The sequence below is a fragment of the Dryobates pubescens genome, chromosome 1 (genome assembly GCF_014839835.1).
Source record: "Dryobates pubescens isolate bDryPub1 chromosome 1, bDryPub1.pri, whole genome shotgun sequence".
In the NCBI taxonomy this organism is placed as follows: domain Eukaryota; kingdom Metazoa; phylum Chordata; class Aves; order Piciformes; family Picidae; genus Dryobates; species Dryobates pubescens.
In genome coordinates this window covers 49,184,071-49,472,428 of record NC_071612.1, presented here as the reverse complement: position 1 = coordinate 49,472,428, position 288,358 = coordinate 49,184,071, and the positions used below count along the sequence as shown (strand labels likewise).

The window sequence follows — 288,358 nt, the reverse complement described above, 5'->3', positions numbered from 1 at the left end:
CTACCCACTGCTGTAAGACTACAGGTCACAGATACAAGACTGGTAAGGTGCTATGGCAGGTCCTGACTCCAAGGGTCTCCAGTGCTTATCAGCTCATGTTCATGCAGGTGAGTCTGCACAGGAACCATGTCCTATGGGGGTGTGGAGGTTCAACTGAGGATGAGAGGCTTCTGAGGGACATAGGCAGCTGGAGGGATTATACAACTGCACCCCTGGGGTCTTGCCAACAGGTGCACTGAACCTTCTGGAATATGGAAAAGGTTTGGAAAGTATGGACTGGGGAGGTGGGAGTGCCAGAGAAAAGAGGAGGATGTGGAAGCCAGAGCATGGGAAGGGAGAGCTCGTGGCATGGGAAAGGGAATTCAAATAAGCAAAGTGCAAGAGCCTGGCTCTGCATTTCCTTGAGCTCTTGGGGTCAGTGGGTTTGTTCACTCCAGAGCCGGAGTCCCATGTACAACCCAATTACACAAGATAATATTGTTTTGACTAACTACATGTCCCACTATTTAATAATAAACGAAGGGCCTGCCTACCATGTTGTGCTGAGCAGCACGAATGCACAAGCCTGAAGCACTCCCATGAACTGAGTCTCTAATGAAATAAAGTATGCTAATTCTTTTCCAGTCATCATTTGGGTTCTACTAATCTTCAGAGAAATTGCTCCAATAGGCAGTTATTTAGAGCCATATTGATCATCCTGCTTTCTTACTGGCTGTTTAAATGTTGGAATTCCTATAAACTGCATATTGCCACAGCATCTGTAGCATCATCCACACACGGATAAGATCAGATTTGTCCAGGTTGAGAGAAGCAGAGACAGCATGCTTATCACACAAATGCTGGAACCATTATCAAGCAACGTCATAATGTGGAGGTGGATTTTACAGGACATTAATGAGGAGGCTTCCATGAAAATGATGAGCAGATGATGGAAGTGAAGTTGCTTTCAGTGTCCAACATCATGCTGTCAAAGCAACCAAGAATGGCTCAATGGCATTAAAATAATGGTATGTGTAAACGCAGGTTACCCAGTGGGACTCTTGCAGCACTTGCATCAGGATTGATCCAAAATGACAGCCAGGACAGAACAACAATTAGCAGTGTAGGAGCATAAACACCCATCATGTAAAATCCAACTTGTCTTCTTAAAGTGAAGATTACTTCTACACAAGTGTAATAACCTTTAAAGAAATAAATGCATTAATGTTTAATGTGTTTTGTAAGTCAACCTCTTCCAATCCGTATCTTGCAAATCATTCCCTATTTAAGTTGAGAGCAAAAATTCATGCATTTTATTTTCTTTATAAAGGAAAAGGATTCAATCTGGGGGAAAAAAAAAAAAAAAAGTGTTCAAAACAGATTTGTAAAACCACCAAATGTGGTCAGGCATGAGGTGCTCTCTGTGCTCTATAAGGCACTCTCCATTATCTCACAGGGTATCAGGCAGTCAAAGTGACTAGCATTTTCATGCTGGCTTCAAGATGCAGTCCATCTTGAAGGGTCTAGTAGTCATACTAGCTTAAGCTAGTCTGAAAACAGTACTTAGCATTAATTTGTACAAAAAGTGGCATTAAGAAATAGTAGTGTAGAAAGAGGTGATCTGAATGCAATTCTGAGATTTCCCCAGTACTGAAAGCTGATACGGGTATCTTCTAAAATTAGTGCAGTTTTAAAAAAGACTCCAAAAACACTGTAATTTTTGAAAACCTAGAATACTGCCTCAAATCTTTTAAGATGAGAATCTAAAGAACACAAACATTTCAGATGACATGTGTTAAGATCAAGTCAATACAGAAAAAAGCTGCAGATACTACAGTCTTTGCTGGAGATAACAGATGGATCAGGAGTCTGATAACCAGAACACAAATTCTGTTCATATTTTCACTCAGTTAGCATTGGCATTTTTATGTTAGCATTGTGAAAACAATGTCATAAACCATTCTAACAGAAGGAAAAGGCATTCCTTTGTGACATTACAAATTCAAAATTCAAATCAGTCTATGTCAACCAAGTTGGTAAGAAGCTGATTGAGAAGATAGAATCTGTTAAAAATGCATCTGTTTATCTTCTATAGTTTATCAGCTAAGTGCTGTAGAATGCTAAGTCATCTTAGAAGTTCTGTTTGGGCATAAAATAACAAAAATAATGAAAGCAATAAAATATTAAGGAAATGCAAGCATTAAGGAAATAGAAATCTATGGTATTTTATAGTTCATTATATTCCCTTCAATTCCTATAAACTGCATATTGCCACAGTGTCTGTAGCATCATCCATACATGGATAAGATCAGGTTTGTCCAGGCTGAGAGAAGCAGAGACAGTGTGCTTATCATGCAAATGCTGGAACCATTATCAAGCAATGTCATAATGTGGAGGTGGATTCTACAGGACATGTCTGTTGCCTGACAAATTTCCCTTCTATAATTTCAAAATAGTTTTCAGATATTTCCATGTTTTATTCTCAAATGAGGGCCTTTATTTGTTTGCTTTATACCAGAAATGCATTCCGTATGCTTTTGTATTATCTTTCATCAGGCAGAGAATATTATCTATTGCCCTCACCGTTCCACTCTTGAGGATCTCTTTGGATCTCTCACACATACCGATAAATAAAGAACAGACAGTTTGCAAATTTAAATATTTGCCTTATTGCCACAAAAATTCACACCAACTTTCTTATCTCTTTTCCTTTTTTGACTCAGGTAAGTATGATGAAAGGTCAGGCGACATAAATAGGCATTAAGATCAAGTTCTTTGCAATTGGCAAGAATCTCTCACATAACCCATAATTTTTGAAAATCTGCTTCCATGTGCCACACTGTCTCTTGGTTAACTGAAAAAATCCTTTACTGAATTACTTTGTGTGCAAAGATACTTTTTTTTTTTTAATGCCTTAAATATAAGAAGTGAAAGTAAACCAAACAACTACTGATTACTGAAAACATCCTTTAAAATTATGTTGGGAGTACTAAAATATTCCACTGACATTAATGACGTTTTCATTCCAGTATTAATTATGGGATTAACAAACATATTATTTTATTAAAAAAAAAAAACTTGCAATAAAACAATGAAGAATTTTTTTTTTTAATTTCATGCTGTCACTCCACTCACTGATGGTTCTCTCATGTTCTTTCTCTGATGTTCAACTCACATAAAATGTGACCATTTTACTGAGCATTTTGTACAGTGCGATTCCAGCTTGTGCTCACAAGGTGCTGAAACTTGAGAGAACACCCCTGATTTTCTTTCCTGCTCAATGGTAAAGTGTTCAATTCTTAGATTTTAATTTAAGGCTCCTAAAAATACCTACAATATCTAAAGATTTTTCAGATGTTTAATTTTTGATTCAGGACCCAACTCAAAATGTCACGATAACATCCACAACAAGACAGCAATCTTGAGTAAGTATTTCTTTTGTCCCTCCATGAAAATGCAAGTTTTACAGTTTTCCCATTTCTTGAATTTGAGCTGGGAATTAAAAGATTCATTCCTTTAACTTTCCACTACTTCCGAGCCCATTATTTGTAGTAAATTCACTGTTTAATTAGGAACAAAACATTTTTCTCACCACTAAGTAAGCTTCTATCATATCTTGACTTAGATTTGACAGCAATCACTGAAAGTTGTTGGTTATGCTTTCACAAATGCAGAATTTTCCTGAAGAGAGCTAATTTCATATTATTTAGAAAAGAGAAATCACCTGAAATGTTGAATTATGTAGTTCAGCTAAGAATTACTCATTCTGAGGTTAAAAAAAACAGCCCACATTCTAATTTTCATTATCACTTTCATGTTACATTCCTTCACTCTGAGATATACTAAAGTTACTTGAGATCTCTTCAGACTTGGGAACAAGATCAGGAGCAACTGCAAGTAACAGACCCTCAACTTCAGCTGAATAGTCAATGAATAACTTGCAAAGGATCCTCAGAAGCTACAGAACCACAACTGTACTTGTTGACTTTGAATGGGAGATGCATTCATATGATTCAAGAGCACTGATTAAAATATGCTCTGCTGAATTCTGTTGCTGTAGAAATTCTTGCAATTGTCCATGTAAGTAAGTAGTTTGGATATAAGTATATACAGGAATCAATCAAGGTAGAAAAGATAAAACATTAGAAGCCAGAGTGAAGAAACCATTAGATAAATTAGTGCCCACACAGAGAAAATAATCCTACAGGCCTGAGGACTGTAAGCAGATTTCTCTGACAGACTTTCCAGAGCACTTAGAGAAAGAAAGAATCTGCAGAGCAAAGCATTTGAAGTTACACTCTAATACTGTCGACTTCTGAAATAAAAGTTGAAAGAGCAAACCAAAATTATTCCACTTCGCCGTGACTACATGAATAACTTTTCAGAAAATTTAGATACTTACAAGCATAAGAGGCCGTTAGGACTACAGAAACAAAATGGTGATAGTAAGATCGTAAGATGTGCAAGCAAAACCAAGATAAACACTGAATCTAATTTGCAGCCTAGCTATTTCTACATGAGAATTAGTTTGCTGCAATCATATAGGATATTTACTACTATATGAATTACTTCTTGGTTAAAAGTAATGTATTTTATCTTATAAATATAAGACATGAACTGAAATATTAGCCATTAATTATAAACAGTAATTGAAAGAAGCTTAAAAGTCTTTTACCAAGGAATTCACTTATATTACCTACCTGTGCCTTTATAATACTTGGTACAGTTACCATATTCAATATCTTCCTTTTTAATATCAAACTGAGGCAGAGCAATTTTCTCTAGCTGTACAGGATCTCCAGACTGCCAGATAAACCGTAAGTCATCAGTTGTGTAACCAACTGCAAGAGCAAGATAATAACTGTTTTGAGAATCATCTTAATCAGAGTAAACTCTGCAAGAAAATCTAGCATATATCTATCCTATTTCTTTCAGTCTTTTTCTTTCTATTTCCTGTTCAAAGAATTAAACACAAAAATTAAATAACCAACAACTGAATTTTTATGTTGGCCTAAATTAGAACTTGGTGAGTAGAACATTACATTATCAGCATTATATTATTATTACATTACATCATATTAGCATTATTACTACACTGAATAAAGGCATTTGTTAGAGTGCTAAGAGCTCTCAATTCCTAGTAACTTCAAAAGAATTTAACAGCTCAATTGCTGTGATGAATCTCATTCTTTCTGTAAAACAGCAAATGAGCAATTCTGTCTTGAAGAACCACTGCAATACTTGTAAAGCCATCCAGACCGAGAAAGGTTGAGCAAACTTCCATTAAGATTACTGTTTAATTCCAATTTAATCCCAAACCAATTTGAGTTTACCATAAGGGTTTACTTCAGCTAATGCATATACGTATTAGTGATGCCAAAATGACTATGTACATACTGCAACTCTACAGGTACATGCTGACAATCAAAATAATGGTAAAGCTCTGACATAATTTATTCCCAGTGGGATGCTGTGCTCTCCTTGGTTAACTTTGTTCCTTCTTTGATATTGACATTCCTTTCCTAGCCTCACCTTCTCCATCCAGTCTGGTGGAGTAACAGTGGAACAAAATTTTTGTACTACAACAGGAACGGGTTGGAGCAAGCCAACTTCCTTCTCTCTGCTTCACAGTTGCCCTTACTCAGGAAAACAAAATTATTTTGAAACTGGGATCAGAAGAGACTGGAGTGTTGTGAAAAGCCTGTACCTGTGTAGGTACCCTTGTGCAGGAAGACAATGGGTCTCAAAAACATTTTGGCTGCAACTTCCAGTATGGCATGAAGCCCCTCAGAGAAGAGATCTGGCTGCTGCTTCATAAAATCAAATTATCTAGAGACCAGGACTGATAAGCAAGAGATGCCTGAACACATGCACAACATATCTTGAAACCACTTTAAAGGGTATCCTACTAAATGCTCTCAATGCACTGGCATCAAGTATGGCCCCGGTATCAAGACTTTCAAACAATAAATCAGACCCAAACAACCTAGAAAGCAGCACAGGTTGTGGAAGGTAAAACTACCTGGGGAAACCATGGATTTTTTAATCCCAGATGATTCCATTTTACTAAGTTTATTGTAATGTTTTTATAAAACTCATCAGTTGTAACTACATTTGATAGTAAAAGCTAAACCCAGAGTGCATGCTGCCATAACTGTAAGAAACATTTTGACAAGGACATGTATGTTGGTAGGAATAAGTGAATATTAATTTCAATATTTCTTTAAAATGTTGACATGAACAATACAGAATTTATATGTTTTTGTTCCTCATGCATGCTTAGAAATCAAGTGGGTTTATGCACAGACTGATTTACATACAGCTTTCCAGTTGCATCTTGCAGCGTTGCGTATCCATAGGAAACAAGGTCAAATCCAAAGGGCATGACAGAGTAATAGACAATCTGAAACAAAATTTAAAAACAGTTTGAGCTATCCTGTTACCTTATGTGGCATTAAGAAAAAGAAAAATCATGGGGATTTTTAAATGCCATTTTCTACAGACATAAAAATCTGCTACGGAAACAACTGAAATCAGCACCAGGAACTTCAGCGTGTGCCAAATGATTGCCCAATATATATATTTTCTTTTCTGATCACCATTGGCAAAAGACTTGAGACTGAGTTTTCTCATCCTGATTTAGATTTGGAAAGAAATAATCTAGATTTTCCCATCTTCTTTCTTTTTTTTCCTAGCTGCTTCTGCTCTAGGAAGAAATAGCTCACGTGTCCATAATTTCAAAGTGGCTCCCTCTTAATGCTAAAGGTGCAATATATTTGAATAATCATGTTCTCCTCTACCAGGGCAATATGTTCCCATTCACACCAGAAGAAAACAACATTTGTATTCACAAATCTGTAATTTCTGCCTTTCCCTGTATCATTGGTAAGTAATCACAATTTTCTTTACTTGACATTCAAGTAGCATGCAAATTACATTGTTTGCTGAAGGCTTTCCTTCAGATATCGTATCCATTTCATTGTGTTTCCAGGAATATAAGCAATTATCAAACGGGTTTAAACTTTGTTTCCAGTAATAACAGTTTACTTATTAAGTTTATTCCTTGAGTAATGATGACACAAGCATACACACACTTCAAATGTCTAGCACCTGCTGTGTTATCAACTGACATATTTCAAAACATCTTCACCTGATTTCTTTACATACATTTAACTTATAGCAGCATTGTTTACAAACTGTCAGATAATAAGTTCATACGCTTTAATATTTAAATTTAACACAGCATAAATCCATTCACATCATTTACAAAAAGAGCAGAAATACATAATAAAGTACCTCATGCTGACTAGGACATCGCCATCTCGGAATATAAAAAGAAGGATATTTTCTTGTGTGACATCGTGGAAGTTAGCATTTTTTTCATTTGCAAAGAATAAATCTGGCTTCCAAAGACATTTAAACATAGTTGGGTCCACTGTCAGCGTATCTGAACCTCTCCAATCATTGGGCAGTTTGAGTCTGGGGTCATTCCACTTCTGTCTTAGAAAGATATTGACTCTATAATCCTGATGGGAAAAGTGCATAAATATTAGACCAGCCAAAATCTAGCCAGAAACCCACAGAAAAAGAAACCCATTCCTTCAGATTCTGAAGAGAAAAGCAATTTATGCCCTGATTTCTCTATCACAAAGATACTAATCACTATTCAAATAACATTAGTGTTAAGTTTAATAGACTTTACTATTAATAAGTACATCTTGTCTCACTCATGTTTTGAATACAGTAAGTCTCTCTGAAGGACCAAATGATGTCACATCAATCATTTTTGCATCCTCTTGATAGTAGTCCCCTTTACTTAGGCAAAAAGAAAGCATGCAGCAGGGCAGAGGGAGGCCATAGCTTCACTATGCTAAATTGCTGCAGGCAGCAGGCAAAATATCACTTCTATGAGGATATCCTGTAACTTCTCCATTTGGTTAAGTGGCACACTGAAGGCAAAATATCTCACTATAGAAGCAGAAAACAGACCAGATAGAGAATAGATTTTTGCACTACACAACCAGAATACAGCTTCAGACCTTGTAATGGTGACTTGGGACTATCTTGGCAAATGAGGAAAAACAGATAGCAGCTTGTGTAGCGTGCAGAAAAGCCAGTAACAGAGTAGGTCTCAAAGAGAGAAAATTAAGCCTTTATACAGGTGAAACTTCCTTCTGGATACAGCAGGACTCTTTCTCAAGGATGGTCAGTAGTAGAGCTATGCTCAATGAGAACCTAATTTTGCTTTGGAGAATTGGAGTAGCATGTGTCTCAGGGCAAAACAGTACCTGCACACATTCTGTCCTTAGTGAAAGCTGTGTGCAGCCAAAGGAAAAAAATCTGACCCAGTATGTCAGTTATGACTTTTCAGACTTACCTTCAAGTCTTTTTGCTTTTTACATTTAAGCTAGGGCCTCTCTTATATGTAACTATGCAAACCAGACAGATCACATACAGGAAAAGGAAGGATCTAGATATTTTTGATACAAAGTAAAAACACTAACAAAACAAAAAAGCATAAATTCTATATGTAAGATGATTTCTGTCTCCAGTCTTCCTCTTGCCTTCAACAGTGTGTTTTGATTTTTTTTTGTAATTGTCTGTTAGGTACAAAGCATTCTGAGATAAGGGTTGTGTCACTTAGAGCAGTGAAAACACTGATACCGGTTTAGAATTATAGCAAAATGCTAGAAATCTGAGAGTGGAGGTTCTCAACCTATTTTTGTGTTGTCAATGTATTCTGAGTAACAAACTAATTTATAGAGTTTAATGCCCTCTTTCACATTTTACTGTCGATATAATGTGACTTCTTTTCTGTTGTACTTACTACAATGAATGCACATTTACTGTCCAAAGCAAGTGCCATGTTGAGACAGTCATGCTAACTCCAGAGTTTACTGGGCTAAGACTTCAAGCACAATAATTTATCCTGTTGATTTACCCTGTTAATTGGAATACAGTGCCCACTTTCCCGTGTCCAATCCACCACTCAGATCAGCCCAGGTATTTCTTAATTACATTGTACTGTGTAATATTTTTCCTTACTGCATTGTAAGGAAAAGCAAAGCATCCAAACTAAGTAGAAGGAGATGACACAGTATTTGTTAATATGCATAGTTCTGAGAGATATGTTACTTGTTGGCAACCCAGTTTGGGAAAAAAAAACCCAACATAGTCTGACTCTTATTTATGTAAACACCTTTATTTCCTTGTCAAAGTAAAGAAGTATAAAATAATAGTCAATATGAAGTGACTTTGTACTGGAAGCAAAGCTTCGGAGAAGGGAATTCAGGTCAGTATCTCAGAAAGCGTCTTTCCAATTACATGCATGTAATTGAAAATAGACTTTGCTTGCTTCTTGCTGAAGTTCCCACTCCATATACACTTCTTATTGCAGTGATTAAGTTACTTTAAACCGTATGAGATAAATACTGCATACTACTCATGCTCGCAGGCATTAAACTATTAATTACTCCAAAATTAATTTCCCCACAAGTGCATTACCCTGATTTTAACAAAAACAAGATGCCTTCTCAAAGCCATAGGCAAATGATAAGCAGAGTCCAATGCTTCCCTTCAGCTTACCCATTCAGAAGAAGAAGATGTTTACACCACTGAAAAGCAGAATGCACTGGCAAAATAAGAATTGGAAGTAAGATCAGGTGGATGCAGTTTTATTTCCTACCTTGCTCTATTACAAATGAACTTACATATACCAAACAATGAGATGTTGTGACATATTAATAGAACTTAATTCTGTTGCCATGTAAGTCAATGGAAGATAAAATCTCTTTAACCCAAAATAGGTAGGTTCACAGAATCACAGAATCATGAAATAGTAGGAGTTGCAAGGGACCTCTGAAGGTCATTTAGTCCAACCCCTCTGCCAAAGCAGGTTCACCTAGATCAGGTTGCACAGGAACACATCCAGGTGAGTTTTGAAAGTCACCAGAGAAGCAGACTCTACAATCTCTCTGTTACTATCAGAGTAAAGAAGCTTTTTCTTTATGTTTCCCTATGTTTAGGTGAAACTTCCTGTGCTCTAGTCTGTGCCCGTTGCCCAGACCTACCTAAATGATTACAAACTCATAGCAGGGGGTACTTGGAGAGGAAGATCATCACATACCTGAGGCAATATAGAAAATGTAGAATGAAACAAAGAGGTGTCAGGATACAAAAGTGTAGCTAGCCAGGCAATGATGTGTGGAAGGGCTTCTTCTCAGAAGACTATGAACTATTACAGCATCCGGCAGCAGTACAGACTGATCTGGTATAAATTTACTCTGAAAGAAGTATGCAACCAGTCCTCTCATATCTGGGCAATGAATTTTAAGATTTAGTTCATCCACTACAGTTAGGCTTGACAGGAGCTGAAGAAGTGATCTTCAAGGAGCACACGGTCTGCTTCCTATACATTTTGCAAACATTCTTTGAATATTTCAGAATGATCAGCATTTTGTTATAAAGGAGAGTCAAATAGCAGTAAAAAACCCTGAAACTAGAGGTGGGGAGTGAAGAAGTGCATTAGAGGTAGGAGAACCTGGCAGGTAAATAGAATCACAGAAGCATGTTACAGGGCTTTGTTTTCCCATGAAACTCCAACAGAAGTCAGGAGTTTGAAAGGGAAGGCATTTTAGGAAAAATTTCAAATGCAACCAACTAAATAGTGGGCATGCAGCCAGAAAAACTCCTCGAGCCAGAAACCAGACACAGACAATACATTTCTCCCTGCTAACTTGAAAACTTTTTCTGTGTGAACTGCACTCATACAAAGAAAGGAAACATAGTAACACTGTCTTTTAATAACATAGAAAATGTAATTTTTGAGACTACAAAAGGAATGAAATATTTCCTTTATATACATAAATATTTAAAAAGACCTTTCTTCAAGGTTTTACAGTGAAGGAGAAGGAGGAAGTAGTGTTTTGCCACTTAAGCGAGTGAAAGAAGGTTACACTGCAAGTACAAACCTTGAATATAAATTCTGTAGATGGAGGGTCAGATCATCAGTACAGCCAAAATATTATAGCCCTATGAGTATTTATACCAGAAAGGATCTATCCCTAGGAATCTTTGCCTGGTTACCCAGTCTATAACAGTTTCTAATTATGACATATCCACCTTACTATCCCACAAACCTGTAGTATAAGAAAATGCATGTAAAATCAGAGGCAGAGTTAGTATAAGGATACTAGACAAGTAGTCTAATGAGCTGGAAGGAAATAAGTGACAGGACTCTAGATAAAGGGAGGTTACTGGAAAGTAGCATATAAGCTCTGCTTCATTTAAGATGTATAAATTCTTATTCTTTCTGTAGTTAACTAAATTTTGCTTAGTTTCTCCAGGTAACTTGTGTGATGTTTGTGATAACATTGCAATTCTTTTGTGTATTCACCAACATACCATGACCAAGACACAGCAAACATCTGAACTGTAGTTTTTTTCTAAAGGGCTCTTGAGCATAGGATACACACTATGGGTCCTATCTTGCTTCAAACCAGTATTAAGTAAAATCTGTTGAAACCTGCTTTTCTATCAGGAAATCATCTTCTCCCTTAAAAGTAAGCAAACTCTGCCCCACTGGGAGATAACCTTTTTTGTTGAGAATGAGTCAACTCCATAGATAAGAATGCAATCATCATAGGACCAGAAGGACTACAAGGGGAAAAGAAAATTTAAAATAATTTTGTGGGATTCCCAAAACATCAGGAACTCTCAGAATCAAAGAGAGGGACAACCTGGGAGTCTGTTGACTAGTAAGAAGTTCCAGATATTAATCCCAGAGTTGTCTGTTTCCGAGAGTGGGATACAGTACATCTTGTTGAAGACATTTTCTTGTACATCTCTTTTAACATCCTTCTGAACAGGAGATCAGCATGCCATGAGGCCTTTTCTCCCTGCCCCTTCACACATTTGTTTATTGGGCCTTCTACCACTGCATCACTTCAAATCACCTAGCACCCATGGTTATTTTTCTCCACCCTTCCATTACCCAAAAGAAGACATCAACCCTTTGGCATGGCTATGTCAGAACACTTTACCCTCGCATAGATTTTGTGAAAACCTATGAATTCATCTATTGCATCCAGAAATATCTACAGAGCCATGAATCATCACGATACTTCATTGACTGAAATACCTAGAAATAATTTCACAGATGTTGGTATCCGTAATTATATTTCCCCAACCAGCTTAGTAGCTTCTGGTAGCTTTAGAGACAGTCAAAACATCAATATTCCTCATGATTCAAACCAATGCCTAAAACAGTAGAGATGCAGACAGCCACTCTCTTCCTCCACACTGACAGTTCTGTTACTGTCTGCAAATGTCACTCCTTTCTGAATGCAAAAGGCCCTCCCTGGACCTTCATAGATGTGGTGCTTCAGCTCCAGGAAACACTTTTCCTGTGATTCTGGAGTAGAAGTTTTATCCCATTCTAAGTGACCCACTTCTACTGTCTGGTGCATTACTCAGATCATTTTGAAGGTAAGTTCCAGCCTATCCTCTAGTGAGCTATGGCTCCTAAATGCTCACAGGACCCAGTGTCCATTACAACAGGAAGAGTTTCCCAAGTGATATATGGAAGAATAGACTGACCATTCCCTTCATCAGTACTTCCTGTGATACATTAAGGCAAAGAAAAAGTAATACAAACTTCACATAAACATGGTGATGAGCTGGACATAGAAAATTAAATAAAAGCATAGATTAAAATAAGGATATTAAAATAAGGTGTCTGAAATTCTGAAATACGGAAGAAAACATGACTAATCCTGCAGAACATCCTAGTAAATTTGTGAGTGATCATATCAGGAATTCCCAGACATATGCATTGCTATAGACAGCATACTTAATTTACAGTCATGTCTTGTTACTATTTGGATCTGGGTGAATTCTGAAAAAAACCTCTGTGAAAGTAAATTTTTAAAGCATGCAATAAATTTCAGGAACTTGAAAGAGTTATCTGGCCAAATATATCTGACATCTTAGACACTTCTCTAACTCCTACTTTCCTGCTCTTCCTCCCTGCCTCTCTTTAAACTTCAGTATCCTTTTTGTTTTCAGGAAATAAACCCTGAGGTATCTTCAGCATACTTACATGCTTTGTTTTAATATCACTTCCCATTAATGCCATTAGTTGACCTACTATCATTTGCAATTAAATCTAAATCTTTTATTCACCTCCAGTTACAGAAACAGAAATTTCTGGCCAAGCTGTTCAAAAGTTGATTTATCTATCACATGTGTCTGAGTGGCTCTGCAGTCCTGCTGAAATATCATCAGAATACCATGTAAGCTGGTTCTGAATATTAAGTGGGTACTTAGATCTATCAACAACAAAAGGTGCTCTATTATTATGGTTCATTGCTTCTGTGCCATTATGCGTAGCAATGTTGCCTCAGTCACAGCATTTAAAAAAGCAGCCTAATTTTGGGAAGTGACTCAATGCTTTCCACACAACAGATCATCAAAGTTATTTCTAAATGGGAGGCTCAGGGAGCAGCTCAGACCTCCAATTCTGGGTGCATGGCTTTCCACATACTGGCAAGACATGGAGTACTCCCCTCTTTTTTACACAAAATAAAGCCCCTTGTCAGATCAGAACACTTTCAACAATTAATTATTTTGGCAATAGAATAGAATAGAATAGAATAGAATAGAATAGAATAGAATAAACCAGGTTGGAAGAGACCTTCAAGATCATCGTGTCCAACCCATCATCTAAACCATGCAACCAAGCATCCTGTCAAGCCTCGCCCTGAACACCCCCAGCAACGGTGACCCCACCACCTCCTCAGGCAGCCCACTTCAATGGGCAATCACTCTCTCTGACAGTACTTATTGAAAATACCATTGCAAAAAAAGATCTTCAACTCCCAGAATACTGGAAACAGCTTTGCTGAAACTACTCCTTATTTTGGAATAAATTTTATTTCCTACAGGAACAGAGACAGTCAAAAATGTAACAAGGATTATTTGGTGCTCTTATTGACATGGTGAAATTTTCTGACTGAACAGAAAATGCATTTTTAGAATGCGTCCCCACTTTATCTCCCTTCGCACAGTAAATAAATAAGAGTATGGTCATTGGTGGTCTACTGCCTTTACTCCTCCTATTCCTGCACAATTTACTCCTATCCTCCTATCTACATAAAAGACAGAACCTGTATGCTTCAGCCTCATGCAAGTATCTTCCTTTTCTCTCATAAAGAGTCCTAGTATTTTCTTCAGTAATACACCAAGTAACCTAAATATTAACTCTCAGGAAGATTATTGAATTCATACTAAGAAATGTGCTTTTCCCCAGAATTGAGTTATTTATAGAAATAAGTGTATTTCTTGCATCCTAGAAACCATGGATTTCCTTTCATATACATTAGATTCTAAAAGCCATAACAATCTGTAGGCAAATATAAACAGGTTAACAGATTTATGGCATAAAGCATAGTCTATGACTAATGCCATTATCTCAGTTCTCAGAGTCTGCAATCATAACAATCATTTCTACTGAAATTTAATTTAATAAGAAAATCTCCACGTGTGCTATATTAATTTCATTTCAGCCTTACCATCGTTGTCTCTTGAATTGACCCAAAGCTGTTAATGAAGATATTGACTGCAACATCGACTGGAATTCCTTTAAAAAAAAATGTTAAAAAATTCTAGTAAGCTGCATGGTCCAGTAACAGTGCATAATCCTTCTTTTCAAGCTCCTTTATACTGGTATCACAATATGAAATGTCTTCTTAAAGGGTCACACAATTTTATCTTTTCAAGTTAGTATATACGCAGCTTTCAAAAGCTACGGTTTAATCTATTTCCATTGAAAGTCAATGGAAATCACAGAAAGCCTTTTCAACCTAGTGATAAGAAAACAGAAAAAAAGAAACCTTAGTCCAGAGTGCTAAGCTTAAAGCATTTCACAGATCATAAATTTGAATAATTTTTGAATTCCATGATTTTCTGTTATCACAGAATGCACAATCCAGTATTACTTCTGCACACAGTGTAATGGATAGAGGCAATTCACATTTTGAGTGGTGGACATTTTTTAACTGTCAAGGTCATAATGATGTTCTGTCATTCCAAATTACCTGCTTATGATTTATGATGAGACATTTACTTATATTGTAAGAGGATACCTTTTTGTGCAAGTCAGGTACATAACTGTAAAGTATGAATACAGGCAGATAAAAACTGTTGCATGAAGCTTTCACAGCTATCTAGCCTTGGTGCTAGAGAGTTGGAAAGCTACTCCATTTTTAAAGTGATTACCAATTTGCCAAGAAAACTTTCTAGACGATGGTAGCTGTGAAGATATTAGGATGACCTGAACTTTTTCCTCTTTTACACAGCCAGGATTCCTGTAGTTAAAGAGGAATGGCATGACAGCTGCTACATTTGCCCTCTGTCACCCTGTGGGAACTGATTGGCAGTCATTTAATATGGTGTTAACAGAGAGTTATCACCAAGCACATAGAAGTGGCCTGATGGTGGGGGGAACTAATCATAGTCCACTAGTTTTATTTAGCACCTTTATGTTGAGAGTGTCAGTATGTACACTAGATGCATGTATCTGATCTCAATTGCACAGTTACCAGCACTTAATTCAGTGGGTTTCTTCCTATTTTCAGCAACTAAAGAGAATATAAAAATACATGAAGACTATTTTGACAGAATAAGCAAATGCAGTACAAAACTGTATATGCTTCACCTACTAGTTCGCTTGTCTGTAAAAAATATTTCAGTGTACATGTAATGCATAAATTCAGACTTGTTCTCATGGTTCACCAGAAATCACCAAGATAAAATTTCACTTTTTTCAGCTATGTCAGTTTGTGGTTGGTTTTGTTTTGTTTTGTTTGTTCAGCTATGTCAGTTTGTGGATGGTTTTGTTTTGTTTTGGTTTTTTTTAATCAGACCTGTTAAGTGTGATGCTTTTGGTTATGCAATAAGCATAATACTTCATTTAATGCCTGATGAATGTGACAGAGCACCCACCACATCACTAGTAGCCAAGAGTGTACTATCTCATCCAGATTTAAATAGGAAGTGCCATCCAAGAAAATCACTCATGTGTGAAGAATGTTTTAACACAGGCAAACCACTTGTCAAAAAATGTTCTTTTCCTTCCACCTCCTTGTGAGTTAACACTACACATCCTCCCTTTTCCTTGCATCTTGTTTCTTACCAGACTGCCAGCAGGACAATCAAAAATATAAAGAAATCTGCAACATGCTTTGTGATTACAAGCTGGTCATGCTGAAGAACAGGTAGAGCAGCGGCTAAATGTTTACTGTTTCTTACAAGACTCAGTGATGAAAATAGAGGATTATGATTCTATATAAATTACTAAATAGACTGTATTTTATAAATATAGCATCTTTTATAAATAGAAATTATACAATACATTATAAAATATATATTTATAAAGTAAAAGACCTGAAAATGGTCAAAAGCACAATAAAGATTACAGATTTCAACATTTCTAATAGTATTGACATGTATGTTGAAATATCTCTTACGATACATATATTTAAACATAAGATTTACATCAACTGCAGTGTCTGTAATGTAATAAAATTGTCTATGTCTTTTTCCAGCAAGGAAATAATCTAATTCCTGGAAAGTATAACTTACAGATGCATTATTTATTAGAGGTTGTGCAGAGAATATGTATTCCAACCTTTTCTGCATATGTAAGGAAATCACATTTGCCTACATGGAAGATTTCTGCGACATATGACTACCAAGGAGATGTTTTAAAGTCAGAGAACATGTTTAAATTCATTACTTACTTGAAAGCCCTAAGTGTGTAAGCTGTATTACTAACATATATTTAAAGGATTTAGCAACTTTAAGGATGTCTGCAGAAAGTTTTGAAAATCTTCTAAAGAAATACTACTAAAGTCTAAAATGTAAGGATAAAAAGGACATTAAAAAATACAAAATCTAATTCTAATAAGAAAAAAGATTAAAATTAACAGTAGTAGTAGTGATAACAATAAAGCATCACACATTTTATGATCAGGAAATCCTATTATATTACCTTTAAGCTCAAAGGGGTAAATATCTTCTGCAGCTTCACACTATCTAGGGATATTTCCATTCAAAAAACAAACACAAAAATTAAGATTGTAAATATTATATCCACATAAATTCTCTATGTGTGAAAAGAACAAAAGTTATATTCCAAATATTAAAAAAAAAAAGGCTGAAATATCTGACAAACCTTTGAAATTAGGCCTTATCCTAGGATCATAGCTAAGCAATAGCCTGTTCAAGATATTGCTGGTAGAATTAGCAGGTACTCTTGCAAGGTCTTCAGCTGATTGCTGGCTGTAAAAAAAAAGTGCATTTGTTACTATTAGGACAGAAACAACTGCATGCTTAAAGTCATGCCATAAATGTCATTTCACAAGTAAATATGTTCAGTTCCACACTGTACACTCTTAACTGTAAACTCGGAAGTAAATAAACTGCAGTGCACTAACTGTTCCTTTCCCTCTTAACGTAAATATCCAGAGGGACACGGTTTCTTCATCAGTAGAAAGCAGACATCTGAACTATTTTTAGTGACTGTCAGATTAGGAACATAAGTAAACTGACAGCCACTTCATAGGTGCCAAACCATGCAAAGGCTTTTGGCAGACTCCTGCTCTTGGATGCCAGCATCAGCTATTCCACAGAGAGCTGGAGCCATTGCATAATCTCTCTGAAAAGTGCTAATAAAAGCTTTGTTATGGAAAGCAAGGCTTTGGACTCTCCTCTGGTTTTGCAGGGGGAATTTAAACATCTCCATTTACCTTGCCACTATTGTGTTGGATGTTAAATTAAAACCATCACTGAAATTAAAAAGAACCTGTGACAGATAAATGTAGCTACATGAATAAAATGAAATTGTGTGTAATAAAATGCAATAAGCATTAGTTCCCACCCCATGTGCTTTAAGCACCTAGCAGGTTGATAATGAATTTTTATGTTGTCTGTAGAACCTGTTCAGTGATGTTCCCCAATTTTGAATCGTCTCTTGTAATTGCTTTTTCATCCATTTTATTATGATTATTCTGCTTTCTGTCATTATAATTTAGTAATCAAGACAACATGTAAAAATAAGACAAACACGCTAGAGAAGTGTAAGTTATATGCATCAACACTATTATAGATAAATGTTTTCCATAATCAGTATCAGCTGCCATTGCCTCCTTTACCCTGCTCAATTTCTTTTTTTAATGATTCTTTCCCATATCAATATCAGCTTGACAGACCTGGAAGTTACTCTTCATAACATCTCACTTCACTGCTAGCTGCTTCTCATCCTTCAGTTTCCTTCATGTCCTCTGGGACTTCAGCATTATCCAAACATTTGCTGAAGGAAATATTAACTCTCAAAAAGGATTTTGACCAGTTGTTTGGTTGTGTTTTTTTAAAGTTGTGTGAATGTATCAGACCTGATTTTAGAGTGCCAAATTATAGTAGCGCCTGTTCAGCATTGGCTACGGGGAAATGCATTAATTAATAACTATCACCACTACATGGTATCACTATTTGATTAAAAACTGAAGACCAGATGCTAGCCCTTGCAAAGCTTTATGAATAACCCCACCTTTAAAATCAAATGTTTAAACTAAAATCGTACAGGAAACAGCAGAAGCAAATGAACAAGACCTGCTGAGTAGCACCTACTGTGCCTCTACAATGAGACTACTAATAAAATGAGGAATTTTTTTACTTTCAGTAGCATACCTTGTAACTTACACTAGTATGCCCTTATTCTGTGTACAATAAAGAGGAACAAGGTGGTAGTTCTGTGAGATGACATTACTGAAAGTATTTGCTCAGGCTGTTTTTAAAAGGTTGCCTATGAATTAGGCAAAGAAGACATACTGTGCTGGGAAGAGTAATGGGAAGAACAGGTGGTAGCACTGCTGTCTGGCAAAGAACATCTTGACCACATCTTCCACAAGGTGTTGGGTAGTGTTTTGATCTTACATAAGTGTAATGCACATATTTTATGCTCATTTCTGTAAGAATCAAGTGAAATTCAACAGCAGTGGCTATACTGAGTTGGGATAAGAAGCAGAGAGTCAGTAACTGGTATTTTTTTAAAGGTGACTTTAGATGAAGTGATTTGAATAGCTACTGGGAAAAAAAAAGTTCTGCTGAGTATCAGTTATATTTTCACTGTGATCTTTTACAGCATGCTGTCATTGAACTACTATCACTGAACAGCACTCATGCGACTAAACATTGTCACAAGGACAGGATTTCCTTCAGAGATCCTCGCTGATGAAAATACCTGTCATTAAATTGTATGTGGAAGTTTGGGTGAGTTAAGAGGTTATGCCACTTTCAGAGTAATAGATGAGCAGAGTGAGTTAATGAAACAGTGAATGGGATGGGTTAAGTGCTCGGAGAAACAGGCAAGGCCCATACATGCCACTAAGATATTTACCTAAAGCCACTACCACCCCTGCATAATTCGCTGGAATGACTTAACAATAGGCATTTTGTTAATTTGCCAATATATAGATGACATAGGAAAAATGGAATTTCAGGTGAGATTTCTCTTCCTAAAAGAAGCAGTGCTTCAATTTGCTGAAGGCTGTTTGATTTCCATACAACAACACACCAGTTCAGCAGTTACTTGCCAATTTTCAACCTACAATTTTCACATTTGTGAAAATCTGATAACTAGTCTAAGATTTCCCTTACAATTTCCACCAGTTGCAGCATGCACTGTTATCTTAATACATTTATTTCAACTTGTGTTGAATGTATGCAGACCTGCTGGGAAACATTAAGACCTGGAAATGCAGCAGCACTTTTCACAGTAATTGATGAGTACTAAGCAAGATATGGTGAATACCAACGGGTAAGGCAACGGAAGCCTCAACAGTTGCAACAGGTGCTATAAAGTAAATTTAAAAGCAAATAATAGTAAAACCAGAAACAGCTTTAACAAGAACTTTGCCTAACTCATAACTCAAACACACAGAAAAACCAAACCCAAAATAGGATTTCTCTTTTTTTTCTGAAAAAAAACACCACCACCACAAACACCAACCAACCAACACAACAAAAAACAACCCAAGAAGTATTCTCAAAAATGTTCTTATTTCTACAGACAATATTTTTAGAAGTCAGAGAGGAAACAAAGAGGAGTTATTTTTTCAGCATAACACCTCTGTGTGATATGACTGGCCCCTCTCTGGTCTTTGGGAGGTAACTTCTGGCATCACTAATGAGTAAAAGAATTACTTTAAATACTGTACTTCACAGGACATACAGTAAGGGGTCCATCTCCTCTCCCACTGCAGCTCTACATATTTTACCACTGCCTTTGAAGAACATGATTAACATTTTCATTAGATGACAATGAAGAATTATTTTCAATAATTCACTAATCAAAATCCAGAAGATAAGCAGATATGCATGGCAAAGGAAGCATACATTGCAGTTGGTTTAACATTTATATAGCTTCATTACATTTGTGTTCATCAAATGTGTCAGAAGACATTATATCTCTATGGGTTTACTCCCTGAGAGCTCACTGAAGTTACAAGGAGGTCTTGTCACATGCAGTGACACAGGAGGATGAATGGAGGAAGGAATATAAATAATATTCTACTCAATATTCTACAAGTGGGATTAAAATCTTTGATGTTGTATTAACTCACCTACTGCCTTGATTCCTATTCTTACGGTACCATTATGCTGAGGAATCTCCAGTTTTAGAAAAGAACATAAATATACTTTTTATTTACGGTGTGACAAGCAGGGGAAAGCAGAAAAGACATGTCATAGAGACATATTCACACACCATCTTACACTGCACTGCAGTCCGGTCACAAAGTGTGCTGCTTCTGTTGCTGGTGTGTGTTAGAGAGCACAGCTTGGATAACCTGACAGATAAAAATATATATTCCAGCTCACATTGTTCAGTTATCTCCAGAAAAAAAACACCTATGTAATGCTGAAACAACAGATTTTAGTACAGTTTATCTAATCTATGTGATGGAAACTGACTTTTAGTCACATAACATGGCAGTGTATATCTGAGAATGGTAACAATCAGTTTTGGAAACACAGTATCTGCAATCTCACCATGCATTGTAAAACTGATACAAACTGATTCGCAGGCATTTGATTTTCTGAGTGCAATAACAAGAAGTATAAAGCCAGGTTAATGCAAACCAACAAGATACTATGTAATTCTTCTGAGTGATCCCAGTGATGTCTAGAATGCTTAATAACTACATTTTCAAATTGTACCAAGTGACATCTCAATCACTAGGAAGAATAATTACAATGCCTCCAATGCAGAGTGATATCACTAAAATTATGTCAAAATAACTGAACTCTGAATGACTGTTTCTATGTCTTCATAAATGCAGTTGACAGCTAAACACCTGAAAATAGATATGTAACTTCAGTATCTAAATTTGGAGATAATGCAGTATGATAGACATAAAGAAAGGTCCCATCATAGTGGAAGCTAAAAAAGACACTCAGATTTGGCACTTAAATTGTGAAATAACTTGCCTTTCATTTTCTGTTCTAGATAGACCAGAGAGCAGAGTATCCTAATGTGAGCACATAAGCAATCTTGCAGAAGTTGGCTGGTATGAAGGCCTCAATTAATGTCAATGTTTCAGAATTTGTCCATCAGAAGCCTCCAATCCAGCTTTAGTGTCACATTCAAAACAGGCAGGGTTGAACACTTTAAGGAGAATTTACATGGTAATCTGAAGAACCCTCTTATTATTCCCTAAGCTTCAGAAAAGCAAACTGATTCACCTGACTGCTACAGAGATGACAAACCCCAATGATACTTCACCCAGCCTGACTAGTACTGTTCACAGCATGCTAACAGTGCTTCCACTTCTTAAAATAAACTTGTTTGGTCCTGTCTTAAGCACCTCTGCATCCTACTGAACTCGTCACCTAAATTACCTTTGTGAATAATGGGTGTCCTGTTGTGTCCTTATATTGTATGCACACATGAAACATCATCAGTGTCCAGATGTTCTTTGTCCAAGTCTTTTTCCCAAATACAGTAAGTATTGAGACAATACATGAATCCTGGAAAACTCTAACCACCTTTATGGTGGTATAAGTGTAGATGTAAGTGGAAAGCCTAAGTGGAGATACATTCTATATGAATTCTCATCTATTTGGTGGAGCTGAGAATAGAATATAGTCCTACAGTTTCCCTCGTGCTTCGGTTTAGGGGGTGTAGTTTAACCTGCTGATCCAAGTATTTTCTCAGTCCAGAGACTGTACATGAACTGAAGTCTGTAACTTTCCCCCCCAGCTGTAGCGCCTTGTCACTGGACCATTCAGAATAGAGCAAACGCTGCCCACTGAGAGGGAGAATTACTGATCAAGAGCCAGTCTCCTACATTTAATTATTGTTTTACAAGAGAACTTAGATTATATAGCAGAATAGAATAGAATAGAATAGAATAGAATAGAATAGGACAGGACCAGGTTGGAAGAGACCTTCGAGATCATCGTGTCCAACCCATCATCCAACTCCATCTAATCAACTGAACCATGGCACCAAGCACCCCATCAAGTCACCTAAACACCTCCAGTACATATAGTTATATAGCTTTATCTTTTGATCTCTAGGAGTTTTATTCATTCTGAAAACAATTTCCCAAAATTTCCTGCAATGTGGCCCTATCTGTCCAGGATCACAGCTTTCCATGAAAATCACGATCTACAGAATAATGAAACCATTGAGCAGCTGCTCTTACTGTGGGGCAAAAGAATTTTTATAGGAACCAGACCTGGAATCTGCAAAGGACTTATCTTCAGAATAACTGTGAGATGTAATTCAGGCTTGTCTTTCAACTTCATTCCATCTTCTCCCACAAACTGTATCAATCATCCCATCATACTTAAAAATGAAAATGTTCAAAACTATCAATAGTGTCTTCTACAAGACTGGCATGAAGCCAGAGATGATTCCATTCTCCCACCATTTATATTTACATTTACACTTAGATTTACATTTACACATACAACAGCTAGAAAAGCCACGCATACCCAAAATCTGGACATAAATTTACAAAGTCCATGTCCACAGGAGGGTGGAAAGGATCCAAGATACAAGATCCACTTTGAACTTCTATTTGAGTCTTTACGGGAAGAGTGTGTCAGAAGCTGGCAGATAACCAGAAGAAATTTCAGGATAAGCTTTCAGAAAACTGTTTTAAACACATCAAAGGCTTTTTTCCCTAGTTATACTGTCTTTTGTTGTTATTTTTTCAAAGAAGCTGTTTATTGAACCTTGGCATCTGTGACCTTTCTAAGCTTCTGCCCTGGCAGATGGCACAAGCCATGCTTTCTGGAGGGCTTAGAGGGCCATTTCACAGTTTCCTGAAGAAGCTGATAAGCTTTACTGAATACAAGCCAAAATATGATTTTACTCCTGATTTGTGGGTTAGAAAAACTCTACAGAGAGTACAGGGTATTTAATTAATCTATTTATTAATCTAATCTACATGGATGTAGGTCTTCACATGGAAAACTGCATAATGAGGAGGAGGAATGCTGCTTTAAAAACACAAATGTGATACCCAGACAAAAAAAAAAAAAAAAAAGATTTAGTGATTGAGATTATACTCTTAGCACTGCAGTGGCATTAAAGACACTGGGTGATCTTCAGAAATGAAGCTGTTGACTGTGCAAGTCAACAGTTCATTCATTCTAAAACCATAATTAATAGGAATAACTAGGATTATGAGCACAGCCATAACCGATTGTGTTAACTGCTGCCTGACACTATTCTATCTTCATGCCTTCTATAGCACTGTCATAAGCAAACTTCCTGTGTTTGTCTAGAGATATCACAAGTAGTTTGGAGAGGAGACCTTCAGAGCTAAGGAGGATAACAACAGCAGCTCAAACATAACTGAAGTATTTCATATGATGTAACAAAAGGAAAAACATTTTTCAGCAGTGCTCTTAGAAAGAGTCACAGCTAAGTGTCCCTCATGTTTACAAGAAATAATGAAGTTGTTAATATGAAGTAACAAAGGTAACACAGCTGACGGGCAGCCTTCAATCAAAAAAGAGATGAAATGACTAAATCCACCTGTTGCTATATCAAAATCATCTGTATTCAGTATAGTGAATTTCAAAATAAGCTTTGCAAACAGATGACTGTAATCCATAAAAATCATAATTCTTTTCTTGAAGAAGTGGACTTGTTTCTTTTTCTTTCTTTCCCTCCTTTTTTTTTTTTTTTAAATAAATATTTTCCATAGAGAAATAGCTTGCTTTATGTTTTATTGCACTACACATCTGTGGAAGCCAGCCACTCAGATTTATGCTGCAACATGCCCTATTAGAGGATTTTAGGCCTAATATATCAATTTCTTTGTTAATCAATGAACATTCAGGAATCAGACACAAGTATAATTAGTCTGTGTCATTTGGAAAGCCTGAGGTCAGAAAAACAAAGTTCTAAACATAAGATGTGAAGTCTTACATCTGTTCTGAGCAAGCATTAAATCAAACTAAGAACCAAGTGTTCAAACATCAGTTTCATGAAATCCCTTGATAAAAAAAAAAAAATGGGAAGAACAATTTCAGGCATAAATGAAAATAAAATGCCCAATAAAGTCTCTATCACATAAAGCTCCCAGAGGTACAGTGCTATGAATAATCACAACAAAGAAGTTTTGCTCTACAATACAAAGTAGAATTTTTGTAACTGAAGGAAGAAAAATACCTGTTTATTAGACAATAATGAACTTTTTATGGGGTTTCTAATCAGCTTGTTTTCTCCTTATTCTAATGGCAGTTAATTTAATGCCAGAGGGGCACATCTGGTGAAAGGATTGTATTCTGGAAAGCTATAAAAGGAAAAGTTCAGGTATGCTCTATTTTCATATAAATAAATTAATGCCCAAGTCCCAAACCAGTCTTATAATCATCCATTTCTTAACATCAAACTAAGGAACTCAGGCAGTAAGTTTCTGATTCAGATTCAGTATAAATTTTCCTTGGAAAATTATTTGTATGCATTTCAACTTCATTACAAAGTTTGTGAAGAGAAGACTGTTATTTATATGATTAATAATGTGGGGTTTTGTTCTCTTGAGACAGTAAGACTTAGCTTTTCACACATTGTAAGGAAACAAAAAGCAATAATTGTATATAATTAAGCCTTAAATTTTATTGTACCAGTAACAACTGTAAATTAGAAGCACACTAAGATTCAAACTCATAAATGTGTATTTTCACTAGGATTTTGTATCATTCCATCTCATAAGTGAAGCAAAATTCTATTCCTTGTCTTCTAAAAAGATACAGTACACTCTTCCAAAAGATTTCTTTCATGATTTACTATAAATTTGTCATTCAACTGCTACCTTTGAGACTATTTTTGGTAAACTCTTATAGTGCCACTTAATTCCCACTCCACTGTCCTGGATATTGGTTTGTCTCTGAGGAAATATTCTTTACTTTTTTCCACAGGAAAAAAAATAATTATTGAGTAGGCAGCATTTTTTTATAATGCAGAGTGTCACCAAATCAAGAAGTGAGAGATTATAAAAAAATGAGGATGATTGAAAGTTTGCCATCAGCAGTAGCCTGAGCTAAGACAGCACTAGATATTTTTTCTGCAAGACAGAATTGATTTTCATTGCTTATTCACACGAGAGATCTTTTAGGTGCCAGCCACAGAAGCAGCAATCCTGCAACCCTGCTATTACAAGTGGTTGTCTCTCAAACTGTGAACTTCAGCCAAGTAAGATACAGACAACTTGTTCAGTATTCAGAAAATCCAGCAGGGCTTAGCTCTATGGCAATTAATTCTGGGTAGCAACACTGCACATGCAATACATCAGACAAATACTGGATTCTGATAGTGTTCTTGTGGAAAGTTTTAACTGGTTAGAATGTAAAAGTATCACTTCAAAACTTAGAGCATCTATTCAGTGCTTTTCAAGTATATTGGTGACAAGTTAAATAATATTTAATGATTGCAAGATAAGTGGTATCAAAAAGGACAGGATACAAAGAAGTACTGTGGTTAAAAGGAAAACAGCCAAAAAGAATCCACCCAGTTGCCAGTATAAAATGACATCAATGTTCTGAATTCTCATTAAGACCAAGTCAAGAACAGGGGGGAAACGCTGGCTGCTTCAATTAGACCATGGAAGATCTGGATTAAGTTCCCAACTGTGTAACGCATGCTCTGAGGACTTCCATTCTGATACCTGTCCTGGGAATGATGACATTTCTCTCCTTGCTACAAATCCTCAAAGTCACTCAGACCAAAAGCTCCATTCAGAGCTCAGCCTAACTATACAAAGCGGGTAGAATGGGTGGGGGGTCATTTCAGATGAGTCACAATCACACCTGAGACTTGCATCTTAATGTATTCTAATCCTAAGATCTATCTCATTCTTTCAGGCTTGATACAAAATAAAGGAAAAAAAAGAAAAAAATAAAACACTCACCATATGTAGAAACTTTCAAACAAAATTGGGTTACAAATAAACTGCAAATACTTAAAAAGTGAAAAATGTAAGAAACATGCTCCATCTGGTTATTCTTCTTTTTTTCCCCTTCCCTTTGGAAAAAGCCTACTAACATTAAATAGTCATTCTCATCTCCTAGTCCTCTTCTATAGGCAAAGAAAAAAATGTGGTTTAAATTTGCCTAAACAAATTTGAGGCATAGCGCTTTACCATTTGAGGCATAGTGCTTTTCTACACTTCTTGGCAACTTATTATATTCCATCAATTTTTTTCCTCAGCTATTTACACTGTAACACTAAAAAGATGACCAAGGCTGGCCAAAAAAATGACCATTCACAATTCACAAATAAAATCTTTGTACTGTCCCATGGATCGCAACCTAAATTGTGGTAGGCATTAGAAAGAGGGAGCATTTTTAACATCAGGTAATCATAGCTGTCCAGAATATATTCTCTGTTCGGTCAAGAAATTCCATTACTATATTTTTGCAGAGATTATTCCATAGTGCATGCTGTATGGCAATAATCAATCCATCTCCATAGAAGTTATTGTACTGTAAATAATTGGTGAAAGATGCTGAAGACCTTAGCTCTACTCAGTGTGCAATAAGACTATATGCAGGATAATCCTTCTCCTACAGGACAAAGCTAACCAGAAACCAAATTTCTGTACAACAGTTTTAAATTCTCCTAGCTTTTCTCAGTGCACCTGCAATACAATACTAAACAGCATAGCACCATGGGACTACATTACTATTTCCCCACATAAATAGCAAGACACCAGGTTGGAATTCCACCCACCCCCTGCGAAGAGAAACAATTTTTACTATAGCCCCCCAAACCCCATTATTTCAGCACAAAATCATCACCTTCTACTTCAACTGCCATGTAATTTCCACTATTAAAAATATGGCAAAATCACCATCACACAAAAGCATAAAAGAAACAAGGAACATACGATGGACATAGATATTGCTTCTTTTTCCCCTTTCCTTTCTTTGAAGACTTCTCTTTGGAACAGACTTCTTCAACCCATAAGGAGAATGAGACAAAAAAGAAAACTACTAGTAAGAACTTCATCTTGAAGATTAATCTTCAGAGAAACCTTCAGTCTGTGGCAAAATAAAAGAAAGAGTTTTATGTTAGGCATAAATACAGCAAATAGTAACACAACCTACAAGAAGTAAACAAATGTGTTTGGTTGTTTTTTGTTTAAAAGGGAAAAAAAAAAAAAGCCTGATCTTAGTTGTCTTGTGGGAGAGAAATCTGTTGAGGTATACCTCTGATACAGAAACAACTTCGGCAATTTTCTGAGAGTCAGGTAGCTTTCCAACGAGACTGACAGCGAAGAACAGATTTAAGTGCAAGTTTGCTGCACTCTGTCTAAGAAATAAACGTGATGCCCTTCAAAGGCTGCTTATGCAAAAACCTCTGAAACTTGGAAACAGTTACTCATTTCTTGATGAAATTTTTGTGTCATGTATCAATTGTATTCAATACTGTTAAATGTGACCAACCAGTCATTTAGCAAGACAGACAACTTGCCGGCCCTCTGTGACCTTGCACAGATGAAATAGCAATCATATCAATGTTATGAGAAAGGGTTGAAGATTTAACTATATGGACAGAATTTAAATACAAATGGCTATTTTGCACAAAGTATTCCCACTGCAGAGCCAGCACTGAAAGGGCCTTGCAAAGATGACTAAACACAACCAACACCACTGTGCTTTGTTATGTTGTGTTCGGTTTAATGTTGTAACTTCTCCTGAGTGAAAGCACATACCCCGAAGGCCAGGAGTTGGGGGCTGTGTTTGGCCAGAGATAGCTCCATCTGCCTTTGGTCACCGCCCCACCAAGCCCCGAGCATATTACATTTGTTTCCCATCCCACAGATCATTCTCAAGGGTTTCCTTAGGCCCGCAGAAACCTTGCAGTTGCCTCAGCACCAGCTGCACCTTTTACTTTTATTTAGTTTGTAAAAAAATGTTTCTAAGGAGCAGTGGCTGCCTCGCTTTCCCACCTCCCACCTGCGGCGGGCACTGGGATGCTTCGGTCTCCTTCGGGAGCCGCAGCCCCAGTGCTCCCCGGCCGGTAACGGTGGCGAAGCTGCCCCTGCCGCTCCCCTACCTCCTCTCTCGCCTGCCCGGCCCGGCTAGAGGCCTCCCACCGGCCCCAGCACCGCGGAGGGAGCGGCCTCCGTGCTGCCGAGTGCTGCGGAAGCACCGTGAGGAGAACGGGAGGACGAAACGGGCAAGGCTCTCCGCAGGGATCGCTTCCCACCGCAGCTGTGGGACGTGTCCGGCGCTGCCCTCGGGGCTGCACTCCCAAGTCCCGCCGCCGCTCACTCAGACCCCACCACTCGGCCCGGCCCCGCCGCCACCGGCGCTGGCCGAGGTGCTGACGGAGCCTCGGAGGTTCCGCCCGGCGAGAACCAGGCTCCCGGGCAGGGCCCCCACCCGCCCCACCGTGGGGCACTGGCCTCACAGGCATACGCAGCCCCGCCACCGCTACGGCCCTCACCGCCGGTGCCCAGCGCTCACCGCCACACGGTCCGCTGCTGCCTCCCCGACCTCCGCTATCAGGGCCAGTTGCGACCGGGGAACGGGCGGTGCGCCATGTCGCGGCCCGGTCGGAGCGAAAGCGCGGCTCCCCCACCGGCGGAACCAGCCCCTACCTCCGACGGTGCCCTCCGCGTCCAGTGAGCATGTGCGGGCGCGGCGGCGCGGCGCTCTCCCAGTGAGCATGTCCCGGCCGCCCGCCCGCACATGGGCACTGGGCGAGCGGCGTCTCCGGCGGGAGGGCCGGGGGAAGTGGACGGCGTGCTGGTACCCATCGCTTTCCCCCCGCCCTCCCGCCTCCGGAGACGAAACAATGACGGGACAGTGGGAGGTGAGGAAGAGTTGGGGAAACATTACCCCGGTGTCCCCGGAGAAGAACGCATCCAATAGCTGTGTCGAAAGACGCTGAGTAGAGTTGGCAGGACCAAGGGGATAGCAGAGAGGGGTTGAGGAGGATGGGAGGAAGGCGGAATGCAATACTGCATTCGTTTTATATGTCCATATTTGTATAATATTTTTTTTTCCTCAGTAGTTACCTTTGCTTCTTTTAAATTGAAGACTCTGTGAAAAAGTGGGAAGGCTTGTTTTGGGGATAGATGTGCATCCTTGGTACAAAAAATGTTGGGTTTCCAGTTGCTATAGACTTCAAAGGTGTTATAAATGGATACCTTGCAGATGGAAATTTCATGTATAAAATTATTTCTGGAGCTCCTTGGACATAAGTAAGGAGCTTATTGAGGAGAGACTGAGGGAGCTGGGGTTGCTTAGCCTGGAGAGGAGGAGACTCAGGGGTGACCTTATTGCTCTCTACAACTACCTGAAGGGAGGTTGTAGACAGACGGATGTTGGTCTCATCTCCCAGGCAGCCAGTACCGGAACAAGAGGACACAGTCTCAGGCTGTGCCAGGGGAGGATTAGGCTGGATGTTAGGAAGAAGTTCTATACAGAGAGAGTGATTGCCCATTGGAAAGGGCTGCCCGGGGAGGTGGTGGAGTCACCATCATTGGAGGTGTTCAGGAGGAGACTTGATGGGGTGCTTGGTGCCATGGTTTAGTTGTTTAGGTGGGTTGGATTGGTTTATAGGTTGGACACAATGATCTTGAAGGTCTCTTCCAACCTGGTTTATTCTATTCTATTCTAAATACATGTTGAACTTCTTGCTTACATTAGCTACATGGCCTAAAGTTTGTAAATGCACAAACATCATTATACAGATGAGTAGTCTTAGGTTAGCAAATGCCCAGCCTCCCATTACAGTTCAAAGAGATTGTGTCCCCACTGTCTCACATTCTTTTTAGCAACCAATTCACTGAAAATTATGAGCATTTTCAAATCTTCTCTATCTTTCAGACTTATTTCTTATCACTTCTGGTATACAGTGACAGAGCTTCCATCCACAAAAGAGTGGAGAATATTTTTATTCTTCGGAATGGTTCCAAGTTGAGGAAGTGCAATACACCCTGCAAGCTCTGATGGGGTTTAGACAGCAATATAATGGCACACAAAATGTGAAGAAAGTAACTTCTTTGGCAAATGAGAAAGAAGTGGTCCCATGACCTGGTGCATATGACACAGAGGGCAGCAAGCAGATTCTTTAATATCCAAATGTAGGGTGCCTCAGCTCTACCTTCTGAGTAATGTTCCTGCCCTAACTGAATTATAGACACATTCTAAAAATAATCTTGTGTCCTTCAGAATTTTCTACCATGCAGTATACATATACTGCCATAAATACATATGTATACATGCAGTTGGAAAAATCTACTGCCATGGGTCAGTTTAAGGCCAGAGATGTCTCAAGAGTTTCCCAGCTCAAATACAGGACTTTGCAAATTAAACAATGTGAAGTTGTTAAATGGTTGAACTTGATGATAATGGAGGTCTTTTCCAACTGAAATAATTCTATGATTTTATGATTCTTAGTTGTTTCCTGAAACAGAATTCAAAGCCCAGAGCCTTCCCATAACACGGTCTCCACGGGAGGGGGGAAAAAAAAAAGGAAAAAAAAAAAGAGCTTAATTTTTAAAACACTATTCTGAACTTTACCTCAGAAACAGAAACCAGGATGCTGTACTTGTGCTAGAAGGACTGGCATAGATGTGTCTGAGACCAGGTATCCATTGCCATTTCCAATTTTCTGCACTTTTGTTGTGATGCTGGGGATAGGGACGTGAAAAATAAGACAGCAATATATGAGGACAGATGTGTCTCCTGTTTGTGTTAAGAAGGCCTTAAACAAGCATCTATAGTGCCCACAGTAGCTGCAGCAGAAAAACAAATTACTGTCAGGAACAGTAGCCTGAGCCACTGCAGCCACAGCAGGCTCCACTTTCTGCCTGCTGCTACCTGCAGCCACTGAGCCTGGCTGCTTGCTCCCTTTGTATGCGAAGCACCTAATGACCACCTTTGGGCTGTCTGCAAATCCACTGGCATTTTCAAGTGTTTCTTGATGCAGCTATGGTTGTAAACACCTAAGGACAGATGAATATTTGAGGTAACTCATCATCACAAGGCATGAAATGAAAATGAATATAGTCCAGCCCTTCAGGTTCACATTAAATACGATCATACAGCTAATACCTTTCTATAGCTAATATATGTGGCAAAACAAGAAAAGGGACACACTTTGGTAAGATATCTAAGCAGTATGTTTTTTATGCTTCACAAGTAATATAAGATATTGCAAGATAAACTTCAGTAAGTCATGTTTTGTGCACTTAATGAGATAGATGTCAGCTCTCAAGGAAGTGCTGGTAGGGAAGGGTTTGTGGGAAAGGCCTCTTCTCCTGCCTCTCACTGTATAAAACCTGGTCAAGGTCACAGAGAGCTGGTTTCTTACCTGGAAGCACCTTCCTGTCAGTCTCGCAGGGACAGAATAATCACACTGCTCATGATACCGTCTTGCTCAGCACTTGCCAGAAGAAGCCAAAGCTGTCATGCTTACAGGACTTTGAAGGACAGCCCACACACTGTTCAAATAATCCCATTGCAGTGCCAGCCAACCTAGCAAGGTCCAAACAGCAAGGACTGGCAAAAAATGCCTCCTACAACAGCCTTGTACTAGCAAGTTCTTTGATCACAAGTAATGGGACAGGTTCTGCTGATCGATTTTGGTGGTGTTTTGTAATTCAGAGATCCTATTGAGGAAAAGTAACTCAAATAGAAGTTTACTGGTAAATTAATGTATCAGGGCAGATCCACTGCTGTCTCAGCTTCCATTATATTTCAGAGTGGATTTAGCTTTCTTTCCTCTTCTTGTAAATGCTGCTGTGTCCACTGTTGGGAATATCTAATGATGTTAATTTCTCTGTTTCAGGACTAATTCCCAGGAATTTCGGATCTTAGACATAATCCTGATCACTAGAAAATAGCTGTGTAAACCATATGCAAAATACAACAAGGTGTTTCCTAATGATCAGCCCAGGGATGTTAATCCTTTAGTATGCAGTAATAGAACATGGAAAGCTGAAGATCCATCAGTCCATATCCACTGTTCAATCACATGAAAGATATGTTGTAGCTGTATAAGATAGAATTTATTCTGCTTTGTCACTTTCTTTAGTCTATTTTCTCAAGGTAATGAGTTTTGTGTAATAACATTCTGTATGTGTGCATGTTTCAAACAGCTTGTTGAAAACTTGTTATTTATTTCAACTGCTTGATACCACATTAAAAAAGAAAAAAAAGATCAGAGAGCCCAGAGAGATGAAGTCCTGTGTATTTTGCCAAGTGAGCTGGCTGGGAAGATAGATTCAGCTAATGTTCCTGCAGAAGGCAAAAATGTGGGAAAGAATGCAGGCTGGCATGAGTGATTACTAGACATCAGAAAGTCCACTTGGGAGAAAGCTGTTACAGATTGTTTGAACACAGCTATATATAAAATTCATAAAGTACCTACTTTACTACAGGAGGAATTATGACTGAAAAACAGAAGTTGTCATGTGAAATAGCTGATTAAATTTTATTAAAGCCTTTATCTGGTTTGTTGGTTTGTTGGTTTTGTTATTGTTTTGTTGTTGTTGTTTGGTTGTTGCTGGGTTTTTTTTCCCTCCAGGAAAGTGAGTATGTATTTTAACATTTCTATTAACAGCCTTAGCTTTCAGATTAATTAGGTCAAAAATCCAGGCAGCCTCAAGCCCCACATTGATTGGAAATCAGATTTCATTAGTTTCAATGCTTGCCAAACTAGTTTTTCTTATAAACTGAGTTGATGTAATTCGCACAAACAGAAAATAGAATTTTTAAAAGGATTTAATGTTCGGCAATCTTTGTAATTACAGAAATGTTTTACTTCAATCACCTGTCACATGGTGAGGGGTTTGGTGATATCCAGAAAGTACAGAGGTTTACAAGGCTTCTAAGAAAGACTGATTTCTAAAGCATGCTGAAAGCTTTTTGCTCTTTTTTCCTGTTCTGCTGTTGTAAAGAGGTGTATACCCTCTTTGCATTGTAGGTCATTGTAGGAAAGAGGGACTAGAAAAGTGTTTGGTATGAAAGGTGTCTCCTTTCTGGTACCAATGCCCAGAACTGTGGAAGGCTCCTTATGCCCTTACTTCTAGAAAGACTAGTGATTTTCATTCCATTTTGAAGTACGGAAACTTAAAGGAGCAAACTCAGCAGTGAGCAAAGTAACAGATGAACCATCAGATGAAGAAAATTCTAGCCTGTCTTCCTTAATGTTCCAGTTCCCTTATCTCTCTCTCCTTTACAGATACTGAGTGTGACAGATGATCCTTACAGAGTCAGTCTGAATGCTGGCAAATCCAGACTATTATGCTTTGGTGGAAGCTCTAAAATAAAGGCTTTTGAGAGAGCTGCATGCACAATGAAGTGTATCATTTATTAAAATTAAACAAACAAAAAAATATTTGAATTATGTATCCCTTCAAACATGGTATAGTTGGTAAGTACAATACGCCTGTGTTATATTAGGATCATAGGATGTTAGGGGCTGGAAGGGACCTTCAAAGATCATCAAGTCCACCCCTCCTGCCAGAGTAGGACCATAGAATCCAGCACAGGTTGCACAGGCCTTATGTGTCTTGTAGATAAATAGCTGTGTCAGCGCAGCAATGGCATATATTGATTATAATAGTAATAATCAGATGAATAATGCCAGCATTTCACAGGAAGTAGAAACATGTCTTAAAACTGTCATGGATAAACAGAAAATTTGGCTTGCATAAGCCGCTCAGAATGTAGGTTCCTTGCAGGGTTATGCATTTTATTACTTGCATTTCTTATGTAGTTATGCCTTTGCTGACGGATCTCCATGTGCAAAATACTGTCAAGCTGTGTGTATGGCATCAAGGTTTTATTTCCCTGCTTTGTTATTGCTAAAATGAAAGTACTATGGCAATGACCCCAAGTTCTTTACCATGAGGGTAAAGGAACACTGGAACAGGTTGCCCAGGGTTATAAGGTTTTGCACAAAATCCTTTATAGTAATATTAGAAGACCAGCTAAATCTCTCTTTAAAATTGTTCAGGCTCATTTCCTGCATGTAAGATAATAAACCTTGGATAATTCAGGAAGGTTGTCCCAGAATTTTTCTGGGAAAAAAATAATTCAAAAGATGACTATTTGTATGCATATACATCTAACCTATATGCTATGTTAAACTGTATGGCTGTGTAATTATTAATTGGCTGAACACATTTAGTGCCAGTATAATTTCTTTTGTGGATTATACTGTCATTTAAGAATTGAGATAGAAGTCAGCAGTTAAAAGGATTAGCATGTCAGTTTCAAAGTTCTTAGAGGCAGTGTTTGTTCATGCATAAAGGGCAGATGTAAATGACTTGTGAAGAGTTAATGCATGATTAGCAATTGTTATCAGCATGCTATAGGCATGAGCTCCATGCCTCATGAAATAACTATACCACAGCTATATCTATATGAATCAAAAAAGAATATAGCTGTACCTTGAAAAAGAACCAGAAAGAGAGCAATTATTGAAATGTCATTCAACAACATATTCTATACTTGCTGCAATATAGACTCATAAACACTTTCTATAGGCACTTATTGCATGCAAAGTGCTACAAAAGATTAAGTACCTACCTTTATTTCTTCTTCTTACAAAATAAAAAGAGGAGACAGAAGTCTTGCTGTGCAAGTCAAGGCAATTCCAGCTAATAAGAGTTTTTAGTGTGATTTGAGATTCTTCCTGGCTGACTATGTTGGCTGTTCCTCAGGATAAAAGTGAGAATAGACTGCAATGTCATATTTCCTTTTGCCCACTATAGTGTATGCGTTCTGCCTCAGTCACACTGCTGATGTGCTTTGCTGTAGTATCTGCATTTTACTTAAATTCTTCTTGATTTACACTCAGTCTGAACAGCTGTCAGCTACCTGCTAGACATACGGTGCCACAGGCCCACAGGGCAAATTTCTTACAATCCACAAGATGCTCAGTTGCAGTATTTGGAACATTTCTAGCACACTGTCATGGTGTTATAAGGAATTGTGCCTATCCTAGGTTCCAACTCCAAACTGGGCGTAAGTCCCCAAATTAATCATTTGCCTGATATCTAAAGAAAAAGCTATCCTTTTTGCCTTTCAGATAGCTATTTCAGCAGATTCTCAAGATTTGGTTGTCAGTCTAAAAAAACCCTGATATTCTCTACATTTGTGCTATAGTAAGTCATAACTTTAGGACCTGTTTCCTCATCCAGATTTAGCAATTTGGAGAAGGGACACCATCATAATAAATGCAGTGCCCAGGAGAATGTGTGGATTTTCACACTTAACACCAGTGTGATGGATCCACGCAGGTTAAAGACTCTGCCTTAGAAGATCCTATAAGGCACTATTAAATTCACCTGAAATAAAAGTCTTGCTACTTTTCTTTCAGTAAACCCAGTGAACTGGTGATGCCCAACTGCTGACTGTTTGGGTAAGGAGTGAAATAAAGACTGTTAAATGTGGAAGAGCTATTATCTATACAGCAGTGGAAGTCCTGTAGAATGAATGTACTCAGCAAGAATAGGTGCCTGAGGCACAAATGCAGGTATGTGACACACTGTTTAAGGAGAAATTTTAAATAGGGAATATTAGAGAAAATTAGGGGTGGGATCTGTCACTGCAACATGAGCCCTCTTGATGGAACATACTTCTGAATGGTTTGAATACGATTAAGCATACAAGAAAGGCCATGTCCTCCTAGCTTGAAAAACACACTTCAGAGTAATCATAATTATATACTTGGTGCCTAGTTATTACACTACGTGGGTTCTCAGAAATTATAATAGCAACTAATAATTTCCAGAATAGAAACTTCCAAAAACGTATTAGCCAGAAATCCTTTTATAAATCCCATTCATCCTACAATGACAGCTTGTTGTGGAAATTAGTATTTTACACATTATGCCCAAAATGTGCAGTGTAAATTAAGTACCTTACATCAACATTAAAAATAAATCTAGCAGTGAAAGTTCAAGAAGCTGTGGTGAAAGTTCTTGTGCTGCTAGTTCTTTCTTTTATGTCTAACTGCAAACAGAGATGCCAGAGGGTTTAGCATTTGTGGTCATTTGGTATTTACGAACCTACTGACTTTTTACTGCATCCTTAGCATAGTTTTCTCTCCTCTAAGACATAGGATCATAGAATGATAGAATAGTTTGGGTTGGAACATCATCTGATTCCAGTCCAGGAAGACAGATTATAGGAGACTTTTGCTGCCATTTGCTGCCATTTTGCTGCTCCTCTTGAATGCTTTGCTGTGGTTCTTCAATGGTGGCATGCTGCAGCAAGGTGTGACACAAACACAGCAGTCTTGTCCAGTGCTGTTTCCAGCTCCTACATCTCCACATCTCAGACATACATCCCTAGCTAAACCCTGGTCTGTCTGACCTCATATTGCCTGGACCTTATCTACTACACAAGCTGTACTTACTTTAGTCAATGTCATTCACTATGGCCCCACTATATCCCTCACTCAATTCCTATTATGGAGTTTCCCAGTCCAGTCTTTCAGCACCTGCACTAATCTAACTTTAACAACTGCTGTCAGCCAGCCCAATACCACTCTCTGATTCTTGCACAAGGGCCTGGACACTAACACACAGCATGTGGGAGATATCAGGACTCTCTCACTCATTGTCATCATGTAGGACTCTGTTCCAAACGGCCTGGGTGGGCTCATCACTAAAGCTTTGGTTGGAATTAAAGGCCTCTAGATAAAGCAGTTTTAGGCAACTGGCATAAAGGAGTTGAGTAACACCTCTTACGTTAGATGTTTAGGCTGGTGATCACAAGCTAAAGACCTTCCCAGCTGAACTGTGACTCAAGTGCACCAGGCATCAGGAATGCTGCTTAAGGGAGAGGGAACAAGTTGTGGTGTTATGTTGAGCTAAAAGCTGATGATAAGGAAGTTAAATTAGCACTAATAAGGTTCAAACTAGAATGTTTGCTTATGCTGAGATAGATAATAAAGCCTAGGCTTGCTAATGACAAGTTATTTCACAACTACTTTGTTCACTTGTAGAGTAGGCTAGCTGCACTGTCAAAGATGGGTTGACTTGGTGTGTTTTGACAAGCCCAAATTGCATGTTTTCTTAGCACCTCATCTTTTAGGTGTATACAATTTGATGAAACAAATATGTTATGCCCTCTCCCTTTCTAAAATTTCACATGCCTGCTTTCTTTTCATGATAGCTTCCCAAAATTGAATAGGCATCAAGTTCACAGTTCCAGTGTTATATTTGGGCCTCTTCTCTGCACTCCTGCCTTTAAATTTTTGTCTAAATTCTGCAAATACTAATAATCAGGGATTTCTCTGAATTTTCAGATCAGTAACTAGATTAGTCACTTCAAATATGAAGTCATTTCAAAAATGAAGTGACTTCCTTGCCAGAGTTTTCTTAAATCTACTTCAAGTACTGGACCTTTTGCATAAGATGGATTTAAGAACTGTGTGACAACATTTAACTGCTGTTTATTTTATTAAAGACATTGAAATTAACCAAATATTTCCCTTTAATAAGTACTTTGTCTTGGAGCTTTATAGAGATATAGATCACAGGAAAACCCAGAAATCTTGAGATGCTCATTGTGATGTACTAAGAATGAAAAAGCCATGTCTCTATGCACCATTATCCCTGAATGCTCCATTGAACTTTCTTAACAAACCAAACAAAAAGAGACCTGTTGACTACTTCAAAAGCATGGACAGTCCTTGCTTAGCTACAGTTATTGAAAAAAGCTCATGTGATCCAGGTTTTCAAGGTCTAGTTATGGAATGTCATCAGTGTCAACAAAAGGATTTTTTTATTGTTTTTGTTGTCCTTCAGAACAACTTTGTTGCTAGTCAGCTATTTACAACATGAGTTCAGAGCAGCAGTCAGTGACATTTTTAAAGTGGTAAAGAATAAACAAAAGCAAACATAGGAGTGTAAAAATGTGTAACCAAAAGCTTATATTAGAATAACCATAAAATAGGCCACATCAAAGATCTTTATTTTTTAATTATATTTTCCCGTAAGAACTGGACAGTGATGTTTACTGGTGGTTCAGTTCAAATATGAGCTGCATTTGAGCTTCAATCGACAAAACACCCAAACCTAGGTGATGCCTTGGCCTGCATTGACCATGTAGCAATTGTGTGGAAGGAGATCTGATCCAGCCATCCAAAACAGCTCCAGCTCTTTCCACCCTTGCATCTCCCATTCAGATCTTCTAGGAAACAGTGCTGCTGGCCACTGATTTTTAGCAAAAGATCTGCTCTGAAAGAAGTGCTTCCTTCTTGTGTCCCAGGGAAAACCACACAAAGTTAAGCTGTTTGACTTTGCGTTGGGACAGAACTGCAATGCTCATGCATCCCAGAAGTGAATTCAATTCAGATGTGAGGTCAGGTTTTGTCATCTCCTGAATGAATTGGCCTGTTTGTGCATTTATTTTCTCCTGAGATGAACTAGCAGTGAAGCTACTATTAGCATTTTCTCTGCTAAAATCTTCCCAGAATTTGTGTGAGACTCATCTTGCTTTCACTGCCTCAGTAAGCATAAATTCTTCAAAAGCTAGTAAACACAGTGTGTCATAAAAACATTGTGTTGCTGGAGAGAAAAAAAAAGTTAAAATCTCATCTTTCCTGTAATACTCATGGACATGGACTAGGCTGAGATTTGGGCTTTACTGGTTGGGCTTATGCAAATTGGTGACACTTTCTAGATGTGTTGTTCCTTTCTGAACAGCAGAAGAGACAATCCTATTTTAAGGAGCGCTAGGTTTGACATTACTATGTGATGCAAAGCAAAACAGAAAGAACAGGCATTTGCTGTGTTTTAATTCTGTATGGTCCTAGGACTATATATGCACATGGTGTCTACTGAAAAAATCATACATGAGCAAATACCTGATTTGCTCCATACATGCAAGAAGAGGTAATGTTGCAAGTGAGATAAATCAAGGGCACTCCGATGAGTGGCTTCAACCTTAGTTCCACCAGGAGAGAAATCATTTCCCCACAGAGCACTCACACTGGCACATCCTGCAATATTCCAATTCTAAGTGCAAGTCAAATTCAACCCCTCTGGTACTCTAAATAAAAAATGTGCAGCTATTCTTTCCCCAGAGCTAAACAGTCATTTTGAGTTAACTTCATATTAGCCATTTAGTGTCAGGAAAAGACAATACCAGGTTTTTATCTGTTTCTGCCTAGACTGTGGAATAGGAGTAATCTATTGGAAGTATACCACAGGTAATTGTTTTCTTTTTAAAGTTAGTGCAGTCACAGTGACTGATAGGTTGGAAATACAATCCCAGTCGTTGCACATACTTTTCTTTACCTTTTGGTGCATAACCAAGAGACATATTATACTCTGCCAGCAGTATTGCTCAGTAAGACAAACACAACAGCACACAGGCACTAGCTTAATTGTTAATTACTTATCAAAAATTCTTTTTGTTGTTTGGAATTCATATAGAAGTTCCAAAAACATGTTCTTTTGGTCTACAAAGGATTGCATCATTTCCAGTCTGCATAGAAACTGTCAGTAGTCTGATAACAAATTCATTTTTCTTAATGGGCCTGATCCACTGTCAGTGAAATCAATGGAGTGCACTTTTCATTAGTCTTAATGGTATCTGGATGAGGGCCTGTGTTTCTAAATGAAGACAAATCTGAGCTGATTCTGTATTCAGTTATACGCACGTAAATTGGAAATCATCCAGTTTGCAACTTCTCCTTCTTCCCTCTCTCCCTTCCCTCCTCCCTTCATTCTTTCCTCCCTCTCTCCCTCCCTTCCTCCCTTCCTTCCTGTCACACGCACATCACGTCACACACATTTCTTTCTTCCTTTCTCTCCCTCCCTTTCTTTCTTTCTCTCTCCCTTTCTTTCTTTCTCTCTTTCTTTCTCTCTCTCTTTCTTTCTTTCTCTCCCTCTCTCTTTCTTTCTCTAGTGTTTTTCAGCAGAGAAAAAAGATCTCACTTTACTAGGTAAAAGACAACAGGTATGAAACTGCAATTCTGTTTTCAAGTGATAATAAACTTGATCAGTATGCCTCAACTGGGGAAAAAAAAAAAAGTAAATTATCTTGTGTTTGTCATCTTGTATAATTTTCAGGAGCCTTAGGATTTATATGACTTGAATTCAGCTGCTCACATATGAAAATATACTTTTCTGTAGCAGACTATTGATTAAGTATAAGAACACTGAAACTATATCTCTTGCATGGCACCTGTGTATGAGGCAGAGTGAATGTGAAGTAAAGTTATCACACCTGTTCCATTCACCTCTTACCCTCAGGGATTTCCCTTCATTTATTTGCTCTGGCAAAGCAAAGAGATTTTTACACAATCCCTGGCATCTCCATGTATCTAAGTATATTATAAAGCAATCCCTGAATTTGACATGCAGGTGGATTATGAGGATAGCTTAACCGGCAGATAGCTTTAAAAGCAAGACTGACAATCTGTTTAGATCTCAAATAATGCCAGTTATCTAGACAATACCTTACACACAAAAATAACAGAAAAAAATCAGTGGTTAAAAACATGGTGAACATTGCCAGTACTTTACAGAGTATCTGCCCATAGGACTGAAAGCAGAGAAAGACATTTTCAGGCAGTTGTCATGATGGTGATAAGATATGTCACTGATCATTGAAATGGGAGTTTACTAGTTTAGGTTACCAAATTTTCTGACTTCTGACTTGAATGGAATTCCAAAGAAACTAGACTCCAATTAGAGCTAAGTCCTACTCAGGCAGAAAACATTATTGTTTGGTCTGTCATCACAGCTGATGTATTTTCTCACTTGCAAAAGCTGTGTTTCATCGGCTAGCTTAATTCTCGTGGTTATAATTCACTGGAAAGTGTTAAATATTCTTTTAAGTCACTAACTGGTTCTCCTTATTCCTAACCTATTTATTTTGCTTAAATTAAAACATTTTTCTTGTTGCTAGGACTGAGTTTGGCTGCACATTTTTAATAGGCAATACATATTAAATAGACAGTACAGATTCTATCAGTATATGTCCCACCTCTTTCTTATTTGGGGGATTACAGAATGACAGAATCAACCACAGAAGGGTAGAGCTTGGAAGGGACCTCTGGGATCATGTACTCCAATCTTAATGCTAAAGCAAGTTCGCCTGCACATGAACAAGTCCAGGCAGATTTTTAGTGATTCCAGAAAGAGACTCCACAGCCTCTCTGGGCAGCTTGTTACAGTGCTCCACCACCCACAAAACAAAGAAGTTTTTACTCGTGTTCAGATGGAACTTCCTGCATTCTAGTTTGTGCCTGTTGCCCCTAGTCCTGTTGCTGAGCACCACTGAAAAGATTATACTTACCTTTCCTCCTATCCAGACCAAGCAACTCCCCTTACCTCTTCTTGTTTTCCACAGAAAAGAAGTGATGAAAGATGCAAGGCCCCACCAGTGACAGAATTTTTCCATATGGAAACTACCCCATTCCAGTGCCCTCTAAGCTACAAGGCAATATTTTCAAAACCACACAGAGAATTTATTCACACATTTTCTCTGTTTTATAACCGAAAAGACCTTTTGAAAGATCATAGTAATGGAAATATCCCTTGTGAAGTCTAATGTTTCATTTAACACGAGCTGATTTGCTTTATTCAAAACCTTACAATGTCTACTGATATGAGAATTTAAAGTATCTTTTTCTCTATATCTTCCAGATTATCTTTAGTTGAGATCATATTCATAAATAATAAAATAATGGTTCAGTGCTTAAAGTCTGTTAGAATTAGTTCTTTTTAAGCAAACAAACCAAAACCTAAACCAAACAACCGAACAACCAAATCCCCACCAAAAAACCAAACCCACATCAAACAAACAAAACCCCACAGGGTCACTTCTATCATGTATGAATTTTTGATATCCTCATTGGCAGAAATGTTTGAATTTAAATTATTTGAAACTGATAGATGAAATAATAATCTCAGATTCCTGTTATACTGGAGCCTGGCTGCCTTTGTAAGCTTGAATAATAGCAGTGTGTACCAAGCAGTCCATCCTTGTATTCATTATTGGTCCTGGACTTGGTGCCAAGCATAACCTTTAATCCAAATTGAAATTTTCTGAGGGACTTCAGGACACTTCTTCCTGGAGTTCTTTATGAGCAAGTCCCAAAGGAAGATCGTGAAAGGAAAAGGATATAAGAAAAATAAAAACTGTTTGCCAAATTCCCATTACTACCAACTAAAACTGCATATATTCCTGATATCCATGCAGACAAGTACTTTGCTCTTCCCTGCTTTTGGTATTGAACTTCTGCACTGTTGTGCTTACATAAGTAATTATTATTTACTTTTTGGTCTGAAAAGACAAAAGGATTTAAAAAATGAAAATAAATCTCACAGCCAAGTTTTCACCCAACACAAGTAACACTGGCTACATGAAGCCTCATGAAAGGTTACCATAAAAGCTAAAAACAAACAAGGATTACTTGAAAATGCAGTTGCTCAATATACCCATAATTGCCAGCAGCAGTTCCCTCTTTAGGCTGATGACTTCATAATCTTACCCAACCCCTCAGAAATTTCCTGGTCAACAAGACTTTTCAGAAGCTTTGAAAAAAACCCAAAAAAACAACAAAAAAACCACACTGGTTTTAACCAGTTTCCTTAAGACTGCATCACTTTACAAGAACTCAGACTAAATAATTGTAAAAGTGAACTAAAAGTAAACCTATTTATCCCTGTAGAGCAATAAAGGCAAACAAGCAGACAGGAAAGCTAGGTGGAAACAACCTCTTTAGACTACCAGTTTGAAGGAACATTCAGATATCTACTGAATATCTGTTTTTCTGGATTGGAAGAAAAGGTATTACAACATTTCTTTTTTCCTTTTTTTTTTTTTTTTTTTTTTTACCCAGGTAAATATTTGAGAGATACCAATATAAAATAAGTGAAAATTTTCAGTCTGAAAGGATTGATTCTTATTAAAAGTTTGGGTCATGGTTATTCCTTTTCTAATCGAGTACTATATTTACAATTGTGACTATTTAAACTTGGGAAAGTGATTCTCAGTGTAAATGCACAAAATGCATTTTTTAAAAGTGTATTCAAATCAGGAAGGAAAGATATTTTGTGAGAATACATTGACTCCACATTTACTGCTGTTAGGATATTCCTGTCCTCAGTGATGAGCTTGCTGAGATTATTTACATGAACAAGCTCAGACACACAAGTCAATATTAGCATTACTGGACTATATGTCTGTAACAAACTGAACCCCATCTCACTTACTGGTATAGTAGGTGATTAGTATTTCAAAGAGAGACAGAAATTAACAAAGAAGTGACCAGAGGATTGTAAAATATTAGATGGGAAAGTTTGGCTTCCATCCCAGTAAGAATGCTGTTATGTTTTTGTTTACATAGAAGCTTGGATGTATTTTAGAGTTTTAAGGAACATTTTACAAATAATATCCATAATTTCAGACCTAGGTCTTATAGCTAGATCTTAAAATTTCAGGTCTAGGTCTTACGCATCATGAGGTGCAATGAACAGGTCTACATGGAACAAGACACAGGAGTTACTTTCTGTTTGAAATATTTAAAGTCACTTTTAGAAGCTTTCTCATTCTTTAATGAAAACTGGTGACTCAAATTAAAATAACTCACAGGTTCTTCTTTCCAGGCTTCAAAACGGTAAGCTCAACTGAAATTTGACTTTAAAACAAAACACATAAACCCCACAAGCAAACAAAAAGTTTACCACACAAAACTTTCCTTTAGAAATGCTTGTTATCCAAGATATCTACATGATTATTTTCTTTCAGCAGAAGCTTACAGACCTTAAGTCATGGAAAAGGCCTTCACCGTGCTACATAGAAAATGCACCAACATACAATATTTGAGGTCTAACAAAGACTAAGTTTATTTTTCTGTCTTTTCCTGTTTTAGTAGGCTTTTAGAGGGACTGCAAAAGAATCAGTAGCTCAATAGTGTGTTCCATGAAGAGCTGAGAGAGCAGATGATGCAAAACTTCCTTCTCCTCCAGAAAGTTATCTGTGAGCATCTAGCCAAGACTTGGCTCCCTGCTCAAAGTTGGATATAAACACAATCAGAAACACTGATTTTCCACCAAGCAAGTTCTTCCAATTGCCCCCCTTTTTTTTTTCCCTTTCACTTTTTTTGTTTCTGTACTGGAGTTTACTATCTCTTATTTTACTTGAGTGAAAGTTTAGGATGTTTCTAAGGAAAGAAAATAGTAATTAAAATAAACATAAGTCAAGGCCCTACCAGCAGCTTTCAAATAGAACTTGAAATAAATTTCAAATAGAAGAGGTTAAATGTGTGCATTTCTTTTACAAGTGCATGTCCTATTCTCACTTATGCCAAGTATAACAGTTCATGTGCTTAGAAAACCTTAAAGTAGATAACTTCAGAGAGTTAAGTCCCATACTCACTTTTTCTAAGATTTTGATTTAAAAAAATACTGTGGTTTGAGAACACAAAGCAATTTTCTTTTTGCTATTTTGCATGACAGACATAGCTAATCTCTCTTTTCTGACTTTTCATTCCTCTCCCAACAGCAGGGATGGCTGCAGAGCTATCAACCCTGAGAGTGTTGATTGAGCTTCAATAGGTTCTGCTCCTTAAAACACACTTCAAAATAGTTTTGTTTTTCTTGAATCTTTAAGGTCTTTTTCTTGCTGCTTCTGCTTTGATAGACTATTGCAAACTTCCTGTCTACCTGCCACAGGCATTTGATTATAGCTTTTCCACCCATCCAAAGTATAAAGGAATTCCTGCCCTGAAATCCGGAGGTTTTAAAATGAAGGAAGAAAACAAGCTATTGTTTTCCTGCCTGGAAGTGGCTTCAGCCAAGAACAGCACAGATTCCTCTGGTGCCACATCTATCACCAACGGTCACACTCCTTCCTATACCACACTAACTGCCTTGCGCTTTTATTTGTAACAGAGGGACTCCTCAACAACTAAATGAACAGATGAAATCAGAGAGGCAGTACTCACTCCAGGAGGTCAGAGAGGACCCTCCTGGCAGATCAGACTGGACATGAATGAATGGGAGTAAGCAGATGCTACATAATCACAATTTTTCTAAAATTATTTTAGTAACACAGGAACCTTGGCAGTCCTAAGGCATTTAATCAATCAAAACATTTCTGTAAACAAATATGTAATTTAATTTTAAATGTAATTTCATTCCAGGGCTCAGTTTCAAGTTGCTATCACACAGGCCTCTTCCTCAGGGAGATTTGTTCAAGGATGATTTCTAAATACACAAGAACCAAAAGGAGACAAAAAGTTCACTCAATCCCCAAAAGAGCAATTCTGCTTTGAATAGCAAACCTTGATAGACCAGAACTTTCTTTTGACAGTGATGAAGTGAATGGCACATGTTGCACCGCAGCTAAATAAAACATTCCCTACAAAACTTTTAATTAGCCAGGAAATTCATTTTCTGTAGTCTTACAATTCTCCATAGCAGACAGAAGAACGTTTGAGGATTTGAATTACAAAAACTGGCAGAGTATAATAAAACACTGAAAGTAGAATAATATCTCTTCAAATATGGAAGAGCAAATGCTAGTACAGAAGCTGAGGCATCATGACACTGCTCCTGCTGAGAGAATGTAATCTACTAAGTCCAGTTTTAGAAATGCAAGGTTTCATACTTATACATGCCCTTATCCTTTTTTCTTCCACTCTAGGGCAACACGCAGGCTGCATGGATTTATTTTATCAGCCAGGAATTCCTACATACACTATTATTTGATGAGTCAAGATTGTTTTTTCTTTGCTTGTGTTTTGGAATGGAATCTCCTATTGGGCAACTAGAAACAGGGCACTGAAACTGAGATCTGATACCAAACCCCTTAGGGTCAGCAGTCAGTCTGTCTCCCTCAGTATGTGGCACTTGGGTGCAACTGTCCCCAAAAGCATTCCTTCTGTGTACATTAAATTATCCTATAATGCAAAGTAACTCTTTACAGTGCAGAGTTAGAAAACAAGAAACAGATTACAAATGCAAATGGATTTAAACAGTGTGACAAGCATCATGGAGATTGTTTACAAATTTACGCTCACATTATGTAAATCTATCCTGGAATTGTCACATCTCAGCAAAGTTTCTCTTTCCCAGCACAACTGGTTTTCAGGCACAATTCAAGCATGTCCCAAAGAGAAGCAAATGCATTTTCTAGTAACCTGGATATCTTAATCCAAGAAGAGGAAAATAAGGGATGAAAAATCTGACTGCCACCTCTGTTAGTGTCTGTTTTCAAGATTCGATACCATTTACACATTCTGTATGACCTCATTCTTTCACGAGGGTTCAGCACATAATTGCAATTATATTTTACAGCTTCCCTAGATATACAGGGTGACTCAATATTGCTTTATAATCACTTCTTTGGGCAAAATTAGCAGATTCAGACAGGATTTAAGGATGCTATAATCAGCTCCATAGCTGCGGGTGGAAAGGAAGGAAGTCTAAAGATATTTTTAACATACCATGCCAAATTGAAGTTTTTGTGAGTGCAGAACTCTCACTGTACTTCTGTTTGACTTGGAGCAGAGCAGATTAAAAGTCCTTTCGCTGGATATTGATTAGTGCAATCAATACCCTCAAACAGAGGATCATGCAGTATTAGTTTCCAGGATATTTTTTTCTAGGAAGCTCTAAGGAAGTTCAAACTTACATTTAATTTTAAGAAGTGGGTATATTTGAAGCTTACTTGAATTAGTCAAAGGTCATGCAAATTGATGTGGGCTAGGAAACTGGGAGCAGTCCTTCATTACTTCCCCAGCATTTATGCCACATTTCTCTGACACAATTACAATGTGTCTTTCTTAAGGTTTTTCAGGGTAAGAAATTATATTCTTAATGTAAGGATGGAAGTGAAACAAGGTATAAAGAATATGTTTTAAACAAAACAATTTAAGTACCAAATTATGCCCATCCATAATTGCAAAGAGTATTTACAGTCACATAAAATTTGCACCATAAAGATGTATTCCCAGGTGTAATTAGAATTAAAACATACATTTACTTTTCTGTCTGCATGTTAATCTGGTTAGTACAGCATGTCAATTTGAGGAAGTAAATTAGATTTCCCTCTGATGTCGATTCCATCCATAAAATCATTTTAATAGTACAATCATGCTTACGCACACTTTAAATGTGGAGATATTTCTATTTCATTATGATGTCTGAGCTAAAAATACCACTCAGCTTCATTCTTTGAAGGGCTCAGTGAGAGGTTGAATGGGGAAATTCCCGTATTAGCGAACAGTTTGAACATGAAGCCCCTGACATAGTAATTCACTGTTGTAATTTGGACTCCATTCAGGTCCTACAGAATCCCCAAAATGTCAGAGCCCATTCCCCTTGAGGCTGTTGTCCTATGGTGAACATAGTGGGAACTTCCTCAGCTCAGTTTGAAACAATGTTTTGTTCTCAATATAGGAAGGAACTTAGCAGCAGTGCTTCATAAAGAAACACTTTTATATCTTTTATATATATATCAGTCCAGTCTACAAAGTCTAAAGAAGTAACTTATTTTGTATACACAGAAAAAAACCCAAAGCTTATACACTAATCAAAGCACTTCTGTTGGAAAAAGAAGACAATTTCTTCTATTTGAGATAGCAGAATATCAGTTTTTTCTACCAGAATGTCAGGATGCTTTTCTAGTTTAGAAAGAGATCATATTAAAAACAACATTAACACCTTTTAAAAAGCCATTAACACTTATTTTCCTCTATTTTAAAATTCTGAATGGGTCTGTTCATAATTGTTGCAGATCAGGATGCAATTAAGGGGAATAATTGTTATATCTCTAAAGCATCTCAGACTCCTTTTAAGTACATAAATGTGAGAGGGCCCTTTTCACTAGGAAAGGAAAAAGCAGAGCCAGTTAGTATCAGTTTTGAATCTATTCTGGCAAGAAGTTAGACCACTCTGGATGTCTCTTTCTAGCTCAAGTAATAAAGACAAGTCTGGAAATCCAATTACTGTCTCCTGTCTGAAATGTTTTAAAGGATTTAGGAAAAGGTCTCAATGAGAAAGAAACATATAGAAAATGTATTTTTAAAGTTTCTTATTTAAACTTGATGCTTGTATCCTTTATATTTAGAGTTTAATTGATATGATTACCAAAATAAATGCACTATATGTCATGATTCTTTAGTCAATTACTGGGTTTGGGTGTTGGGGTTTTTTTGGCTATAACACTGCAGAAATCACATATAGTATTTCTGCATTCTATTTGCAATTCAGGTACAGACTTGCATCTCAGGTCAAACTGCAGTGGAAACAGTTATGTTTACCAAAAACCAACCGAAGAAACAAACCCCAACCAAACAAAAAGAAAAAATCTGTAAATAAAGGGAGAGAGAAGCATTTTCTCACAAGATTAGTTTTGGCCATACTTATATCTCTTCTGGTTTTATTCTTTCTAAAACAAGAGTCAGGGTGTGTGGCAAGATCAAGGGTAGAAATGCAGGTTTTTTTTTAAAAATGGGTATGGAAGGCCAGTTTCAAGTCACAGCTGGGAAAAACATCAATATTGAGGAGCTTCAGTCAGAACAAATAGGTGCACTTTAAACACAGTATTTGCAAGAGCCATTTCATACACCACCTGGAGAAAAGGTCACCAGACTAATAAATTCACAGAAATATGCTATGCACAGAAAATGCAGAAAGAACAAATGAAGGAAAATTCACTGCGTAAGAAGAAATCTCTTACTGATGTTTGTTAAACATCTGAGGGTGCTTTGGTAAAACACTCTGTGCTGGGGAAAATAATTCATGACTTAGACTTTGTGGTGAGGAGATGCAATATAAATCAAATTCAAGTGTGCAAGTTAGTTCACATAAGCTACCCATAGCCATGGCTTTAGTGGTTAGACAATTTATGGGTGTATACAGCTAGCTGGCCCCACGTGATCCACTGTTCAGTGCTGCCATCACCTGCACTTTGCTGATTTAAGAAGGACTTACCACTCAGGCATTTTCTGATTAGTTTTCTGTTTAGTGGCATTGAATTTCAAAACAGAGACTTTCTAAATGACTCGTGTTGTGGTGAGGCTTCAACAAAGGACTCAACAAAGAGCTTTGCCCAGCTGCTTCTGCAGGGTAAAACAGCACAGCTATGCAGTGTCTTGGCTTCTTTTACATGCCACTGCACTGCCCCTTCCATTCATCCCTTCAGACATTCTAGTTGAGGATGTCCCTACTGACTGCAGAGGGGCTTGGACTAGATGACCTTTGGAGGTCCCTTCCAACCCAGACCATTCTATTAGTCTGTGTTTATTTTTCAAAATGAAATGGGAGCAGCATCAGTGCTTCTTCTCCCAAAGAGCAGAAGTCATCACACTGCCATCTCAAATAATTAATCACAGGTCGAACCAGTTTAGTATAGTCTATCATCAAACTTTATCAGGAGAGCACCAGTTTTAGCAAGATTTACAACAAAGGAAATCTCAGAAGACAATGTGCGTTTTTGCACATTCATAGGAAACTCCAAGTCCATGTCACTCAACTGGGAAGGAAGGCACATAAATTCAGGTATCACATCAGTCAAGCTGCATCAGAAGACCTGTACCTATGTCTCAAGGAAGTGTCCAGTTCCTTAGGTTATGAATTTCTGGAAAATCTGACAATTTAAAAAGCAATCTCCAGAAACAGCAGGCTTAGGACTTACAGATTTGTGAAACAGGGACAAATAAAACCAGACACAGAAAGAAGGACAAGTCAAACAGGTCATCATCTGCTCATTTGTATGCCTAACATTACTTACAAGGATGGTTGAACAATTATCACAGTGTCCTGGTTTAACTGGAACAGAATCATGGACCAGCCAGGCCCTTAACAATTTCAAGTCATCCAGGGCAGCTGACCTGAGTTGGCTCACAGGTATATCCCAGACCACAAATGTCAGGCTGAGAATGGAGGGCTTTCTTCCGCTCTTCTCAGCCCTGGAGGGGCTGCCTTACTGTTTATTGTGACTGCTGCACAGAGTATAACTCTGTAAACCTTATATTGGCATTGCTATTAATTTTGCTGTTTCATTAAATCTGTTCTCATTTCAACATGGGCCTCATGGGTCTTTTCTCCTTTTCCTAGTCCCCCTCCACAGGTGGAGAGGGGTCACCAGGTGATAGAGCAACTGCTATATTTTAGCCCCAAACACACACTAAATGCAGACACCTAGATAGATATTAACTAGGGAAAGGAGCCTCTACTGCGTCAGAAAGAGATAATTTTTAGTATTTGCACAAAAGAGCTCTTTCTAGAGAACCCTGGCTTTTAAACAAAAGCTACTCTGTCAGAAGACTCTTGATGACTTATAGGCATAATAAGGTTGTTTGCAGTAGTCCCTAGCACCACTATTCCCACAACCAGCCTTCTGCACTAGAGAGGTCCCTTGCAGGATGCATTTTGTGCAAGTAGATAATTCCACAATTCTGAATCTTGAGGATTCTCACAAGGTTGAGAAGTATTAGAAAAGCACCAGAAGATGCTAGTGGTTTAACATAAAAATTAAAAAAATACAGAAAAACTATCCTGATTTATGTTTGAATCATATTATACAATATACAGGATCTTGAGCTCCTACATATAATTTTGGCCCATATGAAGGGAAATTAGCCCAAAATAAAATCCTGTACAAAAGGTGACTTCTACAGCCCCAGGAGGCTTAGGGATGATTTCTGCTATGTGAATAATCAACCCATTCTCCCTGTTTAGAATGGTGTTTGAGCTGGCACCCACATAATATTGCAATATCCTTTAACAGGTTACCTCACACCACTGTCAAACTACTTTTGTACTATTTCTAAATATGAATATTAAATTATACATTCTGTCATGTTATGAGTTTTTTTTTCCCACATTATCTTAACAATGGGAAAAAATACACTTTTGGTTTAGAGAAACATGAAACATCGAGGAGTGTCCAGGAAAGAAGGAATTCATCTTATATAAGGTTGACTGAATTTGATGATTGATGTTATTAAATTGAACATCTCAAAAAGAACAAAGGTGTGAGAAAATGTCAGCTGGACTAATATTATGTGACTGCAGAACTTGAGAATAAGGGAGCGAGGACTGCCTGGCTGTCAAGACAGCATGTAGATGCTAATGTGAGGCCTTAACTCATTAATCTTTCAGCTCCAGGTCTTTGTGTAGCATTTTTATTTGTTGGAATTCTTGGAGGGGAAGTAGTCTTTAATAACTAGCACTGCAAAACAGATTTCTTTCTCACTGCAAATTACGTTGGGGAAGCATACTACAACTACCCAGTTATTGTAAATGCACTTTAAACATCTGCAGTTTTAGCTGAGTCTAATATATAGCTTTAAGTAACTTAGAGAGAATAATGCTAACTGGATAGGTGAGAAGTATGTTACTCATTAAACAAATTCAAAACTGCTAATGCAGGCTGAAGTCAGACTTGTATCAGTTAATTATTATGTGAATATCATGGTATTAGCAACAGCTGCCTCACGTTGAAACACTGAAAAATTCTAAATGCTTTTAGAAAATCTGTTCCATTGCATTTTGCAAAGTTGTTAGCTTAGATTTGTAGTTTTTTATCTAATAGTCATTTATTTTTTTTCAGGACAAAGTGCATTAATAGCTTAGTGCAGTATTATGAGTTATTTTAGGTAAATCTGCTCACAGAACGGTGTTTACATCTGCTAAGTAACACCATGTTGATTTTCAAGGTTTTTAAATCAGATTCTAACTTGTAATGACACCATACAAAGAAAATAAGCATTATCACAAACTATATACTATTTTGATAATTAATAAGCTTGAGAATCTGTCAAGTATTCAGTACATAAAATAAACATTCACACATTACTTTGCAGATATGAACATTTTCATTTTAATATATAGCACACTGTCACATCCAGAAAGGGGGGGTTAAGGGGGTGGGGAGTGGAAAAAAGAGGAAACAAAAATCAATACAACAACGACAGCAAAAACGTTTCCAGCAACACATTCCCTTTTCTGTAGTCACTCATCACTCATTCCTGGTATATCAGGAACAGAAACAGGAGTGAAGTGTAGGAACCACCGAACAACATCAGACACATAGTCACTAAGAACTGCTGAAACAGCTGCAAAAATGGACACAGAATGGAAAATTTCACTCTGTAGAAATCACTGTGGGGATTAACCAAGAGGTAACTGATTTGTGTGCAAAGTTGTGCTAGCATGGCCATGCTACTTTCAGGATTTCAGCTTGTATACCTCTGCAGTGCTGCATTCTTCCTTCAGGAGGTACCAGTCTTCTCAAATAGCTAGAGATTTTTCATCTGTTCTAGCTCAACTCCCTACAACAGGCTCCTTTGGATCTTCAGTTTGAAGATTACAATGATAGTGTGTGGCAGTACTGTGTGGGGAGGTAACAGCTTGTTTGGAACAAACTTCATTAATGTGGGATTTTAAAGTATTATGCTAAGATATTTTTTAAAATCCTGGAAACAATAAAATTGGGTCAACCCAGCACCCTGCTCAAGATAGAAACTATTATCCACTGAGATAGTTCATCAGGGAAGAGCATTGTGTTCTTAGGGCTGTACCTGCTAGTCTGTGTAGTTGACCTGTTTGGCTCTAGTTTAGGCTTTCCCACGTGGTGCTCTGCTAACAGGATTTTTGAATCATACATTTTGTCTATCTGATGTAGTTTTATGATCATTTAAATTATCACAGAACCATAGAATCATAGAATGGTTTGGGTTGGAATGGACCTTAAATACATTCCAGCCTACCAAATTCTCCTGATACTCAGATCAACTGAAAAATAAATGGTTCTACAGCTATCGAAAAGCCTGTGTTAATACAGCATCTCCTATGAAGAGAATATATTGTCTATTCAAAAGTAATGGAGGTGGCTGGTAAGCAGCATGCACAAAGAATAACCATCTGAGGATGTAGGTCTTATTGACTCACTCTCAACCCAAGAAACTTGTCTAAAGGGAATTTATCCTAATTTTTGGTAAAACTTGACTAATAGAGGAGTTTTGTAAAACTGGGAAAAGCGAGTGATTATAGCTCCACCTTAATGGGAGTGGGATATAACATAGTTGTTGCCACATCATGTGCTGAAGCAAATTTAATTTGAAGTTCTTATCAGTAAATCCACATACTGAAAAAGAAGGATTAGAATGATCCAAGTCAGAAGAGATGTGTTAGTGTGACTTTGATAAATTAATAGAGAACTAAAGGTTATTATGCTTCTATCCATTAATTGAAATAATTTGTCACTGTTTATGGCAGATAGAATTTAACCTTTTAAAAAATGAGACTACACAGTTGCTAAAAATAATAGTGTTGATGTGAAATGCCTGACAGAAATGAGTGTATGATGTGGTACAACATCACATATTGATTAAAAGGCTGGAATGTAAAATCAACAAGGAACGGAAGGTAGAGCTGTTTGGAGCCTTAAGGGCAGAAGAACAGTATTAAGACTTAACTTAATGATTCAGCAGATGTGTAAGAACTCACAGGAGTAATACTACATGATGCCATTCAAAATCTGACCCCTGAAGGACTAGGGAAAGAACTTTGCTCTCACTGATGCAACTAAAAAGCTACGCAAATTTATTTACAGCTGTGAAATGATGATAGGATATGTCTCAAAGAACATTTACAAATGGAATATAATAGGAACATGCAGTGAGGATGGCTCATATCCAGCCAGCTGGCAAACTTTAATTTATTGGAATCACATTAACCCTCAAAATTAGGATAATATTAACATGCTTTGGTTCTCTGCAAATCAGGTGCACAAGACTTCCTATGAAAGCTCTACTCATCAAGAGAATGCCCTAAGGGAAAGCTGCCTCACCAGCAAATAGGAGGTATATTATGATGAAACACTTCTGTTATTGTACACCCTTTGTGAAGTCCTTCAGACTTTGGCTGTATGAATGTTCATAGTGCTGTGAACCTTGATGGCTTGGACTCAAAGAGTTAGACAATTAAAAAAAGATGATGTCCTGACATCCCCTTTCTCACAATACCTAGAAGCTCCTTAGTTCAGAATACAAATTTGAACCTGCCTTTCAAGAGCAACTTCATAAGAAAAAATGCTCCTTTGCCAAAAAAAAAAAGTTGCCTAGTATTTAAAGCTCTATACTAGGAGGCATAGATCAAACCTCAGTAATGCTGAGAAACATGGTGAGTCTGGGTCTCCATGTAGTGTATGGTGACAGTAACCACTGCGTAGAAGGTAGAAACAACTACGCTTCAATCTGTTGTTTAAATGAATGTGCAGTTAAACAAAGATATTCTAGGCCCAAAGAATACTTCCTTTTTATTTTCATATGTAAACACACCTATCTTACATACTGCATACAGACAGAGAGGAGATCATATGTAACTCTATGGATTTACTTTCTACATATCTATGGCAATTAATTTCTCAGAACATGTACTGTTAAGAATCCAAATTTTATGTAGCAGTTCATATGTATCATGCAGGGGAGCCTTTGCGCCTAACTGAGAGCTGTAAAGACCACTGGATGACAGAACATTTACATAAAGTTCTGTAATACTGAATTCTATTAGGAATCTTTTCCTAAAAATAATGCTTTCTCTGATTAGCAGGTCATTTTAAGTTACATCACAATGTGACCACAGAGATCAGGCATCATGTGCTTATTAAAGCTGACATGTGAAGGCTTTGATAAAAATAAGCTCACCCTTTGCACAGGGGATTTATCAATCACCTTAATCTTTTGTGGTATTTGAGGATAAAAAGTCTCTCCAATGCCTGGAAAATTTCCAAAAGGATGTCTGGAGTACAGCAGAATAGGTCATATATATGATTCATGAATTGGCCATTCATTCGGGAGATTATCCTATCATACTTTTTAGCTAAGGGCTGATGGAAACAGTCACTGTTTCATTCAACTCTCAGGCCCTTTGTCTCCATATATTAAATCCCCCTTGGTAGATCAGAAGGTGTCATCCTACCATGTGGATTACCCATAAAGGATGTGCCTAGCCTGCCTGTTGATACGGAGCCCCCTCCACTACTGATTTAGTCATTTGAGTACTTCATAAACAGAAAATTAGGGTTTAATTATCTTCTCAAGCTGATGGTGGCCTGATCACATCTCTTCCTGTAAAAGGATGTGAGGAAGTAACATTCTCTATATGATATTGGTGATATTGGTGTTTAGCAGCAGATCCTAGTTTCACTGGGTAAGAGGAAGAAAGCTTTGGCTACCTCAGTCTAGTTAACATTGATTAGGGTGGACAAAGAAATATTAAGCCCCTACTTGGTATTTCTTGCTAGAGTTTAGTGGAAACTGAACAATGAACTAGGATTTCCCAACTTTTTTTTCTCTCTTGAGTGTCCTAACAAGTAGAGAGTAGAAGCGTTATCCTGTTTTTTCTCTCATATAATCTTGCATCCTTTGCACAGTAACACAAATTCCACCGGAAAGGCTTTGGATATTTCAACATTTCTGTAGTTTTGTATTGGAGAGGACTCACACTGTAGGTGTAGACTGGGAATTCCCTGGAGCCATTTTATGTATTGGGTTCCTTCCAGTTTTATTGGAGAAGTACTTGGTCTCTTGATTGTTCTCCTGGGAGCCCAGCAATCTGCCCAGTCCAGAGTGGTTCTGGATAGAAACAGTGCTCTGGGAATGTGAAACATTTCAAAGGTTCATAAAAGGAGACAATATTAAGTTTAGGCTCTGCCAGTGCCTAGATTGAAGCTAGATGTTTTTGTTTTCTTCCATCAGGCAGAGATATCAGTCATAATATTGGACAGAGGCAAAGTGTGTTCAATTCATCATTCGGACTGATGAGTATTGAATTAGCTTAATTACCTCTATAAAACTGAGAAACTTTGCTGTTTCTCAGTTTGGGAAACTGATACATGAAGAAAATAAGGAGTTACTTTAATATCAATGTTCCCTGCTCCCCACCTCAAGTTAGAGGGCCAAATACATTCTTCCCCACTTTTTGGGGCAGGCTTTTATTGAAGATTAAATGAAATTATACACTGAAGTTTGCCAAGAAGCATAGAAATGCATACCTAGAGGAGACTTTATGCATCATCAAGACCTTGTTACCTGAAGGCTGTATTCTAGAATTATTTTTCTGGAAAATTGCCCATAGAATCCCAGATGATATTTTCATTTGTTTAATACTTCTCCATAACTGCTTGAAAAACTAAAGCTAGTCAGAAACCTTATAAGCTTCTAGTCTTCAGTGTCACTAATGTATTAATATCTCTTCTGTGTTGAAAATTCTAATAGACCTAATCCTAATAGGGTCTTAGTAAAAATTCTTAGTAATATAATTTTCTCTAAGTTTCATACAATTTTCCATTTAACTGTTATTTTTCTAAGCCTCACAATCATTCTTCATGTCTAATAGGTTATACCCTCCTTTCTTCGTAATTCTTTCCAGCTCCGCCATCAGAAAATTTTGCTAACACATAGACAAAGCCATTACGGAAATAGAAATCACTTAAGATTAAAAAATTAATTGAAACACATAAGACAGTGCAGGATAAATAATTATCCTTTTAATCTCTTGCCACTCACCAGCTTGTTCCACTTGTTGCATGGATTTAATCAGGAGAGTTACAACCGTATCTTGGAATCTTGAAATTAGCTAGACAATTAAAATTCCATTAGCTCCATACTGTAATTTGAGAGGACATATTTGGATGCTTCTTGTTTGGGAGACTGAAAAAAAATTCCCAAACAAACCAAAACAACAAAACCCTAACTGAACACAATAGTATATATTAAATTATTATGATTATGATTTTAAAAAAACATTTAACTGTGAAAACAGAAGAAGAAAGAATGCTGGCCCTAAAGTGCTCACAATTTAATAAGAAGCAAAATTGGATTAGATGAAAGTCTGGAAAAGTAGTGACATAACTACCCCATGATACAGTCATTATTAAAAACCCAAGCCAATAATGAACTCATGTGCCTAGCTATTAACTCCCTGCTTATGCTACTGAAAAGGTGTTTTAAGGAAAACTGAAAGATGCTGAGGGAATGCTTCTGAGAGACCAAAATTCTTTTATCCAGTATTTTGAAAAGAGGCACAAATATGATTTAGGTACTTAATTTTTATTTCAGGTGGACTGATATTTTCTCACCAAAACAAAGCAATTTTCCTAATTCCTTCTTGATGAATCTATATACACTTTACTGAACTTTAATCAAGTAGGTAGAGCCAATTGAGTTCCTACAGGGCATGCCAGGCAGGCAGATTTTCAATAGCAATAAATATCCTTTGTGTTTTCATAGGGGGTGTGGATTTCCACAGCTCAGAGGTCTGAAGCAGACCTAGCCAGGCTGTGTTTAAGTGCTGCAGAGCAGTAAAACCACACTGCAACTGTTAATAGGTTCAAAATGGGAATCAAAAATCTTTGTCTCACCAATGCAGCCAGGTGACATTGAAAACTTGTGCTAGCTTGGCTTCATCTTCAGCTCTAATCTGCAGAAAGCTAAAAGTAGTTCTGCATTTGGGTTCAGCCTCTTTGCCTGCAAAAATGAGAAGTGGACACATGAGGAGAAAGAGGCTCTGTCACCTTTGCCTGTGAGAAACTGCTCTGAAAGCCCAAACCTACACATAAGCGCAGTCAGGGAAGAAACAATTGGAGTGCAGTTGGCTCACCACGCACAGTGTTCTTTAATACCACACAGTTTCCAATAGGGAACTTTCCTGGAATTTGTTGCAGATCAGTGTGATGAAGCTACACTTCCAAAAGATTGGAATTTTCCTTTTTTTTTTTTTTTTTTTTTCAGAAACAGCACAGTGACTACATGATCTTTCAGTGGCGAGAGTAGTCCTAATTTGATTGGTCTGCCCTCACAAACAGCTCTCCTATAAATATGAGGATCTAATTGTGTTGAAATAACAAATATGGTCCATGCCTATAAAATTGGTAGAAGAGACAGAGAATGACCTTAAAGTAGTAGTTGCCACTAAAAAAGCTGCACTGATTTCTCCTTCCATAGCAGAATTCTGCTGCACTGCAGTATTTACACTGGGATAAAAAAGATTGTTTACTGTCTGTCTTCTGCTGTCTCTACCAAAGTAAAATTCCTGCCGCTTTTGTAAGATATGACACTCATGAAAAAGCTTCTACTATAACCACTTGCTAGAATTTACTGCACACAAAACTTTTTTTCTCAAAATATACAAAACATGACAAAAAAGTTTATAGGACAAAATATTTTTGTTGGTAGTGAAAAGTATATGAGCATGCAGTTAGTAAGAAAATGGGTGAAAAAGAATAGAAATGTAAATAGAAATGTATGAGTTTTGAATACTGAAGAAAGAGATATAAACTGGACAACAATAAAGGCAATAACTCAGCTTCTGTAACTTTACCCAGTTCTTAGAGTGATCATACTCCTATAGTAAGTCTTAGTTGCTCATGACCAGGTATGGCATTGAAAATAGAGCTCTCATTATTTCCTTCACCAAAAAAGATCAAAATCCATTCATCAGGCTGTAAAAAGGACAGTGAAATTGAATGCAGACAACCCACTGTTGAACTTTCTCATTAATTTTCGGTTACATGATGGACTGAGCAACTGAGCACTCTTTCTTAGCTTTGTTTTTGATTTTTTAATGAGTATAATGGAATTAACATTATTCAGTTCAGTGGTTCACAGGATTGAGCAGAAATGTGCTGAGCTATAGAGGATCAAGTCATATTTGCTTTATTTAAGCATGAACAGGCTTACTCATTCGATGTGTGTAATAGGAGTCATTGTGCAGAAGAGTTTTTAGGCTCTCATCCAGTAGTGGAGTGGGCAGGATTAGGAATCTGATCCTGTAAATCCATTTAGATTAGCACTCTTTGTGTCAATTAGGAACTATCATCTCAAAATTGGTTTACACTTTCAAAATGAACTTGTAATAACATTCATATTTTGCATTGATTAAGGGCTTCTTCAGGTCCACTCCTACTCACTGAGATAATTCTGGGTATTGCTGATGTGCTTTCTGAATGGCAGCCTAATACTGTGAGGTCCTGAGTTCCACGCAAAAAGGTGCTGACAACTGCAGTACCTTCAGTACCTTCAGCTCCTGGTTAAATTGCAGGCTATTAAGAATAACCAGCATGCTGAGGGAGCACTAGGAAATGACAGTATCACAGTTTATGTCTACAAATCCAGTCTAAATATGTACCTAGACAAAGACAAAATAGTATTTTTTATAAATTTGAACATTAATGGAGCGTTACTCTTTTCAAAATGGATTGTGACAGGGCACAACATATAACAGTATCAGAAACATAATACGAAATAAGCACTTCAAAGACTTACTGTCTACCTGAACACATTTTAGGGGATGATCTGTGATCCAGATGGTAGCAAAAAACTGAAGTTCTTATTTTTTCGCAGTGCTGTGGGAATGAGATACTGTGATTCAATGCCAGTATTTGATCAATAAAGAAAAATGTTGGCAATACTTTGGAATATTGTGCGTTCTTAACTGGATGACGTGAACTCCAGTGATTAATAGTGGAATGGCTTTGAAAAATTACTGGAAAAAGCTTTAAAAATACTTTCCTTTGTAGTATATTTCCATTCAGTGGATTGGCAAAGAAATCACAATGAGAATTTACTGGTATGAACAATGTATCATTTGTACGTTCTTTGTACTCGTGTCCAACTGGCAATCCCTGATTCCCATAAGTTTGCTGCAGCATTACCTGGATTTCCAGGTACAACAATGTATGATTTGAAATATTAATACTAAAGTAGTCTTTTATTTACTTTTTTCTGCAGTGTATCTAAGTAAAGATTTAACTACTCTTCAGTATCTCAGACCACTCTAAAATATTTATAATTTGCAGAAATTCTACCTATATTTATGTAGGGAAGGTGTAGAAAGAAATTAGCAGAAGTAAGTCCTAAAACGTTGGCAACAACTTTGGGGTTTTTTTGTTGTGTTTGTTTGTTTTGTTTGGTGTGTTTTGGTGTTGGGTTTTGGTTTTTTTTTCATGACAAAAATGCTTGTAGAATCTATGTCTGCTTTTTAACCTACAAATGAATGAAAGGATTAAATGAGACCTGGTCAAGAACTTGAAAAACATTAGAACTGCTGCCATCGACTAAGGTGACCTGATATTTTAAAAGATTCTTCCCATTTCTGAGTTTGGAAAAATGCACAGGATGAAAGCCTCTACACTCCATCCTGAACCTTATTTCTTCCAAAATAGTTCAGACAGTTCTGTGAATTAGGCAACTGATGAGAAACTCCAGTGTTTATGATTTTCTATGCCCCTTATGTTAAAGCTTTTTTCAAAATTGCAATGAGCCCAGGTTTTAGAAAGTTATATTAATGTATTTTTTTAAAAAATGTGCCTGCCTTTTTTGTTGTTGTTTGTTTTTTAACAGAAATTACTCAAATTTAAGAAACTTGGAAAACTACAATTTGCATGTGATAGTAAAGTCTTAAATTTTATGGCTTGGTTCCTTGGAAGCTCTTAGTCTCTTCTCTGGGAAAGCTCCAGATGGCTTGAATAAAACTTCGGTGTGTTTCTGTGGATGATGCCAAGCCTAGATTCAGCTGAATTGTCAGGATACATTCTCTCCAGATAACTCCATGCAGTGTAGCACAGGGAAGCTGCCTCATTCAGAAGCAGAGAGATTCTGTTAATGAGGAGCTACACATAACATCAATTAAAATAAGAAATCTGGGAAAGATGTTATAACTGATGGGGCAGACAAGAGAGTGTTTATGTTTATCTTAGGGCTTTAGTTTGGATAAGAAAGACACCTTTTGAAGCACACCTCCTAGTCATCTTGCAGAATTTGGAGATACACTGAACAATCTCCTCCAACACATCCATAGTGTGGATGCTGCATCTGTAGTACCAATTAATTCACTCCTCTATGCTATGTCAAACAAATCAGGGAAATGGAAGCCTGAATGAAATTGTGGGAAAGTCTCATTTTTGTGAGGTGATAATGGGGAAAAAGGTTTGCCATGGTAAGCGAGACTGGACTGGTGACTGAGAGGAAGTAAGTCGGAACAAAGTACAAAGAGGAGACAAATCTGAGTATAAGAAAGTATTTGGGGACCAGTTATAAAGGTAAGCAGGTGGATTAGAAAAGCTAGTATTTCATGTGTAGAGAGACGATTTCCATTAAATAATTAGTGCAGGAGAAGTAAATAATTTACTGAGAAGGGTGAAAGGGAAGCTGTGGAAGACAAGAATACTAGGGAAGAGATAGGATGAGGATAAATGAGATGAAACATAAGGTGTTGAGTTAGAGTTAAGGAGGACAGCTACTTCATACAGAGCAGAAGTACATTTGCTCCAGTGCCACCTCATTCCTGGGTGGCTGTGTCTGTACATCTGTTCCAAATTTCTCCTCTACTTCTGTTAGATAAGACATTCCTCTAACCTATTAACTTTCTTGAAGTATCTTCTTAGATGGATTTCATTAACCAGTTAAACTGTAATCTCAGTTTAGCCTTAAGACAATGCTTTTTGGAGGCTGATGTTGTCAGTATGATTTCTGCTCTCTTCTGCTGAATTTGAACTATATAGCTATATAATTGACTCAGCATTACTACTGCTCTATGTGGACTGGAATACTAGAACACTGAAACTGAAGTGCTACAGATACATAAAAATATATCTCTTTCAATTAGACATTCTCATGAGAGAAAGTTCTTAGTATCTGTAATATTGTTCAGTAAACATAAAATACCTATGACATTAAAGTAAATCAAGAAATGTTCCTTTTGTACTCCAAACTCAAGAAATGTGAATATTCCTCTTGAGTAGTTATGTGATTCATCTTACTATCTCTGTTTGATAGACAATATGCATTCAGGATGTTAACTGCTAGGTACCCTTGCAAATAAAAATAGCGAAATTATGCTGCCATAAATATCCCACAAGTACCTTCAGCTGTGCTTCAGTTCTCTGAAGAGCAGTTTTAAAGCCACAGAATATTAATATACAAATATCCTAGAAATCTTTCAGTATGAAAATGGAGAAACCCCAAATAAATAATTTTTATATCTACAAAAATCTGATTTAAAAGCTGCCAGAAAGCTCATCTGGGTTCTGACATAAGCAAAGTCACTGCACACAGTCATAAATAAGCAAACATTCACATGTACCTGAACAAACCTGTCATTTGGCTATAACCCCTAAGAGCATGTGGCATTTGAACACTGAGGGGCATCTGAAGTGGGGGGTAAATGCTGGAGATCATAGGAGCATTCTTCTCTGAAAGCATATCACTGTGTCTTGAGTACCCTCATGCCCAGAATGCTTACATAACCTGTAGGAAAATGATGAATTCAAGACTGGCTACTGCCATTTTTTCACACCTTAGCATAGTCCACACTAAAGTTCAGCAAACATGTCATAAGGTCTAAATGACATAATTATGTTCCACACTTCACATGTTGACTTTGGAAGCCCATTGAGACCCAAGGGAGCTACTAGATGCCAGAACTGGGTAGCATTCTTTGAAATAGTTTGGGAAACCTCTAGTGGGCCTCCTTCTTTGTCTCTTAATGGCACCTCCCACTGCCTACCCTAAAGCAAAAAACATCAGTATACAGCTTGGAGTATGCACCTGTATGTAGTTGATAAAATAATTAGGACTATCAAATGTGACTGCTCTAAAGCAATGTTCTTAAGTGGAAATCACTCAAATGTACAATGAGGATTTTGGTTCTCCAATGTTTGAGGCAATTTGAAAAATGGTTGTTTAATGCATTGTTTTATGCAACGTTGAGCAGAAAAACTGGATATGCTTAGAAGTGTTCAAATGCTGTATTTGTTCAAAGGTGTATTTGTAAATCTCAAGTCTCACTTTCGGAGTTACAAAATAGAAATCACACTTAATTTAGAGTTGTGATGAAGTGACCAAAGTACATTTGGAGTTCCTTCTTGTCTGGTTGTGTCTGAGCAGTCCACACTGTGTAAGCAACATAATTGAAGCCTCTTTGGCCTTCACTCTTTTTCTTCATTATATTTTTGAATGTAGCATAGAAACAGGATGACAACTTATTTACAAATTCATTAGGAATGGACAATAAAGCTGAAACATTAAAATTTAGTGCTACCTTGTTTACAGGAATACTCTGTAATGCAGGAATAATTTTCTGTTCATTTCCCGCCTCTTTACCTCACAGTTGTAAGATTACAACAGCAATGTTTACTTGTACATCTGCCTCTTTTCCTATTGCTCATTGATCATGAAAGAATACTGTATTGTTGTTTTTCTAACAGTCAATTAGTCTCTACTAAAATTCCTGTTCTCACATTTATCATTCATCCACAAAAGATTTTGTAAAATAACTGTTTAAGACTTCTTTGCAGTATTAAAAGTATACCTACACCTAAATCCTGGTGTACTAGCAATTAATTCATATGTAACTACACTGAAATCATGAGCACCTTGCACAGAAGCACACATTTGCCAGACGCTTGGATGAACAGAACTTTATTAGTTTTAAATTACATGCTAAGTTTTGCAAAATACTTTTTTTCCTCTTTGGTGTGGTCTCACAAGGATTGTACAGGTATTTTCAGAATATATGGGCCTACATAAGTACGTATGTATTAATTCTTTTTCCCCCCACTCATAACTGGAAACGAAGTAAGTTGTGGGGAGGAAAGGGAATCAATATTATTTCCCTAACAGTGGGTCCTAACCTCACAATGACAGGTAAATGCCTAGCTCTAACTATTGTGAGATGTGAATTTCATAGAAGTAATTTGTGGAGCTGCACATCTCCAGGAGCATTTCCCTTTTGTTTGTATATCATGCCTGAAAATGGGTTAATATCTGAGCCTCTTCCATATTCCTTAAAATATTGTATTCCTCACCCTATTCCTCCTCAGGAGAGAAATGCTTCTTGCATTGCATCCCTTATGAGGAGGGGAAAAAGTCTTTGAAGACAACATACAGGAAAAGTAAATAGCATGCTTCCTTGCAGAACTTGCTTGGGATATCTAGCACCCGCTGAAGTCAGTCAGGATGTCTTGGTATCAGTTCAAATCATAAAGGGCAGCCTGTGAAGAGCTATGCATCTTGCCAATTCCAGACCACTTCCACAAGTAAGTGAGGGGAATCTTTGTTGTTAAGTGCTGAAGGGGTGGAGTGTAAGTAAACTGACCACCTCTGTCGCTGCTGTAATGATATTTTGACTTTGCTGCAGGGAATTCTTTCTGTTGATAAAGAGAAACTTGTGAGATAAATGTATATTGTAATGATAACTCTTGAAGTTAGTAAGAATCACAAAGAAGTATTTCCATTTCAAGGGTGTTTACAGTTCAGGAGTGTAAAAGTAATTACCACCACAATAAGTCTCTGGATTCCTAACAGGCCAAATTTCTATTGCCTTCTCTGGTGGTTGAGTCTCAATAAGAATAAATTCCTGTGAGATAATCCAGATAATTCAAATTTTATTCAAGTGCAAGAAAACTGCTTCAAAAAGTTTGACAGGAGGATGATGAAAAAAAACAACTAAAAAACAATCTGAAAATATGTCAAATTAGTGTGGTTATTCTACAGAGCACAGTCCATATCCCAAAATACTTGAAGATGGCAATTAATGGAGATGCACTTGTTGCAATATTTAAGTTTAAAAAAAACTTGATACACAATTTTGTAGACTATAAAATCTTCTGGAAGAAAAAAAGTCTGATACACTATCAGCAAGGCCTTTGAAACCATTCCCCAGGCCAAGCTGTCAGCTCCTGGCTTGGACAGGAGCACTCTGCACTGGGTTAGGAACTGGCTGGAAGGCTGAGCCTAGAGAGTGGTGGTGAATGGTGCCACATCCAACTGGTAGCCAGTCACTAGTGGTGTCCCCCAGGGATCAGTGTTGGGCCCAATCCTGTTCAATATCTTTATTGATGATCTGGAAGAGGGGATTGAGTCCACCATCAGTAAGTTTGCAGATGACAAGAAGTTTGGGGCAGGTGTGGATCTGTTAGGGGGTAGGGCTCTGCAGAGGGAACTTGACAAGCTGAACAGATGGGCAGAGTCCAGCATGATGGCATTTAACAAGTCTAAGTGCCAGATGTTGCACTTTGGCCACAACAACCCCATGCAGTGCTACAGGCTGGGGTTGGAGTGGCTGGAGAGCAGCCAGGCAGAAAGGGACCTGGGGGGTATTCATTGATAGCTGGCTGAACACGAGCCAGGAGTGTGCCCAGGTGGCCAAGAAGGCCAATGGCATCCTGGCCTGTATTAGAAATAGTGTGGCCAGCAGGAGCAGGGTAGTCATTTTGCCCCTGTACTCAGCACTGATTAGGCCACACTTTGAGTCCAGTTCCAGGCCCCTCAATTTAAGGACATTGAGATGCTGGAATGTGTCCAGAGAAAGGCAACAAGGCTGGTGAGAGGTGTTGAGCACAAGCCCTATGAGGAGAGGCTGAGGAAGCTGGGGTTGTTTAGCCTGGAGGAGGCTCAAGGGAGACCTTATTGCTCTTTACAACTACCTGAAAGGTTGTAGGCAGATGGGGGTTGGTCTCTTCTCCCAGGCAACCAGCACCAGAACAAGAGGACACAGTCTCAAGCTGCACCAGGGGAAATTTAGGCTCAAGGTGAGGAGAAAGCTCTTCACAGAGAGTAATTGGCTATTGGAATGGGCTGCCCGGGGAGGTGGTACAGTCACCGTTCCTGGAAGTGTTCAATAAAGGATTAGACGTGGCACTTGAAGCCATGAGGTGTCAGATATTAGGTTGGACTTGATGATCGCTGAAGTATTTTCCAACCTTATTGATTCGACGAAAAAGACTACATAGTGTAAGTAGTTGTGAGATGAGATGGCATGGTGACTGATAGAAAAGACAAACTGAAATACAATCTTCAGCATGGAAAAAAAGGAATACAAAGCTGTGTGTGGTTTAAAATATTTATTACGGATGTAGACAAGAATGTGAAAATTGTGGTAGCAAAATACAGATGAGTCTTAACAATACCCACATAAATCTGCACCGGGCACTGGAGTCATCAGAACTCTTAGATTCCTTGGCATTGTGGTTCCAATGAAATTCAGCATTGGCAACACCACACATCCTGTCACAAATGATCTGAACTACACATACATTAGTTTGTTGTAATTACTGAACCATCAGACTGTTATTAATGTCAAAACATCTGTGGATCATTGCATGAGTAGATCCAATAAACAGATAAAGGCATGCATAAGAAGTACTATATACAATAAAATGCTTTATCTTCACTATATATGTAAAGACTATGCCTTCACTTGCGGTGTTATGTTCTGGTTGTCCTACCCCACATAAAGCATTGCAAAACCAGATGGGACTTTGAAAAGCTTGGTGCTACAGAGATATTTAAATAAAAAAACCTGTCTAGATGGGAAATTATACGATAGGACTACAACAAGAGAAAATGAATAGGGTAGAGGTTCAGTAAGTTATATTTACCTATTTTTATAATTCAAATATATAAATACCTGATGAAATTGGAAAGCATCAATGTTAAAATAGCTGGTTTAGCATTAATTTCAGAGAAGATTGGGCATTTATAAGAATAGGGATTACCACACACAAAATTTTGGATGGGATAAACAACAAAAGCATGTTTGAAAAAGTAAGTAGAGCCTTAATGATATAAAATATACCCTGATCCTTAATTACAGGAGGTTTAGAAAATCAGCCACCTCCCCAGGCAGTGTTATTCCATATTCGTCCACTATGTGGGTTCTTGCATTTTCCTTTAAAGTCAGAGCCAGGATGCCAAATGAAACACTGCTCTCATGCAGCCTAGATTTTCAAAGCTATGGGAGATGTTGGATGCTTTACTTTTCACATACACAGTGTGAGATATTAGGTCCATGTTTCTCAGAGGGAACTTGCATTTTAGGGAACTGATGACAAAGAATTCCACAAAATCCTCAGGCAATGAAGTTTACATTACAGTGCAATACTTACTTGATTAAAACACCTCATTACTTTCAAACATCGCTGAAGACCTGGAAAACAGTACATATTAACCCTGTTTCCATTTTAAAATAACATTGAAATAAACAAACAAACAAAAAGAATTAATAATAGTAACAATAATAAAAGTAACTACATAATCTGCTTTGTGCAGTACATTTCTTTCTTCATACTCTGTAAGGGAAGGTTTGCTATTTATGGTATGCTCAGAGTCTGCCTTTCAGAAGACAGCCCAGCTTGGCAGGAAAGTTTTCAGTTGCTACTGGAAATATGTCACTTATTAAGAACAGAGGGGATATTTATCACTGTCTCAAGGGTTACTTTGGCTGAAGCAAAGAAACAGCTCAGTTATATAATAAAAAAGAGCTAGGTCAAAGAATAAGACATTTATACAGTGTGTGCTCAAGTCTCCAGCAGTGCCAAGTCAGTTTATCTCTTGCATATCTTGCACAGTGAGTGAGACCACGGATCCATCCCCAAAACCACCTCTGAGTTATGGGCTTAAGTCATCATTGAAAAACTCTCCCAAAACTTCACTCAAGAGACAAAGATTTGGTCCTCCTACATCTAGTTGGCATTCAGTTTTGTTACCAGACCAATCACATAGTCATGGTTCAAACACTATTCCAAGCAAACTAAAAATGCCAGCTCTAGATGAGAAGCTTGAACAAAGCACCATTTTAACGGGTGCTGAGTATCATCAGTGCTTTCAGTCCTTGTCAGCGTTAGGGTGGGGGATACTCAAAAGAAACCCAACTCCGCTCTATGGATACCACATCACTGAGTACTGCACAGTATTTCAGCAAGACAAGGACAGTTATAAAAAGTCAAATGTATGTTTCCATCTGTTTATGTCAATGCTTGAGGTCTCATTTCAGGGTAGCCAAATCAGCAAGGGCTGTCACAAGAAAAATAATCTGCATCCAGAACCCTTTTAAAGTTTCCTCTCCGTGTTTTAGTTCCCAGTACTTAAGGGCATGCTTTAAATGAAATGTTTAACTATGCAGCACATTTTCAAACACGAAGCTAATTGCCATAATAACAACCTAGTGAACAAATACCGGTAAGTCAGCATAACGTTGCACCCTCCTTTCCAAAGCCAGAAATGGGCCTCGGACCACGATGACCTTGGTTCCTCAGAGTAGGAGGGGCAGCGCCCTTCGTGAAGCAACCTAGAGCCAGGGCAGCTGTAGCGGTGCGCCGTGGACAAGGAGCCGCAGGGCACGCTCCCCGCTGGGGCAAGGCTGCCGCCCCCGCACCTGTTGCGCCGCCATTTGGCCGTGAGAGAGGGGCAGCAGCGCAGGCTGCTCCGCTCGCCTCCTTCTCCTCCACCGACAACTTCCCGGGGCGTAAACAGCCGCGCCAGGTGCCGCCCTCGCCTTGAGGGGACGGCGGGCGGACGCGAGCAGAGTAGACGCAGCCCAGGCTGGCAGCGCGTCCACTGAAGGCGAGGGAAAGTATTTCTGTGGGAGTGCGGCCGGCCTTGCCCATTTGCCCCCTGCCTGGCCCTCCTCCCGCCTCCGCCCCGCCGCTGGTTGCCGGCTGACAGGTGCGCGCTCCTCCGCGGCAGCCCGCTCGCCCCCGCCTCTCCCGGCCCCTCTGCCTGTCCCGCGCCATCACCAGCCCCGGTTCCCCCAGCCCCCGCCCGGCACGGCCCCGGATTGTTTAGTCCTTGAGAAGCTGGTCTGGGTCCAGATTTTGCTTTGATCTTTTTTTTCTCTTTCTTTTTTTTTTTTTTTTTTTCAAGCGAGAAGAAAAAAAAAAAAAGCCAAAAGAAAACAAAACCTGGAGACGCAGAAAAGGGCTCTAGAAAAAAGTTTTGGATGGGATTATGTGGAAACTACCCTGCAATTCTCCGCTGCCAGAGCAGACTCAGTGCTGCCTTCTCCCCAGCGGCGCAGCCCGCGCCGGGCGCTGCTGAGAGACGCCCGGGCCTCGGTGCCGCGCCGCCAGTGCCTGCTGTGCTGGAGCCCCTCGCCCCGCCGGCCCAATGCTCCTCCTCGGGCTGCTCCTGCTGACATCTGCCCTGGCCGGCCGGAGGCAAGGGGCCGCCGCCGAGTCTGACCTCAGCAGCAAGTTCGTCTTCTCCGGCGCCAAGGAGCAGAACGGTAAGAAGCAGCAGCAGCTCCCGCCGCCGCGCAGCCCCGGGGCAGAGGCAGGGCGGGCGCCGGACCGGCGCGGAGTGCGGCGGAGCTCTCGCGCCTGCGGGGCTGCCCGGCGCCGCGGAGGGAGAGCGGCCCTGCGCGGGGTGGCGGCCGCGGAGGCTGTGGGGGGAGCTCTATGGCTGGGCCGGGGTGAATGGGGATCGGCTGCTGGATGGGTGTTTGCCCGCCGCGTTCAGAGGAACTCTCTGGGTAAAAGGCAGCTGCTGGGCGAGCAAGAGGGAGCCCAACGCTGGCTCAGAGGCTATCTCTTCTGCGGTCCGAGGTACAAACTGTATCACTTCCCCGCCGCCCCCTCCCCCCTCCCCCCCCCCAAAAAAAAATAAAAATCAACCCACCCCAAAACAAAACAAACCCAAAACCAAACAGGCAAACAACACCACCCCCCAAAAAAACCCCAAAACCCCCTCACGCCACAAACCAACAGGCAACGACCCGCGCACCTTTGTACCCTCAATGCTTGGCTCTTAGGGAGTGGGGGGTGAGTTTTTGTGTTTGTGCGTGAATGAGTGGTATTTTGTATGGACTGGAAACGAGCTAATCTCGCATAGGAAATGGGAATTACTTTCAACTTTCAAGTGTACCTGAAATGTTTGGAAAACTCTCAAATGCAAGTTCCCTTGGGCTGGTGCTGTACAGCGCTGGAGAAAGACTCCTTTCATACAGCAAGGGCAGCTTCGGGGTGTGTAATTTGCTTAGCCTCTGAACTACATATGATTTACATTATTCAGATTTTTAAGCGCCTTTCTTCTTGATCTGTTATTATGAAGTCATTTTAAAGAATACTTTGCAAACTGAAACATTTTATACTGCATGAAACCAGACTTAGTGTAGAATCTCTAAAATTAAAGCAGTCACCATACATTTATGGAAACCCTGGTGCTTGATCTATGGGGGTTTTGAAAAATTTAGTACTTTGCACATCAGCTGGAACAAGCTTTCTCCTTGGGCACAAACCAACACAAAAGGGAGTTTTCAGATTTCTCTGAACTGTAGTGACATGAGACAGAAATGCAGATGTGAGGCTAATTGAAGTCTCTGATCTTTGAACTTGGGACTCCCCAGATTAAAGTATTCACCGTCATATCTTCAAATAGAAAGCAAAGTTTCAGAGATCTCTGCAAGAGTTCTGTGAATGGGTATAATATGCAGTGTACTAGTGAATAGCAGGGGGGATTAATAATACCTGTGGCCTGCTAATGTGATGAAATATGGCACCTGTGGACTGGCAGAGCTGCTGATCAGCATAAGGATCAGTCCCTAACCAAAGCAACTGTAAAGGGACAGAGTAAAGTGATCAAAAGACTCAGAGACCTGGTTGTTCTGACAGGAAACCAATCAGACTTTATGCACAGTGCAGGAAATTATCTTCCCCGTGTGAGAAACCACTCTCTTTTTACCCCATTGCAGTTTACCTGGTGGTTTAGAGGCCTTAGGGCACCAATTTGTGACGATGTAGACTTGTTACTAATATACTAAAGGCATGCAGTGATGCTGCCTTCTGTTACGTTTGTATGGCATGCACTCGAAGCATATTGACACACAGAAAAATTATCATTGCTTTGCTTTAACTTTGGCAGGATTGGAAAGAAACCTGCTCAGTCTGCCCTAAGAGGTTTGTTACAGGATAATGCAGCTGGGCCTTGAAGGACCACCAGAGTTCTTCCATAATGGGAGAACAGTGTAAAAGGTAGATCATATGGTATTGAAGCAAAATTGATTTAAGTAGGTGTAAGTATAGATGACAACAGAAACTAGATTCTGTGCACATATATCAGAAATGCAGCTGCCTTAGGTCAGGCTTCAACTGGTTTGCAATGCAGTTTGGCATGCTCTAAGATACAGTCACTGCATCTTAGAACAAATGCAAATCCAGGAGATTTAAAGTGCCCTGCCACTGTGTTCTGTGGTAGTTTGTACTTAACAGCAGTCTGGATATTTCTCGTAGCTTACTTGAAGTTTGTTTTCTTGTTGTTCAATTGCAAAACTAATTTTTAAAAATTAATGCAAGTTTAGGTACAGCTAAACACCAGCTCCTGACTTTCCTTAACTGATTTTAATTATTTGGGGGATCAGTAATACTGGTCAGACCAGTTCTTACTTGATTTAATTAGAGTGATTTTTACACTCTGCTGCAATCTAAAGATTGTATAGCTTTTAGCTAGAGGCAGGTTAAAACTCCTTGGAGTATGAGAATGAGATATTGCTGTTTACATGCCAAATAATCTTTGGTCAGGAGAGAGGGAGATTTTTCACTCTCAGTCTACAAATACAAATTCTGTCCTCTACTTGTAAGACTGCTAAATGGCCAAAAAGTTTTGCAGTAGAGTGGGTTACAGTGATTCAGCTACACACATGGGTGCTGTAGCTATTGCTTTAAGGTGATAGTGAAGATGTCTATCAGTGACTAAATCAGTGGGGCTGCTTGTAATACAAAGGGTAAGAATGTGCTTAAGGATTCTTTTTTTCATAATTGGCATTTATTTATTAGCTATGTTATTAACTTCAGAATTAAAATTTGACTTTATTTACCAAATAGAGACATTGGCTTGTGTCTGCTGCATAGTGTCATTTTAGGTGGCAATTTCCTAGTGTAAACATTTCTTTGAAATCATGAATTAGATGTTCTTAGGACTCAGTATTTTGCTGCTATCTCCAAGGAATTCAGTGTGATAGTTCTTGTGGGGCTAATGTAGCTCTATTTGAAACCACTGAAACTACCTCTTTGTTTTTATTTGCTCTCTGTTACAGTCAGATTTTCTTTAAGAACAGGTTTTATTTCTGATTCTTCTTGACAGAAAGGGGTTTTTGTGTGATTTCCTTGAAAAATTCATGTTTGCCTTTAGTATTTCTATTTTATTCAATTAAGTGAATACTCATCTGGAAGATCGAAGAAACTTGTGCAACAATTTTCTGGAAACTGAAGTAGCAGTAAATGGTGTGTGTAGTGGTGGTTCCCATTTATCTGGATGGATTAAATTTCCACAATTGTCATGTTGAAAAACAGATTATGCTTTGAAGGATTTATCTTACTTAGGTGGCTTTATCAGTTCTCTTATGGCTGGCTGCTGTATTTATTATCACTTTTCCATACTGAAGTAAAGAGTCAAGAAAAATTGATTACTCAGTTTCTTCTGAGGAACAAAACTGTATCTCTTGGACACTGAATTCTATGAGTTGGATGTTTTACTTATTTCTACTTTCTGTTATAGTTCTTGATGGTTTTGCTTCTGATTGCTGTTTTTATGCAGTATCTTCATTCTGTTTCTGTAGCTTCAGCAATGTCTGAGAGAAGTATTGGTAGATTGAGTAATATGAATGACTTAAAATCATTTAACTCAGGTGTCTGAGTGTACTTGCTTGTAAGATATTATTAGTTTAATTTAGATTCAATTGCAGCATGAGATGGAATGAGAATCTAAGTATTGTTTTCTTGGGTGTCTTAGGACAAGATGTGATAAATATTTAAAGTAATTTTGCTAAGCTGTCAGCTGTTAAGATTTCAGTGAGAAATACAAGGATGTCTTACTAGAAAACAATATAAAAACTATTATACAAGCAATGAAATGGATAGCTTATGTAGTGTGTGCATTTAAAGTGTATTAATGAATTACTTTAGAAGGCCTAGAAACTAAGGTCAGTTAATTTTCCAGGGCCACCTAGTTAGAAATACTGATTTTCCTGCTGTCAGTTTCAAGTGCAAATGAACATTAGTAAATAGATTTGTAGAAGTAAATTTTAGGAAACTGAAGTACTTCATTTTATTTTCACCCATCCTGCAGCACAGGTAATTTACTGGTGGTGATGTATCTTTTGATAAACATTAATTTCCTTTAAGATTGGTGGTTATTGTTCTCTCCCCTCTCCCCCCTCCCACAATAGAAACTTTAAATAATGAATTTCATAAATTCTCTAAGTAATGTTTCATAAACTGATCACTTCATAATACATGTCTTAAATCTTCCAAAACAGGCAAGATCTATGTTGCTTAAAAAACTCCCAGCCAAACAGGAGTCCTCAAGCTGGAGTTCAAGACTCATGTATTTCAGACTGTCCTTGGGAAAAGTTGATGGATGAAGCTGGAAGTGTGTGAGTGAAGAGCCAGAGGGAGCTTCTCTCATCACACATTGTCTCTCAACCACTTAGAGGATTCCTCTTCTTGTGTCACTCCAAAGGGAGCTTCCAGTTTATTCAGGGTTGGGAAGCATCAATATGAAGTAGAGTTTCTAATTAAGTCTGTTTAACTTGGTCTGAACACCTGAAATAAGGTGTGCTCATCCAAGTGATGCAGTGCGTCAGGCCCTTGTAGATGGGACTGTCAGTGCTTTTGCTTGAATGCTGTCATTTGACTGCAAAATTCTCTCGTTAGCCAAGAGGCTTTAAAGTAGTGGGGATCTGCACCACTTTCACTGCCTTGTGGAATTGATGAGTGCCAGTACAGTCTGTTGACTACTGCTGGGTAGCAGAAATACTGTTTTGAGAAGATAAGGAAGTATACAACATGACCATGCGTCATCTAAAGGGAAACTTCATAGCAGTGCAGTTTTTCTCAGGTTTAAACTACTGTTGTGTAGTCCAAGAATAGTTTTGAGATGTTTTAAAATGTTTTTCCTGGGGAGTGAAGAATTGTACCACATCCTCTTTGAACTTTAAACAAAAGGTTGTGGCAAATTAGAGATGTTCTTCAACACTGCAGTAAATTGCAGTGGAAAAAAGTATTTTAAACTGTTTTTTGTCTTCATAGTTATGGTGTATGGTCTGCCATTCATCAGAGTGCTGTTTGGGACTTCTTATTTCTGCTAGTTCTCTCAGCTCCTTCTGTTAGGTAAAAGGAAGCATTTTAAAAGCACAGATTTGCTACCTGTCTCTGATATGGAGGCATTCCAGCTTTCCAATATTTTTTAAAATATTTTGAATGGAATTTAAGGGAGAAACAGGTGAAATCTTGTATTTGCTGTAACTAGTTCTTATTAGATTTGCAGATTAGACCTTGAAACTTTGTCATGTTGTTTGGGGGTTTGAGTTTGTCTTTCAGTCAGAAACAGTTTTATAATGGAGAAGAAACACGGGGCTGAGTCCTAGCCTGAGTTAGAACAGAATAAATTCTGTTCAGTGATTTTAGTGTTCAGCTGAGTCTCTTCTAAGTCAGTTCACTTTCTGAAATTGACAACATGTTTTTGCAGTGTCTGCTTCCAACAGTGATAGCCCTCAAAGTTTATAGTTAGTGCCAAGGATTGGTATGCAGATCAAGGTCACCGTTAAATCTTATGTACTCTGTTGGTGGGGCAGAGTGAAAGGCTGCACCTGCAGGGAAGAGTGGACAGTTCAGGTTACCCCAATCTGACTAACAAGTTATTCCATTCTATATACGTTGTATTTAGTATAAAGCTGAGGGATCATTAAGGGAAAGTTCTTTTCTTCCTCAGTGGACAGCATATAGGGAGGACCCTGTCTGTTCTACCTTCAATCCTAATCCATGAGTTCTTGTTCCTGCCTGCAGACGAGTCCAGGCTGGGACTTCTGCCACAGCATCAGTGGTGATGGTGACTAACTACCATGCAGGGCAATTTGGTTTGATACTGGGTTTGTATGTATTTATATATATTTCATTTTATTACTATGTTAAATGAAGTACTTTCAGTTTTCCAATTCATAAGTTTCTCTTCCTTATTCCCTTTCTTTACCCCTTTGGGAAGGAAGAGGGGTTAAGAGAGAGCATCTGTCCTTTGTTTAGTGGCTGGCCAAGCCCCAACCCTTGATGAGGACATACCTTGAGACACTGACAACCCTACTACCAAAGGTCTTATGTTGAGCTTTGTCTTCACTTAAACATAATGTCTTTAAAATTCTTACAACTTTATTCAAACCCTTTGAATCTAATTAGTACATAGTGTAATTGTACTGGTTTGTATCCTGCAACAGTTGTGCACTATATCAGAGAGGATTTGGGGATCTTTGTGGCCATAGAGTAGTTGCTGCTTTTCATTTTTGCTGCATCTGGCAGTTCCTGATTACTAGAAAGAGGACACACTGTGAAAGCCTACTTCCCTTAGCTGGAAATAAGCCTCTTCAATGCTTTATAGATAGCTCTTGGCTTTACCCAAGAGCCATGCCTTTTCTTTTTATTCACAAACTGCATGCCACAGAAAAATGCACTTCCTGGTGTACAAGCGCCTTAGGAATTGGCATGTACATAAGTAGTCTTTTAGCAGAAACCTGTGGGACTTGGGAAAAAAATTACACAACAGTAAATGAATAGATCTAACATGTAGAAATGCAGTTATTTTAGTAACACTTGGGTATATGTATGAGTGCTTACTGTTTTTGGAGTTTCTGAGAAATTAATTGTACATTAAAGCTTACTCAGTCCCATAATTCCCTTTTGCAGCTTGTGTCTGCATGTAAAATGCTTTCATTCAGGTAGGCGAGTGAAAATTCATAATGTACTATTGTGAAGCAAAAATATAAATTTGGGTATTCTAGAGGCTTTGTTAGATTGTAGGATATTATTTAAAGGTAGCAATGCCAGGAAAATTTGTTCATGGCTCCATCTGTAGGCATCCAAACCTTAGGGTTCACCTGTCTTCTGAAGGCTCTTTTCAATAGCCTTCTGCTGAGATTTTATAAACATATCCCCCATGTTAAGCTGGGTTATTTGTGCTTAATTTCATGATGCTACTACTGTGTTTTCTTTGTGTGAAGATACCTCCTCCTACAGAGCATGTGTACAATAACACTTGTACATGTTTTCATAACCTGATCAGTTTCTGCAGAAATTGGTTGGCTGGGTCATACAAGGCAGGACTCTAGACCCTCAATGAAGTCCTATACACAAAGACTATAAGAACTATTAAATTAATTTAAATGAAAGAGCCCTGCTAATTCTGTGGTCTCATGCAGGTCTTCTGCATTAGGGTCAGCAGGGGCTGTGTTTCTTCTGAGTTTAGTTCTATTCTAACTACTGTGTCTTTGTTAAGGGTTCTCACAGTTTTAGACTTTGACATTCACCTTGCGTGGGCATGACTGTACATTTACACTGGGCTTGTAGGCTACTTGGCTTCTTGTCTCTTTTTCCTCTGGAATCCTCTGAGTGTGTGTACCCCTGACCTCTGTCAATGTATTTTTAACCTTCACCAACTAGACCATCAGGTGAGTTGGCTGCAGCTCAAGATAAAGAATTAATCATCTGCTTAGGTAAGAATCTTTGAGCTGTTAGATTATTTTCCTCTGTGGCTGTTGTCTTTCAAGATGGGCAAATTTGAGACACTGGAGGTAAACTCTACAGTTCACAGTGCTAGTCTCTGCTTGCTTTTTTTCTTTTTCTTTTTTTTTTAACCCATCATTTTGCTGCCATTTTTTTATGCAGGTGGTTGTGTCTGAGAAAAAAGAATATGAAGTTAACTTCCTATGTACAGGAACAGCATTTGTGTATGAAATGAGAAAATGTTCAAAAGTCAGGGCATCCTTTTTTTTCAGTGGCAGAGTACCATTTTGTGAACTAATCCTTATAAATTATGTATTAATTGTGTGCTTTATGGTAAATTCATTCAAGGTATTATTATAAATACAGATATTATAAGGTGATTCTTTGAGGGTGAAGACCACTGCAGTTCCTCTACTTCCTGAAAGCCCAAAACACTGAAGTTTCTCCTTAGGTTTGTTACAACTAATTATTAACTGCATTAAAATAGTGTGCAGGCATGGCTCATATAGATCACTGTTACACTGATTGCTTTACATGAAGTGCAAGGCATGTGCTTGTTCCGAATAGAGCCAGATAAAGGACCAGGTGGCAGTAGGGAGGCCAAGACTCCCTTTTGTCATGCACCTTGCTAGCACTGGCTGGAAATAGGACCCTTTGTTTTGAATGTTTTAGTACTCTGTTTTCCAGATGAGCAGTGGTGCTAGTTGGGTAGCTATCTTCTTATGTTCCCTATAATACTACAGTTCTATTAAAGGAAAATGAGAGAAGTCTCCTGGTGCTGAATTTAAACTCCTTTATCACCTTTAAGTGGCTTTTCTTGAAATGTTGTCTTTCTGTCTCAGAAAAAGCAAAGTATGTCTTGGGAAAAGGAAGCAATGCTGCTTATTTCCTGTACATTTAATTCCTTTTTTGCATTGCTTCTCCTGCAATATTCTTATGAATGGGCAATAAATAATGTAAGAATGTGGGGGAGCATGAGGTTAGGAAGATCCTGTAATGGGCTTCAAACTAGGTTCAGGCAGTAAAAAGTAAGAGAGTGATGCCTTTTTTGTAGTTTCAGTATTCTGTATCTTTAAACCATTACTCAGTTTGGCACATCAGCAAAGTTGTAATTTTCTGTGAAGGGAAAGACCTGGTCTAAAATCCTGGGAGTGTCATATTTGAAGACTGGCTTTGGAGAGACACTCTGAACACCTTCCATGTCAATCTATAGCTGTTAATGTGTCTGTACAACTTTGAAAGTGTCATTTCTTTAAAAGCACATGAAGTGGGAAGATGTTTGCTGGAAGAGGTACTGATTTGTGCAATAATGTGCATGATGTCACTTTAAGTGATAGCTATAGTCTTTTCTACAAAATTCCATTGTCTGGTGTTTTATTAAATTATTGTTCACAAAACTTTGTTGGATGACCCATTGCATGGTAGCAACTGGAATATCTAAGAAGTTTTATTTTTGTTATTATTTTTCCTCCCAATGTACTTCATTGTGTAACTACCAGACTGCCTTCGCACTCCTTCAAAACAGAGGCACAAGTCCTAGAGGTACCATACTCCTCCTCGGACTGAGAGGAAACCAGCACTTATTTTATACAATAGTTAGACATTAAAAAAGATATATGGCACAGGAAATTCTTTTGCTGTGTGTGAAGGTATGGCATTTCCAAACTGAAAGTGTTGTTCTGACTATTTCACCGGTAGTGGTGAGTTATATGAGGCCACTTCCATCTGTAGAGAGTCTGTTTCACTTGCTTGTGGTTCTGGGGCTCATTCAAATGCTCAAAAACAAAATAAAAGGAATGGATGTAATAATTTCTTTATGGAAAAGTCATAAAAAGCTACAGGGCTGTGTAAACAAATTGGGTCATTTACAAGATGTTTAAGTGATGGATATTCAGTTCAAATTCAAAGGTGTGGATTAGATTTTATAGTCATATTGACTGAATTTTGCTCTCAATAAGACTTTCTTTTTTTTTTTTTTTTTTTTTGCCAGGAATGCCTTTGACACCACAGATAACAAATTCTCAGAAACTGTGTTTTCAAACATTTCAGAGCAAAGGTGAGGAACAGGAGAACAAATCAGTAGTATAATTTGATCTTTTGGTTTTTTTCTAGTGGAGTGAGGGATCTTTCTTGAGTCACCCTGTAAAGCTGTAGTGGAACTTTGTAGTGTTCCCAGGGAAAATAAACTAAGAGAGTTTCCCTTCTGAATTCAAACATGCCTGAGCTAATTACAAAGCAACTGTTTTGGCTGTCTGCTCTATTTGTATAAATAGATTTGCACAGAACAGCAGCAACTGATCCAAGTTAAATGGTGCTAGCTACAGAAACTTATGTTGGATCTAGTTGAAGCATTGAACATTAAATCTGTGGTGTGTCAATTCACAAGACCCTTGTGACTTACATCATCATTTGTCAGAGTGCTGAAAAAGTGAAATGGAAAAGATGCTTTTGCATGTTAAGATAAATTCAGCAGGGTTATTTATATGTTTTGATGTAAATGTATGGAAAATTTTCTTAAGTTTGGGGAGGGGGCTTTTGTGTTGGCTACTATGGGGTGCTTTCCTTCTCATGAGATGTGGTTGCCCAGCTCTGTTATTACCAAAGCAATTTCAACTACCTTTCAGAATAAAAATAACTTTACTGAATGAAAGTTTGGAGTTATTTGTAATTAATTGTACATTAGTGAAGATACTGGTTTGTACATACAGCTGTTATTGTGTGCTCCAAACCTATCTTCCCCCATCTCTTATAAGTGGAGGTTTGAAGGGGGAAAGACAAAGGCATGAAATTGCCTTCCAAGGTGCGAAATTGCCTTCCCCTTCACCTGGGGACAGGTAAGTAGTGCCCATGCTTCCCACCAGGGTGGAGGTTCCTTCCCTAGGGGAAGTCTGCTGGGTTTGGGAGCTGTGATTAGCAGGATGCTTCATGCCCATTATACATTGGCCTTGGACACTTTGTCTAGAAACACCTTAAATAGAGTGGCCAGAAAGCAATCTGGGCTCTCGCCATCATCTTGCTCCTGCTCCTGCCCTTGCTCTTGCTCTCCTACTCTTGCCTTTGTCTTGCTTGCTCCATTCACACCTGGCTTCTCCCTGGACCCTGCCTGCCTAAGGTCCTGCTCTCTGCCTGCCATAGAGTAACTCTGCCTGCTGTGAAACCTGCGGCTTTCTTGCAGTGCTGCTGCTCATGAGTTTTGCCTCATAGCAGCTGTGTCTGTGGACACTTTGTTTCTGGCGGGTGCTTTTCCTTTGGATTGTGCAGCATTATCCACAAATTGGATTATAAAACCTGCAGTTCCTGGAGCCTGCCACCCATGAGAGACCTAGGCACCATCACCAAATTCCTGCTCCATCCTCATGAGTACAAACTGGCATTCTCATCAGCTTTCCCAAGGTTCCTGGATTGCCTCTGATTATAAGTGGGATGGAGCTATTTTGTGGCTTAGCCTTTTCTATTTTCTGGTTTCTCTAAATTGTACTAAAGTTGCCCATAAGCATCCTGGTAGAGTTTACAACCAAATAGAACCTGTAAGTAATCACATAAGTTTTATACCTAATTTTGGGGCAGGGCTTTTGAGAAGAATAAAGATAACTATATTTTTATAATTCCTGCCTTGTTAATTCATCCCCAGTCAAATCAACAGCATTAAATAATGAGCTATCAACTCACCTTGCAGGCATAATACTGTACTGTGAAACTAATAGTTGTTACTTGGGAAGTGTGTATATGTGATAAACAATATTTGAAGAAGACCTTCAGAAAGGAATACAAATGTGTATGTGCATTGTAGTGTTGATTGCGAAAGGTTTGCATTTATATTATTCATAGAATCATTAAGGTTGGAAAAGACCCTTAAGATCATTGAGTCCAACCATAACCCAACTACCATGACCACTAAAGCTGTATCCTGAAGCACCCCATCTACAGGCCTCTTAAACATCTCCAGGGATGATAACTTCACCATCTACCTAGGAAGCCTATTCCAATGCCTCACCACTCTCTCAGTAAAACAATTTCTCCTAATGTCTAATCCAAAGCTCCTCTGGCGCATCTTAAACCCATTTTCTCTCATCCTGTTAGTAGTTACTTGGGAGAAGAGACCAACACCAGCTACACTACATCCTCCTTTCAGGTAATTGTAGAGAGCAGTAAGATCTTCCCTTAGCCTTCATTTCTCAACACTAAACAACTCCAGCTCCCTCAGCCGCACCTTGTATGGCATGCCCTTCAAATCCCTGGTATAGGTTTGATGGTTTGAAGACATTGAGGTCCCCTATACTGTGGTGCCCAGAATTGAACACAGTACTGCAGCTATGTCCTCACCAGGGGTCCTGGATCTCCCTTTTGTCTCTTTTTTGTAGACGGGTGTCACGTTGGCAAGTCTCCAGTTGTCTGGCACCTTACCTGTTAACCAGGATTGCTGATAAATGATGGAAAGCAGCTTGGCAAGCTCTTCTGCCAGCTTCCTCAGTACTCTTGGGTGAATCCCATCTGGCCCCATAGATATGTGAGTGTCCAGGTGGTATAACAGGTAAAAACTGCTTCCTCCTGGATTATGGGGAGTTGATGCTGCTCTCCATCCCTATCAGGAGGCTGAATACCCTGAGGATAATAGGTCTGACTATGAAAGACTGAGGCAAAGAAGGCAGTAAGTGCCTCAGCCTTTTCCTTAGCTTTGATAGCAATGTTTCCTCTGTGCATCCAATGAAGGGTGGACATTTCCCTTTGCTTTCTTTTTGTTGTTAATGTATTTGTTAGAACATTTCTTTGTTATACTTCATGACAGTGGCCAGGTTGAGTTCTATCTGGGCTTTTCCCTTCCCAGTGTTCTCTCCGTATGACCTAACCAGATGCCTGTACTCTTCTTGAGTTGCCTGCCCCCTTTCACAAAGGTGGTAAACTCTCCTTTTTTTTCTGATCCCCTGCAAGAGCTCCCTATTCAGCCAGGCTGGTCATCTTCCCCAAGTTTGTTTTATGGCACCTGGGGACAGCCTGCCCCTGCACTTCCTTCTTGAAGAATGTCCAGCCTTACTTCAGCAAGAATTGAGAATTCCATCATTTCACAATCACTAAGCCCAAGATGGCATCCAACCACCACATCACCCACCAGTCCTTTCCTGTTTGTAAACAGTAGGTCTAGTAATGTGTCACCCCTGGTAGGCTCATTTACCAGCTGTCAGGACGTTCTCTTCCATACACTTCAGGAATCTCTTAGAAATACTTGAAATACAGCAGAAAAGAAACTAAAGTCCCCCCATGAGAACAAGGGCTGGTTATTTAGAGACTTTTGCCAATAACCTGCAGAATGCCTTATCATCCTACTCACCCTGGTTGGGTGGTCTGTAGCAGACTTCCAACAGAATATCTGCCTTATTGGCCTTTTCCCTAATCCTTACCCATAAGCACTCAACTTTACCATCACAGTTGTCCAGTTCTACACGGTCACCAATCCCTAATATACATGACCTCTCTGTATCTGCCTATCCCTTCTGAAGAGCTTATAGACATTCATTGCAGTATTCCAGTCATGACAGTCATCTCACCATGTTTCTGTGATGGCAACTATGTCATAGCTGTCCTGCTGCACAATGGCATCTAGTTCCTTCTGTTTGTTGCCTGTGCTGTGTGCATTGGTATAGATGCACTTGAGCTGGGCTTTCAGTTTCACCCCCAATAATGCCAAATTAAATAGTTGTGATGTGTTTCTGTATTATGGCTTTTAATGTAATCTGGGGCTCTTTAGCCTGGAGAAGACTGAGAGAAGATCTTGTCAATGCTTATAAATATTTAAAGGGAGTGTGCAAGAGGATGGGGCTAGACTCCTTTCAGTGCTTCCCAGTGATAGGGCAATGGGCACAAACTAGAATACAAGAAGTTCCACTTAAAAATAGGGAAAACTTTCTTTACTTTGAGGGTGGTGGCCTTTAATTACTGTAATTTATAGTTACATGCACTTGTGTGTGGTTTATTCTGACGTTTTTATGTATGTGGATGCTTAATTTATATTTGTTCTAATTCTGTTTGTTGAGGTATGTTCCTGTGTTAGATTGACTTGCTCCTTGCTCACATTTTTTCACTTTCAGGAAGTAACTAGTAAACTGTATGTTCAGTATTTGTATTTCAGATGACAGTGTGTTCTCTGTATTTTTTTAAAATGCAAGAATCTCTTGTTTTGAGTGAACTTGCCCAAGCAGCGGTAAATACTGGAACTAGATCTAGTCTGACAGAATTAAAGATGGGTCAGCAGTATGTTAAACAGATTCCCCAGTGTTCAATAAATTAAATATCAATCTTGTACAGAGATCAACTAATGCCAGATAACATGACAAATAATGCTTAGATTTCATTTTCCTGGATTTGGGAGGAAAGGAGTCTTATCTGCTCCTCTACGTGTCTACATTCATTACATTCATTTAATTCTAGGCAGTAGGGGCTGTTGAACAAGTGGATCATAGACCAACCTGTGGCTTGGATGTGGTTGATATGTTCCTCATAGGGATAGTGTCTCATCTGTGTGTCTGCAGCTGGTTGATACCATCTGATTTTTGGAATGTGTATGTGCACCCAGATGCTGCTACTGAATACAGCATCAAGTAGCCATAGATTTCCAAGTCCTGTTACCTCAGCTTTTTTTCACAATCTTAGGAAAAAACCTCTGGAATACCTTTTTTGTTTGGTTGGGGATTTTTTATGAATGTTTTTTATGAGTTGCAACACCTTTATTATTATTGCTTCTGCTGCTTTCCCTTGGCTGACTTCAGGGACAGCTACAATATAATGATATTGGCTTTTAGTCACAAGTGGCAGTTTTATCAGTTATAGTTTCAGGATGATATAGAATCAGAGAATGTTTTTGCTTGGAAGGGACTTTTAAAGGCCATCTATTCAACCTGCTCTGTAGTGCTCAGAGCCTTGTTCAACCCGACCTCAAATGCTTCCAAGAATGGAGCATCTACTGTCTTTCTGGGCAACCTCCTCCAGTGCTTCACTGCCCTCAAGATAAAAAAAAAATTCTTCCTTATCTAACCTAAATCTACTTTCTTGTGGCAGATTCTTAAGCATTTTATCAATATAGTATTCTCAGTTTAGAGCAGTCTGTATTTTTCTCTGTTTTTCTCTTGTGCATCAAAATCAGGCATGGCCTTTTGTGTGGATAGCGAGTGTGGGTTTAAGAGACAGCTTTGTACTGGTGATGTCCATTACTTTAAATGAGAGTGAGTAGTAATACTTCTGAAAATCAAGATCAAAGTAGTAAAAAATTGCAACCTAATGGCAATCCTATGTCTCTGAAAATTCTCAATATGCTTTCTTTTCTGGCACAGGCTTATGTTGCTGCTGGGAACTTGATCCTTAAAGCAAGAGGAGAAAATGTAACAAATTGCGCAGTGGCACCTTGGTGCCAAGACAGATTCAGTGCAACCATTTTTTGTTGCTGTTATTCCTGGCACTTTTGGAAAGAACAATTTCATAATGCCTGGAATGTTTCTGAAGAGAAACAAGTTTGCCACTGAGACCAGTGGTATGCTTTGTCCCTTCTTTCTTCTTTGTCCCCTCTTCGGCACTTTACACTAGAGCTTCTAGATACATAGGCAGCTAGTTGGTCCAACTCTTTACATTGTACCTTCAAAGGTGTGTGTGTGGGTTGGTTTGTTTTTGTGGGAGGTTTTTTGGTGTGTGGTGGTGGGTTTTTGTGTTGTTGGTTTTGTGTGTTTTGTTTTGATTTTCTTTTCCAAAAGTATCAGGAATATCTAATAGAAAGTTTTAAATTGCGAACGCTTGAAGGAAGGGCAGATTTGAGCCTTTGTGATTGAAAGCTGTCTCTTGGTGGTGATGTAACAAATGACTATAAAAGTCAGTGAGTGGTTTGGTTAAAAAGGGAACAGTGAAAAACAAGTGCATTCCTGTGGTAAGATGATGGGAGGAGGAAAATGAAGTAGAAGTAGTGCAAGGGGGACCATTTTGTGGCTGTTGGGAAAAGAGTGGCTTTAGCCTTAATGAATTTTGCTTTTTTTTTTTTTTTTTAAAGGGTGGCTACAGTGTTAGTCTTTGAGTAGAAAGGTCTACCAACAAGATTTTGGTCATGTATGGATGGTTACTTGTGTATTTACATAGGGAAAGCAGGAGAAAGAGGAACTTTGGTAATTTCTTTCTGTGAATAGTACTGGATCCCTGGAACCACCTTTTCCAGAAATTAAAGTTATAATGGTGAACATGAGGCTTTGGATGCTCAGCTAGCATCTAGGTTCTGTCACAGTTAAAGGACTAGAGGGGAATAATCTTGTGTGTAGTGGGAGTGGTCTGTGAATTAGCTCTTGAAGCAACAAATCAATAAATTTCCCCCCAAACCCCAAAACAAGAACAAACAACCAACTAAAAATCCCCCAACCAACCACCAAAAAACCCTCCAACCAACCAGAAACGTAAAGCTTAACCAAACCCAAAGCAGTCCTGCCCTTGGACACCACTTCATTACATTTTTTTAGAGCAGCCACTAATTAGCTACTTTTTGAGTTATTTACCTCCCATTTGGATCTGTAAGAATGTAATTGCCTTCCTGTTGCCTAGTCTTGTGTAACATTGGTTGTAATTTAATATTGTTTGGATCTTTACATGAAAGATATGACTACATGGCTGTATGCTTCCTTTTTCTACTTTTGGAAGCTGTAAGAAGAAAATGTGTAGCAGTTGTGGCACTGGGGCTTGAAAGCCCAGCTGAAACCTTTAAGAAAGAAACAGATCAGAGTTATGGGCAGAATGACTACAAGATGTGACTTCTGTTTACCAAGAAAAAAGAATTACCAAATACCTTCTAAATTTGGAAACTTAAAGATGTACAACTGAAGACTAAGTAGCTTGATAAATATTAGTTTGAGGAGAATTCAAGAAAGATACTTTTGATTGTACTCAAAAAGTGTTTGGTATTTGAGATGAAACAATTTTTTTAAAGGTAGCAAGGAGAGGTAACTAAATATATGGAATAATATATGCATTGTGAATATAATCAATATAATGAGGCCAAAAGGAAGAGATAAGTTGAAGTATAATGCTGTGATATACACTACTGTAGATTAAAAGAAGGCACCTCCCTGGGAAATACCTAGAAGGCCCTTCCAGGCCAAATGAAAGGACTATTTAGCTCTGTGTGTTGTGTCTGGCAATACTGACTAAGGAACAGAATGACGGTTCCCTGGTCTCTTCTTCTGCCTTCTGTCATTGTAGTAGTCAGATGTGTGTGTGGTGTTTTTTTTTTTTTTTTTTTTTTTTTTTTTGTTTGTTTGTTTGTTTTGTTTTTTTTAGGCAAAGGCAGAACTTTGATTTTTTTTTTTTCTCTTTTTTTTTTCCCCCCCAAATCTTACAAACTTTTGCTATCTACAGTGTGTAGTAGTGAGGTTTACCCATGCAACACAAATATCATCTTTTGGTTGCTTCACATGCACTTTTAGATCATTGTATGCAATATAATCTAGTTCTTTGGGTTTGCTTCTGATTTTTTGCATTTGACCTGCTGCTGTGGGGCCTCACCTGAGAGCTACTTCAGACTTTGGATCTGCCACATTCTGTATGGTATTATTGTGTATATCTGTAGTGCATATGCACGTATGTATGTGTGTGGGGACAGGAGACATGCAGGTTTTCCTTTTAACAGTTTAATTCTGTCCCAGTAGGACAGACAGCAGCTGTCTGGGAAAATGCTGAAAAATTGTTTTGTATTGTGCTGAGATCTGGGAGTAATTGTAACACCAGTGAGCTGAAGCTGTAAATTTCACAGAAGCAAGTGTTTCCATGTTCCACTTCAAGTATATCATTGTTAATAAAGGCAAAAGATGTTATCTTACAGGTGATTACTGTAAAAATGAGAAGTAAACTTTCTTAAGTGTCCTTTCCTGAGCATTAGGTTTTGGTGTCAAGTGGTGGTCTGTTTGTTTTGGCCTCGATTTTCTTCCCATAGACCTTTGGTTTGTAAACCTTCAGGATCAGAATCTACTTAGGCCTCTAAGACAAGGGAAGACTTTTTTTCTTTTAATTTACTAGCCTTCAAAAGGTACAGGTCTAGTTACTGCTCTTATATAAAGAGCACTTTTTGAGGCCATCATCGGCAAATTCCAGCTTTCTGAGGGCAGCTTGGAGGCTGTGAAAGCTGTGATCCATTAGCAATTTATGTGTGAGAAGGACATGTACGTGTAGGAAAGTGTGTTTTGTGTTAGATCTAGAGATGCTTGCCTGAGCATCATAATGACAGTAAGTTTTCTTTGTCAACTATTTTAGCTCTTCAGTTGAAGGGGAACTTGCTGTAGAAGTAAGCAGGTTCTTTGGCATAGCCAGTAATATTTAGATCTTGCAAAGGAGTTGTTGTCTCGCATCCTTTTCCTTGTCCAATTTCTGACTTGAATTTTATTTGTAATGGAGTTTACTACTGAGTTTCACTGGTAACCTCTTTATCTTTGTCTACCTTGTATATGATAATGATTGATTCCCCTCCCCCATTTCTGTCTCCTTTTCAAACTATTTTCAAGGATTTCTTAGTTATTTTTTAGGTAAAAATATCCTTCGAAGTCCCAGATGCTTCACCTGACTGTATACTCCTACTTTCTCTTGAGTCAGTCAGCATTTGGATGCCATTCTGCATGTATTAAGGTGTTTTTGACTACAACCAAATGAAAAAATACTTGTTCTTAGAAAAGTATATAGAAGAGAGAAATTGTGTACCTCCAAATGCTTCTGTGCTCTGAAGTTCTGCTTATTATGCACATAATAAATGACACCTACTTAGTTGATAATCCTCATTTACCTCCTCAGGTAGAGGTGACAAGGTAAGAACTAAATAGTACCGACAATTACTTGTTTTCTGGTAATGTTTTTAAACTCTGCATTTCAGGAGTTAATATTGATGACTTGGTTCTGTTTTGTTTGAATTGTAGAATGAAAAGTCAGCTTTCAGTTTACCCTGGGAAGTTTTTTGGTAAGCATTTTTGTGCTTTGAGAGAACTTACAAGAAGTTTTCAAGACTGCCTTCTGTGTTTATAGCAATGGAACTATTGATTGTCTTGGTGGTTTGTTTTATTTGTTTGTTTTTTAATTTAATGAATTCCAAGAGGAAGAATGAATTCTGCAGCCCTGAACAGCCTCATCTATGCCCTACTGAAACTGTTCTTTTTGCCTTCAGCAGTACTGGATGACCCTGTTTAGTGAATCCTGTAGTGATCCAAGCCTGGTGCTTCTTGAGCAGTGTTAGCAGCAGGCAGCAGCATCCATGAGGATGGTGTCAGTTGCACACTGCTTGCCAGTTGTTCTTGTCTGCAGGAAACCCTTTTAGAGGGAAAATGTGCTTGCTGTGAGATGTGTTTCGTGGTTGCTGCTGGATCCAGTGCTCATCACCTGAGCCTTTGTCATGGGTTTCATCTCTCTGCCATAGGAAGGGCTAAAGGTATTGGGCAAGGAAAGAGGAGAAATGGCTGTTTGGTGCACAAACTGAAAAACACTTGTAAATACAGTTTGTATTTTTCTATATTCAGATAATCTTATGTGGCTTTATTCACTAAAATAATTAGACTTTCTTGAAAATACAGGCTGAAGTGATACCATGCTAGGTGAAACATAATAGAAATCTCAGATCAAGTTGCTAGTACTTCCTTTTCTGGCTCGCTTTCAACTGTGCCTGTGAGCGCAAAGGAATGGCATGTATTTATACATTTGTAAATAAGATCCCACACATTTTCCGCTTGAGAGCATGTACTCAGGCCTTTTATGGTCAGGAAGGGGTGTTTCCTTCTGTGAGCTACCCACAGAAATACACATTTCCAAGTGTGCAGTTCAGAAACTTACAGCTTTGTAAACTTCAGTTTATTTTAAAAACTTTGGGGCATTAAAAACAAAAAAACCCAGTAATTTTGCTTTTTTTTGCAGTAGAAATGTACTTTAAGATAAACAGGTTCTGAAGTTGATGTTCTTGCTAAGCTGAATTGCCTCATTCAGCTTTACTTCTAAAAATAACACTTAGATCAAGCTCTCATGACTGTTTCTTCATTTCAAAATGTCCCTTTATTAAGAGGGATTCAGAGATATAATGGCTTATTAGGATATAAAGAACTTAGGCAGAACTTTCTGGATGTTGTCAGTTCATCATAATGGATCAACATTCTTTTAAATCAATATTCTTAGAATAATTGATTTTGTATTTGTTTTTTTAAACAAACAAGCAAAACCTTACCTAGGTGACATTTGAAAATACTTAAAAACAGCAGTTACTTTCAGATCTATTATTTAACTTGTCAAATTTCTAATGCAGTTTAACTGATCTCCAACCCACAAGATTGATGCAGAACACTTGCATGTCACTACTGTTAAAACCTACTTTTGTATTGAGTAAGGCATAAATGCAATAGTTTACATATGAAGCCATTTAGCACAGTACATTTCTTATCTTTCTTTTATGTGAAGTGGTGAACAGTTTTAAGAAAACAATAGTGAGCAGTATGAAACATAGATTCAGGTGGGATTTCATTTTCTACTGACTATCACTTCTTGATCATCAAAGCTTTGAAGACTGCAAATAATCTGAAGTCAAACAGTTTGAAACACTTGACATACACTGCAAGAGCTATAGGTTTTTTTAGCTATGAAAACGTTTTTTGTACTTACACCATGATGCACCCATTATTCTACCCTAGCTGTTGTATTAGAATGTTTTAAATAGTAAGCACCTGGTTTAAAGAAAAGCTATCTTCAGATTAATCAGAAGAAACCTTAATACTTGCTGAAAAAGGAAAATGCTTACAGGAAGAATAATAACTACTTGTTCATTAAGAAGGATAAGTTTCAAAATTTTCATTTAGTTTCCCAAAGATGGGAAGTTTTAGAGTTTTTAGACTGTTTAATTAAGGCAAAGTAAAATCCCAGCAAGCTGAACATTGTAATAGCAGCAGGGATCCTTACAACTTACAAGACTATATTTTGAATGGCAGTGTTTTTATTCATTTTACTATTTGGTTCCAATTTGAGATAAGCTTGAAGTGTTTGGGAAGGTTGGTTTTTGTACTCATGAAGGATTCATTTTATGTGTTAGCTGGTTCCCTTTCACTTAAGACAGTCATATCCTTCTACAAAGGCAGAATTAGTACATTCTTTGGTTTAGATCATGGAAGTCTTAATTTGCAGTCAGTGGAGACATCCATAAAGGATTTGGCTTAAAATTTTATGGGAGGGATGTGTGTGAATCCTCTGAATCAAGTTGTACAAGTAGGAATTCAGAGAACAATTAGGATTACTTTGCAGATGCTTTCTTAATATCTGGAGCTTTCTCCCCAGGATCATGTTATTTCATTAACCAATATTATGTAATCTTTGAAAATATGTAGTAAAACAATTTTCAAGAGTTAGGTATTACTTGTATTTATTAATGCTTGCATGGGCAAAAATGTTAAGTTCTGTGGTACTGTATGTTTTTTCATTTGGGGTTTTCCCCCCTCCCCCTCTCCCCCCCTTAATAAGGAATAAAGAATTGGCTGCAAAATTTCTTGGGTAATATACTACTAGGGGGCTACAGAACAGGGAAGGAAAAGTTAGGAGAGGCACAGAAGTGGTGACCTGACAAACAAGAAGAATGAATTTGCCAAATCTGTACTATCAATACTTTACTTTCAGGTGAACTTTAGCCTGCTACTTGTCATATCTTGTTTATAAAGGAGCTGGTAGCTCATATTCTTATATGTTTGGAAGTCAGGAAAGTTTAATAAGCAACAGTTATGTGATCATCTATTGTCTTAAAGTAAGCCAAGAAAGTAATTCCTGTTCTGAATAAAAATCAATGGCATAATAGACTTTCGGCACTTTCTCAGCTTAGCTCTTCATTATTTTGTGTAGGGCAAGACACATCCCAATGCCACTAGTTAATTAGTGGTGTAATCCTGAACTTTGTTCAGCCACAGGCAAGCAGAGCTATTAAGTAAAATAAGTGAACAGGATTAAAACAGAGAAGATTTGGCCTCAAGAGGATCAAGTGTATGCTTAGAACTCAATTGTTGTCACTTAATGTGTCTAATTGTTTCTTGATTCTTGTGCAATTATCTGGATTTATAAACAACTAATCTGCAGATTTTTTTTAGTTAAAGCTGCCCTTTTGTTAATTTTAGATTAAAATGTCTTCTATGAAGTTTCACTCCATAAACCAGGGTACCATTTTGCTATTTTACTTTTTCTTTATTATTTGTTTCTTTTCCCTCCTCATATTGGATTAATTACCTTATGTAGTATTCATCTTTTTCTGACCTTTTACAATTGTTATTGGTAGCCCTTTCTGAGTTATTTTCTGTGTGATTTTGTAGTTAATGTTGGTTAATGATGTCATTACTGAGGGCAGGAGGATGACCTGAGTGACTTCTGAGAAGTCTTATTGATCTCTCTTTCCTGTGATTGCATATTAAACTTTCTCCTTAGTTAGACATACACAACATCATGGAGCCAGTGTTTTAGGTGAGAATTATATCTGTGACTTACTAATAGGAGGTGATTCTTTTATGTTAGATGTAGTGAGCACTTAGATCCTGATCAGGAAGTTCTTCAGCAGGAGTGTTACAGGAGCTCATTTGATGCTCGGGTGCTTTGCTAGATCAGGGTTAAAGTGTTGAGTAGGTTCAGGTCTTTAAAATCTAAGGGTTTGTTATAATAAGGTGTTTTGAAATAAATGTGTGTATTTTACTCACAGAGTCAAACTTGAGGCTACAGGAGAGTGATTTGAACCTGACTAGCTGTGCAGAGTATCAGACTGCTCATTAAACTGGAGAGCCATGATATTTTTGCATCTCATCTCAGCTTATTTATGTTTTTTTCTGCATGTAACTTCAGCTGTTGCTCTGAACCACACAAAAGTATTTGGTGACTTACAGACCACCTCTTGCTTTGAATGATAATGAAGCAGATGGCATCCTCTATTACCACTGAAGCTGAAAACATGGTGTATAGAGAATAAAAGAACAAAACTCTGTAGTTGTGGAATCATCAATGAAAAGCTCCAAAGACAAAAACTTTCTGTGATTCAAAGCCTTGTCAAAAATTCTTTATAGCCTAAGCTGATAGGAAGGTTATATTTGTGAGCTGTGTTTGTGGGAACTGCAGTTGTGTTGGCACCAAAGGGTTAAAGTTCAGTCTTTATTTTCAGCTCTCTTTACCTTCAAAGCAGCAGGTCTGTAGTTTTTATGTTCTATGGTGCCTCCCCTCTCTCCCCCCACCCCGAAATTAAGCGAGGGAAAATTCTTATCTGTTACAGCCCTGAAATAGTTTGCACCTTCAAAAAAAAAAAAAGAAAAAAAAAAAGAAAGTCTAATGGTATGAAAATAAAAGGTTATGGATAGGAAAATTGAAGTACAGCTTCTAAACTGATGAGACAGGGACTGTGACACTAAGCATAATAGTAATATAATTTGTAGTAGTGTCCTCAGGTGCTACACAAATGTAGGGCTGAGGTTATTAATTTATTCAAATTATAATGAAATGAATATGTTTGAACTGACTTAAGTTGAAGTAATTTTCTTTGTTAAAGTGCATGCAGTACACAGAATGGACATGAGGAAAGGTGAGGTTTGACATTTGGCATGGGTTTGGGAGTCTAGTTCAGTCTCTAGGTTTCTCAGGGGTTTCTTCCTGTACTACTTGTTGTTTTTTAGTATTACCTTCAGTCTAAAATTACTGTCTTTGTATGCTGAAATAATCTCACTCTAGAAAGAGCTAACATCTCATGATACTCTTCCATTTATAGCTGCGGACTATCTAAAAAGCTCGTCTGTTGTGTATATCCAGAAGTACCCCACTTCTGGCAAGCTGAGTTGATGCTTGTTCTTCACATGATCCGTCTCCAAATGCAGATTGACGTTCTTCTGCTGAACTTCCCAGCTGGGTTTTATTTGGGAATCAGGCTCTACATTATGTGCATTTACATAAATATACACCACACAAAACACAGCAGCGGTGCCTCTTGCTTGCCATGAAGAAATCTGCTGTATTTTCCTTGTGTTTAGCTCACAATGGGAAAGATAAAGGATTTTTCCTTTTTATGAGGGATTTCAACTGTTGTATCTGACAATCCTGGAGAACAGTTGTAGTGTGGCATTTAAGGAGGGTCCCTCCAGGAGTATGCCATCTGATTAATTCGAACACACCTCTGATTGAATGGAATTGAACCAAGGCTTAAATAATTCATAGATTCATAGAATGGTTTGTGTTGGAAGGGATCATAAAGATCATCAAGTTCCAACCCCTGTGCCATGGGCAGGGGCACCTTCCACTAGATCAGGTTGCTCAAGGCCTCATCCTGGCCTTGAACACCTCTGGGAGAGAGCATCCACAGTGTTTGTTTAGTGATGAAGTTGTTGCTTAAGAAGCAGAGTAGAAGAGTTGCCTGTTTCCTTTTGTCTGTTTTTCAAAAGAAATGACCTTCAGAAGTAAACACTTGACTGGGGAACTGAGGCCTTTGATAGAAGAGGGACTTCTTAAAAAAGTAATTAACTAGTAACAAGAAATTTAAAAAAACCCTACCTGCCCCTAACCCAGTAAATGTTCCTTAAACAGTGTTTTATTTTCTCAGGTCTGCTTTAAGCCTTTCATTTGTACTGATTTGAACTGGTGGGCGTGTGGGTACTTTTGTTGTTGTTGCTGTTTAAATCCCATTTTTCTTTCCAGGAGTCTAATACAGGTTTCTAGATTTGCTTGGAAACAATACACACAACTTATAGGTATGGCAGCACCTGTGGGGAATATTTTTTTTTTTTTCTTGTAACCTTCCTTTTATATTTTCCTACTGTGTATTTCTCACTTTTGTATGGTGGTTCTGAAAGATTGACAGTTGTTTCTTTAAAAACCAAACCACAACCCAACCAAACAAAACCGAACAACACTTGTCTAGCATTATTTTGGCTAAAATGAAAATCTGCACATTTCTTTTATATTGTTCTGCACTGGAAGAACAGACCGTGTTGAGGAAAGAAAAAGTACAGATCTGTGCCTTGAAGATCTTGATTTTTTTTAAGGAGCTTTTGAAAATACACAGTAGGGCTTATTGTATTTACATTTTTAGACTTTGATAATTATCATTTCAGTATCAATAGATAGGAAGTAAGTATTGCTGTTGATGTGCTGCATTTTTGATAATTTTGTTCCATCTGATAAATACAAACTTTGGAAAACATGTGTACTCTAGTTGGAGCTAGTCAGCTAATACCACTTCTTGAATGCCTTCCTTCACTATTATTTCTCTTCCCACCAGCACCCTTTTATTTTATTCTTTTCTTTTCTTTTCCCTCTTGTTTGAATAAAGCCTACAGTGAACTGTAACCTGAGGCTCACTGACTGGGAGAGTTCCAGAAATCTGGTTTACAGCTGATCCTTCATGCTTTATTAAAAAATAAAAAGCTAAAGCATAGAACTTAAGAGAATTTTTTCCTATGCAACAGGTAATGTAAACAATACTTAAAAGTTTCTGTTATCTTCAGAGGCTCAGTGTTTGTCTTAAGAGTTTGCAAGAGAATTTCACACAGCTTTGCTTTCTAGAAAAGCACAAGCAAAATAAATCTATGAAGTACAGTAAGGGTATTTATAACACTTCAAATAGTACTATCAGAGGCTTTAAGGAGGCTTTATAAATTTGAATGTAGAAAAATTTTAAGTCTTCCTCTGTTAAGACATCTAGTGGAGATAAAGCAGCAAATGTAGCCTTCTTTTTCTGTTGTATGAACATACTGTAATACAATGTGTGAACCTTGTAAACTTACAAAAGTAAATGTGGATAAGCAGCATTATGCTTATTGACATGCATACCAGCTGGAGGACAGAACTATAAAAAAGATGTTCTGGAAGCTGTGACTTCATAGGTTTTCTTTTTCTGTTTTCATTCTGTGAAAACACATTTTTTTTTTTTTTTTTGGCCTTAAGTAAATGATGCAGTTCTGATTACAGCTTTCAAGGTTTTGATTTTCATAGTCAATGAGAAGTCAGAAATGCACTCAGTTCAGTTGAAATGAGAATTGAGGTTGACTGTCATAGTATTACCCAAATTTAAAGTTGAAATTAATACTCAGAAACTTTTAAAGCCCAGTGTATATTCAAATAGGGGAGTTGCAATTTCTGGTAAAGATGATGTGTAACTCAGCTTTCCCTTTGTTGCTTTCAAATTGTCCAGTTTGCCTTGATATAAACATCATTGGCTTCTAAGATAATTCTGCAATTTTTTTTTTTTCTCCTTTTTTCCCCACTGTATCATTAGTGTTGTCTTTAGTCTGTTTTTTAAGTAGAAAAGTGGACTGTTAGTATGATGGTCCTAATGACAACTGAAGTGTGGATACATTTGTAGATCTTCATTGACCACAAAGCTCTAATTGCATGACAAGTATATGAAAAGTTGGATTTCTGTGTAAGCAAGTTGAAGGCCATTATAGGCAAGTTCTCATGAAAAACCATCTATTACATAAGCCCATTTTATCATACCATAAAAGTAGAGTTCTTTTGCTTAAAAATGAGATGTTAAATTGTTCCTGCTCATTACAGTGGAGTTGGACTAGATGACCTTTAATGGTCTTTTCCAGCCCAAACCATTCTGTGATTTTAAATCAGAGAGATAACAAGAGAGAGATGTAAAATTGAAAGGTCTTTCAGTTTATCATGAAAGACATGCTGTCAGAACTAAAATACGGTGTTGACATCAGAGAAGGGCAAGTGTTCTCTCCTGCATGAGAAGCACTGTTCCGTTCCACTTTTGTTCTCCTCCGTAATAAAGTGGGAATGAGATCCTGTTGGACATGGATGTTTAGGCAGAACCAACCTCTGATCTTCTGCATACAGCTTTACACAAGTAGTAGGATTGTTCATAGCCTATGGAGCCGATCCCAATGAAATATCTGGCAAAGAGCTTATAGGATCAGTCTTAACATTTAATTGCTGAATTGGTAAACTGTGGTCATGTTCTACATCTTTGTATCTAGAAGGTATCTCGTGTACCCTGCAAGATTAGGCTGTAAGTGAAGTAGTTCAGAATTCTTGCAGCTCCTAGAAGGTCTGATAGAATACATAGAATACATAGAATAAACCAGGTTGGAAGAGACCTTCAAGATCACCGCATCCAACCCATCAACCAATCCAACACCACCCAAGCAACTAACCCACGGCACCAAGCACCCCATCAAGTCTTCTCCTGAAAACCTCCAGTGATGGCGACTCCACCACCTCCCCAGGCAGCCCATTCCAATGGGCAATCACTCTTTCTGTATAGAACTTTTTCCTAACATCCAGCCTGAACCTCCCCTGGCGCAGCCTGAGGCTATGTCCTCTTGTTCTGGTACTGGCCGCCTGGGAGAAGAGACCAACATCCGTCTGTCTACAACCTCCCTTCAGGTAGTTGTAGAGAGTAATAAGGTCACCCCTGAGTCTCCTCTTCTCCAGGCTAAGCAACCCCAGCTCCCTCAGCCTCTCCTTGTAGGGCTTATGTTCCAAACCCCTCACCAACTTTGTTGCTCTTCTCTGGACTCGTTCCAGCAAGTCAGCATCCTTCCTAAACTGAGGGGCCCAGAACTGGACACAGTACTCGAGGTGCGGCCTAACCAGTGCAGTGTACAGGGGCAGAATGACCTCCCTGCTCCTGCTGGCCACCCTGTTCCTGATGCAGGCCAGATGTTAGGTGTGAGACGAATTTTTCTCTTCAGGAAGGTGAATACCCTGAAGTGCTATGTTCAGTGCTTCTTGACATTATTATTACCTTTTCTCAGTCAGTAGGCTTTACAGTATCTTTATCCTTTGCTGGTGAGAAAACATTGAATAATTAGAGCTGATGACAAATTGGACTTTGGTTTTGCATCTACAGAACTAATTGTAGGACTTTTCATCTTCTGTTCTTTGCCCATCCTGTCCCCCCTCCATGTTTCCTATCTTTTTTTCCCTGTATTTTTTTAGTGCTAGTTTTATTACTAAAAGTTAAGCTCACACAGGTGGTCCTGTCAGGCTATAAAAATGCAACATGAGGAGACTGCCTGAATAATGCTGGTTTTTACATTTAGAGCTGATCTTGCTTAGAAATCCTCAGATAGGATGTATGCAAGAGAGTAATAAATTATATGTAACTTGTAAAACATTCTGGGATACACATGGGATACTAGATCAGTTGGCAGCACAGATTTTCCCATGAGGGGTACACGTCTAAGGTATCTGGCAAATTGCTTCATCAATCTTGGCTGTTTACCCTTCAATAATGGTTGATAGTTTACTTTACATATTATTTCTTTGATTTTGTAAAGCTTGTTGAATGATCCCCAGGATCAAGTAACCAGTGGATGATGTAGTTCCATTTCCAGCCTTAACAGCTTTCCTGGCTTAAAAGGAAAATTTGAAACTTGTGGAGATGGAAATTTCTGTTCCATACCTTTACTTTAACTGTTGCTTTAATTAATGACAGGCTTAAATTATTGTATGTATATTCTGTGGCCCATGAGCTTGTGTGAAAAATCTATTTTTGCATTCCTAAATTTTTACTGTCAATGCAGTTTACTTTTTTTTTTTTTTTTTTTTTAAATTGGCTCAGTGCAGAAGAAGCTGTTGGACACATCCTGAAAACTGTTCTCCACAAATGCTGAAACTAATGAGAAATTAAGAAACTCTGGTGTTGGGGTGGTCTTGCAATGTAGAATAGCTTAGAAAAATGAAAACTGGAAGAACAGTGGTCTGCGGATATGGAAAAATCCATGAAACTGGTAACATTAGCAGAGCCCCTTACTTTGCTTTTATGTGTAGTATCTCATCTTGATTGTAGGTACATGAAGAGGCACTGCTGCAGTTGCCTGACTGTCGTGGTGATAGAGATAGAGGTAGCGATTAGTTCTGTAGCTGACATCCAACAGAAAATAAAGCAAGAAATATTCTGCAGCATAACTGTCCTGAAAAAAAATACATAAATCCATTTTTAGTTGGTTTTGAGGAAGCAATTTTTTTTTGTTTTGGACAACAGTACTAATAAAACAAGGTAGTGTGTGTTGTGTAGTGAGGAGTATGTGTTTGTATGTTATACGTATTAGTATTAAGTATATTATACATATTAAAAAAAACCCAAACCAACAACATACACATCTACATATATGAAATATCATCATAGAAAATGCTGTAACAGTTAAAACTTGGGGCTTAAGTGATGTTTTTGAAAGAAAACCTTTGAACACTGTTTTCAATCAGGCAAAGTTCTCAGAAATAACAAATAGGGTGAAATCACAGGTGATGTGATGTGCTACAGATGTGGAGACACATAAACTTACATTTATGCATGTAGTTGAGTCTTTATCCCTGTAAACACACACAAAACTAGCAATACTTTTGAAATTGAAACATTGTAAGCCATTCCATTCCAGATTGGTCACAAAATACTGATCTCTATTCCTGTAAAAGTAGGAATTTACCCAAAGTACATGGACAAATCTTTTGCACTAGAAATCTGAGCAGTGTCTGTGTAATATTGTGCATGCTATTTAAATAATCCATCAATTAGTCACACATGTATCAATTTAACATAACTCTCTTCAAAACTTCACACTGGATTGGATACACTGCATCCCATAAATGCTTTTTCCAAAAGCTAGTATAAAATGACTTTTTTTTTTAGCTTTTCTTTTTGTTAAAAGGAAAACAGCAACAACAAAAAAAAAACCATCCCAAAACCAAACAAAAAACAAAGCACAAAATCCAGAAAAATAGTCAAAGATATGTTAAGAATATGTTGAAGTGGTTTTAGGTTTTTATATGTCTGCCTTAATCTCGGCTTTCATTAAAATGCTGTTGTCACATTATATACTCTATTACTTGGGATTTAGATACAATACTGATTTGATGTGGAAAATGTAGAGAGATCTCTTTCCCAGGAAATGAGGGAGTGGAGGTTTTTTCCCTTATCTGCTGCTTTATTTAAAGCTGTTCTGGCTACAAAGCAGGTGCCCTGAATAGTACAGGTGTCATAATTAATGTCTGTAAAGTAAAATCTGCAAAGCACACAGACACAATGTATATTGACCTTTTTAGAGCTGGTACTATTGTGCCCTACTCTAGTTCCTAAGCATCCCTGCTCTGAAGGATTTACATGAAAGGCCAGAGGCAGTGCCAAGATCTTCTTGCTCTTTCAGTAACTCTTAGTGAAAATCCAACATTCTGATCACCTCTGAAGAACCAAGCATGGAATTTGTATCTTGGTTTGATGCTTTGGGTTCGTTTTTTTCACTTTAGGGGTTAACAGACTGTTTCAACATAATTTTCCTATTATAAGGACAAAGTTGCAATATAATGTCTTTGGGGTTTTTTTATTTAAACATAACAATCTGACTTCTGGAAGTAACAGGCATGATAATTTCAATGTCCCCCTTTGTAATGGTGCCTGTACTATCTCTTCTGCTAATAAAATGCTCTAAATTGAATTGTGTATACTTGACTGGTGTTAAGTATACACATTTCAATCCTTCTAACAGAAGGAAAACTCAGCCCCACAAATCTGTAACACTTAAAAGTTTAACTAATTTTAGCTAAATTGACTAGAATAGGATGAATACTAGTAGGGCAAAGGGGGGAAGAGGTTATCTGTTTTCCTTGTATTTGGATTCTTGGGATTTTAGTGTAGTCTCCACATGTATTCTTAGGGCCTCTGCTCGAAATTATAGCTTGTTTGGGGCAGGGATTCTCAATGATGCCTTTCATTATGGCATAGAGCAGTAAAAAAAGTATTTCTAGTCAGACAGCTACTCATTGTTTCTGTGGTTGGACATTTTCTGTCTCAATATTGAATGCTTTACAGTTGTAAATTTTAGTGGTTAAAAAGTACTTATTTATATTGAATCAAGGAATTTGATGCCCTCATTGTGCAATTTAGGAAAAACACTAATGTTTCATAAATTGATTGAGCTATGTTCACAGATTCACAAATTGCATTGGGCCGGAAGGGACCCTCGAGGGTCATCCTGTCCAATCCCCCTGCATTGAGCAGGAACACCTCCAACTAGATTAGGCTGTCCAGGGCCACATCGAGTCTGATCATGAATATCTTCACGGATGGGGCCTCAACCACATTCCTGGGCAGCCTCTTTAAAGGCATCAGATTTTTTTTTCCCACTTATTTGCAGGGTTTTGTCTGTAATTCATATTGAAAGACTAGAGGGAGATGGAAAGTGTACAGAAGAGGTGATTAGATGCATAAGTAAAGCACAGTAAAAGTTTGCTGCTGAGCTGAGTTCTTTTCATGCAATATTTGAATTAGCAGGCAATTCAAATTCAGAAGTCCTGACTTCTGAGGTTAAGGAAATCCTGCATTACTGTTATTTTTTTAATATTGTAGAGACAATTTAATAATTATGCAGGTGTTGAAAATTGTCACTGCATTTTTTTTTGGTTTTGTTTGTTTGGTGGTGGTGGTGGGTTTTTTTTGGGGTGTTTGTTTGTTTGTTTTTTCCCAAGAATGATTTAAAATGAAGACTGAAACTTGACCTTACAGAGAACCTATTCCTCTTGTAAAGTCGTGGAATATATGTCACCTGTCTCTTTTTATCAAGTGTTGCTTTCAGTGAAGCTGCTGAAAATGCACTTAAGGTAGGATAGGGGTATGTCATCTCAGAATTTAATGGTTTATCTTCTCCCCTTGAGATTCCTGTTAATAGTCGCAATTTCCTAGCTTTCTACATTGGTATAAATTTTAGAAGTGTAGAGTGTGAGAGTCTTCAAGAAAGAAAATCCATACACAGTTAATGGTGAGTCCTTTGAATGCCATATTATTGTATCTGTTCTAACAGGGTAATTTAACCATGATCCTTCTAGAGCGTGGAAACTATATATCATGTTTATTAAGCAGAATTCATAGTGGTATCTGCACTTACATTGTGGGCTGTACAAACAGCTGAGCATCTGCTAACCTATCCTATCTAGAGATGTGGTATAAGGTGCTGCAGAATATAAGACAGCCAGATAATAAAAAAAGAACATCAGTAGCAACAAGACACAGTATCTGAAGAACCAACAGCTTTCCTTGCAGTAAAAGTCATGCACATTGAGGCCTTGGTCCCTGGGGCACTATGAAAGAATGACAACTTTGTTTACTTTAAACTTATGTTACTCATAATGTCAAAATACAGTTAATTAGAAAAATGTAATGTACTGGGCTGTTGCTTTTGGTATTCATCCTTGTTTCATGATAAGTCATCAGATTTTTGCAGAATCATGGGATGTTAGGGATTGGAGGGGCCTTCCAGATACAGAGTCCAACCCCCCTGCCAGAGCAGGACCATCTAGTGCAGGTCACACAGGAACACATCCAGGTGTGTCTTGAAAGACTCCAGAGCTGTTACAGTGGGTGCTGCAATTTCAGTAGTCATCAGCTGGTAGGGTTGGGACTACTCATGATCTAAGTAAGCAGGGCATTGTATTTTTGATGGAAAACAGTAGCAGAGAGAATTTAGCAATGTTCAGTTGTGCACTGAAACAAGGTGCATTTGAACCACTTGTTGACTATAGTTATGGTGAAATTCACATCACGAGAAATCTTGCCTTAGAGAAACTGGCTCCTGACAGTCCCGTTTTCTAACCTGTAAGATGATTTAGGAATGTTTGAAATCTGAATTCAAGTACGTACTTTATGAAACCTCAAGAGTAGCTGAATTGATGTGTACACATTTTTTTTTTTCAAAAGTAATAGGAGAAATTGCTGCAGATTTATAATCTGGGTAAGAAAGACTTAGTCCCTTTTCCTACTGCAAAAATATTTTAAAATTTTAAATATATGCATTATTATATATAAAGCCTATAATACAGCTATTAAAAGCACAGTCCTAAAAAAAAACAAAAACCAAAAAGTGAATTAACAAATGTATTTAGCATAAAGGGTAAGGTAGGTGTGTATTAGAATTTAGACTGCATTATCTGTAATATAATGTTATTCTCTTACTGTCTGCTAAGTAAGATGAAGCTTTCAATAAACTTGTGCCAGTATCTTAATGAAGATTGCCTGTGTAGGAAACTTCATTGCAAAGCCTATACCTATAATAGCAACTGTCAATGTTTAGATTGCCTCTCTAGTTCCCCCTCACCTTCCTCTTCCGGCGCCCCCCCCCCCCCCCCCCCCCCGAGTAATTGAGTCTATGGTCATTTTGAATAAATAATTCTAATATGGTTGTTTTATTATTCCAGCACTCAAATATGCACAGGAGATAATTTTATCTTCCTCTTCTGAGCAATGCTGCCTTTAATTACCTCTTCAATAACATAACGTGAAGAGTTTTTCTACTTTAATTGTGCTGTCAAGTAATATTATTAAGTAGTAAAATATATGTGTTGGATTAATTCAGTTTTGGTCTTTGAATTCTTATAAGCTCTTAACTTGTGGAGAAAATGCATTTCATTCTGCCTTTAAAGCTGTGTGTAGTTTAGGTGATTGGTTATGCTACATATGCAAGTGTATATTTAGATTCAAATTAATGGTTCTCTGTTTCTGAGATGTGAAGTTTTCTAAACTAGGTAGTTAGTGCTAAGATAGTTTGCGGCTAAGACTAGGAGGGGTTTGTGAGTGTTTTGACGTATTCAGCAAACGCATTTGTAGAATTGTTAGGGTTGGAAGGGACCTGAAGGATCATCTAGTTCCAACCCCCCCACCATGGGCCGGGACTCCTCACACTAGATCAAGTTGCCCAGAGCCACATGCAGACTGGCCTTAAAAACCTGAAGGGATGAAGCTTCCACCACCTCCCTGGGCAACCTGTTCAAGTGCCTCAGCACCCTCATGGTGAAGAACTTCTTCCTAACATCCAATCTGAATCTTCCCATTTCTATTTTTTTTTCCATTCCCCCAGTCCCATCACTCTCCGACACCCTAAAAAGTCCCTTCCCAGGTTTCTTGTAGCCCCCTTCAGATACTGGAAGGCCACAATTAGGTCTCCTTGGTGCCTTCTCTTCTCCAGATGGAGTAGCCCCAACTCCCTGAGAAAGTTTTTATTCAGAAGGTTTCAATTGGAAAGCCTTTATAGTGTTTGTAGTAGATGCTTACATTCTATTAATGTGAATTAATAGTTTTCAAGACGTTATTGCAAGAGTGTGTTTTGTGAAATAGATATTTAAATCATAAATCAAATTCCATATCTAGAAACATACTGTTTCATTTTCAAGACTAAAGTTTGTCTGTGTTTTATACTATCTTTAAGTGGAACTATTCACTACCTTTTTTTTTCTCCTGGTTTCAAGTTGGGTCTGGTTACTTTCTTATTCTGAAGACTTAAGAAGATTCTCAGGCTTATTTAAAGATAGTCTTTTCAACAGCATTTTGGAAAATACATCCACAGTCTCAAAAAGGAAGGGATTAGATGATATTAAGGCTTCAGTGGCCCATTCAAATTTAATTTGAACAATTTCAGGTTATCCTACCTTTTATCGGTAAAATGCTTAGATATGCTTTGATTGACTTGTAAGACAGATATGACTGCTTATAGCAAAGGAGGAGTCGACATTGAATTGACATCTGCATTCCTCAGACTTCAAAGGAAGAGCTTTGTCCACCTTTCAAGATTTTTTTTTCTTTTCTTTTTAACTATGAATCAACCTGTCTTTCCTCTATTTTTCTCACAGCTCCTCACCATGTTTAATTATGCAGCTGAGTTTAAGAAATTTACCCTGCTTCTTAACTTTTTCCTTTTAGAAATGTGTGATGGGTGTGTGCAGTTTGGGTAAAACCTGGATTGTTGTGTGAGGCTGCTTCTGTTTCAAAATACAAAGAATTTGACAAAATGCTTTAACACAGTAATGTGACACTTAGAAATATGAGAGACTAAGCTTTTTGTATTTTTGATCCTAAGGAAAAAATTGGTTGTTGTGCAGCTATATATATACACACGTGTTTGTTTTTTTAATACAAAAGTGTTAGAGGAATGAGCTGATACTTCTCTGTGAAACATTTTCTATTCTTGATAGTTAATTCTCCTGGTAATGCTGTAATCCTCAGAACTGATATGTCTGCACAACAACTATATTTTTCTTTCTGTACATGAGCCTGGCATTAACTTTATATCTCAAGATGCTGGCACAAGGAGTGAGTGTTTTCAGCTTCCCAAAAGCCTGTCCTGTTTATGAAACATCTCCTGTAAAATTTGGGGCTTCATAATTTTGATGTGGGTTTGCAATTAATTCCTGAATATGTTTATAGATGCTAAGATAAGCATAGAAGGTAACAGATTTCAGATACAGCAAGATTCTGTGCTTCAGCTAACACTGGAAGTTACATCAGTTTGACCAGTGAGTAGGACTGAATGATCAGTGCCCTCGGGGAACTTGAGGCACGTTCCCAGGATGAAGGTGCATGAAACACACCTCTCTCTTGAGAAATTGTATCCTTTAAGGAGAAGCATTTCCTCAAATGTAGATGGAATAAAGTGAACAAACAATATGGCTGATAACAGAGTTAGTCTGGGCTACAAGCAAATCAGTGAAGAACTCAAATGTGGAACCAAGCAGTTAGAAAGACATTGTATTGGTATGTAGTTCAAAGCTGATAATCCACTTCTAAAACTTGTAACTGTATGTCTGTTCTTTGATCTGTAACAACCATGTTTTGACTACTGTGACACAGTCATTTCAATATGTTTTCCAGAGTATTTGTTTTTCTTTCACATGTTTAGCATATACTCACTTTATTAGTTTGGGGTTGTTGTTTTATTTGCTTTTCTTAACTGAGGATAAAGGGGAGGGAAAACAAGTACTCAACACTTGATGTTTTCTGAATTATGTATATGTATGATATGTATGTTGTGGCAGAAGAAGACACACTTCTTGAGACTAGGACTGGCAGGGTATGGTGACTACTTCGACTGAACACTTTCCATTGGAAAGGCTTTTAAAATACTTTTACCAGATGTTCACATTCTGGTAATGCTATTTTGTGCACTTGGTGGCTGTGGGGATTCTTTGAAAAATTTACAGATATTTGGGGATGACAAAGAAAATTGCAAATACATGGTTTAGTGTCTTGGCTTTCTGTTGCTTGTCTTTTTAATGAGCTAATGAGATCAGTTTTTATATAGTGTCATGCATTGCAAACTGAGAAGACAGAGATTTCTAAAGTTATATTATTGACTTAGCTGGAGGATGCAGGAGTTGTGGGCTCTGGCTGGAGGTGGTGGACATCTCTGGAATGCCCTTGAGGTCAGAATTACAATCTCCAACTCCAGCCTTCCCTGTTAAATTTAGACAGGAGCCTAGTTTTGTCCTCTAATTAGAAATATCTAAGATGGACGAGTTTACTGTTTGAAGAGCATGTGGTAATGTAGTCATTGCTTATGGTGGAAAGAAGGACTTCAGTAGTTTAGGCTAAGAATGGATGTTTGTGGTCAGGATGCCCAGGCTTTTGATACATTTGGAAACGGCATGTTGATCCCTATGGGCTTCAAGGAAGACATTTATATTAAATGGCATTGGATGTGTTTATTCCAAATCTGAACTTGTTGCTTCATATAATTTTAAATTAGAAAGTAAAACAATACAATGACATCCAAAATAACACACTTGCTTTCATCAGACTGTTTTTTAGTGGGTTCTTAGGAACATGTATATCATGTTCTTTAAGAAGAAAAATCTCCTTTTAGGGACACAACAAAATACGTGAAAGCACTATTTCCCATGCATATTGGCAAAATTAAATCGAGTATTGGGGCTTTTTGATTTGTTCCAAAGTAATGTGAATCTATGGAGCACTTTTGTAGGGTTATAAAGGCTTTATTTCCACCCAGCACAGTGCTATGAAGGAGTCTTGCGACCAGGATTTTCTGCATGGGCTAATTTGCCCTTCTGAGAAGTTAATACAGGGCTCTGTATGCTCAACTACCAAAGCAGACCTCGTCTATTCTGTATAAAAGGAGCCCATGTATTCCTGAGAATACTTTGAACCCAGGCTCAAATATTAAGTTTGCTCAGGAGACCACCACCCCTATTAGTCAAACACTTGTTGAAAGAGAAGAGTTAAGATTGTTTGTTGTCACCCTTCCCCCATTCAAAGGAGGTTTGAAATATCCTTATCTTCAAAGCTTGGAATAGATTTGAGGCAAACTCTCTGAAGGGCTGTATTTCCATCTGCACTCTTCTTCAACACCTGAATTCCTCAGATTGCTACCAGTCACTTGGTGCTGCAGTAGTAAAACTGCAGAAGTTGCAGGCCTGTGGGATTTATTTTTAATAGGTTTTGAATTAATTTATTTTAAGCAACTGTTGGTTAAAAATAAGCTTCAAATAAAGTGTTTTCTTTAACAGCTGTTTTCTTGCCTGCAGTCTCTCCAAATAGCTTTTAGAACCTTTTCATGTACTGGCAGCAAAAGTCAGTGAAGGAAGCCAAAGTCCTGTGTATTGCAAATTGTATCTCAATTTATTGTCAACACTGGGTGTATTTTTGTGGTTAAGTAACGTGGATTTTTTTTTATCATAGGCAGGAGGAAATACGTAGTTAGTTTTCTGTATCAAACTGAAAAGGAACAGACACAGTGTCTGCCCTGCCTGGGTAAAAAGAGGACCAATCAATTATTTCTTTATAGTTCCTGTTCTTCTTTCTTTGTAGAGGTAAAAACTTAGTGCTTTGACCTTCCAAGAATGATATCCTATATAGAACTTAGCGATGCCTGGATGCCTGTTTTGGCATGTGAGACATTCTCATATGTAGGTTACTGCATTTTGTCCTGAAAGGGAGAAGACTGGAAGAAGTGGTAGTCCTGTATCTCCTTTTTCCCCCATGGTAGTCTACTATTCAAAGTGTTTATCTGAGAAGGAGTGAGGTAGTTCTGAGCTCTCCTCAGATATTTTTACATCCAAGAAGATACCAGACTATGTACAAATAGGGATAGGAACAGTCTTCATCTCTCTGACTGAGAATGTGATAGAGGGTATAACAAATGCAACATTGCAGCACCTGAAGGGAGAACAGAGAAGGAGCTCTGCTGTGGGCATGTATGGAAGGTTACCCAGAGGAAGGGTAAATAAGGGAGTGTTAAGGGAATTTGTATTAAACTTAGCCTACTTAATTTTATGTTTAAACATCCTGGGTTCATGTCTAAAACCTTAGATTGGAAGATACTTCTTTCAAAATACACTTTTTGGAGGCTTGGAGAGTGTCTTGTAATACAGCTTGGGTAGACTAAGCTGTAGCTTCTGTCAGGGTATCAGAATGCAAATTCTTCATTTATTACTGTGAGCAGTACAGTATTTTGTTGTGTTTTAAGTATTTAAATTACTGCATTTATTGTGGGTGGGTCGTTTGTTTTTAATTCATAGTGAGCACATTGGGCAAATCAGGTATTTTTGAGAATTCAAATTGATTTGTGTGCTTTGGAGGAACTGCAACATGACTGTGATGCAGTTCAGAAGGCATTATTTACTAAGCCAGTGTTTATCCTTATTCTGAATTTTCCCATGTTATTGTGCCAAATGATACTGAAGGGCACAGGGTGCTCCCCAATTACAACTGGATCCAAAGCCATTACTAATGTAAAAATCCATACAATTCATACTCATTATGTTAGGCTGTCATTTCGGATGATGTTTTTGATGATAGAAATGTGGAGTGTTGGAAGAAATGAAAAGAAAAACCTGTAACAATGCACCCAACTTTTCTGTAAAACATGAGCATAGCTGTGTTCCTGGGTCTGTAAAAAGCATCTTCCTTGTCAGAGCGTTGGCCAAAGACAAATTTATAAATATGTAAGAGAATAAGCATGTACTATCCATGAATTCTCTCCTTCAGATTGCAGTTGTCTGTTATTTGAAGATTTAATGAGTCAGAAGCAGTTTCTGTTCACTGTGGATTTCTATTCTGTTAGCTCGTCCAGCTTCCCCTTCAATCTGTGTGTATTTTTAGCACTCACAGTCCTGTGTTGTTTAGAGGTTAGCCACATACTTTTGTAAAGAATGACTTTCTTTTGTTTTGAGCCCACTACCTGCTGGCTGCATTTGTGGTTGGGCCTCTCCTCTTCCATTTTTCTGAATACTCTGCTATGATGGAGGCCCGTGAAGCTACCCTTTTAACATGCTGTTTCCAGGCTGAAGAAACATGACTTTTTACTTACTGCTTCCATAAAAGCTATTCCCTAGCTTTTACATTATTCTTGCCTTTTCTAAATCTCTGTGATGTTGAGGCACACTGGTGAGACAGTAGCCATAATGGACTCGCTCCCAGCTGGGGATCTAGAGCCTCAGGACAAGCCACCAAGTATGCTCCTCATATGGTCTGAAAGCACTTGTGTAGTCAGTTGACCCTGGCAGGATGCAAGGTGCCAACCAAGCTTTCTCTGGCACGCCTCCTTCTCGGCCAGATGGGTAGAAAAATACAATAAATGGCTCATGTGTCAAGATAAGGACAGGGAGAGATCACTCTCCGGTTACAATGACAGGCAAAACAGACTTGACTTGGGGCAGTCAAATTTTGCTAATCAAATTCAGAGTAGGGTAGTAAGAAATAAAATCACATCTTAAAACATCTTCCCCTTCTCCTCCCTACTTCCTAGGCTCAAGTTGCATTTTCTCTATCTCCTCCTCCTAAGTGGTTAGGGGGATGAGGCATTGTGGTTGTGGTCAGTTCATCATGCTGTCTTTACTGCTCCTTCCTCCTCACATTCTCCACCTGCTCCAAAATGTGGTCCCTCCCATAGGAGATAATCCTCTATGAATTGCTCATACATGAGTCTTTTTCTTATGGGCTGTAGTTCTTCACAAAGTTCCAGCATGGGTCCCTTCCACAGGCTGCAGACCTTCAGGAACAGACTGCTCTGGTGTGGGTCCTCTACAGGGATACAAACCCTGCCAGAAGTTTTGAAGCTGTGTTCTCCATGGAGTAATGGTCTCCTTTGGGCACATCCATGTGTATATTTGATCCACTGTTAACCTCCTCATGCTGCAAGGGAGCAGTGTGTCTCACCATGGTCTTCACCAAGGGCTGGCTGTGGGGGAATCCTCCTCTCTGGTGCCTGAAGCACCTCCTTCTCCTCGTCCTTCACCAACCTTTGTTGTCTGCAGAGTTGTTTCTTTCCTGGTTGCTGTTGTGCAGCAGTTTTCCCCCTTCTTAAATAGGTTATCACAGGGATGCTGGTGGGTTCAGTCTTGGCCAGCAGCACATGTGACTTGGAGACATCTGGCATTGGCTCTGTGAAACACATGGGAAGCTTCTAGCAGCTTCTCATAGAAGCCATCTCTGTAGTTCCCTGCTACCAAACCTTTTTGCCATGCAGACCCAACACACCTGGTAAGGGCTGTGGCTGTAGAAATGGGAGTACCTGTAGGACACACATCTTGCTGTCATCTTAGCTGTCAATGTGTGTTTGTATCTGGCCCTTCTTTGCCATATTTTGGTGGCTTGCAGCTTAGCTTTAAAAGTGATCGACCTACTGTGGCCATTGACAGGGATTTAAAAAAAGGAGCATTCCCAGCATTTCCTGGATATTTTTTTTTCCCTGCAGACTTATTTGTCAGTCTGCTTGGATGTGAGTGAATGTTTTTTCTGAAGGCTCACTGGGGACAAATGTGAAGTTAGTGAAAGTATATGTTAATTTAAGAAGTTTGGCTTGTGGAACAGCAAAAGGAGGCATGGTGAAGAGTAAACATGGGAATGAATGTCCTTGAAAGCTTCCTGCTTACCTTGAGTGAGAACAATTGCAGCTCTATAGTGGTAATTTTGCAGAGAGAAGTTCTCTTTTTTGCAGTACACTTGTATTTAAAAGTGGAGTTTGTTAATGGTTTGTGTAGATTGTTGTATGAATGTGTTGGCTGGTCTGTTTCTCCAAAATTCATGTGAAAAAAATTGGTGGAAATGCTTTGACTGCAGTGCTGATCCCAGGAGCAGTGATCACAGCATGGGTTTTGAGGAAGCATGATCAAAGTTAGAATCACTAACCTCATTTGGCCATCCCACTGAAGGACAGCTTGAAGAGCACTATGCTTTGTAGTGCTGTGAAATTGGAGTTTCCATCAATTTTCTCAGCCTTTTCTGTAATGCAGTGTGAGTGCATTGAATGGCTGTGGGACAACAGATGCCTTCCTGCTATAATCCTTTAATGTTACCTCACTTTTTCTTTTTTATGGCCAATTTGATTTCAAGGAAGAAGAAATTTCACAAAAGCTTATTGAACAGAATTAAACTCTTTATGTGTTTAATGAAGTGTAGTTTACTATAGCTGCTTCCCTAAGCCAGTTTGTTTTGTCTACCTTTTGGAGTGCAACCCTGTAAAGAAATCTAACACTTTGCAGTTTCCTGTTACTCATTTCATTTAGCTTTGGCTATAAATTAGCTTTGGCTCTATTACAAAGCTTTCAGGAGATAATTGGAAGAAAACAAAATTCAGGAAGAAATAATACTGATTTGTTGTTTTTATTCCATAAATCTGCTTTACTGCCAGATAGCTGGGCATAGTGAGGAAGAGAGAGGAGTCCAAAGAGTGATGCTATTTCTGTTTGGCAGTGCACAAGAGTTAATTTGGCATGAGCAATCTAGAGGATTTCCCCAGCCACCATTGCCACCAAGTCTTCTGAAATGGCAAAAAGAGTCTCTGTTGCTTTATATTTTTATTGCTGTTTTAATTTTTCTTCAATCCTGTTTTCTGTATTTTCCATGCCTTTGATAAGTTGCATGATTACTAATTTAGTGGTTATTCCTAACATTGTCTAGAGAATCACAAAGTTTGTGGCACTGTACGATTGCTTTACAATTTATCATTGTTATCTAAGGACTTGTTCCTGTGGAAATTAACCTGTGAGAATAGTGTTGTAATAATTGCCGGCAGTAAATGTTTGCAGTGGTAGGTATTAAACTAGATATAAGCAATTAGAGGAAATAATGAGACAGAGGAGGTAGATTCAAGATGTTTGAGCCACTGAGTTCTGTAGATGATTCACTTAGAATCTACTGGATTTGCACAGATTGCTTCAGTCACTGCTAGAGGCTATATGAAATAGTAATTTAATATCTTTTATTGGGAAGCGAATGATACTTCCCAAATTCACAGCAAAAATTAGAGCATAGAAACAAGATTGGGTTTTTGTTTGTTTGGTGGTGTTTTGTTTTGTTTTGTTTTTAAATGATTACTTTATTTTATTTTCTCCTCATTTCAGCTCAGGAAGCTGCATGCCTAATGAGGTAAAAGAATAGAAATAGAACTGTTTTGTCTTCCCTTACATGCTTTTGGACGCAACCAAATGGTCTCTTTTTGTGCTCAGGTCTGATTAAATGCAAAACATATATTTTTCTGCTCATTCTCTAGATAACTTAAAGAAAAAGCGTAATTAGATCACAAAAATATGCATTTCATTAATATATTTTTTCTTTTGGGTGGACTTGGAGCAGTGACAGGAAAGGCCAAATTAGGTGTATGTATTTCTTCTGCAGTCCCACTGAATATCCATTTATATAATCAGCCTTTAAGGGACATCTTAGTGTTGCTGTGTAGGTAGAAGTTTTTTGTCTGTTGGCGTTGATACAATCATCCTTTTGTTTCATTAAAATATTTCTATAACACATACATTCATCAATTCCTTATGATGTGCAAGTTGCCTTTGTCCTAGCTGCAAAGGTTTGATCAATGTGTCTGTCAATTTAAAGCTGCATTCTCTGGGATTGTTGCTGGTATAAGGAGCACATAATTTCTTGCAACTTACTGGAAGTGTAATTTCCAGAGAGACTTGTCATCTTAAAGGATGCCTTTATGGCATACTTTCAGAATAACTTGGTAACCGTGATGAGTGTTGGTTGGCAGAATTGGTCACAACTCTGAATCAGTGTGGTGTTTACTTACATGCTGTGATGTTTAATCGTGAGGCTTCTGTTCACTGATAAAACCTGTCTATGAAATTCTAGAAATGTATTCTTGAATTTATAAGGGAGAAATGGGAGTACACATTTTACTCTTTTTCTTCTCTTTATGTAGATTCTCTTCTCCCTACTACAATTTGTGAAGCAGATTTCAAGTGTTGCACTTGAATAATGTTTTCAGCAGTTTCTTTACTGCGGCGCATCCATACATATTGTTGCGTGACATAGCATCACCTTAAATGGGAATCGCTGTCCCATACTTGCCATTTTAAGAGTTGTCTCTCTGTAGCATCTTTTTCTAACTCTCTCAGTGTTTGGTCCTATTGTAAATTCTGTTTGTGCAGAATTACAGACACCAACAATTGAACTGATCAGATTGCTATTAATACAGGGGAATCCCATTCCACTGTCAGTCACATAGCATAAACAACACCTGCTTTTCTCAGAGGATCAGTTATATTTACTGATATACAATGTTAAATAATAGTAAAAATGTATTTGCTGTTTGAGTGACAGCAGCTTTCTTATCCTTAGTTTACTTCCAAAAGCTGAGTGAAATTTGTTGCTGTGTAGAGGTAGAAAATAGAGACAGAGGGAGTTTGGTTCTAATTTTTAAAAGAAGCTGGTCCTAAACTTTGGGGAAAAATGTGCCTTTGTTTTGTTTTATTTTGTTTTTAAACCAGACTTGAGGAGTATACACTCCTGAGTGAACACTGGCTGTCCCTGTGTTCAATCAGACCTTTTCTTGGCTGCACCTTGCAACCACTGGTATTTGTCCTGTTATTTGTGCCCCAAGTTAGACTGTCTCCTCTGTGACCCACTTTAGGTGTTGAAAGTGCAATGGGATGCATCCTTAACCATCTCTTCTCCAGGTTTTTTCAGTCTTTCCTCCTGCATCATTTGCTGCAGACACCTGAGTACTTTGGATGGCCCTCCACTGAACTCCCTCCAGTTTGCCCACATCTCTCACTGTGGGGCTAGGTCTCTTGATGTTGCCTTAGGGGTGATCAGTTCCATCAGCTGGTGGCTTGTATAGATGGGTATGAGTTTAGCCCTCATTGCCACAGTTCTGCACTGCTGATTCATTCATTTTGCTGCTCACCAGGACTCCCAAGACTTCCCCTGTAGAGTTGTCCCCACCTGCCCTGATCCCTTGGGCTGACTCTCTGCATGCTCCTGTGAGGCCTCTGAGGAGGTCCCTATTTGCCCTCCAGCCTAACTATCATGTTCCTGTTTCCTTCTCACTTTCAGACATACCATTTGCACTTTTTCCCTTTGCCTAGGTTATAGGTAGCATCAGCCCTGGCAGGAACTCCTTTAAACTACTGACCACTACCTTTTGAACCTGATGGGCCATCCAGTTTTTCACCCACCCACCTTGTAGTCCACCCATCAAGTCTGTATCTTCTTAGCTTGGCTGTGAGAAGTGATGAGATATTTGATGTGGCATGTTGAAGGCCTTGCTAACATTAGATAGGCTAGTGTTTGCTTATCCACAGAGCCAACCATCTCGTTACAGAACACTGATTGCTCAAGAACAAAGAAGTGGTGGCTTCTATATCTCACCTTCTGGCTCTTTTTGTGCATTGGTTTCTGTTAGGACTTTCTCTATTAGCTGCCTGAGAATTGAATTAAGACTGCCATTCATTGGATCCTCCTCCTTACCTATTTTTTTCAGCATAACAAATTTCAAGTTCTGTTTCTGATCACAGCTGAAGTTTGACTCGGTATTTTCAAAGGGTCTCTGTAGTGAAACCAATGCTTTGATCCTCAGTGTGCCTTGGTGCTTGCTGCAGGTGTAGTTTTATCAATTGTTTTTGTGAACTCTTCTGTCAGTTTTTCATAGTTTTGTGGGTTTTTTTTAGTGATGACCATGTTATTTTTTGTTGTTGTTGCTTTACTGCTTTCTAAAATCACTAATATCCCACCAACTGCAGTCCTGTTTATTGAAAGGCTGCATTAGTTTTCTCTTAATTAAAAAACATTTAGAAAAAGAAAATCCCCCCCAAACCTAAAGAAAACAAAATTCTTCAAAAATACACACATGTCCTTTATTTTCTTTGTTTTACCAGTTACTAAGCTTTGGGGAAACCACTTCTGACCTGAGGCACTCTTATAAATGTAATCTAAAAATAATAATAAATAAAAGTTTCTGCCTAACTCCAATTAAGACAAAAATTTTCATTAAAAACATTTTGCTCATTTATGTGCATGCTTTTTATGTAGATATAAATTTGCTTGTGTGATTTCATTGACTTTTGTGGTACTCAGCATTCTTTAAACACATGAGTAAGTGTTTTCAGTATTGATGTAAAAATTAGCTGTTTCTCAGGGAGCAGTGCCTCATTGATGTGTTGGTTTTGCTTGTTTGTTGTGAGGAATTTTATAAATTTGCAGCTCACATAAATAACTTTTTAGAGTTGCCATTTAACATACCAAGCCATTGCAACACTGTTTTTTTTCAGAGTGATCAAAATTAAGAGTGCAGAATAATCTTCAAAGAACAAAAACCTGCCCTGCCTTTTGATGGTGCTGACTATAGAGAAATAAGACCTGCAAATGAGAATCCCTTACTAAATAGTAGACTTCCCCAGCTGCCACATGCCTCAGTTTATTTCAGTAAATTTCAAAACCGTTGCTGGTTATCTTGTATAAATAAGTGAAACACTTCCAGTAATGGGTGACATTTTTTTGTTTAACTGTTCTCTGTCTGTGTTTTGGCCTCCTCATAGTTGTTACCCGGTACTGGAGATGTTACATTGCTGATTTGTCTCCACAGAGGTCTGCTGGTGGCAGCATAGTTGGCCTCACGTACTGGTGGCCACGTGGGGAAGTGGCGGATGTGTTCACCTTTGGCCTCCTGGAGCTCAGATGTTAGAAGAGGTTTTCTCATTGTTCATCTGGCCTGCTAATTCTGATCTCAACTGTTGATCTGTGCTCTTCTTTAAATGTCCACCAGAAATCTGAGCAAAGTAAAGTGAGGAATATTGAAGTAAGATCAGATTTTGTAGCAATGAGAATGCAATTGCTTGAAGATGAAACAAATCTTTTCACTGAAGTTGAAAGAGAAAGAGGAGGAGAAATGGGAAGTGAAATTCTTCACAACCAGAGCATTGTCATTTACCTTTCTTTTTGTTGTTTGTATAAAAGGCTCATTAAAAAATAATTGCTTATTAATGATGTTTGCAAATCAGGTGCACTTGAATTCTTTTGTGTGTTTATGTGGTGATTCTCAAAGATAATATTCAGCATTATATCAATCCTTAGGATGAGGTAGTAGTAGTACTATGGTTAGCTGGTAGCCTTAGCATTTATTCTTATTTGTTTATTTATTGGTATTACTATTGGTATTATGCAATTGACCAGACCTCCCAGGAAAACAAGTGCTGCAGCTCTTACTTGCACCTGACATTTATTCTGCCAGCCCAGTCCCAACAAAGTGGGATATGCTACCATTTCCTTTGGTATTGAGAAGTAAAATGAACAACTTTGAAAGTGCCTCCTTTAACTAAGATCCTAACATCCCTTCAGTTATGCCCTGATGTGTTGAAAAAACTTAGATCTGTGTTGCCCTCAATGCAAATTCCTAATGTGCTTAAATTCTGGAATTAGAAGTTGATGTTCAGGCCCTCTCTAGATGGTATTTCTGATAACCTTTGGGAGATTTTTTTTTTGTAATTGAAAAGTGGATGATTTTCCTTAAAACTATGCTTACAAAAAATAGATAGAATAAAGTGTTCTTATATAAAACTAGGAGCTCTGATGATATTTAACTTAATCTTCCTAGAACTTGAATTTTTCACAGTTGGAATTGTCAGGACAAGGATGGGATGCAAGATCTAATTTTCAGTTGTTTATTTCTTTAGAATTTTAATGTAGACACCATTGATTTTAATTTGCTATGCTGTCTGACTACATGCTAACTTCATTTGAAGGCTGGAGACTTAGTAGACAAAACACAATCTGCCTTTTGTCACCTCAAAGTAGGTAAACTTTTTGTAGTGGAAATACTACTTTGGTCATAAGTAGGATTTCACATGAGAAATAGCAAATTCTTAATGCCAATGAGCCAGCTGGTATGACCAGGGCTACAGGAACTTTTGAATATGCCAGCTGGTGCTCCTGAAGTCTGCCTCAGAAGTATTTGTCAGTTGACTTTATCAGATCATTATGTCATTCTTAGATCAGTAAAGTGGAAGAAAACTGCTCTTCTTCCAAAATTCTGTCTTTCAATATGAAACCAGTATTTCTCTTGGTTGCATTTTTTTTTCCGGAACTAGTAAAGTCGGATGAAGCTTTCACATGTACTTGCCACTGTAGTGGAGGATTGGCAAATATTTAAAAATGGATTTTAATTCCACACACATCCCCTTCCCTCTGCTCCCCCCTGCCCACCCTTGAACATGATCATGACCACATGCGCAATGGTCGTGAGAGTAGAACATCTAAACATACTGTGAAAAATCTGCAGTGCAAATCTGTAACTGGCTTAGTAACTTAGAAAAAAGATTACATGACGAGGTGGTGGTTCCCTTTCCTTTGCCTTATAACAGACTAGATGGGATTTAGAAAACTGATCAGTCTCTAGCCCAAGGAGATTTTCCCATGATTTTCAAACATCTCATGCTCCCATGAGGAGAGTGGTAGCCCTTTGATGCTGATAGAAGTGCATTATTCCTGAAGCTCTAGTCCTAGCGGGAGCCCAAGTTTCGCTGTACAATGGTACACTCATTGCTTCTGTTAGTGAGGTTTAGGTAGAGCCCTCCTCTATGGGGAAGGACCACTCTCCAAGGCAGTCTGCTTTTCTCCATGGTCTGATGCTTAGTGTCAGGATACTGGGGCCTTTGGGCATTTGTAAATTTATGTGAATCAAGTGGATAATGTGAGATTACTCCTGGCAGTTTTGCATCATGGTATTTGCTCTTGGCTTACCCCATTTCTGATACGTCTGGAGTTCTTGTGGGTAGTGAGCCCAGCTCACTATGGAGCCGAGGCACACATGGGAATTGCTGAATGAGTTGACTGAGGCTGGATCCAAAGTAGAACAATAGTACAGGGTTTAGAGCTAGAGCTTGTTTATCATCTGTCATTAAGGAAAGAAATCTTTTACATTTTATTTTGTTCTTTCTTTCCCCTCCCCTCACATTTAGGATACTTCTGAACTTCTGCTTTTTTGTGACTTGGAAGCTCAAAACAGATGAATTACTCCAGCATGCTTACTCTTGGAAGCTTCAGCTGCTGTGGAGTGAATGCCAGCCCGTCTGCTGATGGGCACATCTGTTACATTTTATCTGTTTTGTAATCCAAATCTTTCTGAGACCATTTCTGTCCATATACAGTCAATCCAGTTGCGCCATTAGTGTTTGAGTACAGATGGCAAGTGTGCTCATAATAACATTCCTGACTGTAACTTGGATTCTGTGAGACAAAAGTTGACTCTTACCATTTGCCAGCCACGCAAACGTAGAATTATTTTGCTTTGTTAGACTTACGCTGGGCTTCGGGCAGATGTAGACTGAAAAAGTAGTTTTACTTTAAAGACTTTCCTCTTGAAGATGCTTCTCGTTCAGCCTGTCTCATATTCCTGAGGACTGCATCTCGCTAAACTTAATCATTATCAGTAATGTATTATTCTGAGAGGAGTCCCCAGGGAGATGGCAGAAGCTGTCTCCTCATGCATCATTTAGATCTGTGTGAGAGTTGTAAGTTGCAAGAGTGATTACAGAAATCAGAGACCTCACAAACAGCAGTGAGAATAAATACTGGGGTAGTATTTAGACTGGAAAAGCTCTCAGACATTTTATATGGAATTATTTTTAAAAGCATATTTACATAATACATCTATCAGAAATTGTGAATGTTTACATATAGTCTGACAGAAAAAAGGAGATAACAGCAGGGTGTTAGAATCTTACTAGGTTACCCCTTTTAGAGCATAGGACCAGCACCAATGCAGCACAGGACAAGAGGATAATGAATTCTGAAAGCTTGTGAGTTCAGTGTTTTTTTCCTGTTGGGAACAATTTTTTTTCAGAAGAAAGAAGAAATACAAGTGATCCCTTTTATTCTGTAGTAATGCAGCCATGAGAAATGACATTTGTTTTTGTATGAGTTATCTACTGTGAGCAATTTGTAAATAGCAGCAGGCATTAGTTAACACTGTAAGTGCTGCTATGGTTCTGGCTAAATAACACTTGTTAAGTTTGGTTTAATTACTATGGTAGTAATTACACATCTGTATATTACAACCTTCAGGATAAAAGTGACTGATTATGGGTTTTTTTTTATAGAGGAGATGAAAAGTGAAAACAAGATAGTTACTTATGATATAGACTTTTCATAGCTTGCACAGCTGTACTAAGAGCATGGAGACAGCTGCAAGAATTTATCTTGCCTGTTCCCTAAAAACACACACATGGTAGCCTATTCCTCTGGAAGGAAGCTCTTGGTACCAAAATGTTTCAACTTTGTATCTCCAAAAAGCACTCACAGAACTTTATTGGTGGCTGCAGAAGCAACCAGATAGTATTAAATGAAGGAATATTGAACAATTTTACACAAGTGCATAGTAATGCCCCATTCTATAATGTAGACTGCAAGACATCTATGCTGATATTTCTCAATTCTTAGAAATAGTTTGGTTTCTCTACATTTTTAGACCTGTCAGTAATAGTGGGAGTTACAGATGCAGGAAAGAAGGTGAACTTGTAGGAAAAATGTCTAAAACCATCTTTCTGCACTGAAGACACATTGACTAAACTTTGGGGTGTTGTTCTTTGAGACACAAGTCAAGGAAAAAGCTTTCTGATCTGTATTCTGCTGTTGACTAGATTTTCACTATTAGATGAATTGGATAACTGGAGTACTGCACTGGGGGGTTACAAGCTCTTTAGGAGAGACAGGCGGGGAGAAGAGGAGGAGGGGTGGCTCTGTATATTAGGGAATCTTTTGATGCCTCAGAACTTGAGGTTGAGGATGAAAGGATCAAGTGTGGGTTAAAATCAGAGGGAGGCCTAACAAAACTGACATCCTGATGGGAGTCTATTGTAGACCACCCAATGAGGATGAGGAGGCAGATGAAATATTCTATAAGCAACTGGAGGCTGTCTCAAGATCATCAGATCTTGTCCTTGTGGGTGACTTTAAGTGTCCAGACATCTGCTGGGAACTTAGTTCAGTAGACAGGAGGCAGTCCAGAAAGTTCCTAGAGTGTATGGAGGACAGCTTCCTGATGCAGCTGTTAAGTGAGCCTACCAGGGGTCAGGCCCTGCTTGACCTGCAGTTCTCAAATAGAGAAGGGCTGGTGGGAGATGTGATGGTAGGAGACTGTCTAGGGTTCAGTGATCATGAGATAGTGGAGTTTTCAATATGCGGGGAAATGGGGAGGAGCAATAACAGAATCCTCACTTTGGAATTCAAGAGGGCAAACTTCAGCTTGTTTAAGCATCTTATTTGGAGAGTACCCTGGGTAGCAATGGGTCCAGGACCAACTTCATATAGGAGTTCTTGAAGGCACAGGAACTGGCAGTTCCCATGTGCCAAAAGATGAGCTGGTGGGGATGGTGACCAGCCTGGATGGGCAAGCAGCTCTTGAAGGAATTAAGGGAAAATGAGGCTGTATTGCCTTTGGAAAGGGGGGGAGGCAACTCAAGATACATTTAAGGATGTTGTTAGATCATGTAGGAGAAAAATTAGAGAAAAATTAGAGAGGCAAAAGCCCAGTTAGAACTCAAGCTGGCCACTTCTGTGAAAGACAATAAAAAGCATTTTTTATAAATATATTAATACTAAAAAGAGGGGCAGGAAGAACCTCTACTCTTTAATGGACCTGGAGGGAAACATTGCAACTAAAGATGAGGAAAAGGCTGAGGTACTAAATACCTTCTTGGCCTCAATTTTCAAGAGTAAGACAAGAGGACTTCAGGATAACTGGCCTCCTGAACTGGTTGATAGGGTCAAGGAGCAGTGTACTGCCCCTGAAATCCATGAGGAATTAGTTTGGGACCTGCTGAACCACTTGGATACTCACAAGTCCATAGGACCAGATGGGATCCATCCCAGGGTGCTGAGAGAGCTGGCAGATAAGCTGCCAAGCCACTCTCCGTCATTTACCACCAGTCCTGGCTCGCCAGAAAGGTCCCAGATGAATGGAAACTGGCCAGTGTGATGCTCATCCACAGGAAGGGCCGGAAGGAGGAACTTGCAAACTACAGGCCTGTCAACCTGATCTCAGTGCCAGGAAAGATTATGGAGCAGATCATCTTGGGGGCAATCACAGTGCACCTGCAGGACAGCCAAGGGATCAGGCCCAGCCAGCATGGATTTAGGAAGGGCAGGTCCTGCCTGACCAACCTGATCTCCTTCTATGATCAGGTGACTGCCTGGTGGATGTGGGGAAGGCTGTGGATGTAGTCTACCTGGATTTCAGCAAGACCTTTGACACTGTTCCCCACAGCAAACTCCTGGCCAAGCTGTCAGCCTGTGGCTTGGACAGCAGCACTCTGTGCTGGGTTAGGAAGTGGCTGGAGGGCCGAGCCCAGAGAGTGGTGGTGAATGGTGCCACATCCAGCTGGCAGCCAGTCACCAGTGGTGTCCCCCAGGGATCAGTGCTGGGCCCCATCCTGTTCAATATCTTTATTGATGATCTGGATGAGGGGATTGAGTCTGTCATCACTAAATTTCCAGATGACACAGAGTTGATCTGCTAGAAGGTAGGGCTCTGCAGAGGGACCTTGACAGGCTGGACAGATGGGCAGAGTCCAACATGATGACATTCAACAAGTCCAAGTGCCAGGTGCTGCACTTTGGCTACAAAAACCCCATGCAGAGCGACAGGCTGGGGTCGGAGTGGCTGGAGAGCAGCCAAACAGAAAGGGACCTGGGGGTACTGAACATGAGCTATCTGAATGTGAGCCAGCAGTGTGCCTAGGTGGCCAAGAAGGCCAATGGCCTCCTGGCCTGCATCAGAAATAGTGTGGCCAGCAGGAGCAGGGAAGTTATTGTGTACTCAGCACTGGTTAGGCCACACCTTGAGTCCTGTGTCCAGTTCTGGGCCCCTCAATTTAAGAAGGACATTGAGACTCTTGAATGTGTCCAGAGAAGGGTGATGAGGCTGGTGAGAGGCCTCAAGCACAAGCCCTATGAGGAGAGGCTGAGGGAGCTAGCGTTGTTTAGTCTAGAGAAGAGGAGGCTCAGGGGAGACCTTATTGCTGTCTACAACTACCTGAAAGGATGTTGTAGCCAGAAGGGGGTTGGTCTCTTCTCCCAGGCAGTCAGCACCAGAACAAGAGGACACAGTCTCAAACTGCACCAGAGGAGGTTTAGGCTCGAGGTGAGGAGAAAGTTCTTCACAGAGAGAATTGTTAGCCATTGGAACGGGTTGCCCAGGGAGGTGGTGGAGTTGCCGCCCCTGGAGGTGTTCAAGAGGGGATTGGACATGGCACTTGAAGCCATGGTTTAATTAGTCATGAGGTGTTGGGTGACAGGTTGGACTTGATGATTTTTGAGGTCTTTTCCAACCTTATTGATTCTATGATTCTATGAAAGTAGCTGCAACAAATATGCTAGAAGAATGGAAAGTAACTTTATGGGGTTTTGTTTTGTAAAATAGGGTTTATCTGCAGAATGTAGATTAGTAGACATCTCCTTTTGCATAAGTTTCTTTGAAGATAACAAGCCTTTAACCTTTGCTCTGAAGTGATATCTGTGATTTTTCCATTCTTTCTGCAGAAAACTTTTAATTTGTCTATGTAAGTGGGAAACAACAAATGTAATGGGAGTTACGTCTAAATTTTAAAGCAGTCATCTTGCAAATCAGAAATGTTGCAACTTGTGAGAATGAGGAATTGCTCCAGTTTGCACCTGTTGCCCTTTGTCTTATCATTGAGCATCACTGAGAAGAGCCTGGCTCTGTCTTCCTTACACTTGCCCTTCATATAAACATTAATGAAGTCACCCCTCAGTCTCCCCTTCTCCAAGCTCAAGAGACTCAGCTCCTTCAGCCTTTCCTTATAAGTGAGATGTTCCACCCCCTTAATCATGTTTGTGACTCTGTGCTAGAATCTTAAAAGCAGTTCCCCAAGGCCATTCTTGACCTGAAGGGCACAGAGCTGGACACAATATTTAAGATGTGGCCTCACCAGGGCAAAGTGGAGGGGGAGGGGAACCTCCCTTGACCAACTAACCACACCCCTTCTAATACACCCCAGGATGCCATTGGCCTTCTTGGCCAGAAAGGCACATTGCTGGCTCATGGTCATCCTGTCCACCAGGACCCACAGGTCTTCTCTACACTCATTTGCACAAAACTAAAATAAAACCTATCCATGATTTTCATTTCTTCCTTTCTTTTCTATAACTTGTATATAGTGGTGGTATTCTAGGTACATATTAGTGCTTGACTTTTTTTCTCTTTTTAATTTGCTAAAAAACAAACTTATTTTTGTCTACAATCAATATTTCCACTTAGTTACCTAAAAAATATGATGTGAATAGGAGTAATATGATTCTGTGTTAAAGCAACAGAATGGGAGAAACATGAGGGCTTTTATTTTCACTAATGGAATAGGACTGCAGATTTAGATAAGGCTTAGACAAACATTGGAAAAGAATAGATAAATAGCTATTATATAATGCTGTTATGTATCTGATAAAAAAAAAATGCAAAGAATAATGGACTTAGAAAAAAGAAAGCCACCAACTGATATACAAAATAGTACATTTTAACTTGAATGAATAATTCATAACCAACTGGTACCCAAATTCAAGTCAAGAACTGAGTTTGGGGGTTCTTTTCAAATGCAGTTAATGAGGCATAGCAGTTAACTTGGTTTTTTTTCTTCCCAGTAAACTGATCTCACAGACAGTGATAGTATAAGCATTTTCTAGGTATAAGTGAAAGCACTGGAGTTTTAGATAAAGCACATATTTGCAGCTGTTTTACATAACATCTGGATTTTGTCCATGTTACCAACTGCAGTGTACATGGAATTAAAGATGGAAAGAGCAGATGAGGATTCCAGTAAACTGTCATCAAGTTACTACAGCTAGTTTAAACATTCAGGTGTTAATAATACTGAACTCTAGAACTCTGAAAAAAAAAGCAAACAACCCCAACAAAAACAAACAACAAACAAACAAAGCCAAAAACCCCCACAAGCCAAGCAATCAATTTCTGCTTCTCACACACCAATAAGTAATAAAGGAAAATGTAAAGAATCTCTGGTATTCTAATGCTGAGGTAACAGGAAAATTGAGACTTTAATGGTGAGCTGTTTAGGACACTTTTTAAAAAGGCTATTCAATGGGTTTTCTGTGACTTTGGAGTTCATAACATGTGGGTTGATATTTTACTTTGACAAGATAAATTCCATTGTACTAAAGGTATAAGATTTTGTTATGTTAGCAATCTAAGATCAGTCTTCTAGCTCAGACTGGTTGGCAATATGAGCCTAGTGAAAAGATAATTACATACTCTGTTGAAATGGGATGGTTCTCATCTTCTTCCATGATTTATCTCCATGACTAGATAGACACAGCAAGTATTTATCATAAGTTGCTTTTTTTACATTTATATTTACACAAAATACCCTTAAACTTGTTATTTTAACTCATGCCTTTTCACATCAAGACTCAATTATTTTGACTTGCTATCAGCTTTTGAACAACTATTACTAAAATGAAATTTATAACACAAGGAATTGGCTTTCTCTCTCCTCTTCTCACAGTAGTGGTAGAAGTTAGAACTTTAGAAGGTGAATTAAACAAGTCCCTGGAATAGTTAATTGAGAGTTGCTGATAGTATTGATGTTGCTCAATAATCACATAACATTATTTTCCTAGTAGCACTAACAGGAAACAAAGTTGTCCTGTGTAGGGAAGTATTAGAATAGGAAACCTGAATGAGTGACACTAAATGCCTCTGGTGAGTCTGAGAAAGTTATCTTACTGAATGACTTAGGGCTGAGCTGCGAGTAGATGTTCAGTTTTGCCAAGTTAACCCTAGTGATCTTGTCCTGCAGTGGACGTTAGAGCTTGAGAGTATATGTTGTGGGAATGGTGAGAACGTCTGTGAGTAGGAGAGTGGTTTTGTTTCCAACCTGAATTTTCACAGCAATTGCAGGGAAAGTAAGTGATTTTGCAAATGGATAAAGCAGGTTTACTGTCAGCTGCAGGATGTACCAGTAAATGGAATGAAACCAAATTTTCCGACTGTTGGGGGTTGGAGGGAGTTGTATGTGACAAAATGCCAAAATAAAGAAAGAAACTTAGCTTCCAGCCCCTTTATTAATCTGTACTATTTTTACTTTACAAAGGTTACTTTGTTTCAGTTGGGCTTTTGCCTAACATTTTCCTAGACCAGTCTCTAGAAGTAATAGGGGTAATAAGTAACACTGGACAAAGTGCAAATGCAGTCCCTTGTGGAAACTTCTGGGAAGTCTCCCTAAAGAAATCCTATCAGAACAGCAAACATCTGAAATGCCCTTAATATACTTTTTCTTCTGTTATCCCAGTTAAGCACCATTCCTTTCATATATTAAGTGGTTATGATGTGGCTGAAGAAAATTGCACCCAGAGTAGCTGATTTGCTCTGAGAGAGAATGAATACCTGTGTAAACAACTTGTTCTGTTTATTCCACTTCCACCAGCAAACTTAAATTGCTTTTTGCTAGTCTCTGAGGAGGAAGATCTTGACTACAATATTAGTTATCTTTCTGATGGTGTGCATATGTGGTATTTCAAAGAGATAGGAACTACTTTAAACCCAGAAGTCCCCTGAAACAACTGAGGCCAGGGTTGGCCCTAATAACAGTGACATGAAAAAGCAGTATCACCAGCACTGTGCCAGGGCAGACTTACCTCCCTCATCCTGGGGACAGACTCCACCATGGGGATTCTTAGAGCTGCAGTAAACTCTGGTAAAGTGGTGGAGCAAATAGGAAATTAAACTTGTGGTAGGAGACGAGAATATTTTCTATGCTCCTGATTCATGGAATCGCTTTGGGCTCCTGGCAATGAGATATTTACCTTTTCTTTTTGCCAGTCTGTCTCTAAGCCCTTGCTGAACTGAATCATATTTCTGATGTCTCCACACCAAGACAGTGAAATGATAACACTAGTTAATGTTGATCTCAGGACATCCTTGGATTGTAATTTGAAAAATGCTGAGGAATGTGCCAGTCTGAATCTGGCCATGTTTTTAATTTCTATCCTTAATTTTTTTTTCTGCTGTTAACGATTCTAATGGTATGGATTCACTTTAACACTGCTGTTAGCATCGGTGATTTCATGTATGCCTCTGATATTTGATACGTTTTACATCCATCGCTTCGGAGGTGGGCACAAAGACTTTAATCTTTATTAGTTTTAGGCCTGCAGCTGATCTTCAAAGATATCAGAAACAGTTTATGCTCTTCTCTTCCAATTTGGAAACACAAGAATCTTCCAAAGGCATATCTGCATTCCCATGAGCTGAGAGTATGTGATCACTGCAGCCTTCATCAGATCTGGCCAATTTCAAAATTAGATGATGACTTATTTTGTTGTTGTTCTCTTTAATTATTTTCCCACTTTAACTTGTGCTGTGAATTCCCTGGATCTTGTAAGTGGATTTGATGTTACTTGCAGAAGAGCAGTTAGCAGTAATTAGGGATGCCATAAAAATTGAAAAGATTGGGGTAAGATCCTAGTCCAAGAAAACTTTTTTTTGTAAACCGCAGAGTAAGATCTGAAAAGTCTTTACAGACCACAGAGCTACTTCTTCTAAACTATGAAGTCACAAATATTCTTCATTGGTAGAAGAGCTTAAAAATGTTTTAAAATCAGTTCTTCAATAAATGCCTGTATATGGATGCATATGGTTTGTCTGCACCAATGAAACTTACAATGCCTCCTGTTCTTCATCCAAGGAAGTTTAAATAGCCCAGGTGAAAGTTGTGTGCTCAAGGATTTGTTTTTCCACTTTGTAGATTGTAATAATAATTAACAATAACAGTTCTTTGTGTATCAGCGTGTATATCTTATTGCAGCATAGTCCATAAAGAGTTAGTGTAATTTCTTTTAATAGATAACAAACTCCAATTCTCTCTAAAATAATGTTTTGATGAAAATGGGATATGAAACGAACGTTTGTACCATATGAAGGGAAGTATTTCCATTAGAAAAATCTGTATTTACCAGCTTTTAAAAAGTCCTATTTTAAGGTGAAATAAATTTTTTTTTCATCCCATGTGGCCCAGCCTTTCTTCTTTTAACAGTGATCCCTCAGCTTAACAGTAGCTTTGAAAACTCTTCTCACTGCAGAGTAACTATTTCACTTGCAGTGAAATCATCCATTTCAGTAATACTTACTTCTATTTTACTTCAGTAAAAATTATTTCTATGTAAATAGGTAATACCAATCCTCCTCCTCTTCCTGCTCTTCACACTTTTGTGCCCTAAGGCTTGCTGAAGACCTACACCAGAGTGAAGTGAATTTAAGACATCTCTGTATCAAAAAAAATAATAATTTGAACCTTGCTTGATTATTTTAATTTGTTTGAGCTTCCTCAGGGAAATTTTATGTAATGCCCATGGTTTAAAATCTTCTGAGAGGAAGATTTTATTCTGTCACAACACAAGCAAATTGTGTGTGTGTAAATTGCAAGCAGTAAGAGGAAAATAACTTCTCTAAGATCTCATCAGAGACCTGTTTATCAAGAATGTTATTAAACCTGTCTACTTTTACAGAAGACCAAGACCCTGTTCTGAATTCCTGAATTGTTTTTCAAATGTTAATATGCTGTATTTAAGTATTTTAAAAAACCCACAAAACCCAGCGCAAACAACCCCCAAAACAGACAACACCCCAAATAAAAAACAAACCACAAACAAAAAAGAACACAAACCAACAAAATGAAACAAACCAACCCCAAACAAACCCCAAACCTAAGACCCAAGCAAGACAACCCCCCCAAAAAACCCAAACAAAACCAAAAAAAACCCCAACACAACCAAAAAAGCCAAACCAATCAAACAACGAAACACCTCAAAACTTGTTCTGAGTTGATTTTCACTCAGGAATCTTTGCTCTCTTTCTCAGTTTCAGAGTGGAGGCAGTCAACGTTTGGCATCCAGCACTTCATAGTTCTTTACAGCAGTGAGGCTTTGATGTGCAGATAATACTTTACCTGTGGCCTATTATAATCTTAACTTTAGGGCTTCAGTTTCAAGCAGCTGCACTATCACTTTGGACCTCTTTCTCTCCCCACCTCCCCCCCCCCCTTTTTTTTTTCCCCCCCCTTCAGTTGTGCAAGTTATTCCTTAAATAGACTTCAGCTAAGGTTCCTAGAAATAAGATGCTAAGGTTAACTTGGCTGGAAATTTCAGTAAGCACTGAATTTTAAAATGTCAGATTCATCTTAAACATACTATGTGTATAGAACTTATTTTTATGTAGTGCTGTGGTGGACTAAGTAAACAAAATAATGGACCGTCAAAGTTCATAGACACTGATACTACTGAAATTCTGTAGAGGAGAACTGATTAGATACAAAAAAAATATGTACTTCTTCAGCCATCATGTGCTTGGGATATGCCCATTTAGTTATTGTAGACCATTTATTACCAAGTGATTCAAAGGCCCCATTAATTGTGGTGTTGGATTAGATTATGCATACAGTAGTTTTGTTGTTCATTCTGATTTATATGACACCATAAGCTTGAGGGCTTGATGTTCCTGTCTTGTTTGCTTTGTAATTGAATTACTGGCTTCACCTAGTAGTGTTGAAACCACTCATAAATCCCTTGTGTTGGGAACACATTGGTAGACACAAAATTCTAAATGAATTGTGCATCAAGATGTGGTTATGTATAAAAGCTGTTACTTTCTGTATAGCAATCTGCTGCTGTGCCCTGGAAAAATGCAGTGCCTTATATAAGGTACAATTTCATTCATTGAAATTGCCACAGTTTTCTTCTATTTTAAAATATGTAATTCTTTTTTTTACAATTACAGCATGAGGATTAACATTCAAGACATTCTGTAATAATTCCAAGCGTAATTAGGGCAACTCCCTTTTTTTTAAACTTGTTTTTGGCAAAAAGAGTTATGGGATTCAATTTCTTTGTTATGTGGTGTGAACTCTGAATTCAGCTTGTTCAAAGCTACAGTTAACAAATGAAGTTCTATGCTTATGAAATTAATAGTTGTATGTTCTACCACAAGATCTTCATCAACTATCCTGTCCTCATTCATAGCTAACCATAGTGTAAATTGTCAGTGAAGCAACTCTTACATATCAGTGGACAGATGACTTTCCAAGATCTGTGTTGGGCTAGAGAACACTGCTGAAGTGTGTCACTATTTGTTCTACCATTGAATCATAAACCAAAGCCGTGTTGTCTAAACTGAAGCCAGTCTTCTCAAGGCAGTTATCAATCTGTGATGAAGACTAAAAGCTTGGCTTAATTTTAGACTGTTTGCTTGTTCTCTTGAAATGTGGAATGCATTTTAACCATTGATTTCCCTCAACCTGCCCATATGCTTGTAAGTGTTTTCCAAAGAATTTGAAGAATGATGAAGAATGTTGTGGGTGTAATACATCTCTGTAACAGCATTGGCAAGACCTTTGGGAATGCCGCAGACAGTTCCTTTGGTTAAACTCTATTTAAAAAGTAGACAAATGGTAAAAGCTTATCTGAAACTAAGGGAAATGGATTGACTTAAGAGTTTCTAATGTCAATTTCATTTTAAAAAGCTGGGGTTTTTTTCAAATTGTTCAAATGAAGATTTTTTTGATCTTGGATTAAATGTAATTTCTAGAAGGTTTTGATATTAAAGGCAGGCAGATAAAAATGTTAGAAGATCTAGTAATAAAAGATTTGAGTTTCATTTGTGAAATAAGTAATAAATTATATGTGAATTAAGGTGAACAATAGTGCTAGGGGGAATAAAGCCACAATTTGTATACCCGTGGGTTTCTGAAGATTGGAACATTGCATGTAATCTTTTATGAGGTATAAGCTGTGACTGTGATGGGTCCTCAAGACCCTGATGTTAGTCTTCCTCAAGGACACTTGATATACTGGACTAGCAAAATGGATTTTTGGAAGCAGCTATACTTAAAATAGGTTACTGTTTTGCACATGGGTATAGGTCTCTTATGGCCATTCTAGTATGCCTTTATGACCTGTCTTTGGAAATACAGAAAAGGCAGAGTAAAGTAAGACTAAATTATATACAGGTGTGAGATTTTCATCTGACTTCCATGAAGTCCTTAGTGTGAAGAAAGGCTGAAGGGTGAGGTAGGCTCATGCTATTTGTATTTGACTGAAAATGGCATGGATTTTAATTATCTGAAGTTAAAGAGAACGTTCACTGAAGCTAGAAATTTTGTCCTATCCTAAGAGAATTCTCATCAGTCATTCTAAATATTAATTGCTTGTCACTGGAGTCTGTCTATAAAAGATATCCTTGGTGTTCCTGTATGTGTGAGTTGAGTAACACACATTTCTTACCCTGCTTGTTAACAAAGGCATTTGTAGTAGGTGTTTCTTAATATGGTGATTTCATACTGTACAAAACCTTCATATTTTCTCTTTGCAGAAAGACACACTGTCTATTGTCATTGGACTTGTGCTTCTTCTCTGAATTGCTTCTGGGCATGCAAATCCTCTTCTGGAAGAGTGCTTTTCTCATGTTGCATGAATTAATCTTTCATGCAAGGATAATAGAAATGCATGTTTCAAGTTTGATTTTTTTTGTTCTTCCACTTGAAGTTCTTCTAGTTCATTAGCAGTTCTGTTGCATTCATCTCTAGAGCATGACCACTTTCTTCCAAATCATATTCTAGCAATCAAGTTTCAGTGAGGTGAAGGCATTATATTCTTCCCAAAGCTTTGTTTAGCAGGTAAAACATCTTTGCTTAAATGGATATTGAAGATCTAATGTTTTGGTTTGTGGTGGTGTATTTTGGTGGGGTTTGTTGGTTGGTGGTGTTGGTTGGTTGGTTTCCTCTGAATTTGTATAGTGTAATCCAGTTCAGAAAATACATAAGTGGACACCAAATAATTCCCTTACAGAGCATACTTTATTTCTCTTGCCTTTTTAACATAAGGATATGCAGGTGGTACATTTTATGCATAAGCAATGCAAGTCTGAGGCAGCTTTAAACTGGCTTTCGGAGTATCCAGTAGCAATGTTATTTCTGTAACAAGAGTTTGACGTGAACTTTCTAGTGTACCTAGGACATTCTGCATTTTTGACAGTGAGCACAGTGAATGCCATGTTGGATTAATTGTTGTAGTTATTCTTGCTCTGTAGTTATAACAAGCCGTACCTGCACTGCTGTCATGCCTTTGGTTATTATGTATAAATCCTTAAATCTTTGCTTTTCCTTTATGTCTCCTCTTACATAACTTCATCAGAAGGCTCTGAGGAAACCTAATTGAGGCCTTCCAGTATCTGAAGGGGGCCTACAAGAAAGCTGGTGAGGGACTTTCTAGGGTGTCAGGTAATGACACCCTAGGGGGAATGGAAAAAAAATAGAAATATGTAGATTCAGATTGGATGTTAGGAAGTTCTTCACCATTAGGACACTGGAACAGGTTGCCCAGGGAGGTGGTAGAAGCCCCATCCCTGGAGATTTTTAAGGCCAGGCTGGATGTGACTCTGAGCAACCTGATCTAGTGTGAGGAGTCCCTGCCCATGGCAGCGGGGTTGGAACCGAATGATCCTTGAGGTCCCTTCCAACCCTAACAATTCTATGATCACTGTAATTTTCTGAATAAAAATGTTAACCAGAGTTATATTTTCATGTATCTAAGCAGTAACACTTTTCAAAATTGACTTGAACACGTTTTATTTTCAGAACTTGAAGTATGATTGGTGTTCTTCTTAAATGCTTGAAATGCTGTCATTATAGTGCCCTACTGTGTGAAGAATGAAAAAAGCCAAACATAGAATCCACACAAACAGCAAAAACAGTGGAAAAAGCAAACCAAGTATTTCAAGACTGGTATTTCTAAAGATTACGGTAGTGCACCTAGATTTTTCTGGTTTTAATTTTTACCTCTTGAAACAGAATCAGGAAAGGATTATATTTTTCATTGTGAGTAACACCTTAAATGAGATCTAATTCTTTAGCACATGCCATATCCATAGAGTCTATTTATTATAAAGACTGAATTCCACAGGGACCATGGATAGTGTTTTTCTCAAATGTTTACTAGTATCTGCTCTTAATAAGTGCTGCACAACATAAACTGATGGAAGCATAAAAGAAAGGGGCATAATAAAATTAAACCTTGCTTTTCCAATGGTTCAGATTTGAAATAATTTTTATGTGAAAGACATTAATCATATGTATTTAAAAGTGTACAGGGAGCCATAACTAATATGAGAAAATAAGACAGACATAGGTTTTAAGAGTTGAAACTAATGCTTTTAACTGAGATGAAAGGAGATCCAGGTTCATTTCATGGGTTTATTGAAGTTATCTCCTTGTACTTGTAACCACTCTGCCATGCACAGTCTGGAAAATTGGGGTAATACTGCTCTGTTTCCCAATCCCTTACTACCTGTGATGGTATGTAATATCTCTCAAGACTGACTGATACTGTGTAGGCATGTGTGTGGTCTCCAGTACTAACAAACTAATTTTAGATCTAGTTTGTAAGTGCTATCATAATAAAATTGAAAACAAATTGGAAGTGCTAGGTTTAGAATAGAATAGAATAGAATAGACCAGGTTGGAAGAGACCTTCAAGATCATCGCATCCAACCCATCAACCAATCCAACCCACCTAAACAACTAACCCATGGCACCAAGCACCCTATCAAGTCTCCTCCTGAAAACCTCCAATGACAGCGACTCCACCACCTCCCCAAGCAGCCCATTTCAATGGGCAATCACTCTCTCTGTATAGAACTTCTTCCTAACATCCAACCTAAACCTCCCCTGGCGCAGCCTGAGACTGTGTGCTATGGTTTCCACAATTACTTGAGATTCAGTTATTGCCAAAGGTAGTATTTCTAATAATAAATTTTGTTGATTTTTTTTTTACCTTCAAAAACCTATTTTTTTAAAGCTTTGGTAATTTAGTTTCCTGTAGAACAACAAACAAACCCCATATAAACAAACAAAGTAACACAAAACCAACCAACCAACAAAAAATCCACCCAACACAACAAAACAGTCTGTTTTGGGTAGTAGAAGAATTGGAAGGATTACATATTTGAAAATATTTGCTTACATTTTTCCACCCAAACCTCACAAACATGTAATATTCTTAATATTTTTCTTGGTACAATAAATGTATCTCTTTGTAGGTATAAATATCTACAGCTGGGCAACTCTCTTCCTCGTTTACTGCTTGGTTTTGTTCCTAGTCTCTCTCAACATTAAATCTTACAGCTTGACTTTTCTATTGACAACATTTTGAATCTATAGTAAGTTGTATTTTTCCAAAGATATATACAGTTCCTCCTATCTCTATCCTATCATGTGTTTGTTAAAACCTGGATAAGTAACTTTCAAAAGCCCACCTTTCTGAGCTTCATTACCATCGAGGACTATTAATTTTACCTGTTCACTTCTAAATAAGGCTGCTGTTCTGCTCTTTTACAAGATACACCTGGAAAATTGATTCATTGCTGTATACTGTTAGGTTTTATTTCAGCTTTGATAGTTTTCAATATCTGTTCACATAATAATAGAGGGACTTATGAGTGCAGATTAAAAACTTCTACCTCCTGTAGGTGAGAGGATAATAGGATACAAACCCCATCAAAAATATTATGTAGTGGACTGATGTTTTCAATAACTATTTGCATCATTTTGTATAGGGGGACTTGTGAGTGCAGATGAAAAAAACCTCCCACCTGCTGTAGATGAGAAGAAAATAGGATACAGAAAACATCAAAAATATGTAGTGGACTGATGCTCTGGAACGTAGTAGAGGAGAAAAATGTTGAGAGATCTTGTAGGAAGTCATGATGATCTCATGCAGTGGATGGGTGAAGGTCGGGTATTTAGTCTGATTATATCTAGTGATCATGGAGCTGCTTGCTATCTGCCAATCCTTGAAAAGGCAGAGGTAGTGATTCACTCAAAATGATGTTATTTTCCTTTTCCTGCCTTTTCCCCTCTCATCTCTCTTTCCATTCTGCTCTCTCCCTCTAATTTCCCCTGTCAGGAATTTAAAAAATAATTCAAGTATTTGCAGATTTGGTTATGATGCGCTTTTTTCTTTTGTCATCAAGGTTTCAGATCCTACTTTAGGAATTAGAGCCCATACTGCCAATGGGTATGTATTGTGAATCATTTGTACTGAAGAAAAACACATGTATGAACAGCTATTCTTTTGCTGTGCATACAACAGGTGGTTTTAGTTCTGCTGAACTGTATCTATTATAGTAATGATACATAGATGAGAGTCAAATGCCTAGCTGCTATCCCAACCATGTATGACTAATGAAAAATAGAGAACAAGAATTCTTTTCTCTTGAAGAATATTTAGTCAGACAATAGCATTAAAAATTAAAAGTTTGTGCATAGCCTGATGGCTTTTTTCCTTGCTGACAAAGTGCAGATGTGGAATCAGATTAGCTTCTCACTGTGTTTTTTTTTTTTCTGCTTGTATTTGACGAGGAAGTTCTTTCATATGCAGTCTGGGATCTTCTAGATATGTATTCTCTTACAGAAATGCCAAAGTATTGATAACTGTATCACAGTCCATCTACAGATAATTCAGGCTTTACTGAAATTGACTATAACAGTGCATATAAAACTTCAACAGCACTTTCTGCTATAGATGTTGCCTCCTTGCCTTGTCATTTGCATCTCCAGAAAAACTCATGATTCTGGATTAATTCATTAAATAACTGTGTAGTTTTGGTTGAGTGAAGAGGCCAGAATTTTCTTGGGTGATGCCTTTTCTGTCTGAGATGACCGAGGTCACTCAAGTTTGCAGTTGGATTGGAAGAGGACAAAGAGCAGTCCTTGGCTAGAGCTGTTATGTTATGTAATGATTCCTAACTGTGTAATAAGGTTATTAGGAAAAAACAGAGGCAAGAACAAATGTGAAAAGAATATTATCAAAAGGCAAAGCTTGATTTTGTTGTATCCATCAGATAAAGGAAGGATATTTCTATAATACATTTAACTGCTAACTATCATATCACAGAGCTCTGTGTTAATTTTTTAATAATAATACTGAAATGCAACATCATAATAATCCTGTTTATTTAATAAACATAATTATTTGCCCTTGACTGAAAAAAAGCAGATGATCTTATTATCAGTCCATTATAAATCAATTATTCCAACAGCTTTATGTATTTTAATATAGATGGAATTCCTTTCATATTCAAGTCAGCAGGAGCTTTAATATTCATTCCAGTGCAGCCAAGACATTACCTGTGTTGAAATAAATGTTGAAATAAATGCTATTGAAACAATCTAGAATAATTAAAACTTAGAGTATGTGATAACACAAAAAAAGTTACCTCAACTAACATTTAGCAAAAGGAATTCTTTTTCTTGGCTAAAATATGGTATTTCTCTACTTTTAAAAGATACTGAGAAGTTCAGGACCAAGACTGCTTTCTGAAAGAATTTGCTTTGAAAGCAGGTCTCAATAGAGGTTACTTTTATTGCAAGAAGATTTACCATGCACAAAACCCCCTGTTTAATTGCCATCCTCTTCTTTGAGCAGAAGCCAGAGTACTAGGCAAAGTGCTGGCAGAATACTTGAAAGTTATAAAGTATTAAATGTGTAAAGCAAAAGTATAAACTCATTTTTGTTTCTTGTTGCAATTTGGAATCAAAGGTTTGTTAGTGTATGATTAGGCATGATTATCTTCTGCAAGATATTAAGTCATGCAGCTGTTTGGAATCTTTATTAATTCTGTTACTACAGTTCCATGCTTTGTACTGTGGTGGTGTCTCCTTTCCTCCTTTCTGTCCGTCTCTCTTCCTTTCTAACTCTTCTTGTCCTTTCCTACTGGGCCAGCTGCCAAAACTGAGGGTTCCTGAATCAGATTTGCTTTTCTGCTTGCGTCATCTGTGCACAGTTCTTCACACAATGTGTCATAAAGAGCTTCAGCAGGAAGATTTTAGCCATCAGTTAAGATTGTATAATATTAAGTGCCTATGGTAACAATACAATTTTGAACTCAAAATAGTAACTGAATTAAAAAAGGAGCAGTTTAAACTGTGGGATTTGAAAGAAAACCCAACAAACAATTACAAGCCTCTGTACATTGCTCTTGAGTTGTGTGAACTGGAATTTCTTTACATGCCTCCTCTAGTGTGTGACAGAGGAGTAAACTAAACAAGATGAAGTATTTCTTTCTCCCAGGTTACTATTTTACTTTACAGCTATATAAATACTTCATATGTTGTATTTGTCACATTTGCTAATTTAAGTAACAAGTGCCTGTATAAATTTACTATATTTAGTGTCAGAAGTTGAATTTCTCATGCTGTGCTAGTTGACAGGTCGTGTGTTGATACTGTGTGCATATTATAGATGTGTGCACTTCTCTCTGTGTTATTTATTACTAATACCTGAAGGATCATGTCAATATGTCAAGTTGGTAGCTATTTCAATGCATAGAAGCAGCTCAAAATGAAAAATGCACAGAAGGCTAGATATGTCTCAAATGTTTAGCCTCCCCCTCCTCACAAGCCACAAACCATAGCTCTTTGTAAAGCTGTCTTAGGAGATACTGCAAGCCTGTATGAAGTTTTTTTTTCCTCACTACTTGAAAAGTTGATGAAACTAAACCATTGTGCTTTAAAAGCATTTCTTGTGGTACTTGAGGCACAATGGTTGGAAAGAACAGACTACTTGTTAGGTAGGTTGAAAATTGGCAGGACTGCCAGGTTTGAAGTCTCAGCAACTAGTTGGTGGCAGGCAGTCAGTCAAGGATTGCTTATTCTGGAGAAGAAAGGTCTGTCGGGCAGTCTAGTAGCAGGCCTGCAATTGTCTGAAGATCAGTTGCAAAGGTGACCAAGTTTAGCTCATCGTGGTAGGGTCACAGACTATAAAAAAATAAACATGGAAAACCCTGTGGCTATGAATTGCAGCCTGAGAGGTTTAGGTTGGATGTTAGGCAAAACATCTTAATTAGGGAGATGTTTTGGCACTAACACAGGTTATCCTGAGGCAGTATCCATGAGCGGGTTTGAGTATTGCCTAGAAAATGCCATCAGTCAAATGGGTAACCTGCTGTGTTGTGTAGTCCAATTGAGAACTGGGACTGGAGGTTTCCAGAAGTCCCTTCAAATTTGTATGATTTGGAGTGGCTTTGCGCTGATACCCATTTTATATCCTAACAATATTGAAGATTGTTATCGGTCTTCAATTTTCTGCCACTAACAGTACCTGTTAAAAAGAGGTAATTTTCATCGATTGTTACATTCAGATGATAGATAAGAACTACCTGGAGGCATAAGACAGAGGTTCCCCTGTATGCTTTGAGAGACTGCTTTTGAGAGTGGGCTTTTTGAAAGTCAGGTGAAAGAGGCGAAACACTAAGTTATGTTCTGACATCTCAGTTGCTCTACATATGCAGTTTTAAAGCAGAGGACTCTCACATACTGCAACATTACTGAATATCTTTAAAAATCTTTAATTGCTAAATCTTTACAGTTAAAACTTCTTATGTTTGAATTTGGGTTGGGGTTTTTGTCTGTTTGTTTTGAAGACCTAAAACATGATTTTTATAATTAAGGGCTGTTGAATGAATTAACCAAATAGCCACTAAAAGTGCCTGATCAGTAATACTCTTGTCCTGTTGTGAAAGTAGCATAGATTTAGCAAAAAGTTTTAAAGATCTATTTTGCCAATACTGGTGACCTCTTGAGCAAATGCAAGTGAATCATTGCTGAGGCAGTTACTCCACCTGTGATGCTCCTCTCTTTTTCTGCAGCTCCTTGTCTGTCTCCTGAAATGTATGTGATTTCTTGGAGTTTTACCCGTGACCCTCACTGAAATGTAGTGATTATGAAGTACTAAGAAAGAAGTATTTGCTATATTTGAAAAGTGTCAGTGCTGATCTTTGTGAAATGTGTTGTGCCCATGGGGAAAGAGACCTACTTTGAAGTAGGCAGGAATGGTCTTGTCAAGTCAGTGGGTTTAATTTCAGTTTACAGTGGCATCTGCTGATCTCTTTGGTGATACCATGTTTTTTCATGTGCCTTGCTGCATTGGTGGAGGGGTTAGGCACTGCTGTGCTTCAGAATGCCTGGAATTTTGTAATTTTCAGGGGCAGACTTTCCCCATTGATAGATATATAAATCTGGTAATGGCATCTTTTCCACATCAAAGATAACTGTGGCAACTCATCCTTCAACTTCAGGCTACCTGAAATGTGCTGTCCTTTCCTAGTAAGTGTAATCTTGTAATATCTTGGTTCAGCTTAGAGGGTTTTTTCCCCATCCCCTGTGCCCCATTTCCCAGACTTCCTCCTGCAGATGATCTCAGTTGCCCCTCTTCTGAAGAAACATGTTTTTTGCTGAACATGCCAATGCATTGCTTCGGTTCTTACCTGTCCCCATTCCCCTTCCATGCTATTGTTGCCCCCTGACTGAGATATTGCCTTGCCTGTCTCAGTCCTTACATAAACTTCAGGATTGTTCAATGCTGTCTCCAGTAATAATACTGTTTTTACTTTTTCTGGGGAGGAGGAGAGTGAGTAGGATGGTTATGAATAGAAAGGCAGACAGATAACAGCAGCAGTTTGTACACTTTGGAGTTACACAGCTGACCTTGACTTTTAAGTGCAAACTGGAGTTTTATCCCTAAAATAAAGTCAGGAATCGCAAAATCATTCCACAAAGAATGAAGACTGTTAACTATTTTAGTTTACATTCAAGTAACAGAGTTCCTCCTGCAGATACGTAGAAGAAATTTTCAGAATGTGCGTGAAATCAGTAGGAAAAGACTATCTTTCGAGGTACAGTTTGTGTAGAACAGATGAAAAGGAATATTGTGGCTTATTTGATGACAGCCACTTCATTCTCCAGTGACAGCAAGTACTTGCTTTTGTAGTCATACAAAACAATTCTTTTGTAAAAGAAGAAGTTCCACTGTGCTAGAGCAAATATTTGAAATGGAGCAAGTGATGTGTGTGGGAATCTGGTGTGTTCATGGGCCACTGTTGTGTGCTGTAGTAAATAGATATTTTTCCTTTACAAATGGAGTAGTTGAAGGTACTGGATATGTTGCAGCTTCTGTTCACTAAATAGCCACTTTCTTTTTCTTTCCTTTGCCCCTTTTTATTGACTTCTCATTTGATGTGCCTGGACAGTTTACAATCCTTACTTGCAGTGCTGTTGCTATTGTCCTGATAATACAAAAGAAAACACTTTCTTAATGTGTTGTGAAATGTAATCCTCTGTATGCTTTTAAAGACAAAGCAAAACACTGCATATAGTGTCATCAGCCCCCACATTTTAATGTTTGTCTGAAATGGTGGTCCTTTGCATACTTCGGAAATAACATTCTGATTACTAATCTCTGGGAAAGTAATTTTTATTGTTGTTGGCTCCTGTGCTTAATGAGCAGCTCTTTACTGATGTACTATGCAATATAGAAAAATGCTTCTGACTCAGCAAACAAAAACCCAGTGAAGTGTCCAAATTAGGAATCACTTTTTTTTTGGTACCTTTTTTGTGTACTTTTTTTCTTATTAGTGCATGCTGTCCTCTCTTGTACACAAGACAGTTCTCTGCAACTGTGAGTTGGTTCTGGAAAGGAAGACCACACTCCGGTCAGTTTTATAGAAACAGCAGCTCTACTTAAAATGTTACCATTTTCATACCATGAGCAGAAGGCACAGGTCTATCAGAACAGAAAATGAAAGTCTGTCAGATTTAAATTACATTTAAATATAAGCTGATGCTTTTAAAATAGCAGTATTGTTCTATGCCCTTTTTTGATTTTCTGCACTACATTCATTTAGCTGTCAGCCTTGACATGTAGCTATGATGAAGTGTGTTTGCAGTGTATGTTTTCATTTTAGACTGCAACATGTATGATCTGACTGAAGTAGGGAATTGAATAGCCAAAAACAAAATAATATTAATAACTCTCCAGTACAAAACTCCAAGCTTACTTATTAGTATCTTTAATCACAAAATAACTCTGGCACTTGCTATGATTTACTGACCAATTTTTAGTCAAGTGTGACTGTATACAGAGTTTTAGAAAAAGCCAAAGATAGCAAAAACCATGTGCTATAGCATATGGGAGGGTTTTTCCATTTGACATGCTTACAGAATTAGATTTTATAGTTCAGAGATCTCCTCATTGATCTCCTCATTGTAGGTGACAATGTTAAAATGTATCCAGATCAGGTTAGTGACCTTTTTTTCTTTTTTGTCGTTTGAATACCCATTGTGATCTGGGTCCATCAGCTGAATGTGAATTCCTGTGCACATGGGGCAGTTGAGAATGAGATTTCTAGAGTTACTGTGAGGACAGTTGTTGGGCCTCTGACAGGCATAGCTGCTGCTTGCCAAAGGAAGCCTTTTATTTTGGAAACTCCTTGCGGTTATGAATTCATAACCTGAAGAGGTCTTCAATAGTTTCAGTGTTACTGAGTGGTTTAAAAATCAAGAGTATTTGGCTTGTTTATTTTTTAATTAATTTTCTGCTGCATTGTAAAACAGTAATTAATTTTACATGTGTTTAGTCTCAACAATGCTGTGAAGAATTTTGAGGAATGCCCTGGACTGAGGCATTAACTGCCAGTAAATGCCTGACTTATTATACTTGGTGTCTTTCCCGAGTTTCCCAAGCATGTCCTGGTTTCATTCCTGTATTGAGATAACTTTGTTCTGATACAGCCCTGAGGAAGGAGGCAGCCATCAAAATCCTTATCGCTGGACTCAATAAACATATGGCAATCTACATTAGCAAGAGAAAGAATTAAGCCACTCTTTTTGTGGTAGGTGTAAGCAGACCTCTCCCTCTACCCTTGTGTGATCTCTGTGCAATCTCCAATAACAAAGTACTGAAACCATCAAAAGACTGCATGATGTAGTCCCTTGGACTGTTTGGCTTCTGTGGAGTCCAGTCTTGCATTCAAGTGTTTGCAGTTGCATTTCTCTTATCTCCACTTGAACTTCTGTTCTGTTTTCTGTGCAGCAGTTGAGGCTTGCTAGCATAGCTAGTGAAGTGCTATTTAGCAGTTTCGGGTTTTTGTTACTGTATGGATTCTCCAAGCTGTAATTTCTTGCAAGACGAAGATAAGCAAATAAAGCAAAAGTGTCTTGATCAGTGCATAATATACAAACACTTTTGGAAAAAGGAAAAGAAATTAATGTTGACACATCTATTTTCTGTCTCTAGGCGTGCAGGACCCTCAGCATGAGAAGATAATCACTGTGACTACTAACGGAAGTATTCACAGCCCCAAGTTTCCACACACATACCCACGCAATATTGTACTAGTGTGGAGATTAGTAGCAGTAGACGAGAATGTATGGATACAACTTACTTTTGATGAAAGATTTGGGCTTGAGGACCCAGAAGATGACATTTGCAAGTAAGTTACTTTTCCTTTAACTTACAAAATCAGAAGAGAGATGTGAGGATGGAACAAAATTGTTATTTGAGTTTTGCAGAAGTGTGGCACTTGCATGTCAATATTAATAAAATGCATCTTCAAAAGTATTAGTTTATGATTTTCTTCTGCAGTGCTAGAGAAGGATTTAATGCTTGAAAGATTTGAGGTCCTCCCATTTTTCCTTCTGCATTCAGTGTCTGGATCATGGATACATTATGATACAAAATTATGAAATATTTAATTTCTCTCTCAAATAAAATTTCTGACATCTGGGAAAATATTGGTAACCGAATGTCAGAGGAATGTCACCTTGAGTCACCTTGAGTACTGTGTCCAGTTCTGGGCCCCTCAGTTTTGAGAAGGACATCGAGACACTTGAATGTGTCCACAGAAGGGCAACAAGGCTGGTGAGAGGCCTTGAGCACAAGCCCTATGAGGAGAGGCTGAGGGAGCTGGGATTGTTTAGCCTGGAGAAGAGGAGGCTCAGGGGTGACCTAATTGCCCTCTACAACTACCTGAAAGGTGGTTGTAGACAGGAGGGGGTTGGTCTCTTCTCCCAGGCAACCAGCACCAGAACAAGAGGACACAGTCTCAAGCTGTGCCAGGGGAGGTTTAGACTCGAGGTGAGGAGAAAGTTCTTCACTGAGCGAGTCATTCGTCTTTGGAATGGGCTGCCCAGGGAGGTGGTGGAGTTGCCGCCCCTGGAGGTGTTCAAGAGGAGATTGGATGTGGCACTTGGTGCCATGGTCTAGTCATGTGGTCTGTAGTGACAGGTTGGACTCGATGATCCTCGAGGTCTCTTCCAACCTTAGTTGCTTAGTTGCTTAGTTGCTCTTCCAACCTTAGTTACTGTGATACTGTGAATGAACACCTATATTTACAGAGAAAATTTGGGTAAGAAAGTTATTGGAAGTGGGATTCAGGTTGCAACACAGTTTTTTTAGTTTGTTTTCCTATTTGAAATTTTATTTTTTAATAGCTTGCATACATTTTTGATTCTTGCTTTCAGTTTTTCTAATTAACTGACACTTGATTGTTTTTGTATCTTATATCAAATTTCAATACAAATTTGATTTTCTTAGAGGTTACTTTTGCACTTATCCTTGATTTGAGAGCTGAGGCTTGTAACAGGTGGGCAGATATCTTTCATAGTCTGAAGGTACTAATTGTCAAGGCCACGTCAAATATGATTAAATACTAAGTAATCTAAACATATGTTTGCTGAGATGAGTGCACTCCCATTGCACAACAATTATTTTCTTTAAATGAAAACTTAGCATGCTTTTTGTTTTCTTTGCATATGACAGAATGAAGTGACAAGTGAAAGAAAATCCAGGTAGGGTGAGTCATTCATCCAGTTGCAAAGAAACAATAAGATAAGTTAAAATATTTTTGATAGTGTTACTAGGATAATATTTTAATGGGAGTCCTTCTATTTTAAGCAAACAATGTGCTGAATGAAAAAGTACTGGTCAAATTAAGAAACAGTAATTCATTGCTCATAATCTTCATTCAGTTGTAATCTTATCACATTCATGTTTACACAGGGATAGCAGGAAGTTTTATGAATGGAATTCCTGATACGTGCAACTTTTGAGGACTTTTGAGGCTTGGAAGATATGACCCTCTGAAAAAGAATTGTTTTGCTGTCATCCTTTACCAAAAGAAAAATATAACTAGGGTTCCTATCAAATAAAAATTCAGTAATAAACTCTGTAAAAGAAGAGAAAATGTACCTGGTTTGTGACAAACCTATAAATAATTGACAAATTGAGGAAGTAACTAAAACACAGAGAATTTAACTATGTAAAACAATTTTATATAGGCCAAGCAAGTTACCAGTTATCACAGTAATATCTCTTTGTAAGTAATGTCTTGTGTTTCTTATTTCTTATAGTAACTTGATCCTTTAGTTCTGACCTGTGACTAAAATTAGGTGAAAACTGCAGCCTTGTAACTTCAGACTTTATTATGCAGCAGTTTGTAGCAGTATCTCTTTCTCTCCCTACTCTAGTGTATGAGTGGCTCTCATGAGCTGCACACAATTGTCGCTGTCACAATTTTCAGTTCCTCGGCCTACTTCTGCATGTTTTGTGCAGTGCCAGAGCTTTCTCTATTGTTGCTGTTGGCTGTAACACCCTGTAGTGTCAGCTCACTGGGCTGATAAGAGTATTCTCTCTACTGAAGTCTATTAAGATAATTAACAGGTTTTAAATCTCGTAGCAATTCAGATATTGCTCACACATTGGAAAAGAAACAAAAGCAAAAACATACCCAGTTACATAAGACTTTTTTGCTTTACATAATTCTGTAACAAGAAAACAATGATAGTGGTGAATGGATACATCTTGAAGCCATGGCAGGTTTTTGTCTGTATCTGACTGAGCTGATCTTTACACCTGGATTCCTTCAAAGCCAGTTCTGACATTTCAAGCTATTCTGTGAGGTCTTTAAATCTAGAATGACTATCACATTTTGCAGATAAATTGAGGGTACCAGTCTAGTCTCTAGGTATTTTCCTGAACTTGAATCAGTGATCTTGCATGGCTTCTTTTGCACTCCGTTTTTACTTTCAATTTAACTTACAAATACTCTGCCTTAGTAAATACTTTATTACAGCTAATTCTATGTTTATGGCCACCCATCCTGATCCAGCATTCATATGCATAGTCCTAATTCTGCTGATTCTTACCAGTCTTAAGCATATGTTCTGTATATTTTGGAGACAAAGTTTAAATTATAGGACTTTTAGAATAAACTTCGATTATTTTGCCTATATTTCTTCAGATTATTTTTGTCCTGTTTATACAATTGTGGTGTGATTGAGATTTGTGCAGTTCATCTCTGCCTTGCTTAAAATACAGCTAATGATATTTTTTAATATTTCTGCTTCATCTGTGCTGAACCCTTGCTGTGGGTAAGATGTTAAAAATCCCACTGTGTGTCCTTTCCAAAGTCAACACAAATTTCATTTTACATGAGAATTAAACTCATGCATGTATCCCAGAAGAGATTTAAGTTATTTGGTTGGAAATACAGATATATAAATCCCTGCAATATTGCAGTAATTTCAATCTTGTACACTTTGAATTCAGTTGTGACTTGCAAAAGAAAAAGGTTATAAATAAAAAATTCTGCCAGCAAACCAATCAACCAACCAAAAAAAAAAAAGGAGGCAGCCTTCTGGATGCTTTTTGCAGTACTGTTCCAGATGATAGATCTGGCAGTGAATTTTCCTTATGTAAGGGAATTTCTAACTCACAGGGACATAGTGGATTTGCATTATATACACCCATCCTTTCTGATGAAGCAAAGAGGCAGTTCTATTTCTGCTCATCTGATATTGACAGGTCATTGTTTTCATGATGCTAGCTCCTCAACGCTGTTTTAGTCATGGGGCTCTTAGAGTTTTGTGCCTAACAGCTCCTATCATCAGGGAAGATACTGTAACTCGTCTTGACCAGGAGGGACTGATTTTTGCTTGGTTGTTGCTTGTCCAAATTTTTTGTTCTCCATCTCCTGAGAACATGCAGTGGTAACAGCTTTGTGATAAACTCCTCTGTGACAGGAGTACACAGATTAAGCTTTCTTCCAGGAAGACCGTGAATTCTGCAGATGCCTTTAAAAGGCAGCTTTGTGCTCTGAGCGAGTTGTACATTGGAACATTACAGCACAAAGCTGCAATAGGAGAAGAATAGACCTAGTTGCTCCTCTTCATGCATCTTCATGGTGATTGAGGTAATCACAGTTTGGCTTTTATTGTATGTAATAAAACGTGGAAAAATGTGCCACAAATCCAGAGTGCAATTATTGTAGATAAGATGATAAGGATAAAATACGTGAATAAAAGAATGTGGAACCAACTTAGAGTTAACTAATAGATGCCTTTTGACCACCATCTTCATATTAGGGTAGCTATACTCATTTCAATGCTCTTCAGTCCTCTGATAATTTCAGTTATGAGCTGTTCATGTAGCTGTATAAGTGGAGTATTTATTTTGAAATAATTCCCAAAACTTATCTAGTTAATAAGTGCAATATGTAGAACTTTTGACTGAAAAAAATATTAGTTAAGCTGAAAGCAGCTGTCAGTAATAACATGGGGTAAAATCTGTATGAGTAGTACTACGAATTTTTTTTTCTTCTTCACTTTAAATTAAATACTTCACTCTTAATATCAGGATTGTTCTTCCTCTGAGGGTTCTTAGAATGATGGAGAGTTGCATGCACTGATTTTTCTACCTCCCTTTTCACTTAAGATCTGTTGTGAATGAACTGTTCCCAAACTGTTCCACTTCATTCAGGGAAGATCAAGGCTCTGTAGCAGAAACCATAATACACCTAACTGGCTTCAACATTCTTATGTGTGCCTAATGAATATATTGTTAGGAGACTCTTCATGACAGTTAAAAAAAAAGAGCTGATTTGGCTCAGTCTGAGAAGACTGAAAAAAATCTATTGAGAAGGAGCATACAAACACCATCTTTAACCAGTGACTGTGGACAAGGAAAATATTTGCTTAGCTATCTTTTTAATGTTAATTGTGCCAAATGCATACTATGCAGTGATAGGTTATGGTTAGGTAATTTTCTGAAGAGACCGTTCTGTGTAATACCAGACACAATGAGTAACTTAGACCAGGTAGAGTTTCTTTTCTTGTAAAATCTGTACATCTAGCACATGAAATAAAATCTGGATGTGTAACTGCTACTCCTAAATGCCTCATTAAAAAAGAGGACAACTGCTTTGCTTCTGCTTGGCCCCCTTGTCATGGAAGCACCTTACATCATCAACAGAGAATAATGTCTGCATATTTTTCTTTAGAAAGGTGACATTCCAGCCCACACCTCGCTCCCTGGTTAGAAAAAATAGTATTTTTATTTTGCCTTAGTGCATTATAGAGGCAAGATTCATGTATGTTTGAAGAACATACTAAGCTTTTGAGAGCAGTGAATCCTTTATTGAGGTCTAGTTCCCAAGAAAATTGTTTTCTGAACAATTTATGGGCTGTCCTTACTGTCAGAGAGTCTTAAATGCTTCTCATGGACTGCTTCTCTGAGCTGAGTGAGAGGACAGCATAGGCTGCATGATGTGATCAGAAGGAAATACTGTACAAACCTGAGGACTGACACTGCATTATTGACCACCTACTTTTCCTTCCTTGCAGTAGATCCAGCATTCATTTTCAGTATCCACTATTGCCAGAGGACAATATAACGGACATTATTTCACTAGTAATTTAAAATCTATTTTCACAGCCCAGATGAGTGTTAGGAGAGTGATGGCTGATGAGTGGGCAGGTGACATAATCCCTTACTCCTGTTTCACACTAGAGAGTACAGTCATTGACTTAGAAAACATTTTAGTCTTCTTTAAATTCCTTCCTGGTCCTCTCAAGCAAGTTGTTTGAATAACATAAACTGTCTACAGTATCAAAATATTTTTGTAAATGGTCTTAATCCTAATTTATTGCTTCTAAGATTGTTTTATGTTTCTGTAGTTGGCTGTGTTTCTAATGGTGTAGAATGAAGTTAATGCTCTTTGAAAATGAGTGTGGCACTGCTTGGCTTTTGCTTCTGTCTAGGATACTCTGGGAGCAGTTGTTTTTGAAGGAATTCCCCTGCTCTCACCCAGTTACCAAGTTAGAAGTAAATGTCTGCTGTATAGGGGCATAAAAACATGCTGTGACCTGTCACTACCTGAGCTCAGGGATGTAGGCAGACCCTGTAACCATCTGCAGTTTTTGATATGGCTCTCTTAAATCCTGACAGCAAGAGCAAACCAAACCTTAAAGGCCCAGCAACATAATCTAAAATTACCCTGTGTAGTGTCTAACTACACAAGTTTGTGCATAGCACATAATTCCTCCCTGATGTTTTTTGAAAATCCAAGTGTAGTCAAGCCCATGGGCTCACTATCAGATTTATAAGCAAACTTGTCCAGTTCCATCAGCGGGAACAGCAGGCATACCAACTGGTTTATTCCTGCACAGACAGCCTTTCCACGCCCCCTCCCCCCACCAGCCCTTCTCCCCTCGTCCTCTTCCCTCTCTCCTTCTCACTAGATGCTGTAGTTGTTTCTTTATGTGGATAATCAACATTTTAACAAGGTATGTTGCTCACATGGAATTATAGTTAGCATTACCAGCTAACACTACCAGTCAATCAAATCGGTAGCGGTCCTGTCTTGCACTTGATGCTGCTTCATTAGGATAAAGTAGAAGTGAAATGCAATGCAATTTATATTAATCCATTTGTATCTGATTATCAGGATATCTGAGGAGATGTATGTGCACAAGAAACCACAAAAAGGAAGATTACTTATTATAAAACAAGTTAGATGGTCATGTGGGAGTGTCCTATGGGTTTTATAAGGTAAAATAAATAGGTATTTTCCTTTTCTGGCAGTAACATGAGAAAGAGAGACCAGTAAAACCAGCAGCAATTATTACAGTGTGTTGCTTCAGACTAGCCTTTGATTCAGATGCTGTGGCTGGATTGAAAATAGGTTTCCATAATTTTATGACCATTAGCTTGTAGCTAGGTAAACTGAAGTGAGAGGAAGCTCTTTACACTGTTGAAGTGAAAATTGATCTCCTGCTAGGGTTGGGAACACATGTTTTCTGCTTCATGTGGCGTTATGCAAGGGCTCAGTTACATTGTAGGGATTGTCACTTGATGTTCGAGTAGCAATTACTAGCCAGTCCTGAAGCAGGATATTGGACTTCATGACAAATGTTCTGTCGTGGAGTGGTAAATTCTGTGTGGTAGTGCAACAGCCAACTCTATAAGTTACGTATCACTGGACTAAAGAAATAAAGGTGTTTTCATTTAAATAATTATAGAGCCCAAAACTCCACTGAGGTAGGCAGGAGTGAGGGAAGAGGAAGCGAGGAAACTTGACTGTGTGCATAGTGCTGCCACATCATCAGAGGGTGATTGAGGGGAAGGGATGCTACTTCCACTACCCTGGGTGGAGCTTTGCATGCTGAAAATGCTCCTTAGGAATTTGTTGGTTCTTTTCCAAAATATGCTTTTGAATATTGTTGGGAAATTGCTCACCTGGTAGCCAGGTGGGAGTTGGTCTCTTCTCCCAGGCAATCAGCACCAGAACAAGAGGACACTGTTTCAAGCTGCCCCAGGGGAGGTTTAGGCTGGATGTTAGGAAGAAGTTCTTCATAGAAAAGAGTGATTGGCCATTGGAATGGGCTGCCCAGGGAGGTGGTAGAGTCACCATCACTGGAGGTATTTAAGAAGAGACTGAATAGGGCGCTTGGTGCCATGGTTTAGTTGATTAGATAGTGTTAGATGACAGGTTGGAGACTCATTGATCTCAGAGGTCTTTTCCAACCTGGTTAATTAGCTTTAGTACCTTAATAAGCTTTAGTACCTTCTGACTTCTAACTTTAGTTTTCATGTAGTTGACTGGAGCCATCACTACATTCCAGGATATGAGGAATGTGCATAAAGAAAAAATTACCATTTGGGATACTAGAATTTAAATACCATGTGGTGTCATACTGAAAATACACAGTAATAGATGTTATGGGTATTCCTTTGGTAGGGGGTGGGAGGGAGTCAGGGCTGGTGGCAGATAGAATGGGAAGGACAGCTATGAAGAACAGGGCTACCAGTGTGCAGCACAATAAGAATACCCTATCTTGTTAGCATTTTTTTAACATGCATTATTATTTCAGTTCAGAACTTGTGCAGGATAGTAAAGATATCAGTGGTCTACACATGCAGTCAGTAACAGAAAGCAGACAGATTGGGGGTGGTGGGAGGTGGTGGAGTCACCATCCCTGGAGGTGTTCAAGAGGGGATTGGGCGTGGCACTTGGTGCCATGGTCTAGTCATGAGGTCTGTGGTGACAGGTTGGACTTGATGATCTTTGAGGTCTCTTCCAACCTTGGTGATACTGTGAAACAGTGTAAGAAAATGTTTCATGTAGATGTTACCAGTTTTCTAGTTCTTGATAAAGAATGTTTCAGGAAAAATCCATTTTATTCACTGTATTTTATGTGGCTATAAGAGAGTCTGTAGTTCAGTAGTTTAAAGGGAAGCAGAGCATCATAAACCTGAATGATGGAAATTCTCAGAGACTTACTCCCCATGAAACTTATTCTTTATATTTTAAGGTGAAGGCTAAGGTAAGTCAGTCAACTTGGTACTAATTTTCAAGCTGATTCACATGTGGTAGTATGTTCTTCCAAGCTCTCCAGTTTTCCTCAAAATTAGTCTTTCTTTGATATACAGTAAAAGTAATGTTGGTATGAAATTTCATGCACTTTTTTAGCCTTGTATCCCTATTCTATTCATAACATGCCATTTCTAGATCAAACTTAGCCTACCTAATTGGCATTGGGAATACCTGCTGTTCTTTTTACAAAGAAGATAACTCAGTGTAGGTACCTTCTAAGAAATTTGGCAGTCAGTCTTTTAAAAGCAGGATTTGGGGAAATCGTCATCTTCTCTTCTTACCTCTGCTTTTGATCTGCAGGAGTATAGTGTTTCTTTCTACAACATTCTTATTCAACTACTTGGAATAATGCATCAATTGAACTTATACCAGTGTAAATTAGTTCATAGCAGAGGCTACAGGCTGGGACAGAGTTCTGTGGTTGCAGTATTACTGAAAACACTTACATGCTTTATCTGTATCAGTAGTTTAATGTGTGCTTAAATAATTACAGAGTCATTGTCTGAATATAGAATTGTTTTGTTTTGGAGCCTGAAGTATATTTATCAATGTATCTGATTTACAATTCTTCTGGAAAGGTTAGTGCCCCTCCCTCCCTACAAGGCAGAAGTTACTTCTGGAGACTACAGGATATTCATGTGCTTAAGATGGGGATAATTAGTCTTTACCAATATGACTCGACACCAGTCATGGTAATTTATTTCCTAGATGTTTTTATTTGCTAATTTTCTAGCCATCAGACAAAGGATATTTTTTCAGCAATCCTCAGTTTATCAACTGGCACCAAAGTAAACTTTGATATAAAGAAGAGTTTGGTGGAAAAAGTATGAAGCAGTGTATTTCTTTATCTTTCTCATTTTTACATGTATTGCTTTGACTCTAGTTCACCAAGTAAGGAAAGCTACTGTACAAAACAACTATGGTTCAGCTGCATGTGATGCAGATCCACAGGAAATGGTCGACTGTAGAGCAGTAATTCGACAATTAATTTCTACAGTGCACAACCAGTGCATCCTTTTCTTTTCATGAAAAGTGTTGAAGTGTTTGAAGAGTAGAATTTGGGAATTTGAATTCTGTCTTGGTTTTCCCTTTCACTTGAAGTTGTATACTTATGATCAAAATTACTTACAGTGAATAAAAGGGAAGAAAATTGAAATAAAAGGTTTTTGTGTGTATGTATACACTCAATAGTAAAGTAGAAATACAGAGTATTGTGTGGTTGTGTTAGAAGCCTCAGGCTGTTACTAATGAGTATGAGGAAAGATTAAGTAGAGAGAACCATGGCAACCATCTAACATTTATGAATGAATCTTGTGTTTCCATAAGTCAATTCCTAATATACAGTACTGCATATTCTAAAATACATGTATTTAAAATAGGTTGACACAGAAACTACAGTCCATATTTGGTGGATGGCAGTTAGAAATGTTTATACCTGTTTATACCTTGACTACCTTTATTTCCTGGAAAATGTAGACATAGCAGGATACTTGGAGGGTTTGTGCTCGTTTTCTGTACAGACTGTCAGTGATGTCTGTTGCTGGAAATGAAGTTTGTGTATAATTAAACATAAATTTCTGAGTACAAAACCTGACCTCATCAGTTACTTATTTGGATTATATCTGGGTATGCTGTTTCTTTCCAGTGACTGTTAAAACACGGTGAGTGTAGGATCACAGGTATTGCTATGGAAATTTATTTCATGTCAAATCTTTCCTGTTCCATCATATTTTCTCTGTATGCTAAAACATTAAAGATGATAGAAAACTTAGAATGTAACTCTTTTTTAAATTGTGCATAATCTATAATGATATCCAGAAGAGTTTGTTCTTGTAGTGGAAGGCAATGCAAAATCCTCTTAAAGGAGAGGAATGCTGGGGTAGAATTGGCCATCCTCTGAGTCTCAGGAACTGGAGGTAGATGACTCTGGGTAACTTTATGTGGAAACGCCTATTGCAAAGGTGAAATCCAGAGGGAATATTTTAAATACTGAAATTTTTATATCAGGTAGTTTTCAAAAAACAGCATTGTTCCAATATCCTGACTTCCCTGTGACTCAAAGTAGCCTGAGTTGACTATTTCTGATAGTGTTGACTGAATTTTTACCCTGTGTGGAGTATTTGCTAGAGCTGCCACAGGCTCACCATTTCAGCCAGAATGCCCTCTCCCTTTAGGATATTTGCTTTCTGTATCATGTGAGTTTTTTAATCTGCTACCTCGCTGTCAGGTTGCTTTATTAATAGCTAAGTTTTCCTGATGTGCACTGCTAGTGGTTTGTGATGAACCCTGTGTCTACTGGGCTGAATGGAGGACTATACTGAATAGGCCAGTCTTTCCCAGTCTGATCATACAAATACAAAACAGTACGGTGTAAATTAATGCAGTTGAAAGACAAAGGAATTAATTAAACAGCCATTCTGAAGCTTGCAAACTCAGGTGGTAGGTGTTTTAACTACTAGTGGACAGGGGGAGGTGGAACACAAGATTTCCTCTTACATTAATTAACTATAGTGCACAATTACCTGCAGCTTTATTATTACCAATTATTTAATTTCTGTGTAATTATGATTTCCATCTCACATGATGTGCCTTTGCTCTCTGTGTCTTGATCTTGGAGGAAAACTTGATGTAATCTCAATGAGAAGGGCAGTATTCATAATAGAAAAGGAGAAAGTTCTCCACCTATTGAATGAATGATGCAGTAGACTCTTTTAGCAAATGTATTGCCCCATCCCTGGTTTTGCTTGAAATCCACTTACTTCTCTAATCCAGCGTGCCACTGTCTCCTCTTCTGCCTACTTCATTCTTGATGTTGGTCCATTGTCCCTCTGCCCTGTGTCAGAAGCTTTGCCTTCCCCTTGTCTTGTCATGCAGTTTTGTTGGAGACTGTACAGCATATTGACCTGTGGAGAATAACAAGGCTAGTTAAACAGATTGGATCTGCCATTAGTTATCATGGACTCGAGTGCCTTGGTCATGCTCCAGTGCTCACTTTTCCACTCAAATAAATGTGAATCTGCCCATTAGAGCATTACTGGAGAGCTGGGTTGAGTGGAAAAAGCCTCCTGAATCTGTTGGAAGGGAGGCTGACAAGCTTTGAAAAAAATTTCTTTTAGCTAAACATTCAGCCTTCCATTCCTCTACATATAAAGATAGTGTTTATTTCACAAAGAGCAGAATGATTACTTACAGATGTGATTTAAAACTGAGCTAAGAGGTAAAGACTATGCAAGGTGTCACCAGCATTCTTACAGTTTTAGCTATACAAATAGGCAATTAAATCAAATTATGGATACCAAAAATGTTAAGATTTATATACTTCAGTAGCTGAATATAAAGTTATTTCAAATGGAGGTGGAAGAGGGAGAGAAAAAATTTCTTTGTAGTGATGATGGTATTAAAATTTCGCATAGAAAAGTTTTTCCATGCTGACAATTTTTAGTAATTTCCAGTGTTTCCAAAATTGAAACTGTCCAAATACAAACTGTCTAAGTTCTATTCAACAACAGTTTGATGAATTGCTAAGAGACCTGGAATGTTTTTGGTCTGTAGCTGAGGTAGGTATTTTGGTGTGCTGTACTGGCACCAGGAAAACCTTGAAATTCCATGTACTTTAAAACATGATGCTGTCCAAAAAAAATTACAGGGATTGTTACCAACTTCCTATTCTGTTATTTTAAAAAGGTAAAAAAATCAAAATGGGTTCTTTATCAAAGGGAGAAGGAAAATTGCATTTTATGTTTAGCAGCTTGCTTTAATGAATGTGCTAGATTTTTGTTGACCATGCATCAGTGGAAAAGTCCAAAGTCACTCATATTACAAAGTGGTTTTCCCTGTGAATTTCTGCTTCTTGCATTTGTTGATTCATTTGTGGAATTCTGAAGGCAGAGGGAAGCCACAAAAGGGTCACAAAACTATAAGCCAAGGTACACAATCTGTCAGACTATGTTTAGCAAATGACAGTGTAAACCACAGAGAAAATACAGAAAAGAGAGGAAAACCTATTCCCCTGGAAAATACATTTTCTGGTTAGAAAGGCTTGTTGCTTCCTTGCTCTTTTGCAATCAGTTGTCTTTATGAAGGTTATGAATTCAATCCTGTCTCAGGCACAAAGGCCATATGGACGAGGAATTCTGTGACAGGTGTAATGAAAGGTGTTGCAGGTATCATGACTAAAGGAAAAAGCATCTTTCAGCCCAAGGAACGAGTTTGCACTACCTCTTTGTCATAAATTTTACTTAGTAACATTTGAATAATGTTTTTTCGGTGGGTTGAAATTACCCCCCAGTTAATTTGGAGAAACTGTCTCCCAAAATGAAATTGCCAGACTAGCTCAGTTTGGCATGGAAGCGCCTGAAGCTGTATTTACAACAATCTAGAAATACGAAATGCAATCTATATGTACAAAATATACAATATATGTATTCTCTCTCTCTCTCTCTCTCTCTCTCTCTCTATATATATATATATATATATATATATACACAATTTATAGACAACACAGAAACTCCTCAGAACCCCCCTGGATGGATCCAGGGGACCTGTACACCTCCTCCCCCACTCTCTTCCTCCTCGTTACCTCACACAGTAGTCAAAACGGAGATACCCCTGGCATGGCCACAATGAGAGAGAGAGAGAGAGGAAAGTTGCAAGCAGAAGTGACAGAAAAAGAAAAGAAAGAACTGTATATTCCTCTGGTCTACATCCCATTAGCAATCCAATGAATTTTATAGACCTTATCATTATTTTCCTTTTGCAACCAATGGTAATTTATTTTCAGTCTTTACAGTTAGGGTCTAGGGTAAAATTCCCCCTTCAAGCTGTAATGCTACTGAACATAGATAACAGTACCAGAGCATTTCTTTAGTCATGCGTAGAAGATTGTGTTTTCACCTTTGTACACAGAACAGGAGAAAAGGATTCTTTATTTGGTTCAATGTGCATTTTAATGCTATTTACTCCCTTGCAGATGGGAAATAACTTCTTCATTCTTGGTTATTTATCCTAGTTTTATTTAATTTTTAAGTACAAGCTTCTCTTGATAAGGAAATAATGTTGGATGACTTTGTTACTGTCCCTGCCACTCTTTAGCCCTGGGATGTGGAGCCGCACAATTGTGTAGTGCAATCTTGCAAATGCTAAAGCATTTGGTTTTGTTAATTTTCACAAGTTCTGACTTCAGTTGAGATGTGCAATGTGGTTTTACTTGCATGGAAGACTTTTTTGTCAGGAGCTTGCAGCACATGCACCCTCAATAACTGACAGGAACAAAGTTACTGTCTAGAAATGTCACGTTCAGCAAATTATGTCCTATCATTCTGTGATTTCTGTGAAATATGAGGGACATTCTTCTGTTCGTGTGGACAGAATTTCCAGATTCCCCTTGCTGATTGTGCAGGGAGCTCTCCCTGTATCTGTGTTTAGCAGTAAGAAACCAATAGTCATCTATTTTCTTATGAAAATGGGAATTTTTGTCTACAGCACCAAACTTGAGCATAGAAGAACAGAAATCCTCTATGCGTCCTGACGGCAATATTGCAGAAAAGGAGTAATCTTTATAAACCATGCCATGTGTATTGTACCATGTTGCAATGAGAAAGCTGCATTTGATCAGCTTATAAAATAGGTTTTAGTAAATCCCTTGAGCAGTGATGTTGGTAACTCTGCACCCAGTACTAGTGAGTACTATATAATGACAGGAGTATTTCCTGATTGATTACTTGGAAGCAAGTGGATCTCTGATGATCAGAATGGTATTAAGGTAGGGGAAGAATGACTGAGAAACTTCTCAAGCAATGTAGCTTTGATAACACACAGGAAGACCATTTGATTACAAATGACAGAATATTTACAAATACCACATGCAAAGATCTAGGAGGACAGGAATGAATATAGAAGAAACACCCCATCTAACAGAATTAACTGGATCTGCCATGTATGTCAGAAAGCTGAATTTTAGTTTATTTTGCAGTAGTTATTTCCCAGTATGTCAGCTTTTAACTAACAGATTCATAGACTGATAAATTCATAGAAAACCAGTCTGACTTTTCAGGGTCAGAATATAGTTTAAATGTGTCAAGCTGGGCCTTGAAACTGTCTAATGTAGGAGAATCTACCACTTCCCTTAGGAGTTTATTCCAATGTCTAATAATTCTAATGGGGAAAATTTTTTTTCTGGCATCCAGTCCAAATCTCCCCAGTAGCAACTTGTACCCATAGTGGAAATCATTAGCATTTATTTTAAGGGGCTAGTATTTAAACCATGGAATATGAGTTTCTCCATTTACTTCAAAGGTGTCAGGAGACCAAAAGGTGCAATTGAAAGCACCCTGCAGGTTTTGTAGAGGCACTAAATGCCTGTGTTGTATCTGACCTCCTTGACATCTTAAGCTTGTCAATAAATGTAATGGTTAACTTGTTCACTCTTTTACAAATCAGAAAAGTAGATAATAATTTCATATTCTTAACTGAGATCATGAGCTGATCTCTAAAAAAATAAAAACAAATCAGTGCTCAAAATCATTTTGATCAATGTGTTGAGCCCTGATGTCTTAGTAAAATCAATGTATGCATTTCCTTTGAAATAAGTTATATACCTTATCATAAAGTACAAACAGTTAATGTGTTTGGGGGGAAAAATGATGGTAATAAAGTAATTAGTATCATAAGTTCAACAAAGATTTAAAACTCTGGTAGCTGGCAGTAATGGATTTTGAACAGTTAATGAGCATATTCATTGCATTCATTTTTAATTAAGTGGAAAAAAATACTGGTTCTTTAAATGCAGATAATAAATGTGCAAGTCAGTCTTGCACAAACAGGCAACACAAGAATTTATTGCCTGCTGTTGAACTAGGGAACTGGGAATCATTATAAAGATTAGCCTTACTGAAAAAAAAAAAATCCAGAAAAAGCTTTAGTAGAAAATGTTTATGAGGTAATAATTTTCACATGAAATATTGCTAGGCATATTTGGAAGAGCATGTGTGTGTGTTTAAAATAAGAGTATTTTCTGTCATCAGAGGAAGAACTGTTTGTACCCTTAAAATGGACTCAGTGCCATTTTACATGAGGCGTATTTCGTATATGACTGCACATGTTAGAGAATATAAAGACATCATCAACCTTGAAACTTTCTCAGAAGTGTGTTGTGCTTGTGGTTTAAAAGTAAAATGATGACTTGGGAAGCTGCAGCTGTGAACTTCCAGTGCTTGCTGTGCTTACACAACACTCTCACCTTCCCGAACAGCCAGGCCATGCTGCCGCTGGGGCTCAGAGGGTTTCATGCTTCAGCGGGGGAAATCCAGCTGAAATGGTTAGTGTTTATTCTGTCAGTGGGCAGCTGGGGAACTGACATGAAACAGGTTAAAGCACTGAAACCAGACCTAACTTCTAGAGCAGTGGCTTTCAATGTTTTTATGACTTGGGAACCCCCTAAACATTTCCAGGGAAAGCGAGGACCTTTGTGCGGCATATTGAAGCTTATTGATGACAATTGACTGACATTTCTTAATTACCTTTCATGGTTATATTTGAAGTTGTTCACAGATCCCCAGAGATCCCCAGACCACACATTAAAAACCAATGAAACTAAATGAAATTTGATGTGTTTCATTCCCTCAAAGCTCCCAAGCTGTATCTCTCTTGTCAATAATGCCAAAATATCATATTCTTTCTGACAGAACAGTATGTCGGAATTTTTGCTCCACAAATCTCTCACTGGGATATGCATACATTCAAAATGTGCTTCCAGGTTTCCCTAAGTCACCTTAACCTTCAGGAGCTTACTTATCACTGGTATTACAAGAGGCCAAGCTTTCCATACCAAAAAGTCCTTGAACTTTCACTGGTGACATGTAGTGCACTGCCAGCCATACTACAGCACAAATCACCATGCCACACTTAGGCAAGTTCCATCTTATTTTTTTCCTGACTTTTTTCTGCCCAATCCCACATGTTGTAATGGCTCACCATAAAAGGAGCTAACAAAACCATACACACAGATCTTTTCAAAATGCTAACTCTGATTTTTTTTCTTTTTAACCTTATTGCATGATTTTATTATGTATTTAAATAAAGCCAAATTAATTTAAATAAAGCCAAATTAAAGCCAGTAGCACCTTGGAAGCTAAGTTTGAGATGGCTGGTTTTGGTACCATACTTTCAGCATTAAAAGCAAAAAAAAAAAAAAATAGAAAGAAAGAAATTGCAAACTGCAGAACTAGTTTATTGATGAATGCAGGAAGTTTATATAAAATTTTATCAATTAACATTTGGTTTTCTTTTCTGCTCAGGTATGACTTTGTAGAAGTTGAAGAGCCTAGTGATGGCACTGTTTTAGGGCGCTGGTGTGGTTCCAGTAGTGTGCCAAGCAGACAAATCTCCAAGGGAAACCAGATCAGAATAAGATTTGTGTCTGATGAGTATTTTCCTTCTGAACCTGGATTCTGCATCCATTATACACTTCTTATGCCAGTAAGTAATATGTTTCAGATTGGAACATTTCAGGAGAACAAAATCTTTGAAGTGGTAGCTCAAAAGAGTCTGTTAACATCTTAAAATTAATTACTGTTTATTTCCTAATGATAATAACGGGCAATCTGTCTTCCAGAATTGTACATTTTGTTTCTGTTTTGTAACTAACTCGGTGTTCTTGTGGTTCTTCTTGGATGGCTTTGAATTGGGAAGTTGTAGGCTTGCTTGTTTGCTCGGAAACTTAATAAGATGTTTGCATGCCTAATACAGTACTGCAGAAAAAAAATGTGCAAGCTTTGAGAAGTAACAAAATCAGCCTAAGAATCAGCTGTGTGACATTGAAAGAGTATTGGGAAGCTACAAAGAAAACTGAAGAAATTAATGTTTTTATTAATCAGCTACTTTTAGACATACATGGAAAAAATATTACACCTAGTTCAAAACCAGAAAAATTCTTATTCTTTTGGATTCTTTTCTTCTAGTGACAAAGGAGACAATGCATAATATTCATTTTCCACTGTGTTTTCCCAGGAAACTGTACTTTATACTTTTTTTGAGAGTTGCTTAATGCTTGTAAATCACAAGTATTAAACAATAGTAATTGTCTACAGTATGACTATTTTCACTGTCAACACATTTCTTTTACCTTTTTCACCAAATCAAAGGTCTGTGATAGCAAACCAATGTTTATAGATTTTTAAGGATGAGATAATGTTTTGAAACATTAAAATAGAACAGAACAGGGGTTGACTTCTTCTAGAATAGGTAAGCAGTATTTTTCTTAAATTCCTCATAATTCACTTTGTGAGTCTCCTGAGTAGTCTTGTGGTCTGTGGTATTTTGTTGGTGGAAAATATCTGCAAGCTCAAATAAAATAGTGATCAAAAGCATCCATGCTGTAACCCCACTGACATGTACTTCACACAGTGCCTTTGGCTTGCTTACTGCTTTTGCTGTTGTTGCCAATTCTCCCCATTTGCAAAACTTCAGTTGCTGAGAAGCAGCAAAGGATAATTCCACGTATCTTTTCAACAATGCATAATCATATCTGTAATATATTCAGCATGATGATGATGATGTCAGTAGTGTAGTGATGTGTGTTAATATGTTTATACATATATATGTATATGTATGTTATTTTCTGTTGTTTTCTTGGAAACATTTTTAAATATTTAGGCCTAACTAAGAAGTATTCCCAAAGTGATTGAACGTTTGAGCTGCATATTTGATTCTACTGCGAGTAGGAGCATTTTGTTAGGAGAATAATCTGACTTGATAATCATGTATTTTGAAATTAAATGAAATGTCAATCAGTCTCCAAAGCAGTTTGAAACATGTTAAGGTTTGAACTTCTGTACACCCAAGGGCAAACTGTAATAAGCATGTTTACTTTTAGAAATTGGTAAAAGAATCCATAAATAGATACATCTGTGGGCTAATGCCAAATTTTGTTGTTGCAGCTCTTTTATTACATCCTATCTGCTACTTAGATATCCAACTTCTGTCTCGTACAATTTCTGTGGAAAGAAAGCCACCTAAAAATATCAGAGTATGTGTATAATGATCTTTATTCCATGCTGTATAGATGAACTGAGTTTATTCCTTCACGTTTGATGGGAAAACTGGTTATAACATTTAAGTTATGAACACTTACAGAACGATTACTGAATCTTCAAAATATTTGCATCACATAATAGGCAAAACCAGCTGACTTCATAGAATGCATTTTTACTTCCCTGTTTTTCTCCATTAACAAAGCTCTTACAGCATAAGAAGTGTACATACAAACTGTTTTAGCTAAGTGTGCGCTCTCTCGCATATATGACAGGCAAGATCAGCCCCCTTCGTGTTGTAGGAATTCAGAACTTGCCCCAGGAATGAGCAGTATGAAAAGTGTTTATCAGTTTGTGAGGATTAATTGAAAAATCTCTCTTTCAAAGAGAGTCGTGAGCCTTTTCATCAGAATTTACATCTTCAGCAATGCAAAAAAACAATTTCACATTTCAGACTGCAGGTTGTAAGTGAAATCTCCATTACTGAATTTCAGGATTAGACTGCTTTTTGTACCTAAAGCAGTTGAAAACTGGTGACAAAAAACCCCACATTTTTCTTTAAAACTAAAGTGTCATCTCATTCAGCATTGCAAGAAAAATTAGAATATACAGCCTCTGCTTCTCTCCCATATTCCTGCATAAAATATGCCAGCTGTAGGAATGAGTGCAAATTTTAAACATTTCTTGTAGCTGATTCACTTGAATGAATTGGTCCTAAACAGTTAAATGTTGGGGGTTTTTTTCCCCTCATTTTTTGACAGGAGGGGGATGGGTAGATGCCTTGTAGACTAGCAATGAGAGATTGTTTGGGGAGAAATGAAGCAAAACTGAAATAAAACAGTGCAAGCTTGTTTCTGTATTTCAAGGCCACACACAGAGAGGGGCACCGGACACATTTTCAGGTCCTTTAAAGAACAAGAGAAATGACTTTGTTTAAATCTGCTGTAATTTATTGGGATTTTTTGGTGGGGATTTATATTTGGTTTGGGTTTGTTGGGGGTTTATGTTTAGTGTGGGGTTTTTTTTGTTTTTGTTTTTTTACTTTGTATATTATATTTCAAACTGACTTTTCATATGATGAATAAGTGTGAGAAGAATGGCTATTGATCTGATTGGTCCTATGATTTAGTCACTCAAAAGGGCTTGCAGCAGTTCCAATGTTAATAGATGCGACATTATTTTCTGGAAAGGTTTACTATGGGGTTTTAAGGCTCTGCAGAAAAGCAGTGTGTATACTGTATACAAGCAGAATGCTCTTCAAGAAAAACATGACTTTTTTTTTTTGTTCAGGCTGTAGCTAGTTACAGTTTAATAGTTTCAATTTCTTCCATTTTAAACTGTGTACCCTGGGCACATCTAGAGTAATTCTGGTCTATCTCCACTTTCCGTTCCTCTGTTCTGTAGTTTTAAGTTCATTTTGTCTGGAGTACCATAAAGTGGAAGGAAGTATTGAAAAGGCTTATTCTTACTAAGAAAATTTAGTTTGTGTTATTTTTAGTCACTCTTTTCATGCTCTGCCTTGTTACTTAGTCTATGCTTACTGGTGAGCTGCTTTATTCACTAAGGCCTTCTTAGTGGTTGTTCTGCATTTTAACTGTTCAGCTATGCATTTATTGAAAGTCATGCTTCTGGCACCACTATACCACCTAAACTCTTCTAGAACTTTATTGCAAAAACCAATTAATATTTAATTTCTTTTCCTCACTTGCCCCCATTTACAGCTTTAATTCATATACTAGTCACATGCAGTTGAGGGAAACCTTATAAATTCATATATGTTTGGACTTCAATCTTTCTAGTGACTTGTTTACTTTAAATTATATCAGTTATAACTTTGGCAGAGAAAACTCTATGTAATAAAGTTCATTGTTGCTTGGGGGGAGTGGATGAATAGGATACTTGATGCCTGAGGTGCCATTAAGGAATGCATGACTGATTGCCAAAGTAGTTATTAATTATTCAGGGCACTCAGAACAAAGCAGCTCCAGTTAAAGTTGAAGCTGGTGGTGACTGTATTCCCCTTCTTTTTTGGCATATGGTAGCATGCCATTTGTCATCAAAGATCACACCAAAGATTTTTGCAAATAGCAGACTTAACTATGCAAGGGCAGAAGGAGTGGAAAATCCAAGAAGCTGCTTCAAGACTGACTTGGTTTAAAAGTGACTTAACAGGTGTTACGTGCTTTTGGTGCAGTACTATATGGCTACCTGTATTTCAATACGTAAGATTTGTTTTTTCCCCTCTTTTGATACCGAGATGCCATTAGTAGTCCGCTTCCTATAAGCAGTAACAAAAATGGAATTTAATATTGTGCAGATAATCTGTTTAGGGCTAATTAGTAATTGTTTATTTGTTTCATCCAAACTGGCTCAGCCTTGGTCTTTTAGAACTGAGCATGTTGATTTTGTTTGTGGAACCTGTTATACCTGAGCTTGCTTAATGAAAAAGGCAAATAAAATTTAAATGCTAGCACAAAAAGTGCATGCTAACAGAACAGAGAAACTAAGCACTTGCCTTGCATTCCCTTCCTTTCAAAAGTATAGAGATTTCACAGATGTCAGATGTGTATTTCACATGTCAGTACCAAAGTTCAAGAGAGGCCTAACTTTGTCTGCAATAATGGAAAATCTATCCAGAAACATCATAGAGGACGTTACTGATCTCTTAAAGTTTTTCTACACTTTCTTAAGAAGTAATCAAAAGATTTGGGAAATAACGTGATTTCACCGTTGTTTGAGCCAAGGTGGTACAAAGCAGCAGGAGAGTGTTCTTTAGAGCTTTGTAATGCTACTGAAGTGAAAATGTGCTGTGGAAATCCTTCATTTGATATGAAGGATTCTTAAACAAAACCTTTGTGGTCAGAGTTTCCACTGGTTAGGTGTAGTGAAATCTATGCCTGTATAAATCAGCAAACTCCTAAAGATACTGCAGCATGCAAATTCAATCGTTCAAAATTTTTTGTGTGGAAAAAAAATTAATTGTAAATCAGAGAGGCTTTTGGACTCATTCTTTCTTTTGAGATTTCATTTTGCATTAAATTTGTGACAAGGGCTAAAGAGAAACTCCTTTTAAATTAAGTGACACATTGAAGGTGTGACCTGAAAAAATATATGTAAGCTTGAATTTTGTGTACGCTGTTGTTCTCAAGAAGTCTACAAGATAATTTAAAGACAGAAAGAGGATTGGTTTAGTCTTGTCTTGAACAATTTCAAAAGTTTTCTGGAATGTGGTGACTCTGGGAGTGGTCTGGCTGGTGTGGGTGCGATCTTAGGTAACTTTATTTCTGTTTGAGAACTATCTGAAAGAACTCTATTTTGTGAATTAATAAGCAAATTGCGGGGGGGAAGGTGTGAAAATCCATGAAAGATAGTAATGTGAAAAATCTAATCTGCATTAATGATGAGAGGAGGACAAAACAGGGTACATAGGGAAGGTGGACTGGGGTGAATTACCAGCCTTGAGCATTACTATAACGGTTACCTTTGGTGCTACTTTTGTCCTTCAACTTGACTTAATGTTTACACTTGCTGATACTGAGGGAACACATCAATAATGAAAATAACTTTTAACAATTACATTTTAGTATTGTACTCCTGAGTATATTTTTGGAGTTCTTGTTATGAGAGTGTGTCCTTATAGTAAAACACAGTTAAATATCAAGACTAAAGATCTAAAAATAAGTCAATTGCTTGTTGTTTGGAGGACATTTCAGATTTTGAGTATTTTGCTTAATGAGATGAATAGCATTTTCTACTAGCTGATAAACCTTTCTTCAAGAGTATTTGAGTTTGGATTGGTTGTTGTTGGGTGTTTTTTTGTTTTTGTGTTTTTTGTGGTGGTTTTTTGTTGTTTTGGTGGTGGTGGTTGGCTGACTTTTTTTGTTTTTTCATTAAGGGCACTCAAGAAGGACTGAATTAGGTCAGGTCAGAGCAATTACAGAAGAAATTAATAAAATGATAATACTGCCTCTCTGTAGCAACTAAAGATATTAGCCTATGATATATTACTCACTACTGTTATAAACTTTCCTTTACTGATCTCCAGAGAGTCTCTCTTCCTTCTCAGTCTCATTCACAAAAGAGTTCTTTACAAATGAATGAGGATCAGTTGGTAATACATTAAAGCATGTAACATGTATTATGTGTATTGGCATATGAATTTGGAAAATTTATTACTTATCAGAGTTAGCAGTAATGGCAAATTTTTAAGCCTTCCAATTGCCTTTCTAGCTTCCCAAGTGTTAGGCTGCCTTGAATCAACCCAAAATTTGCCTAGTCTAGGATCCTGCAACCCACAGTGGTTATGAATGGATGGTGGGAAGCACTGGAGGAGGTCAAGAAGATGTGATTCTTTACCCTTCTTGTACTCTCCCACTCAGTAGCTATTCTCTGCAGAAGAGGGAAATTTCCTTGAGCCTGTGTGCTTTGTCCATTTAGTAACCTGTAACAGATATTCCTTGCAAATAATTGTCCATGCACCCCTTGAACGCAGGTGAACTTCCCATCTTCACAGCATACCCTGCTAAAATGAGATTGTATAAGCACCTCATAGAATAGAAACTTCAAACAACTCCTGTACTTGAGAAGAACTGTATCTAGATACAAAGGTGTCACTCTTAAACTGTAAACCCACTGATGTCATGTAATGGAGATGAATACTACCTCAACACAAATATTCCACAATGGTCTCCAAGTGTGCTGTTAGTTTTAAAATTTTGTTCTGTAGTCGTGGTTCAAAGTTATTTGTTCAATCTTATATCTTTTCTACAAAATGCAGTGTCTCAGTTATTTGTGTGGGTATTTTCATTAATACTTTACTAAATGGTACGTAAGTTACTTTTCACTTCATATATTCAGTTTAAAAAGCCAAAACCCACCCATCCAGCCCCAAAACCCAAACAAAGACCCGAACAAAAAAACCAACCCAACACCATCTTCTTCTCCCAAGGTCCCTTTAGCTCTGCTGGGTTTGTTGTGGTGTTTTTGGTTTTTTGTTTTTTTTTTTAACTAGCTTTAATTTTTTTATGTTTTAAGTATTACATAATTGTCTAGTTGACTATCCCTTTTCCAATTTCCAGGATCAACATGTTATTCACAGCTTTTTGAGAAAGCATGCTGATGGCTTCTCTACCAATTCCAAAGCAAAGTGACTCTGTCCCATTCTCAAAGTAATTCCCTGTGTAGCTGGCACAGTCCTAGATTTTTTGTGCTTTCAAATACTGAGACGTTGTGTCTGACATGCTTGCTAGTGGAAAAAAAGGTAAGCAAATGTACCTTTGATACTAGGCTTCAGGCAGCACCGTATTTTCAGTTGTACTCTTTCAGCTGTATTCATGTTGTGTCCCTGTCCAGTATCAATATATTAGTCATGCCGCTGTCTATCCGTTGTCTCAACCCAACAAAACAGGCAGTAACTACTTGAAGTGGTGTTTACTGTGATAACTTTTCTTACCGTAATTCTGGTAGGAAAAGATGAAAGCAGGATAATTTGGGACAGAACAATAATTCAGTGTTAAGTTTGCTCTTGTTTGCGTGTGTTTGTTTTTTAAAATATAGATCAGATCTGAAAGATTTCCAAGGAACAGCAGAATTGCATGGAAAAAAATGGAATTATAAGTTCAGCTCTAGACATTTGAGATAAATCAGCTGTAGAGCAGCTTCTGTAGATGACTGCATAGTCTAGCTCCACAGACCGGTGTAAGCACCTCTTTAAATTCAGGAGAAAAGTATTTGTCAGCGTAATAAAACTGCACAGTAGCCTCAGGGTAAGAGTTTACTTGCAGAAAGATTAATGTGCGGTATTGGTAGTGGTGTTAAGATTAAATCCTTCTGTTTCTAAAAAAGGGGTAGATAATAAGCACTGTGAGAATACTGAAATTTGCACCTGTCTTGTATTTGCAGTATCTGGCCTCTGGTGTTACAGATGGGGATTATGAGCTGTCATTTGTTAGCTTCTCATAAGTACTTAAAACTTTTTTAATGATGATGAAAGTTGTGACTGAAGACACCAGGGTTTTTGTTGAAGAGGTGTTGTTTTTTCTGTTGTTTTGGGGGTTTGTGTTGTTTTCTTTTTGTTTTTCTTTCATGGGAAAATCTAGATAATCAAATCCTGTTGCATCTGTACTTTCAGTTATCTCTGGCTGGGGTGGTGGAGAAGGAGTTCTGTAGGGTTGCTGCCATATTCACCCCTGATACTTGGTGTATGTTGCTGAAGAATTGTAATCATGTAAAAAGAGAAAACAAACAAATGAAGAAAACTTTGCATGTGAAAATGGAGGGCAATTTGTTTGGCAAAAGGCATTTCCAGAGGAAGAATTCTCAGGCTGCTTGAGTATTAATTTCACACTGCTTTTGAGCTAGGCAATAAATCGTAGGAAGAAAAGTAATATAACTCATTTATGAGGAGAAATAAAATGCTAGGCTTTAAATTGAAGGGAGTGATTTAGTGCATGACAGAGCAGGTTCAAAGGCACTTGAAAAGTGGAGGTGTGAAAGCAGATGGCATAGCCTTTGGAAGAAATTTTGCACGTAATCCTGCAGACATCGTGAAGTTGGTGGCTCTTAACAGCCCTTCCCCTTCAGTGTAAAACAATTCCTTTGGGGAACTCCATAATAATTCTATCCTGATACCACATACAACAGTTCTCAGCTCTTATCTGAGTAAATCTGTGAGGTGGTTAGGGGAATTTCATTGCAGTGGTGTAAATAAATCGGTCTCACTCTTTATTGTCCAGTGTCTTTTGGTAGCACTTAGTTAACTTAAGATTTTCTCAGTAGACATCCCTTACTCTAGATCAGGTGGCAGCACGGCAAATACTCTTGAAAGCATGACTGTCTTTAACAAGAAAGATGCTGTGCTAAGGTAGTTTTGATAGAAATGCACATTCACATGGTTTCATGAATAGTTGGCATAGTAAATATAATTTCTTAAATTTGAATTTTCAAATGTTTTATTTTTAGTGTTATTCTTTCACTTGTACCTGCATGTAAATGTAAAAAGATCACTGGTTTTGAAACTTCAAAGCATCTAAAATTGATTTGTAAACAAATTTTGAAGCTGACCCCAAACTTCTTAGCTGGCTGATATGACCAAAATGGATAGGCAGCCAAAGGACAGTAAAATAATTGAGCTGAGCAAAATTATCCCTTGGACATCATTTGTATTTCTTGGGGGAAAGGGCCAAATGCCAAATCAGTTGTAACTTGCTAACTTTCAGGATAGTAAGCCCCCATGTATGTAGGCTTTTAATACGTAAGCTGTTAATAGGGTTGCCCTCGCTTATCTTCTGAAAATCACTCTGATCTTCTGAGGTTTCCTGACTTGTATGTGCTTATTCGTCTTCAGGCTTTTCAATATGAGGTCTTCTGGCTAATCAAGAATTAATAATAAAATGCTTCCCATTATTGAGTCATCTGTGTAATGCCTATTTGGCTTGGAATTCTTGTCTTCTAGTCAAAGTAAATTCTGTCCTTGATCTCTTCTTGTCATTGCACTCTATCAATATGTGTAACTTTAAATACCTTTTTTCTAAGAAAATATTTCCGCTTAAGAATGCTATAGGCACCTTTCATGTAGAAAAAAATACTGCAGTTAGGTGCCTAAAAAAGCAGCATATCTTTTGATGCAGTGTAAATTAATTTCATAAGCGTGTTTTGAAACTGCTTGTATAAATTAATGAGTGTTTTGAAACTGCTGGTATAAAACACCTCAAAGTACAGCCCAGATTTTCACTAAAAATCAAAGCTAAATGGTCAAGCCAACAGTACAAAGACAAATGGAAAATTGTCACAGGATTTTTTGACTATATTCCGAGTCACCATTAAGAATAGAAAAATAAGTTACTTTTACAGCTAAGAATGTATGAAAGGCAGTATAAAATTTAGAATTAAGTTGCTACTTTGCCAACAAAGCTTATCTAAAAATATTGGAACTTAAGGAACCAAGCTGCGTATCTTTGATGGCATATTGGTAATTGGATTGAATGCCCATTATCTTGCAAATGTGAGAGAGGGGTGAACCTGAACTTTGTGCAAAGCTCCCTGTAAGGATGTGAAAGGTAAGTACAGGTTTTTGGGCAATTGTCAACCCCACAGCAGCCTTCTGCTCTGACATAGTAAACCAAACTGTTCTGATTATGTACTGTAGAGTGGCATTATATTGCTGCTTAATTTAAAGCCTAAGAACACCTTTGAGATGGTGTCATGACTGAAGAAGATCTAAGTAAAATCAACAGCTACTTTTGCCAGTTACTATCACATCTCTCTTTGTAGTTAAGGATCCGTGTATATATTTTCTTTAAGACTAAACAGAAGAGAAATTAACATGTAACATCTGTATGTAAAAGTGCTAGCAAATAATGAAGGGGATTTGTGGATTATTAATTAAATATTTAGAAAAAATAATCTCCCAATCAAACAGAGAATCCCCAAAGAGAACCAGGAAGAAACACATCTTGCAAGTCTTGCACAGGGCACAGCATGTGTGCTTTTCAGCATGGATATTTTATGCCTTCCTCTGACTGTCAAGTACAGTCTCTTGTCTCCAGTAACAGTTTGTCACAGAGTATGGCTTCCTTGCAGTAAGGCATTTGTACCTTCTAGTGACAGTTTCTGCTGCAAGAAAAGGATGCCTTTTCTGTTTCAGTGGGGTTTGCTTGGTTTTGATGTTGCTTTTTTTTTTTTTTTCTGTATATTGAGGCTTAGAGGAGAAAAGAAAACAATAGTCAGGTTACCTAAGGGAGGATAACTGGCAATATTTATAGTGCCAAACTCATGTTTGGATCACTCTCTTTACAAATGGCATTCCTCTGGGTTTTTTGTCAGGAGAATAACCGTATTTTAAAGTTATCCTAACAATCAACTTGTATTTGTTATTACATGCAATTTTAATGTTCATTATTTCCATTAATGTATTGTCAAACACACTATTGAAATTGCAATAATGGATAACATTATATGTTCCAATTTATAGGCTTTTGAAATCTTTAGATTTTGTGATTCTGGTTCTTCTCTGTCATACAGATAGTGGGAATTATGACAGGCAGATTTTTAAATAAGCCATTTCAGCGGGAAATAATTGGTATTGGAGTCTGACAAACATTGACTAAATTGTCAAAAAGAATAACCACATTATCGAGTTCAAATAGGTAATGGAGTTACAAAAAATGATAAATTAATTGGCAAATAATTGTTTCTCTATATGCATTTATTGCACTGAGAATAATGTTCTACCCACTGAGATCTTATTTCACACTTACTACCTATTCCTCTAATTTCCTAATTGAGCGAATTACACACCATGGACCACTTTCAGCAATGAAGTAAAGTCTGCCTGGAAGAACTTAACTTTGATGGTAATTGGGTGAAAAACAGTATTGATCTTGCCATTCTGAGATCATGATCAGTATGTATCTCAAAAAAAATTGATTAATTTTCTGTGCAAGAAGTAGAGAAAAAGAGAGGTGTCAGTATTTTAGTTGCTTTCCAAAACATTCCTGTTTGTCAGAAGACTTTTTTGCAATGCATAATAGTTGCTGGGCAGGTGGAACAAATCCCACCAGAAGAAACCACACATGTCTCTTCAGTGAGTGTGCTTGGCCAGTTTCTCCTGTGCAAATTGCTTCCCTTTCTTCTCCCCACCCCATCCCCTTTCTTCTAAGCTCCTCTTCTGCAGTAGATTGTAATATCTGTCCCTCATGCCCCCAAAAAAGCACTCTAAGATACATATTCAGTGATCAGTGCTTGTAAATAATGCATTTTTAGTATAATCTTCATTTATCTTCTTATTTGGCTTATTTGTGAAACAGTGCTTTGCCAAGCATTGAAATGAGCATTTTTCAATCACATGATTTTGAAGCACTTTCCATCTGGGTCATAAGAGGAAACTTGTGGTTAGCCAGTACCTTTCAGTTTAGTAGGCTAATGAAGCAAATAACTTTGTTTAATGTTGGGTTCAACAGAATGAAAACAACGTCTGCATTTCACAGAAAATTGTACTTTTTTATGTGTTGCTAAAATTCAGGTGGAACCAATACCTCACACTTTAGCTCTTTATTTAACCTAGTAAGCCCCACACCTAACCACATACTGCAATGAATAGCAGCCCCTAAAAAAAACAATTAATTAAAGCTTAGAAAACCACAGTTTTTGTTGTCTGTGTTCTATAATTAGTCCATACATTCTACATGAAATCACCAGAAGTAGATTGTAGATTGTAAATGGTTAAGATCAGTGCAGCATTAGTGTGTGGCACTTCCTTTCTTGGGCAGGTGAGTGTTACAGCTTTGTAGCCTGCACACAGAGTGAGATCCCTTTAAGTAGAGGAGAGGTGTGAGCAGTTCTCATTGCAGGACTGAGGCTGTAATCAATGCCTGAGTGGACTTGTTTAAAACATTACAAAGAAGATTAATGGCCTGGTTGAGAACATAAGTCACTATGAATTTTTCATCATTTTTGTTGGAGATAATTATGTTAGCAAGCCCATAGAGAGAGGCAGAGAGAACTCAAAATGCCCAATCTATTTGACCAGATTAGTTAAAAATAGTTTGGCCCCATCTGTGGACAGTGGTAATGCTGTAACTGAAGCTCTGTCAGGCTTAGTGGAATCCAGCTGATTTACTAGCAGGTTTTTGGAGATTTGTTCTACCTCACAGAATCGCAGAATGTTAGTTTTGGAAGGGACCTCCAGAGATCATTGAGTCCAAAGCAGGATCACCTAGTGCAGGCTGGACAGTAACATATCCAGGTGAGTTTTGAAAGTCTCCAGAGGAGGAGACTTCACAACCTCTCTGGGCAGCTTGTTCCAGTGCTCCATCACCCTCACTATAAAGTGTCTCCTCATGTTCAGGTGGAACCTCTTGTGTTCTAGCTAGTACCTGTTGTTCCTTGTCCTGTCACTGGGTACCACTGAAAAGAGACTGATACTTTCATCTTGACACCCATCCCTCAGATATTTACAAATGTTGGTAAGATCCCCTTTCAGCCTCCTCAAGACTAAACAGCCCTACTTCTCTCAGTCTTTCTTCACAGGAGAGATGTTCAAGTCCTGCAGTCTTCCGCATAGCTTTCCATTGGACTCTGTCTAGCATATCCCTGCCTCTCTTGAATTGGGGAGCCCAACACTGGACAACAGATTGTTACAGATGTGGTCTCACCAAGGCAGAGTAGAAGGAGAGGAGAACTTCCCTAGACCTGCTGGACACACTTTTCTTAATGCGCCCCAGGATACCATTGGCCTTCTTGGCCACAAGGGCTCATTGCATTCCCATGGATAACTTGCTGTCCATGATCTTTCTCCATGGAGCTGCTTACCAGCAGGATGACCCCTCGTCTGTACTGATGCATGGTGTTATTCCTCCCCAGATGCAGGACTCTGCACTTGTCCTTACTGAACTTCTTGAGGTTTGCCTTCACCCAGCTCACTAGCCTGTCCAGATGTCATTGGATGGCAGCACAGCCTTCCAGTATGTCAGCCACACCCCTGTCTGTGTATCATCAGTGAACTTGCGGAGGGTACACCCAATCCCCTCATCCTTGTCATCGATGAAGGTATTGAACAAAACTGGACCCAGTAGTGATTCCTGGGGAGCACCACTGGCCACAGGCTTCTGACTGGGCCCTCTGCTGCTGATCACAACTCTCTGTTGTTGAGCCAGTTACCAACCCACCCTATGGTCCAGTCATCTAACCTGCTTGAGTTTACAAGGATGTTATTTGGGACAGTATCAAAAGCCTTGCTGAGGTCAAGATAGATGATATCCACTGCTCTCCCTTCATCTATTCAGTTGGTCATGACTTCATAGAAGGCTATCAGTTAGTCAAGCATGATTTCCCCTTAGTGAATCCATGCTGGCTACTCTTGATAATCCTCTTTTCTTTCATGTGGTTAGAAATGGCCTACTGGATTTGTTAATACTATGGGTTTATTATTTGGCAGACTTCATCTTTCCTTTTTTTTTTTTTTTTTTAAATTTTAGATGTGTCGAGGAAGGGACTGAGAAGAAATTGCTTGTAGAAACTCATATTTATTCATTATAATAAAAGTAATTGCATTTTTTCCAAAGATTATTTTTTGTGGTTTTTTTTTTTTTCTTAATAACATTCTTGAATCAGGCTGAGGTAATTACTTGTAGTGATGCTTTAAAATTCAGTCTAATTAATATTAACAGATTTGTTCATGCTTTAAGTAGTACAGAATTTTGTGGGAGTCTACTGGAAATAGAATGAAGTAGTCTGCTTTCAAACCATTTTTGAAGAATCCTTTTTAAAGTGGCCATAGAGACTGAAAACATACATCATGGCAGAGATACTTTAAAGAAAATGTAGAACTACCTTCTATTAAAACCTTGTGACTCCCTACTTTTCTTCAAGAGGAAGCAGCTAAATTCAAGTCCAGAATTGGAGTAATTTCATGAATTCTCATGTGAGTTAAGGGCTTGTGCATTGGCATGCAATAAAAAGACAAAAAGGCATTTTTCTACTAATAATATATTTAAGTGTACAGGTATGCAGTTATTGAATTTTATTTCACTATTAATAAAATAAATCTAAAGGGTTAAAATGTAGAAATGGAGAAATATTCACTGCAGAAAAAAGTTTAATTATTAGAGTCTGATAATGTATACTTAAGGCATAGCTGATCAGTAGCAAAGGTTTTAAAACAATTTAGACCTATTTTCTTTCAAGAATTAAGCATTTAAATTGTATTTTTTAAAGAAATAAGAAGGTTACCAGATAGATGCAATCAGAGAAATGCAAACTTGTTCTTGCAAGATATTTGTAATGTTCCTGATATTCAGGGATGAAGATTTCAGATATTTCTGTGATCATTTGTTGCACTGCTTGACATAGTATGAAATCTTACTCTGATATATGACATAGATCTTTCCTGTGATTGATGGGCTAGGTAAGAGCTGATCATGTGATGCTCACTTAGATTTTTGTTATTTCATCTCTTGTCAGCCTAGTCTTGTGAAAATTAAAGAAACTAGTATCACTCAATCTTTTATCATAGTTCATGGTTTCTTTTTCTTATTGCTCTCTCCCCTGAGTGTTCTCTTTCTCTCTGCCTGTACCTTACACGTGCTGGAGATAAATCTGATCACTGTATTTCAGCTAAGACCTCTCTGTCAGCTCAGTAGTCTGGCTTTATCATTGAGTTCTGAATATAACTGAATAAGATTTGCCTTGTCTCCTGTCTGGTCTCCTGTAACACTCTTCATGCTTCTGAGTATACTTCTTCTGAATACACTTCTATGCTTAGGATTTTGCTTGTCTATTTCTCATGTTTTGCTCCTTAACTGACGAGGTTTTATTTGTTTTTCTGAAGTTTCTCTTACTAAGCATTCTTTCCCAATTAATTTTGCCTTTTAGTTGTTGTTTTATCACATACACTCTACTTCTGTGCATACTATATATGAAACAAATAATGAGGCAAGATAAGAATTAAGAGCTACAGATAGCGGAAAATACACAGGTAGAAGTGATACAACTGAATGTTAAGAGTCTGACAGGACACCATTATTGTTAGCAGTATATGGCTGCAAAAACTAGCTCACAAATTATAAATCTGACTGGTTCAAATGGTGTGAGGATCTTTATGTGGGCAATGTAGCCATAGTCTCTACCACGCTTTATGGGTTGTGGCATGTATGCTACAAATAAAGCAAATTTAAATATTACAAGTAAATAGTACTTTTTTTCCCCAGAAAGTCTAAAATGTGATAAATCTAACAACTTTAGTGACATTAAGAACAGATACATAAGGAAAAGGTGAGGTTGCTTCCCTGTAAATTGATGTTTTGTTCAAGGACTTTATACCTTCAAGGCAGGACAAGCTCTGATTTGCAGTGTCTGCTGTACAGGAATGTTGGGTGTGTTCCTTTTATTGTGATAGGAAATGAACAGAAACCTGTTGTGGAATGCAATTTCACATGTATTCCGAACGATCAAATTAAAATAGCATGTACTGAAGAAGTCATTTTGCCAAATGCACTTTTTAGTTTAATAAACAGTCATTCCCAGTGTTTATTGTTTGGTGAACCTCCTGTGAACCTACTAGGATAAATATTTTGCGAACAACAGCTACCCATTTCTGATACCAAAAGGGAACTTAGAGCAGTCCATTCTCTGACTCCAAACACTGGCTGTTGTTTAATTTGGTTGAGCTTTTTATAAGTATTTGTGTGTTTTGAGTAAAATGAGTAATTAAGCAAACAAACAAAATAAAAGCTCTGCACACATGATGTTCTTTAATTATGGCTGACTGCATCCCTGATCATAGAAGAAAGTAAAAAACTACTTTCTGTTCAGAACAGCTGCACTTAGGTTTATTGTTTATTCCTTTTAAACTACCATTACTCTAGTAAGAACTAGAGCTGTGTGTACGGAACAAAATAAAAATCCTTCTGTAAGTCATAACTGTGACAGATGCAAGATGTAAGTGCAGCGATTAACAGTCACAATCAACTCATTTGCAATTAGATCTGAGCAACCATTCCTTGGACTGTATCTGTATACCCACTGCAGTATGACACTGGCAATCTCTTTGCATTGACTCGTGTCACTGAGCATTGAGACTCTCACATTGTTGCTTGGTGAATTACAGTCATATTCCTCTTTTATTCTGCATTTTAGCCTACAACAGAGGTTTTTTGCATGGTATCAGAGTTTCAGTGAATGGTGTTAATCTGTGGTTGTGAGATTCTTTTTTTTCCTCTCTTTCTGCTAATCTTCAGGTAAATCTTGGAGCCAGGGGTCTGTACACTAAATACAACTTTGATTTGAACTGTAAAAAACATGTATTAGGATCTCATTAAAAATACTGAGAAGAGATTCTCTTTCCTGCTCTCAGTATTCAAGATACAATTCTTTATAAAATCTTTCATCTAGAAAGTAATTCAAATGTAACACAACGTTGATCAAAATAAGAGGCTCTAGAAAATGTCATTTAGGGGGCAAAAATATATGAATTGCAATGCTACTGTACTATATATAAAGAACAAGTAATCAGATTCATTCAATAGAGTTATGTGTTGGATAGGGTATGTAATATTTATATATATCTCTATTATTTAACTTACACATCTTTGCACAGTATATAAATGTATTGCATATGTTTGGTTTGAGAATGTTATAAGGCAAGTTACTCTGAAGTTCAGAAATCAAAATATTTTGGAGTTGTTACTAGGATACAAAAGGTAGACTTACTTTTTCTTATGACATATATATATACTTGTGGAGTGGGGAGAGCTCACTGTAAATTTTGTTTAAAGTCTCATTATGAAGAAAGAGATGTATAAACAAGAAGACAGTGCTCACTAGAAGTTGAGGGTTTGGAATTAGTTATGGTTTAGCTATTACTCTGCCACAAGTAAACTTTATGATGGAAACCAAAACTCAGGGGTTATGTACCTAAAATTAGTTTGCAGTGATCTTAAAAGAGCAAAAAAGACAAATTATTTGAGGAAGGGGCCCTAAATGAAACTGGCACTTTTAAACTTCTTGTCATGGAGATAGTCTATACCATAACTTGGTTTGCTAGCTTTTAAATGTTCCTTGTTCAACACAGCACATCAGGTCATGGTTTCAGATTAAGGCTGTTTGACTACCGAGTTGAGACATGTCTGAGTCATGAGAGGTCTTGCATTTCTTAAAGAATTTTGTATAGAGTCTTAGCATTCAGTACTACTGCCACAAATTCTTAATGTAAGCAAATATTGTTAAAACCCATGGTAAAGAAAGGCAGGCATCAAAACTTGACTTCTCCTGCAACTGGCAGGCCGAACCTACAAGCTTTCGTGGATTCTGGGCATTGCAGGGACTGCATGCTTCATGGTTTGAGACCTCTGCAACTGCGAGAGGTGCTGGCAATATATCTTTCAAGCGAAATTGCTTGTATCTCATCTCTCATTAATTAACTGAAAGAATATATCAGTGAATGAAAAATTCTTGACCAAAATAATACAAGCATTACTGGTTTCACAAATACTTTCACTAGAGGAGAGACAAGGGAGGGAATGTAACTGCATCCAAGACAGGTAGTTCTCTGTGTGTATGTAGGAACAGAAAACACTACAGCTATCATCACAAAGTATATTGTCAGTATGGTTTTCTCTACTACAAAATACTGCAAACATTTATTTTCTTCTCTTTTCCACAAGTGAATTCTTTTGGATCTTTACTGATACATAAGATATGGGAAAAAAACCAAAATGTATTTTTATACATAGGTAAACACATACATACAAATGTACACATTCATGATTATAGATATATATGATGAAAACTTATGCAAGCACAGAAGTATTTTTATGGCTTCCAGAGATTATTGCTGTTGATGCCATCCTCTCAGATTTTATGAACTTGCTCTAGATATGTGTCATCTTTTTTTCCACAAAAGTGGCTCTCACACTTACGCTGCTTCTTTCAAAGCATGGTGCACAGGCTTCAGGCAAAAAGCTGCAGTTTGCCATAAGAAAGCTGATGATTGGTAGCATCCTGTGCAATTTACATGTTGGTGATTTTAGAGCATCTCCCAGTTGTTTCCAGCACAATTGTAATTCCAGGCCTTCTCTGTGAACTGTGCAGAAGCTCCGAGGGAATACTAAAAACTTTGAATCTCAAAACTTTAACCAAATGAAATGTCAGACTCCTCCTAACGCTACTTTTACACACCTTTATTCTTTCATTCATACCTGTGGCAGGCAAAGACAGAAAGATGCTGTTCTCTTGGAACCTGTCTAGTCTTGGCAGTTATGGAAAGGGAAGTAGAAATGATGCACAGTTTGGAAAGCAATCCTCTAAGAGCCATTACAAAAAAATACAGACATAGAGTTTAGAAAGCCACCTCTGGCTTAAAAATGCAATTTAGTTCAAGTGCCTTGATACACAGAAAATAAGGCCCTCATGAGATAGAAGGAAAGTCATGCATGCATATGAAGAGAGACTAGACAAACCATTGGTTAACAGCTGGAGCACAATATAAGAACAAAAAATGTAGGGAGCCTTTGAAAGTCAGAGAACTGACTGAAGGCCCATCAAGGGAAGATGGGGGCTGCCACCCCACATTGTGGATGTCAAGCTGATTAAATTGAGAAGGAGTGGTACCCCTGTCAGTATGTCATTTGTCCTGCAGAAGTTATGTCCCTGAAGTGAGGATAGCTGAATGAGAGATGTGTATATACTTCAGTGCCACCGGAGATTAATTTATCAGACTTTCCTATTTAGCAGCCCTGGAGCTGCTGTGTCTCTCATGTAACCATCCTTGCTGCTGTGACCAGTCACTTCTGCTAAATAAGTTGCACAGTGGATGGGAGTAGCACCGGCCTTTCTGGCTTCCATCTTTGTCACATGTGAGTAAGCACCCTTGTGTTATTCCCCATCTTTGGCAATCTAAATTCATTATCTGCTTTTGCTCCTTTTTCCTGTGCCTTCACTAGAAGCACAAGAAGAGAATCCTGCAACTTGATTTCTCTTCTTAGGTGATTGCATACAGGCAATCTACAGATCATCTCCACTTGCTTTTACATTGCTACTTGAACTTTTCCATATCTGTGATGCAGGTTAATGTTGCACAAAGATGTTTTTACAAGTGATAGATTTTCACAAATGGATTAGCTTTTTTTTTTGTGGTGCATAAACAAGAGCAAGTCAGAGTTTGTGCTTTTTCAGGTAGGTCAGGATCTCTATAGGCTTTTCACAGTTACTACTGCATGTACTTAGGGGAGTAAAGAAAGTGCTGTTACTATGCCAAGAACTTTCTATGTCCTTAAGGCAAACTTGGAAAGAGTTGGATATCTGCCTTCCCTCATAGCTTCTAATGATGCTAATAAGAGGGTTACTTGTGATTATATAGGAAGAAAAGAGGCTTGCTTTATTGTGTTACAAGAATGTGCATGTACGGTTAATTTCAAGAGTGCATCTCAAAATTGAAGCAAGACTTGGAGTGTTCCAGTATAATAATAATTTTTAGAATAAATATGTTTTTCTTTCAAAGTACTGATCTTACCTGACTTTTTTTGAAGATGGGAGGTTTTCTTTGTTATAGAGTCCCTTCTAGTCTGATTAAACCATACTGATGTTTAATAGTTCCTCCAAATGACAAATAGATTTTTCACTCAGAAACTGCTTAATAATGTTTTCTTGAAGACAGTAAATGAAAAAAAATGGGGTTTTCTTTTGTGGGGATGGAATCTTAGACATGTTACTCACTACTTCTGAGTGTTCTGTTGTGCCAAGTATTTGACTCATTTGTTTTTATTGTTCCAGTCTTAACTCGGTGATTGCATTAAACCTGAAGTTCCTCACTCCTGGCTGCAACAAGCTGACAAAATAGCTTCTAGCCTCTCCTTTAACTTGAGGAAAGTAATGTCAGTATCTTGACAATCCTATTCAGTGAGACAGGAACAAAAAGAAGGCTTTACTTGGATAGTAATGGTGCTTAGCACCTGATCTTGTGTGGGTTGTAGATCAGTGCTGTTTTATTGTGAATAGTTCAACCTTGGAGTGGGCTCAGCGTAAGGAAAGGGCAGATAGATAGTGGCAGAATGGGAAAGGCTACAGCATCCAGTCTCAGAAATTTTACCATTTATCTGTCTAAAATGCTTCTGGATTCTTCAGATAAACCAAGAATGAGCATTTAATAAGTGTTTAATGTATTAACTCTCTAACAGGACTTGTAAGATCAAGGACTTGCCTTTATGATCATTTTACATATTTCATAAGGCTGTGTTACAAATCTGCATGCTAGGAAGCTCCAGGCACCAGAGTAAATCTAAATATGTTTGGTTAGCAGCTTCTGTGCTCTCTGTTGTGATGGCTTAGCTGTTGGAGCTCTGCACTGTGAGTAAGAATGCAGTTAAAGGGAAAAAAAAGGAAAATAGAAATACTCTCTTCAGAAAGATTGCTTCTTGTTTATGATGCAGCCACAAATGCAGTCATGCTGGTGTAGCAAGGAGATGCTGCTGCCAGATGTTTTATGCCATGGAGCTATGGCCAAAATACCATGTGCAGGATCACACAGGAAATGTGTCAGAACAAGAGAATAGTCATAGGTCTTCGAATTAGACTACATTCTAAGCCACACGTTAGCACTGAGCTTCACCTAGCTAATTTCAAAATCACTAATCACTTGCTGCAGTTTTTTGTTCAGGTCACCTAGGTGTAAGGTGTGTCTTCCCTTTTTCTCTTTGTGAAATAGGCTGGGTGGAGTAGCTGTGATTCCTTGTAAAAATAACTTTGTGAGCACTGTAAAATGCATTTTGCGTACTAAATTTCTGCTGTGGTAGTGTTGTTATGTATACTGTCCAGGGCTGGATAGTTTTGTGAAGTTAGGCTTTATACTTTCCTTTTTTTACCAAGCCCATAACTTGATCTGTTGACTTAATTTGGTCTATTTGCCTTTTATGCTTGTAAACACCTTAGGGGATTTCTAGAAGGCATTTGTTTTGAAAGAGTGAAGTACACATAAAGAAATACAATATAAACAGACCTAGTGAAAATTCTATTTGATCCAACACTAATTGTCATTCTTGGCTGTTCTACAGGGCAGCAGAAGCCCTATGTTTTCTGCTCTGGTCTTCATCCTAAATCATTTTTACTGTCAGTAAAGATGCAACTGTTTGGGTCTATCTTGGTTTTAAACATGTTTATGCTTTTTAAAACTAAATTGAAATTGTTTCCTGGGCACAAACCCAAAAACTATAGTGTTTTGTTTACTAGAGGAATCACATTAAAATACAGAACTTGTTGATATATTTTTCAGATCTGTCTTGACAGCAGCTGTGCATGCTGAGGGGGAAAAAAAATAGTCTGAAGCCTAAACCAGTGGTCTTAATCGAGAATGTGTTGCTGTGACAGAAGTATTTACTGGGAATTAGTATTTATTGTGGAAAACCTTGGAGAACATCACTTCCCAGTAAGTGTTCTCCATCAGGAAAGTTATTTTGGATAGCTACTATACCTAAGCAACTCTCTGCTGTCTTGGGTTCTCTCTCCTGTCATAAAGATATATCTGTTATATTAGAGGTTGATTAAGTGATAGCTGACCTGATAGGGGAGACATTGTATTGTATCGTATCATATCATTCTGTGGAGTATGATGTCTGTGATGACAGACAGCTGCTTCATTGTAAGATTGTTTTAATTGTCTCCATCAATATTATTGTGCAGTAAACCAGGTAGAGCTTATTGGTGGTTCCCCTTGTGAGTCTTCCACACCACAGTTCTGCATTGAAATTACATCTTTGAGACCTACTGAATAGGTAGCACTATATAGAGAGTATCTTGCATGGAAGGGTCAGAGAAGTAACGGCAAGAGACACGTAGATTAAATTCTAGAGATTATTTAATTGGGAGGAGTTATAATAGAAGTAATGAATTATAATAGAAGTAATTAATAGAAGTAATTTCATTATTTTGAATTTGTAAATGTGATGCTGCCTTTCAGAGTTATCCTGAAGTTTTATATCTGTTTTGTTCTAAAACTTGTACCGTCAATGAACCTGAGCTTTAGATTCTTGCAGTAAGTAATTTCTTCTGTTACTGCAGGTGTAAGCATTGCCTGCAGAACACCAAAAAAAACCAAACACCTCAAGAAAGCTGTGTGAAATTCTGAATTCTATAAAATTCCAGGATACTATTTTAGTTAAAGGACTACCATTTATGCTGTCCTAGACATTCTGTCTAAAAAGTTTAAATTAGAAAATTAGTAGTTTTTAGCAAGTAGAAGCACAGTATAGTTTAAATTACCATTTATATTAAGCAATTTATTGAATTGAGGTTTCATTAATGTTAATGTTTTATAAATAAATTACAGCATTTATAGGTTTGTGATATCAGTTACATTACTCTTTGGTACATTTAAATTGACTAAATGAAGCAATCATAGGGAAAAACTTTCTTAATCTGGAGATTTTAACAACTCTATTCTGAAATATTCCTGTTCAAAGTTGTGCAATTTTCTGTTTCAATTACTTTGTTTTGCTTTGCTGTAAGAATGATTAGAAAGTGATGACAACTTTAATTGTGTAACTGTTAAGCTCAGTGATTCACCGTATTCTCATAACATTTTAACTCGGGCTTACTGAATCCAGAAGGCCATAAATTGGTGGGTTAGTTCCGATGTGTGTACTGGTAAGCGTGCACGTTTTCAGTTGTAAATGTGGAAATAGATTCTAGACCAATGGATTTTCATCTGGAATCCATCTATTCATTGGCACCAAAAATTCCCTGTAGAAGTGAGACACCAAAATAAATTCTTCATCTGGAAACAGAGTAGATTTTTTTTCTTTCCCTTCAAGTACTAGTTCTACCATTTGATCCTTAATTTGTTTTTCATCTTAGCAAAACCTTACGTCTTCAAACCAGAAAATATGGCTGTTACAAATACATCATCACGGAGAAGAACAGGAAGAAAAATTCCTTTTTTTCCCCCCCTTTTTTTTTTTTGCCATCTGAATTGCAGTGTCACAGCACTATTTTGAAACTTGCTGAGTAGTATGTTTTGTTAAGAGCAAATATTTAAATTATAGACCAGAATCTGTTGATTTATTATCATAACTCAATAGATGGGTCAACGTGTTCTTATTTTTAGTATGGGCAGTGAAGAAAAGGAAAGAAATATTTCAACTTTTTGAAATTCGCAGTTATCCAAAATAGAAAACAACTACTTCACTCCCTCTGTTGGAAACTGCTAGATTAGCAAGATTAAAAATATGGTGAAGTTAATACCAGCACACTAGATGTTTTGTGTTATCTTTGCAAGGCTCACAGTTAAAAAGCAGCACAACCATTCTGGTGACTGCATTCCTTGATGACGGAGAGAGAAAAATCCTTGAAGCAAAAAATAGGAAGGCTTTGGTGGTTACATTCATTTGCTATTCCTTCAACCACACATTTAGCTGAAGCCAAAAATGGTTATTTAATAGAATTGAGAGCACAGAAAGGAAAATGTAATTGATGGTATGAAATGCAGCTATTATAGGCATATGTATTTTAGGAAAATGCTGTTTAGCACATAGTGTTGTATGGATTAGTTTATTAAAGAATTTTTTTTCTGCGTAGTTGTTATCTTTCTCAACAATTTGATTATTTTTAAAAGGCAAATCAATACAATTCATCCAATATTTTAGATTCAAATGTTGCAATATGTATAGTGTGCCAAGTATAGAATACTGAGAGTGCAATTTTGATACGAGGCATAAGGATTTTTAAATGTAAATATACATGTTAATAAATAAATATATATATATGTATATATATATAAATACTGTGCAGTATGAACAGGCACTGCACAGGGAAGGAACAAGAAGCATGTTAGTTTACTTACTGGAGGAACATTTGGTCCTTCATTGTTAATATTGAATTGTAGGTTTGTTACAGGAAAATTGAGCAAATGACCTCAGTCCTGGTCTAGTTTAACCTTCTGCACAGGTAAGGTCAGTTCTGAAGTCAGACGATTGCTCAGGATTTATCCAGTCAATACTGAATGCCTCCAGTGATGGATACCTTGCAGGCTCTGTGGGCAGCCTTTCACAAAACCTGACTGTACTTACAGTGAATAAATTTTCCCTAAGTCTTAGAGGGACTACACTTGAGAGCAATGATGCATGTACCACTACTCATTTAAGGTCAAGAATTCTTGTCCTTCCTATTCCACTAAGTTGTCATTATTTTTGAAATCTTTATTCATCCTTCTTAAATTGTCCATGCTCTACTGTGGACATAACTTCTTTAGTAATGTCTGCCTAGATAAAAGCCTGAAGAAACTTGTGGTGCAGCAGCAGCTTCCTGGTAGGTTGCCCTTCCTGCATTTTTTTTTTTTTCTATTTTGAAAATACAAACCAATGCATAATTTAAAATCAAATTTTAGAGTGAGCAAAACCAGAAGTCCCTCTTTGCTTGAATTGCTTGTGACTGAAAATCCATGACCCAGTGAGTTAGTCGGTGACGTTTGTGCTGCAGGAAAGTATGCAGTACAGTTTTGCAGTACACAATTTCATCATTGAAATACTACTGATACCTTCAGAAAACTGGTGTGGTTTTTTTTTTTTCTTCTTAAGAGGGAAATGCTTATAGTAATGCTAGATGTTGTTACCCTGTTCACTGTTGTTTAATCAGAAACAGAATTCTTAGTGCTGTGTGAAACACAACGGGTGCTTTTTTTCTGTCCGTAGATAAGAGCTATCTCTGTATGAGGGTACGTTCATATTTTACATTGAAAAACAACAAGACAAAGATTGCAGCTAAGTTTCAGAGGAAAGGCAGGATATGAAGTGTGTTTCTGCAGGTTTCTAGAGCATTGCAGAAATTACCTGTAATGGGACCATATTTTCATATCACTCTTTGTTCTATTTATAAAAGATTGTCTGTCACTCAGTGAGCGGCTTTGAAGGACAGGTATAATGGGATGTTGTTTCCAAGACTAGGAACGTAAGAAGTGGGAAAGCTGTATAGTGGAAATTTGTTTACAGTTGTTACCAAAGAATTACTAGATTTTTATTTTTACTCTTTTCATTATTCTTATCAGTTAAACTGTACACTGGAAACAGGCTGACCCCTTACAAACTTTTCCAGCTACGTAACTTCATAAAAGTACTTCATCAAAGCAGATTCATTAACCCCTCTGACTGGTACTCTTCTCTTGGCTTTGATTGCAGCACCACACAGAAGCACCTAGCCCATCATTGCTACCCCCATCAGCTTTGCCATTAGACGTATTAAACAATGCTGTTGCTGGGTTCAGCACTGTGGAAGAACTTATCCGGTACCTTGAACCAGATCGGTGGCAACTGGATTTGGAAGATTTGTACAGGCCAACGTGGCAGCTTCTTGGAAAAGCATACATACATGGGAGGAAATCAAGAGGTAAATTACTCTTCTGTCTGGCCTTGCAGCTTTCTATGGGTATGTTTGCTTAACAAAGAAACAGTGACTAAGAGCATTCTTCACTTTGAATTTTTGTTTGAAGAAAGGAATGTTAGAAATACAGCAGAGATCATTGTTGTTAGCCATACTCACAGGATCACAAGATGTTAGGGGTTGGAAGGAACCTCTGGAAATCTTCAAGTCCAACCCCCCTGCCAGAGCAGGACCATAGAATCTACTGTAGGTTGCACAGGAACGCATCTAGACAGGTCTTGAAAGTCTCCAGAGAAGGAGACTCCACAACCTCTTTGGGGAACTTGTTCCAGTGCTCTGTGACCCTTACAGTAAAGAAATTCTTCCTCATGGTGAGGCAGAACTTCCTATGCCATAGTTTACATCCATTGCCCTTTGTCCTATCACAGAGCACAAGTGAGAAAAGGCTATCCCTTCCTTCCTGACACCCAGCCTTCATATATTTATATGACTTATTAGTTCCCCTCTCAGTCTTCTCCAGCCTGAAAAAAGTCCTAGGTCTCTTAGCCTTTCCTCATAAGGCACATGCTCCAGTCCCTTAATCATCCTTGTAGCCCTCTGTTGCGCTCTCTCAAGTAGATTCCTGTCCCTCTTGAACTGGGGAGCCCAGAATTGGATGCAGTGTTGCAGGTGAGGCCTCACTAGGGTATTATCTGTAAAGGACAATAACTAAACTCAAAAGTTAAAGGAATTTAGAAGGATAAAGTACAAAAGGAAAAAACTCAAACAACAGGAAAACAATCCAGAAGCGGATGGGGTGGTTTTCTGAACCTTGGAGATCTTTATTCCCAAAAAAGTAGAAGGGCATCTTGGCTGAATGACATAATCTAACTTTCTGGGTTTCTTTTATTAAGGAAGGCAAAACCATGTTTTGTTTGGGTCGGCTAATTTCTTAGACTTACTTTCTTATGCCAGTTCTCTAGAACTCTTCCAGTCTCTGCATCATATGAACTGAGAGCAATTGCTGAAACGTTTTTCTTTCATATTACTTCACAAAATCCCTGTGTCCATGTCCAGTTTTATCATACAATTGTCAGTTTAATCAGATGTAAAGCAAATGATGTATTTCAGACTTGTGGGGCTATTTCTTGTTCAGCAAGTAATTTTCTCCTATCTACATTTGACATTTACGAATTTTCCACCACATATCATCCAAATGCTGCCCACTGTTTCATGTTTATGGATTCCTTGTGGATGGATAGCATGCAGGCAATGGCTTCCTTTATTGCTCACCATGCAGCATGAAAATGAAAATATGTGAGCATAAATGAATAAACCCCTCTGACAAACACAAAGCAGTTTATCATCTGATCAGCAAGAAAAGGGAGGAAGTAAAATCTTTCATAGTTCAAATTAAAGTTTTTTGACAGCTAGTTTTGGATCAGAGCCTAAAATCAACCCTTCTACCCTACCTGTATTGCTACAGCTATGCACACAGCAATTCAATCAGGAGTTAAAGAGGAGGAAATCTCTTTAAAAGCTTTCAGGGATGTACTGTGCCTTTCATATACTCATTTAACACATTGATAATTAAAGAGATCCATTATTTACCAAATGTATTCCATAAGCATGGAGTAAGTGGGAGAAAATAAAATGTTATTCATGAAACCCTACTTAAACTAAAATGTAGGTGTTGGATAACATCTGTATAGACAAAAACAACTCCTTGAAAGATGTGCTTTAGAATGAAACTGTGAGTAAATCTTTTAGAGACTTCTAATTAGAGTCTCGAATAGATGATTATTTTTTTTTTCCCACTGAATAAATATATTACAGTATTGCCACATTTATCTTATACGAGACCACCCTGAGACTGCATTACTGAGTGTGTAATGTAATAGTCTGAGGTGGAAAATATGTCCATTTGAGATGACGTAGTATTAACTGTTCACTCTATTCAATAGATAGGGAAAGCAAAATATTTTAGTTAGTGGTTAGGTTTTCTTTCTTTTACTTTTTTAAAAAATTCCTTCTAGTAACATGTTTGCTGTATTTAACAACCTTTTAAAGAAATGTTTGGGAGAAGTGCATGCCCTGAAACATTTGGGTTTTTCAAACTCTCTGATTCTATCGTTACATCAGTTGTCTTTTTGTAGTATTTCAGTGTAAAAGCTGAATTACTGTCCTGCTTTCATAGGCAAACATCAGTTTACATCTAGATTAACTGAAAATGTAATTAAAAGTGTATGTTACTTTATATAGAGAAGACTATTGTCCTTTAGTCCTACTTAATAATTCATATGAAAAAGACTATATTTAGACAACCTAAATTCCAGAGAACTTCAGTGTCTGATGTTTTCTCTGGATAAAATGCTTCCAAAAACTTATAGCCAGGAAAGAAGAAACACTACGTTCAGAGGCTTTGATGTCTAAATATAGTCCTAAATTCTTTTGTAATATTGAACATGCTTAAATATAAAATATTTTTTCCTGTGTAAAAAAAATTACTCCATCACTTCTCACAGAAATCTATACCTAATCATTACCTGATATTCTGAAGTCTGCTTAAGAGTCGCTACAATCCAACCATAGGCCTTAGTAGACCCTTTTCCATATAGCTGTGTGACTAGTTATGTGGCTTTTTAAAAAATTATTATTATATATTTTTCAGTTCCTTTGTGCTTTTTTAAAGAGCCCTGTCCTGTTATAGGAGCCATTAAGAAATTTACATTCCCAGAAATATTTCTAATGTGCTTAGGAATGAAAATGATAGCACTGCTATCTGTGCAGACACACAAGTGCCACAACCAGAATTTGTTTCGTTGACTTTGAAAGCAGCATCCAGCTGGAAAAATATTTTGGAAAGAGGATTCCCCATGGTATTCCATACATGTCCCAGAAGTTTCCAGACAGTTGGATTGCCTGTTGCAGAACACTTATTTCCAGGCTGGTGTTAACATGGATTACTTCAGTTGAATGTGCCAGTGAAGGAACACTATTGAAATAGACTTTACTATACACCCACTTGCATCTACATTTCTTTCTCCTTTTGTATCCTTCTCCTCTTATTTTTATTTTAGTGTTTTGCATTCATGGGCTATTGCAGGGCCTTCCATTCCTCATGAGCTAGTGCTAGACAAAAGAACTTTGACTGTTGTGTCAAACATGATACATGAGTGGAAGCCAAGTTGAAGGAGTGTTTAAATGTTCACATTATAACAGGTACTGCAACTCAGTGCACTTGGGAAATCCACATAACCTTTTATTGTGGTTAAGTAAACACTTTTAAGGGAATATATACATTCTCTCATCTAGCTTCATGCCCACAGTGTGTTAAAATAAATTTTGGACAGACAGATACTCTTTGGAAAAATAACAGCTTCATTCACATACTTCAAAGAAGTGATTAAATAAGCACTAGATAAATTTACCACAGACTTTTTAATGAAATTGAATTACATAAGGTAGGGCAAGAGTTCATTGTGAGGTATAATAGCCATATACCTTAGTACAGTGTAAAGCATAGAAACCAAACAGGACATTTTTCATCTCTCCTGAAGCCTGTTGTAACAGCAACGCATACTGAAAGCTATCTGTTGCTAGTAAACTCTATGTTCTTCCACAGAACTTTTAAAAATTTAATCCTGTAGGTCTAAGGGGTTCAGTTCAAAATTTTTTTTAAATCTTCTGATAAGATACACTTGCTGCTTATTGCCCTTTTCTCTATGATATAATTACAGCTAGACTGGGAAATAGATGCATTCATCTATTGCTGCCAGTAGGCAGGAAGTAGCAGAGAAGCCCAATGCTATGTAGGTATTTCTCTCCCACTGTTTGATGGGCTTGCTGGAAGCATCATCAGTGCTCAGTCTCTGTTTTCCATTTCTCATGGTGAAGGACTGAGCAGCAGTTGTATTATGAATTGTGCATGGATTTAGCTTCTCAAACTGTTGTTGTACCAAACATATCAGCCTCTGTAAAATCCTACCGGTAGAAAGCATTAGCAGAACTAGCAATTTTCTCATGCTTTAGGTATTTTATCCTCTTTCAGACAGTTATCTTATTATACTGTTTGAAAACATAACAGAAGAAAGAAGTACTCCATTCCTGTCCACAGTCCTTGATTAATGGAGGTAGATATGTCCACCCTCTAAATGACTCAGCCTACAGCTATTAGCTGATCAGAAGACCCTAAATCATTTCTAATTTCTCACAGTGAATCTCTCCCCTGGAAGTTGTGTCTTTCTTTTCCTCTGCTACCTTCTCAGCTTTCTCCAAGGAATGCTCTTGGAGTGTGGGAGGCAGGCAGGCATCCTATCAGTAACTTTATTGGAGTTGTTACACACTCCTTGCTTTTAAAGATCAGATTGTTTATTTAGGAGCCTATGTTAACCTGATAGTGATGGAATGAAGTGCCCCAGCTTGGCACTCACTCTAAGTGCAAGCAGAGAAAAGGCTTCAGTTTGTTTAACTGACCTTCTACAATAAACCCTTAATTACGGATGCCAGTATATGGATATGGGCTGCAAAAGAAGTGTTTGAAAACACATGAAATGGAATTAAATGAAATTGCTGCCCAAAGATCTGCTCCTAATACAGTACTAGAGAAATGTAGGTTCTAAATTATCTTTATTATTATATTATCTATATTATTTATAGACTATTATAATATTTTATTTATCTTATTTCATTTTCTCTTTATTTCTCACATATTTAAATAGAATTGAGAGGTATTTTTTTGCCTTGATAGGCTGAAGTTCTTGGTGACCTCTAGAGACTCTTTACATAGTTTGAAGAGAGGGGAAAAAGAGTGTGATTCAGATCAGGAACATATTTTAACTTTATTTTACATATTTTTATTTACAAACTGCCAGCAAAGCTATATAGTATTTTTCAAATAATATGAATAGGGATATTTTCCCCTGTTTTCTTCTTGATTTAGCTCAAACCCCATTGATTTAAAGCTCTTTGCTGCTTTGTTCAGTCATCTCAGTAGCCATATTATCATGGGGTTTACTTTATTAGTTGTTTTTGTGGTGGTGTTTTTATGTTCTGGTTTGGTTTTTACCAGATGGGCTGCCTCTCACTTAGACATTCCTTAATGGCAGTATGTTTGGAGAGAAATGATTCAGACAAAATATCCCAGATCGTGATCAACATCGTTTTACCAAGGGGAAGTCATGTTTGACCAACCTGATAGCCTTTTATGAGGACATAACCAGATGGATAGGTGATGGTAGAGCAGTGGATGTGGTTCTCTTTTTTTTATTATTATTTCAGTAAAGCATTTGACACCGTCTCCCACAGCATCCTGGCAGCTAAATGGAGGAAGTGTGGTCTAGATGATCAGGTAGTGAGGTGGACTGAGAACTGGTTGAAGGAAAGAAGTAAAAAAGTTGTGGTCAATGTGACAGAGTCTAGTTGAAGGCCTGTATCTAGTGGAGTCCCTCAGGGTTTGGTACTGGGACCAGTACTAACCAATGTATTCATTAATGACCTGGATGAGGGCAAAGAGTGCACTGTCAGCAAGCTTGCTGATGACACCAAACTGGGTAGACTGGCTGACACTGCAAGGTTGTGCTGCCACTCAGCAAGACTGAGGCTGGAGAATTGGGCTGGGAAAATTCAATGGAATTGAGTACAAGGGCAAGTGTGGAATTTGCACCTGGGAAGAAACAACCCCATGTATCAGTATAGGTTGGGGACTGAGCTGCTGGAGAGCAGTGAAGAGGAAAAGGACCTGGGGGTCGTAGTGGATGGAAGGGTGACCATGTGCTGGCAATGTGCTCTTATGGCCAAGAAGGCAAATTCCATTCTGTAATTGTATATTAGAAGAGGTGTGGTTAGTTGGTAGAGAGAGGTTCTCCTGTCCCTCTGCTCTGCCCTGATGAGCCTGCATCTGGAATTTTGTGTCTAGTTCTGGGCCCCTCAGTTCAAGAAGGATGGGGAACTTCTTGAAAGAGTCCAGCAGAGAGTCACAAAAATGATGGAGTGGAACATCTTCCTTATGAGGAGAGACTGAGGGAGCTAGGTCTCTTTAATTTGGAGAAGAGGACACTAAAGGGGTGGCCGCATTAATGTTTATAAATATGTAAAGGGTGAATGCCAAGAGGATGGAGTCAGGCTCTCCTTGGCGATGCCCAACGACCGGACAAGGGGCAATGGGTGGAAGCTGAGGCATAGGAAGTCTCATGGAAACACAAGGAAAAGCTTTCACTGTGAGGGTGACAGAACGCTGGAACAGGCTGCCCAGAGGGGTTGTGGAGTCTCCATCTATGGAGATATCCAAAACATGCCTGGTATTTCTTGTCTAGGCAGCTAAGGTGAACCTAAAGAAGCTTGCCCTCTTTTAGATCTTTTCACGAGCTTGTTGTTGAACCAGTGGCACAGTGAAACTTCAGCATGACACAATGGAACCAGTATATAGGGAAACCGATGTCAAATATGAGTATCTTTAAATTGCACTACAAGTTACATGCTTCCAGGGAGAATATATGTAATATTTAAGACACATCAAGTGAAAATAAAACTTAGAGAGCCACGGAACTTGATATATGCTGCTATAATGTAGAAGGTGAAAAATGGAGTGTGCTAATAGTTATATAGCAAGATGTGCTTATTTGTCTGTACAGTATTCACAGATCATGACATAACTTCTTGAAGTTCTTAACACATAGAAGTCAGTTCCCCTTAGATGTAAATAGTTTGATTTTTTCTTACACTTGCATCACCCTTACAGAGAAGAAATAATTCGAATTGTATCAGGGAAGAAGTTTGAATGCTTTATCCAAATGAATTAAAAATACATTTGGATGTTTTCAGGATTCTTAATTGCTGTGTGTGTTTATTCAATCAAAATTTATCATACAGAGTGCTGTATTAGTGCTCTAGCAGTGCTCAAGAATATGAGGGGGAACAAAGGGAACTCCAGTAGGATTTGATAAAACCTTGATACATATTAGCCAAAACTTGCTCTGTTGATGTGAACCAGCTGTGCCAGATACAAAATAATTGGTGACTATTTCTACAAAACGATCATTCCTTTTGGGCTCCATGGTATTCATATAACTGCACTATTACGATTGTGTGCCGAACCTCTACTACCTACACAAAAATGATCTTTCCTCATGGGTTCTGCACTGCTGAAGTTAGTTTACCACCAATGAATTGGATTATGAATGGGGAAGTCACCAGTTTGTCTCTTTGCAGTGGTGGATCTCAACCTCCTAAAGGAAGAAGTGCGGCTGTATAGTTGTACTCCTCGCAACTTCTCAGTGTCACTAAGGGAGGAGCTGAAGCGAACTGACACCATCTTCTGGCCATTGTGTCTTCTGGTTAAACGTTGTGGTGGAAACTGTGCCTGTTGTCATCAGAGCTGCAATGAGTGCCAATGTGTACCAACAAAAGTCACCAAAAAATACCACGAGGTATATGGGTTTTTTACATTTGCATGTTTGGAAATACTGCAAGCAAATTAAGGCATTTGTTACTACAGAAACGCACCAGTATTCATATTTTTAAAACTTATGTATTGCTCTTGTAGTAATTTTTTTTTTAAAGCATTTTAATGAGGTGTTACATGAAAAAAATAGTATCTTTCTTGGCAAAAGATGTTTTTGTGGAACTATTAAGTCATTCCTGAGGTATTTGGTTACTGGTGCAGTTCAGACATATCACTGCTTGTTCATCATTTTCTGTTGGTAGATGTGACCATTATGAAGGAACGGATATGTGTCCATTTCCATTGCTATAAATCTGGGCCTAAATTTATTACAGAATTATCTGATCATTCCTTTGGGTTAACTGTACTATTAAATAAAATGAAATATATATATGAAACTGCAAGACTTTTTGGGTGGAAGTATCTGTTCAACATATTTCAATTAATTTTGTAAAGCGCTTGAGGTAAAAACAGGTAATAATTAGGGCTGTAATAAGTAAAGAAATTTATCTGGGCAAAGTTTTTTCCTCTTAATATGCTTCCATCACCCCCTGTGTTTCCATTGCAATCCAGCTCATAGTCTAGATGTGTGATGAAATACTTGCTGTTTTCTTGATACTTGGCTTCTTCTTTTTCAGGTTCTTCAGCTGAAACCAAGGATTGGTGTCCGCGGATTGCATAAATCTTTGACAGATGTACCCTTGGAACACCATGAGGAGTGTGACTGTGTGTGCAAAGGCAATACTGAAGGATAAACATGATTTAATTGTGCCATTTTCTTTCAAAGCACATTCAATCAATGGCTGATTCTATTATGGGGCTTGTGCATTATCTCCTTCTGTAATCTCAGTTGTTTGCTTTGGGAATCTTCTGTCTTCAAGATTTACAGAGAGCTCTAAAAAGGAGAAGCCAAACTGGGATTATATGTTGTGTGACAGCTCTGTTTGGAGGCCCAATGAAAGGACGGGAGAAAGGCATCAATGAGGGATTTAAAATATACGTATTGTCTTTGCCCCCCACAATTTCCTTGGCAATACATGGATTTATAATTTAGGAGTAAGAACCAACTTAGAAGGCTCACATCATGGAGACTTGATCCTGCTGGCTGTCTCATTTCTACAGCTCCAGTACATCTAGCCTTGGTCGAAAACATCTGAAATCTTTCTGTGTTCCACTACTCCTCTCTACTCTAAATTGAAGCATTCTGTGATGTATAAAGTTGGGTTAAAGCAGACTGTCTTGTTCTGAATTAAACTTAATTTGTCTGATGCTGGTAGGAAGGACTGGATTTTTCCATATGCTCTGGTAAAGTTCCTGCCTTTCAGAAAGAAGACTGGACAATAACGTGAGCTAAGGAAACAGATACTGAAAAGAACAGCGTCTTTTTTCTTAATACTATGGCTGATCTTTGTTTGTTTGTTATTTTTGTATCGTGTACATTTTTATACTCTTCTTTTGACAATATAACTATTTGCTTTTCTAAACTTGTTAAATATATCTATTTTTACCAAAGGTATTTAATATTCTTTTTTTATTACAACCTAGATCAATTATTTTTTAGTTTATGAGACTTTAAAGCCAGGTCTACACAGATGGAGGAACTGAGATGTGGTTACAATGTGGAAGAAGGATGATCTATGCAGTTTGTTGCTACACAGTAGAAAAAATACACTTTTTTAACCTGAATGTGTAGTAATGATAAGCCGAGATGTGTAGATGAAGATCTAAGCTTGCTAGCTCCATAAAACTGAAAATATGAGACTGCAGTTTCAGAAACTGACTTTAAAATTTCCTCTTTATTCAGGTAGAAACAGAATGAGCATAGATAGATTCATTCTGGTTTGTTTAAGTCTAATTTCTTTGATGTAGGATGATCTACAACATAAGAAGCCCAGTGGCTTGCAGCCTTCGTGATGCATCACAGCCATGTGAAGGCAGCCTTGCTAATGTTGAAGTGTATGGTTTACCTTTGACAGTTATAGCTGTTTATGTACTGTTCACTCACAGGATCATAACACTCTACAGTACAGTTTGATGAACTATGGTTTTGTTCTTCTGTACATTATATTCTTTAACCAGTACACTTATCCCACTCTATGCAAATTGAAAAGGAAACAGTAAAGTATTTTGCTTGTAAAATGCTTTAACATTTTGCCTAGTTTATTTTTTTGACTATTGGATTTGCAGATTGTAATGAATCACCAAATAAAGTAATTATGCTAATTTTGGAAGAATGTTTCTGTGTGGTTGCATGGTTGTATCTGTTCTATATACAAGAACAGGAAAAGTTAGAGAATGTTATCTTCTACTTATCATTTTGAAAGTTAGTTATGGAAACAAGTCTTCTCTTACCAGTTGCTTTATTAATTGTACTCTGCTATAAATCCACAAGAACAAAAAGGGGAAAGAAGAATTGTGATGCTGTTTGTATAAATACTCACAATTGAGTAGACATGAAGCCATTAAATTAAGATAACTTCTGCAGGTGAAAATTACTTCTGATGAAAACACAAAGGTTCTTGCAAGTTGCTATGACTTCCTGACATCAGTTGTGCTAAATTATCAGGTGGCTTCTGATTCTGTGTTAGCTGGTTTGTTTCGCCCTGCCCTCAACCTCCTGCTGAGTAAGAAAAATGTCTGGTGTAAACATTGCATGCAATTATCCAGTTAGAGTATTACCCTTTTATCAGAATGCAAAAGTTATGGTCATGCAAGAGACTTAGTTTACTGGAATAAAGAGCGTTTTGCAGGGCTGTTTGGGAGCATTTGAAAAGGAAGTCAAGATATGTCTGGCATCGTAATTCAGCAGAAGAATTGAAAAATGTAGTTCTGTTACAGAAGGTTCTGCTGTAGAAAGTGCAGGGGATTTCCTCCCCTTGGTAAACTTGCCAGTGGAAGAAGGTACGACGTGCATTTTGGGGTAGGTATTCAGAGGCAGCAGAGGAACGCAGAGTTTCGGGAACCATACAGAGTGTGGGGGGGGTAATGTCTCCCAGAAGTCAAAAGTGTTTCTTCTTTTACCTTCCTCTGAGCCTGACTCACTTTCTTCCTTGCCAGTTTCTTGGACAAATTTCTTCCCCAGTTGCATGCTGTTTGCCTCAATCTGAACTCCTCATCTCCTTGCTCTTTACGTCTCCCTTCACAGCACTGTCTCTCTCATCCAAAATCACCATGCCTCCTGTTTACCATCCTTATGCCAAGCGTCATTAAACTCTTTGTCCTCCTTGGCTCCATGCTGAAGCTGTGTCTTTGCACTACCACTGCCCAGACTTTGCTTTTCCACCTCCCCTCAGATATCCAGGGGCTTTAGCACTCCATCTCTTCCTTAGCTTATAGATTATGGACACCCTCAGTTGTTTTAAAGGACAAGATTGGGGAAGGAAACCAACCAATCAAAGCAATGACTGGCAAGTGCAGTTCTGCTGCCCTCTCTGTCCTGTGGCTGCTGCCTGGTGGCAGGTAGCTTTTGCTGCTACTTGATGGGCTGCACCCATACCATCTCCTGCCTGAGCACTGTAGGCTTGGTCTAGAGATCCTGCTGAAAATGATAATAAAACACCTAGATTTAGAGTGGGAGAATCATAGACTTGTTTGGGTTGGAAAAGCCCTCTAAGATCATCCAGTCCAACCAGCAGTCCAACACCACCAAGGCCCAAAGTTTCTGAAACAACTCCAGGGATAGGGATTCCACCACCTCCCTGAGCAGTCTGTTCCAATCCCTGACCACTCTTGCAGCAAAGAGATGTTTCCTGATGTCCAATCTGACCCTCCCCTGGCACCATTGCAGGACATTTCAAGGGGTCAGCTTTATCCGCCTGCCCCAAAGTTAGACATCCCCTCAAAAGAGGACAATGCCATGCTTTAGTCTTGCTAAGGGGAAATAGGACTTCCAGGGGCCAGGACCACCCTCCACTCTGCCAAACAGCTCCTGCTCCATCACTGCCATTTTTGCACCCCTCCCAGACCCAGGAGTAAGACCCTCAGCTAGCCAAAATACCACACAGAGGAGCTCAGCCACAGTAAGGAGGCCCAATCAGCACCTGCAGGTGATACTGGAGTGGCCATCAACCCTCTTCCTACCTAACAAGAGGGCCACCAGGTCCCCCGGCCTTTTACCTTCCCTAGTCAGGTAATGTGCACCATGAGGACTCACCAGTGATGAGGAGAGAATCCCTCAGCCCAGATGGGCTCATTTTAGGGCTTCTGCCTCTCCTGAGGGGCATTAAAAAGGGGAATGGGCAGGCAGGGCAAAGTGGCCACACCTGGGGTGGGAGGAGAATCCAACAGAGCCCAGGTGCTCTGGGATTTGAGGGGAGAAAGGGGGAAAATTGTGTGGGTGGGGTAGAAAAGGGGCAGAATGTGAAACCAGTGTTATTGAGAAAGAATGGATATTAAAATAATATTCAAATATTAATTATTGAGTTTTAGTGATTGCTAGACGCTTAATATGGCTAGTTTCAGGATGTTCCACTACTCTTGGTTATTAGATAATTTATTGACAAACCTAAACATGATTTTCACAGGCCAATATGAAGAGGTCAGGCCTGTTGGAAACAGATGGGAATCCCACAGGGGGAAAAGGGTTTTAGGAAAGGAGTTGGCAGGGCTCATTGACACAGCTTTAAACTGGACTTGAAGGGGGAAGAGGACAAAACCAGTCTCTGCAGACAGGAGACTGAGGGCGGCAAGCAAAGTCAGAGGAGAAATCAGCAGCCAAACTGCAGTGCAGGTACACCAATGCACACAGCATGGTTAACAAATGAGGAGGTGGAAGTCTGGGTGCAGCAGGAAAGCTGTGATGTAGTCATCCTCACCAAAATTTGGTGGGATGACTCACACAACTGGAGCACTGTAATGGATGGCTACAGGCTCTTCAGGAGAGACAGGAGAGAGAGAAGAGGTGGAGAGGTGGCTCTGTACATTAGGGAGGCTCTAGACACCATAGAACTAGAGATTAAGGACAATCAGATCAAGTGCCTGTGGGTTAAAGTCAGAGGGAAGGCTAACAAAGCTGACATATTGGTTGAAGTCTATTATAGACCACCCAACCAGGATGAAGAGGTAGATGAAGTGTTCTACAAGCAATTGGAGGTTTTGTCGAGATGGCCAGCCCTTGTTCTTGTAGGTAACTTTACCATGCCAAATATCTGCTGGAAACTTAGCACAGCAGACAGGAAGCAGTCCAGAAAGTTCCTAGAGTGTATGGAGGGCAGCTTCTTGACTCGGCTGTTATGTGAGCCTAGCAGGGGTCAGGCCCTGCTTGACCTGCTGTTCTCAAGTAGAGAAGGGCTGCTGAGAGATGTGATGGTAGGAGGCTGCCTAGGGTGCAGCGACCATGAGATAGTGGAGTTCTCAATATGCAGGGAAGCAAGGAGGAGCAACAACAAAACCCTTACCTTGGACTTCCGGAGGGCAGACTTCAGCTTGTTTAAACAACTAATTTGGAGAGTACCCTGGGTAGCAGCCCTTAAGAACAAAGCAGGGTCCAGGACGGTTGGCCCTACTTCAAACAGGAACTCTTGAGGGCACAGGAACTGGCAGCTCCCATGTGCCGAAAGATGAGCCGGTGGGGAAGGCAACTGGCCTGGATGGGCAAGCAGCTCTTGAAGGAATTAAGGTTAAAAAAGAGGCTGTATTGCCCTTGGAAAGGTGGGGAGGCAACTCGAGATACATTTAAGGATGTTGTTAGATCATGTAGGAGAAAAATTAGAGAGGCAAAAGCTGAGTTAGAACTTAAGCTGGCCACTTCTGTGAAAGACTTACTGAGCCACTTAGATACTCACAAGTCCATGGGATCAGATAAGATCCATCCTAGGGTGCTGAGAGAGCTGGCAGATGAGCTGGCCAAGCCTCCTTCCATCATTTACCACCAGTCCTGGCTCACCAGAGAGGTCCCAGGTGAGTGGAAACTGGCCAGTGTGATGCCCTTCCACAAGAAGGGCCAGAAGAAGGAACCTGCAAACTACAGGCCTGTCAGCCTGACCTCAGAGGCAGGGAAAATTCTGGAGCAGATCATCTTGGGGGCAATCACAGCGCACCTGCAGGACAGCCAAGGGGTCAGGCCCAGCCAGCATAGATTTAGGAAGGGCAGGTCCTGCCTGACCAACCTGATCTCCTTCTATGATCAGGTGACTGCCTGGTGGATGTGGGGAAGGCTGTGGATGTAGTCTACCTGGACTTCAGCAAGGCCTTTGACACCGTCCCCCACAGCAAACTCCTGGCCAAGCTGTCACCTGTGGCTTGGACAGCAGCACTCTGTGCTGGGTTAGGAACTGGCTGGAGGGCTGAGCCCAGAGAGTGGTGGTGAATGGTGCCACATCCAGCTGGCAGCCAGTGGTGTCCCCCAGGGATCAGTGCTGGGCCCAATCCTATTCAGTACCTTTATTGATGATCTAGATGAGGGGACTGAGGCCACCATTAGTAACGTTGCAGATGACACCAAGTTTGGGGCAGGTGTTGATCTGTTAAAGGGTAGGGGAGCTCTGCAGAGGGACCTGGACAGGCTGGACAGATGGGCAGAGTCCAACATGGTGGCATTTAACAAGTTCAAGTCCCAGGTTCTGCACCCCCTGCAGCGCTACAGGCTGTGGTCAGAGTGGTTGGAGAGCAGCCAGGCAGAAAGGGACCTGGGGGCACTGACTGACAGCTGGCTGGACATGAACCAGCAGTGTGCCCAGGTGGCCAAGAGGGCCAATGGCATCCTGGCCTGCATGAGAAATAGTGTGGCCAGTAGGAGCAGGGAAGTCATTCTGCCCCTGTACTCAGCACTGGTTAGGCCACACCTTGAGCACTGTGTCCAGTTCTGGGCTCCTCAATTTAAGAAGGACATCGAGACTCTTGAATGTGTCCAGAGAAGGGCAATGAGGCTGGTGAGAGGTCTTGAGCACAGCCCTGTGAGGAGAGGCTGAGGGAGTTGGGGTTGTTTAGCCTGGAGAAGAGGAGGCTCAAGGGAGACTTTATTGCTCTCTATAGCTTCATGAAAGAAGGTTGTAGCCAGGTGGGAGTTGTCTCTTGTCCAAGGCAAGTGGTGGCAGAACAAGAGGACACAGGCTCAAACTGTGCCAGGGGAAATTTAGGCTTGAGGTGAGGAGAAAGTTCTTCATAGAAAGAATGATTGGCCATTGGAATGTGCTGCCCAGGGAGGTGGTAGAGTCACCATCTCTGGAGATGTTCAAATTTTTTAAAATCCTCTCACTGAGAGTTTTTAATTTCTCCTTCTGAAGATTTCCTTACCCACAGATAAAAGTTTCCACTCAGGTGATTCTGAGGAATATTAACTTCTTGTGGCCTTGTGGTCAACCAAGGCTTGTTATACCTACATTACACACAGCATTCAGGAAATGCTTCTCTGAGAATTTTGTGTCATTATTATTATTTATGTTCTGTTGTTCTAAGCAAGAGTAGTTAAACGTAACTGAAGGTAGAGAGGGACCTGGGGGTGCTGGTCGATGGTAGGCTGAACACGAGCCTGCAGTGTGCCCAGGCAGCCAAGAGGGCCAATGGCATCCTGGCCTGCATCAGGAACACTGTGGCCAGCAGGAGCAGGGAGGTCATTCTGCCCCTGTACACTGCACTGGTTAGGCCGCACCTCGAGTACTGTGTCCAGTTCTGGGCCCCTCAGTTTAGGAAGGATGTTGACTTGCTGGAACGAGTCCAGAGAAGAGCAACAAAGTTGGTGAGGGGTTTGGGACACAAGCCCTATGAGGACAGACTGAGGGAGCTGGGGTTGCTTAGCCTGGAGAAGAGGAGACTCAGGGGGGACCTTATTGCTCTCTACAACTACCTGAAGGGAAGTTGTAGACAGACAGATGTTGGTCTCTTCTCCCAGGCAGCCAGCACCAGAACAAGAGGACACAGTCTCAGGCTGCGCCAGGGGAGGTTTAGGTTGGATGTTAGGAAGAAGTTCTATACAGAGAGAGTGATTGCCCATTGGAATGGGCTGCCCGGGGAGGTGGTGGAGTCGCCAACATTGGAGGTGTTCAGGAGGAGACTTGATGGGGTGCTTGGTGCCATGGGTTAGTTGTTTAGGTGGGTTGGATTGGTTGAAGGGTTGGATGCGATGATCTTGAAGGTCTCTTCCAACCTGGTTGTTTATTATTATTATTATTATTATTATACTAATCATGACTTCTAACAAACAGACAATGGTGCCTTTCAGAGTTACAGGATATTACAGCTGAATGCCAAGGATGCCATACATGTAGAAAAATATTGACAAAAGTCAGAAGAAAGCCTATGATTTTCAACATGGAAGAGAAGTTGCAAGCTTTGATCTTACATCCCTGTTTTTTATTGTTGCTGGCTATTTTAAGCTGTGAGTTGCTGAACTGTATTAATGAAGCATCAGGAATAAAGAGGAATAAAGAGGCAGGGAATAAAGAGGCAAGTGACCTTTTCCAGTCGGCCCAAGCAGTGGAAACAGCTGGGTGGAATAAAGTAGTTCCTGTGAACAGACAAAATGCAAATAGCATAGGCCACATTTTATAGGTTTTATCATATCCCAGTAAATGGCTTTGGATGAAAGTAATTATTCCCCCAAGAGAAATATGGATAAAAGTAATTATTCCCTTGAGAGAAATAGGTGGGGGATCACTGACTGATGGCGAGCCTTGTTTTTATGTATCTGTAGATTTTCACATTCCTGGAACTCTCCTGTCATCTATGTCCAGCATGGGTGTAATGTGGAGCAGCACCAAAACTTTAGTCACGAAGGGCGTTTACTGCAGATCTATTAGCTCTTAAAATTTCCATGTTTTTTGGCCGGTTGCATAGGTTCACATCTCCTTTTTGGTACAAAAGGAAGTTAAAAAAGCATTGTGGATGATGCAACAGGATGTATGGAGGGGAAAACCAGAGAAAAGCACAAAGCTACCTTACTGCATCAGCTGCTGCATCAGTTGCTGCATCAGCTATTACCCAGTTTCCTTTCTAATGGAGAACTGTGTTGAGACTTAAAAATTTTCAGTTCAGACACTAGCTACTTCAGTACTCTCATTCTGATTGCACCAGACTGGAAATAAAAATTGGAAACCTTTACTTTCTGTTTGACTTCTGAAGATACAGTGCTAGTACAGCTGTCAAAACCCAAAAGAACAACGACTGCAAGATTCTCATTCAAATTAGGCTCTGAAGGTAAGTAGACCAATTACTTTTCTGATGCTGTCATTGATATGATGTAATACTGAAATTAGTCTGATTAAGTTTGCTCTTCATATTTTTTCTTGCATGAGGTGCTTTATCTGCAAATTTGCCTTTTAAAGTCCTTTCATGCACCTTTTAAACGCAGGGACAGTGCTTTAGTTTGTCTGCCAAACCAGCAGATGGAAAATATGGCTGCTTTTCAGCACAAATTGGACAAAGCTTCCAGAGAAGACAATTTGCCTGCTGCCTCACTTGAACTCTCCTAGGTTGTTGAAAGAAAAATAAGTTTGTGGTTCAGTCATGGGAGAAAGATGAGAAATTTATTGAAAGTATGATTCAGAGAACATAGCTAGATTCCTACTTTGAATCATGCTCATCAGTCTTCACCGAATTCGTCTTGCTTCATCAGTGTAGAGTCAAAGCATAGACCTCCCAGTTGAAGCAGCTGTTTTAGACACATGAGGTTAATCAATGGGAATTCCCCATTCACAGGCCTGTTTTCTGAAAAGAAAAAAAAATATAAAAAAAAGTATTTCTTAAAGAAAAGTCTCATAAAATTCTGCAGCCTGGAATGGTTTTCCATTTAGATGATTTGGCAAGATTTTGTTTTCCTTAGTGAAATAAAGACAAAAGTGCCAGCTCAACTCAAGCTCATGATGCCTTCCTCAGGTTCTACAGTGCTCAAAACAGATCCAGATCCGTTTGGTTCTGGTGTCTCTCTTGTTCCAGCTGTCTCTCTTGGTAAACTTGCTTTTCATTCACTGTACAGAATCCCGAAAATTTAGCAAGGGTGAGACTGGAGAAAGCATAGCAAAAGTCCACTGAGTTGATCAAAGGACCGGAGAACCTTTCATATGAGAACAGGCTAAGAGAGCCAGGATGGATCAGACTGGAGAGGGGAAGACTCGGGAGAGATATCAATGTGTATAAATACTTGAAGGGAAAGTGCAAAGAGGATGGAGCCAGACTCTCTCCAGTAGTGCCTAGTGACAGTGGGCACAAACTGAAAAGCAGGAGATTCCATCTGAACATCAGGAAACTTTTCTTACTGTCTTACTGTGAAGGTGACTGACCACTGGCAGAGTTTTGCCCAGATAGTTTGCCCAGAAGTCTCCATCCTTGTAGATATTCAAAAACTCTCTGGACATGGCCCTGGGCAGCTGGCTCTATGGGTCCCTTTCAACCTCAGCTGTTCTTTTTTTTAAGACACATACAATTTCCACCAACATTAAGTAACATTGAGATATTAAAATCATGGTAGAACTAAGAATAAGCACAAAGTCAAATATTTCTTTATGCCATGAAGGATATACCTAGGTGTCAAATTGCCTTGTAATGTTTATGATCTGATAGTTGACAAATTCTTTTACTTCAGTTTCTCCCAGAATAAGCTTCTAAGGATTCGTATCTGCTTTGTTAATCATTACTTTCAAGTTAAAAAATAAAGATAAGGATGTGAAGTAATCGTATGTTATGTGATAGGAAAAGGCCTATATCTAGGCCAATATCCTGTGTGAAATCACACCTTTATTTTTCAAGTAAGATCAAGTTTCTTGTGCAAGTGATAGCCTTTGAACTCTTACCAAATAGCTTACCTAACAGTCTTTATGCATCTTAGTTTTACTTTATATAGCACATAAGGACATAGCTATTTTCTTCTCAAAAGTGTTAGTGGTAATTTACCCTGATAAAATATACCTCACAAGTGCAGAGCTCAGGAGTTGCGAGTCTTTTAGGGAATGACATCAGAGCAATTTTATGCCATTGTCCAGGGGTAGCAACGCCAGGAATGGTGCCACACAGGACGATGATAATCATCAGCTCACAGATATGCCACTGTGTAAATACCCACAGGATGCAGGGTTGGGGACCGGTACCCCTGGGAGTCAACTGTGGAAAGGATCCACTTCTTCAAAGACTGACTTGTCCTTGTTGTACTGTTTGAGAGAACACATAAAGGCAAATGACATCATCCTGGTCTCTTCCTGGAAAAAGTGGACTAAAGAGCTAGTTAAACTGCACCAATGTTCAAGAATTCTTCTTACCCCATGGGAATGTAAAACAACAAATAGAGCATTTCCTTAAGCAGTGCTGCAGTTCTCCTTACCGATACTCCAGGGTGGCATTTAAGTCAGTAAGAGCAGCATTCTTTCCATTCTGAAAGCACCGAACAAGGTCCTTTATATAAATAATTTATTCTATAAAGTACCTGTATTAACATATCACTGCTACACTAACCAAGCTTGATTGTGCCAAATCACTTCATGTCATGGGGCAAAATTATTTTAAGCAGTTTTAATGTGTTTGAGAATTTCAGCTGCCCTTGCAGTCTTCTTGAAGGTCATTCTGAGTACAAAAATTTCTTCTCTGCGACTTGTTGGACAGTTCTAAGCAGTGAGGTCATGAAAGTCCTCTTATATAAATGCAAGAGAAGGGGCCAGCCACAGATTTAAGTTTCAGGAGAACAAGCTAGAGAAATCATTCCCAATCGGCAGAAAGCAGATTCCCATTCCTCAGCTAGGATTATTTAAAACTTAAATTTCCTGCCCTCTCATAGGAAAATGTAAGAAGATTAGAATAAGGATCCTATAATCTAATATTTAGCTTTATTCACTTTCATATGTTCTTTTTGTACATGTTCTTCTGCAATACAAGCAGTGAATCTAGGCTGCCTGAGACTATGCATTTTCTCCCTGCCTTCAAGCTGTGTTAAGGGCCCTCAGAAATCAGAACCACTCAAGTCTTTTTGGATGTTTCAGATCAGTGTCAGCGCAGTTAAGCAACAGTATTAGCAAGCAGAGAAGAGCAGTTGGTCAGTGCAAATAAAAAAATCTCTACAGATGAAAAATGAAAGAGCCTGAGGAACTCTTTTTATGGGCACAAATTTAAGGTAAGCACCTAGCAGCTCTTGGGAGACAGTGGGCTGGATGGTCTCATTTTGTTAATGCTTTTGAAAGTCTCCCCTTTGAGCAAAGGGAAAATGAGAGCTGGAACACATATATGAGAAGTGGCGTGGGTGTGGGAAGACCGAAGCAACTAACTGCTAGGCTAAGGGTGGTGTTTGCAAAGGAAGATAGCTGTGTTTGGGAGCGGATGGCATTCATTGTTTGAGGAGCTGTGAAGGGCTAGGGTGTGTCTTTCAACTGCAGGCAGATGACTTGACTTTTACCCTGCTTTGAATCTGCCTGGTAGTGTAAGATGCTAAAAACAAGACCTGCCTTGACTGGCAGACTGAAGAAGGCTTACCTGTGCCTATGCAAAAGTCTTCACAAAGGCTACTAACACAGGAACACTTGTGGCTGGCTTTGCAAGTGTATGCTCTCAAGAAAAGAAACAGTCCTAGCAGAGGATATGCTGCACTGTGAGAGATCCACCATGCCTGTACACCCGAGTACCAAATGTGCTGTCTTGTGCAATGGTTTTTATGTTGTGTTGTGAAATGTGGCTTTTGTCAGGCTATAGAAGAAAACTCAGCCCCAGTTTTCCCTAGCTGATATTACTTTTCAAGTTATACAAGTAGCTTTTATCAGAATATTTTCCTGCCCTTTTTTACTTTTTCATTTCATGTTCTGTTGGTTTTCCTCATCTTGCCATCAGAAAGAATACATCTTTGGTCTGAGCTGCAGTTACTAGCGGCATGCCACAGCTGTAATGGTGGCTCAAGCTAGTGCATTTCATTTTCCATAGGTGCTAACAACAAGTGCACCCAGGCTCTGTTATAACTCAGTTGATGTACATTAATTTGTCCACTGGTAATTTGCTCTGTTGCCAAAATCTGATTGTTTTCAACGACAGCATAAAGAGAATGCAGATGGGAAAATGGGCGATGTAGAGGGCACTTGTGAACCAGTATCTACTGCTGGCAATTGCAAGCTTTACTACAGTGGGACTGAAACTGGAAGTAGCAAGCCTCTGAAAAGTGATCTGGACAGGCTGGACTGATGGGCCAAGGACAATTGTATGAGGTTTAACAAAGCCACGTACCAGGTCCTGCACTTGGGTCATACCAACCCCATGCAATGCTGCAGGTGAATGGTGCTGCATCCAGCTGGCAGCCAGTCACTAGTGGTGTCCCCCAGGGATCAGTGTTGGGCCCAATCCTGTTCAATACCTTTATTGACAATCTGGATGAGGGGATTTAGTCTATCACTAGAAAGTTTGCAGACGACACCAAGTTGGGGGCAGGAGAGCTCTGCAGAGGGACCTGGACAGGCTGGACAGATGAGCAGAGTCCAACATGGTGGCGTTTAACAAGTCCAAGTGCCGGGTGCTGCACTTTGTCCACAACAACCCCATGCAGTGCTACAGGCCGGGGTTGGAGTGGCTGGAGAGCAGCCAGGCAGAAAGGGACCTGGGGGTACTGGTTGACACCCGGCTGAATGTGAGCCCAGGTGGCCAAGAAGGCCAACAGCATCCTGGTCTGCATCAGAAATAGTGAGGCCAACAGGAGCAAGGAGGTCATTCTGCCCCTGTACACTGCACTGGTTAGGCCACACCTTGAGTGCTGTGTCCACTTCTGGGCCCCTCAATTTAAGAAGGATATTGAGACTTTTGAACATGTCCAGAGAAGGGCAACAAGGCTGTTGAGAGGTCTTGAGCACAAGCCCTATGAGGAGAGGCTGAGGGAGCTGGGGTTGTTTAGCCTGGAGAAGAGGAGGCTCAGGGGAGACCTTATTGCTGTCTACAACTACCTGAAAGGATGTTGTAGCCAGGTGGGGGTCGGTCTCTTCTCCCAGGCAACCAGCACCAGAACACACAGGACACAGTCTCAAGCTGTGCCAGGGGAGGTTTAGGCTGGAGGTGAGGAAAAAGTTCTTCACAGAAAGAGTAATTTGCCATTGGAATGTGCTGCCCAGGGAGGTGGTGGAGTCACCATCTCTGGAGGTGTTCAAAAAAGGATTGGATGTGGCACTTGAAGCTATGGTTTAGTTAATCATGAGGTGTTAGGTAATAGGTTGGACTTGATGATCTCTGAGGTCTTTTCCAACCTTGTTGATTCTATGATTCTAAGAATGAGTGGGAAGTTGCCTGGAGGAAAAAGACCTGCATCTGTGAAACAGTGGATGGTTACTTCTGTCTTAAAGAAATGCACTAATGGGAGTTACTATCACAATCAGTCTTACCTGAAAAAAATTAATTTTTTAGTGTTGCCTTACATAAGTTTCTGACTCTGGGATTAATTTAATGTTTGATTTTTTTTTTGGTTGCTGCACCTGGATTTTTGACCAAGTAAATTAAAATGTGAGCTTTTCTGTAGTTATAGCAATGTTGTTTGATCCATGGGTCTTATCACTGATATTGTTATGGAGGAGGAGTAGGTGGGGTTCATGATGCCTATAGGCATAAAATTTTAACAGCGTCTAAGGAGAAACATTTGGTGGGTGAGGGCAGGTTTACTTTGGAGAGCTTAAATTGCAGTTCTTGGAGGCCTGATCAATATATTATTCCTTTTGCCTGAAAAATGGTATGCTGGGTACCTGAACTGCAGCAAGTTAAAAATAAGCAACTTCTGTAGCAGATTGAAGCCCACTTTGGAAGGTACACTTAACAGATTAAAAGGAGACAAGCATGGTGTTTAAATTCAGTGAAACAAATACTGTTCAACTGCTCCCATTCCATGCTGTATTTTGGCTGTTACCTGCAAAACACAGGGGGAAAAAAATTGCAAGGTGGAGCAGGGATTTGTAGAAGTTGTGTGCTGTTTTCTGAGAAGGCATTCGAGGAAGTAATGACAAGAGCTGGTTGTGGTTGCACATAGCTGAGGAAAATGTCAAGAGACTGAGCATTTGCTTGAACCATGCAACTTACAAAAACCTTAGGATCAAGCCTGGGATACAAGTTTACCGTGACTTGAGCAACTGGCTAATACATAGCTTTAAACAAAAAAATGTATTACCGATTTCCTACTTCTTGTACCTGCCTTCTTCAGCTCTGGTCTCTTACTATTTATTCAGTAAATCCTATAACTCTGCAGCTGGTGTGTGCTGCCACAACTGCGGTTTACGTGACACGAGTACTAGCAAGTGGGAAATTAATCTATTTAAAAACAGCTTAGGTAGATTTATTAGCAATCTTCTCCCACTGTACAATCACTGTACTTGAATAGTTTAGTCTTCCGTTTGCTGTGTTAAGTTCCTTGGTGTTCCCTTAGCCTATTGTGATTGATTTCATTTTTAGAGTGTGTGTAGTCTTTTCAGTAATGTAAGGCGTTATCTTTCATTCTCTACTGTATTAGACTCTTTACTGGAGCTCCAGCAAAGCTGTTTACCAGAGGCATACACTGTGAAGTATGTTTTCCTGAACTTACCATGGGTGAAATAAATTGCTTTATGTAGGAAGAACAGGAAAATAATGTGATGTATTCACTCTGGAAGAGATCTTTGCAGTTATTTTTTAATTTATTGTGGAATATTCAGGTTTATTTCTGGGTTTAAGGCCTATTTCTGAAGAAACTCAGAGAATTTTATGCTCCTTAGTTTTTGTAGATGAGACAATGCTTCTTTCTAACCTAAATCATGTTGTAGTGTTCAAATGTTTTTCTGAATATATTTTTCTTTTCTTTCTCACTCCTCTTATTGAAACAAATCCAAATTTATATTCTGTTCAGCAGCTAGATACATAAAACTTGTAAGAATAGGAAATGTTATGCTGATTATGCAAATTGGCATAATTTTTAAAAGGCTGAAAAATACACTTATTTTAAATATAACATGAAATTAGTAATGTGGCTCCAGATTGGCACTGGGTTATTGAAAATCTCTGGAGTCTTCTTTATTTGTTCATTTACAGGCTAAAATTAGTTCACTTCATGTAAAAACATCCCTGGCTGCAGGTGTGTCTGTTTCAGCTGTTACCTTTTATATTAAATCAGCTTTGTCTTCCTACCATATATCCTAGTGTGTCATACACTTATTTTTATTACTTTTCTATACTGCCACTCATGTCATATTGGCAGTTTCATAAAACCAAAAAAACCATAAAAATATTAACAAAAGAATGAGTGGCAAAGAGTGCAAAGTAATGTCTTGAACATGGATGCATTCAGTGCTGTGTATTTTACCCTTACATTCAGCAACAACTGGAGAGCTGCTCCCTGCCCCCAGTTTAATTGCCATGGACTTTATAGCTCTTACAACACCTGGTTTCTTCTCTCCTTTCAAAGTTAGGATTTCTGAAGTAAATCCATAAATCCAGCAACTATTAACTCAAAAGCTTTGAACATTGCTTTGTTCCTGTGCAGCATCAGATTTGCTCGTTGCAATGAATAGAAGGCACAGAAGGTAGCACAGAGAAATGACAGTACATCCGCTCTTGTAGCATTTAGACCATTTAATCTGCTTCTGCAGATGTATGAAGATTGTTTTCTCATTCTTCTCCCACACTAATTGTAGAGTCTTATTTTTTCAAATTAGGACCAAAACATATTCATTTGGGGAAAATAAAATCCCAAACAATAAAAAAACCCCAACCTAATCTTCACAGAAAGAATCTGTGTGATGATGCATTAAATGATAAGATTAAAGAAAACAACCACAAAACCCCCTCCAGACCAGTGATTTAGAATTCAGATGCCTTGTTGCAAAAATAAACACACCTGAGTCTTCATCATTTTGAAGTCTAAGGATGCACCTGAGTCATCAGGGGCAGAAAGTTTTAAGTTGATCCCATTGAGCCACTTTAAACCTGGAACTGAAAGTGCTAAGGAAGACACCATAATTGATGGGAAATGTGTTTTGAACCCATAAACTTAGTGCTGTGTGGGAGGTAATGAGTGCCTTCTCTCAACTGGTTAGCTCAGAAACAAGATGTTGTGACCTTGGTTATATTGCATCCAAGCCTCAGCTAGTAAATCTTTATGGTGCTGCTGAGATTTGTCTTGTAAGTCTCTGGAAGCTTTGACACCTTAGGCAAAATCTATTGACTTCAAATTAAGGGTGGGATTTGTTTGAAAATATCTTTGTTTTAAAAGAAAAGAAAAAAATGTTAAAAAGTATAGAATCCTATAGTACTTTTGGGGGGAAAAACAACAAAAATATATTAAAAAGCCTTATCTGAATGACACCTTTTGATCTATTCCACAAATGTGAGAACTGAACCACCTTTCTAATACTTTTTATTATTCTAATAGGTGCAGTCTGTGAGCCCTCTTTCTTGTATAGATCATGGTGCACCACCTTCTTGAAGGGACTAGACACATTTTCAACCAAGAGGAATTTCACTATGTTTAAAAGCAACTCCAATATATTAGCTCTGTGCTCAGCTTTAACTGCTTGTGTATTGAATTAGTCACTTGCTAGAAGGAAGTGTTTCTTAGAGAGAGTGATTGCCCATTGGAACGGGGAGGCCTTATTGCTGTCTACAGCTACCCAAAGGGAGGTTGTAGACAGATGGGGGTTGGTCTCTTCTCCCAGGCAACCAGCACCAGAACAAGAGGACACAGTCTCAAGCTGCACCAGGGGAGGTTCATACAGGATGTTAGGAAGAAATTCTTCACAGAGAGAGTGATTGCCCATTGGAATGTGCTGCCTGGGGAGGTGGTGGTGTCACCATCACTGCAGGTGTTTAGGAGGAGACTTGATGGGGTGCTTGGTGCCATGGTTTAGTTGATTAGGTGGTGCTGGATGATGAGTTGGACATGATGATCTTGAAGGTCTCTTCCAATCTCGTCTATTCTATTCTATTCTATTCTATTCTATTCTATTCTATTCTATTCTATTCTATTCTATTCTATTCTATTCTATTTTTTATCTTGTCTGAAAGCAGTTGAAGAAAATCAAAGATGACATTAATTAACATGTCTTTTACTTGGCATTACAGATGCATAATTTATGTTGCAGTTGTAATCATGAAACAAAGGGATTGTGTTTGATTTATTTGCATTTAACATATATTTATCTATTGATGTAGATTACATATTTTTCTCTTTTTTTAAGTGGAAAAGTTACTCAGAAATAAGATATGGTACAGGCCAAGAGAAACGGAGGATTTTATTTTTTTTTTCTAGAATGGGTCAATATTCAATTATGTTATGGCGAGATTGGAGTTATTATAGAATTTTATCTGAGAACTCTATTTGCAAACAGGAATTTTATAAGAATTTATGAAGGATTTTTTTTCTTTCTTCTCACATTTGTTTTTATCACTTCTTACAAGAAGTTACATTCAGAGAAAAGCCTGAACATAAGAGCTAAAAAATCTTCCATCTTTATCTATTCTGAGTTATGATTAGATTCTGCTGTGCCTACGTGATATGTAAGTACCATACCAATGCCTTTTTCCTATCAAAGTGATTATACCAGAGACAATTAATTTATTCTGACTGCAGTATTTCAGTATGCAATCCAAGCATTGAATGTACCACCTACACTAAGGGCTTAATAGAATATCTGACTCATGCATAGCCAGGAACAGCAGGAATTAGATGTGAATACTTCCCCCACAGTTCTATTTACAGATTTACATGGGTTTGAGGAAATTGGATGGAAAGCACAGGATCTGTAGTGCAGTTTCTTGAATTTCTGTTCCACAAAATATCAATATGTGATATAAGAAATTAGTGCCACTTAACGATTATTGTGTTCACTTTTGTGTTCCATGCCCAACAACAGCATCAAATCGAGACTGAGTGTTTGCTGAGGTAACAATTATTCATGTTAAGATGTGATGTGTCACTGGGTGAGTCATAAAATCTTGGTGTTTTTACATCTATTTTCTACATTGAAATTACTTAGAATTATTTGTGGCAGGGGGTGGTAGCACTGTTATTTTGTAAGTCACTGGATTAAACCTTGTGTGACATTTTGGGGAGGTTTATTTCTTGTAGCTGAACCCTGTAACACCTGAGCATCTTGCACAGAAAATTAATAAGGAATTCTTGTGTGGATGTTAAAATAATTTCAGTACTCTTGGTAATTCCTAATACATTTATTGGTTTTCTTTAAAAAACCTGTAGCTGCTTGTCCTGAGGTGGAGGAGGTTCAAAGTAGCCACCAACACCAGATTTCCCAGACCAGTTTTAAGTTCCTTCTAAGGATTATGTATGGGTTTCAATGAACCTCTTTATACTGCAGTATTCTTGCAGCTCTATTAGCTCTATGAAGCCATTATTAACGGAAGAATATGTTTGCAAGATTGTCTACTCTGTGTCCTGATATTTCCATCTGCATGCCAAGTGATGGATGTTACAGCTGTAGCTGCCAAATACCAGCAGCTACCTTTTGTACCACATGGCAGCTTTTTCTGTTTGTTAGTTACTGGCAAATTGTGAAGGAATGAAAAAACCCAAACTTTTCACATGAGGTCTTTGCTGTTTGTGCAAAACATCATGGCAACATCCCTTGCCACTTTGATTCCATATTTTGCAATCTGTGCCCCCTTTCCTGCCCCTGCTTCTTACTGTGGCATTTTAAAAGCTGCTTGGTGTGCCAGGACAGCTAACCCTCTGTAGCCACTGGGTAGGATAGCATTTGATCACCAATCCTTTCTCCAGAGAAATTCTTCTAATACTCAGTTCTGATATGAGTTTTTAAAAGAACTTCACTCTTGACAGCTCATTGTCACTGGCACATTTAAAGTATGTGCCAAGAGCTTTCTTCTAGCAAAGGCTTACAGACGTACTTGGTTGAACAGGCTTGAGTAGACTTGCTATAGTCAATGAGACCTCTTGTGTACGTGTAGTGCTCATATAAGCTTTCAAAAATGGTTACATTAAAAATTATCTGAATATACACATTTTTGTACAACATATTTGTCTTTTAGGGACCACTGTGAGGGAGTTTATGTGGCTCATGTTGCTTATTGGGAGACACCCAGGTCCCTGTGTAATATATCTGCTCTTGTTCACCCATATAGATAATTGAGGTGTGTCTCCTTGCTGTTCAAGTATTTCAGTGAGCTCTGCAAGGTGGATGAGCATGGTAAGGAGCTATTCTCAGGTCACATATACTATGGACCTCCATGCCCATATGTTTGGGGTTTTTCTGGACAGTTGCACCTGTACACTTGATATTAAAAGCTAGCATTCTGCCACCACACATAATCTGTCCTACTGCAAGCCTGGTGTCCCTAGACTGTTGGCAAAAGGAGAAATAAGAGCCACTATCCCCCAATTTCTTGGAACCAGTAGGGTTTTATTCAGATTTTACTATTTTCCAATTCTTTCCTCTACAAAAGTTCTGTAAGTCTTAATTTATTCAAACATAGTTTGACCCTTTTTTCCATTCAAATACTCAGTTGTTCCTTTTACTTCAGGAAAAAATGTTAATGTCACCTCAACATGGCCAAATATCAACCAATTATTGTCTGCTCAAATACTAAGCAAAATGGATTGGATAAATTTGTCAAATTTACTTTTTGTGGAGTAGAATATTCTTTCCAGACCAGACATAACAGCAAACAAATCATTTTGTAATGGATATGTGTCCAAGCATTGATGAGATCTAATTCCTCTTTGGGTCAGTAAGGTTTTCAAGGAAGCCCCAGTAGTTTGCTTGATCTTATTTTTGTGGATTGTGTTGCTAATGTTTCTATTAAAAAATACCTATTTGTAGTAACCATAAATAGCAAGAGCATAACTCTCCTCCAGGACCTTGAAATATTTATCATGCTCTTACATATCTGCTGAAATGCATTCCCAGAAGCTTGTAGTTGTAACATATTACTGGCAGAAGTTCATTTGTCCCTCCTTTTGCTGCCTCCAGTGTCACTCCTTTAGCTCTTTTATGCACTTGGGTTTTATGTATAGCTAATAAATGTCCACAAATATTTTCAGGCCTAACATAAAATAGCTCACTGCTAAGAAAAATAGAAGCTACAGGCAACAAATTAGGATAAGTAAGAAGGAAATAAAGAGGGAATCAAAACTAAGGCAGTGTTCCATGCAGAGAAACTGAAGCTGCTGTTCCATGCAGTGTAACTGAGTCTCACTTGGGGCTATTGCCATTCATGTTTGCCCTTGCCGACAAACCAGCAACCCTCTCTTCACATTAGCTCTAATGTCTGTCCAGCCTTGCTGTGGGCTTTTTTAGTGCCTTAAAGCTATAGAAAAAAACTGGAAGGGTAGGACAAGACCCTTTCATATAGCTTTTCAGACTGAAATGGGGAAGTCAGGGTCAGAGCTGAGACAGGGAGGATGGCAGGACTGAGGCAGCCAGCAGGCCGATCAGCTTTAGGAGCTACCACCTCAGGCAGAAAGGAGATTAGATAGTGTGCCCTTTATCAGGTCTGCAACAGAGCCAAGAATGAATCAGAATCTGAGTCCAAGCTCACTGCCTAACATACAGAAATAACTCACATCTTGATCTTTCCTTTTAGTGCTCTTTAACTGGTTTGACATTTTTCACTAACTGATTTGAAATACCAAACTGTAACTGTGTCTGAGAAAAGCATCTGATTTCTTTCTTTCATTTGCATGCTTTTGTTTTTATTTGTCTGTATTTGCAAACTTTTATTACAAAACAAGACACGAATGTAAGTGTTCAGATGAAAAATGCAGTGTGTCAGTTTTCAAGCACGCAATAGACAGATTGGCTTTACAGGCTTTTTATAATGTTAGAAAAACTATGATAAAAATATGTTATTAAAACAGTAAAAAAAATGGATGAGTTTCAGTTTAAAAGGACTATTTTTGTTTAAAGAGAGCTTATCTTCAAATATATCAGAAGTGTGGAGGCAGCACATAAATGGCTATGTATGAAAGGAAACATGCTGTATAATATACTCGTGAAAAAAGAAAATACTGTCACTAGAAAGCTGGTAATAAATGGCTCTCTGGAGTGTTTAAAAAAAATGGAAGAAGTCTAGACTTCAAAACTATGTTAATTGAAACAGGATTTTTAAAATTGTTTTTCTTTTCAATACATAAAAGTGTGTAAGAAATAGAGTTCGTAATTGCTTGCAAATCAATGGCAAAAAGTATTCCAAGTGAAGTGATTTAGAAGTGGCTCTGAGTTAGGTGGTTATCAGAGTAATAAAAGGAGAATACTAGTTAGCATGCCAAATCTTTAATACCATACCAATCCAATTCTCTCCTTCGGTGATTCTTTATTGTAGCCATAGTAACAAAAGAAGGAAACAAATCACACAGGAGTTTGCATTTCCTTTCATTTTTCTTAAAGAGGTCTTAATTTCTCTATCTAAGAAGTTCTGTTTTCTACTTGTAGCACTCGTAATTATACTGTCCTACATTTAAACATGACAGAATATCCCGAGGCATTAACTCATTCCTTCATAGCTCATATAGATTTTGTTTTAAAAGGCTTGCTTTTACTTTCATTATTTTATGATGAGGCCTTCAAAATAAGCTGCAATATTCAGAATTTAACTACACACACATATATATATATATATGTACACACATACAATGAAAGTACTTACCTGGAATAGAGTAGCTATTTTGAGGGATTTACTTTTAGAAATAATTTAAAAGATTTTCATGCTAAAGTAAAAGAAAATTAAAGGCAGTAGTGATTAGGAAACTCCAGGAAAGTTCTTAAAACATGTAACGATCAAAGATTACTTCATATTGGAAATGGCCTCAGGAGGTCTGTAGAAACCTCCTGCTCAAAGCAGTCACTCCAGGCTGCTCAGGGATTGATCCAGTTTAGTCTTGAAAGCCTCCAGCTTGAGACTGCACAGCCTGTTTGGGCAGCCTGTTCCACTGCTCGCCTGCCATCATAGTAAGAGTTGTTTCCATTTTCCAGTGGGACCTCCTCTGTTTTAGTTTGTGTCTGTCATCTCACCATTCTACCATGGTGTGTTGTGGTTATGTCTTCTTGCTAAGCTCACCCTTGGCACTAAGAAACTGCTATGTAGTCCCCCTGAAGCTATCCCTTCTTCCAGCTGAACAAGACTCAGACTCTTATCACAGGACACCTGCACACCTGCTCCAGATTCTAACCATGCTGACAATCCTCCACTGAACTTGCTTCAGTTTATCAGTGTTTTCTCTTGCTATTTAAGAGGCCCAAAAAAATGGACACAGTATCATAGCTATGGTCTAATAAATGCCTAAGTAAATGGAGTAGACAACTCTGTTGCCACCATGCACACCTTGATGACACAGGTTCAAACACTTCTACTCTTCACTATTTCCAGAACATATTCATCTCTAGTTTATGGTCCACTAGGGTCTTCTCTACAGAGCTGCTCCACAGTCAGTCAGGCCCCAGGCTGTACTAGTCCAAGGGTTCATCCATTCAAGGTGAACAACTTTGCATTTGTCCTTGCTTTGTTTCTTATGGTTCCTGTCGGCCCATCCCTCCAACCTGCCAAGGTGCTTCTGGATAGTTCCCATGCCTTCAAGCAGATTGGCTGCATCACCATTTTGTGTCACCTGAAAGTTCAGTGAAGATGAATTCTGACCTCTCCTCCAGGTCACTGGAAAAGACATTAGACCGAGGAGGTGCTAGGGCAATCCTATGGAAAAAAATCAGAATTGGTCTCCAGGTAGAGCATACACCATCAACCACCCACCCTTTGGGCCTCAGGGCCCATACAGGTTTTCACTCATCTAGTAGACCACCCACCCAGACCCACCACCAATAATGTTCCAACTTGGATACCAGGATGCTGTGGGAAAGGAAAAAGTACTTCTAGTTTTTGGTTTTTTTTTTTAAATCAGAATCTGTATTTTTGAATTACAGAAAACACTCTTTACTGAAATGATACTGCAATATTTGAAAGTTATGGATCTATAAATATTTACTCTGTCAAAAGTAATTCCATTTTTTGTGAGTTGTATATAATAGAGCTTGTTGATTTCTATACAGTAAAAAACATAGTGTTTCTTCTCTTTCTATCTAGAATAGCAACAAGAGTGAAGAGGAGCTGTACTCAAACCTCATATATTTATCATAGCTTAGGACTACCACAACAAATGCATCATCCTGTCATTGATTATAGTTGTTCTGAAAAATATTTCTATTAAAATATGTAGGTGTGCAAAACAGAGGAGGTTAGGGAACAGGAATTTTGGACTGGGGGATAACCTGAGCAGTTTTTGAGGTGGGAGCCCTGGAGTATGTTACATGAGAGGCAGAATGGGTTTTCCATGCTATAAAGAGATATCTTTTCTCCTTGTCTTCTTGATGGTTGGCATGCCTAACTGATTTGGTGTAAGGGATGCACAGAAATGTGTTCCTGTCAGATTTCAAGAAACATCTCCATCCTTATATAATTTATTGTACAATACAGTTGTGATCCAGGGCCAGACTGCGGTGAGTAGCCCAAGAGTCAGCTTTCTCAGTGCAGGCAAACAGTTTTGGGACTCTAGAGCATATCATATGTTCATACTAATACCCCTTGCTCAATGTGCTTGTTTTAGAACAAACAACAGGAAACATGGAAAATATTCTATCTTCTCCACCCTCCCTCTAAAAGAAGAGCTGGTACTTGCATAGCTGAGTCATGTAGGTTCAGCAGTGTCCTTCAAACAAATGAGAGGCACAAGAAGTGCTGCTACCCATTCATGAAAAGTCAAAAATCACCAGATTTCAATTAGCTCAAATGTTTGGCTGCAACAAGCCACCATGCAATCCCCAAGAGAGGGATTTCTGAACACTGGCCATGCTGTCTTTAATGTATCTCTTAATGTCCTTTTTCCAGAAGCATTTTCTATATTTGTACCCCTGGTTGTCTCTTGAAGCTTTTGTTTCTTTTCACATGAAATATGTTGCTACCTGAAATGGCTTTTCTTTTCTTAGTTCAATTGGAGGAGTACAGCATATAAAACCTGACACTAATCATGTCAAAATGAGAGAATGCAAAAGTAAGAAATCTAATGGATATCTATTAAAAAACTGTCCAGTTTGATGTTAAAATGTCTTTATATGAAAAAGCCTAAATAAAACCTTTCACTGTCAGATTAGGACTGGTATCAAACGCACAATCTCAATTTCCCATTCATGCATTTGTATGTGTGTGTTGTTTGGGTTTGTTTTAAATATAGAGAATTGCTTCATTACTCTTATCACCATCACCAGTCTATGATATTTTTAGTTTTTAAAAAAGCTTTCTAAACGTTGAGACTCAGTTTTCACAGTGAACTCTGTATGAATACTTTCACTGAACCTTTTTAGTGTTTCAGATCTTCTCTTGTAAATTGCTAGACAGAGTCTGTTTAACTTTCAGCATGTCTCTTCATTGCAGAAGCATGTATTTCTCCTTCTTTTACATTCTTTACTCACTTCGGATAGATTGTTCTGTTCCACACTGCCATCTTTTGTAGTGCTCCTGTGTAATTGTTCTGAGTCATTTGAAGTTGTGGAATTTTCCTCCTTAAAATTTTAAATTTCATCTAACAGGATTTTTCTGCATATAAATAATCTGAAGAAAGTCTAGCAAAGACAAATTTGAAAGAACAAAGGTGCCTAATACTTGCTTTTAAGGCTCTGTGTCCCAAACTGCAGCCTTTAAGCTACCACATAACTTTGGAGCCTCCTGAATTCTTTATTTTCTTATATATTTTTTTTTTTCCCTGAGTTTTCAGTGTGTTGCCAGACTGGCATGCCTGTCTGTTTTCTCAAATGGAGCAGGTTTAGGTGGAGCTGCATTGGAGAGTAGACTGGACCTGCAGCTGTCATTAGCCACCCATTCATGTTTAAAAATCCCCCAGTATTTCCTGAAGGCTTTAAAGTATTTTTTTTCCTGAACATCCCAGAATTAGCTTAGTGTGAAGTGGCCCAACCATAATTTATACTCAAGCTTAATTTGGACTCATAAGTAAGGCATTCCTCAGTCTGTTTCACCTGAGGGGCACTATCCAGCTGGCAAGCTTTTACCGTGACTAATGGTGCAGGCTATGCATGAAGCACGGCTGCAGGAGGTGATGGGGGTCCTCATTCATTCCTCCAACAGGAGTATGAGTAGGTGGTGTGGGCAGGCTGGGCTCAATGTTTCTCTAATCTTCCACTTAAAAGCTATTCTAATATGGTTTTCCTCTGTGAAATAGCAATTCATTTTAAAGCAATATACACTTATTTCCATAAGCAAATTAGAGGAGGTAAGGGGGAACATATACAGAATATGTGCCAGAACAGTGCTGCAATTTTGCAGCACATTTGGGGTAGTTAGTACTTTTGTCTGGGAAATTGAAAGAGCTGACTTCTAGTCCTTGCTAGTGGTTATTTAAAAGCTTTACCTGATGACTGATTAACAAAAAAATCTGTGAACGTTAGCCTCCTGGCTGTTGCAAATCTCAACTAGGTGCATGATTGAAGAGGAACAGGTTGAAGAGGAAAAGGATGTGCCTGCCATGGTAGTATGTGTACTTACCTGTTAGCCCTTCTTTCATATCCTCCAACAGGACTTTCATCTCTTTTCCTGGATTTAGACCCTGAATTCAGGCTTCAGTACTTGCATTCCCAAAATATACTGATGATAAAAAACCTAAGATGAGACTTGCCTTGAGGTACAGAACTAAGAAAATGCATTTTAAAAGCTTTGGGTCCATAAAACTGGCTATTATAATGAAAATGAACCAAAATGGATATCATTATGCACATTTGACAGCAACATATACAGAGCTTGTGAAGAATAAGTCCTGTGGCTTGTGTGGCTCTTTCAGCATTGAATAGGAGAGGTTAAATCAAGATAATTTGGATGCTTCAGTATGTTTGCATGCCATTTGTAGAATCACTTTTCTTAAGACTTTAACATGAGTGTTCTTCAGAAGCACTTAAATTACTGATATATGTATAAATGTAAATTTTTGCTTAGAACCTGTGTGCTCTTTGTTAATTTAAAAAATGTTGTTTAATAAATATTCTTACTCAAAGCATACACACAGTATGTGGAAGATAAAAGAAGTGCCTAATCCTTACAAATTTCCCAGTTCTTGAACAAGTAAGATATTGCTAAGCAACTACATCACAATACAATTGTAATAGCTAGAGTAGCATTAATCTAGCTCTCTAAATGAGGGTTAGCTCAAGTTATTCTTTACATTGCTCAGAGCATTATCTAATCTTTGTACCACTGACTTCAGGTGTAGCTGGGGTGGGTGTGTGGTGATTGATAGGCTGCCTAGCTTGGTGGCAAGCTAAAGGCTAATTTTTGTGCTGCTTCTGCAAGGCAAATGAATATATGATCTAGAGTTGTAGTGTTATGATCAGACAACCATTAGGGACAGAAATAGCATTCTAAAAGGAGACTTTTCTGTTAAAGTAGGACTACACGCGAAAAATTCAAACATACAGGGTATCTGTAGGTTATAATAGAGTAAATTAGCCAACAAATTGCTTCTAATCAGGTTAAAGCAGAAAAAGCTGTGAATTGTGAGGCAACTGAGGGGAGGATTGAGATGTTCAGAGATTAAGATTTATCACCAGTATATTTTCCCAGATTTGAAAGAAACAGAGAGGTGTGGTTTTTTTCACTTGTAACACCACTGTAAAAGTATCTAAGACAGCCCATTTACTAGATTATCTTGAAACTTCAGAAATGTGAAAGCTTTGTATATATGGGAAGCAAAGTACTGCATAAGACCTCAGATTTCAGCCAGCAAAATAAAAGGGAAATTTAATACCCAAATAGTATTAACATTGTATTTACAGCTGCTGCTGCTGCTGCCCACATGAAAAACCATTTCCCTGGGGCTGAGATCAAAGGTACTGCCACAGTGTGACATACTATGGGACTACACTATAGTAATTTTACAGATTTAACAAATTGTTTCCAATGAAAATGTGTGTGATAGAAGCTGCAGGTGCTCATGAACAGAGGATGAAGGATTTTTAAAAATTATTATTATTTTTTAAATGCAGGTTCAATTTTAAATTACCTACTTGCTTCAGCTGTGCAACAGCCTCATGTTTAGTCCTAAAAAAGTACCTCCTTCATCTATAATTTTCAAGAACCACATGTAATCCAAATACTCTAGAATTTTGTTGGGACTGTGAATCCTGTGTAACTGCTAGTCTACTCTTTCATATTAAACCAATAGTTTGCTAGCACCTTGTTATCTGTGCTTGCCCCACCCCCCCCTTTTTTTCCAATTGATTTTTGTAATGCTGTTAGATACCTTACACAAAAAATTTTAGATGCAAGTGGAACGTTCGCTATTAAAACTGAGGCAAAACCCCCACAGTTATTGCATCTTGCAGAATGCCTTAGCTGAAGGAAACTAGACTGTGCCTCTTCGCTTGTTTTGTTTGTTGGTTTGTTTTTGCCTTTTGCCACTCTGATACAGATGAGGGAAGCATGATATCCAAAAAGCCTTATAAACTGCAGCAGGCTACTTGCCAGGCACGAATACATCCTTAGATCAGTGTACAAGTATTTAGCCTCCTGACTCTGTTAATGAGTCAAGCAGTTCAGCCTCCATCTACCATGCTCCAAATATATCCATTGAAGTCTGGCAAACAAGCCCTGAGGCTTCCTTGTAAAAATCTTTGAAACCGCTTCTCTTCTCCTATAAGATTTGTGATAAAAAACAAGCCAGAAAACTGCTCATGATGGAGGAATTTCCACACCAAAGCTATACCTGAATATAGATAGGTGAGATGTTTTGGAATACTACTTAAGTCATAGCACTGTGAGGAGAAGAACGGTGATATGAGAGGCGCTGGCTTCCCATGGGCAAAAAACTGTCTGGTTTTGTCGGTGCATCTTCAGACAGACATTTTCTTTACACATTGTATCAACAGCTGCTGAGAAACACCTGAACCAGGCACCACAGCTCACATTCCCTGACCTGACAAAGCGTTGTTGATTTATTGTGTTGTTCTGGTCTGATGCAAAGTAGTTGTAGAGCCAGTTTATCTCTCTTCTGGGAGTGTGGAAGGATATTCATGTATTGCAAAAGGCTAACCATTAAAATGTGCTTTTCTGTTCTTCTCTCACTGGGGAGAATGGCTGCATCCCTGCTGACCCCACTTATGTGGAGAGCAGAAATTGGGGGAGCTGCCCTTACAGCAGCTGATCAGATGGTTACTAATGAGAGGAGCAGACTGCCATATCTGGAAATAGGGCCACAGGGACTTAGTTCTTCATGCCTTCTGCCATGTATGGTCATATCTGTGGCAAAAGTCTGAAGGTAATATTTATTCCCATGTAGATATTTGCAACAGGATCACAGATGATGCAGAAACAGTTTCTGGAATGCAAATAAAAAGGGGCAGGAAGACAGCTTCCATTGCTTTCTTACTTGCACTACTGTAAGTTTGAAATAACATTAGTCTCATCATCAGAGCTACTTACTATGAAGCTCCTGGGAGTCAAGAGTAAATCTCACTCTTACTTCCAAAGATGCTTTAATTCCTTGACTCTTCAAATGGATAAGTGAAGATAGATGGTTCCAGGTTAAGCCAGTTTGCAGTTACTCCCATGCATGCTCTGAATCACCAAGTTTTAACAGTGGCCTATTTTTTTCACTTCCTGTACACTGTGTGGTCCCCTGCAGACTGGGCTGCCTTCCACAAGCAATAAAACAACTTGAGGACTGCCCTGATTCAGGCTTTATTTAAAGTTTGCCTTGACTGAAGTCATTGGCCAGAAGTGTAGCGATTCAGGGTGGCAAAAAACAGCCATTACATAACTAGGAATCTGCCCCCAAATTGTTTGATTTTTAATCACACGCCATACAATATATGCCAGGTAACACATTTCCTGTCAAGAGAGCTTGTTCAGATTTTTCATGGAAGCACAGAGCATTATTTCACTCTTTACTTCTTTGTCTCATTAATACAAAGCATCTTGCAGAAAAAAAAATCTGGCTGGGTCAAAGAAACTGAACTTCATGTTTTATGCTGTAATGAGATCCCTGCAGAGGTCTTTCCTCACACCTTACCTCTGCCATTGCACAGCCAACTATGTTGTGCACGAGCAATGTTGTGTGTGTGCTGAAACAGGAGCCAGTAAAAGTTTACAAGTGCTTTCAAAACCCTCACTGACAGCATCAGGGAGCTGGAAAATAAATGAGAGTAGATGTGCAAATATTCATGTGGCACACTTTATCCCTTGCCACCCTGGCAGGTTGCAATTCTACCTCTGCTGCCCTAACCTGCAGGATTTATTTCTCTGCCCAGCACTCAAAAAACCCAAAAATCTTTATTTGCTTCACCAGCAATTTTACTCTTTAGAGAAGTACCACCTGCTGTCACTCACTGTCTCCAGGAATAAGATACTGCCACTCTCTTACATGTGAATAGTCTTTATATTTAACTTTTTCATTTTTTTCTTGAATCAACACATAAATGGTAGTTTATATTTTAATACTGCTTCTTTTTTTTTTTCCCCCTAGCTTCTAGGTGAAGTAGTATTTCAATAAATAACTTTTTTAGTTCTTCAGGAAACTATTTAAACATTTTCAGAGGCCTTAAATTTTTGCATATGACTTCCAAGAATGATGCATAGCTTTCTGTGCATGTTTTAGAAATGTAAGTTTTCTCTTGCAGAACAAATAAAATGCAATTAAAAAAAAACAAACCCTCACACAAACATTGCATCAGCAAAGCAACTGCAATGAAACATTTCACTTGTCTTCCTAATGTTTGAATGATTGAAATTAAAAAGGAGCACCACACAAACTTAAAAATGAAAAATTGCAGAGCTAACAATAGACTTCATTTGTTTATACTGTTTTTCAGCAAACTGATTATTCATCGAGAGGCAGTAGTATAACTTTAAGACTGCTTTTAAAATAAATCTGTGTTCTTTTTTACTAAGGATGGTGGTTGATGAGGCATACAGACTCAAAATAGTACTAATAACTTGCCCTTGTAGCAGACAATGCAATAAAAAGCCACCTGTGGTCATATGTTACTTGTTTATCTACTTCCTATCCAAAGATGACACTTATTTCAGACTGACTCAAACTAGTAAGATTCATTTTTAGTTCAATGGTTGACAGAAAAGTGTGAGTACAAAACCCCATTTTCCCCCTCATGATCTTTGAATGCAAGTATTTTGCTAGACAGGTTTATTCCACTTGATTATAGGAGAAGGACTTCAGAAACACATAATTGCGTGCTGTGCATGGTTTTCTGTATGTCCAGTTTGGTTTACTGATGAAGCATCAAGGTCAGGATCCTGTCATCAAAATGAAATCCTGTTGCTTATTTGTGTTAAGCAGAACTTCACTGCTAGAATAACATTTTAAAAACAATTGAAAATAAAATGTAAAAGTTAAAAGATTCCCATGCTCTTAAAATCATAACAATTATTGTAAGAGAAAAAAAACCAACCAAACAAAAACCAAACCAACCAAACCAAAAAAACCCCAAACCCAAGTCATCTCCTCCTTTCTGGCGACATACAGTAGCAATGTAAAATGCAGTTGCAGTATGCAATAAGAGCTTTGGTTTTAAATTTTGTTTCTTGCATCAATTCTTTTAAAAGTTATTACAACTGATGTTCATACAAAATATTTTTTTTCTTGTGGTGAAAATCAGCTTCATTTTTTTGTTACACTGTTTCATCCTGAGGATGCAGAAATTTCACTGTATCGCATGTTTGACTTTGCAAAATTGTATGACCTTAAAGCTTTCCTAAGAATAACAAGGCAGGTTGTCAAAGTTGGAAGGTGCAGAATAATGCCATTTTAACTGTATTTCAGCAACTAAGTTTTTCTATTCTATTATAAAATGGACCTATCAATCACTGACAAAAATTTGTCATAAAAATATTTATCTTAGCACCTATACAACTAAGAGTTATTAATTCCACCATTTCAAAGCCAAACCCACACCTATTTGCATTACAATTACTGATTAATCTATGGAATAAGGGTTAAAGGATCTGAAACTCATCTCTATTTGAAAGGACTGGAATATTAAGCTGATTTCATGAAATGTTGGCAGGTTGGAATTGGGATTCCCTAATATGTAAATGGCTCAAGATTGCACTATACTCTTAAACCAGGTGTGTTTAGCAGCCATAAAGAAAGATCTGAGGAGCTTGTAAGTGACCTGATATTGAGAAGGATAAATTAGTATTATATGGTAAAACATTTTACAAAATATAAGATAATGGCATTATATGGAATGTTTGTCTATCAATAATTTATTTGTGAAAAAGAAATCTCCCTTCCCCATTTTTATTTTAAGACCTGCTTGCTGCGTATTTTCAGGATGTGCAAGATATTCACATTTACATAATATTCACAAAGTGTGAATATTATGTAAATATTTTCATTGTGTAATTAAAAAAAAAATCACAGATAAATATTACCACACCACTGATAAGTAAGAATGTTTATGTAATTTCTGCAGTTCATATTTCCCCTTATCCATATTAATTGGAAAGTAAAGCAAGTCACATGAAGTTTTCTAACTGTAGCCCTCTCCAAAAGAGACTTTACAATCATTCCAAAGTACTTCTCAAAATTAAAAATTCCTCTTCTTATGGCTCCTAAAATTGAATTTGCAACACCTGGCTGCCCCCATCCCTTCCCCTTGCCCTGTGTTTCTTAGGGCCCTGATTCCCTGCTGTGCTGTCCTCCGAGGGATGTGAGTGGTTGGCTTCTTCAGCCTTGCTGGAATCTGGGCACCCATTGTACCCAAACAAGCAGTGCCTGCAGGACTGACAAAATCTCAGACGGGTTGTTTCTTATGAAATTATTTGCATCACAATGCAGAGGGAAATGTGTGTCATTTGTTGTTGGTTTAGGATCTTTTTAAAACAATGGTGGTGGCAGAACTGGTGCCCACCTCATGTAATAGAAATTAATATTAAACCAAAAAGAAAAGGAGAAAAGGCGTTGATACTCCCTGTGCTGTCCCTGCACCAACTTTTTTGCAGGAGTATTTTTTTGTGGGCCTGCTCTTTGTGAGGCAGGCATTCAAAGGCAGGTGGGAGTCCTGGTGCAGTTGTTCAGCTGTTGGGTGCCATTACATTGTGCTGCTGCTCTTCATCTGATAGCAATTGCAAACACCTGCTGTGCCCTCTGTTCTGGCAACAACTGTCAGCTGAGCCCTTAGCCTGCCTTTCAAGACTGCTTGCTCTAGAACACAGCTTTCGTGGCATGTGCAGAACTGTGACATTCTTCTCCTACTTCTCCTTGATGTTCCTGTCTCAAAACTGTATGTCACATGCCTGGTCTGAATTGCTCTGGAGGAGAGTTGGTGCCTTGGCAGATGGCTTAACAATGAAAAGAGATGATTTCTTCAAAGGTAGGAATTCCTTCTTTAAACCATGTGCAACAGTGCTGTGTGACCGCCATTGTGCTATGTGGGCCTGCTCAACACCTTTCTGTGGTTTGGAAAGACTGTGCCTCAGCCCTGCCAAAAGGGTATAAATGGATTACAGCTCCTGGGGTCCATGTGTTGCACCTATCACAGAAGACACTGCCACTGAAGGATTTGGACTGTGCCTGTGAAAACGTTCCTGGATCTCAGGAGTGGTAATAGCTTTCTTTTCCTCTTACTTCTTAAACATTTTTCTCTTTTTCCTTCTCCTTTTTTCTTCCCGTTTTCCCTCTGTTCTTGTCCCTTACTGAGAGTTTTCATTTGCTCTAATCAACCAAACTCATCAGTGCTTTGCTTTTGATTCACTTTAATTTACTCCAGGGGAATTTTTGAATCTTAGCATGACCGGCTGCCTGGGGTTGGTTAGGATTGTGACAGGTGTTCTTGTTTTAAAGAAGCAAGATGCTGAACTGTGATCTTTGTTGTCACAAAAGGTAAGAGTATAAAGTAAGAAAATCTGCAGTGTATAGAAGACTGGGGGGAGGGGGGGAAGAAAATACACAGTAGACTACAAATATTTTTAAGTGTTCATAAAGCCTGTGAGAAAATTAAGCAATTATTTCTTGTTTTTGTAGTTTCAATGTCTAATGAGTGCTGGGGGACAAAGGATATTATTGCTGAACATTTGGATAGTACACTTCTGACCTGTATCAGAAGTCAGTAGCTGCTTGTGTGCAGCTACACATCATTCTGTGGTTTGTTTTTTTTTGTCTCTATGTGTCCCATATCTGAATGATCTGTGTCTATGGCAATTTTGAATAGAATGTTCTATGGCCAAGATCCAGGAAGTTTTGAAATGGCAGTTTTGAAACTGCAGCACCCTCCAATTACCTTTAAGGAGGAAACACTATAAGACACAGTCAGGTACTGTTTTGGGGCACTCCTTTTCCACCCGCCTTCATTTGGTTTCATCAAATTTAATAAATCCAGTGTCTGTGAGTGTGATAATGTGGCAAATGCAGCTAATTAGATACTTAATGAGAAACTGAGCCATGTTTAAATTTGGTTCTTTTCCCACAGATGCTTGTTTTAAAAGAACAAACTAATTGCACAAAATGTGGCTGTGATATATCCCATCAGTAGACTGTACCCCTCATAAGCTTCTCAGAAAGCAAGTAGTGTTGAAACAATAACTTCTTTAAAGGAAAATAAAAATCAAGTTAAAAGAGTATGTGCTCAAGTCCTGGGAAATTAATGCTGAAATCCTTTCCTAATGTCAGGGTTTGAATGTTTCAAGCCATGGAGTTGAAAATTTTTCTGTGATGGAGTTGTTCAATTAGCCAGTTAAATGATGGCATGTTAATTGCAAAATACGAAGTGTGGGTGGCTGGTTGTCCCTGTCCTGAATAACTGCTCAGACTCTTAGGTTATACAGTTACATTGGCATTCTCTGGACACAATTTTCTAGCACTGACTGTAACATGGTTTATGATCTCTTTTTTTTCTCGCTTTCTCTGACCTGTAAAGTGATTTTTTTTTACACACAAGTGGAGCACTTCTGTGTCAAAAGATGCCACAGAGCCTTGTAAACCTGTACTTCTCATGTCTTGTCACCTTTAGCAGAGACGAGAATTCATTTTTTTGTTTTGGTTGCTTGTCCAGGTGTTCCAGTAATGCTGTGGTTCTTTCCCAGATAGGTGGGATTTAGAGCAGGGATTTGTGGGGTATTTTTGAAGAATGCAAATAAGAATAATAAGAAAAAAAGCCAACTGAACACTTTGTAGGCTGAGAAAGCCTGGGAAGGAAGGGGATCACCTCCTTCACAGATCCTGGCAGGGCTTGGATTTATGCTCTTTGTTTAACTCTGCCAAGATCTGGGCAGTTAGAGGCAAGCCCAGAAGCAAATCTTTTCCTTTCTGCAGAAAGAGCCTCGGCCACCTGCTTAACCCCTTCAAGTAGGATAGTTACCTCAGAGGACAGATGGGAGCCAAATGAGATTTCTGACAATGAAGCTTTCAGACCAATGTATTCAAGCTGCATGAATACCTTTACTATAACTAAACTGTCATCACTAACTATTGTTTTCTAAAATGAGGGAAATACCTAAGAGCAGATGAGTAAAACACTTTCAGCAAACGTTTACTCCTTTACTATTGCCAAGAACCTTTCATAGCTGAGTAGGAATTTCTGAGGTTAGTTGCTTGTTAAGCACATGAACAAGTGTAGAGCTTAGAAGCCTATAACTGTGTGGCTATTTCTAAGCTGCTCCTGTCCTACAAAGAATGACAGAATTGCAGGATACATGCAGTTGGAAGAGACCTCAAAAACCTTCTATCACCACAGATTTGCTGTGCCATGTTATGTACAGCATCAGGTACTTGGAATGATTTGTCTGACAGTGTTTCAGAAGAAAGTAATCAATCACCAGTTGAAACTGCACATGGATGTCTGTTCAAGTTCAGGCACTTGGATTCCTGTCCTCAGATTTATCTACAGATTTTTATATTATATTAGGTATAATATAACCCCATCTCTTAAGTGTGCAAGATGTCATTACATAGGCAGCAACATTACAAGGATGCCAAGAAAAACTACGCTCAAGTTTTACTTTAATATCTTTGAATGAAACAAACTTAGCAAAATCATTTTTTCTAAAGAGTAAAATGATTCTCTAATATCAAATTCTGGAAAAAAAATATTTAATTTTTAATATTTAAAGACAGCACTTCATATCTGAGAATCAAATTGCTAAAGTAAATTAAGCTCTTTTTTTTTAATGGTGGGTAATTAAGATAATACCTATTTCCAAGTAAGTGGAAAGAGGAATTACTTTGGCTGAATTAGTACTTCACACAATTGTTTCAAACCAGCTGTATATTAGCATGATTTTAATTGCCTGGGATTATATTCTCTTTTATTAAGGTCAAATTAGGCATAAGACCATATGTGTTTTTTATTGTTGTTGGGGTTTTTTGTTTGTTTTGTTTGGTTTTTAATATTTTTCTTTTTTGTCTTTTTAACATCATCTGCAACATAGGTGCATCATACATCTCTATTTTACTTCAAACAATATAAATATAAATATCCAATCTTATTCATAAGCAAGGATCTCTCTGGTATATAGATCTCAGATGCTTTTATTTTATTTTATAGATGTGTTTATTTTTGCCTCCTAACTTTTCCAACCAAAGGTGTTTGAAAAATAATTGAAAAAAATCTGTTTAACCCCTTGAAACAGCAGGGTGATGAAGTGGGGTGTCGCTTGCTTTCATGCCCATGCTCCATTAATGATGATATGGCTGTGCATTGTTTGGAGCCAACATCAATACTGCAATAATATGTCTGCAATCTCATGTGACATAGCTTTTGTTAGGATAGACAAGAGAAATTTATTGCCTTGTTTGACAAAATGTTGTGAGTACAGTGTATCCATTCATTGAAATATGTTACTTTACAATCAAGCTTCAGATGCTTTTTGCAACCATAGAATAATATTTAGTTTGACAAACACCAGAAGTAGTTTCATCACCTTTTTACTTATTCTTACTTTGCTTTAATTAGAAAGTGTCAAAATGCATGGGTCATTTTATGGTCAGCTGATATGTCTAATTCAAGCTTTTGACAGTGCCTATAGCTTGCACAAACCAAAAGAACAGATAAATAGTGGATGCACTTGTATGACAATACAAGTGTGTGTGTAATCAAGTCACCACATGACCTAAGGTAACCCATAAAGCTCTAGGGAAACTAGGTGGGGGGAAAAAACCACCCTGTGACCTCGCAGGACAGAAGCTGAAAGTCCTCAAATAATCAACAGTCAAGAGAAGATGCTTACAGGATTGGGGAACCTCAACATTTATGTCATCTTGATCTTGGGCTTCTCCCAAATCAGGAGGTGTTTAACCTTTTGCTGTTTAAACCCAAAGTTATACTGACAGTGGAGACTGAAACATCTTCACCTGACTGCTCATAAAAAATTCAGACTTTTCCTTCCATTCTTCTTCCTCCTCTTGCTTCTTTTTACTGCTGCCATATATGTGCACTAAGATGCACCTGTCTTGAATGAAACTCTCCGAAGAATCTATCTGTGCATGTTAACAACATAAATGTGCAAAAAGGATGTTGAAACGTGTTTGCAGCAAAATGCGATTAGATTTGAGTGAGTTAACTTATTAGGTGAGTTTCACTTATTGAAGGCAGGAAAGAAATACTGAACAATATTTTCTTTGGTAATTGGATGATTGCTTTTTAACAATAAACTGCATGACACTGTCCTTGATAGTTGACTAGGTACCATGACTGCATTTTCCTTGTTCTAGTAAGTATAGAATTTCTGTTCTTTACCTACGTGAATGAGGGAAGGAAAAAAATTCCATGCATTTCAGTACAAAAGCTACCAATGTGGGAAAGTGGCTAGGGGGTACAGTGCTGGCAAACCAGGCTGCTGTTTCTGTGGTTGTGTATTCCAGGATTGTGTGTCATGTATGGTGTCACCTTCAGTATGTGGCCTCAAGCAGCAAAAACTTCACGCAAATATACTGATCAAAACCAGATGTGAGGGGAAATGGAGGACAGCTCTGGCTTTTGCAGCAAGTGTAATTTTGTGGTCTATTGTGAACTTCAGCTTTGTCTATATTTGATAACTGTGGTATTTATAATGAAAGGCTTGGATGATGGTTTCCATGCTCTGGACTGTGAGGCTGTGGTACATGACCTTCATAATTATGTTAAACAAAATAACCGTTATGGATTCACAAGGACTGAGTTTAGTGTGACGATGTCTGCTGGTTTATAGCTTATGCCAAACAATTAGGCTAAATAATGAAAATGTGGTTAGTCTGTTGGTAACTTCAAGAATAGGCGAACCAGTAATAATGATTCTGGTGAATTTCAGTCCCATTGAAGTGAAAAGGGAACTTGCTGAACTTTATTGTTATAGAGCCTAAATGTTACCTAGTCTCCTTGACTGTTCTTTCTTCCTGCCGAGATAAGTAGGCCCTATATTAGAAGTCAGGAAGGAGAATATGGATGATGACTTCCACAAAAACACAATGAGATGTCTTTAGTTTGGCACAAAATATGCTTCCCTTTTCCCCCAGGCTGCTGCAAAGCTAAACATGTATGAAGACTTATCTTCACTTGTGTAAATATTCATTTGGGGAATTTCATTAATATAAGCATGTGTTTTAACCTCTTCATTCCAGAGAAAATTGTGTGTTGAAACAGAATCTCTATTTCACAACACATACAGTCCTCCAAACTACCTGATACCTTTTGTGAAAGAATCAGAGGTTACTACTGGTATTTTAAGAGGGAAGGGAAAAAGAGGAGGAAGTCCTGGTTTTCCATAAAGTCTTTATTCTCTTCCATTGTGCTCTGAATGCACTTCTCTCTACTTGCCTAGTTGCTTTGTTTGTCTACTTACTCTACTTGTAAAGCATTTTAATTTTTTTCCCCACCTTTAGGGAAAAAGCAAGATGTGAAGGGGCTTTAGTGGCACTAAAATGGCTTTTATGCATATTTTAAAAACCCTGCATCCTGAACTAAAAGCAGTGTGATTCGTGAACCTAAATACTAAGATAACATAATATTAGAGACTTTACTGGAACTGGGTATGTGACTTTCATAATGCAGGTGCCTGCCCCTTAGGTGATTATGAAGTTTCTTACAAAATCTTTGGAGAAAGAAAGCTTTTATGGTGTGATACTTCTGACTTTTTTTCAGATGCCTTCATCATGGCAAAATGAATTATTAGCAATAAAGATTTCTTCCTATTGTCTATACAGGGAGATTAGTGTAAATCTAGGTGTAATTGTAGCCACACAGGGTTCTTCATTGTCACTTTAATCCTTAATTAAAAAGACCCAAAAAAATTATTAAACTTGTCTTGCAGACTAACTCCATGTTAATGGCCTCTTTACTGCAAGTCAAGACCAAAAAAGTACAAAGATTAAGATTAAAACCTATTCTGACTTTGAGCTGTTTCACCGTCTCAAGATGTCATCAAATACAGATACAAATAATGAAGTATTATGGCCAAAAAAAGAGAGAGCTTTCTCTTTTCAAGTAATTTCTAAACATAGTACTCATGACATTGGTATTGGGGAACACTGGTAATGTGACTATAGCAAATTCCTTACACAGCCAATCATGTTTAAAATAAAGTTTGTCTTGATGTGTTAGCTGCTGGCGGTGGTAGTAGGGTGCTTACATAAAATAGCTTAATTAGAAGTTTCCCTCTTCTAACCAACAGGAGCACTTTTGTCGTTCCCACACCCCACTCTCCATAAAATATTAGAAACAGTTAGAATTATCTAAGCAATGAAGTAGTTTGTCAAATCATTCTTGGTGCTGGCTTTTGTTTTGTGTTTTGTTTGTATATTTTTGTTTGGGATTTTTTGTTTGTTTTTCTGTTTCTTCGTTCTTTCTCATACACATGCAACGGCCACCTTTGAATTTCTTCCTCTCTTTTATTTGGTTGGTTGGTTTATTTGTTTATTTTTTCCAATGGCAATAACAAGGTTTAAATGAGTATTCCTTATCTACAGATCTCTGAAATCATTCGTCAACAATACATTTCTTGAAACCTTTAAAAGTTAATAGATTATGTCATATAAACATATTTAATTTGTTTTTCTTCCCTTTTGGGAATTTTATTGAAGGGCTTGCTTGAAAAACTCTTTTCTACAGAAAACATCTTTGTTGCAAGATCTTCATGAATGTTATGACTTGAATTTTATCTTGCTTTAACTAGGTTTAATGGAATATCTTTATTCTAGCTGAGTTGTGAACCTCCAGTCAACTTTTTAAACCTGCTACCAGTATTTTGGACCTCCAGTTAAAAATTCATTGTGCCATTACATCCACTCTGTACCAAAACAGATGCCAGTCAGTGTCTGTCTTCCTAGAAGAGCTCCTCTCATTTCTAATTCACAAACCTGGTGATAAAGATTAAAGCTTCACTGTAGTTTCTAGCTTCCTGATCACCTCAGGGAAGTATCAGTAGGGGCTATTCCAAAGATTTATAAGTTTTGTGCCATATATATTACCTCTTTACAGGGGAATCAAGATATATTTGTAGCTTTGTGACAATATGTCATTAATTCCAATATTACAGTTTGGATGTGGGCAAACATTGTCATAGCTTGTATGGATCTGCAGTATTTGGCCACAAATTATGCTTTGTAAAATAAATGCCTGTTGCAAGTGCGTTCCCTTAAGCAGTATCTGAAGAGCAAGATTTCTGACTCATTTATACTTGGTGCATAATCCAGGTGTCCAAGGATCATGTACCATTTGTCTGTAAAGACTCGGTTAATGGAAACTGTAAGTTTCTTCACTTATATACATCACACTGTTTTTTTCCATCCAATGGCGTCTTTGTTACAGGTAAGACTGGCATCATCCTGACAGGTTGCATTACTTATTTGCACTGTATTGTCAGTACACTGGAGTTTAGAAAACTTTACAGACATCACAGTGGATTGTCCACTATAGGGATGAGAATTGTGCAGTATCACTTCCAGTGAGGCTTTTAATATACACTTGTGATGCCTGTGGTGTTAAGGTAACAGCAAGGAGACCAAAGCAAAACCAGGCAAGGCCAGAGCATTCCCTGTGTGCTTTTGTTACTAGACATGCTTGGATCTTGCAGGTGAGTAAATTCAATTTTATTCTAATCCTGCTCAAGAGGAAGCAGTCCTGGTGCAAAAATAATACTGTGGTTGCTCTTGCTTCAAGAGCTCTAATAATTTTGCAAGTATGTTTGTTTTCATGCTGCTGTTGAATTCTCATGCGACATATTGATTGTCTGTGTCAGAGAACCACTGATCATCATTTAGGGAAATCAAAGAAAAGTTTTATTTTTTTTGTAATATCTTACAGCTGGTATTGTAAAACATATGAAGAAAAGGGATGTGCTGCAAATAGGAACGGTATCATTCTCTTTTAATGGTGAAAGCTTTTTTAGCTATTTACTGCTTCTCTCTTTTGTTGTACACAGGAATATTTCTCATTTCACCTGATGCTTCCGAGACTAGTGGTGTTAATGCTCTGTTGTAATGTTGGCCCAAATATCTGTGCTGATGACTGCTTTAAACCTTTGACTGTGCTTGTTGCATATTCCCCAAAGCCTGAACTGGTGTAGAGGAGCAGGGTGCTTTCACAGTTTATCACCTTGGTGGAGGTTTTCTGGGCCTGTGTTGAGACAACTTTCTTCTCCTCATGTGGTTGGCTCTTCCATATTCATAAGCAGTCCTGGAGTGTAATTGGGGATTTTATGAGCTCAGAGATAGTGGTTTGGATGCAAGTAAGTACACAGGGTTTAAAAGGAAAAAAGAATGAAAATAAAAATCTTGGGTAGTTTCAATTTGCCTTGCACTCAAAAGCTCAGTTTATCTACCCATTTAAAAAGAAAAACAGAATTACGTTCACATGGAACTGAAAATAAATGCAAACAAATTATTGTGACTTTATTGATAAATGACAAACCCTCAGAATTTAATGTGACTTGGTAGGAAACCTAGCTTTCCATTCTAATACTTTCTTATTTACTTCTTCTTATGCTTGCTATTATGCTTACATACTCAGTGGATTATGCTTACATACTCATTGGATTATAATGTTCTGATTTGTTTGGTCATTGAATAAGTTCATGTGACTTCATGTTTAGTACCAAGATGTGGAAAAATGTTAAATACGTCCTCTACCCTGAAGAGTAATGGAAGCAGGCTTCTGTATTGCTGAGTTCTTTACCTCTGGATTAAATCAATTATTTCAGCACTCTAAAGAAAAAACTTGTGTCTCAGACAATAATTACCTAGTAGACACTCTTTAATACCCAGAACAAACATCTGGATCATGTTGACTTTTTTTTTTTCCCACCATGGCAAAAAGGGTGAATGAAATATAATTCCTGTTTTCTGATGTTGTAAGGATTCTTTCATTCTCACAGCAGCTGGAGCTCTGAATCCCTAAGCATTTATATATGTACATATATATAAGTTATGCAGATGTTACATGTGTTTAAAAACTAATTGACACAGCTTTCTATGAAATTACTTCTGTGTCAAATGTACTAGATACATTAATTAGTCTCTATGTGCAGTCTTTGTTACTCATAAATTTGAGCAAGACATAAAGCATTTATGTCTTGGTAAGATGTATTAGTAGTATCAGAATAAAGTAATAATTCCTAAGTTCTTATGAAGAGATTAAGCCATTCCATTTTCATCTTCTGCCTGTGTTTTTAGGGGTTGGGTGTTTGGGGTTTTGTTTTATTCATAACATTTTCTTGGATCTGTTATGTATGCTTGATTTTTCTTAAGCATTTCTAATGCTCTATTATTTCAAGAATAATATTCTTAGTGCAATATAATCTTCCATGATGAAGTGTGGCAAACTGGCTCCGGGACAGAAAAAAGCTATGCTAAACTTCAGTGTGAATTTTAGGCCCCTTGTTAGGTTTTAAAAGAAAGAACCTGCATTAAAAATAGTTTGACTCTTTTATGTGGTGGATTAGCCTGGGTTTAGCTGCTTTGAAATCTGGTAATCAGATAAAGTTCTGCACAAAGCAACTGCAGCTCTTTGCCCTAGTGCTTATGGTACAGACCAGCTTGAGGTCAGTGATCAAGATGAAGGTACATTTCAAAGAATTTCCCTTGGGAATGTGCACCGAGCACTGCTGATGGATCAAAAGCGCTGGTGTGTGGCAATGAAAAGGAGCAGAGAAGCACTTACTGTCATGGAAGTACAAACTGTGTTTGCAATAGCACTTGGCATCTTTCGTAAAGTGCATGGCTATCAGGTCAACAGAAAGCATGACAGCCTGTGCTACATACTTAATCTTTTGAGCAGAATTATTTTACCAGCTGTGGCACTTCTCTTTCATGTCTGGACAAGGAGGCCTAGGCACTGGTGTAGGTTTTCTGAGAGAGAAACTGTTCCATTTTCCCTGACAGTGGAACTGATTCAGTCGTGTTGGAATAAATGTCTTCATCAACAGGGTTGTCTCCGGCCACTGGACTGTCCCTGTTTACTCTGCAGTTAACAATTGTGATGCACAAGGACAGTAGGAGAGAAAGGAATCCACTAAAATAGCAAACCCACAGTTTCTGCTGCCACTCTGGAACAAGTGGGAAGATTTTCCTACTCGCTTCCTATATTTTCCCCAAACTGCAGGCATTGCTGTTGGCTGGACTCTGTATCCTGGTAGAGGTGAATATGAATAATACCATTATGCTTTCTTTGTGATAACATCATACATACTCCAGCCTAGGATCCATTGATGCTTGCAGACAGGTGCATGCTAGCAAAAGGCAACAAAGATGTTTGCGTTTTTCCTTCTTTACATTAACTTAAGAGAGAAGAATTGGCTTACCATTCCTTGCAGCTCAAAACACGCTTATAAGCTTGCTGGTGTTTAGATATGCTCACAGGATGCAGCAAGTCTTGTTCAGTGGGACAGTGCAGACCTGCAAAATGCAAGTCTTGCCTAGCTTTTGTTACTGCAGCTGCCAGTTGGACAAGGGTAGAGTCTGAACGTCCTCTCCTGCTGCACCCATGAAATCATGTGTTAGCATGATATGCCAGCAGGACATCTACCCAGAACTCCTGGAACTGTTAGGAAGTATGTGAGGAAGTAACTGCTGGATTTTGGAAACTGCAGAGGAGGGTCAGGAATTGTACAATAAAGGATTTTGTGCTGTCTTCTCACTTACTGTAAGAACAGTTCCTGGGTGCTGTATAACTCTTTCAAGTTGGTGATCGACTTCTCGCATTCCCTGAAATTATTTTTTCATGCACACTCTGAATCTCTTACCTTCTTGGCATGTTCGTTTCTGGCATTATACCTTGAACTTCCTCTGCCAAGACAGCTGTGAATAGCAACTGAAGACTTCAGTGATCCAGAAATAGTCTGGTAATTGACTTGTGGTTATAATGTTTCAAGAATTTTATCAATACAGGGTGAGCATAGCTGTGCTTAATGATAAGTGTAACAAAATAGAGAACACTTTCAAGTCACTGGAGTGATTTATTTATTTATTTATTTTTAGGATAAAAATTGCTTTAAAAGGTCTTGCACCTGTGGTAGGCTCAGGATGACAGTTAAAAATTAGGAACTTCTTGGAAAGCCTCCTGTCACTGAGCAGGAAGACAACTGCAAATAGCAATTTATGTTTTGGGACTGTGAAAACTTGTGTGGTTATCTTACAGTTTTTGTGACTGGATTGGAAAGGAGAATTCCTGCTCTGTGGGATATTTGTGTTCCCTTTGCTCCTGTAATTACTTTGACAGTGGTTCTTTTCTTATGGCTAATGCTGTGTGCTAGGATTTACCTTGGTGAACATGCAGACTGACCTCTCAGGAACTGTTTGGAAAGTTACACCAAGATTGGTGTGAATTCATCCATAAAATTGCAAAAATCTCTCTTTGTGTCTGAAGCACTGATGAGAGCCCTACAAAGTAACAATGAGAACATTAGTATAGTTATGATGTCTCAGATCAGTTACAGCTGAAATATTTTAAGCTAATGTATGCAGCTGCTGCTGCTGTTGTTGCATTGATCTCCAGAACCAAATGGAGAAATTTGAGACAGGAACAGCAAGAAAGGCAAGAAGATGTTATGGGAATTAATTTTTTAAGTTTTGACATCTTTTTATTTGGGGGGGGGGGAAGGGCAGGCAAGATGGAATGTCAAAAAAGACATATTATCCAGTGGCTGTTGCTGCTTCCCAGGCAGATGCATCGCTAGTGCAACATACTACTTGAGCTGTTTGTAAGCATTTCTTGAGGTTTCTCTCTAGCCTTTTCATTAAAGACTGAAAATTTATTAATGTGGAAGGTAGCTAGTGGTTTTTGCTTTAGCTCATACTCAAGTATGAAAATGCCAGAGATATTTGGCAAAGGGGCATAAAAATAATATAAGTCCTGAAATGTTAATAGGGGCAAGGTAAAGTCATCTGTGAATGTGATATTCTGAAGTACCCAGTTTGAGCATTCCTCAGAACCATGCAGTTCTAAGCATTGGTACATAAAATACGCTGTCTACTAGCCTGACTATAATGCTTATTGTCTGAAGTTGTGCTGCCAGATACTTTCAGAATGTGGTTAAGCAGGTATGGAGGCTGAAATATTACTCAGTACAGTTTTAAAGTACAAGTAAAAATATTCCTATCCAATTTCCTTTAAAATATTGTCCATAGTGCAAAATATAATAGATGAACTAAAAAGTTTGTCTTCTCTTTTTGCTTGTCTTTGTCCTGTGTGACATTGGGACAAGTGAGTGAGTGCCAGTGGCCTATTCACACTCTTTTGCTGCCAACGGTAAGACTGTTCCTAAGAGGGCAATGCTGGTATGCCTTACTTTGTCTGCTGAGATTTTTCATGTATACCAGAGTGTACCTGCTCCTAGTTCTGCTTCATAGCTGTTTGTGCATAATATGTAAGAATTGGGTAACAGAACAGCAATGACTGACTGGTTCCTTGGGTATCTGAGCTGCTTCAATGTTATTTAGAGACTACAGTTTCAAGCCTTCTGATCCATTTCCTTATTTTCATACAGTCCTGGTTTGTAATGGCCCTGCTGCTGCTGGGGCCTATTGGTCTGCCTTTGCGTTATCATTTTAGTTCAAGTCAGGAATGTGCTTTTGAAGAAAATCTCTGGTTTGTCCCCATTTGCTTTTAACTGTGTGATGGAGGGGTCTGCAAGCACAGAAAATAAATTCCTATTAAATGAAAGTGAGAAATGTCATCTAGAAGGGCATATTAATTTATGACCAAATGTTGGTGAGAAATTATTTCCTGGGACCAGACCTGCACTAAAGTAGATGTGAAGTGAAATGGCACACATACTGTGTGGCTGTCAGATTCTCAACACTAGCTGTTCTGAACTAGACTGTTTGTTTCCATGTTGTTTATGTAACCAGGGTGAATTGAACCTGCTCGTAACATGAAACAAATTAAAATCAGGGATATAATTATTGGAAATGACATTTTTTTTCCCCACAAGGTTAGTAAGTTAAACCAACTTGTGGAGTGGAACTCAGTAAGTATCACTGCCAGCACAGGTATGTTGTGGAAGGCTGTATCTAGTAGTAGGAAAAGAAAGGGGAATGTTATGATGATGTCCCTTGTATCTTGACTTTCAGGAAAGCTACAAGAGGCACAATATTAATATATAATAAGGTGTCTTACCTTTTCTTTACCTGCATTTTATGGAGATCTCTTAAATGTTGATCAGTGGCTACTATTTTTTTTTTATATAAGTTTATATTGACTCTTTCTGCTTGCTCCAGATAGTGACTAATATACTGAACAAAAAACCCCAAACAAACAAAGCCACAAGAAAAATATTTTTTTTTTTCCCCCTCTCATCTAACATGATCTTAATATGAAATATGCAATCCTTTTGAAAACTGGAGAATCACACAGAGATCTGGAACTGAAGTAAGTCCCAACAAAGGAAAGTGCTTATTCGGGTATAGTGGCGAACACAGGTGATTTGCAGGGAAATGTTACAGATTTTCAGAAAGCTACTTACATGGAATTATGTTCCAAATCAATTTTTAAGTGGAAGAGAATATTGTCTGTGGTATAGATGCTTTTATGCTTCAGTAGACTCCATCAGTCCATGAAAAAGCTTCAGGGCATCTCCTGTGAATTAAGGTTTCCTGCAATGCAATTTGCTAAGATGTATATAAGCCTACATTTTACATCTGTTTTAGTACTTTGGATGATGCAGGAAAGAGAAATACTGCTGGTATTCTGCTTTTTCATTAGGGAAGGAGTAAGGGTGGTCATTGCCCATCATACAATTGCCAGTAGCATGAGCCATCTTTTTTGGCAGTTATGATCAAAAAGGTAAGAGAAACTAAAGAGAAGGGAAACATTATCATCTTAAACCCCATTTATTACTAGAAATAATTAATTTTGCTTGAGAGCTTTGCTTCAGTCTGTGATTTCCAGATTGTTAATTTTCAAATGTGGAGATCTGCAGAAGGGCAGCATTTCCAGAGTGAATCAAAGATATGTTAAGCTTGAAATTCTCTCTCTAATAACATCACTATGGCAAAGATTCAGGGCAGAACGTGGTGGTGGTGATATTTCTCTAAATGCTGTCCTATATTTGGAAACCACATGGCTCAGGAACTACCTGAAGCAAAGGAAGTGTTTGTGTTTGATTCATTTTCTTGCAGAGATTTGTCCAACAAAGTGCATTAAAACAAACAAATGAAGCCAACAAACCAAACACCACCACCCACCAAAAAAACCCAAACAAACAAAACAGACAAACCCCAAACAGAAAACCCCCAAACAAACAAGGTTCTATAAACCCCCCAAACAAACCAAAACAAGCAGACCTAAATATGCAAGTAGACAAAATGTTTGTTGGCATCAAGCTTAACTACACTTCATTATATGAAGAGCTTATACTTGGTTTGTTCTGACTATTTTAGAAGAGGCAGTGAATGATAATTCCACGCACTTTTTCATATTACAGGGGTTTTTATGAACCTCTGCCACATTACCCTTCAATCTTATCCTTTCCAGGATGAAAATTTTTTAGTTCTGATAATCCTTGTTGCATTCACTTTACTAATTCTACTTTCCTTTAGACTGTTGTGCATCTCTCATACTCCCACTTTGAAATGAAAAGACAAGCTTGTGTTATATTGAGCTGACATCTTCATAGGATTATCTACCCTTAAGATGCTGACTTGCTTGTCTTCTACTACTATACTTTACAGAATTATACCACAAGTTATTGTCAGTGTCACTGTAAACAAGAAGTACTACTCTCACTACTTGCCTGTGTCAGAACTGGGGCACAAGACTCTTCCTGTGAGCTGGTTTTACTTGCTAGTATGATAGGAAATTTAGGAAACTAAGCCAAAGGAATAGAGAAATAATTTTGTGCAGTATCTGACTTAGTGATTCATGGAGGAAAGTGATGGGAACCCAGACTGTCAAAAGGGAAGAAACAAGACCTTCTGGTTGTAAACTAACAGCCCATGCACATAGAACTGCAGTGTATCTTTTGCATGTCTCTTACTCCTAAGTCAGGGACAGCAGGTTTAAACTGTGTCAATGGAGGCAGTTACACAGATGAAAAACTATGCTTATTTTGCTTCTTTCTTGTAGTCTGGAGAGTATTCTGACCTCAGCTGCTGTGTTTCAAAGTACATGAAAGGAAAAGTTATTTTATATATATGGCAGGGTATAACTGGAGTTTAGAAACTTTCCCCAACCAAGGCATCATAAACCTGTGGCATTCTTTCAAGTGATGATTTTGAACAAAGCTGTTTGATTGGTTGGTGACAGGTAGTTCAATCAGGTAGATGTCTCCTAGTTCAGAGGGATTTGCCATGACTGCATTTTAGAAGAGCAATGATAATAAATGGAATGAAGTAAGAAACAAACCAAGTTCTATGTTAGAATTATTTGTTTTCTCAAAATAATGAATAGATTTCATGTAAGAAATATCCTGAGGGTAGTTCAAAGTTTTCTCATTATAGTCTCCTTTTCTTATGTGGAAACAGAGTGAAATGGCCAATCTTGCAAAAATTTTAGGTTGCAGAAGATGATTACTTGAGTTAACATAGCAGTTTATCCTTTTAGAGCTAAAAAACTTTTTGTCAAGCTGAAGAGGAGTGTTCCAATAGCCAAATCTGATGCAACTTCTGTATTCAGTAGGTTTTGAATTCCACAGGTATAGAGTGACTGCAGAAGGCAGTGGTGATATCATAGAATTATGCAAATATGTTTACTCTGTATGCACAGCCATATTATATGATGTCTGTCTTCTGCCTGCTGAAGGATCCACATCAATAATAATTATATAGATGTCCTCAGCATGAAGTTTTTTTCCCCTGAAAGCAAAAATACAATGCAGGTTTCTAGTGGGGAAGGGTCCTAACTTAAGGCACTTGGAACTGCCTTTGTAAAAAGGATATAAACTGTAGAGATGGTTTTGGTTTGATGTTTTTTGCATTTTTTTAAATTTTTTTTTTCCCATAGATGGCTTACAGACTGAGAACAACTAATATGAACTAGTATATTGTACTCTGCAGGGGTATGGACCTGTCTTGCTTTGAATTTCGTGAACATGAACATTCCGGTATTAAGAGCAGAGCTCTAAGAGGCTGACAGGAAGGAACAGGTGCTGAAGAGGGGAAATATGTTGGTCAGAGAATAGGGCAAGATGGCTTAATTTTTTAAAGAGAAACATAGACTGGGATGGCACATGGCTGGTAGTGTCTGAGAAAACTCAAGTGTTTTGCATTTCAAATGTTTATGTTGGAAGTGTCCTAACTATTCCAAATGGGAACTGATAATTCTGAGATTAGTAGGTTATGTAGCATGTGCTACAGCACTTGCTAATTCCTGGTAATTCATTAGCTATCATTAGTATTGGCCTGAAAGTGTATGTGGATTTGTTCAATATTGCTCTGCTTCAGTGTAAACAGTGTTTGCTTCCCAAAAGCTGTCACTGCTGTTAACCCAACCCTACATGAAGCCTTTTAACACTGTCATCTTGCAGTGTCTTCTATGTACTTATAAGGTCAGTAGGTCTCTGTTAGCATTTGTGTTCACTGAACCACTTCACTAGTGGAACATAAAACAATTGCTTGTAAGGAGTTTAATAGTCCAGTGGAGGTTCATTGTCTTAAAATTAATTTTAGTCTCCAGTTCTCCCTGTTATAGGGCTGGATGTGGGGAGTTAACATACACCTTTGATCACAATAGATTTTTGCATAATTTTGTAAAGGAATTGAAACAGGAGGAGTAGCAGATGACAAAACACAGAGGAAAAGGTGTGGATTTTGGGTAGCCATCTGGATAGGTTCACCCCTTAGTTCGGTTAGTTCACTTTTAAGAACAAAATGTGATATTACACTGAATCTAAATGCTAGAGAGGCAGGTCTTTGTATTACATTTAGTAAGAGCTTAGTGGAAAACCTCATTTTAACACTCAGGACACTTGATTTTACTTCATTTTATTTTATTTCTTAAAGCAAACAAATGAACAGAAAACCTGCCACACCACACCAAAAAACAGAGCAAACAACTAGGGGTGTCCTGGGAACCAGTAAGTGCCAAATGTTTTCATCACACTCATAAACAAAGGGGGATTCTATAGGAAATCCATTTACTCTGAAGAGTTTTTAACAAAACACATTTTCACTTATTCAGAGTGGAAAAATAAATCTTCAGGTCTTTTTAAAGAGACCTACTTCACAGCACTAGGAGACAGATACAGTACTGGATCTAAAACAAAAGCTGTAACAAATGCATCCTCACCAGGCTCAGTAAATTGTGGTACTGTTTTATGTGTCTGTAATACATCTGCATGCAAGAACTGTTCAGCTACTGCCCAACATAGCCTATGCAGATAATGTTGAGTGAATTAGCTTCTTGACTAAAAGTAAAAGCTGTGCTCTAATAGCTCTGCTTGTGTGAGAGAAAATTACTTCTACAGTAGTGGAAAGCTAAAACAACCAGCCTGGTGTTTTACCTGTCTTTAATCACACTGTACTTTTCCTGAGTTCCCTTTCTCATCTCAGAGCCTCTTTATACACAAGCACATGGTAATTAACCTTGCCTGATTTACTTAGCAATCATACAGTTTCCACAGTAAAGGCTTCCAGCTCACATACGGGGCTGACATCACTGAACAAATGAAGTAAAGGGAAGCTGGCTAGCTCTGGAAGCTGGCTTCTGCACCAAAGCATGACCCCGAATGAGAGTTAACATAGAATGTAGAATGTGCTTCCATCTGTTGTTTTATTTCTTAGCTATATTGATTTTTATATAGCTTTTGGTGACAGAGGCCGTTCTGCATGTATTTCTACCAAGCATCAGGGTGTCAGAAGCTAATCAACTTTATTTAGCACGGACTATTGAAATAACTGCTTGTGTGTGTCTTCTGAAAAGACCAGGCTGCAGCACCTATCAGAACCCAGGTTTAGGGTCTTTAGTCACTCAGGTACCTTAATGGACCAGCATGGCACTTGTTAGGCCAGTCACAAGTATACCTTTCACTGTGGTGAGAGGAAGCAATCAAAGCAGCCCTCAGAAATATGCTTGATCAAATCCCTACTGCTACAATCATTTAGCCAGTGATGTGCTGATCTATGACACAGAACACTACAAGCAAGTCTTTCATGGAGCTATTTGTGTTCATTCTCTTCAGTGATAGCATTCACTAGTATAAATTAAAATGTTCTTGCCATTTTGATCTTACAGATATAACATACTCTGAAATAGTACCAAAAGAGAATATTGGACCTGTCTGTAGTTCTTTCCCCTCTGTCATTTATAAGTTAGATGAAAATAAAGACCATCCAGTCTTTTAAATTTCATTTATTTATATGAAAGCTTACTTCTTAAAGGATCACTAGAAACCAAAATTATCATTAAAAATCTGTGTTGCTTGCAGAAAATACACACTTTCTGATGGAAAATTGGGAGTTGTTTTTTTTTTTTAATTGCTTAAAAAGAGAAAGTCCAAATCAGCACTGTGCATAGTATATAAAAATCAGAATGAACTGCAAAGTTAGAACTCTAATTCTTCTATTAAAATTACTTTTAAACATTCATGTGACCAATTGAAATTTGATAATGAGAATTTATGGGTGTTTGGTGGGTTTTGTTACATTTTGACTTCATTTTGTTGTTGTTTGCTTGTTGGGGGTAGGTAGGTTGGTCTCCTGAAGCTATGGTTTCCAGATGTGTGGGATCAACAATAGTCTTGCCAGCTTTGATGATGTGTTACAACTGAGGGCTTGAAGCTTTTCAGATTCACTGCTGTGTGCAGCACACAGAACAGCAAGGAACTGGCTAAGAATGAATGAAAACAATGCTTAGAACTTGGAATCAAACTTACAAAGGATTCTGAGAATGGCATAGAAATAATATTTATTGTAAGGAATATTTGAAGCTGGCAACATTGCAAGAGAAGATAGTATATAAAATTTCCATTGCATTTTAAATGCGTTGTACTCTGAGTTCATTTACAGCATGTAAGCTCAACCAAGAAGATGGGGGACAGGATCATTTTTAATGGATGCTGCCTCATTGAAATACATTGCTTCTATTACTTGCTGATATTCTGCACTTTATATGTAAATGGCTTCAGTTTCACCTGCAAATAAAAATCATGGAGTTATAAAACAAAATAAGAAACAAACACCCCATTCAACAAAAGAAAACAAAGGTCCCAAACATTACAGTTTATAGAAGGTGTAGCAAGTTGTGCAGATGTGTCGTATCAGGATTGTAATTTGGTTAACTCTACAGAAAATGTAGATGTTTCATTGGTATATTACTCACTTGAAGATGAGTTTAGGAAACTTCATTGTTAAACAGACTCTGATAATCCAGCTCAGTGAATAGGCACTGCATTTTGGGTTGGTTCTTGCTCAGGCACTATTAATGTTGCTTTCTCACAGAATTTGTGTGCACAGCACAAGGGACAGTATTTAAATAAGAAATTACTCTGAGCCCACAGCCAAGAGCCAGGGAGGTGTGATGAGAATGGAAATAAATTTTGTGTCAGCACTAGACTGAAGAAGAAGAAAAAGGTTTCCACACTTCCAATTTAAATTCAATTTCTTCAAAATAGTAATGAATTATTGAGTAAAAGGTTTAGTTCTTTGTTAAGTAATAAAAACATTGTGGTATTGAAAGTATCTTTGAGGCCTGAAAGGAAAAAGCAAGATATAATTCCACTGGTAATAAATAACAAGCCAGGATGTAAGTTTTGTAATGATACACGTATGTGAAAATACACTCTGAACTGTTTCTAAGGGAAACAGAGTTCCTTTCCCCATTCTGTGTTGTGGTGGTTTGAGCCTTAACTGGAGTTCAATCTACCAAAAAATAACCTGGAGTTGGTTTGGAAGTAGGAGAAGTACACTTTCTTTTCTCTCTCTCTATATATAGCAATAACAGGGAGGACATATAAGGATGAATAGGTGAATATACAAAACCCAATTTGGACGGCCTTGTATCTCCCTTGATGTATATGGACTTCAGTCCTTTAAGAAGCGTGGATGTGGTGGGGAGAAGATCAGGCCTGACCACATGGCAGAATCAGGAAGCCAGCAGCAGCTGTTGATCCTTTCAAACAGGCAAGGCAGAAGTAAAGAGAAAGATGGCCACCATGCCCCCTTTCTCCCCCTACCCCCCCTTCCCCCTCCCCCCCCCCCCCCCCCCCTCCCCTTATAGTCTTGCTGGACAGGAAAGGGGAGAGGAGCAGACCAGTTTAGACTCGGGGGACCCCTCCTCCCAGGAGGGAGAAACCACATCCACCTGGATCAGGTCTCTTTTGTCCCCTGGGGGAAGCAGAGCTCTTGCAAGCTTTCCCCTTCCCCACCCCCACCCCCAAGGTGGTGTAACACAGCACCTATGTAATGGTGCTGTTTCTTCTCTTATAGAAACAGTAGATAAGCAATGTTCAGAATATCCTCAGTATTGCACTGATTATTGTGGTTAAGCTTCTAAATGTGCTTAGATTTTCATGCTCACCCACCTTTACAAAACAGAACTAATGCTTTTCTCCTTGAAAGAATAGGTGCAGGACTAATATACCAGCTAATTCCCAATCCTTAAGAGTTTACCTACTCCTTCTAAGGAAATTCCACATTCATCCCTACTGAAAATTGGTCCAAGTTGTCTATGCAACTTCATCATGCTGTCTTGAAAAATGCATAGACTGAAGTGAATTGAATCTTCTGCCTTTTCCTCACAGTAACCGAATGATGACTGCAGTTACTTCTGGCTTTTGGGCTATTTAGCGGATGTCAGTGAAGCCTTGAAGTCATGAACCTTGGCTTAATTCTCTATGAAGAACAGACGAGGCTTGAGAAGGAAAATTTTAGATGTGTACATGTGCCAAGGAAAGGAGGCTGTCATTACTGTTTGGGGAACTGATAGCTGGAATCTTTGTAGACAACAATAAAAAACCCCTGCTACCTTATAACATTAAGCCTATATAATAAGATATGCAGAGAGCAACATCTCTGTTGAGCAGTCATATGTAAAGCCGAGCATAAAAATTACTTCTCAGTCAAGAAATCACTTTTTTTTTAAAAAAGTGTTTATTTTAGGAAAGACTTCCCCTTCCCACCCCCAAACTCCTTCAGTGCTACGCTCACTTCAGGAGAGAGAATATCAGCTTCTGCTATGTATGACTATGAGATCTGTTAAATGCGGCTTTGCAACCTTTGGGAACGAAGCTGAAAATTACGGGTCTTAAGGACTACTATTGTGATCAATGCCTGCACAGCAGGGAAGAAATTGTCTCAGTCTGCACACATTCATTACAAATGGTCTGAACAGACAATCAAGAGTAGTCTATGCTTTGGTTCAAGAATAAGGAAGTTTAAAAATACTGGGAGGAATGTAAAGAATTCTTTCTGCTACCTCTTTGATAACTTCCTTTCAGCTGTCAAGAAGGCAATGAGCAATCATTTCACAAAATAAGTGCATGATTAAACTCCATCTGAATAGCTTGTATGGACAGCATGGATTCTTGTATAGACTCTTCTGAACAATTTCAAATCAGAATGAAACCCACTAACTTATCCCCCTCTTGCCTGTCACAGTAACTTTTTACCTGTAAGTGTGAAAATAAGAGAGAGTGGGCAGGCATTGGAATAAGCTGCCCAGAGAGGTGGTGGAGTCACTGTCCCTGAAGGTGGTAAAAAACATTTAGACACGGTACTTTGGGACATGATTTAATGGCCATGGTGGTGTTAGGTCAACAGTATATAAAGGGGGAGCTGGCTAGGGGAAGCAATGTGATTCCAGTGGGTGGTGTGGTATTGCTATTTTTATCTTGTGGATCAATTCACAAATTTTATTGATAAATTCCCTGAAGTGGAATACAGAGTCAGGAGCTGTTTTGGCTGTCCTCATCATTAAGCCAAGAAATACTTCACAAATACTATTAAAAACAAACAAACAAACAACAACCCCACAAAACAACAAACCAAACTGTGGAACTTGTAGCAGCATCATATTTATTATGTTTATTTTATCTCAAAAGCAAAACATTATAGTATATGTTTGTTGCTTATCACAAATATCCAACTGAAGTATTTTCTTTGCCTTATAAGGCAGATTTTACTCAATAGCTGTCTGACACTTGATTTATTTAACCAAGTCAGTGTAGCCAAAAGGTGTTGCTAAATTACAATTAGGACATCTACTATCTAGAATATTTATTGTATTGTAATTCAGTTATGTGAAAAATTATGTGACTGTTTTATAATGTTGTTTTACATTTGGTAGTAGCAGCAGTGTTTCTTTGATGATTTCTAAGGGCTCCTTTTTGTTTCTTCTAACACAATTTTCTTAAAGAACCTGACCATCTAACCCTGCAAATTAATAGACACAGAAAATGTGCAAGATGTTATTCTCTGTTGTCCTCTCAATAATGTATTAATTGGGAGATACTTCAAGACATTTCTAGGTATAGATTTTTGTTGCTAGATGCTGTAATTAATGTTGTAATTGCAATATATTTCAGAAATATTCAGTCTTTGGCTATATCAGGGTGATGTCTGGTACAGGTGAGGCACGAAGGTAAAAGCAGTGTATTCATCTTAGGTGCTTATCCTTCCAGTCACTGAGAGGAATTTGCTATACTGTCTCCAACAGGGTTCTGTGGAGCAGAGCTGGCTCTGTGTGCTTTATTCAATCTGAACAATTTTCCACCACCAATTTTAAGAAATCATATCTAGCAACTGAATGGAAATCTTGTATTCTGTTGAATCCCTATCTGAAGTATATTGACTTTTGTCTCAGAAGGTGAAAACACCCACAGGTAGGAGAGGAAATTCAGAACTCCCTGATCTTGTTGAAGAATAAAGCGATGTAATGCAATTCAATAAGTGCAGTTCAGTAAGGTTAGCCACTGTTGTCTTCAGTTAGCTCACAGCTAAAAATAGGAACTAAGGCTGCTTTGCAGTATTGCTGTGTAGATGACGGCTCCCTTGGCTGACAAGCCTACGTATCCGCAGGATCTGACCCTTGTTTGATATCCATGGACTCCTATGGTTTTCTGAATGACTAGTGAAAAGATCTGTTTCTGGAAATAGCCCAGTATGATATTGATGAGCACAGGTTAATGCTTGGAGGCAAGTATCAATACTGTCATCAACAAAAAGCTGTCCTTGACTGGGCTTGAGATCATCCTTTCTCACTCTACAGACTGAGTACTTTGAACTGCTCTAGAAGTCCATAGGATAAGGAGTGAGTTGGCAGCTTTTTTTTTTTTTTTTGGCTTGGTTTGGTGTCCTCCAAAGTTAAAAAAAGTCAATTCTCACTGCTACTGCTCTTATTTACATAATTTATTACCACTACTACTCTTCTACCACTATTACATTTGTTAACTCAAAATGTTTAAGGCTCATATATTTACTGTGCCCAGTTCTGGGCCCCTCAGTTGAGGAAGGATGTTGACTTGCTGGAATGTATCCAGAGAAGGGCAACAAAGCTGGGGAGGGGTTTGGAGAACAAGCCCTATGAAGAGAGGCTGAGGGAGCTTGGGGTTGCTTAGCCTGGGGAAGAGGAGGCTCAGGGGAGGCCTTATTGTTGTCTACAACTACCCAAAAGGAGGTTGTAGACAGGTGGGGGTTGGTCTCTTCTCCCAGGCAACCAGCACCAGAACTAGAGGACACAGTCTCAAGCTGTGCCAGGGGAGGTTTAGGCTGGGTGTTAGGAAGTTCTTCACAGAGTGATTTGCCACTGGAATGGGCTGCCCAGGGAGGTGGTGGAGTCACCATCACTGGAGGTGTCTATGTAGAAACTGGATGGGGTGCTTGGTGCCATGGTTTAGTTGATTAGGTAGTGTTGAATGATAGATAGGACTCGATGATCTCAAAGGTCTTTTCCAACCTGGTCTGGTCTATTCTATTCTATCTTAAAAGAAAAATAAGTTTGAGACATGTTTCATTGGATCTTTTCAGGTATTTGGAGAGATCACTTTATGTCAGCTATTTCAGCAGATGATTGGTATTTGTTACATTTACATGGAGCTTGAATTCTTTCTCCTCCAGCCTCTGATTTGGAAATACAACATCCGTGTTTGCTTTTGCTGTGAAAAGTCTGAAGCTAATGCTTCTGACAGACTAAGAAAGGAAAAAGAGATATTTGGATTCCAAAGTGCTACTGCAGTGGTTAAAAACTAAAACACAAAACCTAATTTGATCTGAAATGTGAATACAAGTTCATTTTGAGTTTACAAAGCTGAGAACACTGGCATCCTTCAAAGCTCTTTGGAAAAGCAGCCAATTCAAACTTCCTGAGAGTGAAATTTGTGGGAAGTGGCTTAACATACTAGAAAAGTGGTTTGAACTCCAAACAGAATAAGGAATTATGCTCAAAAATAATCCTTATGCTTAGTGAAGGAAACTACAAACTGTGAAACATTTGGTGTACAATTTGACTTACGCCACTACTACGGCAACCTCTGAAACTCTTTAAAGTATTCTCAATGAATCTTCTTTCTTCTTTGATTTTCTTCCTTTTTTTTTCTCTCTTTTCTTTTTTTCCTTTCTGTGCAAATAAGGAAATATGTAAGAGCTTTCAAACATTGTAATCAAACATTCATCCTTACAAACTGGAACAAAGCAAACTTGAAAGATTAACCTAACCAAACTAAATTTAGAAAGAAAAAACCAACACATCAGCTGTGTACTAGGAACCTTACACAAAACTATATAAAGGCCCACTGTATAAAACATATTCTACAGGGACATGTAAGGTATGCAAAGCCAAAGAGCAGGGCAAGCCTGAAAAGTGATTTTCACTTCAGACAAGCATCGAGTTAGCAGTCAGGCTGCCATCAGTCAGGTGAATTTCTGTGCCAGAAGCGGAGCTTTGGTGTCTGTTTCTCATAGACTGTATCCCCAAATGGTGGTCAGGCTCAGAAAACTCAAAGGGTCTTTGCCATTATACTGTGCCATTATTATGTCAGTCACGAATACAGCAAACAGGTCAAGTTAACCCAAACAGCAGGAAAAGCTGGAATAAGCTCCCTTCCCTTTTTTCAGTCTTGCGTTTTAAAATTATTTTTTCAAGTATGTTTTTTAAAGGCTTGTCTTAGGTTTCCAGTGGTATAAATTAGATGAGGAGCAGGCTGTAAACAGAAATTCTGAGCACAGAGGTGTTGCTGTTGAGCTGAGCAGGTGTGATAAATATCAACCTTAATTTATGCTGAGTGACTGTATGGTTACATCTCACAAAAGTTTCTGTTTCCTTCTGAACAGAAATAAAGTGGCTACTATTTTACAAACTATGTGTCACAAAACAAATGATGGGAACATCATTTGGTGCTTTTTCCAAAACTAAAAATTGCTAAAAGCTCTAACCTTCATTTTGTCTTGTGCACCTGTGCATGGCCACAAATGCATGGAGAAGTTGTCTGTTTGATATTTATTTCTGAATATAAATGAGCCTTGATTTACAGGGTTCATTAGTGAAAGCTGATGAGTCTTGCCATGCTTTAATTTCTTCTTAAATGAAAACTTTCATTCCGCCTCAAGCACAGGGATGGTATTTCAGCAAGCCCCCATATCTGGGAGTCTGGCTGCCCAGGGAAGAGGAGAAAAAAAAATAAAGGCAGAGAAAGATCTAGAGAAAATAATAATTTCATTTTATGATTTCTTGAAGATTCTTCTGCTATCAGTTCTGTGTTATACCTGTTTCTTTTGCTTGCTGGCTCAGAAATAGATTCTGTTTACTTAATAAAATGGTTGATATTTAAAGCTGCAAAATAACTGACTGAACTGCTTTGCACATCATTCATCCAGCTATAAAAGCCTCTAAAAGTGATGGTTAGAAACAAGTGTCTAATAAATGATAACAGGGTTAATATTCAGAACCTATTATAAATATTATCTCCAAAGGGTTTTTTTAGAAACACCCCCCCCACCCCAAGATGTAGCAGGTTTTCAATAAATGTAAGAGATGGTAGAAAGCAAAATTGTAATACACTTCTTATTCACAGGTAACAATGGACTTTCAGGTAGCAGCAGGTAGGTAATGATTTCTCAGGTAAATAGATGGCAAAAAGGCTCTAGTACAGTGAACAACAACTGGCAACACGGAAGATGAGAGACGCATTAAATACAATCATACCTTCCCTGTTTTGTTCAGAATCAAATCTGTGCAACAGCTAATTTCTCTTTTCACTAAATCTAGGAGATCAAACCTTAGCACATGCTTATGAATTCAGACCTGCTCACTAGGGTGATTTCTTTTTTTTATTTTATATTAAAAAAAAGAAAAAAATCCCTACCACTTTGTTGCTTTTATCATCTTTGCTGAGAATGCAATCCCATTGCACAGACAGAAATCAGATAATAGTATTTTGTACTGTGCTATTTAATGGATGTGAAGGGAAGATTTACCATTGTTTTTATGACTCCCTCTATAAACGTTTTTGAAACAAGAAAGCCCTTTCCAGCACCTCCTCTACTGAAAACAACGTCAGTATGTTGTGTTGCTAACAGAATTTATGAGGCTTTGAATGTGGTGAGGTTTTATTGGAAAGATATCAAAGGGCTTTGTGACTTTCTGCTTTCCATTCATCATGTGAAGGCCCTTCATGGCTGTGTAGCAAGGGACTGTAGCGCTCCTATACTTTATCAGTACATCAGTAATGCCATTTATTGGATTCCCAGAATTACTTAACTGTGATCTGAAATCACAGTTTAACAAGGTTCAGATTCATTGTGAGAGTCTCATCGACATGCAGTAGATTGGCTTAGTTGTCTGTTGTTTGACTGATTTCTTAATAGGGAAGAAGTTGTCCCAGAATCAAGGCTTTTGGGAAAGAAAAAAGGAAAAAAAAAAGCCATTTTGGCTGAAGTCACAAGGAACTGCAGAAGCTCAGCTTAGAGCTGACAAAGAATCAGAAGAAAACCCAAACAGATGTTTAAACTTGCTGGGTTAGGTTTTAGAAAATGCATATGGAAGTAGGTCTTGTCTCTGTTGAATGGGATACTTGTTCTTCCTCTTCTGCTTATACCAAAGGAGCACAATGTTTAAGACCTCGTGTAAGATGTGGTAGATGCAGCTTCACATGCTTTCTCCACAAGGTCTTTCACATCATGGAACTAGCTTAACAATTATTCTTTTCAATACCTCCCCCCCCAGATTTTTAAAAAATTATCTTTTAATTATTTTTTTTCCTCAATATTTTTTGCCCTGATAAGGGAAATGGATCTTGTGATTAGTATATGCATGTGGTAAGTATTAAACCAGTGCATTATTACTGCCTCAAGAGCCATGAATTCATCTGTTCTAGCCTATGTGCATACCTCCCAGAAATGTATGATTTCTCATGGAACTAGGATCAGCCTTTCAGAAATTAGCTGTTAATTAAGACCAAGTAAGAATCCAGTAATTCAAAATCATAATGATCTGAGCAAAAGCTAATTGTGTGGGAGAAGTATGAGGCTTCACTTTATGAGTTTCCATCTTCCTTGCTTGAATGTGTCTTGCATGGAACATGCTTTTTTGGGCCTCATTTCAATCTCTCTTTCCAGCCCTGAAAAATCACTATCACTTGTCTGCTCATGCCTGCTTGGCTAGTGGTAGCTTATGAGAGGGAGACCCCACCTGGAGTACTGCATCCAGTTCTGGAGCCCCTATTACAAGAGGTGTAGGAATGTGTCCAGAGAAGGGCCATGAGGATGATCACGGGGCTGGAGCACCTATCCTGTGGGAACAGACTGCAGGAGTTGGGGCTGTTCAGTATGGAGAAGAGAAGGCTCTGAGGTGACCTAATTGTGGCCTTCCAGTATCTCAAGGGAACCTACAAGAAGGCTGGGGAGGGACTTCTCAGGATATCAGGTGAGCGTGGTGAGTGGTGAAGCCCTGGAATGGGTTGTCCAGGGAGGTGGTTGAGGCCCCATCCCTGGAGGTGTTTAAGACCAGGCTGGATGAGGCTCTGGCCAGCCTGATCTAGTGTGGGGGTGTCCCTGCCCATGGTAGGAGGCTTGGTCCCTTCCAACCCTGACTGATACTATGATACTAACGTTGCTTATTGCAAAACTTGCTTTCTTTTCTACCAGGAAGGAGAACTTTGAAGACACTAAGTTGCCATCCTTCTTTGGGCATTGTAGCTTTAGCCAGCTCTAAAAAGGAGACTTAATAGTTGCATACTAGTTACCAAATGCAGTTTGTGATTTCAGTTTGGCCATTTGGGCTTCTGTCACCAGAATCTGTCCAGTTAGACAATGTGAAAGTTCAGAGTTTGCATTTGTAGGCAAAACCAACAACTGACACAAGATGTGATGAAGGAAAGAAGAGCAGGAAAAAAAGTACATTCTTTTTATTAAAAGCTAATGTACTTGAATGCTAATGTATTTGAGAACAACAATGACACTTTTACAATTGTATCTGACACGTTCACATATTGGGAAGGTATTTTTCTGTCTAAAGTGAGAAGAGAGACAAAAATGACTAATGCTTATAAAAAGTATAGCAGTAAGTGTGTGTTGTTTTGCTTTTTTTATATATCTGTCTGCTAGCTTTTGAAAGAGTTCCATGTATGTACATTCTAATGAGAGAGGCATTTACCATCTTAACCCAATATTAGAAAACTGATTCCTACAATGAAATTCTGTTCTCATGCATCAGCTTCTAACATTTTGTGACAGATTGCTAAAAAGTAAACTAAAAACAACTGTAGATGTAGCATGTGCCTCATTAATTTTGTTATTGATTTCTGAGATATTGTAGAGATTTTTAGCATATTTGCATGCTCCCTCAGGGAGGTTGTTCTTTTCCCATAGTCTAATTATTTTCCTGTGTGTCTTCACTTGTCATGGAGCACAGTAATGCAATACAGGAGTATGTTAGCTTGAAAAAGAGCAGCCCTTTCTCGTTGTGTGGCTATCCGATTGACCTCATAAGAAAAAGTTACTGTCTTCAGCTAGTTGTAATAAATTTTGGAGTGGAGTGAAGTTACAGATGATGAAAGTGCCTTGCAAGCTAGCAGTCCTAAGATGCACATCTTACGTGACATGCTATGGCAGCTGTTCATAAGATGTTCATTTTTTCTTCCCCATAAATGCAGTTTATAACAATAAAATACTTTAAAAATGAAATCATCGCCATTTAGTCTGCAGCACTGGGTCACCAGAGCACAGTTACTTGAATGGCTAGAGGCTTTAGAGCAAGGTCTGAGGGAAAAATTCTCCATCAGTTTCCAGAAGAAAACTCTGAAACTTTACATGTAGGTTAAAGCTTTGCTACAAACTTTAATTTCCACTGTGTCAGTTGCAATACCACTGATGACATTCAATTTTTTTTCAGTGTGTCCAGCAGAAGACAGCTCAGCAGGTGTAGTATACACCAATAACAGATGGCCTTCCTGTGAATTTGTTCTCTGTGTTTGCAAAGGACATCATGAAAATCTGTTGAGGATGATAGAGTAGTGATGTCACTGACAATGTTTGATGGAGAAACCTTCCCCTAGAAATATTTTTTTTCCTTATTTTTTTTTTTCTTCTAGATGAAAAGGGGGGAAAAGTGCTGAAAACACTACATAGAATACATTTCCCTTTGAAGGAAACATTTATTTAGTGGTTTCCAAGGAGTTATTTTTGTTTAGTCTAATGCTCTCCTGCCCATGTAATGTCAAAAAGATCTCTTCTAAATCTTCAATCATTTGTTTTGGTGCTCCATTTTAAAGGCTATCCCTAAGTGGTGAGTTTCCTCTAACTTTAGCCTCATTTGAACAACCTGGGCTTTGTATTTCAGTATCAGTGTGACTATTTAAAACACCAAAATCAACTACTGCTATTTATAATTACCCATTTGCAGCAGCTCCTGTTTTATCTTTCCAATGAATCAAGTGAGGCTGGAGCTTTTTTGTTTCTCCCACTTTAGAGTGGTTAAGCAAAGCTTATTTTAGTGACAAGCCAAAGAAAGGAGTGGAACCAAGGTCGATGCATGTAGAGTCTTCATGTAAAGCCAAAGCATTCAAGACAGATTTTTCTTTTAAAAAGTAATTTTTCTATTTAGTTTTGCAGTTTCACTGCTTTGTTTTGTGCATTAAAAATGCTTTATACTTCTCAGCTGCATACTACAGCTTTCCATTAACAAAACATGTTATAATAACCAATGTAAATGTCTTTATCCTAATTTATCTCTCTCTTTTATTTTCCCCTACTGCTAATGATTCTAAGACATAATTCTCAGATACTAATAAAATGAACTAGAGCATGTGAATGAATGCAGTTTCCTAAAATATTGCTTGAGCAAGAAATGCATTTAACAGTTTTCTCTGACTAGGAAGAAGATGAGAGGATTTATAATGTTTAAACTTGAAAATCAGACTTGGTTTTCATATTGTACTGGTGCAATTCTGATGCTTTAGTCATACTAGAGCAAACAAATCTGAGAAATTGTTTGAAGTGGATGTTGATGTACAATAATTTTTCTACAGGCTGCAGAGTGAAGCTTTATACACAAAGGGATTTAGATGTGTCAATACACATATTCAGGGGTTGAAATTACACCATTCTAATGTCGGAGGGTCTGAATTCCTGTCTGTGTCCATCATCAACCTGTTCAACTGTCCCCTCCGCTCACCAGCAGAGATGTGTGTTGTTCTAAGGCCAAATCCACCTGGCAGCAATTGCCAGAGTCTAGTATCCAGCTCCTGTTCTGTTTCTAGTGGATATCTTAGTTCTGTGTGGCAGAACTCTCCAGTAGTTACTTACATGCAGATGTTTCATGTAAGACTGTGAGCAAAACTGACAACATGGAGGTAGTTCAGGCATCTTTGGAGGGGGAAGAAGAGGAGACCAAAGTTAGGAACCTGATATTCAATTCATATGATTTTGGGGACCAAATTTCTAGAAGGATTAAGGATTATACTTCCTAGACACTGAAATATTCAGACCCTACAAGCATTATAACTATTCATCTTTTCAGTCCAAAATCCTGCACCTTCTGGACTTCTGAAAGACAGTGGTAGGCTGTGGTAAACTGAGTTCTTGTTGTGGATAAGGCTTTAACAGTATCTCTAGTCTGTCTTCGTTTGCTGTTGTCCAAATCCTATATAAAATAGCTCCAGCTGTTGAAGCATCCTTCTGTAGAAGGAAGATCTGCAGGAGACCTACCTTCATCTTGCCTTTTATTACAGAAATTTACCACATTGTTCAGAGAATGGAGTTGTTAGTATGGAATAATATGTACATTCACAGTATATTTATGTATCTAACATTAATATTGAGAATTAATCAGCTGCCTTTTTTGTTTTGTTGGTTTTGTTTTTCTTCAGAGGACTTCAGAATAGAATGTTAGAATTCTTTGCCTTTGCATGCTCTTGTGGACAGCAAATCACAATATTTAGAGTACCTACATGGCTAAGCCTACCATGCCACAGGGGACAGCCATGAAGCTTGGAATGCAACAGTTTCTATTAGTAAGTTCAGCTTTTTTGTGTGTGTGTTGTCTTACAAATCTATTTTCCAGACCTAAATGTGCAAGCTGGCTTGCATTTGGAACATTAATATTTTATGACCACTTATTTTTACTAAACATTTTATATAAGGTTAATACATAGGAAGGCTGTACCCATGATTAAGAAAATTATTCTGTGCTCACTTAGATTTTTACATCAAAAAATCGGAGCAGTGTAATGCCCCAGAAATCCATGAGGAATTAGTTCGGGACCTGCTGAGCCACTTGGACACCCATAAGTCCGTGGGACCAGATGGGATCCATCCTAGGGTGCTGAGAGAGCTGGCAGATGAGCTGGCCAAGCCACTCTCCATCATTTTCCTCCAGTCCTGGCTCACTGGAGAGGTCCCAGATGACTGGAAACTGGCCAATGTGGTCCCCATCCACAAGAAGGGACGGATGGAGGAACCTGGAAACTACAGACCAGTCAGCCTGACCTCAGTGCCAGGGAAAGTCATGGAACAGATTATCCTGGCGGCAATAACTGCGCACCTGAAGGATGGCCAAGGGCTCAGGTCCAGCCAACATGGATTTAGGAAGGGCAGGTCCTGCCTCTCCAACCTGATCTCCTTCTATGATCAGGTGACCCGTCTGGTGGATGTGGGGAGGCCTGTGGATGTAGTCTATCTGGACTTCAGCAAGGCCTTTGACACCGTCCCCCACAGTAAACTGCTGGCTAAGCTGTCAGCTCGTGGTTTGGGCCGCAACACTCTGTGCTGGGTTAGGAACTGGCTGGAGGGCCGAGCCCAGAGAGTGGTGGTGAATGGTGCCACATCCGGCTGGCGGCCAGGCACCAGTGGCGTCCCCCAGGGATCAGTGCTGGGCCCCATCCTCTTTAACATCTTCATTGATGATATGGATGAGGGGGTTGAGTCAGTCATCAGCAAGTTTGCAGATGACACCAAGTTGGGAATAGATGTTAGTCAGTTAGAGGGTAGAAAGGCTCTGCAGAGGGACCTTGACCGACTGGACAGATGGGCAGAGTCCAATGGGATGGCATTTAATAAGTCCAAGTGCCAGGTGCTGCACTTTGGCCACAGCAACCCCATGCAGAGCTACAGGCTGGGGTCAGAGTGGCTGGAGAGTTGCCAAACAGAGAGGGACCTGGGGGTGCTGATTGACACCCGCCTAAACATGAGCCAGCAGTGTGCCCAGGTGGCCAAGAGGGCCAATGGCATCCTGGCCTGTATTAGGAATAGTGTGGCCAGCAGGAGCAGGGAGGTCATTGTGCCCCTGTACTCTGCATTGGTTAGGCCACACCTTGAGTACTGTGTCCAGTTCTGGGCCCCTCAGTTTAGGAAGGACATCGAGACACTTGAACGTGTCCAGAGAAGGGCAACAAGGCTGGTGAGAGGCCTTGAGCACAAGCCCTATGAGGAGAGGCTGAGGGAGCTGGGATTGTTTAGCCTGGAGAAGAGGAGGTTCAGGGGTGACCTCATTGCCCTCTACAACTACCTGAAAGGTGGTTGTAGACAGGAGGGGGTTGGTCTCTTCTCCCAGGCAACCAGCACCAGAACAAGGGGACACAGTCTCAAGCTGTGCCAGGGGAGGTTTAGACTCGAGGTGAGGAAAAAGTTCTTCACTGAGCGAGTTGTTCGTCATTGGAATGGGCTGCCCAGGGAGGTGGTGGAGTCGCCGTCCCTGGAGGTGTTCAAGGGGAGACTGGACGTGGCACTTGGTGCCATGGTCTAGTTGTGAGGTCTGTTGGAACAGGTTGGACTTGATGATCCTTGGGGTCTCTTCCAACCTTAGTTACTGTGATACATTTCTGAGACATATACTTTTCCTAAGCAAAATAGAAATAAATATGAGAATTTATAGCATCACTTTCACCATAGCTGCATATTTTGGAAAAGCATAGATCATGTTGACTTCAGTATTCAGAAGTAACTGACTTGTCAAGAATACTTACCTGAGGAATGTGTATTATATGAGGTGTTCTGGTCACCAGAACAGTGCCTCTACAGGCCTTTAAAGTGCTTTACAGTCTCTTTCTAGGTTGGTGGGGAAACAAACAGAAGAAATCTGTGAACTACATTTTGCTGACTATTTTATACATGGAGAAGGAGTAATTTACATCATCTCTGAAAACACCAGTTCCTGCCAATAGCTCAAAGCAATGGTAAGCTGACCCACTACAAAAGTCTTTATTTCTGACAGCTAAGTAATTATTTTTTCCCCCATATTAAACTTAGTGTAGCTAGGAAAAAATAAATAAGACTAAGTGGAAACAGAACTTCACAACTGAGATAAACTTACTTACCATTTTAAGTACAATATTCTTATCAGATGTGGCTACATATCTTCTAAGAACGACAGAAGCGATCTGAAACATAAAATGGACTTTCCAGATATTTTTGCATTATGTGAGGTCTTCCAGGAAATTGGGCCAATAGTAATTAACATTCAGTGTGATTAAATTTTACATTCCTGTTTTCTTTTTCATTGCATACTATTGAAAGAGGAAGAGCAATAATTGTTTGAAAGAGAAACACTTACAGGCTCTGTCATAATTATTTTCATATATAAGTTGTGGGCATTTTCAATGTGATTAAAAAGAGGATTGCTGTTAAGAAAGCAGATGGTAAGAGAAGGGTCAGAAATGGTATAAGCCTGTTTACTAAACTTACAATCATAACATATGATAACGTTTCCCTGGGAAGAATATTTAGGTCCTTATCTGGGCAAGTTCTGCTCCATTCTCAATTGTTATCTATAAATGTGTGTCACGTCTGCATGCCCACTTAGCATTCAAAATAGTCATGCCACTGATGTTAGTGTGATCTTCTCAAGGATCAATGAGCAACTGTACAATGTAGCTCCATGAATAAGCCCTAGATAACTGTCCTGCCAACAGTGACTTGCCAAATCTATTTAAACCTCAGAATTAGTTACATGATGTAATATTCTAAGGACAGCTACCAACTGAACAGGGAATAGGGGAGAAATAATTTCTCCCCTATTCCTTTCAGATGATAGAAGACTTTCTTGTTACCCTTCAAAACCAAGGGGTTTTTATCTCTACAGTTAGTACAGTAAAAAATGCTGACACACCACTAAGCATGTTGTGCTGTAAGTAAATGCTCATACACAAAGGTAAAACACAAGCAAGGTTAACCAATCTGGGAGGAAAGACCCAACATTGACAATGTGTTCATTGAAAAACTTGAACAAGTGCTTGCAACAGCCTGCATACTAATTAATAACACTAAAGTTACTAAAATTTAGACAGCTGATGTCCAGTTACCACACTTAGACCCTTCTCTCCTGCCCTGCTCCCAGATAAGCCCCAGTAAAAGTTTGAAATATCTGATGTTTATTGGTATTTGTATGATAAACAGGTTTCTGTTTGCTATATGCCACTGCTCCTGTCCAGCTAACTTCTGCAGACAACAGATTATCTCATGATGGGATGTGGCACTTGGTGCCATGGTTTAGCCAGGGGGTCTGTGGTGACAGGTTGGACTTCATGATCTTTGAGGTCTCTTCCAACCTTGGTGATTCTGTGAAACAGAGAAGAGCTGACCTAGTATATGACTGCCTTAACCTGTTACTGCTCAGTCACAAGCAAGTCTGAGTGAGTAATAATTGCCTCAAAAGAATGCTTCATTTTCATGAATGGCTGAGTCTAGTTTCTACTGCACAACAGACACATAGATTACCATTCATGTGTGGCCTACTTGCTGAGTATGCATTTATTACAAGCTTTCCTATCAAATCCTCTCCTATTCTTGGGTGATTTGTTTAGTGTTTTCTTCATCAATATCTTACAGCACTAGAACATGCTGAACTCTAAACTAAAGAGTACTCAGGTCCTGGCATAGAATGCATAGAGAATAACAACCCCTCTTTAAAATGGATTCTCTAGGAATGAAAACCAGAAGAAATCCAGTAGTGTCTCTGTACAGAAATCACTCACATGTGAGAATGCTAGCCAAATAGGGAAAGGATTCCTCTCCAGCTCCTGTTGTTGATTCCAGCTCACTATCATTACTTTGCTTTGTCTGAGCAAGGGTCATTTATTTTTGCCTTTTTAATAAAAATATTTTCCTCATGTTGCTTTTCTAAATACAAAAAGGAACAAACAGATCCTTTAACCTGCTACCCTTACAACACAGCCTTTGAACCTAGCAGACTGGAGTTCAGAATTGTAATTTGTAGAGAACATGAGGAAGGAAAATAGAGTAGTACGTGCTGCCAGCCCCCAGCAAAGGTTTGCAGGGGCTGCACAATCTAGGCTGAAATCATGCTCATGCACCAAGGTATCTATCTCACGAGAAAGCCACTAGTTCTTTTGTACAAGGCACTAACCTTGTCAAGTTTTAAACAACCCATTAGCACTTTAGTACTACTGTTTTTCTAATCAGCCTAACAGTATTCTGTTCTTCTCCATAAAAATATGCATTACTTTTCCTAATGAAACCCTATCCTTATTTTCATTCCTCTTCCACAAGCCAGTTTTCACTAGATTGACTGATTTACATTTTATAGTTAGCTTTAAAGTGTTCCCCCCCTGCTATTTTTTTTCCCCCTAAATTGCTTGCAGCTTGTCAGTTCAACAGGCTGAGAAGAAAACATTTTTTATTAAGATCCACACTATCTATATTTAGATTCCTTTGGGATTCCCAGTAAAAAAAACACTTCAGAAAACAAACAAAACAACCCCCAAAATGATCCTCTCTGAAGATCTGCTGCAAAGAATGCTCTTCTCATTTGTTTATGCATTGAAACAAATTTGTTTACTGAAAACCTGTAATTTGTTTCACTTGAATGAACAAAGCAAAAACATAGAATTAACAGCCTTGCGTTGCTGTCCGTTAAATTGTTATTTACCATTGTGAAATAAAGATTGATCTTTAGTGCTCTATTTCACCTGGCCAGACATGAACATGTTTTTGAAGACCAGTTTTCCTAGTTCTTGTTCAAATTCATATTCCTAAGCAGCCTTTCTAGGTGATTCAGACACAGAATATCCATTTTATTTATAGTTCTGTGCCTTTTTAACCCATCCCTTTTAATCTTTCCTTCCATTCAATGCTTTCCATTCTTTTCTCTCCCAAGTTCCTGCTCTCACCACTAAATATATTACTTAACTAATATAAAATATGAAATGCTGACATAGTTGGGGTATGATTCTATTCTCCATCCCAGACAGATGGCAGCCAATAGGCAAATAAATTGTTACATACCTTTCTGACGCTCACCCTTGGGGTAACTGAATAATGGTTGGTGTTTGTTGCTTGGGTTTTTTTAACCTTACACATAGAATGAAAGAAAGGAGGCACCTAAACCTAAGAAAAAAGAAGGATTATTAAAAACATAATTTAAAAAGAACTAAACAGATGACATGTTATTAATAGGCCATATTTAGGTGCCTGTTTTAAAATCTAATGTAGTTGTCAAATCCTCCTCTATTTAAATCAGTGAAGACGTTCTCACAGGGTAATAGTTACAACTAATTTTAACATGTAGTCCTAGATATTTTTGAAGAATCCTAATACCTTTTCCATGTTTATTACTATTTTAGTTCCCTTTTTAAAGCTGGCTGTAGGCAATCTTTAAGCCTCTTTAAAAAAAACTAATCCAGAATTCAGAACCTTGACATTTTGAGTGCAAAACAGTACATTAAAATTACACAAAATACTGTGGAAAAGAGAGGGAGAAATGCAGAAATCTTTAATACAATATTAAATTAGCATATTCTTTTCTCTAGCTTTGCATTACAATGGCATTTTACAGTCTGAAATTTTGGTTTACACACAGAACTATGCTACTTTTTCAAGAAAAGAGAAGTTTTTTAAATGATGAGAGCATTTCAAAAAGAGTTAATTTTAGAATAAATGACCTCACTAGTTATAACAGAGGGAGAAGAGGGTACATTTGAACACCATTGATACTGAAAATCCTGGCACAGAGAGAGTACATTTGCAAGTACATTCTGATAAAAGTATGAATAAAATATTTGCTAGCTCACAGCTTTATTTTTGTTTGTTTATTGTCAGTATAGGTCCAGCCAGCACAAACGAGATGCCAGAACTGCATCTACTTGTCTGCCAGTATGAAGCCCTTGTACATTGCAAGTTCTTCCATGGGAACATCGTACCATTGTCTCACTCTCAAACTAAACTAAACTAAAAAGGGGAGAAAAAGGAACAGTCATACACAGTTAAAATCAGAGTCCATGTTTGAAATGTGGAAGAGAAGTACTGAAATATCATCACTCTGGCTCAAATAGTGGATAGTTGTTCACCTTTAGAAGCAGTTAATAAGCAACTTGAGCTGTAATTTTAATTAGAGAGGATTTCCCATTTTCTCAAGAACAGATGCAACAGCAGGCAGTTTAGTTAATCACAATTCAAAGTCTCTTTATAGTTAATACTCTTAAAAACTCTTTCTCCTGGCTTTTTCCTAATGCTAAACTAAAGGCTTCTCTGACTTATTCTTGCCTTTTCTGTGTGCTCAGCTGCAGGATCCCATCCTCTCTTTTTCCACCATCAGTATGCAATTGCTGCTTCATTTTGGAAAGCAACCATCAAGTGCATGCATCAGCTTGCTAATATATTATCATTAACCTACATAAAACTTAACAGACACAAAAGAACTACTGAAAACATCAAGCATTTACCTAATGACAGGTAAGTGGTTATAAGCACGTAGTTTATAAACCATCGTTTACAACAGAGCATATGATAATTATCTGCTTGTACTATAACTGTCTTCCCAACCATATTCCCATTCTGTTATGGGCACATACTGTACAAGTTTCATTTAATAATCAAAACCCACTTGCATCTGCATCCCATCAGATGAGATCAAGACTTACTTGCAGGAATGGAGCTTCATTATTTCCACTTACAATGTACAATCCAAACTGGTTGACTGGAAACATTGGTCCCAGCTGAAAGGCAAGCGTCAGCAACCAAAACCTCTTAGTAGGAGATGTAGGCTACAGAACAGGTTTCACATAAGAAACAAATGAAAAGCTTAGACAATCTTTACTGTGTATAACTTACTTTAGAGTGGAGAACAGAGATTAAGGTGCGAGGCTAGAAGTTGAAGCAAGTGCTTTCGAGACCCAAAGGTTAGTCTTTGGATGAAGGAGTTGGCAAGCCACTCCGTGTACCTCAGCAGGATGTGGATCAGAATTAATTTTCTGGCATTTCTTGAAAGTGGAGCCATGAAACGCTGACCTGTAAGTGAAAGAAGTATTGAGCTCAGCATGTTGGAAGGCATACCATTTTCAGTTAGTGGGGTTTTTTTTCCATTCCTATATACATTAGTACAACCTAAAGCACCATGTCAGTGGCCTAAATTCCAAAATGCTTATTTCAGGGGAAAACAGAAGTTGTTTCCATTTGCCTAAGTATATTTATCACAAAAAGTTTTGTTGCACTTTGTCATGGGCTTAAATAATGGGACTTGGGACCCTTGCCAAGACAGAAAAGGATGAGGCATGGTTAAGTGGCAAAAGCAGGCACAAGCAAGCATCCCCTCACAGTTCTACAATGTGCATCTGATTTTGCTATATGTCTCTGTTGTTCTAACACAGAGATTATCTCCAGTGACTAAAATGTACAATTGTTTGTGCAGCAACAATATACACAGAGTATTTTTAGTTCAAACATGTGGCACTACTCATTGTGCAGCTGCTTTCATGCATTAATGCATTGTGATACAAAATCCTAACTGCAAGAACACGAATAAATTGCAAGCAATGAGACATTTTGGACTGAAAAACCCTTTTGGCTACACTGGAATTGAGTTGTTGACTTTTCAAGCTAAAAGAGATATGAATCATGGAAAGTATTTCATTCTTAACCCCTCAAAGTACCCAATATCCCTGAACTAATGCAAAATGTAGTTATGTGTTGGCTTAGAAATTACAGCTTCTCTGCCAAAGGTTAATTTAGATTATTCATCCAAGATTAGTTGCAAGTTTTTAAAACTGTAAATAAATTCTTGTTCCTAAACAGCACAGGTTTTCAAAGCAGGGAGTATAACCCACAGCCTATAAAAGGAAAAGATTTAAAGCAGAAATGGGACATTTGACTTCTGCATATTTGGAACATTTAATCACCCTCTTGGTTATAAGGAATAAGTTAGACTAGCAGCTTTTCCTTCAGATCCTTAGTGAAAATACATTTCTTTAATAGAGTCTTAATGCTTTGTGGGATCATTTAGAATGTAGTCCTGCATCTTTTACAGACAAATGTAGAACTCTATTCAGGAGGGAAGAGACCCAAATATTGTAAGTGCCTAAAGGTACAGACCACAACTTATGTGCATCTTTCTGCATTCATATTACAAGATATTAATGAACACATAAAACCATTAATAATAGACCTAGTAGAAGGATTTAAAACTCATTCTATTAGAATGAGCTATGCAAAACTTAAGTTGTTTTTTAGCTGTAGGCACAGGGAAAAATGTATAAGGTATAAAAGGACTTTCTCAGGACTTCTGTTGCCATAAAAAAAATACAGCTGGGAAGGAAAAGTAATTTTATGAGACCTAGGTCTGAGACAGACAAGCTTTGGCAGGTCTGGCTGTGATAACTTCAAGACACTGGTGTTATTGAATCGTCTCACACTGCACATTTGCTGCAGACAATTGCCCATGTAAAATGAACATCCTGAGTCCTGAAGGATACTTCAGGTCAATAAACTCTCAAAACAGCCACATTCTCATTTACCAGAGAATCTGGTGAATTCACCTCTGACTCAGGTAGTCAGAAGCCTATGTTTTATAGCAAGATGTAAATTTCAGGCAATATAATATTTAACAATTCTTGACATCACTAGAACAAATTCCTCGAAGCTGAGGAGGGCAGAATTATGACGTATGTGTGAATATGTCAGTTGGGCATAGATGCCCACAGGTAGTTAACAATCTACACCACCATTCAGTAAGTGTGCCAATGCACTATTGCTACCACGTGCATCCCTTGCATGGAATGCTTTTCTAGCCAGGAGTTGGGAGAGACATGTGTCTTCCCACAAAATGTTGGATTACTTCTGGTGTTACACATGGATGAGATGGTGAAGATTCAAATATTGCAAGCGATCAGAATGTGTTTACAGCCTCAGAAGCCCCTCAGTAACTGTGCTTCCTGTATCCCCATTCCACCTTACCACACAGGAGTTGAGCAGTCATATTTAGTTCAAATGGACAGTGTTCCTGGTGAACCTACAGTCAGAACATCACAGTGTTCTCCACAGGAGGGAAAGCTAGTGTCTCCTTAACAGAATTCCTACAGACCCTTATACTGTCCATCTCCCAGAGACATACTCCACATAACAAAAGCAGTGCAAAACATTAATACACCTGGTAGAGAGTCTGATGTCAGACAATTATTTTCTTGAAAGTACCTGTCAGTGACAGCTTTATTTATTATTTTTTTCCAGTCTGCTTCTCCTTAGACATTCATCCCAAAAATAAGAAATGCTCAAACAAGGAGTTCAGTTCAGAGGGGCACTCTTATTTGTTGGGCCCCCAAGCAGCCCTAATTTTTCATCTGACAGCCATATCAAAAACTGTCTGAAGAAGAATAAACAGCATTGCAGCTAGTGCTGGCCCTTTGTGGGGTCATCTACTACTTTCACTGCAAGTCATTTATAGTCAGGCTTTACAGAAAGGGTTGATTTGGTTTTGGTTTGGGCTTTTTTTTCTTTCTTTTTGTATTCTTTTTTCTTTTAGGCATTTCAGTTATTTTCAGTGGCTGCAATGGTTTTGCTTGTAAGCTGAGACAGTACAGGAATGCCAGGCGGAATATTCATAGGAATACGATCTTGATCGAGACCTTAAGGTCAACTACAGCTTTAGTTAACTGCAAAATTAATGAGAATTTTTTTTTTTTTTTTGGCTGGGCTAGTGAAGAGTTGACTGTAACTTCATGTTACTATCCTAATCAATTTGGCAAAGTCCTCAAGTGAAAAAGGGGAGGGGGAGGCGGGAACAGGGCAGAGGCAAGAGGAAAATGCTGGTTTCAGCACTGACTCCTTACAAACCTTCTTATACTAGGAAAATGTCCCTTTATTTCTAGTATTGTTTCTGCTACTATATTCTGTAAGTTCTTATTAATATTAGTAAAAATGAGCTTTGAACTGCCTTCAAGCCTACTTATTCACACGTAAAAGCACACACTGAAATTACTTTCTGATAGTTATTTGTTTAGCAGTCATTTGTATCAAAATGATGCAGTCAGCACAAGAGATCTGGTACTCTCATCTGTAATACTGCTTTAAAATTGGAAAGTATAAAAATTCCCCTTTCTCACTTTTGCAGATCTGATGGGTCTGTTTCACTTGGATGGTGTCCTTTCTTTCTCCTTTTGCCTGGAAAGAAAAATAAATAAATAAATAGATAGATAAAGAAGGCAACCTCTCCCCCCACCACCTGCTGAACGTTTCCAAGGGTTTCTTTACTGTAAATTCTTCAATGCATTTAACAACAGCTAAGCAGCTGTCCTCACAGTCACTGTGTGATGTTTCCATTAATCCACATCCATCTTCTGCTACTTATATAGAAACAATTAGCAGCAGTGGTTGTGTTCTTCCATTTCTGCTTTACTCTATGCTTATTTTCCTTATCTCTGGGCTATATAATCTAAGACGCAGAGATCACAATGAGAACATAACAGCTGAATAATTTGATTTGCCAGTATTACTTCGGTACATATAAGGATGTCCTAAAGCAGGAGGGACATTAAATTACAGACACAGCTACATCAAGTGATGCAAAACTCATTATCAAATGGACCAATTATTGTGTTGTGCTGTCCAAATGTGCACCAAATCGATTACACAGTTATATTTGTGTTTTATTAGAGTGGCTCAGGACAAGCTTCATATGCAGCATGCTTTGTCACATCTTTTGTAGTAATTATTTTGTAGTAACATCTTTTGTAACAACTGTTTTTGACAAATTTTAACTTACCTGTGTGATGTTGCATAGCAAAAGGTTACTCTGTTATTTGTTTTACTATTTTAAATAGATAAAAGTAGTAGGATCTCGAATATTCCTGATTAAAAAGTCTTTTATCTGATGATCACCAGTACATTAAGAAACACTTTTTTATACCTGTGTTATCTTCCTTTTTTCTACACAGCTGGTCCTCTATAGATCTGCAATATGCAGATCTAAGTCATGAGACTTAGAAATACTATTTAGTCACCATGACCAAACCATATTAAGCAGACTTCAAGTGTGACTGAACCGTTATGTGTAAGTACAGAATTCTACCACATTTTTTAGACTCTACATAAATTAATTTTCATTTCTGTGACTGGCTAAATGTGTAAAGCTTCTCAGATGAACTCTGTTCACAAGGCTTTTCCTACACTACCTAATGTTTAAAATACATCTCTTGTTATTTCCTGAACATTTAGAAGCTTCAACAATCACTTATTTTTCTAGATTCTTCATCCTCCATTTATTCTATTTAATTTCAGGCATTATTACTAGCAAATTACTTTTCTTTAGGCTACACATCCAGCAGCCAAGTAATACAGGTTTTCTGATCCACTCCAGACACAAACTACACTCTATGGAATGGAAAGCACCAGGATTAAAAAAAAAAACCCCAAACCAAACCACTTCCTGCTGTGTCCAGTCTCAGTGGAAGCGGTTAAACTTACAGGTCCAACAGAAAAACCTGTCCTGAGTAAGTAGCTAGGCTAAAAGGAGGGAAGGGGCAACTTTGGAGATCGCAGAATTTAGATTTATCAAGTTGAACAAGAAATATATCTACACCTTATGCAACTGTAAATTTAAACACTGTTTTAGATGTTTTCTTCTACCACCTTATTTCCAGAAAAATCTATTTGTGCATATTGTAAGAAATGGCCTGGCATATGCAGTAACACGCAGGATAAGAAGCCTACCTCATCAGCTTCTAACCTTGCAGATCCTCATCCTCAACTACATATACTGATGCCAGTGGATTATACTATTGAACTGAGAAAAACAGACACTGGGACAGCACATGATGTAACCATGCTTTACTCAGAATATGAATGAGGCAGACTTTCCAAACAAAGATATTGAGTCAGACTTGGAAAAAGTGGCTTTACCAGCTCCTGTTCTGATGCAAGGCCTAAAGGTATCAGATTAAAAACTCTGGGTTTGTATATTGGTCTGAGGAAGCTGCAGATTATTCTCAGGCCTAACTGCAGTAGTACTGCAATCCACCAGTTGTCTTACTTTAAATCTTTTATGATTAGGGACACCAAAGAAATGCTCTGTTTGGGTTTTTAAAGGACCCAGGAGAACTTGTGTTGCAGCATCTTGCTGCCATATGTAGCAACACCAGAATTTTCTCCTGTTTTCAAAATGTTTAGTAAATTACTTTTCCTTGCTCAGACTCATGAACACTTCTAGGGTTATTTCTGCTGGTTAAAGATCAGAATCCTACAGTACATTATGAACAGAATTAAAAAATATTGGTTCTTCTATAGCAACTATATTTCCTTTAGAGCTTGGCATACCACAGATCTAAAGATAGGATATAGCACAATCAAATCCATCAAAAACATCCTCTCCAAAAGGTAACCTAATGCAGAAACAGCTACACAGACATTTAGTCAGACCACAGTCCTATGTGACTGCAACAATTAGCAGCTGCTGCATGCATAAAGCATGCATTTCTCACTCTTACATAACCTTACTTTCTTTCATTTCTAGTACTGCAGCTGTTACTTAACATGGATCTTGGCAGTGTGGGATGATGATGTATGCAGCCCTATGCAAGTATATTTAGTAACACTGAGCATGGTCTGTGATCCAAAGCAAAGATTTTGCCAGCTTTTGTTTTCACTATCATTTTGTACCTCACTTTACAATGTTATATGAGACCAGAAATACTGCTTAAGCCCTTTCCACTTCTTTATCCCACAGGGAAGATTCCCCTGCACAAGGTAAGTGTTTGTTGCAGTTTTTTTGCAAAGCAAGTATGAGGCTGTTAGAGTGAGAGAACTTATTCTCAAAAATAATCTTCTTTGTTTACTAAAAATTGCCTTAAGAGAATACACAGCCAGCAGCTAAGCAACCACCACACGGTCCCTCATTCACTCCTCCTCCTTCTCAGAGGGATGGGGAGATGAAACAAAAGAATGAAAACTGTGGGTTGAGCTAAGAATGATTTAGTAACTGAAATAAAATATAAGAACAAAATATACCAGTAGTAGCAATTAAAATGAATTTTATCTTTAAATAAATTTTTTAAAAAGAGAAAAGAAAGAAAGAAAGATACAAAACAAGTGAGGCACAATGCAATTGCTCATCACTCATGGACTGAGAAGCAATCAGCTCCTCCCAGCCAACTCCCCCCGAGTTTATATCCCAAGCACAATGTTCTATGGTATGGAACAGCCTTTTGGCTACTTCAGGTCAGCTCCCCTGGCTGCACTCCCTCCCAGCTTCTTGTGCACCTGCTCCCTGGCAGAGCACAGGAAACTGAAAAATCCTTAACTTAGGATAAGTGCTACTAAGCAACTACTAAAACATCAGTGTCTTATCAACGTAAGTCTCTCAATAACTTCAAAACACATAATTGTAGCAGCCACTAGGAAGCAAATTAACTATTCAGCCAAAACCAGGACAGTTGGACACTGTTCTAAAGTCACCTTTCTAATCTGATGAATAGTTTAGGGTCATCTGAAAGAAATTCATGTGCAATATTTTTAACACTCATCTGTACCTCAACAGAAGTGTTTGGGTTTTGTAGTGTTGGATTTGTTTTGTTTTGTTTTGTTTTTTTTTTGGGGGGTGGGGGTGGTTTCCCCCCCCCCCCCCCTTTATCTTCAATAGCTTCCCTACAGAGCATAATTATAATAGCAATTCTCACAAGAAAAGATTATTCTTATCCTGAAATGTAACTGATGCCTAAAGCATGCCTTGAAGAACAAAATTGCAAGATCAGAATAAATACAAATCAAAATCTAGCATAAATGCTAACGTGCTTAATTACTAAAAATTTGGAACAAGATGGAATAAAAGACATGTCTTAGTTTCTACGCCATAAGTCTGCACAGTTCCATGCTGGTTTTACACAAGATGTTCTTTGAGAAGAAAAAATGGGTTTACTCCATGTATCCCATTTCTCTTAATTGGGACAATTCACTCACAAATTAGGCAAGAGTGGTACAGGCAGAATTTACAAAGCCTCAGATTCACCAAAATATTAGTTGTGTATAATTTAACTGTCAAAAAGACAGAATCAGAATGTGTAATGTGCATACCCTTGGCAGCTTATCCCTCTAAAAGTTAAAAAAAAAGGAAAAAAGTGAGAGAGAAAGGAACCAATTAGGTGTGGTTTTCCAAGGCAACAATTTCTAAATCAGCTCCATTTTTCAAACTGATCTTATGAATATGCAGTATCTAGTCTGGAACAATGCACAAATTTCTCCCCACCCCCCATCCCCCCCCCCAAAAAAAGAAGAATATAAGTAGACAACTGTTAAGGAATAGTCAGGAAATCTGTTTTAGCTGATCCAAAGCAAACTTTGTAGTCTGCTTTCTCCATTAAACCCCATCAGACTGCCATTTTCTCTTTTTCTCTTTCATTTAAATTACCTTTATTTTACTTTCCTTCAGTTCAAATAAAAGATTGCCAAAGAAAACTCATGATTTTATCTGTGTTTTATAGGCTGTGGAGAAATTCTAAGATATATTTTTGACAATCCACTATGAAGCTGAAAAAAATATTAAAATCATGAGTATGTATTGTGCTGCCAGGGCCCACAAAAGATTCACTAGAGAGTACTACTCAAGTATTTTTCTAAGTATGTACCCAGCTCTGGGTTTGAGCATTTATCTTAAAATCAGAGAATGTAGAGTAAGACATGGCAAGCCTACAGTTTGGCTTCAGAGGCCCAAATACTGACTTTTCCTACTTGGATGTGCCTGAAAGAAAGAACTAACAGTAGCTGCTATCTTAGAGCATGTGTGCTGCTTCAACTTCCTCACTACACAGGAAAACCAAACTGTGCTGCTGGCAGAAATTCCTGTGTCAGGTGCATGTATTCCTCATCCAGAGCCAGGGTTCAGTGTTTTATTGGCTTGCCTCTTGCAGCTAGCACAGAACTTGCATCTTTTAGCTGTTAGAGCAGCTCCTGCTGCTCTGCCCTCTTACAAAAACATACCTTCTTCTGTATTATATTGATAAAAATCTTGGAGCTCCAACTCTAGTGGATGCACAGACTCGTATCTTCCCCTTTTAACTGTAGCAGTGGCGTAATAATTGACCTAAAGGGAAAAATGCAATGCATTGCTGGTAGTGACTGCAGAGATGATTCACAGAGACAACTGAAATGTAATGCACAGATAGAGACAGCAGAGGGTGGATAGCACATTCTCAGCTTGCAATTGTAGAATTACATTCAGATATTTTCCTGAGAAAATATGCAAAGTGCACACCCCATGACAGTCGCATGGGCAAAGCAAACTGAGATGAGACATAGATGAGTAAAATTCCAAGTGCAGGTCCACTGTATTCTTTTATAACACATACTTTGAACACTCAACCTGGCAGTTTACCAGTGATTCAAACAACAAAAGGATATTACTACCATGCCATTGTGGTGCAAACACTTGATATTCACATAGAATTCAAACAAAATGTATTTTGTGCAATTACAGAAACAATCAGTTTAATATGAGGCACACAGAATAACAACAACAATCTCTAACTAATAAACTTCTCTAATCATGACTCATTCATCCATCTTCCCAGAGCACCTGTTTGCATTTCTAGTGTCATCAGAGGGAATCACAAATAATCTTGACAACAGGGTTTATTTACCACGATGGGAGGACTGCAAATATGGCTGGTAGAAGCTGGGGTTTTTTCAAATTCCTTTCTCAGATGGAACAGAACAAACTACTGATAAGTAGGACATCCAGAAGTGTTATAACATTAAAGCTGGGGTATTTATCACCTCTCTTTGAAAGATAAAGTATCCAATTATAGCAGTGGGATATAAAGACAGAGTTGAAATTCAGGTTGTCAAAGTGGTCTAAAGGGGGTACATATTGCAGAAGTAACTTACAGTTGTGTGCCTTAGTCACTTTGAGCCGTAATAAAGGCAGCCTAGAATTGGTATAAACCTTAAAGAAGTTATCAGTCTCTGGGATGCCTGCATGACAGTCCAGTGCCTATTCCAAGAACTAATAAATCATAATTGTCACTTCTGGAACTCTCTTTTATGCATTAGCTGTAAAGGAAGAATTGAGAAAAGTAATAGCCTGGCTAAAGCAGTATTTCTCATCTGTGGTATCAAACAGAAGTTGAATACAAATAAACAAACAAACCAAACATCACTTCTCCCAGTACCCAGCATCCCACCCAAAAAAAAAAAAAAGGAAGAAAAATTGAAATATTCATTAGCTTGTTTCATGCCAAGAGTACTCCTGGTCATCACCAATGTCTTATACATGGGTGTACTCATGAACAATCATATCTGTGTGTTCAGCTTCACAAAGGAAATTCTTTTAGATAACAAGAGGAATTTTCTCTGATCTCTATAAAATTCTCCAACTATGCTGGGGTTTGTTTGGTTGTTTGGCTTTTTTTACTTATCTGGTAGGACAGAAGTGCATGTGTTACTCTGAAGAGACCTTGTATAAAAGGCTTGGATAAAGAAACTCTTCATTAGCAATCCCAAACAAACACAATGTATTACAAACGCAGGTATACTAAGGGTATTAAAAAAAATTATTAAAAATCATGCTAAGATTTTTGGATCATAACTCAGGGACTTCTCTGACATTGTGGTACTGAGCTATAAAGCTGCTAGGATGTTTTTACAAGCTCATAAACTAATCCCCTGTATTTTAAAATCTTTGTCTTCAAGTTATCAGCAAGCAGAGTCAGTCTAGGCACAAATACTTCTCCCATATTCATTGTCTTCTCCTCCTTATATTCCATGGGGCTAGCAAAAAATGGTACCAGTTATTTAATAACAAAACAATTGGATTCTTCTTTGGAATATAAACTGCTTTCACCTCCTTAGAAATGCTAATATGTTATGGCTGTATGAACTATGGTCATCTGCTGTCCTCAAACAGATGTTTCACTAAGCTCTAAATAAATCATTAGCTGACAGTGAGATAAAATGCTCTTTGCTCCATCACACAGCAGTGTTCAAATTTCAGGGTGAAGGCTTTCCACACAATTAATCATGCATTTCATGGGAGCATATATACTGAATCATATTTTATCAAACTTATAAACAGGATTAATGCACACAGCTTACTACAGGATCTTGACTGACTTTTGTTTAGTTTCAGTCACTGAGGGGCGGGTTGGTCTTTGAAGAAAGACTTACCACTGATTTTTTTGAGTAATGGCCTAAATATAAAATTCCACAACCAAAGCATATTTCACTTGTTTCACTTTCCTGCCCAATGAAATGAGCAGCAAATAGCTGAGCAAGATGAAGCTCCTGCCTATTTCTAAGTGAGAGGGAAATTTTGAAATTAGCAGAAATATTAGGAGTTTATTGTACAGTAGAAACTTGATCATTCTAGTGTGCTGCTTCTTATCACGCTGCAGTAGTCACGGTCACAGAAATTCATCTTCACTGAGAAAGCAGTAAAGTATGAAATAGGTGTGGTTCTTACTAAATATGCATAACCTGAGGGCACCGCACGTACAGGCAGAATCCTGTGCTGCCCTTCCTTTCAGATCCAGGCATATGAGTACTGCAGGATTCCAAGAGAGCGTGGAGAGTTTATTTTAATTCCTCTGTGGCATTAAATTTTGGGATTGTGACAACATAAAGAGTTACAAGAGTTAGAAGTGACTACTCTTATCATGTCAAAAAAACCCCAACTCTGCTTTAAAGGGGTAAAGTTTACAGGGTTTGGACCTATTTGGTAGTGCTGAATAAAAGAACTTCGTGCCCTCTTCTGGAATAATGCCACGATAGCTCTGTGGTAACTATGCAATGTTTCAGACATCATCCATAATTGTTCAGGTTCATTCACTTTTTGTCCCACTCTGCCAGGCAACAAATACCTTATGCCATTTTCTTACCTGACTAGATGCAGGCAGAATGAAATACAACTGGTGGGTTTTGTTTGTTGGCTTGGGTGTTGGTTTTTTTATTATTATACTCTCACAGAGTTCAATATTTTTGTTTTAGTTACAAAAGAAAAAGTTGCCAATAATTTGTTTCATCTTAGTGAATATTTCAGGCATTTCAGTTTCTGGTGTTAGCTATAGTTCACCATAGAAGTCTTTCCCATCATCAGAAAAGAGACAATAGATTCTGGTTCAAATGAACTGAGAAAATATTAAAACACACCCCCCCCCCCCCCCCCAAAAAAAAAAAAGGCCGTGTATCAGATTGTACTGAGATATGATTTTAAGGCAAGTTAGAAAAAGAACGAGAGTTTCAACATGTTTCTGCAAATATTTTGGCCCATGTAAGTAATGCATCTATTCTAATTGGAAAGTATATTGCTTAATACACCTCTTCCTGAACAGCATTTTTGTGTCAAACTACATCAGGATTTTTCTTTGAAGGATCTTTCATAAATGGAGACATATCAGGTTGAGCTAATCCTTGCCTACCATGCTCTGTTTACTGCACTCTTGAATTAAAAAATCAAAATATCTGACTTCACGCTGATAAGAGATAACCTCCTGTTAATCTTGTTCTTGTAAAGGGATCCATTCCATTGATTTATGCAAATAAAGAATAGAAGATCAAAACTTTAATTAACATGCCACTACATTGCATCAGTTTAACCTGCATATCCCTCTCATCTCAAAAAGCCTTAAAGGATTGGTTAGGAAGGCAAATGGAAGAATAACATCCTTTACAGCTGTATGTGTATTGCATTTTCCAAACCTAGTTCTGTGCCCCATTCTGATTTAGTTCTATCTTCATTACTTATGGGACTGGGTGGTAAAAGGGAATAGGAAGACAAGCAAGAAAGTTAGCAAGAAGGAAATCATTTTGGCAGGTATATTGGATGAATAATTAATTGCACTCCTTACTTAACAGTGCAAAGAGAAGTTAATTCCTGAAAGTTTTTGCTAGGAGGCATTATGTAGTATCTCCAGAGTATGTGGGGTAAGGGCGGGGGCTGGGGACAGGAGTGTTCCAAAGAGAGTTAGGGATTAGATTCCTAAGAGATTGCAAGAGTCATCTAGGGTTAATAAAATGAACAAAGTAAGGGAAAACATTGCCTGTAATGAAGTCTATTGATTACAAAACTGCCACCAAAGGGAGCAGTGTTTGCCTTTTAAGAATACAACCAACCAAAGCACTAAAGACTGGCTTGTAAAAGGACACAGCTGTACTAACAGAGTGGGACGTGCCCCAAGGGGAGTTTTAGCTTTTTAATTTTTTTATGTTTAGTCTTGTATTTGTGTATGAGTGAGTATATAATAAATGTTTTTACCTGTCCCTAAACAAGTGTCAATGACATTCTCTGTAGGTGTCAGCTGGTATTGTGGTTTATATGAACAGGCTACCCATCCCAACAATCAAGTGTTTGCAACAGCTATCGACCAAGTCAGTGTTCCACAAGTTTTACTGCATTGAAATGAGACTCATAAGTCATCGAACTCCAGATTCCCCATATCTGTAATTGTTTGCCATAGGTTTCTTTAACCACTCTTAGAAATGACACACTGACCGGGGGGATATACATATTTCTGCATCCACCTAAACTAAACTAGGTGGCATCCCATCACAGAAGTTCCATCTACAAAATTATCTCTTTAGTTCTTTCCAAAGAAATAAAAATAAGTTCTAGAATCAGTATGTAGGAAGCCAAAGCATGCATCATGATGTTGGAAAAATTCATCACTCTGTGGAAAGGTTAATAATTCTTTTCCCATCCTTCATCTATCCTGTCCTCCAACAAAATACTTTAACTCTGCTTACTTATTGACCCTTATTATCTCAGAACATTGACTTAAAAGTTCGGCAGCCATATGGTCTACTTCTAGATCACCCTTGACCCAGAACTGTAGAGTCACCTCTAAACCCTGTCCCTAAGCATCAGACCCAACACTGCTTGAACACCACCAGGGATGGTGACTACACCACCAGGGATGGTGACTACACCACCAGGGATGGTGACTCCACCACCTCCCTGGCCAGACCATTCCTACATTTGATAACCCTTTCAGCAAAGAAATATTTCACAACATCCAGACTAAACCTCCCCTGGCATAGCTTGTAATCATTTCCTCTGGCCCTGTCACTTGTAATCAAGGAGAAGAGACTGGCCTCCTCCTCATTCCAGCCTCCCTTCAGGTAGTTGTAGAGACCGCTGAGGTCTTCTCTCAGCCTCCTCTTCTCTAGACTGAACAATCCCAGCTCCCTCAGACTCTCCTCTTTCTTGGAAGAAAACAATACCTTGCTTATTATTGCTTTAATAAAACAATCAATTATGTTAAAGGACATATTTTTATATATTTTATCACAGATGGGAAAAAAAAATCAGAACTGTTTGTGATCCACCTCAAGCCTTAGAGAGCATCCCAAATCAGCAGTGTGTAAAAAAAGCCAACAACCCTGCAGGCCTAAATTGTTTCCTAACATACCAGTGGTGACTTCAATAAAGAAACAGGTACAATGAAGGAATCTTGATCAATTCCATTTCATTGTGTATTTGGTTCAGTATTTCAGTGTCATCAAGTCCAGCTATTTCTCTATGTAAGGTTTTGAGACAATTCTCCTTCCCCACTCTCATTCACATATATTTTACATCACTGGTTTGTATCTGAAGGTCAAAAATCAATGGCTGCTAAAACCGTGGAAAAAACAGCTGTTTCTGGATGTTTAGGCTCTCCACACCTCAGCCAGGCAAATTCGCAACCAAAGCATCAGAAATCAAGTCTTGCCTAATTGAAACATCTGGTAGGAGGACACAATGTTTCTTTTCAGGCTGGCAGAACACAATTCAAAGCCATTGTCCTGGTCTCATTTCCAAGAGTTAGAGCTGACCCTGTGGGTTTGCCTCGACTGTTACATAAACTGTCAAAGCTGAGAGAACTAGTGGGATTTTTACAGATTGTTGTCAGTCAGTGAAGCAGTTCATCTGAAACTCTATGCTTATAAGGACAATGAAGTAGAGCAGCTATGTCAATAAAGGTGGTGTTCCCAACCAATTAAGAATCTGCAGCCTTCTCAAAGAAAAAATAAAAATAGTACCAGTCATAAGGTTTAGCTATCCAGCAACACAGAAATTAAGTTAAAGGAGATTTGTGCCTACCCTTAATAAAGCTTCATTTAACATCTTGAGGGAACCAAACCCATTCCAAAATGGGAATCACATGTTAACTGAACTTGTTGGCTTCCAGTCACTCAGTAACTCTCCACAAATGTTGCACAGCACTTAGTAGGATGAGGGCAAAATAAATCACAAAAGACATGAATTGTGCAACTGTGAAGCATGCTGATCTGTTATTATTGCATGGCTATAAGCAAATCAGGTTGCCATTAGTTTCTCTGGTTGGAAGTGGCGATCTGATGTTATGATGGTGCATATTGATTCTGGCAAATTGCTGGAGACAGAAGTGAAAGCCTTGCAGAGAGCTGGAATGAACCAAGACTATGCAAAGTAATATTTAAACCAAAGTAGAGAGATTTTCATATCTTGGTTAATTGCTGGGGGGTATTTATTTATTATTTCTAAATTCAGATATTTTATATACTATCTGAATAGAACTTTGTTCCAAAGTTTTATTTGCTATCTTTTATTTAATTTATGGACGAAGGGAGACAAAGGCTTTCACCAAATACTTTAATTCCACAAAATACAAAGCTCCATGCTTTAGTGCTCACTTACATGATCCCAGAATTTTCTTCTGAGATAATGAAAGGAGGAATATTTCAGTTTTAACGTCTCTCAAGTTCTAGCTCTTACTTTAAGAGTAAATAGAGTTTCTCATTTGCTGACACCTTAAAAAAAAGGGTAGAAGGACAGAGCAAATCACTTTCTGCTAATTATTATTCCCATTTTCCAAATATATACAGGTAGACAATTCTTGGATTCAAGCATTTTCATGCTTCAAGTCACACACTTTTCTTCAGACATATTTGAACAAAGTTAATGATGGCTAATACTTGAAACACTGCACCACTCTAGATTACCAAGAGCACCCCATCCTGTCCAAAAGTTAACAATAGCAAACAGATTTTTTTTCCATCTGAAGAAACTACACAAATGTCTGTCTTTTTTAAAAGAAATCAGACTATGTATGCACAGCTGAGGAGTCTCAACTCACAATCATATCATGGCATTTGTGTTTTTTTCCCATAAGGCAGGCTAGACTCTCCAGAGCTCCTGAGGAGAAAACCTGTCTAAATCTGGCAACTCAGCTGTAATGGAGCTTGCCTAGACACCCTTCCCTGTTCTACAGTGTTTGTAGTACCTAAGCATTCAAGAAGAGGATGATATCACTGTGGAAGAAGGAGATGCTTCTCTCTCTTTGCCTCTATGCATGCAGGCTTTTGTGGAGAATATAATTTTCTGGCAAAAACTAGGATTTTTTTTCATTTTCCCCCTCTTCTAAACACGTTCCACATTGAAAGGGTGGAAAGGAGGGGTGGTGAAACTCAATCTGGTAGTACCCAGCTCAGGAAAGTGTATTCAACATTATTCATTTATAAAAAGAACCCATGATACAAACTAAAAAAAACAACAAACAAAGAAAAACACCAAACCAAACCAAATCCAAACAAGCAATAACAAAAAGTCATGGTATTTATCGCCCCTGTTTTGATTGTTCAACATCATAAACAAGACAACTACTAGTTAAGTCAGACTTGGTAACTAGATGTGCTGTGTATGAACATATACCCAACCTAACATTAAAAACAAATTGCAGCAGCTGCAGCATTTTAAGCAGTTACCACTAGATCTTTTTTCAAATAGATCTTCTGACTCTCCCAGTAATTACTAGCTGTATGCAACATACCATTTTTCTGTCTCATTAGGAACCCAATAGTATAATTAGATCTCATGCAAATCCCAAAACTTTTTAATCTAACTTGGTATAAAATACAGAATAGAATAGAATAGAATGGAATGGAATGGAATAGAATAGAATAGAATAGAATAGAATAGAATAGAATAGAATAGAATAGAATAGAATAGAATAGAATAGAATAGACCAGACCAGACCAGACCAGACCAGGTTGGAAGAGACCTTCAAGATCATCATGTCCAACCTCTCATCCAACACCACCTAATCAACTAAACCATGCAACCAAGCACCCTATCAAGTCTCCTCCTAAACACCTCCAATGATGGTGACTCCACTGCCTCCCTGGGCAGCATATTCCAATGGGCAATCACTCTCTCTGTGTAGAATTTCTTCCTAACAACCAGTCTAAACCTCCCCTGGTGCAGCTTGAAACTGTATCCTCTTGTTCTGGTGCTGGTTGCCTGGGAGAACTGACCAGCCCCCACCTGGCTACAACCTCCCTTCAGGTAGTTGTAGAGAGCAAGAAGGTCTCCCCTGAGCCTCCTCTTCTCCAGGCTAAGCAATCCCAGCTCCCTCAGCCTCTCTTCATAGGGCTTGTGCTCCAAACCCCTCACCAGTTTTGTTGCCCTTCTCTGGACTCGTTCCAGCAAGTCAACATCCTTCCTCAACTGAGGGGCCCAGAACTGGACACAGTACTCAAGGTGTGGCCTAACCAGTGCAGTGTACAGGGGCAGAATGACCTCCCTGCTCCTGCTGTGCACACTGTGCTTGCCACCTGGGCACATTTCAGGCTCATGTTCAGCCTACCATTGACCAGTATCCCCAGGTCCCTCTCTGCATGGCCACTCTCCAGCCACTCTGACCCCAGCCTGTAGCACTGCATGGGGTTGCTGTGGCCAATATATAAAATAATAAAACCAAAATCTTTATTTCCAATACAGGATGAAGACTACACATTGAAATCAGTGTAATGCACCCAGCATTTCTCTCTCTAGCTGTCTTTTTTCCTCATTGCAGCTAGTTTCTTTCCTAAAACTTATCTTCCTAAATAAAACCTTTTGTTTCATTGTTAAGCCTGTGTACAGCTAAGGTGGGAAGAAGGAGGAAGATGTGGGGATTGAACTGAAACAAAACTGAGGTTCTTAACAGCATCCAGGGGCTAAGGAGTGTTTCCTGTCATGGAACTGCCTGCAAAGGGCCCAGGTGGGTCTTGTACCACTAGTGACAGCTTCTGGGGAGAAGCTCCCTCAGGCAGGTATAAATCAATAAATACTCTGCTGCAAAGGAAAGGTAGTTGAGAGACATTCCAACAGTTCTGTGTGAACTGCATATTATTATAACCTCAGGCAAAACAAAGCTGACAAATGGTATCACTTTCACTCCAAATGGGTGGCAAGCATCCAGGAGAACACTGAAATGTTAAGGACGCTAAAAAGAATGGGAACAACACCTTTTAGTTTAGTCTGAAATCTGTCTCCAATGTCTATGCCTAGCCACTGAAGGGACATGGCTTATATTTTCTTCATGATATTATTCCAGTAAGTTTATTGGCAATAGAAGTGACAATCCTTAAAGCAGTGATTAGAAATGACACAAAGTGATTTTTAATAGGGTACTAAAATTTGAAATACAGCAACAGTAAAATCATTCCTAATCTCTGATCATACGATTTTTGCCAAAGCAACACTTGAATGACTTTGACTCTTAATTAAAATCAGCTAGTTGAAGCAGAGGAATATGCTATCATGCACAGGAAAGTGCTTGGATGAATTGGTAGCACAGTGCTGTACCACTGAGTTTTAATTTGCTCAGCTACACATGGCCAGTCCAGTCTACCATCTCTCACACATCACTAACATTAAGCTCCTGCTTAACTTGTACTGTCAATAGTTTCCCTATCATCAGTCATTAGGAATCCAGCTGGATTCAAGTTCCCTGAATTTTCTTTCAAGTCATCAAAAGCCTGACACAGAAGATAGCCAAAGCCCTCAGAAAGCAGACTCTACCCTGGAAAAATACCCCCAGCATTTCCTGGTGTTGACAACTACTGCAAGGAACGTCTCTTCTGAGTTGAAAGTGCACACTACTTTGGCTGTGCCATCTCTAACACCTGCACAGTAGCATGTGTGTGTAAGCTCTTTCACCCATACATACATAATATTCACGGTTTCCTTCCTGGAGAGAAATTTGGGGGAAACAGGGAAGAGAAAGGAAAGCATCATGTTAGAGAGGAGCCATCTGTCTGAAATGTGGGTTGAAAAATAGACTAATTTTTTAATGTAAAACCAGCTCAGATAAAAACAATTTCTTTGAGTTCTTTCTATATTCTTCATGGAAGTACCTTCACAATAAAACTTACTGGCAGTAGATGTGATAGTCTTTAAAACAGCTGTTTGAAAAGAGGCAAGTTTTCAAGTTCTGAAAACACTAGAAATAGAATCATAGTGGAATAACAAAAAAATTAAGTGTTCCTGTGAGTGATCCAATCAAAACAAAGTTTGTATTTCACTTAACTGATAAGCACAAGTTGTCCAACTGCTTCAGAAAATCTTTAAATCAATCCAGACATGAGCATGACATTCATAGCAGAATTCCCACACAGTCAAGGAAAATTAAAAAAGATTCCCAAGTTATGAGCAAGTCAGGCTGAGACTGATCAGAAGTACAGAAAACAAGAACCATAAAGGATTTCTTCAGTATTTGTGCTGACAGCTTTTGCAACCTGTCCTGTTAAAGAACATTCTTCACTGGAAAATTCTAAACACGAAAAGTATTTCAGCTCTAAAATGGCAGGAGGAGGGAGCATCAGCCTTCACAGAGAGAACTAATGTGTCCACCCCCTCCCCTCAAACCCAAAAAAACCCTGCATTATACAAACACATTATAAAGCTTGTTCTGAATTTATCGGGAAGTCCAACTATATCTGCTCCCTTGTTAGGATCTGGGCATTCTGTGCATCCAGCTAGATCTGACTGGTCTCTGGTGCCATGTAATAAAATCATTTAATGATACAAATTAGGAAAAAAAAAATTAAAAATATATGAAAATTTAAACACCAAGTATGTTTGCTGAGGGTTGGATAGCAACTGGAATAAATGGGAACTAATGTTAAACAATAGATATGTAATTATTATTATTATTATTTAAACATTACATGCAACATAGTAAAAGAATTCTAGAACTATTTGAGATCAATTTGCGAAGCTTCACTATTAGCCCATTCCCACTTTTTGTGAATAATTTCTCAGCCACTCAGTACCATTCTACACAAGTCTCTGGGTTAATTTATCTGGATTGACATGGATGCTTTCATCTTAGTGCTATTATATCACTTAAAAAAGCAAATATGCTAAACTGAAGATAAATGCATAGGACAACCCCCCCTTTCTTTCTCTCTCACTTCAGCGTGATGAAAGTGCTCTTTAATATCCCATTACTCCAGCTTGCATCTTGGTTTTCTTCCAACACCCTTCCACTCTAAGCTCAGGCTTCACATCTTCACTTTTAAGACTCCATAAATCTCTGCTCTCCCAAAATCTGTCTTTATTGCCTCATATACTGTGGACCTTGGTCTGCTTCCTTAAACCTTTCATCTCCATTTCTTCACCTGTGGGCCTGTGGTGGTTTTTTTTGTTTGGTTGGTTTTTAATGCTACTGTTCCTGTTCTTGAAGCTATCCACTACAAAAAACAGCCCATTCTCCAACATAAACCTCTCCTAAAAACTATTTAAAACAAGACCAGCAAATAATGCTAAATACCTTATTCAGCAGGCTTTCTTCAATGTGGCACCACCCGAAGCCTATATTGGTTCTTTGCATGGTGCTGTTGACCTTTTCTAGGACTTCTTTGTTGAACACGAGTTGGGGGGGGAAAAAAAACCACATCAAACTAGAAATAAATTACTTTACTTTCTGACTAGAAGTCATTTTGTCTTCCTGTACTTAAATAAAATGTCAGTTATGCATAAATTCAAGACAACTGCTAATAAAATAATTGTTAAAAACAGTTACTGGCATCTTCAGTAATGATGCATTTAAGCTTATGCAAATTTGATGTGTAGATGCAGAAATCTCCCTAGCTGCATATGTAGAGTTTACAGAACATTTTAACACATGTGCTTCTTATGCTGTATCCCAGTGGTTCATATTCTGAATGCAGAAATGGAAAGCAAAACCACTGTTTGTCCTTTGGAATAAGCATTCACTTTTTTTTTCTCTCTTTTTAAAGTAGAGACAAAAGGTAAAGAGTCATTGCTTTAGAGGTGGATTTGGTTCAAAGCAACTTACTGCAACTTATGGCAGTACTGTTGCCATAGTAGTGCTCACAGGCTGGCCAAAGTCTGCTCGTTGAATGACACCCGGTGGCCACAAAAACGAACAGCAAGGCTTTCTCCTGGCCCTCTACCCCCTCTCCCCGCGTTACAGCCAGGGATCAGCTGGAAGTTCGTCATAGGAATCTACAAAAGATAGGATAAGCCTGAATGAATTTCAAAGTAATATACACACTGCGTGAGTAAATAATACATAGTAGTTTGGACGATTATATGCCATTTAATTATTAAGTACAATTGTTTAGAAGCAATAGTTAATGGTTTCAGAATGCCCCAAATCAAAATTCTTGGTTTATTTCAGTGTTTTGTTCTGGAAACGGCTAGCAGCAGCTGAGCAGTGTTGCCAAAGTATGACTGTGCAGGTTCTGGATTAAGCCACAAACTGCTGTTCCAAGGCATGGAAGATTAGTTCATCTGTTCTTAAATTGCAGGACTGAAATGCATTTATTCAGCTTTAATTTATAGGATGGAGAACTCCAAATTCGAGACATACATTGTTGTGCTTAAAATAGCTTTGAACAAAGTGAAACAGTAACAGTGTTTCAATAAATCATCAAGTACCAAGCAAGGCATCATGCTTTGGAAAATTAATTGCTAACTGAACATCAGAGTTAGGAGCTTCTTGCTACATATTTTGTTCTGCTTAAGCACCATATGAGCCAGAGAAGAGTTTTTCTTAAGTAACAGCCTAGCCAAAAATAATTTGATGTTTTCTAAAGGTAATAAGAAATGCACTGTTTTGAGGGGAAAAAGCAAGAACACGTCAGCACAGATTTTTGGTGTTACATTCTTAGGACTCTTGGCAAGTGAAATGGAAAGGGGATATTTATTGCTTTTCAGTTTTGATTTGTCTCATCTATTTCTCATATTGGAGTCAAAATTCCTGGTGATGTCATAAGCCTCTTTCTACTAGCTAGGGATATCACAGAAGACAATAGCCCTTTATTTCTGTTAAGAAATAACTGGTGTGTTGTTTTTTGGTTTTGTTGTTGGGTGGTTGTTTTTTTTTTTAAATTTACTATATTAAGTACTAAGCCAATTAAAAGCATTTCCCAGACATTCTTACACAATGGAATTTCTTAAGGCAATGGAAACTCTCTGCTTCACATGGCAAGTCTTGCACCATTATCCTCACTGGACACCAGGGTAATGGAGGTGGCAGGTATGCATCTAGCCATTATGACTCTGAGCCCTGGAAACTGGTTTACTACTTTCTCCCCTCAGCTGTGCCTTGTCATCTTTGCTGAAGAAGATAAGGGTTAAAACAACAAAGATGTTTGTTTATACAAGAATAATAAAATTATTCAGGTACTTTGTCTGAAGTAATAGTTTAATAAAATACCTTAGCATACAACATCTGAAAGAGAATACCGCTGAATACAAAAGAGAACACACAAGGCAAGTGTAACAAACTATACCAGCCTGGAAACAATGACAAAAATGTGCCATTTATCAGTGAATTACAAACATGTACTTACCAGCCAACCAAGTATGCAAGAATTTAAAGCTTGTGGCAGACCCAGTGACTGAACGAAATCTAAACAAATAAAAAGCCTAGCAATGAGAAGAATGATCTCCCATTGTATTTAGTTTAAAGCTAAATAATGCCAGGAGACATGTGAAGCTCTTGGAGTATGCTCATTGGTAATCCTTGAGATGAAGCCAGACCAAAAATAGCACTGAGAAGGTAGATGGAGGGTTAAAATGCAGTCATGTAAACTGCTGCCAGCTGCCGGAGCTGAGCTGGGATTCAGCGCTCTGTGTTCCAACAAGCAAAGTTGGGACTGAGTAGTCCTCAGAAAGAGGCTAGTCCAAGAACCTCTTTTGATCTTGTTCCTCAGTGGATGCAGTCATGTTGCAAGAGCTGAAAAGTTTTAAATGCTTTCCATTTGTTTGTAAGTTCACTTGCTTGTTGTTCAGTGAAGAACAAAATCTTATCATTATCGGGGAAATATAAATACCAATTGCCAATCTACTACTATACTTTTATACTTCCTTTCCCACCTGCTCTCTTACACTAGGTTTGCATGTTAAGCCAAATAATGATTTAAATGTACTAGGCTCAGGTGTGGCAAAACAAGTTTACAGTATCAGTGTACAATATAGGGAAGGTCCAAAAACACACAGTATGGTATTTCAGGCTGTCGTATTTACACCCACATATACTACCATAACACAAGTGCCACCATCTTTATACAGCTCCATATATATGTATATGTTCTATATTAATACAAATGAAGTATGGCTGTGGAATAAACCTGATTTGAGGAAGCTGAGCAATCACATAAGGAAGCAATGGTAAACTCAATAATAGCATTTCTGAACAGTGCTTTCTTTCCTGTATTTACACTAAGTCTGATGCGGAGTAAAATTTGTTGCATGTAAAAGACATGGAATCTGCATGTTACTGTAGGTTCTACCATTCCATCTTCCACACCTTCCTCCATAAATCCTAACACAAACTCGCAGGTTCTAGAAGTGAAGGTATGACAATGATGACAGCACCATCCCCAAAAACATGAGAGTCAGGCAAACACAAATCTCAAACCAGTCACATCCCTGATGCATTTTGAACTCATTCTAACTTCCAGGTAAGAGAGAAATGAAGCATAAAAAGTCTCTTTGTAGTGAACATCTCAAACTCTCTATTGATGTTTAGTTGCTTGCTCATTGAATAGTTTTTAATGAAAGCTTTTGTTTTCAGGTGATGGTTTATTTTCCTATAATAATATAGGATATATTATATCTGTTATATATAAATATAACAGTCACAGCTGTCACATTTTATAACTTCTCCCCATGGGTTATCCTATTGTGACTTTACAAAACATCTCAAATGAACTTTGTGTAGGTAATTTTGCAATCCTTTGTGAAGATTTCTTCCATTTTTGGCATGACAATCTAAAACCTGACAGACACAGTAATATTTGGTCTTAGTATTCACTGTTGTGAGGCTCTGGCTCATATGTTTATTTGCATGCTATGTTTTAAAGCATTCCCTCTGGCCTTTACTGCTTTGTAGCACAATTTCGGGTTTAAGCATTGTTTCATGCAAAAAATCCCAAATATTTTGCTACAGAGGTGAAAGATAATGCATTTTGATACACTGCAGGATAATTCAGTATCAGCTCTTTAAGTTCTGGAAAGCATTTTCTTCCTTTCATTTTTTTTTTTTTTTTGTCCTCCTCTCTCGTCACATTTACTTCCATGTCTTTTCTTATATGACCATCCTTGGCTAGAACTCTAATCTGCACACTCACCATCTCCTGCCCTTTAAAATATTTTAACTAACAGGGCCATAAACTCATTTGCAATTCCAAGAGGCATATACTCCCCCATCACTGAGAGCCTGCAGTGGAGATCTCTATTTTGCCCAGCAGGATATACTTGGCTTTTTATTCCATGCTGAGCTGGTGACATTGCACTTATAATACTCGATTAAAACGAATAAATAACACCACCTCTTTTTAATGGGGAAACAGACAAATGAATCAAGTAGAGAAAACAAAGAAGAAATTCAAAAAGCCTGGGACACAGTTGTGGCAAAACTGCAGCAGAAAGCCCTCCTTTACTGCACATGAATGCAGTTGCCATACATAGTGACTGTAAACACTGCAGGCAGCTATTTATACACATTTCTGTGAGGAGTCCAAGGACAAGAGACAGCTATGTCATGCAAGGCTGACACTCCACAAAATAGCTATCAAGAATCAAAAATCCCTCTACCATGGTATATTATACAACTTGAGAATTAATTTGTGGCGATCGCAAGAATATTAAGTCTTCACTTTACATTCTTCTGGATCGTTTTCCAGTATCACTTGTTCCTGTAAGCAGACTAGAATTGACTTTACTTTTTGTTTGCTGATCAGAACTCAAGGAATTACTTTTTGATAGTAAACTCTATCAAAATTTTACTACTGAGTAAGCACATGGTTTTTACTGCACTGTAAGCAAGTCTTTTAAAGTTATAGTCATTTACAAATCCAATTATGGAAGAAAAGGTGAAATGGATCATGTCTTCTGTTGCAGAAACAGAACAGAAACTTCATACAGCCATTTGAATTGCTAGCAGAAACAAAGATGTAAAAGAAGTTGAAGAAATTGGCTTTTAAAAACTTAGCAGAGTAAGTCAAATGGAAAATTACGAGAGTGTAGAAATGTTAGTTATATAGGAAGTAGCATTCTATGGAGCATGTGGATTGTGCAAATAGGGTTTTATTTAGTGACTTCACTTGTTTCAACAGCTCAAATGACTGCACAAATAGCAACTACTGGTAAATGCAACTATCTTTCTAAAAGACCAGTGTTGCCATGGCAACTCCATAGGGAAAAATCATGTGAAGTTCTAATTAAGATCAGGAATGCCAGTCTTACATTATGCTCAGTTTTCCGCAGTAAAAGAAAGGGAGTAGCAGCGTCACTTGCACATAGGCCACACACAAAAGTAAGGAAGGGGAAACTAATAATGGGATGCTCATCTGGCAAATAAATACGTAACTCAAGCAAGCTAGCAGAAGCAAAACCTTTGGGCTATTGTTGCTGGCATAAATCCTGAGTACCAAAAGAGAAAAGCAAAATTCAGTACAAGTTCATCATGGGATATTAAATAGGGGCTTTTCAAACAGCCAACAGCAATCTGGTTTGGACTGAGTGAATATCATTTTCAGACTTCAGCTATGCAAATGTGTAACATCATCTAAATTCCTTTATGAGGAATCTACCTTTTCTCTGTAGAAAATTACTAATCCAGAAATCATATATTTATTTTCTTCAAGATGTGCCAACTGTATGTCACTGTTGGCCTAGTTTAAAGAAATTTGCTTGATTCTCTCTTGCTACAAATTCTTACCAGAAGAGTCCAAGTACATTGAGAACAGCTCATTTTTCCATAAAGATGAGCGCTGCTCCTTAAAAGTCAGAAGTAGCCTACACATCATAAATTTCCAGTTAAGCTTTCTGTATTTTGGTCATTAAGATGCTAGCATTTTGAAAAATCCACAACACAGCAACAGAACATCATAACATTTTAAAATAAAAGAAACTTTCAGATTCCTTAGGATGTTATTTGCTTTAGCATATGGCCTTATATATAGCCAAGCTAAGTGTCCTAAAAGAGAAAGAAGAAAGAAAAAAATATTAAAAATCTCTGGGTTAAGATAAAGAGTTTAATGAGACCATATGGTATGGAATTACCCTAGCAAAATGCAGAAGCAGCAGCAGAAGCCAGCAATAAAAACAGCTCCCCCCATGCAAGTATGCAGCAGCCAGCACAAATGAAAAGACCAATACCCCCAAACCAGAAACTGGAAGTGGAAGCCTCTCATGTTACAACCTGCACTTCCACTGAAACCCCACTTTGCTCCAGCCAGCACTTTCACTTTGAAGCTGGCATGACAGCATCACGGTATTGAATACACATCAGCAGATTCAGCTCAACCCATGACATCCTGTATTACACTAAATATCAACTTGGGGTACTGCCAGAGTGCCTGAGGATGACTAAAGAGGATGACTAATGTGTGATGGAAGATTCAGTGCAACCAAAAAGGCTGAAGTATCTTGAAATGAAAATCCTATGCACAAATGTAATGCCATTGATATCCCTAAAATATCCATTTGGAAAACTATTGAAAAAGTGACATTCTAAGCACACAGGGAAAACACTAATATGTGGCTTACTATTAGAATAGAAGAGAACAGAATAGAATAAACCTGGTTGGAAGAGACCTTCAAGATCATCGCGTCCAACCTATTATCCAACCTACCTAATCAACTAAACCATGCAACCAAGGACCCCATCAAGTCTCCTCCTGAACACTTCCAATGATGGTTAGACTATGTAGGAATAAAATTAGAGAGGCAAAGGCCCAGTTGGAACTGAAGCTGGCCACCTCTGTGAAAGATAATAAAAAGCAATTTTACAAATATATCAATGCTAAAAAGAAGGGCAAGAAGAACCTCCACTCCTTACTGGACCTGGAGGGGAACATGGTGACCAAAGATGAGGAAAAGGCTGAGGTCCTGAACGCCTTCTTTGCCTCAATGTTTAACAGCAAGGTAGGAGTCCAGGATGAGTGGCCTCCTGAGCTGGGTAATAGGGTCGGGGAGCAGTGTAATGCCCCAGAAATTCATGAGGAATTAGTCCGGGACCTGCTGAGCCACTTGGACACCCATAAGTCCGTGGGACCGGATGGGATCCATCCTAGGGTGCTGAGAGAGCTGGCAGATGAGCTGGCCAAGCCGCTCTCCATCATTTTCCTCCAGTCCTGGCTCACTGGAGAGGTCCCAGATGACTGGAAACTGGCCAATGTGGTCCCCATCCACAAGAAGGGACGGATGGAGGAACCTGGAAACTACAGACCAGTCAGCCTGACCTCAGTGCCAGGGAAAGTGATGGAGCAGATTATCCTGGCGGCAATAACTGCGCACCTGAAGGATGGCCAAGGGCTCAGGTCCAGCCAACATGGATTTAGGAAGGGCAGGTCCTGCCTCTCCAACCTGATCTCCTTCTATGATCAGGTGACCCGTCTGGTGGATGTGGGGAGGCCTGTGGATGTAGTCTATCTGGACTTCAGCAAGGCCTTTGACACCGTCCCCCACAGTAAACTGCTGGCTAAGCTG

The 288,358-nt window shown here is 38.4% G+C and overlaps 2 protein-coding genes across 3 annotated transcripts in view; one reads left to right on the top strand and one right to left on the bottom strand.

Annotated features, from left to right (window-relative positions):
- The window catches only part of GLRB (glycine receptor beta), a 44,993-nt gene extending 15,797 nt beyond the window's left edge, over positions 1–29,196 (bottom strand). Inside the window, exons 1-8 of one of the 2 annotated variants that reach the window (XM_054165570.1) lie at positions 29,029–29,196; positions 27,444–27,597; positions 17,213–17,319; positions 14,550–14,617; positions 7,276–7,505; positions 6,300–6,382; positions 4,680–4,820; positions 1,029–1,181 (exon numbers count right to left, since the gene is read on the bottom strand). In XM_054165570.1, coding sequence (XP_054021545.1) covers positions 1,029–1,181; positions 4,680–4,820; positions 6,300–6,382; positions 7,276–7,505; positions 14,550–14,617; positions 17,213–17,319; positions 27,444–27,565 — 904 coding nt within the window. In that variant the 5' untranslated portion in view covers positions 27,566–27,597; positions 29,029–29,196. The remainder of the gene's footprint in view (positions 1–1,028; positions 1,182–4,679; positions 4,821–6,299; positions 6,383–7,275; positions 7,506–14,549; positions 14,618–17,212; positions 17,320–27,443; positions 27,598–29,028) is intronic. The other variant, XM_054165576.1, reaches the window with a different exon arrangement.
- Positions 29,197–69,223: 40,027 nt separating this feature from the next.
- Positions 69,224–191,913, top strand: PDGFC (platelet derived growth factor C). Its single transcript, XM_054165562.1, has 6 exons — positions 69,224–69,569; positions 139,976–140,171; positions 156,686–156,866; positions 182,077–182,284; positions 189,467–189,684; positions 190,337–191,913. Exons 1-6 carry the CDS (start codon positions 69,452–69,454, stop codon positions 190,451–190,453), a joined length of 1,038 nt encoding a protein of 345 aa, XP_054021537.1. The 5' UTR covers positions 69,224–69,451; the 3' UTR covers positions 190,454–191,913.
- Positions 191,914–288,358: the final 96,445 nt, after the last annotated feature.

Bases quoted from the DNA above. Each gene is read 5' to 3' on its own strand.
- PDGFC (XM_054165562.1), top strand. From the start codon at position 69,452: ATGCTCCTCCTCGGGCTGCTCCTGCTGACATCTGCCCTGGCCGGCCGG. The intron at 69,570-139,975 runs GTAAGAAGCAGC...TTCTGTCTCTAG, and splicing joins CGGCGCCAAGGAGCAGAACG to GCGTGCAGGACCCTCAGCAT. The intron at 156,867-182,076 runs GTAAGTAATATG...CTTTGATTGCAG, and splicing joins ATTATACACTTCTTATGCCA to CACCACACAGAAGCACCTAG.